The 268,098-nt window shown below is 53.5% G+C and overlaps 28 protein-coding genes across 47 annotated transcripts; 17 read left to right on the top strand and 11 right to left on the bottom strand.

Moving 5' to 3' along the window:
- The first annotated feature begins 45,434 nt into the window (after window positions 1-45,434).
- On the top strand, window positions 45,435-46,568 carry LOC117651827 (fungal protease inhibitor-1-like). The gene is made up of 3 exons (XM_034396231.1): window positions 45,435-45,592; window positions 46,130-46,329; window positions 46,416-46,568. Exons 2-3 carry the CDS (start codon window positions 46,143-46,145, stop codon window positions 46,523-46,525), a joined length of 297 nt encoding a protein of 98 aa, XP_034252122.1. The 5' UTR covers window positions 45,435-45,592; window positions 46,130-46,142; the 3' UTR covers window positions 46,526-46,568.
- A 50-nt stretch (window positions 46,569-46,618) lies between these two features.
- On the bottom strand, window positions 46,619-48,916 carry LOC117651826 (growth hormone-inducible transmembrane protein-like). The gene is made up of 8 exons (XM_034396229.1): window positions 48,756-48,916; window positions 48,258-48,455; window positions 48,074-48,185; window positions 47,849-47,990; window positions 47,554-47,729; window positions 47,350-47,471; window positions 47,099-47,264; window positions 46,619-47,019 (listed from the first exon to the last, which is right to left on the bottom strand). The coding sequence occupies exons 2-8, from the start codon at window positions 48,448-48,450 to the stop codon at window positions 46,941-46,943; spliced, it is 990 nt and encodes a 329-aa protein (XP_034252120.1). The 5' UTR covers window positions 48,451-48,455; window positions 48,756-48,916; the 3' UTR covers window positions 46,619-46,940.
- A 920-nt stretch (window positions 48,917-49,836) lies between these two features.
- LOC117651997 lies at window positions 49,837-54,553 on the top strand. The gene is made up of 4 exons (XM_034396623.1): window positions 49,837-50,165; window positions 53,351-53,482; window positions 53,556-53,826; window positions 54,547-54,553. The coding sequence occupies exons 2-4, from the start codon at window positions 53,359-53,361 to the stop codon at window positions 54,551-54,553; spliced, it is 402 nt and encodes a 133-aa protein (XP_034252514.1). The 5' UTR covers window positions 49,837-50,165; window positions 53,351-53,358.
- Window positions 54,477-57,994, bottom strand: LOC117651671 (N-acetylglucosamine-6-sulfatase-like). 3 transcript variants are annotated; one of them, XM_034395918.1, is made up of 11 exons: window positions 57,849-57,994; window positions 57,080-57,309; window positions 56,571-56,630; window positions 56,256-56,459; window positions 56,033-56,185; window positions 55,791-55,964; window positions 55,513-55,714; window positions 55,205-55,433; window positions 55,033-55,114; window positions 54,829-54,945; window positions 54,477-54,752 (listed from the first exon to the last, which is right to left on the bottom strand). In XM_034395918.1, the coding sequence occupies exons 2-11, from the start codon at window positions 57,200-57,202 to the stop codon at window positions 54,606-54,608; spliced, it is 1,491 nt and encodes a 496-aa protein (XP_034251809.1). In that variant the 5' UTR covers window positions 57,203-57,309; window positions 57,849-57,994; the 3' UTR covers window positions 54,477-54,605. The 3 variants fall into 3 exon arrangements, with proteins under 3 accessions (XP_034251809.1, XP_034251808.1, XP_034251811.1); XM_034395917.1 differs by lacking the exon at window positions 57,849-57,994 and adding an exon at window positions 57,479-57,620; XM_034395920.1 differs by lacking the exons at window positions 56,571-56,630; window positions 57,849-57,994 and adding an exon at window positions 57,479-57,620.
- Window positions 57,842-60,194, top strand: LOC117651673 (cyclin-H). The gene is given in 7 exon segments (XM_034395924.1): window positions 57,842-58,066; window positions 58,325-58,521; window positions 58,634-58,835; window positions 58,922-59,009; window positions 59,012-59,152; window positions 59,271-59,382; window positions 59,464-60,194. Coding segments are annotated over 7 exon segments (999 nt in total). The 5' UTR covers window positions 57,842-57,949; the 3' UTR covers window positions 59,606-60,194.
- Window positions 60,165-62,410, bottom strand: LOC117651675 (mediator of RNA polymerase II transcription subunit 19). Its single transcript, XM_034395926.1, has 4 exons — window positions 62,142-62,410; window positions 61,525-61,681; window positions 61,343-61,442; window positions 60,165-61,215 (listed from the first exon to the last, which is right to left on the bottom strand). The coding sequence occupies exons 1-4, from the start codon at window positions 62,326-62,328 to the stop codon at window positions 60,931-60,933; spliced, it is 729 nt and encodes a 242-aa protein (XP_034251817.1). The 5' UTR covers window positions 62,329-62,410; the 3' UTR covers window positions 60,165-60,930.
- Window positions 62,411-63,006: 596 nt separating this feature from the next.
- On the top strand, window positions 63,007-66,891 carry LOC117651676 (PHD finger protein 23A-like). Its single transcript, XM_034395928.1, has 5 exons — window positions 63,007-63,175; window positions 63,890-63,933; window positions 64,019-64,123; window positions 64,255-64,378; window positions 64,461-66,891. Exons 1-5 carry the CDS (start codon window positions 63,154-63,156, stop codon window positions 64,688-64,690), a joined length of 525 nt encoding a protein of 174 aa, XP_034251819.1. The 5' UTR covers window positions 63,007-63,153; the 3' UTR covers window positions 64,691-66,891.
- Window positions 66,892-69,062: 2,171 nt separating this feature from the next.
- LOC117651672 (MAP kinase-activated protein kinase 2) lies at window positions 69,063-73,693 on the bottom strand. Of its 3 annotated transcripts, none has more exons than XM_034395921.1 (9): window positions 73,534-73,693; window positions 73,049-73,215; window positions 72,702-72,841; window positions 72,554-72,618; window positions 72,374-72,481; window positions 72,183-72,281; window positions 72,032-72,107; window positions 71,734-71,944; window positions 69,063-71,652 (listed from the first exon to the last, which is right to left on the bottom strand). In XM_034395921.1, exons 2-9 carry the CDS (start codon window positions 73,208-73,210, stop codon window positions 71,401-71,403), a joined length of 1,113 nt encoding a protein of 370 aa, XP_034251812.1. In that variant the 5' UTR covers window positions 73,211-73,215; window positions 73,534-73,693; the 3' UTR covers window positions 69,063-71,400. The 3 variants fall into 3 exon arrangements, with proteins under 3 accessions (XP_034251812.1, XP_034251814.1, XP_034251813.1); XM_034395923.1 differs by having other exon boundaries at window positions 73,049-73,344; window positions 73,534-73,688; XM_034395922.1 differs by lacking the exon at window positions 73,534-73,693 and having other exon boundaries at window positions 73,049-73,525.
- A 275-nt stretch (window positions 73,694-73,968) lies between these two features.
- Window positions 73,969-75,892, top strand: LOC117651674 (derlin-2). Its single transcript, XM_034395925.1, has 6 exons — window positions 73,969-74,339; window positions 74,654-74,719; window positions 74,806-74,973; window positions 75,074-75,196; window positions 75,271-75,434; window positions 75,509-75,892. Exons 1-6 carry the CDS (start codon window positions 74,247-74,249, stop codon window positions 75,636-75,638), a joined length of 744 nt encoding a protein of 247 aa, XP_034251816.1. The 5' UTR covers window positions 73,969-74,246; the 3' UTR covers window positions 75,639-75,892.
- Window positions 75,893-76,055: 163 nt separating this feature from the next.
- LOC117651669 lies at window positions 76,056-83,080 on the bottom strand. Of its 2 annotated transcripts, none has more exons than XM_034395913.1 (18): window positions 82,585-83,080; window positions 82,103-82,164; window positions 81,864-82,029; window positions 81,609-81,791; window positions 81,271-81,529; window positions 80,967-81,128; window positions 80,675-80,886; window positions 80,360-80,581; window positions 80,181-80,263; window positions 79,815-79,983; window positions 79,498-79,719; window positions 79,265-79,391; window positions 78,969-79,140; window positions 78,579-78,825; window positions 78,363-78,481; window positions 78,151-78,280; window positions 77,928-78,056; window positions 76,056-77,843 (listed from the first exon to the last, which is right to left on the bottom strand). In XM_034395913.1, exons 1-18 carry the CDS (start codon window positions 82,615-82,617, stop codon window positions 77,772-77,774), a joined length of 2,769 nt encoding a protein of 922 aa, XP_034251804.1. In that variant the 5' UTR covers window positions 82,618-83,080; the 3' UTR covers window positions 76,056-77,771. The 2 variants fall into 2 exon arrangements, with proteins under 2 accessions (XP_034251804.1, XP_034251805.1); XM_034395914.1 differs by lacking the exon at window positions 82,585-83,080 and adding an exon at window positions 82,327-82,538.
- Window positions 83,081-83,345: 265 nt separating this feature from the next.
- On the top strand, window positions 83,346-88,308 carry LOC117651670 (probable protein phosphatase CG10417). Of its 2 annotated transcripts, none has more exons than XM_034395916.1 (12): window positions 83,346-83,603; window positions 84,103-84,364; window positions 84,446-84,559; window positions 84,636-84,784; window positions 84,867-84,921; window positions 84,999-85,246; window positions 85,340-85,492; window positions 85,573-85,730; window positions 85,817-85,949; window positions 86,021-86,255; window positions 86,328-86,548; window positions 86,626-88,308. In XM_034395916.1, the coding sequence occupies exons 1-12, from the start codon at window positions 83,493-83,495 to the stop codon at window positions 87,001-87,003; spliced, it is 2,217 nt and encodes a 738-aa protein (XP_034251807.1). In that variant the 5' UTR covers window positions 83,346-83,492; the 3' UTR covers window positions 87,004-88,308. The 2 variants fall into 2 exon arrangements, with proteins under 2 accessions (XP_034251807.1, XP_034251806.1); XM_034395915.1 differs by having other exon boundaries at window positions 85,814-85,949.
- A 4-nt stretch (window positions 88,309-88,312) lies between these two features.
- Window positions 88,313-90,973, bottom strand: LOC117651996. The gene is made up of 6 exons (XM_034396622.1): window positions 90,930-90,973; window positions 89,457-89,616; window positions 89,234-89,323; window positions 88,982-89,167; window positions 88,746-88,882; window positions 88,313-88,670 (listed from the first exon to the last, which is right to left on the bottom strand). The coding sequence occupies exons 1-6, from the start codon at window positions 90,971-90,973 to the stop codon at window positions 88,478-88,480; spliced, it is 810 nt and encodes a 269-aa protein (XP_034252513.1). The 3' UTR covers window positions 88,313-88,477.
- A 3,026-nt stretch (window positions 90,974-93,999) lies between these two features.
- Window positions 94,000-98,681, bottom strand: LOC117651557. 3 transcript variants are annotated; one of them, XM_034395668.1, is made up of 14 exons: window positions 98,105-98,189; window positions 97,156-97,362; window positions 97,033-97,081; window positions 96,850-96,954; window positions 96,487-96,766; window positions 96,253-96,418; window positions 95,895-96,011; window positions 95,735-95,786; window positions 95,448-95,603; window positions 95,145-95,362; window positions 94,790-95,037; window positions 94,544-94,645; window positions 94,389-94,462; window positions 94,000-94,200 (listed from the first exon to the last, which is right to left on the bottom strand). In XM_034395668.1, exons 2-14 carry the CDS (start codon window positions 97,321-97,323, stop codon window positions 94,157-94,159), a joined length of 1,779 nt encoding a protein of 592 aa, XP_034251559.1. In that variant the 5' UTR covers window positions 97,324-97,362; window positions 98,105-98,189; the 3' UTR covers window positions 94,000-94,156. The 3 variants fall into 3 exon arrangements, with proteins under 3 accessions (XP_034251559.1, XP_034251560.1, XP_034251558.1); XM_034395669.1 differs by having other exon boundaries at window positions 98,110-98,149; XM_034395667.1 differs by lacking the exon at window positions 98,105-98,189 and adding an exon at window positions 98,517-98,681 and having other exon boundaries at window positions 94,001-94,200.
- Window positions 98,682-99,292: 611 nt separating this feature from the next.
- LOC117651556 (DNA polymerase eta) lies at window positions 99,293-102,955 on the bottom strand. Its single transcript, XM_034395666.1, has 8 exons — window positions 102,588-102,955; window positions 102,361-102,495; window positions 102,048-102,259; window positions 101,801-101,955; window positions 101,473-101,696; window positions 101,191-101,380; window positions 100,942-101,117; window positions 99,293-100,823 (listed from the first exon to the last, which is right to left on the bottom strand). Exons 1-8 carry the CDS (start codon window positions 102,731-102,733, stop codon window positions 99,662-99,664), a joined length of 2,400 nt encoding a protein of 799 aa, XP_034251557.1. The 5' UTR covers window positions 102,734-102,955; the 3' UTR covers window positions 99,293-99,661.
- A 444-nt stretch (window positions 102,956-103,399) lies between these two features.
- LOC117651558 (serine--tRNA ligase, cytoplasmic) lies at window positions 103,400-106,992 on the top strand. 2 transcript variants are annotated; one of them, XM_034395671.1, is made up of 10 exons: window positions 103,400-103,665; window positions 104,156-104,226; window positions 104,313-104,594; window positions 104,933-105,169; window positions 105,426-105,566; window positions 105,673-105,828; window positions 105,913-106,128; window positions 106,227-106,514; window positions 106,591-106,720; window positions 106,800-106,992. In XM_034395671.1, the coding sequence occupies exons 1-10, from the start codon at window positions 103,530-103,532 to the stop codon at window positions 106,898-106,900; spliced, it is 1,758 nt and encodes a 585-aa protein (XP_034251562.1). In that variant the 5' UTR covers window positions 103,400-103,529; the 3' UTR covers window positions 106,901-106,992. The 2 variants fall into 2 exon arrangements, with proteins under 2 accessions (XP_034251562.1, XP_034251561.1); XM_034395670.1 differs by lacking the exon at window positions 104,313-104,594 and having other exon boundaries at window positions 103,406-103,665.
- Window positions 106,993-107,398: 406 nt separating this feature from the next.
- LOC117651559 lies at window positions 107,399-108,810 on the top strand. Its single transcript, XM_034395672.1, has one exon. The coding sequence runs from the start codon at window positions 107,447-107,449 to the stop codon at window positions 108,683-108,685; it is 1,239 nt and encodes a 412-aa protein (XP_034251563.1). The 5' UTR covers window positions 107,399-107,446; the 3' UTR covers window positions 108,686-108,810.
- Window positions 108,811-108,816: 6 nt separating this feature from the next.
- Window positions 108,817-110,009, top strand: LOC117651560 (PITH domain-containing protein GA19395). The gene is made up of 5 exons (XM_034395674.1): window positions 108,817-109,136; window positions 109,217-109,260; window positions 109,388-109,465; window positions 109,542-109,646; window positions 109,744-110,009. The coding sequence occupies exons 1-5, from the start codon at window positions 108,957-108,959 to the stop codon at window positions 109,952-109,954; spliced, it is 618 nt and encodes a 205-aa protein (XP_034251565.1). The 5' UTR covers window positions 108,817-108,956; the 3' UTR covers window positions 109,955-110,009.
- A 682-nt stretch (window positions 110,010-110,691) lies between these two features.
- LOC117651563 (probable DNA replication complex GINS protein PSF2) lies at window positions 110,692-111,880 on the top strand. The gene is made up of 4 exons (XM_034395675.1): window positions 110,692-111,027; window positions 111,136-111,244; window positions 111,324-111,485; window positions 111,580-111,880. The coding sequence occupies exons 1-4, from the start codon at window positions 110,783-110,785 to the stop codon at window positions 111,619-111,621; spliced, it is 558 nt and encodes a 185-aa protein (XP_034251566.1). The 5' UTR covers window positions 110,692-110,782; the 3' UTR covers window positions 111,622-111,880.
- A 492-nt stretch (window positions 111,881-112,372) lies between these two features.
- On the top strand, window positions 112,373-116,159 carry LOC117651995. The gene is made up of 11 exons (XM_034396621.1): window positions 112,373-112,491; window positions 112,684-112,776; window positions 112,892-112,973; window positions 113,096-113,267; window positions 113,417-113,648; window positions 113,771-113,907; window positions 114,069-114,151; window positions 114,682-114,858; window positions 115,002-115,205; window positions 115,282-115,553; window positions 115,814-116,159. The coding sequence occupies exons 1-11, from the start codon at window positions 112,373-112,375 to the stop codon at window positions 116,157-116,159; spliced, it is 1,917 nt and encodes a 638-aa protein (XP_034252512.1).
- A 241-nt stretch (window positions 116,160-116,400) lies between these two features.
- Window positions 116,401-123,013, bottom strand: LOC117651516 (protein piccolo-like). 7 transcript variants are annotated; one of them, XM_034395582.1, is made up of 11 exons: window positions 122,860-123,013; window positions 122,662-122,776; window positions 122,446-122,571; window positions 121,373-121,487; window positions 121,095-121,286; window positions 120,903-121,024; window positions 120,682-120,815; window positions 120,419-120,603; window positions 120,211-120,342; window positions 118,538-118,719; window positions 116,401-118,169 (listed from the first exon to the last, which is right to left on the bottom strand). In XM_034395582.1, exons 5-10 carry the CDS (start codon window positions 121,150-121,152, stop codon window positions 118,607-118,609), a joined length of 744 nt encoding a protein of 247 aa, XP_034251473.1. In that variant the 5' UTR covers window positions 121,153-121,286; window positions 121,373-121,487; window positions 122,446-122,571; window positions 122,662-122,776; window positions 122,860-123,013; the 3' UTR covers window positions 116,401-118,169; window positions 118,538-118,606. The 7 variants fall into 7 exon arrangements, with proteins under 7 accessions (XP_034251473.1, XP_034251472.1, XP_034251471.1 ...); XM_034395581.1 differs by having other exon boundaries at window positions 122,674-122,776; XM_034395580.1 differs by having other exon boundaries at window positions 121,373-121,505; window positions 122,662-122,761.
- A 3,115-nt stretch (window positions 123,014-126,128) lies between these two features.
- Window positions 126,129-153,800, bottom strand: LOC117651994. The gene is made up of 21 exons (XM_034396619.1): window positions 152,933-153,800; window positions 144,113-144,236; window positions 142,373-142,463; window positions 142,208-142,300; window positions 142,032-142,133; window positions 141,914-141,959; window positions 136,350-136,511; window positions 136,201-136,276; window positions 136,050-136,113; window positions 135,453-135,971; window positions 134,603-134,764; window positions 133,611-133,899; window positions 133,313-133,486; window positions 132,958-133,244; window positions 132,596-132,868; window positions 132,178-132,437; window positions 131,739-132,084; window positions 131,362-131,510; window positions 130,909-131,056; window positions 130,644-130,834; window positions 126,129-128,863 (listed from the first exon to the last, which is right to left on the bottom strand). Exons 1-21 carry the CDS (start codon window positions 153,798-153,800, stop codon window positions 128,098-128,100), a joined length of 5,190 nt encoding a protein of 1,729 aa, XP_034252510.1. The 3' UTR covers window positions 126,129-128,097.
- A 12,890-nt stretch (window positions 153,801-166,690) lies between these two features.
- Window positions 166,691-170,715, top strand: LOC117651606. 3 transcript variants are annotated; one of them, XM_034395762.1, is made up of 7 exons: window positions 166,691-166,844; window positions 167,538-167,675; window positions 168,184-168,352; window positions 168,633-168,747; window positions 168,900-168,968; window positions 169,374-169,664; window positions 169,887-170,715. In XM_034395762.1, exons 2-7 carry the CDS (start codon window positions 167,540-167,542, stop codon window positions 169,899-169,901), a joined length of 795 nt encoding a protein of 264 aa, XP_034251653.1. In that variant the 5' UTR covers window positions 166,691-166,844; window positions 167,538-167,539; the 3' UTR covers window positions 169,902-170,715. The 3 variants fall into 3 exon arrangements, with proteins under 3 accessions (XP_034251653.1, XP_034251655.1, XP_034251654.1); XM_034395763.1 differs by lacking the exon at window positions 166,691-166,844 and adding an exon at window positions 166,872-166,935; XM_034395764.1 differs by lacking the exon at window positions 168,900-168,968 and having other exon boundaries at window positions 166,692-166,844.
- Window positions 170,716-170,940: 225 nt separating this feature from the next.
- Window positions 170,941-202,073, top strand: LOC117651580 (cAMP-dependent protein kinase catalytic subunit 3-like). Of its 2 annotated transcripts, none has more exons than XM_034395717.1 (9): window positions 170,941-171,353; window positions 172,148-172,296; window positions 198,249-198,417; window positions 198,643-198,752; window positions 198,862-199,015; window positions 200,141-200,232; window positions 200,311-200,492; window positions 200,578-200,655; window positions 200,727-202,073. In XM_034395717.1, the coding sequence occupies exons 2-9, from the start codon at window positions 172,152-172,154 to the stop codon at window positions 200,850-200,852; spliced, it is 1,056 nt and encodes a 351-aa protein (XP_034251608.1). In that variant the 5' UTR covers window positions 170,941-171,353; window positions 172,148-172,151; the 3' UTR covers window positions 200,853-202,073. The 2 variants fall into 2 exon arrangements, with proteins under 2 accessions (XP_034251608.1, XP_034251607.1); XM_034395716.1 differs by having other exon boundaries at window positions 172,151-172,296; window positions 200,727-201,951.
- On the bottom strand, window positions 202,012-206,380 carry LOC117651993 (nose resistant to fluoxetine protein 6-like). Its single transcript, XM_034396618.1, has 13 exons — window positions 206,231-206,380; window positions 205,230-205,334; window positions 204,962-205,154; window positions 204,576-204,835; window positions 204,358-204,453; window positions 204,172-204,178; window positions 203,864-204,051; window positions 203,650-203,789; window positions 203,393-203,573; window positions 202,730-203,252; window positions 202,516-202,658; window positions 202,236-202,348; window positions 202,012-202,147 (listed from the first exon to the last, which is right to left on the bottom strand). Exons 2-13 carry the CDS (start codon window positions 205,290-205,292, stop codon window positions 202,099-202,101), a joined length of 1,956 nt encoding a protein of 651 aa, XP_034252509.1. The 5' UTR covers window positions 205,293-205,334; window positions 206,231-206,380; the 3' UTR covers window positions 202,012-202,098.
- Window positions 206,381-206,395: 15 nt separating this feature from the next.
- Window positions 206,396-211,276, top strand: LOC117651579 (RING finger protein 10). Its single transcript, XM_034395715.1, has 12 exons — window positions 206,396-206,775; window positions 207,438-207,610; window positions 207,690-207,901; window positions 207,985-208,075; window positions 208,155-208,339; window positions 208,427-208,622; window positions 208,705-208,833; window positions 208,915-209,090; window positions 209,166-209,275; window positions 209,361-209,787; window positions 209,869-210,046; window positions 210,128-211,276. The coding sequence occupies exons 1-12, from the start codon at window positions 206,685-206,687 to the stop codon at window positions 210,452-210,454; spliced, it is 2,295 nt and encodes a 764-aa protein (XP_034251606.1). The 5' UTR covers window positions 206,396-206,684; the 3' UTR covers window positions 210,455-211,276.
- A 412-nt stretch (window positions 211,277-211,688) lies between these two features.
- LOC117651581 lies at window positions 211,689-212,629 on the top strand. Its single transcript, XM_034395719.1, has 3 exons — window positions 211,689-211,954; window positions 212,036-212,335; window positions 212,408-212,629. The coding sequence occupies exons 1-3, from the start codon at window positions 211,838-211,840 to the stop codon at window positions 212,567-212,569; spliced, it is 579 nt and encodes a 192-aa protein (XP_034251610.1). The 5' UTR covers window positions 211,689-211,837; the 3' UTR covers window positions 212,570-212,629.
- Window positions 212,630-213,757: 1,128 nt separating this feature from the next.
- On the top strand, window positions 213,758-244,973 carry LOC117651992 (regulator of G-protein signaling 7). Its single transcript, XM_034396617.1, is given in 18 exon segments — window positions 213,758-214,069; window positions 223,353-223,568; window positions 235,768-235,864; window positions 235,946-235,996; window positions 236,198-236,307; window positions 236,527-236,646; window positions 236,774-236,845; window positions 237,135-237,317; window positions 237,750-237,925; window positions 239,080-239,153; window positions 239,579-239,708; window positions 240,455-240,676; window positions 241,015-241,123; window positions 241,469-241,617; window positions 242,002-242,052; window positions 243,046-243,230; window positions 243,233-243,279; window positions 244,893-244,973. Coding segments are annotated over 17 exon segments (1,920 nt in total). The 5' UTR covers window positions 213,758-214,069; window positions 223,353-223,505.
- Window positions 244,456-252,858, top strand: LOC117651555. 2 transcript variants are annotated; one of them, XM_034395663.1, is made up of 7 exons: window positions 244,456-244,597; window positions 244,789-250,283; window positions 250,375-250,560; window positions 250,643-250,928; window positions 251,088-251,259; window positions 251,336-251,754; window positions 251,841-252,858. In XM_034395663.1, exons 2-7 carry the CDS (start codon window positions 249,814-249,816, stop codon window positions 251,901-251,903), a joined length of 1,596 nt encoding a protein of 531 aa, XP_034251554.1. In that variant the 5' UTR covers window positions 244,456-244,597; window positions 244,789-249,813; the 3' UTR covers window positions 251,904-252,858. The 2 variants fall into 2 exon arrangements, with proteins under 2 accessions (XP_034251554.1, XP_034251555.1); XM_034395664.1 differs by having other exon boundaries at window positions 244,514-244,646.
- Window positions 252,859-268,098: the final 15,240 nt, after the last annotated feature.

Raw genomic sequence — 268,098 nt, 5'->3', positions numbered from 1 at the left:
AATTTCCGGGATCCGACAAGTCCGTGTCCTTTCACCGGCAGCCCGTCGTGACGTGTTTTCCTAGGGGCACTACACTGCCTTCGCCATTATCGCGAAGCGCGCCGCGGAAATCCAGGTCACTGTCGCAAACCGCGGCCAGCGAGCCAGCGAAAAGCGGGGGCGCGAAATATTGGAAAAGTGGTGCACGGAGAGCGAGCGAGGGAGAGAGAGAGCATTCCTAAGTGGCGTCCGGCACGCCAAGGCCTGCCGGGTCGCTCTGTCTCCCTCGCACCCGCACGGCGCGCCCCACGAGTGCGACGGAGACGGACGCCAATCGCTGTGAAACACCGGGCCGTCCTTTTTACGGCGTTTGGAGTGTGCACGGCCAGGACGGCCAGGACGCACGGCGCCAAGCGGCGCCAACCACTTCCACTAATGCGGCGGCGCGGGTGGCGAAAGCGGCGTGGCGCCTGCAGCGTTTCCACAAAGACAACGGACCTACAACGTGCCAAAATAACAGCAGCAACAACAACAACAAACAACAACAATATAGTGAGATGGTCATTCGGACCATTGGACCGTCCTGGAGATCACCGTCACCGGTAGACCACCGGTAGACGTATACTACACTGTTTACATTACATCCTTCTCACACACACACTGTTAAAAAAATTCTTAAATTTAATACATAATGACATCTTAATTTTAATAACCTTTTGAAAGGATATGAAAACTCATAAAGGTTTGTGAAGTTTAAGAAAATTTCTTACATTTACCAAAACATTTCTGACAAGTAATGAAAATATTGGTAAGTTTCAGAAACTTTATTAAAATTAAAAAACAGGTTCATTAAATTTGAGACTGTTTACCAAATGCAATAATTTGTTTCTTAAAATTCAAAATTACCATGACTTTTCGTATTTGATTCTCATCCTGCCAGTTAAAATTGTGATCATTGGACGCTTCACTACCAGTGTACGTAAAGAACAAATTTGGATGATCTTGGTCATGTGAAGTCGTGTTTGGAGGCCCTGGGATGAGCGCTTCCACTGCCTAGCGGAGTCTCCGCCGAGAGGCTTGGAGTCATCCACATCCTAGAGCCCGCCTCGCAGAGCTCACTCGTGGCGCAGTTGGTAGCGTCGCGGTGCGGTAATCCGGAATTCCGGGTTCGAGACCGAGTTTGAACCACGCTTCCAAGCGATTTAGGCAGTGAAATCGACTACTACCATACAATGAATAACTCATTACGTACATAAGGCGTTCAATTTTTACCTGCTCTATATTAAATTCTTCTTAAATGCAAAAACAACTTTTAAGAAACAGATTATTACTTTTCAAATTTGATTCTTACTTTTAAGAAGAAAAAGTTTATTACTTTTACTAGCAAAAAGTCTTTGTAAACTGCTTCATAAAAAAGTTTCTTAAAATTAAGATGGATTTTTTTAACAGTGCAGAGAGTCGCCGAAAATCGATCTCTCGAACGCTAATTAACGAATTTCCCGCCCAAAACACACAAGGGTTGCGCTCCTCTCATGCAGGGCGCACCGGTGCGGAACACGCATTAATGCGCTCGTCCCGCAGCAAAAGCGCCTCTTTCCTTATTCGCAGAAGCAAACTTGGCACTGCCTTCTCGATAATAACGAAACGCAGTCGGCCGGCCGCGCGCACAGCCTTCTCCGACTCGATTTATGCGCTCGAGCAAATGCACGCATGTAAATTTGGAGAGGGCTCCGCGCCGCTCGTGAATGGACTCAGTCCTTCATTGAGTTCGCGGCGGTCCGTTCGTACGTTGCACAACGGGCCGAGCCCCTTCATGTCGTGGAGACGACGCGACGCGCGCAGTGGATTTGCCAAGACCGGTGGGGGCGGGCAGAATCCCGGGCGCGTTTTGAGCTCCAGAGTCGCTAAATGGGACTCGAACCGAACGTGTGACCCCCACCAATGGATTGCTCTCCGAACGAGGAATCCATTGGTGGGGTCACACGTTCGGTTCGAGTCCCATTTAGCGACTCTGGAGCTCAAAACGCGTCGGACGCACTGGACTGAGAGTGTGCGGACGAGGTGGGTGACCAGGAAAAGGAATTTCAGGTTCTTGATCGCCGTGTTATGTAAATGCCTCTCGGCTTCCGCTCTGGAAAGAAGCTCTAGACGCCTGAGAAACTTGTAAACCGAGTTTGAACCGGGGTCGCTCGCCAGTTTGCGTGAGGACGTAGTAGGTGCGTCGCTGCGCCGTCCGTGCGTCTGCGCGTGTGCGGCGGTACCCAGTCCAGCCAGAGAGTCGCCGCTCCGTCTCTCTCGCACTCGCGCGGCGTCCCGTGTGGGTGCGAGAGAGGCAGGCTGGCGCGACGGCCAATCGGCTCGAGGCGTGATCAATCAAAGGGCCTGTTGGCGCCGGCCGAGCGGAAAGCCTGGCGGGCCACGGCGGGGCGGCGCAAGGGCCGGCCGGCCTCTCTCCGTCTCTCTCGCACTCACGGCTCTCCGTGAGGGTGCGAGAGAGACGGTCGCAACAAATGCCGCTCACTCGACTTCGACGGCGCGGATTATTCGCGCGGCGACAACCCGGACCAGGGTAATGATGGCCTTGAGATGCAGTGCAGTGCCACAAGGAGCGAAACGAGTGGAAAAACGGGACTCGGGGCAATTCTTTAGCAACACACACACACAGTCGCAAACACACACACACACGCACACACCTACACACACACACACAGAGGCACACGCACACACATGCGACCGGCAGTAACCGCTTCTACTTTAGAGCAGTTGGCCGGAGCCGGTATATGTGTGCTACTTGAAGGACCCCCAACGAACCATAAATTCAAAACTTAAGTTTAGTCAAGTATCGATTTCGTCCTTAGCCAAGTCGGTTCGCAATGTTCTCGCTGGGATACCGTTACGCCCCGTGCAAGCCCATTCCCGTCCACACACACACACACACACACACAGCGCGGCACCACGCATATGCAGGGGCCCGGCGACACTTTATATCTCCGACCAGGACAATAGTTGCATACCTGCGCTTACTCTTGCAGATACGTTGTGAATAGCGCGCCCGATAGGCCCCTAGCCAGGCCCTCCATGCCCCGGCCCGGTAAGGTGCCCCTTTCTCTCTCTCTCTCTCTCTCTCTCTCTCTCTCTCTCTCTCTCTCTCTCTCTCTCTCTCTCTCTCTCTCTCTCTCTCACGACACACACACACACGCGCGCACAGACACTCTGCCCCGTGCATGCGTGATGTCTACCGCGCGTGCGTGCAGGCAATGCAACACACGGCGCCGTATGCAAAGTATTATGAATAATGTCACTCGGTCAGAACACGATAGAGAGGCGGACAGACAGTCAGACAGACAGACAGACAGACAAGTGACGGGCGCGACTGCCGGCGAATTGAACGAGCGTTGTCTAAATCGAAGGAGGGTGATAGGGCAAGCAGGTGGATTTGTTCATTTCGGGCGACTGCATCGTGCGAAAGTGGTCACCTGCACTGGAAACTAATAATTAGCCTTCAGACTTCGGGTCACCTTACATCTCGTGACCTCCGAGGAGGGAAAAAAGGGGGAGGGGAGGGGGTGGGTCACGTTGGGCTGCCTTCACCTGTTTCTTATTACGTGACCTTGGCCAAGGCGGTCTGTCCCCCGCACACTCACACACACATACACGCTCACACACACGCACACTGGCGCCGTTCAAACACACAAAACCACCCTAGCGCGTTATCATAATTCCAGAAGAAAAAAATAGTCCGTGCCAGGTGGTGGTGGAAACCCGGCTGAATTCGCGGGTGGGAATTAAATCCGTTGCCCGCTCGCCCGCGTTGCCTTCGGCGTGTGACAAAAGCGCGTGCTGGCAACGCGTTCCGACCTAATTACCTGAATTAAGGGAGGCCGCATGGAAACGAGTACCAGCCGAGCGGGGTGACGAATGCAGCCGGAGCACGACAGTGTGCAAAGCCACCACTTTTATCGAATCTTGCCAAGCGATTGTCATGACGTTGTTGCACATTTTTGGAAATTTCGTCAGCAGTCGATGTTTTTTTTTTTTTTTGGGGGTTTGGGGGGGGGGGGGGGGGTGAAGACCCGTCGCTCACACGAAACGCCCCTCGAAATTGGTTGTACGTGTTGGGTGCGCGGTCCCCGCTGGGCCCCGCTCGGCCCCGCGCCCTGCCCTACCGTGGCCCTACGCAGGCAGTGGTACCGACGGCACGCAATGCCCTGCGCTACCCTTCCGCTGTCACGGCCCGGGCTGCCCTACGCCCTGCACGCCCCTTTCGTGTCCACGGAGGGCCCGCCGGCCCGGCCGCCAGGCCGACTCCGAGAGTCGTCGCTCTGTCTCTCTCGCACCCAATCGGGACGCCCCATGAGTGAGAGAGATACAGGGTGACGAAAACGACTCTCGGAATCAGTCTGCTGCAGGGCGTGAATAGAGCCCCGTGGGGACGCCTGGGCCCTGCTGGGCCACCAGATCAAACAGTGCCACGCCAGTCCGCGGTAGTGTCCGGCTCGGTCCGGCACGGTCCGGCACGGTGTCCGGCACGGTCCGGCACGGCGACAGGTGAGCCGGACGACGCTCGGCGGTAATCGGCCCTTCCGGCTGGCCGCTCCGACTCCGCGCCGCTCAATCACAAGGGAAGGGCCTGCGACTGATTCCGCACTCTTTTCTCGCGCCGTCTCTCTCGCACCCACATGGACCGCCCGGCGAGTGCGAGAGAGACAGCGCGATACGCGGTTCGGAATCGCTCAGCCGTCTCGCTCAACTCGATCAGCCGGCCAGCCCAGCGGGCTGCTTCCGAAACCGCGTCGCTCTGTCTCTCTCGCGCTCACGCGGCGGCCCGCAGGGTGCGAGAGAGACAGCGCTCTGGGTCCAAGGAGTGCCTGCACTGCCCTCACGCACCGCGTGGCGCGTTGCCACGCCTGGCCCCGCGTTGCGCAACGTGTCGCCGCGTTGTTGTTGTTGTTTCGTTTTGTTGCTCCTTGTTGTTGTTGTTGCCGACGGTCAAGCTATTTGTATGCCGGTCCGGCCGCCGCCACTTTTCCGCACACTACACTGCAAGTCGCTGCAAGACGCGCCACTTTGCTGCCAATTATCGCTGCCTGATGAATAATGCCGACCGGGCCGCACCAAAACAACAACAACAAGAAACACCTCCCTGGGGGATCCGGTGACGCGCCACGGCCTTTTTGCGCGCGGGCCGTGTGAAGCGGTGGAGGTTTTTTTTAGCGGCGGGTCTATTCACTCCGCAGGATTGATTCACTGGATTTGCAAACTCTAGACGCGTTTTGAGCTCCAGAGTCGCTAAAAGGGACTCGAACCGAACGTGTGACCCCACCAATGGATTCCTCGTTCGGAGAGCAATCCATTGGTGGGGTCACACGTTCGGTTCGAGCCCCATTTAGCGACTCTGGAGCTCAAAACGCGTCTCGAGTTTTGGCCGCCTCCACCGGTCTTCTGGCCCCCAGTGCGGCGTGGCGGTGACCCCCACGACGGGGCGTCCTCGCCAGCGCCAGACACCGCCTTTGTGCAAATCCATAATTCGAGTCGAAATTACGCCGCCTTCCTAATGGCTGCAAGCGCCGATACAAGGAGCGGCTCCCTTCAGTGGAGTGACTCGTCTCTCTCTGTCGCTCCAGGCGGGCCGCCCCGTGCGTGCGAGAGAGACAGCGCGACGCGCCTCCAGCGCACCCCCGGCCCGCCGCGCGCCGCGCGCACGAGACTAAAATAATGAGTGACTGCACTAACAGCGACAAGAATGTGCTCCGTGTCGATCGCCCGGCGGACGCGGCGCGGACGCGGCGGACGGCCGTGACGAGGATGAGAAATTAAGCGGCGCGTCTTGAGTGCAGCGCAGCGCAGGGCACACTGTGCAGGGGTGGCGCACGGCGGCGGCGGGGGAGGAGGATGTTCATTTGCGATGACTGGCTGTCCTTCTCCCCGCAGTGGCACGCAGCGGCCACGTGGCCCACCCCGCCTGCTTCGCCTGCCCCTTCCAGCCTCGCAGCCTTTCAGCGACACAATTCGTGATTATAACGACTGCAGCCGCCACTGTTCTCTCGCCACCTTGGAGTTCCTCCCCTCCGTGGATGCCTGGACCACCGCGATCGACGCCTAAAACCAATAGCTCCCTCTCTCCCCCTCGGTCGCCCGGCCTCGTGGCACCGCGCCCTCCACAGATTTTCCTTGTCACATTTCCGATTGACGTTTTGTTTTCATTTTGACGTCGGCTTGAGGCTCGCGGCCCAGCGGCCTCGGCTCCGGAAAGCGTTTCCAGTGAGTAATCCTCTTTTGTTGGCCCGGGCCGTCGCGTGCCCCCGCGTCGCCCTGGGGACTCACTCCGTCGCTCTGTCTCTCTCGCACCTTCACGGGACGCTCCATGAGTGCGAGAGAGACAGAGCGACTCGGTGTGCAGGCCGCCCTGGCCGCCCCCATCCCCGCCGTCATGGTGCGAGGCGGAGACAGATTGGAATGAGAGCAATGATGCCACCACCCCAGTCACCCCGCGAGCCTCGAGCCTCGAGTCGGCCTAGGTCAACTCGGGGCAGGGCAGTGAACCCCTTCGACTTCTCTACTCGGGAAGCTGCGAACTGTCAAGTTACCTGAACTTGTGTGTCTCTGTCTCCACCAAACCTGTACCTGCAACTAGGGCTTCCAAAGGGCGCAACGCGAAATTTCAATTTCAGTGAAACTACCCCAACGGCCTTTCGGCATGACATGCGCAAATCAAGATTCCCCGCAAAACGCCACGACCCTTTGTATGCTTTTTTTTTTGTGGGTCGAATCCACGTGCATTCATTGCTGCACTCTCACACACGCCCGCACGGTCACGCACGATGGAACACCCCCTATCTGTGCCAAACTCTCCCCTGCGGTCTTCATTTCGACAAGTCACAAAGCCGGCACAATCTATCTGTCAATCTCTCTCTCTCGCCGGGATTTTCCTTTTTTGCTTTGCCCTCCCCTCGACGCTGTCCTGGGCAAGCCACCCCCCCTTACAGTGGACGGCCGCCCACTGTGTGTGCAAAACGTACGCAAACGCGTCAATGAGGGGCGCAGAGGGGAGGCGCCGGCTAAATGCGCACCGCGTACACAACGGGGCTGCACTGCAAAAAGGACGCTGTGTGTGTGTGTGTGTGTGTGTGTAGGTGTGTGTGTGGGGGGGGGCGTGGGACGTTTATAAATCAATTTTCGTGTCGAATTTCCCGGACCGCGCGGTCGGCTTGAAAACTCGGGAGAAAGCATTGGGACACAATGCGTCGCGCTATGCCGCCCGCATCGCGAGCCGCGCAACGCTGTGTGCAGTAACTACTACACTGGACTAGTTTCCTTTTTGAAGCAGAACGAGACCGCCGCCGCCGCCGTGTCTCCAACTTACCCCATCCCCTTCACAAAAAGAGAGCCGCGGGCACGCACACAGAGCCGCACCCACGCACTCACAAACACACACGACCCTGCATTGCCTACTCGCGTGCTCACACACTACTATGCTGCGAGCCGAGTGCGCTCACACACACACACACACACACACACACACACACACACACACACACCACACGACTCTGTCTGGCGGTATTGAGTTGGTCAACCACTGGCCGCTCCACAGTCCGCGCGTGTTTGACCACCGCTTCGTCTTGTTATACTCGCATTCCGTCCGCGCCCCGCCCCGCCCCGCCCCGCCAGGCGCCACCGAGGCCCCCCCCCCTCCCTAATTAAGGTCTGCTCTATGGCGGAGAACACCGTGGAACATCTTCATACCGCGGCGTTGGCCAAAAGTTACGACATCTCCTCGAAGCCCTCAACCAGAACGCCAGCAGCATGCTCGTACACGCACGCACGCACACACGCACAAACACACGCGTGCGGACAGGATGGTATAGTGGCACAACTAGTAGTTGTTCTTGTATTCGGGGGTCATAAACACTGCAACACGTTCGAGGGGGAGGGGGGGCAGACTGCTGCTTCCGTTTTGTGTTTGGAGCCGGTGCGAATGATGGAGCCGTAAAGCGAAACAAAGCGAATGAAACTAGGAAGAGAGCTAACTAGACGCTGACTTGCCGGACGGCGCACAGTGCGCCAGAAGACCGGTGGAGGCGGCTGAAGTTCCGGACGCGTTTAGAGCTCCAGCGTCGCTAAGTTGGGCTCGAAACGAACGTGTGACCCCACCAATGGATTGCTCTCCGAACGAGGAATCCATTGGTGGGGTCACACGTTTGGTTCTAGACCTGTTTCGTGACTCTAGAGCTCAAAGCGCGTCTAGAATTTCGGCTTCTGTCCCACTTTGCGGCGTGTGAGGATCCGAGGAGGGAACTAGAAGCGTCGCCACAGTGCAAGCCCTGGAGGGACTTTAGTCACTACCCTCAGTGCAAGTGGCTCTAACTTCTAGAGAGGCCCGAAGACCGCTGTCAAGCCTGCTCCCTCCGCGTGAAGCGTGAAGCGCCTCGCCGACCGTCGAGCCGACCGTCGGCGACGCACAGAGTGATTGCTGTCCTGTCTCGGCCACGCCCCCGCCGTCCCTGCAGACAGATTCCGAGCGTCGTCGCTCTGTCTCTCTCGCACCCATGCGGGACGCCGTATGAGTGCGAGAGAGACAGCGCGACGACGCTCGGAATCTCCTGTCGCGCCGTTGTCGCTGCCGCCCCAATTGAAACATTTTTAGGCGGCGCGGCCGCTCTCCTCTTGATTGCGCTGTAGAAAACTTTTTCAGTCGCCGCTCGATGCGCGCGGCGGGCGGGGCGGAGAGGAAGTGGGCGATTCCATTGTTCCAGTCGCAAGAAGGGAGAGCCGATTCGAAAATCAGCGCGCGGGGAAGAATCGCGGACGGGTAAAACTCGCGTCGGCTAAATACGTTGCCGCCAGAGTCTTTTCGTTTTAGACCCACGGCGCACAGTGGGCCAGAAGACCGGTGGAGGCGGCCAAAATACTACGCGTTTTGCCGGAGTCGCTAAAAAGGACTCGAGCTGAGCATGTGATCCCACCAATGGCTTCCTCGTACGGAGAGCAACCCATTGGTGGGGTCACACGTTCGGTTCGAGTCCCGTTTAGCGACTCTGGAGCCCAAAACGCGTCTAGAATTTTGGTCGCCTCCACCGGTCTTCTGGCCCACTGTGCGTCTGACTGCCTGACCCTGGGTCGGCCTATTAGGGCAGCCCTCGAGACACTAATGCAGCCATAACGGGGAGTTATTCGGGCGGGAAACAGCCTCGCCTCGCCGATCGAGTTAATCAAGGTTTCGTTAAATCGAGTGTCGCGATAATTAGTGTAGTGCCGTCTGCCGGGCCTGCCGGGCCTGCCGCCGAGATTGGAGGCGATGGACGGCGATAGGCGCTAACGGCCCCGGATCCTGGTCTCTGCCCTGCTTGCCTCCGAATCCCCAGCCTCGGCCCTGGCCTCGGCCTCGGCCGGCACCATCATAGCCGGACACAGATGCTATCAGGCGGACATGAATCGCTGTTCATCGCCCAAATCGTTGGACCGGGAAACTTTTCCCGGCGCTCCCTCGTGTCCACGTCGTGCAGGCCGTGCTCCTGACCGCGCCGGACACTAATATGTCCTGAGCGCCGCGGCGCCGCGTCCGAGACTGCCCGGATGACCCTGGGCTCGCCCGGGGCTCGCCCTGGGCGGTGGCGTCACCCCGGGGCACGCCGGGTCGGGCAGGGCTGCAGGCCGGGGTGCGGCGGCGCGGCGGCGCGGGGAGGGAGGACCGTTTATCCGCAGAGCCTGACAAGGATTTATTCCGCCCGCACACCACTGGCAGGGTTGCCAACCCCACCGCCATGGCGGCGGCGCGGCTGGCGGCGTGCCTCGCGTCTCGCGTCGTCTGCGTCGGCCAAGAAGGTTCGGCCGAGTCCCACGACGCCGTCCTCGGAGTCCCTTTCCGGTGTGTCCGCCGCGTCATCGTCAAGTGCGTGACGCGGCAGTGACATTCCCGGACCTTGGCCACACTGTCAAAAGTCACCGCCTCCAGGCAGCAACAGCTCGTGCCTCGCGGCCGGTCTAGCCCTTAATGGTAATGGTAATGGAGGGTAGGCCGCCGGTGGGGCTAGCGACTACTGAAGCCCTGCAGGCTGGGCGCCGCTCTGGCTCTCTCGCATCCCTCCGGGACGCCCCGTGAGTGCGAGAGAGACAGAGCGACTGCCTGCTTGAGGCGGCCAGGCCCAGGCCTAGGGGGCGCGAGCAACTTGGACTTGCACGCGAGGGGCAGCGACCTGCCCGGGGCAACAAGTCAGCGGGGATTATTGGCATTCAGAAGGAACGGCGGGCTGTTCCCTGCAGCGCTCTCTCTCTCTCGCACTCAGGGGGCGTCCCACGGGGGTGCGAGAGAGACAGCGCGGCGTTCGGTGCGCGACCAACCCCCTCGGACTGCTCGGACGGTGGACGTCGGCAAGTGTTGACTCCGCGGCCGAGCGCTGGCGGCGCGGCGCACCTAACGCCACCGGGGGGGGACGCGCCGCGCCGCACTGCATATTGTGTGCGCAGCGCGGCGTAGCGCTGCGGAGGGCGACGACGAATATTAGTTTTGTGAACATCTTTCTGAATGGCAGCGGGTTGTGACAGGTGTGTGCGTGTGTGTGTGTGTGCGTGCACGCGCGACACGCACATCGATGTGGCGGAAAGGCCGGACACGCCGTGCCGCGACGTGCCGCGTGCTTCCGGCCGCCTTTTCCCTTCCCTCTGCAATTCAATCATGGCCAATTGGCTGCCGGGTGCGAACTGTGAGCGGCGAACGGCCGCGGCCCGTGACCGGCATGCTGGCCACGGGCGCCACGCGCATGCCGTGCTGGCACGCGTGTCTCCCGCCAGCCATCAGCGCCGGGCCGGCCAGACTGCGAATAGCGGCAGACTGCGAATAGCGTCGCGACTGCAGCGCCGCCGCGCGGAGCGCCGGGGAACTTCCGACCGCTTCCGCCGAGTTTGGCTGCTTTTGTCAGCTCGGCGCTGCTGGTTAGGTAAGTGGGGGTCGCTCCATGGCAAGAACAGCTCCTGCTTTTCACAGGAGCTCCCTGGAAAACACCTCTGCCGTTTATAGGCTTCCGTTTTCGCCGTGTATGGTTAAGTTCGGTCAGCTCAGGCTAGGTTTCCTGGTGTCTGCATTTTTAGCGGCCAAGCTGAACGCTTTTTCCTCAAGGGCTTTTAAGACTGCACAACTGTAGTGGTTGTTGATTAATTAACTAACTTATGATTCTTATTCATACGTAAAAGCAATAATAAAACCGTCGTTCGGCGAGGGGTCGGCGGGCTGGCCGGCCGCCCTCGCCTTGACGCGTGCGAGTCCGAGGTCCGAAGCGAAACAAAGGAAGAACGAATAACCAGATTCCTGCAAGGCGGTGCGGGGCGATATTGCGCGCAGTGCTTCGCAGAGCTTCACAGTGCAGCCAGCCTCGCGGGCCACTTGCGCCGCTCGCGTCGACCTGATGAACAACCCACAAAAAAGCAATAAAGAGAGGGAACTCAATTTAAATTGAAAGAAGCGCTTCTGCTATATTTCAAGACTGTGTTCGGAGGATACGCAGATTCGAGCGCACACGCAGTGCACGCACAGCCCGGCGCACGCAGAGGCATAGCCCGCGCCCTCGCTGAAATAAGAAAAAAGCGAATGGGGTGGCTGGGCCGGGCTGGGCCGGGCTGGGCTAGTCCAAAGCGGCGAAGCAGGCGGTCCAAACCGAAAATGCATTAGATGCGTGCGGAGGCGTCATTGTGGGCCTGCATCCCCTCTCCGCCTAGTCTCCCCTTCAACTCCTATAAGTGGATTTTCCGGCAGGGACACGGCGGGCACGCGCACGCCGAGCTGCGGCCCGTGAGGCACGCCCACGCACGCACTGCCAAGGCACGCACGCAGGGCCTTCTTTTCATGCCACACTTTCCAATAGCGATTCGTCGCATTGCGGCCACCAGAAAGGGCGCAAATAACACAATTAAGTGTGTGTGTGTGTGTGTGTGCGTGTGCGCGCCGCCCCGAGACTCATCCTTGCGTGTGTCACTCTAATTCACTCGAGACGAAACCGCGAAGCGTAGTCGGTAGTAAAAAATGAGAGCCAAACTAAAAACTGCTAAAGATCTGAAAAAAAGGAAAAAAAAGAATTTTAAAACTTTTGGCTTGCAGTGATTACGATTAAATAAATCGTAGCATCGCTATTCTCTTCTTCCATTGTTTATTTTGGTCGGCTACGACCGAAAAAAAAAGACCAACCTCGATCCAAATAAAAATGGTGCCGCCGAAAAGCGAGGTTCTCTCCACAACATTAGTCTGCATTAGGGCGATTCCCCGAATAAGAGAATAAAAAACAGATGTATGACATGCAAAGCATTCCGGGGCCGTGTCCTGGCGAAAGCCGATCACGGATAAGCTGGCCAGCACGCCTAAAGTAAACTCGGCAACTCCGGCGTTTTGTCATATAAAGGCAAGATTACGTTATTTCGAGCTCAGACTAGCAGCACGCTGGTAAAGGTATAATTTTCGAATTTTCGAGCATAGTCTTGAAAATGTGATTTTAGCGTTTTCATGCATAGGCTGGTAAAAGTTATTTTTCCGTTTTCGAGCATAGGCAGGTAAAGGAATTTTACCATTTGCGAGCATAGCCAGGTAAAGGTAATTTTACCGTTGCCGTGGCAAAGGTAATTTTACCGTTTTCGGGCAGAGGCCGGCCGCACTGTTCAGGCCTTGTGCGTTCCGGTCAAGAACTCGGAGCACGCCAAGAACACGCTCGTGGGAAGGAAGCGGATGCCGAGTACTTATATCCGATTAAACAAATCCCCTGCAATAACATATCGTCGTTGTTAATTACGAGAAGTCGGTAGCCATGTTAATTGCTCTAATTAATTAGCTTGTTTGGCAGTCTCCTCTGTCTGGCGATCGACTGCTGCGATAGGCTGCAGATAAGACACGGGCCCCGGCCCGATTAAGGAAGGTGCTTCTGGTTGGCTGAGCCTGCCCGGCCGGCCCCGGGGAGAGAGGGGCCCGCCGTCCAACCAGCAGCTGCGGTACGCGCCGCTTGTTCACCAGGAGGAATTGGTGGTTCCCCCCCCCCCCGCCAAAGTAATTTTTTGCTAATTTTCTTTTGCTTTTTGCATTGACATTTCCACGCGGGAAAATTAAATAATTGAAGTTCATCGACAAAGCTCGGCAACAAAGTCGTTTCTGGTTAGGAATTATTCGCGCGGGAGGTTTGAGGAGGTCTGACGCGGTGGCGGCCTGGCGGGTGCGCCTCCACTGAAAACTCGTTGCTTTCTCACGACTGGTTCCGAACGGCGCCGCGGCTCTCTCACTCCTGTGCGGCGCCCCGCGCGAGCGAGGGAGAGGGAAAGTCTTCGGAACAGTCCGCTGGCTGTGGCGCTAGCTGCGCTAGCTGCGCTGGTTCCTCGACAACTTTCAGTAAACACCAGGGAGCCAGCAGCAGACTGATTCCGCGTGGAGTTTCGTTGGGCTGTCTCTGTCGCACTGACGCGGAACTAGCCGTGAGAGCGAGAGAGACGGCGCGGCTCGTGATAGGGCTGCTCGTGCTTCCGCGGTACATGGCCGGCATGCCGTGTTCTGCATTGGCAGTGCCACGGTTTGCTTTCGAAACAGACTCGGAGCGAAGAAAAACACTCGCAATGAGATGCGACGACTGGGATTTGTTGATTGTTGTTTCGGCCGCGCCGCGCCCTGCCTCGCCCAGGGCAGCCCTTCGCCCCGCCGCGCGAGCACGGCCCCGCGGATTCGCGGATTCGCGTGTTGCATCGCGGGTAATCTGACGGATCAGGACGCAAGGGAGGCCGCGGCCCCTGGCGGGAAAATGCTCTCCGGTCCAAGAAACACTGGGCAGGGAAGTGCTCTCGGCGTCGTCCAAACGACGCCAGAGGGCGCGACCGATTTTAGACCACTGTGTGAGAGAGACAGAGCGACACTCCAGGCTGGGAGTCAGTCAATCCCCTACGCACACTCTTTGTGCTCCGGGTTCATCAAGTGACGTTGCTGCTTTTTGGCACCACGAGCTGCCGCAAGTTGGTCATTGCGTATGCAATCATCGGAGATCCTCCCAGCCGTGCCGCGTGCCTGGGACGTCTCATGCAAACAAACTCAGTCATTCATCATGAGTGCGAGAGAGAGGCGAGGGAAGACGAATGATACTTTCGGCCCGCCTTCCATTGAGGAACCACCCCGCACTCTTTCGCCGGGATTCCACTAAACGGCTCGAGGATGCGGGTTTCGATAGTGTCCAGACCGACCGTGGAGCTGAGTGCTCATGCCGGTTGGTCAAAAAAACCTCCAACTCACATTTAAAATTTCAATTGCATAGCGGGGACCTTTGATACACACGCAGCCGTAATCCCAAGCAGGGCCTGCCACGGCTCGCCATGTATGAAATTCCACGATCGCCGAGCAGCAGACACCGAAAATGCCAGTCACGTAATTTAATTTCACACCACGGTCGTCACCCAGACGCTGACAGGATTAAAATGGGGTGGCCATGAGAGATAACAAGATCTGCATCGAGCTTCGGATGTGATCTCTCGTGTGGGCGTGTGTGTGTTTGTGTGTGTGTTGACGTTGTGGAGCCGGGTGCACTTGCAAAAAGGCGGTTAAAGGGTTGTCACGCGTGCCGTGCATGCGTACCAACCAAACAGTGCAGGGTTTTTGTCACTCGCGACCGAAGCCAGCCAGCGCCCCATTTGACTCCCGTCTCAAAATGGCCGCCGCCGCCGCCATGACCAACAAGTCCTTCGCGCGGATTCGCGCGCGAACCTGACGCTTCTCATCCCAAATGACGGGTATAACTTAACAAGGCTGTTTTATTCGGCTCGTAAACACGCAAGTCGGAAGTCGGTCGGGTTACCGGACTCTTAAAAGGCGGACTCGGACTTATCTTAAGAGCGGTGCTGAGGCCGCGTCGGTGATTTGTTCGTTCCGTCGGTGCGGCCGATAAAAGCAGAGGCCACCGGGCTAATTGTGCCGAAATACATTTCATGAGTGTGTACTTTTTAGGTTTTTACGATATAAAAAAAAAGTCTGACACCAAAGTTTATAGTTTTATTTTTTTATTTTTTAATAATATGTCAGCTGTTGGGCTGAACTTTTTTGTCGAGCCCTATCCTTTTGACGATACTTGTTGGTTCACTTTTAGAAAAACTAAAAGCAAACACAGCATTCCATAACTGCAATTTTTTTTTAATTTCCCATGAAGTGTCAGCCGTATGCGGTTGTGCGGGATCCTTTCGCCGTGTCCCTTTTTTAATCAATCTGCAGACACACTCGCCGGACCGTCGGGCTTTCTTTTTGCCCCGATAATGAGAGATAAAAACAAAACGACTGTCGAAAAAATGGACTCGCTCTGCGGTCGGGCGGGACACGTCACAAATAAGCAATTACCGCATGGCGCTGGGCCATGAGGCCATGGGGATGGCCGCCATGGGGACGGAACCACGCCGACGCGGGACGGCGGCGCACCCCTTCGCAGAGCTCCGCAGAGCTTTCGCGCAGTCAAATGGGATAAAACCGAATCCGGTGTCTCGTTAAAAATGACAGGCAAGGGGTCGGTCATCCCATTGTCGTCGCGCTTCGGTCACACATTTCGGAATGTGGGCGGGAATGTCGCATGGCGCTGCAACAACAACAACAACAACAACACCCAGCTTTTGTTACTGACACTGCGCAGGGGCGGGGTGGGGGTAACCATCATTTCTCTAGTTTTAATTAAAGCTCGAATTAGCGTGTGTGAGACGGAGCCGCAGGGCCTATGGCGAGGCCTATGGCGAGGCCGCCACCTGCGTGACAGCTGCAGTGCCGAGGAGTCGCAAGGCCGAGCAGGGCCTAATTCGAGGGGTGCGGAGCAGCCGAGCAGTCTCAAGGTCCCCGAGTCCCCGGGTCCCCGTCCCGGCCGTGCCGGGGTAGGGAAGGACATGTGGCGTCCGTCGGAGCAAGTTTGTGTGCGCAGCCGAGCGCGCTCAAGCCGTGGCGCCGCGGCGAGCCACTCGCCTGGGAGGCGACCGTACTGCCTGCCTCCCAGCACCGCCCCGCCAAGCCTCCCGCGCTTCCGGGCCGAGGCCGCGAACGCCGTCACGCGGAAAGCACAGCACAGCCTTCATGGACCAGCCGGGCTGGGCCATCCCGACCAGCCCGAAGGCCCGAAGGCCCGAAGGCCCGAAGGCCCGAAGGCCCGAAGCGAAGCGCCTTGGTGCGGAAGGCGGGGCAGTGCCGGCCGACGCCCAGTAGGCCCTCAAACTGCACAGACACCCCCTCACACACACAGAGAGGCGAAAGGAACCCCCCAGAAGCGTCTGAAATAAGCGTGAAACACCAGAGATGGAAGTTCGACCACCATGCAGCGGGCAAAGTTGTGTGTGTGTGTGTGTGTGTGTGTGTGTGTGTGTGTGTGTCATCCCGGCCTGCTTGTCCGCGCTCATTACCCGCCATAGACAGCCGTGGCTTCAATTACGAGCCCGTTCCGAAAATAAGTCTGGAGATGTGAACCGCGTGGCCGGCTGGCCCGAGGCTGGCCGGGTTGGAGGAAGTCCCGCGTCTGTCTCTCTCGCTCTCCCGCGGAGAGGCTGCAAAGGGTTAGACAGAGTCGCGGGGAGGGTGGCGTAGCGAGGTCGGGCGAAGCGAGGGGCTGGCTCCGGCTTGAGGAAGGCATGCCCTCTTTCGCTCTAACCACTTGCACACTGCGGCACATGTGACGTTCGTCCTGCTCCCCCACGCACCCTGGCTGCACCCTGCGCACCGAGAGTCGTCGCTCTGTCTCTCTCGCACCCACACGGGGCGCCCCGTGAGTGCGAGAGAGACAGAGCGGCGAAACTACGACTCTCGGCATCAGTCTGCTGTCGGCACGTCAACCCATCCCCCTCCCCGACGGCACACATGTGACGACGGAGGCGTGTGTGGTTCATGATTTCGTTAGTGCCAATCTAGCGCCCCGGCGGCGCTCTGCCCCACCTATTACACGGTCGGCACCGAGCGACAATTAACACTTAACCTCGGGTATTCCTAGACCCCCCCCCTTCCCCTTTTTCTCCCCCTCCCCCGTCGGGCGCGGCAGCTGGGGTGCCAAAGCATGGAATATCATACGGAACATCGCGGCGGCACGCCCCAGCGCCCCGGCGCCTCAGTCTTCACACCTCACGGCCTCGCGCGCCTCGCGCGCCCCGCGCACAGCATCAAAGCCGCCCCGGGCACACGCACACACACACACACTGGCAGAGGGGTCGCCCGGGAGGTGGACACGCAAAAGCGCTGCAAAAATTGGAAGAAAAGGGAGGTCAGAAATTTTTTTACTGAGGGCAGAGTTGTGACTTGATGTAGTAAAATCTGGCTCTCTCGATCACTTTTATCTTGGAAAGAAATTTTCTCTCTATTTGTCTGTCGCAGTATGATTAATGCTCTCAAAACTCCGTGCGGAACTCCGGTGGTGGGTCGTACTTACAGTGGTTCGGCGAATTGTTATTTAAACCGGCGCGCCTTTGAAGTTACCCGTTTCGTTCCGCCGACGGCAGGGCGACTCCGAACTGTGGGGAGTTTCGTCGCTCTGTCTCTCTCGCACCCCCGCGCGACGGCCCCTGAGTGCGAGAGAGACAGAGAGCGGCTGCGAGGGGAGCGGGCCACGATGAAGCGATAGATATGATGTGCCGGGCCGCGCCGGGCCACGCCGGGCCAGCGCGTGCACAAGGGGGAAAACGGACAGCACTTGCAAGGGAGATTTTTTAATAAGTCATGGAGGGAAATTATCATCGACGCAGTCTGACCCTCTCTCCCCCTCTCTCTCTCTCTCACTCTCTCTCTCTCTCCCTCTCCCCTTCCTTGCTCCATTCATCCCCGAGGGGCATCGCCAACCACCGCGGCATCATCGCATACCCTGCTGTCCTTCTCCCTGCACGCACACACACACACACACACACACACACACACACACACACACACACACACACAGAGACACACACACACAGACGCGAAACGGCACGCGCTGTTTGTCGCGTCGGATTTCCTGCATGTTTCGTACCGCCACCCGGTTGAAAAAGTACGCTCACGTCTGTGCGTCTGTGTGTGTGTGTGTGTGTACCACACCGATGGGCCATTTGAAAAATAATAGCAGCTGAAGAATTATCGTTTTATTTTTTGATGGAGAGATTCTAATCGGTTCATGGGGTTGGTCTGTTGCACTGCCCTGCAGGGCGACGGGGTTGAGGTGGCCGTGAACCTAACCTAAAAAATAACTTAGTTAATATTTTTCTAAAGAATTTATACTCAATACTGAGTTTTTACGAAATTTTAAAAACAGCTGGGCTCTGGCGATCGAAAATGAAAGAAACGAACCGAACCGAATCAACGAACAACACTGCAATGAGGGCGCCTGCGTCTCTTGGCAGTCGCGGGGCGGGCATGGTGGGCATGGCGGGCATTGCAGGGGCTGCAGTCTCCGACCGCAACACCCACAAGCAGCGCCGCACAGTCAACACTTGTCTGCGGCATAACGAGGACCCACCCCCGCGGAGTCCTTGCACACACACACACACACATCGGGTGCGAAAGAGAGCAAGGACCAAACAACCCATATGGTGGCAATAAGCACCCATACAATCTATGCAAATTGGAGCGGCGCGAACAAACATATGAATAATGACTGAATGCAGCGAGACAACGCGGGGAGGGGAAGGGGGGGGGACACCTCGAAATGCAGCCCGAACGGATTCGCCTCCAAATTATTGCCGCGACAGCTAGATTAATAGAGATTACAATCTGGAAACAATAGTGCGCGGGCCGTAAATACACTTTGGGCGGTGCGAAAGTTTGGACGTTTCGAATTTGGCGCGCGCCAGTGAGGCAGGCTGACTGCCTGCACCCGCCCGGCCAAAGTTCGCAACGGAGGCACATTTATTCGAGACAATTTTGCTTCGACCTCGAGACTTTCTTAATTATGATATGCGAAAATCTATATCTCGAAGGTAAACGTAGGCTGTCCAGAACAAAGTCTATCCTGGCACTGACACGACAGTCCAAGCCGCCATTGCAGCCCTTACCTCGGCCCGGTCCCTCTTGTCTTCTCCGGCTGCTCGTTGTACGCCGACTCCACCGAGGGACGTTTCTGCAATTCAACGAAATTTTTAGCGCAGTGTGTTGAAAAGTCGCGCCGCGTCGCGGTTTGATTTGTGCGCGATCGTGTGTCGCAACGCCAAGTTCTCTCTCTCTCTTTTTCCTTTTTTTTCATCCCTCGCTGCATTTTCACTGCCTCAAGTTTATCTTGCACCTCGGCTGGACGGGCTGGGCCATGGCGCCGACCCCTGGGAGGGGAGGCAGGCGGGGCAGGTCTAGGGCCGACAAGCCTTGAGGGTCTCCCGAGGGCGATTCCGCCGCGCCCCGCTAAACCGATTGTCGCAGTGCCGTCTCTCTCCGTCTCTCTCGCACTCCCTTGTCCCGGGGCCATATTACGATTCGCATCGGTATTATCTGACCGGTGCGCGTGAAATAATGTCCCCGAGGACGGAGAGGCTCGACAACGAGGAGCGGCAACGTCCTTCGGGGTCCTTCGGGGTCTTCGGGGTCTTCGGACGCGGCGAGAAACTTGAAGACGATTATTTGAGCCGGCACGGCATGACGGGGAGGTCCAGGACCTGGAGGGACCTGGAGGGACCTGGCGGGACCTGGAGGGAACTAGAGGTCCTGGGGGCGAGGCGTTGGCGGCGGGGTGTTGAGTACAAGTACAACCCTCCGCGCCGCCGCCCCGTCGCCCCGGCAGCTCCCAATAATAACTTAGTGTAACTGCTGCCGGCTGCGGGGGTGGGTGGTTCGGGTCCGCTCCGACTGCTTCGGCCCGCGAACCGAATGACTTGACGTCCGAATTTCCATCGAAATGGAGTCGGGGATGACATTATTTTTCACTCGCGATCGGTCACGACGTGGGGGAACGAACCAACGGACGGCACATAACACTTTTGACGCCGAGTCGCATGCAGTGCAGTCCAAAGTGCCGAAGGGGCGTTCAGCGAGGTGCCGGTTTGCGAAATGGGGTCCGAAAATAGGGGGAAATGGTTTGCGCACTGCAAAAAAAAATCCATACCCCTGGGTGAGAACTTGACGGGCGGACTTCGCCTGGACTGGCTGTGATTTTTTTCCGCGCTGTTTTTCCCAGTGTGGGGTTGGCACCCCCGGCCGGCCGGGGGCGGCTCGCCCAGACCCGGCCGAAAACTTCGCCAGCGTCAAGCCGTGCAGATTTCCAGGCGCTATCTCAAATGGCCTCCGCCCCTCGCCGCAAGTTGGGCTAAATGTTTTCGATACACCCCGCGCCGCGCCGCGCCGACCAATCCGGTCATGCGAGCCGAAATAAAGGGCAACAGCAACGCTCTGTCATACACGGAGCAAAACATGTCCGGGGCTGTTAGCGCAAACAAGGAGCTTATATTGGGCGGCGATCGGAGCCAGCCAGCCAGCCAGCCAGCCAGCCAGCCACCCCGGACTTCTTCCCGCACCCTCACGGATGCGAACCGCAGCCCGCCCGCCCGGAACGCAGCGCAGCGTCGAGCAATCAGACAGAAAATAACCAAAACTTGGTTGGCGAGGACGGCGAGGACGGCGAGGGCAGACCGCCAAAAGCACGCTAGCCGGGCTGCTGCCGAGGCTGCGGCAGATACAAGGGAGTAAGCCTCTTTGCCGCCGGATTATACACAATATTGTCGTCGCAGCCGTAATTGGGACTGGTGCTGTCTCTGTCGCACGCCCTGGCTGGCGGCCCTGGCGGCCCTGGCGGCCCCGCGCTGGTACACGCGAAATGACTGGAGGCAGTTTCGCGCGCGGGCGTGAAAGATAGCAAACTCGCGCGTAACTAGGCTGCTGGGGGATTACGCCGCGTGCATTTCGGTCAAATGTCGCGCGAATTTCGCGCATTTGTATCGGAAAAACGGGAAGTTTTCGTGAATGGCGTGCGGCGTATAGTGGGCCAGAAGACCGGTGGAGACAGCCGAAATGCTAGTCGCGTTTTGAGGTCCAGAGTCGCTAAACTAGGATTTTGGCCACCTCCGCCGGTCTTCTGGCTAGTCCACTGTGCAGCGTCTGCGTCGCCGTCCTGCCGCCAGCGCAACGCGAACTTCTCATAAAGCGTGCCGTCCCTAACCTAACAAACGAAAGGCAACCGGTAATCCCTGCGCACCGCGTCCCCCGCCGCTTTCGAGGCCAGGCCGAGGCCCAGGCGACGACGCCTGATGGACTGGTCTTCGTGACGAAACGGCGAAACGCAAAGCAGCAAGGCGCTCGGTAGCCGCACTGTAAATACCGAGCGACACGACGCAATAATTAAAACGTATAAGCCCCGCAGATCGACACGATCTGTCCGCCGGCCGTAAAAAATAATGATAATGACAGTTAAAGGATGTGGCGGACGCACACTGCAGCAACATTGCAAGCGAGTTTGAATATATCAGCTGCTCGGATTACAAAAGGCCGTCCTTCGATTGGGCCGCGGCGGCCTCGGCCGGCAGGGGCATAAACAACCGGAAAAACAATAATACACGGCTTCCTCGGAAATGATAAAACGCGCAGATAAATAAATATGTTGTTGAAAGAATGTTGGCCGGCGTCTCCGCGGGGGAGCATTGTGGGATACCGGCGGGGCGTGGCGGGGGCCGCATGGTCCGGTGTGTCCCCAAGTCGCCCAGGCTGCCCAGGCTGCCCAGGCCGGCCAACCGAGGAGACGCACCGCCCTCATTCATCAGCTTGATTCACGGTTCCCGGCTTTTATGAAGGCTCACCAAACACCGCATTTTATTCATTTTCTACACATTTTTGGCGGGAATATTTTTTTGTGGCATGTATGTGTAAAACGGATGAGTTCAAAACGTCAATTTATATTCTTCTTCTTCTTTTTTATGAAAATTTTTATTTAAAGCAGTTGGTTACTCTTGACGTGCACCACTGGCGGCAAGCCTGGCGGACTGAGCCGCGGACCCCTGCCTCTCTCTCTCTCTCCCCTCTCTCTCTCTCTCTCTCTCTTCTCTCTCTCTCTCTCTCTTCTCTCTCTCCTTCTAGCTCTCTTCATCTCTCCTGCCCTGTCTGGATCCTGGTCGCCACGGCCTGCCGCCGCGGCGCACCGAGGCGTGGCGCGGTTCCGAACCTTCGGAACAAAAAGTGAATCGCAACGGAAGGGAAGGGTTGAGGGCTGGCAGGCCCGGTTGGCAGGCCCGGTTGGCAAGCCTGCCGCTCCAAGTACGGCACAACAAGGGTCACCGTCCAGCCTCCACCGCGTGCGTGCGTGTGGCGCACGGTGCGAGCCTGCGACCAGAAATTTGCATTGAGATAGGCCCGCGGTGCGTAGCACTGCGTGGCACTGCGTAAGCGCGTGGCACAGCAGGTCCCGGCCACTCAATTGGAAAGGCCGAATATGCCAGAGAACCCGGGCCTGGCCCTCCAGCCGTAACCACGTCCCGGACGGCCCGCCGGCCAGTCAGCCAGCGAGCTCCGTTACATTTCAACTGCCAACAAATTGCAAAGAGAGGGAGGGAGAGGGTCGTTGTTTTATTTTGTTTTTCTAACAGTGCGGCAAAGTCCGCCTGTCCTTGTCCATCACGCAGACGATACTCAGAAGCACATTGAGCAATCCGACCTCCGCATCATAATAATGTTCACCTGGACCGGGAGGCCGGGAGGGTGCACTGTCGGAGAAGGGGGTGAGGGTAGAGGGTCGACCCGGGGGATGGTTTGGTTGAGTGTGCGCGCTGAATGAGGGCATAATCGGCGGTGGTACACTGTCAGATACAGTTACAGCGACGCGATAAAAAACGCGCCTCGAATGAGACGTCAGGCTTCACTTCTCCCTCTGTCACTGTCTAACCATGCGCGACCTGGACGCGTGCGTTTCTCTCTCTCTCTCTCTCTCTCTCTCTCTCTCTCTCTCTGGGGCGCGTACACCCCGCGTGTGATAAGGTCGCGAGCGAAATCCGACGCGCCAAACCGAATCCGCGGCGTGGCCGGCCGTGGCGGCGTGGCCCCTGCCGGCCTGTTCGCTTAGCTCGGAGCGCGCCAGTGCGCTAGCGGCCGCCCCCGGGGATTTGCGCGTTGGACCGTTGGAGCCGCGGGGTCCGAGCCGCGTGGAGGCCCAGAGCACCCGGCGCACCGCGGCGTGCGTGGCCGAGGCCCTGGCGAGGCCCTGGCGAGGCCACACTGCCAAATCACCGCGAATCAATCGGCGCCGAAACCGCTCCGAGACGCGGCGAAGCAAGATGAACGTGAAGAGGAGCGACATCGGCCTAGTTGGAGCGCTTGCCGTGGTGGCCGAGGTCGTGGCCGCGCTGGCCTATCGCGACCGCCATCGCGGGCACGTGTGCCGGCCGAGGCCGCGGAGGACGCCGAGGAGGACGCCCTGCCGAAAGGTGGCACCCGATCCGCGCAGATAGCGGTGCAGCAGCGCGTGCCGCCTCGCCCCGCCTCGCCCCGCCTCGCCCCGCCTCGCCCCGCCTCGCAGCCGGCTGTTTTCTCCACTGTAATTGATTTAGAGCCGATCCCTGATGCCACCGAAAAATTGGAGGGGGCCGGGCTGGGGTCTGCGGGTACAGTGCGTCGCGGACGGCGCTCTCGAGGGTCTTCCCTCTCTGTCGCACCGCTCTACCTGTCGTGCCTCCAGGTGCACCGCTCCGTCGGCCTCACTGCCGTTTTGGGGGATTCCGCGTGCGGCCGCGACCCGCCACGCCCCGCCACGCCCTCCACTCACACTCGGGGATCCCTTATTTACACCACGGTGAACTTATTAATGGGACACATTAAGTACCTACCCCTCCCTCCTCTACCTCTCTCGCACACAGCCACGCACATGCACTCGATTTCCCCCCCCCCCACCTCCTCGCCCCAGTCCCAGCCGGCGACCTTCGCATATGTATACACTTTCATCCTATACCTTTCCTTTTCCTCTGTCCTCCCTTCCCCCCCCCTCCTCTTTTTCGTGAGGCGCAAAAGCCGGGCGCCCTCCGTTTTATTACCTGAGCCGAATCATAACTTGCGATGACATACGGCATGTTTTGGCGAGCCCGTACAGTCCTCATCAAAACAATAATTAATGTTGACACCCCCGGGGGCCCCCAGGGAGAGCGGGGGGGCTCGGACACTCACGCACACGCAGACACACACACACACACGCACGCACACAGACACGCACACGCACACACACACACACACACACACACACACACACACACACAGAAACACACGAGCGCCGGTCGGGCACACGCCGCACGATACGCCGGGCGGCGGTTGAACCGAAATAAACGACGGATCAGGACTTAATCAGACGTGATTGGTAATCAGATAAACAGGGCAGGCAGGCGCTGATTGGTGACGAGGGGCGGTCCGCTTTAATTCGGCGTGTCTTATTGATAATTCAGCGACGAGGATCGAACTGGGCGGCCGAGGCCAGTGCTGTGGCGCCCCACGCCGCGAGCCTTCGCACTGTTGAACCTGCGTAGGGGGAAAATTACGGTATGTATACCATTGGTTGTGGACTTTGAAGTCACCACACTTTATTAGTTTACAGAAGATCCACACAAATTTGCATGCGTCATTTTTTTTTTCGTTTTGATTTTTGATTGTGGGCCTACTTTTTCAAGTTTGCAAGCACCGCGATGTGGCCGTCGACAGCCCCCAGCCGTTGCCCTGCCTTTCGCCAACGGCCTAGCAGCATTTTCCGCTCGGCTTGGAGACGATGCTTCCGCCTCTCGCTGCATTCAAATGGACCAATGACACACAGCGTGCGTCGCTTTGTCGCGCAATATTTACACAACATTTAACCCCCGCGACGCGCGCCGGTCGGTCGGGGTGACTTTTTGAAAACGTCGTCGGCGAGGTGCAGTCCATTCCGGAAGGGGGACGCGACGCGGTGGCCGACGGAGACCTCCCCCCCCCCCCCCCTTTTTTGCACCCTCGCGGTAAGTGCACCGCGCAGTGTTGCACCAAAGGTATGTGATTAATGGGCTTTGTTCAACGGTTCGTGAAACCATGGTGGGCCAGTTTTGTGTCGGGATGATGGTCCTCCGCACCGCGAGGGGACCGCGCTAAAGTGCACCCTGCGCAAAAACAGCCCAGAACATTACTTTTAAATTTCACAAAAAAATAAACGTTATCTTTCGGCCATGTGTAGCAGCCTGACGCATTCGCAAACAGTTCCGTTCTTTTCTTCACTGAGGTCCAGAAGCGGCCGAAATTCGCAAAACAAAACGACAAAGTTTTACTTTTGGCAGAGTGCTATAAGCATTCAGGTTTCCCCGACCGCGGGTCATTCGGCGCGCGTCCCGGCTGTTTGTCGCAAACAGGACGTGTTTCTGACGGTGTAGCGAGACGCGTCGCGGGGTTAACCTGGCGGTGCCCGTCGGCCCGGCCCGGCCTGCCTTCCCTCGCTGCTTTGATTCACGGCGGGGGTCGCCAACTACCGCCAGACCTTTCCTATTTACTTTTCATATTTCATTAATGTTTTTTTTAGTGCGCCGGCGGTATAATGCACGTCGCGCTCCGATACTGTCACAATGTTTGTCGGCCCGCTCCCTGCCCCGCGCTCGCAGCAAGCTCGCAGCGACCGACGCACGTGGGTTAGTTAGTTAGCGGGCTGCACCGAGCAACAACCGCCGCGACCAGTCGGCCTCCCTGTCACTGTTTTTAGACGTTCTGTTGTTATTTCATCATTTTCGACGCCATCCCCGCTCGCGCGCCTAAAATATTTTTCATAAAAATGTTTGTCACCGCAGTGCAGTGGCGGCGGTTGGCAGGCGGTTCGCTCCGCGTTCGGCCGTTCGGCCCGTGCTGGTCGTCGGACAATGCGCGGCAACGCGCGCCGACCAGCGTACTCATTTGAATAATCAGACTTTTGGGTTCACGGTTCGCGATGTATCCGTCGCAGCGCGAAGAGGCCGCGCACCCGCTCTCTCTCTCTCTCTCTCTCTCTCTCTCTCTCTCTCTCTCTCTCTCTCTCTCTCTCTCTCTCTCTCTCTCTCTCTCTCTCTCTCTCTCTCTCTCTCTCTCTCTCTCTCTCTCTCTCTCTCTCTCGTTGTGTGTGCTCGCTGGGTGCTCGCTATTCAAACAAGGCGATTAGGCATGGCCAGTCTAGCGCAGCGTGTCGTTGTGGCATCGCTGCAACGGAGATGGTTTCACTTACCCCGTCCATCGTTCTCCCACCCCCACCCCCGTCCGTCCGGACTATTCCTGTGTGTTTAAAAAAGTATTAGTAGTTGGCTCTTTTTTTCTCTTTTCCAGAACTCGTATCTGTTTCACACTGGTGTTTTGTCGCCCGTTTTCGCACCGCGTAGCTTGACCCACGTCAGCTTTCCGCAACTTTTTTCGCGTTTTTGTTGTTGTTTGTTGTTGTTTTTTTTTGTGGCTGTGAATGGGGCCGGACTCGTCCGCCGCTACCGCACACCTCTATTTGCATTGGCCCTTTGTGTTGTCCTTGGTGCCTTGGTGTCCTCGCTGCAGCGCTGGACCGTCCAGTTTCACCCTTCGCCGCGCGATGAGGGTGATATGCAGATCTCGCTCTCCGTCTCGCTCGCACACACGTGCTGTTCCCCCTCTCTCTCTCTGTCTCACTCACACACGCGCAAACATACAGGCAGGTGCAGCCCATTACGCCTTGAGCAATGCTAAACCGGCGGGGCCACCCTCGCCGCCTCGGTATCATGTGACTCAAATATGAATTTAATGAAACTGGACCCGCGCTGGCTGCCTGCCTGTGGCACGACTGGTCTGCCAGCCCCGACTGGCTGCTTGCAGCCTGCCAGCCTCGTCTGCTCCGCCGCGTCCACTATCACAGCGGTGTTGCACTACACCGCGTGCCCGCCGCCGCACCGCCACTGCGCCATTCCGGGGATTCCTCCACACTGCCAACGTTTCGGCCGCGAATCGCAGTGCAGGCGACCCTCCGGCCGTTCCGGCGATACCCCGCGCCGCTTTTAACGCAGTCGGCCGTTCTTCGGCGCGGAGTATCGACGGCCGAGTCGTTGTAACGCCGCCGCACTGGAAGCACAGGCAGCCTGCAGGCAGCACACTGGAGGCTCTGGAGCCAACCAGCTGGAATGAGCAGCGGGGGCAAACCGCGACGCGTCTTGTCGGACTCATTCATACAGCACTGAAGGGTTGAGCAGTAGGTGTGCCTGCGTCTGTGTGTGTGCGCGCCTCTGTGTGTGTGTGTGTGTGTGAGTGTGTGTGTGGGTGTGTGTGTGTGTGCTTGTGCGTGTTTGCTCGCATTCTGCACCCCGGTCTGCCGCACGCTTCCCACGAGGGGACACCCACCTCGGCGGCGTTCTCCTCGCCACGCGGGAGGCTGAAACGCTCTGCAGTCGCAACGACGGTTGCTTCCCCGGAACAAAGACAGCAAACGGATAGAGAGAGAGACAGAGGAGACGAGTCGCGCGAAACTGGAAATCACAGCGATGCTTTGCATGATTCGTCGCGCTTGTCGCACTTATTAGCGCCGAGGAGGAACAAGGACGGAGAAAAGAAAACCGCGGTGTCGCCGTTCCCACGCCGCTCTGTGCGTCTTACAGATTACACACTACGGACGGGCTGGCGCCGCGCCCCGCCGCGCCCCGCCCCGCCCCACCCCGCCCCGCCCTGCATTATTGATGCCCTTGATGCCTCGGCCGCAGGACGATTCCGGCGAAACAAAGTCCAAAGCCAGCAACTTCTTCTCCAGCGGCTCCAGCTCGGCCTCCAGCCAGAGGCTCCAGCCAGGCTTGTACATTCGTTCCTAACACTTCACTCACACACACGCGCGCGCGCGCACACACACACACACACACACACACACACACACACACACACACAGAGGCACGCACACGCCGCGGGTAAATTTAAATCGAGAATTACACGGGTCCGTCGTTCTATCACTCGGTTTGAATCTGCCGCCAGGGCCGACGCCTTATACGGGGCGACGCGGTTCCGGTCCATCACGAGTTTAGGCCAGAACGAACAACGAGCGCCGCGAGGTGTGATGACCCAACAACAACAACAACAAGCGAGATTACGAGGACGAAAAACTAAAACAAAAATCCGGCCCGCGGCGCGGCGGGGGAAGCGCCTGCGAAGTGCGAGGTAGGCAAGCCAGCACCACACTCGAGTGTTGCGGGACGGCCCACCCTGCCGTTCGCAGGCGCTGGGAAACCCGGAAAAGGGGGAAAAGAGAGAGAGACGAAGAAGAATGATCCAATTTCTGATATTGTCGCCCACCGCACCATTAGGCTCTCCAGACACCGCATGCACCCCTCTTCGACAAATAAGGCGATAATTTATGCGCGGGCTTTGCGCCGCCCCCGCCTGTCACTGCGTGCGTGCGTGGGAGAGAGAGAGAGAGAGAGAGAGAGAGAGAGAGAGAGAGAGGAGAGAGGGGGGGGAGAGAGAGCGGTTGTGCGGGGGTGAGTGTACCAACCGGGGGCTGGCTGTAGCAAGTCAAGCCCAGCCACTTGGCGCGGGGCGAGGCGGGGCGGGGCGGCAGAGCCGTGGCAGAGCACACACTGAGACTGTCTGTCAGTCAAGATGGCCGCCGGGTCTCCCTTTCCAGTGTGATTCCCGGCAGAAGCCCAAGCCAGCCGAAGCGCTGACGGTGCGGCGTGTATTGCAGTGCGGGCGGGCAGGGGATCTGGGCCAGCCGGGCCAGAAAAATACCGCAGGCAGCCCGGCCCGGGGCCCCGGGGTGGCGTGGGGCCGAGCGTGGGGCGCGGGTTCGATCCCGCAAACAGCCTCCAGCATCTGCATGGCAACATTGGCGACGGGCGACGTCCCCAGCGGTTTGGCGGTCAAATGCAGCCGCCAGTACTGTGTGTTTTGTGGGGTGGGGGGTGGCACCCAAAGCGCAGGGAGGGGGCGTTTTCCCAGCCCTGCCTCTGGCCTGGTGCTCTCGGGGCCGAAGCCAAATCGTTCAGAGGCCTCGAAAGTTCACTGGGGCATCTGATGCATCGGGTAATGTTTTCGACCTGGCACGCGTGAACCACAGTAATCCATCTTGGTAATATCCCGTCCAGGTGGTACTGAATCTCAATATCTGTTTCTGAACCGTGCCATAACACACACATCAGAGCGCCCCCCCCCCCTCTCCAACACACACATGCTCACTTACTTGATGCCCTGCAGCAGGCTGCGTGTGGCAGCGTTACTTAAGCCACGCCCATTTTTCTGTCGTCCGCGCATGTGTGTTAGTGTGAGAAGCGTGTGTGCGCCTGCGAGCCATCTACATTTATCTATCTCTCTCGCTCACACACACACACACACACACACACTCTCACTCGCACCGGCTACGCCCTGCAGACGGAGTGTGAGATTGATTCCTCGTAGGAGAGCGACGATATCATCGCATGCATTTTCATCGATTCCGTTCCGTCCGTCTGCAGTTCAGCACCGCTGTAACACCGATGCCCCCTCCCCCCTCCACTTTCCTCCCCTCTATCCCCCTTCCTCTCACATCTAGACCGCCAGGGCATCAGGGGCGCCGGAAGTGTATTTCCTCAGGGGGGGCAAACAATTTTAAATCCTACGTTCCTAATTACCCCCCTCCCCCACCAAAAAAGGTGCTTAAAAAGACCCTACTCTTTCATGCACCGCCTCGGGAAGGCTTTGACCGCTGATAGTTTAGGAGCAGTGGTCTCGCAAAAATGGTCAAAAAGTGAATGAATTTCAGAAAATCATCGTTTTTGCTGACTTTGAGCGGTCACTGCATCCAATTTAGTTGCGGTCAAAGGCCTCCCTCGACGCCTTACTATTCTAAAGACCCTACTCTTCATGCCCCGCCTCGGGAAGGCTTTGACCGCTGATAGTTTGGGAGCAGTGGTCTCGCAAAAATGGTCAAAAAGTGAATGAATTTCAGAAAATCACCGTTTTTGCTGACTTTGAACTGTCACTGCATCCAATTTTGTTGCGGTCAAAGGCCTCCCTCGACGCCTTACTATTCTAAAGACCCTACTCTTTCATGCCCCGCCTCGGGAAGGCTTTGACCGCTGATAGTTTGGGGGCAGTGGTCTCGCAAAAATGGTCAAAAAGTGAATGAATTTCAGAAAATCACCGTTTTTGCTGACTTTGAACTGTCACTGCATCCAATTTAGTTGCGGTCAAAGGCCTCCCTCGACGCCTTACTATTCTAAAGACCCTACTCTTTCATGCCCCGCCTCGGGAAGGCTTTGACCGCTGATAGTTTGGGAGCAGTGGTCTCGCAAAAATGGTCAAAAAGTGAATGAATTTCAGAAAATCACCGTTTTTGCTGACTTTGAACTGTCACTGCATCCAATTTAGTTGCGGTCAAAGGCCTTCCTCGACGCCTTACTATTCTTAAGACCCTATTCTTTCATGCACCGCCTCGGGAAGGCTTTGACCGCTGATAGTTTAGGAGCAGTGGTCTCGCAAAAATGGTCAAAAAGTGAAAGAATTTCAAAAAATCATCGTTTTTGCTGACTTTGAGCGGTCACTGCATCCAATTTAGTTGCGGTCAAAGGCCTTTGCGCGACCGGTGCCCGCCCGCCTGGCTCGATTTTCGCAGCTTCCCACCAAAGTCCAGGGGGGGCGATGCCCCCCCTGCCAAATTCCAGGGGGGGCAGCCTGCCCACCCTGCACCCCACTTCCGGCGCCCCTGCAGGGCATTGACAGTCAAAGTCAAAACGCATTCCTTGATAAGCAGGGCAGAGTAATCACACTCCGCGAAAACACTGACAGTTCAGTTTGAGAGAGTTGAGCCAATCAGGCACGATCCGACAGAGTCGTCTGCTGTTGCTGTTTTGTTTTGAGTTCTTCGAGTTGTTTTCAATCTTCTCATTTTTCCTTTTTAAAGGGACACGTTTTGAAGCCGCACCATTATCAATGGCGGGAAAGACAACAGCACAGACGGAAGAGTGTGCTTTTAGCCGGCGGTGCCCCTGGCGATGCTCTGGCGACCCTCAGCCCAGCCTAGCCAGGCCCTCGGTGACCCTGTCGTCGCTGTTTCCATCCATCAACACTCGTATCGGGCATCTCACGAACAACGAGGGGGACTCACGGTGGCCCAGACGTGTTCACCGCCATCCTGGAAGAAAAATCGTCTCTTTAAGGACGACGGCAGTCGTCAATGAGCATGGACGTCTGGCTGCGTGTCAGTGGCTATGTGTGTGTGTGTGTGTGTGTGTGTGTGTGTGTGTGTGTGTGTGCGTGCGCGCGCGCGAGTGTGTGTGTCGCGCCCCGTGCCTGCCGGTCGGAACCCATCAGGCCCCGCCGTAGGACCTCCTGTCGGCAGTCAATCAGCAGGCAGCGGTGGCTGTCTCCACTTTCCAGAAAATAAGTGGCGTTCTATTTTACGCAGCTCGTGTCAACATATCATTAGCCACCCGCAGGCAGCCGGGGCGCGGAAGGGCGGGGCGGGGCGGGGCGGGGTGGGGTGGGGCGGGGCCGCCTAATGAAGCCCAAGTACCTCCCGGGCGCGCCCGTCAAGCGGTCCATCCGAGAATCAATTTGGCCCCAGGAATCCCGGGCCCGGGCACCGCGGTGCACCGGTTCGGAAGGGTTGCCTGGGCTGCCTACCCTCCGCCACGTCGAGGGTCGACACGGTGGTAGGCAACCGTTCCGACGCCAGACAGTCCGGTGCGAAAGCAACGAAAGTCCGGCCGGCGACGGAATCGGTCCACCGTGAGGGGAAGGCCGTGTTATGCAGAGCAGGCAGGGACGCACCGTGTCGCCGGATCCACGGGTCGTTTTGTTTTCTCGGAAGCGGAGTAACGACATCGACAAGTAGTGCAGTGCAGGGGTCGCTGGTCGCCGGCGAGCTGGTGACGGTGGACGCACGGACTAAACGCCTCGGCGTACCGAGAAGTCGTGCCGATAGCGCCACTTATTCGCACGTCGCCGGCCTTGCAGTGCACGTCCCCGTCGTCCCCGTCGTCCACGTCGAGGGCCGCGTGCCGGACTCGGAGCGCCCCGGACGGCGTCGTCGGGTAGCGCCAGAGTGCGGCCCAAAGTGGCTCAAAGTGGCGCCGATTAGCCAAACTAACCGCACCTCCCCGCGCCGCCCCCAAATCGTCATTTCCGCGATCATTTCGACCGGGAAGCGCATCGACGCGGCTTCGCGCTCGCGCCGTCTCGTTACCGACATGTCTCGCGGCGACGGCAGACGACCGCGTTAACGAGAGCCACCAAGCCTCCGCCGAGCGGCCTGTCTCTCTCGCACCCTCACGGAGAGCCCCGCGAGTGCGACGGAGACAGAGCGACGAAACGACTCCTCCGAATGGCTGCGCTGCCCGCGAGCGCGTGCGCCCGACGGCGCGAACACACTTTTAATTTCAAAATGAGCCCCGCGCTGCCTGGGCCGGCCTGGGCCTCGCGGCGTGTCGGCTGCCCTGGTATTTTCGCCCCCCCCCCTTCTTTCCCCGGACGCTGTCTCCGCGACACGTCACGCGACGCCAATCAAAGCGGCCACGCCACGGGGCCGTTCACTTAATACGTAACGCCGAGTGGGCTTCGCGGCCACCCGAAGGCTGGGCGACCCGAAGGCATGGCGACCCGAAGGCAGGGCGACCCGAAGGCGACCCCAGGGCGACCCGGGACCCCGGCGAGGCGAGGCGAGTGAGACGTGGACGGGGAGATTATTTCGATCGGCTTTTCCGTTGCTGTAAACAAAAAGTAAAACAGAAACGAAAAACGTGAAAAGTAAATTTTGAGTGCGGGAAGAGGGAGGCAGGTTGCCCACTGAGCCTGCGTGATGGAGAAGTCCGCGGCCAGGCGCGGACAGCCGGACACGGCTATCTCTGGAATAAAGCGTTATCAGGGAGGGACGCATATCGGGATTATTGGTCGACCTGGCGGACTAGGCACCCCGCCCCGCCCAGCGCTAGCTCGCTCCGGCTCGGTACCTCCCAAAAGGAGCTGACGGCCAAATATTAGTTCAGGCCTGTGGGTTTGGTTTTCCGCCTGGGTCAACTTGATAGCGAGCATGGGGTCGCTAGCTCTTCCGCTGGCCCTACGCCCCGCCCCGCGGCCGACGCGGCCTGGCCCGGCGGCTCGCCTGGCGGCCCCTCGGTCTGAAATCACTTCCGCCCGCGCCATGTGACATCGTCGACGTCGTCGACGTCGTTGACTCGCACTTTATTCGGGGCAGGCGGGCAGGCCGGGCAGCAGGCTGCTTCTGGGTGAGGCTTTCGCCGCCCCGTCTCTCTCGCTCGCGCGGGCCGTGCCGCAGGGGTGCGAGAGAGACGGCCGTCCGGAGACAGCCCAGGCCGCTGCACTCACGGGACAGCTGCAGCGTGCCTCCACGCCTTGATGCGTGTGGCGCGGCCTCGGCGGCCTCGGCCGACCCGGCTGACTCCGATCAGTCGGCACGTCTCTCTCGCGCCCGCGTGGAGCGCGCCGCGAGTGCGAGGGAGACGGAGCGACGAAGGCGTCCAGGACGGCCCCGGCGCGCGATGACTGTCAGGGCGACACTTCCATCATCACGACGGCGTTGAGGAGGGGGCCCAGGGCCCAGACGTGTTGACGCGCCCCGCCCCGCCACGCCACGCTCCAGAGACAATGGCAGCGCGGGCCCTATCATTACCACGCCGCGCGCACGCCACCTCCGCCGAGGCCCTGGACGCCCTGACGTCGCCCTGGCCGCCGCCCTGGATGTCCTGCACGCGGTCCTGCAGGCGGTCCTGCAGGCCGCGCCCGGAGCACAGTGGGCAAGAAGGCCGGCGCCGGCGGCCAAACCTCTAGACGCGTTTTGAGCTCCAGAGTCGCCAAACAGGACTCTGACCAACCGTGTGACCCCACCAATGGATTCCTCGTCCGAAGAGCAATCCATTGGTGGGGTCACAGGTTCGGTTCGAGTTCCATTTAGCGACTCTGGAGCTCAAAACGCGTCCGGGATCTCGGCCGCCTCCACCGGTCTTCTGGCCCACTGTGCGGAGGTCGCCCAGATTGCGCCGCTATCGGCAGCCAGAAGGGCGCTGCCGATTCGGGCAAGGCGGCGAGCAAGGCGTAGCCCTGCAGCCTGGCCGAGCTGGCAGCCCGATAGGGATCGGGAGACTTCCCCGCCAGCCCCGGAAGCCAGCCAGCCGGCCACAAAATTCGGTCCGCCCGTCCGCCCGATCGTCCGTCCGCCCCTCCGTCGGCGTGCTGATGATGTGCACGGACAGGCGGTGACAGCGGGCCGGCACGGCCAGGTCGGCAACGGCCAGGTCGGCCAGGTGAAGACGACCATGATAGTGCATAGGGCCTGTTCCGGTTAATCGGCCGCCTCATCTAAATAGTTGCCGTTCGACCGGGGGGGGATGGCGGCAGGGGAAGGGCCGTCATCGCGTTCTGCGACAGGAGTCCGTCAGAGACGCCTCGGCCGGGGGCAGCCGGCGGTGGCCGGGGCCGCGGACACCACCAGGTGGGGCCGCCTGACTGACAGCGAAGGGCAGCGACGCCGCAAATTATTGAACGACTCCGATTGTGCCCGGCAACGTCAAGGCAGGCAAGAGTGGCCGCGACGTCAAAGCGCCGCCAAGCGCCGCAAAATAGAAACCCTGCGCTCCACCTCAAGAGAACCGCGCGCTAGGCCAGACGGCGGCGCGCGGGTTACCGTCTGGGACATTGTATGTAAACACCAAGCGGGGGCGCTTCCCTCCCCCTGCAGTGCCCTGGCAGTGCCCTGGCAGTGCCCTGGCAGGGCCCTGGCCGACGGGGACGGCGTCGGGGGTGAACGCCCCGCCGAAGGCAGTGCTAAGGCACGGCCAAGAGGTCCCCCGGGGCCGCTGGAGTGACCCGGGCGGAATTAAGCGCGCCGCGTCCACGCACTGGTGGCGGCGCGGCATGGCACGGCGAAGGAGCTCGACTAGCGTGGGGTCGCGACCCCGCGGCCGGAGCGCCGGCTCTGAGGACAGGTGGAGCCACCTCACTGCGGTCCTCGCCCCTCTCTCTCGCACTCGCGCGGCGGCGTGGCGTGGCACAGTGGGCCAGAAGACCGGTGGAGGCGGCCAAAACTCCAGCGCGTTGAGATCCAGAGTCGCCACGGGCTCGAACAAACGAGTGCCCTCAGGACCTCTTGACGAGCTACCATTGGTGGGGTCCACGTCGTCGAGCTCGGACTCTGGAGCTCGCCGTCTCTTTCCGCCTCCCGGCTTGGCCACTGGCGTGGCGTGGCGGTGCGAGAGAGACGCGGCGCGGAATCGGAGCGCCGCTTGTCCGCGCTCCTCTTAATGAAGTCGTTACGCGACACTTTTCCGTGGCCGCGATAATTAGTCGGGCCGTGTCCGGCACGTCCAGCAGTCCGGCACGCAGCCCGGCCAGTCATTACAGGGCCAACTTGTTGGCGTGGGGCATGCGGGGCACTGCGAGGCAGTGTAGGCAACTAGAGCTAAATGGGACTCAAACCGAACGTGTGACCCCACCGATGGATTGCTCTCCGAACGAGGAATCCATTAGTGGGGTCACACGTTGGGTTCGAGTCCTAGTGACTCTGGAGCTCAAAACGCGTCTAGGGTTTTGGCCGCCTCCACCGATCTTCTGGCCCACTGTGCAGGGCCTTGGCGGCGTGGCGGGTGGCCTAGCGAGGATGGGCGAACAAAGCGACAGTAAAGTTTAAAAGAAGGCCCGTTCCGTTTCATTCCGTGAGGTATTTCGGGGCCTGGCGGCCTGGCGTTCTGGTGTTGTGGCGCCGCGGAACGTTTAGGATCGTTCTCGGTGCCCTTCGGTGCCGAACATTCCCGGCCCGCCGCGCTCCCCGTTCGAGTGTAAAGACGGCCGGACGTTCATCAAGATATACGCGGCTGCGCTCATTTGTTCCCCAACGGTGGCGGGAAATTTAACAATGCGCCCCCTTGGCCCCTCCCGTGGCCCTCTTTGGAGCCGAGCCAGCGCTGGTGACAGTGTGGCGACGGCGACCCCCTCTCCGCCGAGCCACGAACCAGCAGCAGCAGCGCGTGTTTGGATAAATACCTTCGGGACCTCACAGCGGCACGGCGGCACGGCGGCATCGAACCCGGGGACGTCAAAACGCGACCACCGTCAGAGGATTTTCCAGAAAGCGAGCCGGATTCTTCAGTCTTCGGCGGCCGAGTCACCGAGTAGAACAGATTCCTGCGTAAACCACATTCCGGCCGCCGAGGCCCTGCAGCAGGCAGCATGCCGACGACGCCGTCCTGGGAGGGGCCGGCGCCGGCGCCAGGACCGCGACGACGGGACGACGCCGTCGCCAGGAAGTCGCAAAGGGGTCACCGGGACGTCGCCAGGATGCTGCGCGCCGCCAAGACAACCCCAGGACGCCGCCAGGACGCCGCCGGGGCGTTCCAGATATCGGGCTGAACGGTCATTAGTTCGAGAAAGGCTGTGACGACGTGAGCGAACACAGTGCAGCATCAGATGAGCGTCACCCGGGCGCACATTTTGCTGTCACCGGGACGGCATGGCGCGGCACGGCGCGGCGATCGTGCGATCAACGGGGGCAGCTTCCAGGAGCGAGAGGAGGCGGGGCGAGGGCGAGACAAGGATCCGAGAAGGAGAGGGGGCGGCAGGGTAGCCTGGATTTGAAAAAACAACAACAAATAAATTTATTTGTTTGCCTATCGATATGTGTTCCAGACTCAGCCACTATGATCTCGCGCTGGGCACACAAAGTGTGTGTATGTATTACAAGGAGGGTGTACGTAGTAAAAGAACCGAGTTGAGCAGGTGATTCCCATCTTACATGTTTATGAACTGGCCGTCGAACGTGCGAAAGCGTGCTCACGCAACGCGTTTTTATTTTTGCAAGCTTCTTACAAAGCTGCCGCCTCTGCCCGTCCTCCCGCTCCGCCCCGCGGCCCGCCGTCGGCAGGAGATAGTTCCGCGGAGTGTTTAACATAAACTGCAGTCGGTGCATAACAACAAGACAAGCGGGGCGAGCGGAGAAGAATGTCGAGAATTAAGCTTTTTATTATCGGGCTCCAAATGATACCCCGGTCGCTAATGACCACGGGAGAGAGAGAAAGACAGCCTTGTTCATCTGATAAGGGGCGGGAAGGACATGTGTGTTCGGCCCGGGCGGGCCGGGGGGGGGGGCAGCTCCAGAAGACAGCGGTTGCGCGCACGCAGAAGCCTGCAGCTCGCACTCACACAGTCACACTCGGCACACACACACACCGAAATGCCAACATTTGCGTAATCGGCGCTGATCAAGGTAAACGCTCGCCGGCCCAAGACGGCTGCACCACGGCTGCGCGGTGGCCCGTCGTCCGCGAGTCCTCGCAGTCTCGGGGAGGCTCCACTCGCCACATTTCGAGATACTCGTTCCAGTTTGGGCGATCGCGTCTTCGATACGCGGCTGCGCGGCGCGAGCGTTCGGCCGGACCCACACTGGGAGACGGACCAGGTGCGTGGGAAGGGCGAAGCCGGCTAGGAAACCGCCGGGTTCGAGCAAACGACAAGGAAGAGAGACGGGGTTGTAAAAACCGTCGAGGTTCGGCCGGAATCGCAAAGTCCGCACTAGAGCGACACCCCCGCCTTGCAGGCCTGCGGACGCGGAGTGGCGGGGCGGACTGGCGGCGAGCAGAACACGCCACAGCTGCGATTAAAATGCAGTGGTGTTGCAAAGCAATTGCCTCTCACACTCGGCTGGCCGCGAAAGGGATTCGCTAGATGCCTCGCCGCGTCGCCGAAACGAAAAGCATCAGCAACCAGCGCAGAGTGTGTGTGTGTGTGTGTCAGTGCACCGATATTCAAATTCCCCCGCTCCCTCCATCGCGGTGCAGCCGCCGATACCGAAGGACCCAATTGCGTGATACGCACGCCCGCCAGCGAAACGCTCTGTCTCTCTCGCACTCGGGGGCCGAGGCGGGGCGGCCCCGGGCGGCCCTGGGGGTGCGAGAGAGACGGACGCGTGCATGCGCTGCACTAAGTGCACGCGCGTGATCGTGTCGACGCCCCATTTTTCATCGGTTATCGGCGCGTCCGACGAGCGCGCGCAGGGGACGCATCGGGACGCCTGGGGGACGCGGCGCAACCAAATGTCGTCATCGGCGTCCCCGCTCGTCCGTTTGGCGTCCGTTCGGCGTGCGTCCCTACAGCGTGCGTCCCACTGCGTATGACTCAGTGAGCCGGTTCCGCGTTCCGCCGCGGAGGGCGCCACGAGCGCGGCGCGGCGCGGGAAGTGCGGAATCATGCATATTTGCATGATTTGGTGCAACGGCCGGGCCGTAAAGAGCGAGTGGCTGGTCCCACTGTTTCCGCCGGGCGGCTGCGTGCGAACGGGCACAGCACTCGCAGTGTGCCGGCGGCCGCGTTTCGGACGCCGTCGACGCGGCGGTCGGTCCGCAGAGTCCGGAGCCAGGGACCGTTTCCGGGTACGTACACCGTGCCGCCGAAAGGGTCTTAGCAGAGCGCGGCCTCCGCCGGCTGAAGGCTGAAGCGGCGGCGGCGGCGGTGGGAACCCTGACTGACTCATACTTCGGCCTGCCAGCTTGCCAGCACGCCGCCTGGCGCCACGACGGACTCCCCGGCGCTCGCGCGCGCCGCGCTCTCTCCGTCTCCCTCGCACCCCTCCGGCGCCCCGAGAGGGTGCGAGAGAGACAGCCGCGCCAGGCTGTCGCCGACTCCGTGGCACTCCGTGGCGTCCGGGAGGCAGGCTGGACCAATTCCTGTGCGGTGCGGTCCCGACTCATTCCGACCAGAATAGAGCACTAATCGTGCTGCTGCCGGGGAAACCCAGTGTGCTGGTTCCCTTGCGGGTAATTGGGAACGAACTGTCCTGACGCCCACACGTGTCGGCGTGTGTGTGTGTGTGTGTGTGTGCGTGTGTGCGTGTGTGTGCGCGGTGTGGTCCAGCCCCCACAGCAATTGAAGGCGATGGGGTGCCGATGCGATGAGGGATGGCGGCCACCGGTCCACGCCGACGGCTGGCAGACGGATGCCGCTTCTGTCTCTCTCGCACCTATCCGGGACGCCTCATGAGTGCGAGAGAGACAGAGCGACGACTCTCGGCCTCAGTCTGTGGCCACTGCTCGGACACACTCGGGCCACGCTCCGCAAACATACGGAGGCCTTCCCATCCTGGGTGACCCGCCGCACGCCGCGCGCCGCGGCGGCAGCGCCATATGGGGGTCGCGGATATCGGTCGCGCGCGCGTCAGAATCCGCGTTCGAAATTCGCGCGGGAAGACGCGGGGCTGTCTCCAGATGAGATCGAAAACACGCTTGAAAGGTTAAGAAATTTGCGAAAATTTGTGCTGTGAGAAATGGCGTGCATTGGGCGTAAAAGTGTCCGTTTTCGCTGTGCAACTCGGTGTGCTCGGCGCTCTGCAGTCGGATGGCCAGATCGGCCGGCCAGTCGTCGAGTCGTCACAATCACAAGAGCGTCTCGGTGAAACAATGGGAATAGAATTACAGCGAACAGGATATGCTCGCTCACGGCGTTGGTCCGCGTTGCGCTCGTGTGGCCACGCCGTGCCACGCCGAGGCTACGCAGCCCCGCCGCCGCGTCCCTCCACTCGCCAGTTCCATCTTAACAGTTCGGGGAAGCGGCGTAAAGGCGAGGCAGCAACCTGCTGGCTGCAGCGCCAGCCAGCAGCGCAGCACAAAAGCAAGTGACCAAAATTACATACTTTTGTAAAGTGTCATTTAATTTTTACTCTGAAATAAGCGGGCTTGGCCGCCGTCCCCGGGGGAGGGGGAGGGGGAGGGGGAGGGGGAGAGGGGAGGGGGGGGGGGGCGCTCGTCGAGGGCGGGCGCGCCGGGCTGCGGCCCCGGCCGGAGCGCTCCTGGGCAGCGGTCTGCTCTTTTATTCTTTAATTTGGGTCGAGCGAAGCCTTCTCGGAACACTTGCATCCTGAATGCTTGTTGTAGTTGCGTTTCAAGGCGTATTGAGTGTCATTTTCATCCGCCCTGGGGGGGAGTCGAACCCGCGATCATCATTGTCCCCCGCAACGCAGCGCAGGTGTCGGTGTTTGGACATGGCTCGTAAAATGAATACGAGAAGTGGGAAAGTCGGAGCGAAATTGCTAAATTGCGAAATTGGTGTCCACTTGGGGGTAAATGGCGTAGCACCGGTAGCAGCCAAGTGTCTGCGAGGGACCACAGTTAAAAAAGTGCTGGTGAGTAAAATCTCCAGTATGTAAATCGAGATCAAGCCGGAAGGGCCAGAGGGAAGTCATCCAATGGTGGGGACGTTCGATTCGAGGCCTGTTTAGCGACTCTGGAGCTCAAAACGCGTAGTTTTGTCCGCCTCCTCCGGTCTTCTGGCCCACTGTGCGTCCCCAGCCTCGGACGCTCCGTCTCGATCGAGTCGGGGTGAAAAAGCAGCCCAGGTCACGTAATGTATGGACGGCCCTCAAGGCGTCTAAATACTTTTCCATCCCCGCTGCCGTTGGCGCCGTGGCAAATGGCAGTCCGATGGACTCCCCCCCCTCCCCCCTCCCCTCGCCGACGCACCGCCTGGCGCCGTGATACAATGTGCAATTCGTCGAGGGAACGGCCTCACCGGATCATCATTTGTTGCTTAATAATTCAGGCGGCTTTGATCGGGAAAGGGGCGGAAAAGGGCGCCTGGGAACGAGAAAGGAGGCCTCGGAGGGCGGCGGGCCGGGCGGCGGGCCTGGCCCTACCAGCCCTCGCAGCCCTAGCGGGGAGTAACGGCCACTCATGGGATTGGGATACAGAGTGAACCTGGTCGAGGGAGATGCATTTGGCGCGCTCGGGCAGGCGCGGCAGGCGGGGGAGATTTCTCACGGCGTCCGTACGGACATGCGCGCAACATGGCGAATGTCTGCCGCCAGCGAAGCTTCGGCCTCCCACAGTGGGCCCGAAGACCGGTGCAGGCGGATAAAACTCTAGACGCGTTTTGAGCTCCAGAGTCACTAAATGGGACTCGAACCGAGCATGTGACCCCACCATTGGACTCCTCGTTCGGAGAGCAATCCATTGGTGGGGTCACACGTTCGGTTCGAGGCCTGTTTAGCGACTCTGGAGCTCAAAACGCGTCTTGAGTTTTGTACGCCTCCACCGGTCTTCTGTCCCACTGTGCCTCGCCCAACTTTGCGGCGCTCCGCGGAAAAGACTGTGGGTCGCTCTGTCTCTGTCGCGCTCTCAGGGGTGCGAGAGAGACGGAGCGACGACCCTTTCCAGTGTAGTGTAACGGGGCGAGTCCGGCAGCAGACAGCCGCGCCATTCAGCTGCTCAGACGCACTGCACCGCACCGCCCCGCGCTGCGCGATGACAACTGAACCCACTTTGATAGCAAGCGGGGCTGTAGGCCGTATGACCGCGCGGCGCATCGGTACACTGCAAAGCACGCTCGGTGAGCCAATGTCCGGATTCGTGCAAATGTGTCTTTTTCTCGTTGTGACTCAACTTGAACTTTGCGCTCGGCGCGGCGACGGGGCGGCGGCGGCGCCTCGGTTTCCTTGATCGACTTTCTCCGGCTTTCCTCTCCAGTTTTCCCGGCCAGGAGGACCAATGAGGACGGCCGGCCCCTCGCAGTGGCGCGGCGCGGCGCGGTACGAGGACAGTAAAACCACAGGTGAGCCGGTCCCGCCGCCGACGGCTCGCCGACGGCACAGGGCAGCAGGCCCGGGGCAGGCCGTCACCTGTACCAGTCCACCAGTCCCCGGGAGTTTAGGTGACTCAAAGTTCGTCCATTTTGAGCTTTATTGCGCCCGTTTGATGTCCGAGTATAAACTTTGTATTTCCCTGCCGGCTTCTGCCTCCGCGTACGTACGTGCAGGGGCCGCGCCTAAACGAGCTGACGAAAAAGACGGGGCCCCTTCCGCGCCATTAGCATTGTAAAGCGGACTCGCTGCGAGCGCCAGTTTAATTTAGAGGATATTTTGTCAGCACCTGCAGCATTACTCCACCCAGGCAGCCAGGTCTTAATTTCACTTAAGATCTGAATTATTCAACGCATGTGAAGCGAAAGTTGAATATTCCGGCAGAAATCGGACGGCGGACGGACGTCCCCCGCGGGGCCGCGGGGCAATGGCAACAGAGTTGTTGAACAACGACTTTCGTCGCTCGCCCCGTCTCCGTCGCACTCGCAGGACGGACGCTCTGTTTTGACAGTGTAGCCGAGGACAGCGTAATAAACACGTCGCGCGGCATCGGAAAGGCGAGGCAAGGCGAAGGCAGGGCGAGGGCAGCGAGGCCGCGTCATTTCCACCTGAGCGCGACTCGAATCATTGTCCGGCCCAGCCATTACCATGCTGGAGACGACGGCCACGTGTGTGTGTGTGTGTGTCCGCTGCGCCCCGGCGGTGCACTGCTGTCTGTCGCCGTGTCGCCGCCCGCCCCGCGCCGCTGCACCACGCGATGCTGCTCCGTCGCCCCGTCGCCGCTCTCCAATTTGTTCTTGTTTCCATAATTCCTTTGTTCTAATTCGCCGGCGTCGTGTGTTGGCGCGATTGTCCCCCGCCGCCGCCGCCGCCGTGGCCGTCGTCGTGATGGTGTGTCCGCCCGGACGCCGGCGACAGACAGGGCCGCGCCGGGGCCGTCCGTCCTGAATGGGGGGGAGGACGATGACGAGGGCGATGATGTCCCCGCGATCATTTCCAGGCACGTACGCCCCGCGCCATTGTTCGCGTTCACCGTGGGTAACACTTATCGAGGGCAGGGCGGGGCGGAGTGGCGGGGCAGGGCGGCACCGCGGCGGCACGTCAGGTCAGACTGCCCCAGCGCGCCATAGCGCAGCGCAGCGCCGGGACGGGCAGGGCGCGTTCTAAAGAAACGCGCTTTCATTTTCCCAGCCTCGCATCGCTCCGGCTAAAACCCCGGCACAGTGCGCCAGAAGACCGGTGGAGGCGGTCAAAATCCCGGACGCGTTTTGAGCTCCAGAGTCGCTGGGACTCGAACCGAACGTGTGACCCCACCAATGAATTGCTCTCCGAACGAGGAGTCCATTGGTTGGGTCACACGTTCGGTTCGAGTCCTGTTCAGCGAGCTCTAGAGCTCAAAACGCGTCTAGAGTTTTGGCCGCCGCCACCGGTCTTCTGGCCCACTGTGCCCAAGTTCATCGCCTCACTCGGCGAGTTAGGCGCGGAGGGCTCAAGTCACGCGAAGCGCCGCCAAGTCACGGCCAAGTCGGCTCGACCCGTGTTCCGACGTGCCCCTTGCCGCGCTTGCTGCTCGGCCTGCTTGGTGCCGACGCTAAACCAAAGTAAATTTGCAGCCCCCCTCGAGACGGCGCGCGGGGCCGCGGCGCCCGGGGACGGCGATTCGTCTATTAGACGTGGTTGTCGCGGGGCGTCGCGGGGGCGCTGCGTGCCCCGGCGGGGCGCAGGAGCTCCAATTAGGCCTCCAAGTATAAGACTAATGCCCGAGTTGCGTGTCCAGCGCGCGCTGTTTACAGTAGAGGTTGCGGTAGGGTGGCGGCCGGAGGGTGTGGGGTGGCACACTGTGGCACGCTGTGGCACATGGCCCGCCGGCCGCCACGCTGCCGGGGTGTGAGTAAGTGTGCGTGTCAATACCGGGTGGCATTATGCATCAGCCCGGACGGGGCAGGCACTGCCAGGCAGCCGGCACGCGGATGGAGGTCACGTCACGCCGGACTTTTCCTCAAACTTGGCGTAATAAGGCCCACGGCTACTCGGGCCGCGCCTTGGGCCGCTCGGAGGCAGGGGGTATCGGCGCCGCACGCCGCACGCGAAACGGCCAAAACGTGGACCGCCGGCCGTCACACAGTGGGCCAGAAGACCGGTGGAGGCGGACAAAACTCTAGACGCGTTTTGAGCTCCAGAGTCGCTAAACAGGTCTCGAACCGAGCGCGTGACCCCACCAATGGATTCCTCGTCGGAGAGCAATCCGTTGGTGGGGTCACACGTTCGATTCGAGTCCCACTTAGCGACGTTGGAGCTCAAAACGCGTCTAGATTTTTGGCCGCCTCCACCGGTCCTCTGGCCCACCGTCCGTCAGTCGGCGCGCGCTCGCGGGTTCAACTCCACCTCACGGCAGCGCAACTTTTTCTTCTTGCTTTATTTCCTTAATCTTTCCGTCACTGCTCCGCGCTCCGCGACTCGTAATGACCAGTCAGAAATGCAAGTCGGGCGGTCCGTGGCGGTGCGCCACTGCAGAGCGATTCGGGGGCTCTCCCTCGCACCCCCGCGGCACGCCAGGCACGCCCCACGAGTGCGAGAGAGACAGCGCGACCGGCTTCGGAGTCGGCCGCCACGCGGACGAGGGCGATTTCTTTATCGCGCGGGACTTGACAATCCAGCAAATCCAGCGATGGCGGCAAAGCCGTGTTTTACTCGGAGCACGGAAGGGCGCGGCGTGGCGCGGCGTGGCGCGGCGTGGCGCGGCGCGCTGGGGCAGTACGTACAGTTTTCCCTCCCAACCTTCCAGTTGAGACATTATCTCGGCAGGTGTTTCTCCTGAAATAGCCCGCACGCCATCCGTAGCGCGTTTACTTGCAGGGGCTTCGCCTGCCTCGCCCGCGTGGCGTGCCGAGCCGTCGCGCCGCCCTGTGCCAAACTTGCGCCTTTAACCTCTTTCTTCGGATTTTCATTCTTTTTCTTTCGTTGTTTATAACTGGTTGTAGAGGTACAACTTGACTTTTTCATTTGATTCCAAAGCGGGTTTTTTTTTCTGTTGGAGCGGCAAGGCGAATGTGAATGTGCATGTGAATGCGAGGCCCAAGGTGGCAGCCCTGCAGCCCTGCATTCGGTAACGCGCGAGCGGCCGAGCGCGCGAGTGGACCTCCCGCTACTTCGGGCCCTTCGGCCTCGCTACTTCCACCTCTTTTTTCTGCCGCCCAGCGCGCAGCGACGGCGCGACAGCCGTCTCTTCGTTTTATGCAAACTGTTCTGATTGTGTATTCGCGGCGCATCGCAAAGGAAGCGCTTTGGCGCACGGGTCCCGGCAGTCCCGGCAGTCCCCGCCAGGGTGGGGTGGGGTGGGGGCTGGAGGGGCCATCTCGGGGAGCCTACGGAAGTAGTCTGTATCCGTGCGTCTGCAGACGCGGCCATACGCAGCCAGCCCGCCAGCCAGCCAGCCTGCCCTGTCGCGAAGGGCACTAACGGGTGTCGAGGGACCTGCGCGGGGGTGGCGCTGCCGCGCTGCCCGGGGGTGGCGCGGGGGCGGGGGATACTACTCTGCAAACAGCGGACATGCCGGCCGGCCTGGCTGCCTTCTTGGTGCTATGGAGCGCCGGGCGGGTTGGCAGCACACCACACCACCGGTCAACCGCCCGGGCAGCAGGCAACCCATTCGCCTCCGCCGCCCAGCACGCTGCCCGCTTGCTGCCCGCCAGGCGCTCACCCTGCTCCTTGTCCTCACGGGGCTCTCGCAGCTCCACGGGGGCTCCCTTTGTGCAGCCTGTGGCGCCTGCCAGGTAGGCACCGCGCCGTCACGCCACGCATCCGCGTGCAGACGGTGGCCTACCTTGCCCCTGTGAAGACGACAGGCGCAAGGTGGGCCACCGTCTCCACACCGGTGCGTCGCGGGTCGAGTCGGCGGCCTACCTCGCAGGCGCTACAGGCCCACTTGAACTTTGAACCTGAGAGGCTGGACCACAATTGATGGTGCTCGCAGTGCCTTGTCGACGTTCTATTTTTTGGCGCGGATTCCCAAGAAGCGGGGGAGGGGGAAAGCCCGTGAGCGGCCGGTGGCGGTGGCAGTGTGGCGGTGGTGGTGACGCATGCCACCACCACAGCGCTTGCTTGCTTCTTGTTTCTCTGACCGCGCACGTCCGCTACAAACGCAGTCCGGCAGTGTATCGTCACGACTCGCGGGAGAAGGACTCAGCCAGCCCACAGCGCCGCGGACCCAGCAGGTAAACCACGGGGACGGGGGCTGCATTGGGGCCGTGCCGTTTTCGCAAAAGCCACGATGTCCTTCCTATTGCGTTTTCCTAAGCTTTCAACGCAAAAATTCCTTTAAAGACAAATTTCGAAATTTATTTGGATTTTTTTATTACGTTTGAAAAGCATTTATAATTTATGAACTTTCGTGAAATAAGATCCAACACAATTAAACCACTTTTTTCCCTAATTTTTCTTTCTAAATTTTTTTTTGTCACACTTTTGTGGTCATAGTGAGTTTGTCATAATTAACAGGTGTAGGTGTAAAATTTTGGCTAGTTTAATTGCAGGGCGAGGGTGCTTATCAACAGGAAAGTCTGGCTCATGAAGAGGCAGGATATGCTTGACTTGTTTTAACATGTTTTTCTTTTAAGGTTTTTTTTGGTTCTACACCTCTGCCCTCTGATAAGCTAACCAGCCTTGAAGGACATCAGCCAGTCTGACCACAGGCGCTACTGTCAAAACAAGGAAAGGAAGACCATTTCTAACTGAAGATATTTGCATTCCAGACACTTGTTGAAAATGAAGCACCTGCTGATTTGGCTGGCAGTTGCTTGTGCCTGTGTTGCGGTTCATGCTATTGTCTGCCCGCCAAACATTTGTGACCAAGTGCGATGTGACACCACTATCACTGAAGAAAATTGCTGTGGAGTCTTTAAACCCAATGGAGGATTCTGTGGGTGTTGCCCACTGTGTGTCACAATCATACGTAAGAAACTATTCATTTTCAATTTTAAAGAAGATTTATTTTAAAAAGTAATCGCTATTAACCTAATGCCATGTACATGTTTACAGCTCCCGGTGGAAAATGCATTGTAATCAGGGGAGTGCCATCTAGCTCTGAGTGTGCTGAAGGCACTCGGTGCAACAATGGGACATGCCAAGCACTGGACCAGCCACTGTAACAAAATGTATTTTCTTTTGGAAAGTAAATTTTGAATGAGAGCAGCCTTTCACTCAATCATTCACTTCTGATTTAATAAACACAAACACATCAGTTGGGTAAACAACCATTCTAATTCAGAAAAAACTAACTTGAAACATTGCTTGGCTGCAGCTGTGGATAATACACAGATTACACATGTGGTGTTATAACTTCAACTATTACCTTAAAATGTAAAGCATATCACATAATCAGTCAAAAGAAACATCTTTTCTTCCCCTTACAATTCTCCTGTCATAGACCAGTTTATCAAGCCAAAATAACAAAAACTATTTTATTTCTTTTTAGCCAGCTACTCCAGCATTGACAAAAATTCCTTTTAGAGTGAGATTTGGAAAACACGAAATTGAGAGAGTGATGTCAAACCATGGATAACTCTACTTCCTCTTGTTCATGGCAGTCATCTGTACAAATCTGACAAACAGGTTGATGATTGACATGTAAATTCCGGTGCACCTGAAATTAAATAAAAAAGTAAAGACACAAGCCACTGGCATAGATTTCATGGCACTGACAGGTAAAGAGGTAGACTTACGAGTCGATTGGGTCAAACTGGGAGTAATAAGGAGTGTGCTGGGCCCTCTGCATGAGTCCCTGAGTTTGGTAAAGCAGCAGTGCGGAGAACAGGAGGACTCCACCATACAAAGCAATGGAGTGCAGACTAGCCCCTGCTAGGGAAGTGGGTGGCATGAAGAAGCTTCCTGATGAGACAAAAGTTCGCCATTCATTACATTTGTTTTCAGCATGTGTTTGACATCAATGAAAACCAGCATCTCTGATACTTACCAATGGATGAAGCAAGCACAACTCCAAAACCAATGCCCAAAGGAGCACCCATGTTCATGAATTTGGTGCTGGGGGCGCACATAGCTACAGTAGACAGGCCTCCAACAACACCAGCGGTCATACTAAAAAGAAAATCGAAAAGTAAGTACACTGTAAAGGAATGGCAGTTGCTCTTAAAATTTTGAAAACCACAGCCACACTTACACAGCAGCTCTGAGAAGAACAGGGCCTCCCAACATCATCAAGGGGGCGATAATCCCACCAACCAGACTACTGTGTAACAACCACATGGCATGCTTTGCACCAAAGCCAGGTTCATAAGGAATTGAATGCATGGCTGAACCAACTGCGATGAGGGCAATCATGGGCGCGATGAATCCCTGCAATACAAAAGAATGTTACAGTATATACCTAATATTCTTCAAAAAAGGAGCCAAAACAGCCTAGACTTGATTTGAAAAGGCAGTCACTTCAAAAACCAAACTAAACAAAAACTCACCAAAAATCCTTGAGCATTGAAAAATCTTAGGACAGTTGGTGATCTATAGATGGCAACTGTGGAAGCAGCAGTCACACCAAGTGAGCCAGCTACAAACATGTAAGTGTCTCGAATTCTGTCTTTCACATACTGTGGCCACATGCTGAAAGGAGAAAACATTCTTTAGCTCATTGTGAAACATGAATGCCAATTATGCATTGTAAAACATGTTCTAGGATTACTTACAGAGTTTGTTGAAGGGCACTTGTCTCAGAAGACATGCCAAGACCATAATACGCCAGAGCTCCCAGCCCAACAAAAGCTGCACCTCCAACCATCCCTTGTCCAACAACGAACGCTGCAAAGAAAAATGTGCTCAGCCTGCGCTTATCCACAAAGATTGTTCAGAGCGCAATTTAATGTTACTTACGGGTGTGAGCTGGAACTTTTGGAGCAGCAGGAGCTTCAGCGACTCGGAACCTTGTCCGACCCCTGGCAGTGCGGGCTTCATTTCCGAAGCAGCGGAGAATGGCTTGGCTAGGAGTCTGGGCGTTCGACACCAGGGACTGGCGAGCCAGTGGCGTGAACGGCGATCGCAACAAGCAAGCTCGTGCGGCCAACATGGTGCCTGCAGAGAAGAAACGGAGATTGTTAAGCAGGGACTTTTGGAGATAGTGCAACCGACAAACAACCAAAACAATGTCTGATGCAATCGGTGAAGGGGCCGAATGACATCTGACGTCCGAACCGTCATGATAGATATAAATTAACGTATTATAGTCACACTTTGACATGGAATAATTTCAATTCGGAAGACTTCGTGATCAGTAAATGGCAAAATACGTCTGGACGGTTTAACCTCGTCAAATCAAACAAGCGATTGGGACGCATCGCGTGGATGTCATGGCGAATTAGCTGTTGAACCAACCTAAATGTGCTGCACTGCAAGGAGGAATAAGTTACGTGTGGATTCGGGACAGAGAATTTACTCCGGTCGATCCGAAACGTTTCGGGAAATGGCGCAACGGCGACGAGTTTTCGACTTCGACTGGACTGCGGATAACTGCCAGCTGCCTTCTGCTTCTAGAAAACACAGAGTCACGTGACCCGGTCGCTATGAGAAACGCAGCGGTCAGCGCGGCAGGGGAAGTTCCGCCGCCAACGCTACACACGTGCTGGTTGGGTTGCCTACACTGCCGGCGGTTGTCCGATCCGCCGAGGGGCTGCCCTTCTCATTCATTGACTGCTCTTAAACTTTACGTTAGAGTTGCGACCTGGTTCGAATGAGAATGAGCGCTCGAGCGATTGAATTCGCTGCAGACTATGGATATCGTGCGTGTGACCTTAGTGGATGGGATCCTTGTTGACAGGTGTGCACACCGGGTTCTGAATGAACAGATCATCACAAACCGAAAATGTTTGAGTGCTCTGTTGAAACTCCGGTCGAAAACGACGAATTTCGTTCATTCCTGACCAAACCGTCGTCTTTGCTCTCCACCTCGCCGCAGCACGGTCTAGCGGTATTCTTTGCTCCCCCCCCCCCTTTTCCACCTGGGCCCCGGGGGCCCTGGGGGCCCCAGGAACCCCCCGTCCCTCCCGGACCCATAGAGCAAGAGTAGAGGGGGGCTGAATCCTGCGCCGGAGCCTGGCGAGCGACTCCGAAGGATTGTTCGTCACTCCGTCTCTGTCGCACCACTGCGAGGCGGCCCAAGGGTGCGAGAGAGACAGTGCGTCGAGACGGTGGTTCGGAGAGGCTGCCCAGCCTCTACGCGGGCTGCGTGCGAAGCGGCCCCGGCACCACGTTGCCGAATGGGCGGACGGGAGGGCAGACGGGTCAGGTGGCGCGGCGCTGTGCCTGGCTGGCTGGCCTGGCCGGCGTTGCGGACGCGGCCCTCAGGTGGCGCGGCGTGGCGCGGCGTGGCGCGGCGCGGCCGGCCAGGTGCAAGTACCCCAGCAGACGCTCCGCGCTCCGCTCGACTCGGCTCCGTTCCGTAGTCGCTCCTCTCCTCGCCGAGCCGAGGGAGTCCTGCGGGAGTCCTGCGGGAGTCCTGGGCATCCTCGCCGGCCTTCGCGCCTCGCCGCGCTGCCCCTCGAGTTCGAGTCCTGGCTGGCCCGCCCGCCTGCCCGCCACGCTGTCTCGCGGCCCCGATGAAAACCCCGCGGCCAAAAGCGGCTTTCCCGTCGTCGTGGTGGTGGTGACGCCGTCGTGATGCGACCCGGGCCGACGACGCCGACGTCCGAGGCCGCGCCAGCCGCGCCGCGCCGCGAGTGTGGTCCGTGTGGTCGTCGCTGAGCATGCCTGGATTTTGAACCGCGCCGACCCGGACGAGGAGACAAGGTAAGGACACGTCGGGTCACTGAAAATTTCGTCGAGAGACGGGGCTGACGTTAGGGAACTGCGCGAAACTCTTGGAATCCACCTTGAAATTTTATCGAGGTTGATTTAAAAATTTGACGTGTTCCTCCAGAAGAAAAGGGCCGGCTTGGTCGTTATTTTTGACTCGGTAGATGTCTTTCGTTCTCCATCAGTCCGGCGGTGGAGCAACTTGTTTTACTTTTTGTGTCCGAAGAGCGCTCACGTGCAGGAAGCCACACGGTATGAGGTGCACCGTGAAAAACCGGGCGGCAGATCGGGCGGCCGGGGAAATGCTGATTAGTTTTACGGCGAGAGCGACCGAGTTGGAGCGCTGCTCCGCTGCTGGCGTGCTGGCCGCCGCCTTGTTATTGGAACGACCCGAATTATCATTGGCAAGTGGCCGCGCCCCACCGCCTTGCTTACTATGCATCCAGATCACGGCCTTGCACTGGCAGCCCGGCCAATCTGGCCAATGCGCAAATAAGATATCGGTGAAAGTCAAGCCGGCAGTTCCAGCAATCCCAAAATCTAATCTGGCGGCCGCGACTCCGCGACAGGCGAAAAAAGGGGCGGGGAAAACCGCACAAGCACAAGCCGCCACTTCCTGCCGTTCTCCTGTCTCCTCCTTTTTGCCCCTCATTCTTCCTTTCATCGCGATCCCTTCGGCCGCCCTTTTTTTTGCGGGCGATCATCTCGAACACAGTTAGAAAAATACGGTCCGCCCCGGGACACCGAGGGTCAGCTTGATCGTTTGGGAAATTGGTTTTCCCTCGCAGGGCCGCCAGGGCCGCCAACCACACAAATCATGCTTCATTAGAAACGGCGAGGACTAAGAGGCCATTTTGCTCGGCGGGATGCCGCCGTCTCCTTACCAGTGTGGGAAAACGGCAACGGGCAGCGCGGCAGCGCCGGGCATAAAGGAAGGGAAATCATTAAATACCCACGGTGGAACAACGCGGCCCGGACTCGGCCCGGAGGAAATCCGGAAACGGACGCCCGACGCGGCTACTGCAGCTTCCTGCATAAATTACCCCGAAGACCGTCGCCCTGTCTCTGTCGCACTCGTGGGGCGTCCCTCGGGGGTGCGAGAGAGACAGAGCGAGATGGCGGCGGGACGCACACGCGCCGCAGTCCCCGTCCCGCGTTCAGGTCACCCCGACATGCCCATCGCCCATCGCGCCGCCGCGCCCCGCCACGCCGGCATACCGCCGAGCAGGTTTTCGCGCGGCCATTCCGAGCAGTCGCCGCTCTTCTGTCCCTCTCGCACCCCTACGGGTCGCCCCGCGGGTGCGAGAGAGACAGAGCGATGGAACTGAGAATCACTGAGAATCCGCAGACCTGCAGTGTACGAACACGCCGAGATGAGTCAATGGTGGTGCTTTTGCCGACAGTGTAGCTGCTTTGCGGATTGCTGTGTTGCCCCGCGTGACTGCGTGACGCCGCGTCCGCCTCGCCTCGGAATCGGTCTACCGGGGCCGCGGCCGCTTCGCGCGACTGTTCGGAGACGCCCGTTTCGCAGTGCACGCACGTGACACGCACTGGGTAATGACGATGCACTGCTCCTGCAGCAAAAGTTGGACTTCTCCGATGGGCCTGCGGCGGTCTCGGCGGGAAGAGTTGAACGGGGGGCCCACCGTGTAATTTGTGAATGACACGCGACGAGGGAACGCGAGCCGTGCGGAGCCGTGCGCAACGCAACGCTGCAGCGCGAACCGAGCTCCTTGGCGGGGATGCACGGGACGCACAGTGGGCCAGAAGACCGGTGGAGGCGGACAAAGCCCTTGGCGCGTTTTGAGCTCCAGAGTCGCTAAACAGCACTCGAACCGAACGTGTGACCCCACCAATGGATTCCTCGTTCGGAGAGCAATCCAGTGGTGGGGTCACACGTTCGGTTCGAGGCCCATTTAGCGACTCTGGAGCTCAAAACGCGTCCAGAGTTTTGTCCGCCTCCACGGGGCGCCTGCGTTCGCGAGGGTAGGCCGCAGCGAGGCACCGGCGTTGCGCAGGGCTGCCTACCGCGCAGGCGCTCACTGCTGGCGCACTGCCGCGGGGATCCGCTCTCTGTTCTCGCAGATGACAGCAATCGGGGCCAGGGCGGAGGCGAGGCCAGCACACTGCTGACTCCGAGAGTCCCTTTCTTCGCCTCGTCTCTCTCGCACCTGCACGGCACGCCGCGTGAGTGCGAGAGAGACGGCGCCGACGTCGTGCTTGGTCGTGCCGGTGACAAGGGAGGCGGCGGGGCCGAGGCGGGGCCGAGGCGGGGCGCACAGTGCCGCTGCCGCTTCCCTCCACTGCCGTAACTGCATCTGCCGTTGTTACAACTGTTTCGCGCCAAGCCAAGAAAGCCGCGGCACCGCGGGGAGAAAGGCCGAAGGAGGGCCGCTAGAAGCGCGCTCTGTCTCTCTCGCGCCCGCACGGGCCGCGCCGTGAGTGCGAGAGAGACAGACGAGAGCGCCGAGCGGAATCAGCCTGCCGAGTGCCGCGGCGCTGCGGTTATGAATAGGACGCTTAGCTCCTTGCCTCCTTGGCCGAGCGCAGCCCGCGCAGCCTGGAGCCTTGCCATAGTACCCGTCGCTTTGTCTCTCTTGCACCCCTGCGGAACGCCTATGAGTGCGAGAGAGACAGAGCGGCGAAAGTAGTGCCATTTCAAAAAACTATGTGGTCGACACAGTCTGTCCATCCCATATTTGCCGTGCTTTACGCGTGTCTTTGCTTTGGCGTGCTTGCTTGCCCCCCTGGGTTGGCAGCCTGGCAGCCTGGGCGGCAGGGAATGGAAAGGCGGGAAAGGTGGGGTCGGGGGACAAGCAACGGGGCAAGCGGCAAGCGTTTGCTTGCTGATGCTTCGGCAGTCGTTGTCACGAAGCGTTTCCCCTTTCCCTCTCAAGAGAGAGAGGTGGGGGGGGGGGGCTGATCCCAGCTGTTGTGTCCGCAGGAACCGGAAAGGAACACGTTTGTCGGTCCAGCGACGGCGGGCAGGGCGAGGCAGGGCGAGGCAGGGCGAGGCGGCACGCTGCAGCCCGCGGCCAATGCGTTCCGCCGCACGCAGCCTGGCTAGCGCAGCCATCGCGCAGCACGACAAGCTCGCCGCCATTGTGGTGCAGTGCGTTCCAGCACAAACCTTGCAGTGCATCGGACGGTGCTAACGTTTCCTGTTTTTGTGTCCGCAGAGGCCGTCATGGACCGTCGCCTGAGCGGTGGCGGCGACCGCGGCGACCCGAGGGACGCCAGCAGCTCGAGCAGGACGCCGATGGCCTGGCGCCACCGAGACCAGCTGTACCAGCAGCAGCAGGGCTACCATGGTGAGGCCCGAACCGCCCGAACCCCGACCGGCGGCTGGACTGTCCACGGGACTGACGCCGTCTCTGCTTGCAGGCGAGCAGCTCTACTCCGCCCCCCGTTCGGGGCGCTCCAGCGTCGGGCAGCCCTCGCGGCCGCCCCGCACCGTGTCCCCGCCAGACACGCCGGACACCAGCAACTCGAGCAGCTTGTCCTCCGAGTCGCACGTCCCCGGCCTGCCCGGCATGCAGCACTCGCCCCAGCACGCCTACGCCGCGTACGGCGGGTACGGCGGGGGCGGGTACGGCGGGCCGCCCCCGCCCATGGCCGCGCACGCCATGCCCATGCCCGGCTGGGACGGCGAGCCGTACTACGGGCCGCCGCCGGGGATGCCCCCGGGGATGCTGCCCGGCCTGCCGCCCGGCGTGCTGCTGCTGCCCCCGGCCTACGCCCTGGGCCCCATGCCGCCCCCGCCGCCCCCACCCGGGCCCCCGCCCGCACTGCTGCTGCCGCCCATGATGCGGCCGCGGCCCCTCGTCTTCCCCGCCATCCCCACGACGCCCACGCCCCCCGAGCCGCTGCCCGTGCGCGAGCCCAGGGCGTCGCTGCCGCCCAAGGAGGTCATGGTGCCCCGCAGCAAGGTGCGCTGCTGCCGCGGCGGCTGCATCGTCCTCTGGATCATCCTGGGCCTCATCCTGGTCGGAGCCCTCCTGGCCACGGCACTGCGTTTCGTTTTTCCTTGAAGAAGAAACCATCTTCTTTTCTCTTGTGGTGCAAAAAAGTGGTGCGGTGCAACAGTGACAGGACGCTGGGCTTCTATCGGCCCACAGCCCGAAGGGGCGCCTGCGCCTGTAAGTTGGGCCGGTCGTACAGTACAACCAGAGGCCTCCAGTCTGAGACTGACAATCAATAATGTAGATTGCGTGGAGTTTTAATTTATATCTCTTGTTGTTTTTCTATTTATAAAATGTTGTTCTAAAGCAGAGGGAGTCGTGAAATTTATGAGACAATTATAAATAAATATTTGATAAGAAACTAATTTTATTACACATCCTATGCTAGTTCAATGTTTTCTTGCTCTTAACAGGTCATGACAAAAAAAAAGGCACCTAAGACTAAAGGACTTGGACTTCATTATAAGCTACATTATAATTGAATGCATAAATTTCCAGAGCAACTTTGAAGACTTTTCAACTTTAGCAAATATCTTTGGATGTCGGTTTTCTTCATGAGTTGTGCTATGTTTTTCATTTGATATGGATCAGATACCATATCATATGCCTCCAGGAAATTCTGAAAAGAATGTTTCACATTACAAATGACAAAAAACATTTAAATATTCATGAACTTGTAAAGGGAAAATACTGACCTCTTCATCATTGAATTTACAGAAAAGAGAATTTTCATTTGGACCAATAGACCGAACACAGGCATAGGTGTTATTCCTTGCATCTTGACACTTGCAGGCAGATTCAGGACCACAATTCTGTAGAGAGTAATAAAATGTCATCAAAATTAATTTACTTTGGATTTTCTGTACTAAAGCACACCAATAAAAAATACAACAACTTACAGAAAGACCCAAATCACCATGCCACGGACACTCAGGAGATACTGATTTGCCTCCTTCACCCATATTTTCAATCAGAAAGGCCCTAGTAGAAACATGAAATGCAACAAATGCAAACAAGACATTTACACAACTGCATGTGAAATGGACTTCAATTTTCTCCCTTCCAATTTACCTCTTCTTAAATCTCTTCCTCTTTGATTGCAATGCTGCAAGGAATGATCTGCCATCCATGTGAAGAGGAATGTGGAGGCCTGCCATATCCAACAGGGTGGGGGCTATATCAGCGGTCATCACAGGATGTGGAAGCGCTTGGCGTTTCACGCCAGGCCCCCGGATGAAGAAAGGCACGCGGACATCAGTGTCGTATGGCTGTCGCTTGTCCCAAGGGAGGCCATAGTGACCTGTATTCAAGAATTTATGTATAGCAGTGGCCTCATCAGACCAAACTTCAAGGGTGTTTCAAACAATGGGCAATCTCACCTAAATGATAGCCGTTGTCTGATGTCACAAGAATGTAAGTTTCTTCCAGCAGTCCTATTTGATCTATAGCTCGAATTACACTGGAAATCATATCATCGACAGACATCAAGGTACGCCATCGAAGGCGATAATTTTCATCAATTTTGAGGAGAACATCAGAGGGCAGAGGATTCGGAGGCAAGCGCAACATCCAATGCTTATCCTAAAACAGTGTCACACTTGTATTAAAGTTTATCAAGCAGAACTAAATATTGAATACAATATAAAAGGCTGATTACCTTTTGCACAGATGGATTGAAATTTGGAGTTCTTGGAACAGAAACATTGGAGAAAGCCTTGGCATACTTAGGAGAGGGGGTATATGGTGCGTGAGGTGCAGGAGGAGCTACCATCATGAAGAAGGGAGGGGTGTGAGCAGACTGACTTTTGAGAAACTCCAAGGAAAGTTCATGCTGTAAAAGGACATAGCTTTAAATTTAGGAAAAGAGTATGATGGGTAGTTAATTCATGATTCACTTACAATGTGATCTGTTAAATAAGAAGTTGGAAAGTGTTTGGCAGAGCCATTGACTGACAATGTATAGTTGTAGTATCGTGAATTTCCTTTGAGACCGGCCCACCACTGCCAACCTTTAGGCACGTGTTCTAGACCTCCAGCTTTGTGAGATCCATACTGAAAGAAGAGCCTAAATTTAACACAAACTGCGATAAAAGACCACTGCAAGTACTTATGTGTTTCTTACCTGGTTAAGGTATTTGCCTGCATAAAATGTTCTATACCCTGCACCATAAAAACTCTCAACAAATGCATTAGGTTCATGCTTGTGTTGCCATTCGACTGAGTTGCAATTGCCTTCTATAGAATTATTTAAAACCCTCGTATTGTGCTGATATAGGCCAGTCAGTAAAGTGGAACGGCTAGGGCAACATAATGGAGTGTTCACAAACTGAAAAAGGAACAACACAAAACAAATGAACAGTTCTTTCAAGTCCAAAAACGTTGAAAAGCTATGTAATCTGAAAGTAAAATCAATGCAGTGCAGGATCAGCTTCCTCACCGCATTATTTAATGTAGTGCCTTTATTTGCGACAAGCCGCATTGTCTTTGACATGGGAATCTGCAGAAACATAAGGGATAAGGAATTGATTCCATATGAATGAAAGTATTGACAACTTTTGAGATACCCTTTCTTTATTTCTACTTGATCGTACTAACAAAGGTTCCATAAAACCATAATTTGTTTGGTTTTCCGTAATTTACCCTAAATTGAACATACGAGAAAAAGACTAGCCGACAGTTTTAATGACTTCAACAGAAACAGCAAACGGGAATATTGGACAGCTTCGGATTAATTAATAGACAAGATGAACATTTCATTCATATTGTTTGATTACTATAGCTTCTGTTGAGATATTGCTCAAAGGCATTAAAGAAGCAAAGAAATAAAATTTTCATCTTGATCACAACAAAAAGGATCTCATCCCAACTGAATGGGAAAATTTCTTATCAGGTATAAAGATGGATGAAGATATCACATAACTTAGGTCAAAGTAAAATACCACTTACATAGTTAAAGTTATCTTGATCATCAGTAAGAAACAAGACAACATTTTTGCGTTTTGCATATACAGAACATAAAAGAAACAAAATATAGAAAAAATGCAAGTAACAGCATTGAAGAACCGCCATCTCTTGCTGTCAGGTACTACTGGGGTGGTCCCATAACTTCCAACCCTACGCACTGTCTTGCAATGTGAACACCCAGTGCGAAGAAAGATACACTCTTTACGACAGACCTGAAAAGAAGGGAAAGAGAGAAGATTAAGTGACTGGCGCTGGCTTAACTTGAGTTACAAAACACAGGCATAAATTCAATACATAAAAAACAAAGTGACAAATGTACTGGAAACGAGGCAAATTAAAATCCCTTGGAAAATGTTTAACAATGATGCAAACTTAACCTACCACAGGTATGGATCATAATAAATAGACTTGATTGCACCGGTAATCCCTGCTTTTTGTGTTTTATCTGCCATTGTACACGGAGGTAGCTTCGAAAACTTCGTTGGGAAGAAGAGACGACAAATTATTGTCTGGTCGATCTGAAGTTCACGTGTGGACACAGAAACCGATAATTTTGATCTCAACTCTCACGACACATTCGATTTCTCATACTGGCTGTCCTTTAAGACGAGCGCTTGAGATCGAAAAAGATTGAGAATGCTTCGTTGAAATGCATTATCTTTTCTACTGATCACAAACTCGAGTGCCAATTTTCTAGGTTTCGAGGATTTATTCTCACACTTCATTAAACATGAGAAGATGAGATACTGACCTATATTTAGTGTTGGCCAATGTTAGTCAAGCAGCTGTAAATTTGTCATCCAACGTTCGTAACCACCAGTTCCCGAACCAATCCATTTCAAAAAAGAAAACATGTTTCCATCAAGTACTCAACTAAAGCATTGGACTTTTAGTAGTGAAGCTGAGCTAGCTAAGTATCGAGAGGAGTCTAATGCCAAGTTCATTGCTAGACATGGTGGTAATATCCCGGTAAGATCCAAGTTACTGTGGAACCCTAACCTCGAACTTCTTCATACAGAACATGATAACAGATTACAGATAAAACGATATGTTACTATCTTGTTATGTCCTGTTTTCTTATATCTACAGTTTTGAATTTTTACAACCAGATTTATTTTGCGACCCTATTTCTCAAACTTTGAATGAACCGTTCACAGCTTATCTACTGAGTCAATTTTCTATTCTGTGCTAATTTTGTGGTTTGTACTGTTTTACTTTGTGTTGCAGCCAGAAGAGATCTCTGAGATTTTTCTAACACCATCAGAAGAAAGGATCTTAGTACATTCGCATGAGTCACATCTACGAGAATTTTGTAAACGATTTACACCCACAATGCCTCGTGCAGTAATAGGAACAGCTCTGCATTATTTTAAGAGGTTTTATGTTTACAATTCTGTTATGGACTATCATCCCAAAGAAATACTGTATGTATGATTTCTTCCTTCCTTGTCTCATACTAAATTTAAAACCAGTTCTGCAAGTGCTTTGAGCTTTTAAGAACCACTGATTGGCATCATTCTCTTTTATTTTCTGCAGTGTAACATGTGTCTACCTAGCATCAAAAGTGGAAGAATTTAATGTGTCAATTTCCCAGTTTGTTGCTAATGTCAAAGGAGACAGAGAAAAAGCAACTGACATCATATTGAACAACGAATTATTGTTGATGCAGAGATTGCAGTATCATCTTACTGTGCACAATCCTTATCGTCCTGTTGAAGGCCTTCTTATTGATATTAAAGTATAAAAATACAATTTTTTTTTTGCATCTGTAATACTTATTACTGCCATTTTTGTTCTAAGTTTCTTTACGATGTAACCTTACAGACTCGCTGCCTTTTAAATGATCCAGAGCGTTTGAGACCAGCCATTGATGAGTTTCTGGAACGTAGCTACCAAACTGATGTGTGCCTTTTGTTCCCCCATCTCAAATTGCCTTAGCAGCTGTTCTCCAGTCTGCCAGTTCTAACAGAGAAAATCTTGACTCGTATGTTACTGGAACTCTCTTGGGAACATCTAGTACTGAAAGGCTCCCTGGGTTAATCGATGCAGTACGAAGTAAGTGATGAAAGATTTTAGTTTATTTCAAATACCCATGAGTAATGGGTAAAAGTTTGTGAGACTCGTTCTGTCTCTGAAGTACAGAGTCTACATTTATGAGCTCCTTGTTTTTCAGATATCCGTATGATTGTGAAGGCAGCTGAGGTTGTGAACAGAGATTTAGCAATGACCATCTCCAAAAAGCTGGATAAATGTAGAAACCAAGAAAACAACCCAGATAGTGCCATGTAAGTTTTGCCTGTTTGTGGTCCAGTATGCTTACTTCACTTTAAATGTCCTAATTTTGTTACCCCCCCTTTTTTTTCAAGTTACAAAAAGCGAATGCAAGAATTTCTTGAGGATGAAGATGAAAGGGATGCACGGAGGTATGAAAAGATTGCCAGACAACAAAAGACTAGTGAAGAACAACTTGTTGGTATATCAAGGGTTTTATCCCCAAGTGCCTCATAATAGTTCCTTAATTACTCCTATACCTATTGATCCGAAAGGTAACTCCTTTTTTACAACTGTGCCTTTAGTCCAACAAAGGAACTGTCTGTCCTGTACAAATATTCTCATGTTCACTTGTGTGATAATTTTCCTTTTAAAGTGAAAGGCCAAAGATTCAAATGCGACTTGTAATAAGCACCTATCCCTGTTAACATATTTTTCTATTTGTACTTAATAGGTAATGTTGATATTGATAGACCAAACCAACAGTTTCTGTTTCTGTGATGAAACCTTTTCAGACAGTCATAAAATTTAACTCATGAATCATTCTCCATCTCTGTTTGTTTTCGATTTGTCTGTTGTCACTCTAAGGCTAATCTCTTAGAATGAGTAAAATGTTACGTTCCTTTTTTTTTCTTTTTTTCTTGTTATTGTAGTGGAAAGAGCCATTTTGTACATAACTTTGATCGGAAAACGGTCAATCTGAGTAGTTACTCAAGTCCATTTTACCTGTTTTTCAATTGTTATTTTCTGTTCTTTCTTCTCTTATAAAACTAAGGAGAAATGAGAAAAGATCATAGTGTCTGAAATAAAGCCAATCTATTTACAATCACATTATTCACCTAAAAATTACAGGTACATACTCAATCTAAAGTCTTCTCATACATGGTCAATAGTTGCCAAGTTCCTCATTTCCCTCACCAAGAATTATTAAAAGTGCTCAAAAATTTATGAGTAAGTACTCCACATAGTCTGAGTTGTAAGATAATAAATACCCCTGCAAAATGACAACAATTTTATAACAGACTCAGAGCATGTCTTGATGAAAACTGTTAATGAAGCAATGCAGTGTTCCTTCAGAAACCCCCCAAAAATGTGAGATATATCTGCCAATAAGCATAGAGAAAATGCACTGCCTCCTCTTCCTAAGAACAAGTAGATTAAGATGATTTACAAGGAAAAATCCATTTCATGAGCTTACAATAAATTATAATTGACTTGAACAAAGGACATCTAAAGAAACAAACAAATATAATATAATAAAATCTTTTTTTTTTTTAAATATTCTTGTCAACTGAGGAAAACCCTATGTACTCATGATAGACAATTATGACAGACAGTGTCAGAAATATCTTAGGAGGGTTTCCACATTTTAAAAAGAACACTTGAGACGAGATAAACAACATCACAGCAAATAGAATGGAAACCAAAGAGATAACCTTTCTTCATCCCCACCCCAACATCAACAATAATTTAGAGCTCATTGATCTGATAATCTCTCTCATCAGTGAGGAAAACAATTGAGAAAAATAAGGGGATTAAATACTCTTATGAAAATAGCAGGTTCATTGACTGGAATGATGGCTGGGTGTTAAACCACCACCAGTATGCTCAGGACTATGCTTCTGTTTTTTCCTCTTCTTCTCCTTCTTTCTCTTTTTTCTTTCTTTGTCGTCATCATGCCTTTTCTGTTTCTTGTGCTTCTTTTCATGGGCATCTGTTCCTATATCAGTGGACCCTGCAACCTCTCCCCCTCCTGCCGACTCCCCAGCTTTGTGTTTATGTTTCTTGTGTTTATTCTTGTGTTTCTTTTGAGGAGCTTGATTAACATATCTGTATTGTTCTGGCAGCTGCAAAAAAAACGGAACACAGATCATGAGACTAACAGAAAATTGAGAACTTATGTGCACAACATGATGAACAAAGAAATTTTAAGTAATTGCATTGGAATTAAAGTGTAGGAAAATCAAAACATACCGGGCCAGGGTGAAGACGAAAACCGGCTAATTGAACACTTGTTAATGGTAAAAGCTCCTTCCCACCTATTGGAGGCTTATCAATTACTGATCTTAATGAACTAAAACAAGAACATCAAGGAAATTAAAAAGTATGTAAATTAAAGCAAAAATGGGACACATGTACAAGACGCAAGTCCTCACCTATTGTCCGAATGTCCTGGGCTATCTATAATGCCAGGTAGATTTGGTAAAAATGAAGACAGCTGTTCCTTTACTTTCTTACCACTGAATTTACTGTATGAATGTTCTAAACCATAATATGCCATTAAGTTCGTTGCTCCAGTAAGTTCACTCTCTCCTGGAAAAGTAACAAACAACCAAGATTAATTTACAATCATTTGCTTCTTTCTGAACAGCATAAGAGTCACTACAAAAATCGAAACAGGGTAAAAACAAATTGGTTCCCTTAAATTGAGTATATGTTAGTTCTGAATATTTCTTCCTCAAATAATATCAGGAATCTGATCAAATTAGAAATGAGGTAAACTTCAAGATATGAACATGTATAATCAAGGAGAAAGTTGATCACTCTTCCAACCTATCCCCCTGCACCAGAAATATAAAAATTACCAAGATAAAGCTGTAGTTTTACTTCGGCATAAGGTGTCTCAGAGAAATTAGGTTGACATGCAAAGCGCATAGACCCAAAATGAAACAAAATCCAGGCTGAAGATCAACTTTACTTTGAAAATATAAAATTAAAATTAATTGTATGATAAATAAAATAGTTCTTCACACTACAAATGGTAAATATTTACCTGGAGGTTCCTTCATCAAGTAAAATGGTCCATGATGAACTATAGAAGGGTTTTTCCCGAGGGATATTGTTGTTTTTAAGGTCCCTGTGGAATCTTGCCGAGACACTACTGGAGACCGAGCGCCCCGAGGTGAAGATTTAGGCGAATATTGCTCCATTTTGCGGTACTGATCACCCATCATCATCATAATACCTCATCGTCGTGACACCATCAATGTTTTCGTTTTGCTTAGGGCTTTTTTGACTTCAGCAGGTTATATCGAAACATCGAATGTCTCGAAACTTTCGATACTCGACACTTGTTCGAGGTTTGAGCCTCGGGCGCCAAAGACAAACACATCATTCGGTCATCGCAACTTATAGTCACTCGAAAATTTCATAAAATTAGATTTCAAGGATTTACAGTTTCTTTTGAAGTTGCTCAAACATTAATAATTCTTCAGAAGGAATAGTTCTTTAAGTTCTGATAGCCGCCCTAGTTAATATAAAACTCAAATTCACCCCTTTATGCATTAATGCAACAGACAAAGGTGTTTCGAATATTTAATTCTGACAGAGCTTAAGCACAACGTCGATTCTAGTGTTTCATATGTTTACATAATTTGAAAAACTCACTGTCAGCTAAGGATATGACCGAAGGCTTTTTGTTCACAAAATCAAACTTTCGCGCTTTCGTGCCTGATGTAGAGAATTTGATTTTGAAAAGTAAGATCTTTTTCTCAGTTTCGAGGAGAAAAAGGGAAATTGAATAAAAGTTGAGAGCTAACGAAAGTATTTGCTTACTCTAAACTTTTGTCTTTCACGGAACTCGCAGTTAAAAATATGGACTGGTGAGCTTTGGGTTGGAGACTATGTTGCCATGCGCGTTTGGGTTGCTCGCTCAGACGGAATTACTTGGATAACCCTATTTTGTGAGAAGGATCGTCCTCCGTTGTCTCGTCGCTTGAATGTCAATAGTTATGTTATTAATTATTAGAAGATGACCACTTTTGTTGCCTAAACTCTAGAGAAAAATGGCTGATACTGTGTTTAAAGGTAAATATTTTTGAATGATTTCGTTTTTTGATTGGGAAGTGTGCTTTTCCAGAAAACTGCAAGCAGGGAGCTGCTCTATGGCAGTATAAGAGATGGGTACAGGTTTCGTTTCCCTTTTCCCCATTACGAAAAACTCACACTGGCGTCTGGCTGGTGTCTTTTGAATATCTTGGTCTTGGTTTTACACTTCAACTGTACTTTCTGACTCAATCCAAGCAAATTTCTTGTCATTGCTGGCGAAATCTTGTCTCTCACAGGCATCAACTCTGAGGCTGAGGTTCGACTTATCTCTTCCACTGGCAGAGTGCTGATTTATTGTGTATATTTTCAGTCCCATTTAAGTTGTTAGTAACATCATTTGACTTTCGACCGCCAGATTCCAAGAGACCATTGCTATATCCAATGTATGACTTGGTAATCGGCCTGGTGCTTTGTTTACTGATAGCTTGCCTCTGTCCTCGCGTCTACGTGTTATTCCAGACGTTCTTAGTCTATTTTCATTTTCAGACTCGTTCTGCTACCCAAAACGCGATACACAATTAAAAACTTGTTGGTTTTTGTTTGATGGGCTTTTCCTCAAGTTGACTTGCAACCTTTGTAAGAAGCAGGCAGGCAGCTGTGAGGTATCTATGGCACTACTTGCCCCTCTCTGTCTGCGCCTTGAGTCAGGTTATACGTCATAAATATCCATGTTTGTTTGTTTGTTTTTTCTAGCGCCCAGAGCTTTCAAGAAAAGCCCCAAAAGTGAAGATGAAGATGTAAGTAATTTTGATGTTACTTTCAAGAAATGTAGGGTTAGTCTTTCTTCTGACCAAGCCTCTAAATGTTTTGTTGTCTCCCTAGGTCTATGCTACTAGCCCAAAGAGACCCCGAACCTCAGAAGACTTTTACCTGTTCTGCAAATACATTCTGGAGTATGAAGATTATGAGAACCAGAAATCACAAGATGTAAGTGGACCAAAGACAATAGTCTCATAATGTTTATCTACATTGCTAAGTCTGTTTTTCTTGTTCATTCTATGAAGCTAAGTTTTCTGCAGCCAAAATCTTAATGCAATGTTGTTCACTTTTGACTGTAGGAGTTGCGGGAGAAGGCTGGTAGTCCCATAGGCAGCACAGGCAGTGGTGCTGACAGCATCAAATCTGAGTCAGCATCAAGTATGCAAGATGATCGGAAGAGCTCAGATGATGCAGGCACTTCAGGTATGTGCCTTATCTTCATTTTCTTTAGATCCTGTTAGTTGTCAAGCCTTCACTTATGAACCTTTTGTGCATTCTCATACAGATGATGACTCCTATGATGTAATTACCTGTTATTGCTCCAAGCCCTTTGCTGGAAGAGCAATGATTGAGTGCAACGAGTGTTTGACTTGGATTCACCTATCGTGTGCTAAAATCAAGAAGCGCAACATACCTGAGATTTTTATTTGTGTAAAGTGTACAAACAAACCAAAACAAACTTCTGAGGAGAACACACACCTCAGTTACAGATCAAAGAAGCGGATAACGGTTTGATGGGAACTATTGTGATGTGGCAGATGTGTGATTAACTAGATGTATATCATTTGGTTCATATATATATATATATTTTCAAAAGACTTTTATATGCATATATATATATATGAGTGTGTGTGTATGTGAGTTTATGTACAGTCTTACCTACATGTTTATTGATAACTTACATCTGTGTGTACTTGTGTTTGTTGTGGATTTGCTCTTTAGTTTGACGTCTCTGAAGTTCGCTCTATTTAGGTGGCTTAACACAGCTTTCATTGTGTCTATTATTGCTCACAAAGCAAGTCTTGTTGAAGTACTACTGTTGCTTTATGCTATCTTATTCTTTAAAGAAAATTCTGTGTTATGTGGGAGATGCAATCTAATTAAGATGGCATGTTTTTACAACTTCCTCTTTCTTTAAAGCTGCTCTATCAATTTTATTCTATGATATTCATGTTTTGCAAATTGACGTGGGTTACTCCTGCCACAAATCAGATTTATCTAACAGGTGGAAAGAGCGAATTTGTGTAAAGTTTTTCTTAAATTTTATGATTGTTTTACTTTACTCTAAGGAAAAATGTGTGCATAAGAATATGCTGATGAAGGAAGTGACTGACAAATGTTACCAAACACTAGGTAAGAATGTTAGCTGCTAATTAGCCCTGTATTTCTAATGCAACATGAAACTCTCAAATGGAGATTTGGAGGTTGTGATAAAAGTTTTCTGAGCAAGTGTCTTTCTTTTTTTCAAATGCTGATAAGACGAGAAGTTGAGATAAAACATTCAGTGGCTTTTATTGCTTGATCTGCTAAAATTTTCATTTTATCAAATTTTATTTCCGTTGTTGTAAGTTAACTTCTCATTTTTTTTGTTTTTTCCTCTGTTGACCAATGGCTACATTTCTGCTGTTAAGATTTCATTTTTCAAGGATGTGATACCATAGATAGGGCTCAACGGAACAAGGTATTAGATTCTTAGGTGTGGACTTAGGTCTGTCATATGCCTGTGACTTCCTCATGGCAGAAATGTATTTTACGTTCATGGATTACTATTTTTCTTTGTTTTTATCATTTCAAAGTTTTGTGATTTTGTCCTCTCCATTAAATTTTCATTTAATCTTAGAGTATTAGTTTGAGTTTTATAGTAATCATGTGAGCTTCAGTGCCACCTTAATCGTCTGAGCTTTGAATGATTGAAAGGCATTTGCCAATGTAGAGTTTTCTGTTTACAAGTTTGCTCTAAATTTGTCTAACTATCAGCAATTTTTGAAGGACATGAGAAATCTGTCTGAAATGAGAAGTTATGAGACTCTCAAATTAATTTGTGACTTTGAGTTCAATTATGAAGTATGTATTTTTGATCTGAGGGATCCTGTGCCATAAGTTGACTTGAAACTCAATAGAAATTTCATGTGATAATGTCTTCAGGGCTGTGAGCTGGTCCCTAAGTTACTCAATTTTATTGTTTCCATTAAAAACATTAAAGCCATTATGGAATAAGCTTTCTGCTTGTTTTGTCCAGTTTTTTTTTTTTTTTTAAATTTTGTGGAGATGACCAAATTTGTAGTGGGGTGGGTACGTTCATTGACACAGTACATTAGTACCCTTTGTATGCTCTGTGAATGTACCCAGTTTCTGCTGATGCAAAATTAATGTTTTATTGATTTCTAACTAACTTATGCTGAGTACTAAAGATCATAGTTAAGTGCATCACTTCATTTTATATATTGGTAATACTTGAGTTAGTGTATTTTAACTATCATTACTCTGGCCATTTTAATAAGCGATCTCACTGGTTAATTATTTCTCGCTTCTTTGTGCTGCAATAGATTTTTTTCATCAAACTATTATTACTGCACATGGCATTCTCATCACTTCCTGCACATTTTGATGTGGACTCTCTGCTCCATTGACTCAGATTTTATTTCATTGAATTACTACTGGAGGATTACTTCCACTGTGCTGTCTTCTTCTTGAGTCTATACCTAATGAAATTGTACTAGTCTGTTTAGGAGCGTGAGTTCTTTGCCATAGTGCCTAATATGTTAGCACTCCAGTGAGTAAAGAGTATTTTGTTGTAGCAATGTACAAATTTGTTTATTAAAAGTTCATCATGAATTTGTAATGTTTTAATCTTAGCGTCTTCCATAAGCTTGATTAATTCTTTTGTATAATATGTTTAATATGTCTGTCAAAATAAAATTTACTCTTCAAATTTATATCCTTTTTTTCCATATATTCAATAATAGAAATGATTGTTTTTCTTTATCCTGGCAATACTGGTACAACGCAACTTTACTTGCACCCATTTGTTAGATTTAGCATGTTTATTTTCATATCATCCTGTTAATTAAAGTATTGTTTTGTGGTTTGAGTGTTAATGATACTGATCTTTGATCTCACGTTCAAGCCGTTTGTTTGCTGTTTCTAATATCAGGTCTTGTTTGGGGTCTTTGCATGTGCATTATCACACTTCTCTTTAATAAGAGGATGCATAAATTGCACTTGGTGAACTTTCCTGTGTCTACCTACTCTATAGCAGAAAAGAAACTTCTGGAGCAGTCAGTTTATTTGGCTAACCTAGGTTTTATTTAAAGCTTAGTACTTGTGCTTGTTAGCCTCATGTTTGCATTTTGTTTCTGAACCATCTGAGAAGTGTTGTGTCACAGCATAGACTGACGCAGACAGGCTCAATGACAACCGTCTCCTCAATGATCTTGTCTTGTGGTGTTCTTGCAATCTGCTCCTCCACATTTTATTCTTGATTTTGTGTTGTTCCTTAGTGTGTAAAGCAATTCTGTGTGCCTCAATCATAGAAATTGAAGAAAAATTGAGACAGTCAATTTTTCAGAGGCAAAATGTGCTATCTGTGACACGTCCCATTTTATTGCCTTTGAATATGTGGGTTTAATATGTGGGTGCTCTCTGATGAGTTACATGTATTTTATGACTTTCAAATCAATTCTTAAATTTATAAGGGGGAGGAAAGCTTTAAAGCTGTATTTTGTCAGATTCGTGTACCATCTATTTTACACTAAATTATTAATAGCTATTTTGCTATTTGTATTTTGCAAATTTTCTTGCACAGTTTCAGTATTTTGTGTGCATTTTGTGAAGGGGAGTGAAAGGTTTCATGGTTGCTGGCTGGCTAAGGATTCCAGTGCCAAACAAACCCATCATACCATGCATGTCTTACATCTGAGAAGAATCATTAGTGTAGAAAACACACAATACGTGTGCACAAAGGCTCAAAAGGTAGATTCGAGTTCAGATATTGGTTACCATTTTGTACCAAGTTTATCAATGATACGGTGATATTTTTATTGCAATAGGGGAGGAGTACAATGTCTGGAAGTATTTCAAATCTACAGAACAAATATATGTGTGCCTAGTCATTATTGTTATTATAAACTGTTCAGATTGTAATGCATGCGTGAATGGTGTTGAAACACATAGGTTTAGTTCTTGTTTCATACATAAGATTTATGGAACATGCAGCGGATGGTTAAGAGTGCTTTTAGGGAGGTCACTAATATCTTGGATTTGAAGTGCTGTATCTAACAATTTTAACAGGCCCTACGGGTTTGAAATGACAATTGTCGATTTTTTAGAAAATACAACTTCATTTCTGTCGTTTTTACTGATAAGAGTAATTTAATGCAGTGTGGTGATTCAGTAAAGATGGTCGTCGTGCAAGATTTTCAATTTACACCTAGAAACATAAATACGAGGAGTTCTGTACCTGCCTTTTTCGCTTCTGCAGGGTGTATCAAGTCGTTTGAGTCAACATGTTAAAGTGGATGGTAGGAGATCGTTTTTCTCCAAACAAACTAGTGCATTCAAACATCTACTGTGTTTGGGGTTTTGTTTGCCAACACAGGCAAGCTGTGCAACTTATTGCGTTCTCTCATTTGTGCCATATGGCTTACTAATGGAGTGGTAGCATCTCCTCATTTCATCACTTGGTGAAGAAGAATGGACTAGTCTACCCACCCTGTTGTTGTAGGCCAAATGCCCTGATGTGCACGCCTTTCACATTGGTTGGACAGTTGCAAATAAAATTATCTGAAATTGTGAGAGCAATAGCTATGATATGGTTGAGGAATGTTTTATAATAGAGTATGAGAGTATTAGCCAGTAGGTTTTATTGTTGTCCAGACAAGATGTAGCTGTTGCACTCTGATATACGGTACTTCTTGGGAAATGATGACACATTCTGACAAACTTTTGGCTTGCTATTATTACCTTGTTGTGTACTTTAATTTTTAAGATTTTTCATAATGATTTGTTTTTAACTTTTTGTTGTTATTGAAATGTGGAAAGTGTAGTATATTTTTTGCCAGGTGAAATTTGGGAAGTGTTTTCATTGAATCCTTCATAACCCACATCATGGAAGCTGAAAATTTTTATTAGTAATTTGTTACCACAGTTAAAATAAAAATTGGACCAAATTACAAATTGAGCAAGAAAAATGGAGAAAATTTGCTACACCCAAAGTGACTTATCTGTGTGTAATACAGTCACAATAGAGATGCACCATGACATCAAAAAGACAATGAAAACCAATTTGGACAACATGTCCCATTGATGAATAGACAACATACAGACACATGGTCTCATGAAAATTCAAACAGTCTTTTAAAATGCAAGACAGGAAAAGTGCCAACCGCAGTGGCTACCTACACACAAAATATATCTTACAAAAGAATAAAGAAACAAAGGTGATAACTGAAATACTATGAATTCCATATCTATAAAATTACAATTGCCCAAGGCAAACTTCAGTATTAATGAAAGTATGACATAAGTAAGCTCTTTCAAAATCACATTCGACAATACCCTTTGATCCTAATTATTGTTCATTTTTCTTAACTATAAAATAAAAAAAAACAACATACCTTCCACACTTGCTTGCTTTTCAGATCATCTCTCACAAAGTTCCTAAGACATTCACACAATTTATGCTTTGTCAAGTCCCGAGCAGAATTGTTATGATACAAAGCACACCAGACACAATCTGATGGACTAATTAATCTATTCAAGTTTCAAATATGTAAAATGAACAACATAATACAGACGAACATTTGATTTTTTTTCTAGTTTGGTTTAGCAAGTAACTAGGAAAATCCAGATACATTTTTAGGGAGTCAGAATGTAATAGAGGTTGTCATGAACCTTGTCCTTCACATTACTGACAAATGCAACAAACACACACACTCTCTCTCACACACACACACACACACAAATGCACACTCACACAAAAACTAAAATGTAAAAATGACATTAATCAAGTGTAATAGATTTTACAGACTTGCAAACAAAATTATTGTCTCCTATCACTACACAGGGGGCTAAGGGCCCACAAACACGGCTAGAGAACCAACTGATTGTTGTTTTAGTAGCTCAACTTATGTCCTATTGAAAATCTTACCTAAATAACAATGCACAACTGTAGTATAGTTTGAAAATGATAGTAACAAACATTAAACATTTGAGATATTAACAATATTACTAGAGTTTTATATGCATTTCAATGAAACTTTTTAATGAGAAACTGGTTCTTTCAAAAGGACGAAGTAAAATCACAAGAAGGCATTGAGGTATACCTCTAGTTAATCACATTGTCTCTCAGCTTGTGCATTACTCTCACAAGGAGAAATAGAAAGCTTTGGGGACCTAAACAATCTATTGTGTACAGAATGTTTCAATTACTACCTAAGTCACATTTCATCTCGAATTCAATGGCTGGTAAGAGTTTACAAAGGGGAAAATTGTTACATTGCCAACACTTATGAAGTAGACAAGAAGACATGAAATCAAGATTATCTTTCAAACGGCACAAAATTTTAAGGTTTCAAACTTATAAACATGTTTAGTCTCTATATTAGGTTTAGGAAGCATTAAGACGAGATAACTATTTAATTAAGACTATGTGGAATTGACAACCCGCTTAGTTTCTTAGCCACAGCTACTACTGGACCTTTTTTAAATGACTGTACACATTCATTGACATCTAATTCAAAGACAAACGTCAACAGATAAATGTTACATACAACCTTGGATGCAAGGGCAAATGAGACAAAGTAAAATTTAACATGATAATGATGAAAATTAACTGGAAACACTCCCATATTCTTTTCTGATTGACCTACATAGATCACCTTAAATTTGAGACAAGTCCTAACCAATTTTGTTGTTTTAAAAAGTTAGCAACTTTTCCTAACTTCATCTGAAAATCAGTATGTAAATGTATAAAAATGTGATTTAAGCTATTCACTCCAACAAAAAAAAAGGAAAGAATACTATCGTGGTCAAAGACCCCCACTGCTAAATTAGTTATCTTAAAGAACTTCCTGAACTACTATGGCATACACCTCAACTAACAGCACAAAACACTGTGGTCCAACACAAACAATACAGTTTTAAATCTATTTATGTACTTTAAGTACGCAACCACCAAATAGAGGTGTCAAAATTTTTAAGTATATCTGATAAACTAATTTGATTGATTCATTCTGACATTATTGATAGCATTCATTAAGCCCACTGTGACAGAGTGAGTGAATGATGTCTTGTACTTTTTGTATGAATCCATCCCATGCACAACACCATTTTACAAAGTACTCATTTAAAGGTTAATTCAACATACATAGGTAACTGAGATGTGTACAACAATAAACAGTCTGGAGGGAAAAGGACTCAAGACACTAAATAGAAAAGAAAATTGTTTATGATTGAACCTCTTGCTCAGTAGCATGCCCTTGTGCAGTTGAACCAGATGGCGCATCTCCACGTTTGCGTCGTTTATTCAGAAGCTCATTATTAGAGTTGTTCAAATCTTTAATATGAACTTGATCATAATCCACTCGCATGGTTGCAAGTGAGCGTGTCATTTCTTCCTGCACCTCCGGCCAGATATCGCCTCCTACACGCAACATATGCCCTGTATGAAGTGGAGTTTGGGGAACCTCAGTGTATTGCTGCAAGGAGACGAACAAGATTAATCAAAGTAAAATTTGAAACTGTATTGGCTTGGCTAAAACTTCATGGTACAAACTTACAGATATCCACCGATTCCTCATGACCTGCTCAATAGTAAAACGTTTTGTGGGGTCAATGTTCAGCATTCCACGAATAAGGTCTTTGGCCTCTGGTGAAACATTCTGCCATTCAGGATTGGGAAAATCATACTGCCCTGTCCGAATACGCTTCTTCATTCCCGGCGAAATTGCAAGGCCATGATTGCTGTAGAAGGGGGGGAATCCGCACAATCTGCACAGCCAAATACAAAAATGTAAGATGAATGAATCACCACAGTGAAACAAAGGCTTCAAGACCCAAATGAATTAGGTAACTTACAGAATGTACATAATGACACCAAGTGACCAAATGTCACAACTTTTGTCATATTTTTCAGGTCCTAAAACTTCTGGAGCTGTAATTCAATTCCATTATTAGATTAAAATGCAAATTTCTCATAAATAAGAGAAAAATGTAAATTGAAACTCACCAACATAGTAAGGTGTGTAGCAAGGAGTCTGAAGGGTGTCTTTTGAAAATGTCTCCTTGGCAAAACCAAAGTCAGTCAGTTTTAAAACTCCATCTTCACCTGACACAATAGTCACAGAGAAAAGGTTTCATCATGAAGTCAATAAATCAGTGTGCATAAACTTTTGTGTGTAACTCATAAGTTAAAATCACCTGGTTTGGTATAGAGTAGGTTTTCAGGTTTGAGGTCTCTGTGAGCAATATTGACATCATGCAAATATTTGGCAGCAGAGCAAATTTCCCACATGACCTGTGCGGCTTCTAAATAAACACAATGACATAAAAAAGTAACACTGGCTGTCAACCAAAGTAAAAAGCAACATGACCAATTACCTCTTTCTGTGAATGCTCCATCCTGTCTTTCTTGAATTCGTTGGAAAAGCTCACCTCCCTCCATGCTTCAAAATGATAGAAAACACACCATGTAAAAAAAGGAACGCCTGATTTAAAAAAACTTATTGAGCTTCAACTTATACTTTACCATTCCATCACAACAAGAAGACATTTATTCCCACTGTAAGTGTTCTCATACACATCTATAATATTGACAATATGCCGACAGCCACTAGCCCTCCAATGCAAGTCCACTTCCCGACGAGCTTTCACATTGTCATGTAAAACCTATTGTGAGTGAAAGAAAAATGTAAGAAATGTAGGTTGCCAAACTTGCTTATCAGCCATAGACAGCATCGTTTCAAGGGCATTAAGGAAGGCCTTGAACGTAGATATCCACACAATTTACCCAAAGAAATTAATTGAAATGCAGCTGTAATGTATTCACATTACTAAAATGACAAAAATCACAAAGTTCTCACATGCACGACTCACCTTTAAGGCGTATTTCTCTCTAGTAGTTTTGGAATAGCATTGCACTACTTTGCCATTGATCCCCAGACCAAGAACTGTATTTGATATTTCGTAATCATCAATTATCGGTACAGTCTTGGGTGTTCGAAGAGGCCTGATGCTTGAATCCGTCATCGTTGCCATATAATCTGTTCAGGAATTTCAAATATTCACTCAACAAACTACAGTAACCACCAAGCGAGAGCAGTGAAGAGGGGAGGGGAGAGGTGGGGCGCCTCTCGTCAAAGGCGACAAGGTGAAGTTGTCACAGGTCCACGCTGAAAAATAATTATCAATTCGTCACGACTGACGACGGGACAACTTCACAATGCGTCGACACAACGACAAAGTGAAGTGTAACTTGGGTTTGAGGGCTACCATGACACGGTGACTCATGAACTATTTATAAATCGGCGAGCGGTTCCGGCGACAAGTATCTACATCTAAACCAAGGATTTTAAGCTTACGTTCGACGAATGTGTCGTAAAGATGTTAATAATGAACAACGATGACGATTAATGATCAAAAGCTTATCTCCTTATTTTGATTGACGTGACTCGAAGGACTTCACATGCATGTGCAACGAACGACTCCACCCGAAGCTCCCGAGTCAAAACCGAACCGAACCGAACCGAACCAAAATTAGTCCGAGATGTATGAGAAATTCAAAACAGGCCAAAAGCGAAAGCGAAAGTGCGAATGCAAAAGTTGCGTGACAACTCGCATTTCGCATCCAATCCAAACCACTGACGTCTCTCTCGTCATCACTGTGTGCTGCTTACTAGTTCCTTCACTGTAAAATGTCACATGAGAGGGCCGTAAGGCTTATTTTTATTGTAACTGAAACTGCAATGTAACTTCAACCGAGGCACCCCAGCAGACGACGCGAGACTAGGCCTGTGTTGGTGTAGTAGTAGCAGTAGTAGTTGTGACTGAGGCAGGGGAGGGGAGGTGGTAGTAGTGAACCGAACCGCTGAACAAACCGCTGCTGACAGTTAATGTAGTAATTTTTTACAAAAATTTTGATGGTGTGACGGTTGTACTTTGAAGGCCATGTTATACATTGTTCCCAAGTGATGGGGGCGTGAGTAGACTTGATACTCCAAGTCTAACAGGACGCTAGAAGTTGCAGTTCAGAAATAATGACGTGGTTGTAAACAGCTCTATAGCCTCACTTGCCATGGCTTATCAAACTTTGCGTCAAGAGTACCTTCAAATGCCCGTGGTGACACGGGCATATACCACAGCATGTGTTGTCACAAGTTTAGCTGTTGTAAGTGTCGGTTAATTCACGTTGTATTCCCGCAGTATTTATCTGCTTGTATTTGCAAGTGATTTTTCATCATTTCATACAAAATCCTTTTTTTGCACCAAGTTCAAAAAAGAAAATCTATTCAAACTATTCAAAACCAATGTATCTATAAATAATGTAATTTAGTCTCACGAGTTCTTTTTTAAATGGTCTTGATCCACTTTGGCTTGTTGATTTTGTTAAATTTAAAATCAAACTTGCCTCTTTGCCTGTAAATCCAGTTTACTGAGTCATAAATATGATATATTCTTCTTTATTTGTGGTCTCTGTTTCAGCAACTGGATTTGATATCCCCCTTTCAACTTTATTTCAATCCAATTCTAATAATAAAACAATTCCAGGTTTGTAGACTGAAGAATTTTAGAACTTTTTCTTATAGTATATTGTATGAAACGTGTCATCATGTTCCATTTTTGTCATGTTTCAGATATGGAGACTATTTACAACTTTCCTTTTCTTTGGAACAGTTGGTCTCAATTTCTTTTTCAACGTAATATTCACTTACCGATATTGCAGAATGTTAGAAGAAGGATCATTTAGAGGCCGAACTGCAGACTTTGTTATGATGTTCATATTTGGTGGTGTTTCCATGATAGTATCCTTATCAGACCATAACTTGGTTTTCTTGTCCTACCATTTAAATTTTTTTTTTAAATTGAAGTTTTTGGTTTTGTATTGCCTTGACTGCCCAACAGATTTTTGCTTTTTTTGTAAGTTTGTTGTTCCTTGGGCAAGCATTCACAATCATGCTTGTCTATGTTTGGTCGAGGAGGAACCCATATGTTAGAATGAGTTTTTTTGGTGTTCTCAACTTTAATGTAAGTGAATAATTTGAACAGTGTTTTGAAAATGTTGATTAATTTTTTAAATAATTTTTGTTGAATGTTTTCAGGCTCCTTACCTGCCCTGGGTTCTCTTGGGATTCTCTCTCTTGATGAGTAACGCAGTGTGGGTGGATTTTGTTGGAATAGCTGTTGGGCACATGTATTTCTTCATTGAAGATGTTTTCCCAAATCTGAGTGGTGGTTTCCGACTATTAGTCACTCCCCAAATATTGTAAGGTTTTGGATGAATTTTCTACTTGTTCTTGCATGCATAACAGATTCTGATCAACATGTGTTTCTTGTCAGGAAAAGGCTTTTTGATCCTCCTCCAGAGGAAGTACCTCAGCCTGCAGATCGGCCCGGTGGCTTCAATTGGGGAGAGCCTCTTGCTGCTAATCAGGATGATGCTCAGGAAGGATTCGCTGATGCACAATGATATCCACCAATCTGCACATTCTAGTGCTGTCTATACCAAAAAAATTGGAACTTGTTTTTTTATAAATAATACATTGTAATTTTCTGAAAATGTATTTTTTGTGTGACTTTTTGAAGCGGCTTGTTCAATCCGGAATGAGAAATGGCAAGATTTCAGCCACAAAATGGATTTTGAACCAACAATTGCACTGATTTTATGTTCATTCAACCTTGGGAAATTTAACAATCTATTTCTCGGTGGATGAAAAAGCAACTGGGTCATATCCAAAGAAGTGTGATAGAGGCAAGTGAATTGTGTGTCTGTGTGTGTGTGCATCTCACTGATGCAGTGCTCTAAGAAGACTGGATTTTTCTGGATTTTGGTGTAAGTTCCATTCATTTGTACATGTACTTTCTAGAAGTTCAGAAACAAATTCCATTAGTGCAAGACTCTTGCAAAATTTTTAATACAACATGTGACATACAACATTCTCTGGAGGATATGGAATAACAATAATAATAATGGGTTTGCTCTTAAGACAAAAGACTTCTTTAATTTATGTTTGCTTGCACCAAACTAAACCCAATTCATTCCATCTTAGCCTTGTGGACTCTTGCCGCAATGTAAAAAAACCATCCTTTCATTCCAGAATTAAAGAAAGCAAAAAAAAGAAATGGTGAAACATATTAGGACGATACTGTGACCATGTGTGACAAGTAACAAGTTGCATTGAAAATAAGTCCAAGACAAATGAAGGGTGCTCCCATATTAGTCTTCGACTTCTATACGTCATCAAAAATGAACTCTCATCACTCATACGATTGCTGAAAGAATGTGCTCCACTCCAAAGAAGAATCTAAGATGAGCCTCTCGAGGAATCTATGCAAAACCTTCCCGAGGCTTGCAGTATATCCAATGTAATAATGGCTGAACAAATGAAAAGGATATCCTTAAAATAGAATATGATCCAGCTTGTGTTAGCAAAATGACAGCAAGGCCAGGCTTAGCATTTGGAATTTTAAAACAAGATATCAATTTAAATACACATGGCATATCCTTACCCACATTTTATCTTCCATTCTAGATGTCCACAAAATTATCAGTCTTTGGTTGTACCTGACATGGTAACTGATTATACACACCAGCTGGTACACTTTCATGCATCAAACATTACTAAAACTCATCTAAAAGAATGTGAGTTTTACAAAAATTATGTTGTAGCCTTTTTTTTCCCTTTTTTTCTTTGGAGGGGTTATAGAGGTAGATTGTGCAATATATAGCATTGCTCAAAAGAAAGTCCTGATTATTTGAAACTATGGGCATAATCTGCTCTTCAGGGGATTCAATGACAAAGTTACATACATGAAATATTATCAAATGCTGCAATACTGAAAAGGGAGATCCAGTGGTCAATGAAATGAGAGACCTCATAAAAGCTAGTGCTGGTGCTTCTTAACATATTTTTTAAAACAAGGAATTGATAAAAAAATCTTAATCTTATAAATAAAAACAGAACTAAGTATCACAATTCAAAGAATTTCTCACATCTGCAATTTCAAAAGCTACTAGATGTCTAGAAACGAGACTAACTCACTAGTGCTCCTCCAATTTGAGGACTGTGCACCACTGAATAAGTTCTCTAAATCTAGGAGGTGCAGTTTGAAAAAGAGCTGTACAGAAGACAATCACATTGAATCTCATGTTGAAGAATGACTAGCCAACCTAACAATAAAAGATCACAATTAAAAAGTAAGAGATAAGTGAATTCAAAGAAAACAATGATAGTGTAGGAAACAAAAAATGTGATTCAGCGCTAGGCAAAGCTGCTTTGAGTAATAATAAAAAAATCATGCAAGAAAAAAATCTGTGTAACCTGTTAAATACAGTATTTCATTTTAGAAAAGGAACAGTCAAACTGATCAAAGTCACTTAACAAAGCAAGGAGTCTAGCAGACTCAAAAAGAAAATTCTGATCACAAATAGTATCAAGGTTTTTTTTTCTCCCAAGTTGGTGGAAAAGTGCAGTCACAACAAATGCAAAATTGTAAGTTAAAAGTCTTTGATTAGTGCAGCTAAAGCCAGCCACAACATCTTGCGCCTCAACGCCACTATATGGACATATCATTATCTCATGCCTCAACCGTTTCTTCAACTCTAAGATTGTTCCTTCTGCTCATAGTAAAAATTTGCCGCCCTGTTGACATCATAATCAGCAGCCATGGCAAGCTAGAAGATAGATCATGGATGTAGTTAATATTTATTAAAAGCACATTCATAAACTGAAATTCTGCTCCCTTATATTGAACATACCTGAACCAATTCATGCCGAGAAGCTTCCTCACCAACAATATCAAAGAGATCTTGCACACACCTTTCAAGTTGGCTGGTATCTTGAGTAAGTGGGAGCTCCTCCAATGAATCACTGATGGATCGATTTCCCTGGAATGTCCAAGAGTCAAGGGAAGAAAATTCAGAAACAAAGGATGAGCTTTCGAACTCCAGCAACTAGTAAAAGATATTTATTAAAATGTACCTGACTTCCAGCTGCACGGAGATTAGCCATAAGGTCCTCTAAATCTTCCAAGCTAGAGGAACAAGACAGGTCAGGGTCAGGGCTGGAAAACCTGACACGAGGTTCTGTGGGCTCTGGTGGTTCAGCAATACTGTAATTGTTGGGAAGTAGATAGATAAATTGTGAAATCAATTTGAGAAGGCAGTATTCAAATCAAAAATATAAAAACTTACGATGGTTTCACCCAAATTATTAAGTCATAAATTTCAGACTGTAGGCTCTGTGGCAGTTCTTCAAACAAATCATGATCCATTATTCCTGGGTGGTGAGATGCAAAAGTCAAGCAAGCATCCTGTAAAAATGCAAAAAATATTCTTAATAAAATCAATGCAGTATGTGAAACTAAAACCAGAGACCAAACTCACAGAAAGGCTGAACAGGAGACTTACCTTCAAGGCTCTAGCATTGAACTGATCAGCCAAGCTTAGGAAGTAAAGAACAGAATCACCATCTATATGCCGTTTCAAAAGTTGCTCGCAGACCTGCTTGAGTGTGTCAACCTCATAACGATCACTGAGCATCATAAGTTCTGCTATCTGATCGACACTCAAGTCTTTGATGTCAATACAACCACTATACAGGTATTCCAAGAACACCAAAAACAGGGCTGGGTTCGTGTCATGCACCAGAATTTTTCTGCAAAATGTTAACAAAATTAAACCTTTTTTTTTTAAATTTTGAGAGAAATTTTTTTATTTAAATCAGACATGGCATAACATGGCCTGTACTTCTACTAGAATTGATAATATTTAAATCACCATTCCTGATATAGATCTTACCTATCAATAGTTTCTCTCATGCCTGACAACAGTGCCCTCCTAAACCAATCACAGCGAGCAGCAACAATAACCCGATGAGCCTTCACAGTGTGGATTTCTTCCTTTGGCTCAGCATCATCGGAGGGCGTAGATTCAGTTCCAGGTTGGTTCCCTTCCCCAGCTAAGTCTAAATCTGTCAAAAGAGAAAAGCAAAGAATGAAAACCATATGCTCCTTATCAAAGTGTTCTTACCATTTAGCAAAAGCATTACAAATTTCTTTAGAAAGAGCGCGTACAGGAATAAATTGACGACCAACCTTTGGTGGCTATGACCTCAAATACCATATCATAGCCTTCCTCAGATTTAAGCAAAGGAAGAGCTTGTTTGGATAGGTAACTTCTCCTTGATGAGGGTGATACACAGACTGACTGCAACAAATTCAACTGAAAAGAAAAAAAAAGGAGAAGAAGAAAACGTTTTAAAGAAAGCACAAAAAATAAATAACTGCCAGAGATTCTATTGTGTAGTTACATAATTCTTCTCCATTACCTTTTCATCGGATTTTTCTGAAGTTGTACTGGTAGAAGGGACATAGCTGCTGCAACCTTCAACATTTTCTGAATATGGAGCAGCACATCCCTGCTGAGGATCAATCAATCCTAAACTCAGGAGTGACTTGGTAAACTCTTCTCGTTGAACATGGATTGACACCTGCTCAAATACTTGCTGCAGGAGACTTTTGTGTGATAGCATCAAGTCAACCCAGCCAGACTGTAACCATGGGTAAAAGAAAAAAAATTAGAGGAATAAACCACATTGAATGATCCCATTTTACCGTAGAATAAATAAATGAAAAGATTACTCACGGTTTTTGAGGCTGCAATTTTAAATATGAATTTAAATTCTCTCCATTCTAATTTATCATCAATGTCTTGAAGGCGAAGTAGGAAGACCGGTAGTTCCTCCAATATCTGATCCAAATTGCGTGTGACCGATCGTACTTTATTGGTGTTTGACATTTCATGAAAGTTTTCCCTTGATTGAAAAGCATAAAAGAGTCATACTTGGAACAATATCTGGAAATCATAGGGTATATCCAAACCCCCCCCCCCCCCAAAAAAAAAAAAAAAAAAAAAGAAAGAAAGAAAGAAAGAAAACCTACAAAAACTCAAACAAAAGAAACCACACACCCACACACACAGCTTTATACACAACAACAGCTTTATAAATACCTTCTTTGTAAAAGCCATGCCAAACTAAAAGTCATCCATTGGTGAAATCTTCTGAGCTTACTGATATCTTTCAAGGTCAATATCTAGCCAAAAGAAAAAAAAATGATTTGGATTAGTACACCAGTTGTAATCACTCTCATCTCCATACCCAAATGATAAGTGTCATTATCATTACTCACAGCGTTCAAAGAAGAAGTTAAGATATCTCTGTCTTGTACATTCTCTGCATCTGCTCTTAAATTAGAGATTCCGTCGGTACTAAAAGAACTTTCGCTTCTACTGTTTTGAGGATCTGCTGGAGGATGTAAATGGACATGAGGACTCATGTCATTGATAATCTGCTCCAAAGCTGTCTTGATATCTAGGGCAATGGTAGACACAACGTCTAGAACTAATTCAATCTGGAATCAATAAAAAGTTCAGTAAGGGTATCGTAAAATTTTATCAGACTACTGGCAATTTACTTTATAAAAATGGAAAATAAAGAACAGTACCTCAGGGACAATGTATGTTGCAATGTCAAATCTTTGCATTGAAGTCATCCCGCTGAATGTTGACTTTACTGCTTTCAGAAGTTGATGTAACTGTTTTAAGAACACAGGGAGTCTTGACTTTGCATAGCGAATAATTTCAGTTCTTTCAGCAGAGGAGAGTTCTTTCTTTCGTGTTGTGATAAGGTGACAGAGAACAACAAATTTCCCAAGCCCTGTAATTTCACATAGAGCAAAAATAAGCTGAGAATTGAAAAATAACCTTATGGCCATGACAAACTGAGTTCAGACGCACCAACTGCACATTCTCGAACACACTGTTTCATGACATAGCATAATTTTGCAGGGTTACTTTTCAAAGCTTCAGTTCCTTGACTTACAGCTGATTTAGCACCAGTAAAGTGCTCAATAATTTGATCACCACAGGCATGCATATCTTCAGTAAGAGTTGTGATTTCTGAAAAATTTCAAATGTATAGTGTATATTAAGAAAAAATCTTCAAAAACTATGCGTATGAGTTCAGCTTGGAAAGTTAATTGACTTGACAAGTGAATTTCTTGGATATGCTTAGACTTAAGTCTTTAGAGACAACAGTTACCTTTTTTCAAGGCCACATGTTTCAGGAAGAGCTCACACAAATCAGAAAGTCTGACCAAAGCTCCAGAAGGAAGTTGAGACAAAATTGAAATAATTTGTCGAGCACAAACTTCAGTCAAGTTATTTGGCAAACATTCTGCATACAGATAGTACAGTATAGCACTCAAAATATCTTCTGGAAGACCCGAAAGTGGGGTAACAGTCTGATTCCAATCAACATCTGGCAGACTTAAAGCAAGTATGCAGGAATGAACAAAAAACTGAAACAAAACAAAAACAAAAGGCATTGATTAAGAAAAGTATATTGGCGCATAAGTGATTTCTGAAAAAGGAAGCTACCTGTTTTCCATTAGCTGCTGTAAGAGTGATGTCAGAAAAATATCCGTCTTCTAATGCTGGATGTAGGGTAAATGGTGCATCAAGTAGAGGTTCTAACTCCTCAGTGGGCACTCGCTTACAACGTAAACAACACCAAAGATCATTTCTTAAAGTGATATATCCTGGTGGATCCATATCTTCAACCTGGAGAGAAGCTCACGCTTGAAACTGAATCAGTTCCAAAGGATGAATTTATAAAGAAAAACCAGATATTACCTTGAATTCAATGACATGACCAATGTGTGCACCAAATTGTATGATAGTGGAATTGTGGCTAGGATTGTAGACCTCATATGTATCGCAGTTTAAAATAGGAATCGTTTCAGCTCCCTCTGAGGGTTTCCATAAGACATCTCCAGCATCGTCCAGTTGGAAAGTTGTCCTACAAGGCATGAGACAAGGCAAATAAACATTGAAATATAAATGATGAGTGTGACCCCTGGGGCAAAACCTACCCTTCGATTCCATAATTCTTCCCACAGCTGCAATCTGCACTTAGCTGGCCACACTTAAGAATCTGTTCACAACAGAAAAAAAATCAAATGGATGGTAATGTTGAATTCCCTAGACAAGGAATGAGATTTCTCAGTCTGAAGTGGCCATGTAGGAAAGTCAGCTCTTAGCAGGTCAGGTCATGCACAAATTTTAAGAAATCTTTGAAATGGCATGGCATGCTTACTTGGTCTGATAATGGCCACAAGTCACATTTAAGGAATATTTAGATGAAAGTAGAAGAAACTAGGTGTAAGTAGAAGAAAATATAAAGTTTATTTCTACCAAGAGAGCTGTCAAAACAGATGACAAATCAAACCCGCGATTTAAACTGTGAATTGCGACACCGTTTCTATGAGAGTTCAATGAATGAAAAATCATTCCGAAAATCAATTTGCATTGCTATTTGTCACACTGACTCAAAAATTAAGTCAAATTCACAAACCTGCCAAACACCAACAAGATTCGGGGGAGCCATGTTCTGTAGTCTGCTGCAGTTGTCCTTGTTTTTGTTGGATTGTTGTTGATGTTATGAGGGGTCATGCCACAACCGTGTTCGGTTTTATGGTTTAATCAGACTGCCTCTTTAAGTTTGACTGCTATATTTTTTCTCATCTACACAGAAAACGAACATTGTACGTAGTTGCCTTAGCTACGATTCACTAGTCTGTAAGAACGGAGACAATCCTATGTTGTTGCTCACTGAGACCAAAGTTAGTATGAATGTCAGTGGGGGTCGATGCTCGGCCTACTGCGAGGCTAGTTTTAGCGGGATTCGCTCGCATTTAAATGAATCGTCTCCAAATAAATTATTTATGAAGACTCTTGCAATGCTCCGTGTCCACACAGTGTTTAAATCTGTTGTCAGAACTCCTGCTTCTCTATTTTTCCTCAGTTTCGCCATTCATTTGCACGATGTAGCGAATGGGAATGTGAATGCGAAAGGCGAAATCCAAAACGCATTCTAGCCATTTCTTCTTTACTTCCCTTCAAGGGTCCACGGATTCTACTTTTCTTTTGACAACACGGCTGGAATTTTAACAATGAAATCCATTCATAACAATTTCTTTAACCCGCGGGCCTTAGGAAAAGCCCGCCGAATGAAGACTCTGGTTGCTCGAAGGTCCGATAGAGAGCGCCAGCGTCGCTCCCCACGCGGCAAAACTTTTCTCAAAGTTACTTACCCCGACCTTACATCTTGTGCAGGTCGTTGACTATGGCAGCCTAGACGTGCAGCACGAGTCTGCAGTCTCCCGCCCGCAGTTTGTTGATTTTGGCCGGCGAGTCTTCGAGGGTGCGACTGTTTGATGCCCATTTCCTCGACGTGTCTCTGATACCTGCCTTTCCGTTGCCATGGGTGCCTATTTGTCAGAGCCCCTGACGGAGAAGACGTCCAGCGACGAGTCCAACGAGTACTTGCAGTGCGGCCTGAGTTCCATGCAGGGCTGGCGCATGACGCAGGAGGTGAGTTTGTGCTTCATGTCTTCGCGGACAGCGTCGTAACTCGAGACGCCCCGTCGTCGCCGTGGCCCGGTGCCGCGGGCACGGCCGGGCCGGCGTTTGGGCCCCTGGTGGCACACCGGTGCGACCGAGGTGCCTTTGTGTTGGGTGCCGGTGCGCGGCCGGCTAGAGGGCCGCCGAGCTCGTCCCGAAAGCGATACGCCGCGTTCCCAGTGAATTTGCACAGTGTCGCAGATGATGCGGTCCGTCTCGAGCAGGCACCGCACGGGTTGCTTGTACTCCGTCGGTGGGCACACTTTTGCACCGCCTCGTTCTGCCCGCGCCGCGTGCTTTGTTTGGGGCCTACACTCCAATCAATAGTGTGCATTGGTTAGGGTGCTTTACCCCCTGCGCAAAGTTCATTGTATTCGGTTTGTCAAGTGTTGATCGACAGCCGCTCGCCAAAGTGTCCCAATTATTACTGTTCTGTGGTTTTATTAATGTTTGTCTTTTTCTTCGACAGGACGCCCACAATGCAGTATTAAATTTTGACGATGGAACATCATTGTTTGCGGTCTACGATGGGCACGGAGGGCATGAAGTCGCTGCATATTGTGCAGAAAATTTTCCAAAATTTTTGAAAGAGGTTGAAGAGTATAAAAATGGTGACTTTTTGGAGGCTCTCAAACAAGCCTTTTTAGGGTTCGACAATACACTCACAAAGCCAGAAATCATTTCTGTTCTTAAAATGTTAGCAAATAACAAAGAGGAAGGCCAATCTTCAGGTAAGTCCTGCCGTTTGTATTTTTCTATCTGTTGAATTTTTATTTTTATTGTTTAAAATATTTGCTAATTCAATTTTTTAGATGAAGAAGAGGAAGAAGTAAGCAATCTTGAAGAAGAAGCTTGTATGCCGATAGAGGAACTTCTTGCCAAGTACAAAAGTGAAGGAGGACTTGCTATCAAAAGATTGAAAGACGGTAAGTGAATGTGTTCTCATCATTTTGCATACATGCCCCAACTTACTATCAATTTTGTTTTCAAACTTGTTTTCAGGGACCCAACCTGCATCACCTTACTTGAAAGCTAGGAGAGGAAATAGTTCTGGTGCTGGTTGTTCAAGCTCATCAGATGAAGGTTCCAGCTCTGGTGCTGGTTGTAGTTCATCATCCAATAGTGACCAAGTTTCCAGCTCCTCTGCTAATGTGAGAAACTTGGAATGGTGTTCTTCAATGACTCTGAATTTCTGTAATAATTACCGTATTTTCACAATGAATCATTCTTCAGGTTTCAGCTGGGCCCTCCAATTCTAACGAAGTAAACTCCAGTGATGATGTACCAGGTATTGATGCTTTCCTTTACTTTCCCCCTTCATGCTGTCACTGATTTGTAAGTGTGTTCATTTTTGCTTGCCCCCAGATACCCAAACAGCTAGCCCTGATGTAGGCTCTTCAGGTGATGTCAAAGAGAAAGAAGAGAAAGATGTTGGTTCATCGTCAGGTGATGCGGAAGTGAAAACAGAGGTTAAAGCTGAAGTTAAGAGTGAAAAAGATACGGACTCAAGTGTGTCCAGTGGCAGTGGTGGAAGTGGTGCTCAACAGAATGGTGCTGTTGATAGCACTGATAAAAAGGGTGTAAATGGTGATGTCAACCATGATATCAAACAGGTAAGATTGTAATCTACTTTTGTCTGCTGTGTGTTAAAGCCCTAATTTTGGCTTGTGCCAGTTATGTCTTAAACGGTTGTCTTTCCTTTGTAGGAGGAGTCAGATAGCAGAAATGATGCAGTCTCGTCAAGTTCTCCCTCTAAAGATGGAGCAGTAAATGGTGAAGTTACCCCTAGCCAAGAGAAGAGGGTGAAAGGGAAGGGAAAGGCTAAGGATAAGTCTCCTCGTCCAGATCCTGAAGCTGACGTAATGATAAATTCATTCTCATTAGTGTGTGTGTGAGTGTGTGGTTTTTTAATGACATCAATATTTTATGTGTTGTTCAGGAATCTCCCAAGCAATCCAAGCCAGTACGAACAACCAGAATTAGCACTTTACAAATGTACCGCAGTATCCTTAAAGCACAAAAAGACATGGAAGATGAAGATTCAGAGGACACAGAAGATGAGGATGATACCACTTTTGATGGTGGTGTAGCAGAAAGGTATACATGAGCCCTTCTTACTTAAATAGTGACTCTTACCTGTCCACAGAAAACGGTTCCATGACTCATGTCTTAATTTGCAGCAGTGATGAAGATGTGGACGGGGAGGAGGAAGAGGATGATGACGAGGAAGATGAGGACGATGATGAAGACGACGATGACGATAGTGTGGATGAGGAAGATGAGGATTGTGACTTTGCTATGGGCTTAAAAGAAGAGGTAAGTTTGCTGTTTCTTCATACCAATATTGTTAAGTTTGCAGACAGATATCAGTTTTATTTTTTCTACAGCCCGGTGCCGATAGTGGATGCACTGCTGTTGTTGCCCTCCTTAAAGGCAGAGACTTATATGTTGCAAATGCTGGTGATTCCCGATGTGTTGTGTGTCGCAATGGAACGGCTGTTGAGATGAGTCTGGATCATAAGCCAGAGGATGCCTCAGAGTGGCAACGTATTACTAACGCTGGTGGAAAAGTTACTTGTGATGGAAGAGTAAATGGAGGACTCAACCTTTCTCGTGCTATAGGTTAGTGTCATCCTAATCCAACCACTTACATTGTATGTGATCTTGGCTTGACTCCATACTTTATGCCCTCAGGTGATCATGCTTACAAGCAAAATAAGGAGAAAGAAGCAACTGAGCAGATGATCACAGCTCTACCAGATATCAAAACTCTAAGAATCAATCCTGATGTTGATGAGTTCATGGTGTTGGCTTGTGATGGTATCTGGAACTATTTGTCCAGTCAGGATGTGGTTGACTTCGTACGTAAGAGGATTCAAGAGGGAAAGCTTAAAATGTCTCAAATTTGTGAAGAGGTAAGGCTGTGTCCATTTGTCATGTCCACGTAGCCCATTGTTAAAGAACATTCACCTAAAAGAGTCTCTTTTTGCAGCTTTTCGACCATTGTCTTGCACCAAACACTTTAGGTGATGGAACAGGTTGTGACAATATGACAGCTGTCATAGTGAAGTTCCGGCCTGAATTGTCGAAGCTTCCAGTCACATTAACAACTGATTCTGTGTTTGATGAACCAATCAAAAATGAAAAGATTGATAGCGCTGGAGAAGCTGAAGCCAAGCCTGTTAAAGAAGGCAAAGAAGTTCCCAGTGATGAAGTGAGCACATCCAACTCCCTCAAAAGGTCTGCCCCAGCTAATGATTCTGAAGCATCAAATGGAGCAGAACATCCAGAGAAAAAACTGAAGACAGAGTCAGGAGATGCTGGCCAGAGTTCTTCAATAGACTCTGAGGCTGTTGCAGTTGAAGTGTAATTTAAGTCCATGGTGAAGTGTTTTATGGTTACCCTCCTCGAGGCGTAAATGTAGAAAAGACTGATCCAGTAGGCCACTGCTGGGCCTATCTGATGAATGACTGTTAAACTTTCAGCACTCAACCTTAAGTTTGTTTGAAGGAATCCATTAAGTGGTTTATTTTTCCTTCTGTTGTGTTGGCATATCAACATGAAAAGAGACAAATCTCCCACTGTAAATTTAGATTATGTGTATGTATGTGTGAGGATGTGATATATTGATTGATTCTGAGTGATTCTGAATGAATGTGATGAGCGATAAATGTATTCTTAAGTAAACTTGAATGGAATCAACCATATGCAAGGCTTGTTGAAGTTCCCTGTTAATTTTATCTCTCTAGAATTTTCCAATCATTCTTATACTTCAAAAGGGGCAAAGTATCTTTTAATTTTTCTGATATTGAAATCAGGTTGCTGCTACCTTTAATCTGGCCTCTTTTTTTTTTTGACATCTTTTTTCTGTTTGTTCAATTCGTAAAACAGTTTTCCATTGGCATACCAATATTTGGTAGCCATCTAGATGGTTTGTCGAAGTGCTTTGCCCTGATCCTGGTGACCAAGTACTCTTCTTGCACTGCAGTTAATGTTGCACATCTTTGGATCATACACATGTAACTTTGTTATTGTATGCCATCTGATCATTGTGTGTAATTCTGCCTTGCCTGTTACTTCTTATTTATTTGTTTTATCATTCACCTTCTTGTGAAGTGAATGATTTATTTTTTTGTGCCAAGGAAAAAGTGATAACAATTATGTTTTTTGTTTGTATTTGTGTACACCTCTTTGGCCGTTTGAGTGGGCAGTGTCACTTTGACCATGATCATTGTAATTTGTTCCTACAGTGATAGGGTGCTCTTTAGCAGATAAATTTCTGTCCTTGCTGCATTCTTATAATGCAGTTGTGAATGTTTAGACACTCCATTGGAGGTATTTTGTGTGTACCATAGTGCTAGCTTGTCTTTTTCAGACATTAATTTGCTTTCACCCTCCTTTCCCTTATTGCAGTTAAACTTATTTCCCAGTGCAGCAGGCATTGTCTTTTTAGGTAAAGCTGTTCCTTTTTACTCGGTGAATTTTTATTTTATTAATTGTAGACTCCCTGTATGTTTTTCTTGCTGAATGCTTTGTGTATCTTGCAGTGCTGTGCTGTTGGTGTTTTCCTTCAGTGTAAATGTCCATTCCAAATTTGACAGGTAGTCTTTTTAAAGAAAAAACAACAAAAAAAAAAACAAGTGTCAAATGATGCAGTAAAGGCATTTTCAAACTCTGTAAATCTTTCAATTTTTTATTGCCCTTCCACAAGAGCAGTCACCTGACTAAGCCTTCATTTTCAGTTCCTCTACTCCTTCCATAAGTATTCGTTGTCAGGGCAGAAGTTGCATCTTGCTTGGTCGCCATCGTCGCGTCCTTTTGTCTTTCCCCTTTTCAAGAATCGATTAACATACTTTAATGGCGCTTGAAAAATGAATGGAACCGCCGGCGTACAGAGGGGTGTTGCCGGAGCGCATCGAGCGGAGGTACAGCTCGTCCACGGAGCGCTCGGCCCGACTAGCCTCCAGCAAGCCCTGCTGAAACTGCAGTCCCTTGTCGACTAGTGTCCTCGTCGTGCCCCGCGCGCAGTTAAAGGCCCTAGATGACACAAGTTTCACAATTTTCAAGAGAAATGGTTGATGAATGTATACCACGGTTGATACGATTTCGTACCTCTCGGAGCGGGTGTCCTTCGCCTTGCTCGTGTCCGTCAGGTTGCCAGTGTAGGTTGCGGGGAGAATGTCCGAGGCCGTGTCCCAGCTCGGACCCCGGCCCCAGCCTCGGCTCCAGGACGGCGTCGGCAGAGGGCGCGCCCCGCCCCCTCCGTGGCCGTGGTGGTGCGTGGCCGCCCACGTCTCGCTGCTGGCCGCCGAGGAAGGCGACGGCGAGGAGGACCGCGCCGACCGGGCCGGGGTGGAGTCTCTGGGCGCGGCCTCTGCCGACGCGGCCAGGATGCCGAGGGGCAGGCAGGACGCGTAGCGCACGTAGCCTTCGTGGCCGTGCGGCGTCTGCGCGTACAGCCAGCACGACGACGATGACGGCGAGGCCTCGACTCGGAACACGCCGTTGACCACCATGCCAAGCGGCAGCGACACCTGCGAGGAGAACAAGTCGTAAAACAGGGAAGCTGTGGCCACCTTACGCACGTCGCCGCAGCTCACCTCCTCCTGCCAGCCTCCCTCCTCCGTTCGGTAGAGAGTGCAGGGGCACGCCAGCACCATGGGGATGTTGGCTGGCTTCTCCAGGGACGCCTGCAAACCAAGGGTTGGTGAATGGTGGCACAAAGTTGCTCAGGACACAAGGCGCCCGAAGGATACGTCACCCACCATGGCCGGTGCCGGGTGGGTTGCCTACCCGCCCGGCGGCCAGGTGTCTGACACGTACCTTGGCGAGGAAGCTGTCTACGTCCTCGATGTCGTATCCGAAAGTGCCCCTTCCGCACGACGGGTCCTTGGGGTTGTGCGCCCTGGTCGTCCTGGTGGCTCTGCAAGTCCTGGACGCGGACTTGCTGGAGCACCTCGAGGCCCTCGCCACCCTGGCCGACCTGTCCGTCCGAGGGCGCCCGCTGCGGTCGTGGCCGCGGTCCGCGTGCGCCTGGCGGTCCTGGCGGTCCTGGCGTCGGCAGCGCGGCCGTTCCGCAATCCGCTCTGCGACCCCAGCGCCCGACGGCGCCGCCGACCAGCGCCGCGTGCACCTTGGGCTGCCGGGGGACGGGTGCTGGTGCTGCGTGGGCAAGGTGCGGTCCCGGGAGAAGTCCGCCGTGCTGTCCAGGGCGGGCCGCCGCGACCTGGCGGCCCGGGGGCGGCCGGCGGCGGAGGCGACGGCGACGCCGGGCGAGAAGTAGGAGTATTTGACGGGGGCCGGCTGAGTCCGCGTCCGGGCCGTCAGCCCCGCCAGCCCTGCCGGCTCCGCCGCTCGGCGACTCGCGTCCGTACAGTGGAAGTACCTGTCGGCGGGGAGCAGCGACTCGAGCGTAAAACATGGGACATTGGAAAGGACTTAATACGTCTCGGGGAAGGCGGGGCTGGCCGGGGACGGCCACCGTGCCGCGTTCGCCATGCAGGATTTTCTCTTCGCTTGGATGCACGACTGTTCCAAAATGTTGGACTCGTTCCAGCCGGAGGACGAGTCCAGTTTCTTGTGCTCCGCGGTCCGCGCTCCGCTTGCCCCCGTAAGATCGAATTTCGTATCGCGGACGAACGGCGGACGCAACCGCGCCACACAACGCGCCGCGCTCAGCCTCGCCGCCGGGCGCGACTGCGCCTAGGACGCGAGGCCCACCGGCTCCACCAATCAAAGGCAATCCACGTTTTCCAGCAGACGGCATCTGCCGGGTAGGCAACTCACTGTGCGCCGCCACGCGCACTTACAATACAAATTTCGCGACGATTTATGAAGTGCGCTTATTATCTAGTCGGGCAGGGCTCTTTTTCCGCCTCTTTGGCAGCACAGGCACGAGTAATAATAAACGAGGATGTTCATGCCAAAGAATGTTGAGGATTCATTCGGGGGAGGGGGAGGGGGGAGGATTCGTGCAGGCCGCGGGAGGCTGCGGCCGTTCTGATAAGTGGCCTTTTCCGCGCCAAGTCGCAGCCGCGGCGGCCAGGGCGGCCACGGCGGCTACGGCCGCGCAGCGGATATCAGGACATGGCGATCCTGCTACATCGCGCGGCCTCCAGCCCTGCCCAGCCCCCAGGCCAACTCGCGGCCGTTTAGCGTCAAAATACGCAGGCTAGTTGCGATCGAGGCGAGTAGGCCGGTCCCGATCTGATCCATTTTAAATGGCGCCACCCGCCGAGCCGTGCAACCTGCAACGGCGCGACAGTGTACTAGTGCACAGTGTAGCGGCCCACTTACCTCTGATGCGCCTCGATGACGTCCGGCGGGTTCTGCAGCGGCATGACGACCACGCCGAGCGGGTTGCCGCAAGGGCCGTTGGCAGTGGGGTGGGCGTCGTCGCGGCGCTGCCGGCCCTTGGCGCGGCCCTTGGCCCTGCCGCCGGGCTGCTCGGCCTCGGCGGCCGCGGTGGCGCCGGGGCACAGCAGGCACCGCCACCGGCACAGGGAGTGCCGTGAGGGCCGCGGGGAGCGGCGCGCCAGCAGCGAGGAGCAGCCCGCGCCCATAGCACTGCAACGGGGAGGCAGGGAATGACAACCCGGTGGAACATGGAACCGCCACGCGGAGGTCCGAAAACCCGTCTCACGCTCGAATCAAACGTGTGACCCCACCGATGGATTCCTCGTTCGGAGAGCAATCCATTGGTGGGGTCACACGTTCGGTTCGAGTTCTGTTCAGCGACTCTGGGGCTCAAAACGCGTCTGGAATTTCGGCCGCCCCCACCGGTCTTCTGGCTTGTGCGCCGTCGCGCCCCTAGTTCTCCTTGTTCCCGAGGGACTGCCCGTACTTCCCGGCCTGCAGTGCCGTGCCGTGACCCGGCCGAGGGCCGTGGGGGCGTGCGTGGGGCCGAGGATGCCCCGGGCTGGACGGTCCTGGACGGTCCGGGACGGTCCTGGAGGATGCCGCCCCGTGCGCTTCCTTCGCCCGCCTCGCTTCCCGTGCGTGCACGCGGTGATTTATCCGTCAGCCAATCCCACCCGATCTGATGCCTCGATAGCCCCTGCAGGTGAGGCGCGGCCGGGGCGGGGCGGGGCGGGGCGGAGGTCACGCGCGGGGCGTTCCGATAAAGCCGACGGCCGGGTCCAGCCGGGTCGGTTTGGCCCGATTTCCGGAAGAGAAATGCCGAGGTGGGTGCGCGTCTTCTTTCTTATTTTCTTATTGTGGAGGCGCGGGCTCTTAAAGGCCGGTGAAATAAACGCCCGTAAAATAACCGGGGGGGGGGGAGGGAATCGAAAGCGCACTCGTTCTTTGAGTCGACGAGTCCACCCACTTTGTCTCCCGGTTTGTTTGTGTGACCCTTCTGGCCATCTTCGAACCAAGGCGGCCTTCCCCGTCGAGCCTTGCCGCGAGAGGGACAGAGCGACGAAAACGACTCTCAGAATCAGTCTGCAGCGTCAGTATGCAAATGTCACAGAAGTCAACGGGAACGGCGTAGCGTAGCGTAGCGGGCCACCAAAGGCGTTCGCCTGGATGACGGGACGGCCGGGACCCAGACCGAATGGCCCGAATCGTGGCAGGTCCAGTGGGCCCCGGCGACTGGATCCACTTTTTAGTACGAAACCGGCACGCACCTCGGTTGACACTGGGTTTACTACCTTGCAGATAGTACGATACACTCGGTTACAGCGCTGGGTCACTGGGTTCCCCTCCCCTCCCCTCCCGCACCTGTGCACATTGCAGACGTGCTGTATGGGCTGGGCTATAGCCCATTACGGCTGACCCTTGATCCCCACGGTCCAGCCCATCAGTGTGTGTGTGTGTGAGTGTGCGCGAGAGCGTCCGTGTGTGAAATACTCCGCCGAGGTGTACGCCCCTCTCTGTCTGCGGGCATCGCGGGGAGGGCCTGCCCGGCACGGCTAGCCCGAGCTCCGGGACAGGTGGGTGCCTGGCAGGTACCTCCTCGGGTACCTCTTCGGGTACCTCCCACCCGCGCTAATCATCAGTGTTCTTCCGCACGCGAGACGGGGCGTGGTGGTGGTGGTGGGGGGTACCCTGGAGGGGCCGCGGGGACGCGAGTGGTGCGTCGTGCGTGGGTGTTGCCGCGTGTTGCGCACGCGTGCCGGCGGGTGCCGGACACGCCAGTGTGGTGCACATTCTGCCTTCGGACCGTCGCAGCCCCCTCCCCTTTCCCCGGCACCGTGAGAACACCCCAGCACGTACCTCGTACCGCACATGAGTTCGGTTCGGGTCAATCGGCCGACTCCTGCCTCGCCGCCCCGCCCCGCCCCCCCCCCGCCCCGCCCCGCCCCGCCCCGCCCCGAACCGGCCATGGCGCTGTTTCCCCGAGGCAGGAACGGACGGGACGGCTGTCGTTAATTCCACATAAAACTTCGACGTTTTGGCATTTCTGGCCCCGAATTTATGGCAAGGCCGTTTTGCGCGCAAAACCCCAAAGTGTATTTAGCACTGCCATTCGAAGTTGTTGTTGTTGTTGTTATACTCGTACCGACTTTACAAGTAGAGGCGGCAAGGAAAATAAGTGACGAAGGTTCGTTTCAAACCTTTACCCACCTCAACCGGCCCCTTTTGAATTAGGGAGCACATCGTTTGTACATACTGTACATGAAACAAAGAGTCACCAGGCTAATCGTGATGTGACCTCATCAAGTCGCATCACACACTGTGAGGATCTATTCTCAAAATCGGTCACTCGGCCTAAGCCCGTGTTGGCGAGACCTACCGTGTCAAGTCCGGGCGATGGCGGTGGAAGGAGGACGCCGACGAACGTGGGCGACGGGGAAGTCCTCCGGGGCACCGGGCACGATGCGCGAGGTTCCGCGCGGCTCGGCACTGTAGGGCAGCATGCAGGTAGGCAGGCACCGGCGGTCTGAACCCCGACCCTCGCACTCGGCTTACAGCGCTTGCAGCACGCTCCAGGCAGGCCGAACGGGCGGGACCTGGAGCCGCCTCCAGACTCACAGCCTCCAGTCCGCGGGGAAGCGGCCGTGAGACTGAGGCTGGGCGCACAGAGGCTGGACGGAGAGGCTCGGAGAGGCTGGAGCCGCGAGATAACAGCCGAGGCGAGACCACTACGCGAGCGCCTTAAGCTGGAAACGGAGGGCCGGCGGCAGGGGAAGGGGGAGGAGTGGCCAGCGAGGTGTAGCCCTCATCCTAGGCGCTTTTTCAGCCCGTGGGTACTATGTACTGGATTTTCGGTTGCAGATTCGATTCGGATTCGAAGCGTTCGCACATCACTGACCACCTGTGCTGACAATGGCTACCTTTCTTTTTCAGCCCCAAAACGACCCTTGCCGTTTAAGATAGAGGGAAGGACAAGTTCCGGGGGTTCAACTTTTTAAACACTTATTTATTTACAACTCAATACAAAACGTGTCCAGTCTTACTTATTTGGTTCAAATGTTTACAATACTTAATATCTTCTCGCGGCGCTGGTCCTTGGTTCGTATTCATTTCTGATCCCAGGATCACAACTCCACCATGTGGCATAGATCGATTACGAGGATCGATTAGACGCTATCGACGGAATCCCCTCCCGGCTTCAGTTCGCTGTCTGCAAACGAACAACGCATAATTAATTTAACAATTGCTGCGATCGATTAAATTTTTGGGCCGCGGCGCAACACGCAAGGTTTATTCTGTTCCGATGGGACCCCGTACATTCCCATGGTTACAGTGTAGTCCATCAGTTTGAAAAATTTGTACGCCTGGACGTCAAAAAATGCAGTCAAATTTACTTACACATTCTCGTGTACATTTTGAGTTTCTGCTCCTCGGCTTGGAATTTGGCGTAAGAAGAGGCGTCTTCAGAGACCCTTTAGTAACACACAATTTTTTTTTAAATTCACGCAAACGCTTTGACATAACTTTTGATGGGAGGACGAGAAAAAAATTACCCTGGAATCGCCCGCAGCAGGTCCATGAGGTGGTACGGCATCACGTATACCGCAGTGATCGGGACGCCGATGAGAAAGTCTGGTTGTTGTCGAGCATCCAAGCTGAGACACAACACATATTTTTTTTTTTTGAGAAAATTTCCAACATTTTTACCAGGAAGGTAATCGGATTTTCAATTTCAGGTATCGAATTTAGCTTGTATCGGACAAAGTCGATACCTCGAAGCTGTCGGTTCGGTTCGGTACCTGACGGGGAAGACGCGCTTGGCGGCGCGCTGCGGCACGTGGCTCAGTCCCAGCGCCAGCGTGGTGATGAACTTCTGGAACGGGTCCATGTCGAGGGCGCTGCGAGAGCCGCGACTGGGGCGCAGCGTCTCCGCCAAGAGGGGGGTGAGCACCACCACCAGGACGGCGTCCGCGTCGTTCAGGATATCCGACGCGCGCATCACGGCGCCGTCCTCCAGCAGGCAGGGGTCGTCGTACATGTCGATCACCTGCGACGGGCCGGTGAGGTTGGATTTCGGTCTGTGCTGCTGTAAACGCTTTTGTTTCAAAATAACCCGCAAGAAACGTTATCCAAACATTTCTGGCCGATTCTCACCTCGGTCTTGCCGCCCGCGCTGAGGATGCGGCCCAGGGCGCGCAAGGCCCCCGACAGCACGTGGCCGTCGCAGTCGTCGTCGCCGCTGGGCTTGCAGTACACCAGGATGATGCGGCGACTGGGCTCGGGCGGCGGGGGCGCCGCGGCCGCCGCGGGCCGCACCACGGCGTGGTCCTCGGACCGGAAGTGGAGCGGCAGCTGCGGGTACTGGCGCCAGCCTGCGGAAGCGGAAACAGAAGCCCGTTCCGTAATCCGCATCTTCCGAGCAAAGTTTAATTTTGGAGTGCAATTTTGGAGGCGAACCTATGGAGGTGCTGCCCGAACAGAAGTTGTGCACGACGCAGAGCAGCAGTACGGCGAGGCAGAGGGGGATGGTGACGAGCAGGAGGCTGCGCAGCGGGGTCGCCCACCGCGCCCCGTACGCCACCACGGACACCTCCGCGGGCTCGCTGGACGAGCCTGCGCAAAACGCCTTCCCTTAGAGGGGTGAAAGGGCAATGACCCTCCCTGGGCCGCTAGACAGCCGCCTGAAAGGTACAAGAAAGGCTCCACTTTGCCTTTGTAAGCAGGCAAAAAGTGGTTCTACTCACTCATGCGGACGGCTATGGTTGGAGTAGCCAGGACGCAGCCGCCCAGTTGAAGCTGAAACAACAGGAAGGGAACCTCCATTAATATTCAGACTTCCCTCGTGCAATGGGTCCGCCTCTACGCTAATTTCGACAATGGATTCCGATTCCGTCCGAGCCGCACCCTGGCACAGTGGAACTGCAGCGGGTAGTCCTTGTTGGCGGTGTTCACGAGGTCGGCGTGGTCGATGTCCGGCTGGAACTTCGTCACGTTGCGGATGGTCAGGACGGAGTCGAACGGCTGCGGCAGGACGAGACATCAACGCTATGAAATCGCTCCAATCAATTTCAATTTACAGCCAAGTATCACTCGAGAATCATTTGAATTTGTGCTTTTTCAAGGCAAGGGGCGACGCGCCGAGCGCCTGCAAGGTTGGCGGTAGGCAATCCCGCCACGCACGCAGGCTGGTTGGGAAGACGCCTGCAGGGGCGCGGGGGGAAGGCCCAGTGGAGGCACGCTGTCAAAACGACGAGGTAGGTACCTTCTCCACGCAGTGCACCGATTGGTGGAAGCGGCTCCGCTTGCACTCGGTGGGCACGGCGAAGTCTTTGCAGTCGACGCGGCACTGGTCGCTGTGGAAGGTGACGCACACGGCCGGCATGTTGCTGGGCATGCCACCCTGGGGCGGCACCAGCCGCAGCGTGGCGCTGCAACAAGCACAGGGTTACACTCCGGTACACTGCAGCAAAGGCAGCAGCTCCCACCGGATACGTACTCCTGCCCCGAGATGTCCAGGACGGGCGTGCTGGCCCGCAGCATCTTGCACTCGGGCCCGCTCTGCGCCGCGCCGTCCTTGGAGGCGCGCGACGTGGTGACGGTCGACAGGGACACGTTGTACACCTTGGGCCCCGCCATGAAGGACACCAGGACCTCCACCATGCCGTCCGACGTGGTGTCCAGGGCCGAGCCCAGCTGCCCCAGCCGGCCCAGCGACACCTCCCAGCACTCGTGGTCGGAGCCACAGCCCTCGTCGTGGCTCAGGAAGTACAAGCCGTCTGCGGCATAGGTAGCAGTGGTTGGCGATCAGCGAAATTACAACCAAAATGACCGTCAGTTTGACGTCAAACTGTGTTGTTACCTCCATAGAGGGTGGTAAAGGTGACGTTGGAGTGCGCCGGGCCCTCCGCCAGGTGGCGCTGGGTGCTGGAGATCGGTTTGGTGGAGAGGGGTCCCATGCAGCAAGCTGCAAGGTCAAAATGGGCTGATTAACAAAACGTCTCGGGCTTGCCGGGCCCGGCAAGTCCACAGCGCGGAGTCTTACCATCACTATGCTCGATGTAGCCGCAGGAGCGTACGATGGAATTACCAATCTGTTGGCAAAAAATGAAAACTTCCTCGTTTACACTTTTCAAACGAACCAAACGACATCGAAATCGACTCTCACCATGATTTGACAAGATGGCTTGGTCCGCAGACTGTCCCTGGCGAGCCCCTGCGGGGCGTCTGCTGGGTCGGGAATCGTGGCCGCTGTCCCGAGGCGAGCTGACGAGAGGCTCGCCAAAAGACATGGCCACAGACAGGACCACAGACAGGTCGACGAACCGTACCGCATCCCCGGTGGCGTGGCTCACAGACCGAGGTGCACCATTCCCTGTTCGCAAAAAGCCGGCAAGTGTAGACAACGAGGTGCACAAGTAGGAAAAAGAAGCACCCCGTCGCACCCCGAGATTATTGAAAAGTTACTGGCTCCAAACAACTGCAGCGCAGAAGGCCTACAGGGGCAAGGTAGGCCACCGTCTTCCCTTCGCACACCGGTGCGCTGCGGGACTAGCAGAAGACTACCTATCAGGCGCTAGCCCGCCGAGCAGGGTGAAATACGGGTGCACTTTCACCATTTTTTCCAATCAAAACAGTGGCGACCGGCACAATCCGGAAACGCACGACGCGCAAATCAATAGCCCGCGCAACGCAACGCTCCAACCACGCCACGCTCAATACCCGCCGCGGAGAGCGGGCCGTGGCTCGCCGCTCCGGCGCTGCCCCCTCCCCCTTTTTTCGGTCCCCAAGATGCCGCCAGATAAAATCCCGTGTGGGTCGGGGGCGCTCTTCTGCTTGCCGCGCCGCGCCCCTTGGCTCGTCCTCCACAGGCGACGCAGCTAGCTTGGTGTTTGTGTAGCGAGGACGCTCCTCCGGGCGACTCTCCACAACAGGTTGCCCCTAAATCTACTGTACGGCGTGGCGCCCTAACCTCATTGCGGGGACGGCGCCAGCCCCTCGCCGCCTCGCCCCGCCCCCTTCACGCGCCACGAGAGCCTGCACTCGCGGCCAGCCCTAGGCTGCCCTAGGCTGCATCGCCCTGCCCACCGAGGGGGGTCCTGTTCGGGCGGGCTTACCTTACCGTTCCGCGGGAAAAGACCTTGTCCGGTCGCCTCCCGACGAAGAATCCTATCCTAGGTGCCCGCGAACTCCTCAAAGTTTGACAATTGTGGGGACGGATAAGATAGTAAAAAGAACATATTTCTAAAGGCACCCCTTTTTTTTTTGGTCTTTTTTTTTTTTTTTAGTTCAGTGGGGATTGGATAATGGTCCCTTTTTGCAGCTGTCCCAAATGATCGAACTTGGACAAATTCGCGGGCTTGAAAGCCAGGGCACATTTTTCGGAAACGACAAGATAAGATCTTTCACCCGGCAACGGTACGATAACATCTCATGAGTATGGCTCCGGACCGGAATCTGTCCCGAACGAAGCTATAGAAGTCATTGTACCTTGTCTTTTTTTTTCTAGCCCACCCTAAGCACACTCACCTGCCTCCTGTGAAGCCGACACGTCGCTAAGAAACCGGGAGCAGGCACTGTGGAGTCCACCCCCTGAAACGCAGGCAAATGTAAATGCCGTCTGGAAGCGACTGCGAGCGACGGCGAGCGACTGCGCGCTGCCAAGTCCAGGCCAGGCCAGGGGGTGCTGGGTGCGAGCGCCGAGCAGCGCGGAGCGGGCCAGGGGGAGGGACTCCGGGCGTGATCGACTCGGGCCGTCGTGGAACGTCGGGGAGGGGTGGGGGAGGGGTGCACGCCGACTTCCACCCCCCCTCCCCTCAAAACATACCCAGTGACAAATTTCAACCGCCGCCGAGGTGACCTGGTCTCATCTCCACATTCGACGAAATATCGACTCGGCCGCCACGCGTCCCGCGTAGCGTGCGCAGCAGTTTTCGCTGGGCCCTGCTACCCTAGCCGCGGGAGGGCCAGCCCTGGGCCAGCCGGGCTGGCTTCACTCTGCAACGCAACAGGGTTCTTTGACGCCTCAGGCGCGATTAAACTGTGCACGCCACAGCACACAAGAAATTAGGAACGATCTCAAATGCATTTGAAAGAATTATAATGAACTGGGGAAAGTTGAGAGTGGTTGGCCCTTCGTCACGTTCCCTGGAACAGCAGCTGGACAGCCGAATCGGTGCCCGTCGGTTTAGCACTCCTGTTCGCCAGAACCGCGTTTTTTCGTACCTCCCTTCTGCAAGCCAGCTTTTGCAGCGTGAGTCCCTGGCCCCGATGTCAAACCAACACGTCACACAGGCACGAAAGGACGCGGTTTTCATTGCAAACGCCTTTTCGGCTTCTGCATTTTTATTTAATTCAACGTTTCACATTTTATAAAAATTATAAAATTATCAACATCCATGCTAAAATAACAATTTCTCGTAAAAAAGAACATAAAAGACAACAGACAAAAATGGAAGTAACAAGGCGCCTGAAACAGTGAGGGTAGGCAATGCGCGCCACGCCTGCACATATTGTTGCCTACCCGGCTCAGCGCAGGCGTCAACGGAACGCTTTTTCGAAAAAGTTCCAACACTCTACAGGCAGTTTACATAAAAGGCTACAATAAAAATAGTATAAAAGGCAGTACAAAAAAATTCAAACATCATTTTCTTGTAAATACATAAAATGAACTATTATTTGGGTACAAAAAATGCGGTAATGGAATTGGACTGAACCTTTTTAGCAGGGGACGGGGCTTGCTTGTTCGTGCGCCCCTTTTTCTTCTTTGCCGGCACCAAAGAGGCGTTTGAATTGGCGGCAGGGGGAGGGGGAGGAGCCCTGTTCAGCTCTTTCTCAAGGTCCAAGGCACTGTGGTAATCTACATGCTCTGGGAACTCTTGTAAAGGTATGAGTTTTCCACAGTAACTGCACTTTTCTACAGGCGGATCTGAGCTGGGGTCAGCCTCCGGCGGTAAAGATTCTTCACCTCTGCTACTGGATCCATGAGAAGAGTGAGCATGGGCAGACTCAACTACAGAGACACGAGAGACATTATTTTCGGGAGGTGTGAGAGTCTCGTTGAGTTCTTTTTGAAGATTTAAAGCACTGTGGTAATCAACGTGCTCTGGAAATTCTTGAAGTGGAATGAGTTTGCCACATTCAACACACTTCTCGAGAATGTCATCATCATTTTCATTAGCATTTTGTGAGTCAGAAGAATCTGTATCACAATTACTAGGGGAATGCTGAGGGATGTTGTGAGCTAGTCCTTTGCTAGTGGAAGGTACCGGCTCACTTTCAATAGGAACCTCAGTTGTTTTTCTTTTCTTATATGAGAGAATATAACGGGCAAAAAATGAATGCGTTGCAGCACTTTCCAGGTTTGCTGGACAGGAAACACCTTCTGAACTAATGGATTGTTGTTTTCTTTTTGAAGAATGAGTTACTTTACCATCTAATGAAGAATTCTTATCCACATGTGGGAAAGCTTCTGTTTTCTCACTAACCTGGTCTGTGAATTCATTACTGATGTTCCCTGGACTTTCATCGTCTAGAAACATATCCCTACTTGAATCATTATCAGAGCACACATTATTCTGTTTGAAGTAATTATCAAGGGAAGACCTATGTTTCATATTTGGTTCCTGTTTATGAACATTTTGTTCTTCATTATGAGCAGAAAGAGAAATCTTAGCAGAATTATTTTTATAAAGATGTTCAGTAATTGTATCACTTGAATTAGATGCCTCTTCTTTTGTAACCTGCTTGAAAAAGGACTGGATTGAAGACTTTTGCGAGGAACAATCTGTAGTAAATTTTCCAGCTGACAGACTGATGTTTTTAATAGGTGGGTCCCTGGAATGCCAAAGCAAAGTTTACAAATAAAAAGAAAGCCACACAACAACATACTAGTTTTATGATTTTTTTTTCTCCCTTCTCCCCCCATTATTTAACACATCTCTACTTTACTTACCATGACAAAGTTGGATTTGAGCCAATGTTCGTTTTTGATATCAACTGAAGAGCAAGAGCCACAATGCGGTCAACATTATAGCAAGGCAAAGCTCCTGAACGAGCAGAGGTGGCCAAAGATCCATCACTGGAGTCTTGGCTCACAGAAACAGTCAAATGTTGTGCACGTCTCTTGTTCTAAACAAAAACCCAAGCATAAATTAAAGGAAACAAACACAAATAATGCTTACATTCAGAAATAGCTGCTTACAGTAACTTGATCTTCTGTCAAGCGCACAACCAACTCAGTAGTTAGTTCTCGCATCCAATGCTCAACCTTCTGTCTTGCTGCAAGAGCTGTTCTCCCAGGAAAGTTTTTGCTACATCCTATTGACTTGGCTATGAGACGCTTAGTGACAGGCTCATGGTCTATTCCATGCGCAATATTGTACAGCCAAAGTCTACATGGAAAAGAAATTGTAAAATTGATCTTATCAAATCAATTACAACATAGATGCAGCATGCTTATGACCCAAAAAAGTACAAAGCTTACCCATTTTTCTCATCATAACATCTTTGCAGTTCCTGAAGACTGTATTTGGCTAGGTCCCCCATAGTTTGACAACCTAGTTTCTCAACAACCTCCGTGCCAAACTTACCTCCAAGGTTACGCATTTTACGCAGGGGAAGAGTGGAGAAAAAGAGCTCAACCTTGTCGGGAGGTAAAACAGTCTGACGATTTGGCTTGTGCACTGCACAAACTAATTTGGCTAGGGGCTTAACAAACAGAATGGGACCAAACAAACACAAAATATTATCATTCAAACCTATTTGATGGTTTAAAACTAAACAGAGGGAGTAAAATCTCTCCACCGCTCTACCTTATTATATGAGATACCAGCAGAACAACGGAACGAAGTCTGCTTATAGACAGCAGCTCGCATCTCCTCAGTTATCATTGCACCAACTGCAAGTCTCATACAAGTTGGGTCAGCTAGATTTTCTAGCCAATTTTTAACTCCAGCAACTCTCTGATCTGAAAACAGAGTAGAAATAAACAGCAAGAAACAACAATAACAACTAAGTATAAGATAAAATATATCAAAGCTACTGGATTTAATTCAATACCTTCATCATTTGATTTATCATCAGAGAATCCTATTACAAAGGTAGATGGAAGCTTTTCTATGCACAAAGCATTGTCTTGTTCCAAAACCTGAAGGAGACGATCTTCAACAGCTTCTGTGATGTCCATGTAGGACTCATCAATACTTGCCACTTGAACACAATTTGAAAATCCTTGAAGAACGTCAACAATTTCCCTTCCTGCATCCCGATATCTGAAAAAAACATGAGATTTTGATCAATAAGAATTCATACCTGTGAATGACAATGTCAGATTTGAAAAACTTTGACTGAAGTAAAATGCCTAGATACTGACTTTGTTAAATCCGCTTTGCCACGAACTTCAGCCACTTTACATAAAACTATATCAGGACACAATTTCTTAGCTTCATCGCCACGCATTCCTCTCTTGACACCTTTATCTCGAGCTTCATAGTTCACTGCAATTATCCTGAAATACGGAGATTTATCAATCAGAATAAATGCAGTTGAATAAGAAAAGATATTGCGTCATAGCGTGAAATCTTGTCAAAAAGCTTTTACCCTCCTCCTCGCCAGGCATTGTACTGTACAACAGCAAGAGGTTTCCCTGTGTGTGCTGGGTTCAGTCTTACTTCTACCTGACAATAGAAGCAATCCATGTCTACTAAAACAATCACCCTGTTGTCACTCATGGTGGACAAAGACATAACCCTACACGAAAGACAACATCAAAGATTTTTCGTAGCAGATCAGAGAGAAACGCCGATAAATAGGTTTTCTCTAAGAGAATGGGATGGACTTTACACTGTTTCAAATATACAGTAATGTGACAACTCCGGAGTTAATGATTCACTTCAAATTCTACAGCTAGACACAAATATTATGAAGTACGAAAAACTCAGATTCGCGCCCTATTGGTACCAACGTGTAGACAATAATTCTTGACATGAAAATAAAGTCAACGCCATTGCTCTGCATCGAAACCCTTTCCTGAAAATTAAAATAGAAAATTAAGGGCTTTCAGATACACTCAGATTCCTGATGAAGCATGTACTAGATTTATTTCATTCACCCGGTTAAAGCCACAAGAGCACGTCCGCAGATGGCTACACTGACTTTAGGCTCCGCCTTTAAAGACTTCGGAGAACGTAGTTTATTTTAACACCAAATACCAAAATCCAAAACCCAGAAACGTAGGCGAAAAGTAAAAATGTACAAAATATAAAAAAAAATATTTTCAAAATTTTTTGTCAGAAAATTGTCTTAAAATAATCAACCGGTGATGTGAATTACGCTTCGGGGACTTTTGTTTATTTTGGCATTGTTGGTAGGAAGAATGCCTTTCCGGTCAGTGCGCCGCGTCGTCTGCGGAAAGCCTGCGGTCTGCGTGTCTTCTGCCCCGTCGTCTGTGTGTCCCGTCGCGTGTCGCCGAGAACACCCGTCTCTCAAGTGTCTCATCGTTTTCCCGGTGAATTTGACAGCCGCTGAGTAGAGCCCTTCAAAATGGTGCTGGACATTGAGCTGTTCCGAGAAGAAAAGGGAGGCGATCCGAAGAAAATTCGCCAGCTGCAAGAGAAGCGGTTCAAAAGCGTGAAACTTGTTGACGACGTCGTGGAAAATGACGCTCTGTGGAGGCAATGTAAGAGCCCTGTTATGGTACCTTTCCCTCTCGCCTGTAGTGGGATACTTGATTGAAATGACAGAGACCTACCAAATTATGGTCTGACATTGAAGTTGTCACAGTCAGTTTATTGTCAGTGACAGTTTCTTTTAAGAATCCGCTTTCGTACCCATAACCTACTTGTAGTCCCATTGAATGCAGTGGACATTGAAATTGGCCTCATTTGTATTTTTCGTATTGAAAACAAACCATATTAGTACAGTAGTGTTTGCTCCAGCAATGACAATATTTTTGTTATTGCTTGTTAAACAAAGCGCTCTAGTCTGATTTTAAATGACACACATGTGTTGCACCTTGCATCATGTACAAAGCCGTGAAATCATTCCTTTAATTTTTTTTGTACACCTTATAAGCTTACAGCAAGCCATAAAACCTTGTTAATATATTGAACACACTCAACATTTTACAAATATATTTTACTATCCAGTAACTTTTGTTTTTTTAACAGATCGCCATACTGCTGACAATCTCAACAAGACAAAAAATTTATGCAGTAAGGTCATTGGAGGCAAAATGAAGGTAATCATTGAAGTATAGTGCTGCAATCAAACAGGAGGTCACTGACACCTGCTGTAACTGTCCATATTTCTGTTTTAATCTTCCAGAAAGAGAGCGACGGGAAAAGAGTTAAAAATCAATTAAACTATGATCTTTCTCTAATGAAATTAAATGACAGTATCAGTATTAATCTTAAAGATGTTGACTGCCTTGAAAAGATGAATGACTATCTTATGCATTATAGTTACTTTGGTGGTTACTCAGCCACACAGTTGGATTGTAGGGCCTATGATGCCCTTAAATCTATTCCGTCAAATAGTTTTCCCCATGTCCTTAGGTGGTACAACCACATCAGTACGTTTGGAGATCTGAGAAAGAACTTTCCTCAGGTGAGGCAGTATTGCCACCCTGCACGATAGTAGCTTGCTGTAGTTGATTCTTTGCTGTATATTGGCCCTAGGATCACAGTGTTAAGTTTTTTCTTTGCTTCTTAATTTGAGCAAGATTTAAAATGCATTTGATCATCTAACCAACTGTTTTTCTTAATAAATTTTTTTGATTGTTTTTTGGTTGAACTAAAGTTTACAATTAACTTGTCCCTTGCTCGACTTTCATATTGTTTGCTTGCATATGTGCTATTTGAAATTGACATCCTGAACTTCAGATGTAGCTGTTGTTTCATTGCTTCATAGAAGCCATATTATTAAAGTTGCTTCTTCTGTTTAAGGCCAAAACTGCCGATGCTCCATCTACCATCCCTGCCTCAGGAATTGACGTTTTCACTGTTACCCAAGAACAACTTGAACAGCTCTCTGTTGCTGACATTAAGGATGTTCGTGTCCGTGTTGATGAGGCAATGAAAGAGAATGATGAAAATATGTTAAAAGCTGAGGCCAATCGCAACAAATCTCTGCGAGAAATTGGAAATCAGCTTCATGAATCTGTACCTATCAGCAATGATGAGGTGAGTCTCTTATGAACTTCAGTTCCCATGCATGTGTTGGTTTAGCTGTCAGCAGTTTGCTATCTGTTTGTTACAAAACTAAAGATAAAAAGAATGGAAAGGTCGCAACTTTAAAAATACTTCCTAGCTGAGCCTGTGAGCTTTTATTTTGCCTGTCACTTTTCTTTCCTCTGTGTATTGCTTGAAAAATATTTGTCATTGTTTGTATTGTTGCAAATTGGTATTGTCTATGATCCCTTGAAATTTAATTTTGTAGGATGAAAATGCTGTTGTGAGGACAGCAGGTGATGTAACTATCCGCAAAAAATACTCTCACTATGATTTAGTTTATATGATTGATGGATTAGAGTCCGAAAAAGGAGCTGTTGTGGGTGGAGGACGTGGATACTTCTTGAAGGTACTTGAATCAAAACTTTTTTTTCCTGTTATTGGCAGGAAAATTAGACCATGTACCTTAATCAATATTCAATATTGGAGTGAAAGGTTAAAATGTCATGTTGTAGGGTCCTTGCGTCTTTATGCAATATGCGCTGATCCAGTGTGCTTTGCAACGTTGGCACACTCGAGGCTATCAGCCTTTGTTCCCCCCTTACTTCATGCGCAAAGAAGTGATGCAGGAGGTTGCTCAACTGTCGCAATTCGATGAAGAGCTTTACAAAGTGAGTTTGTTTGTTTACTTATTGTACAGGACACTTACAGTTTTTATTAAAATATTGTAATAATATTTCTTTTTATTCAAATAGGTGGGTGGTAAAAACGCTGGTGAGGAACTTGCTGCAGAGGAGAAATACCTGATTGCCACATCTGAACAACCTATTGCTGCTTACCACAGAGATGAGTGGATCCCAGAGGCTTCCTTGCCCATTAGATATGTTGGAATTTCCACTTGTTTCCGGCAGGAAGCTGGATCACATGGAAGGGATACCAGAGGAATCTTCCGTGTCCACCAATTTGAAAAGGTTAGTGCAAAAGGTACACTTTTTATTAGTTTTATCTGCCTGTCCTGAATTTTCTTAATGTGCCCTTGCTTATGAATGTGAACTTCTTACTTTCTCAGGTGGAACAATTTGTTCTAACTTCTCCTTTTGACAATGCTTCATGGGAGATGATGGATGAAATGATAACCATGTCTCAAGAGTTCTATGATGAGTTGGGTATCGCATACAGAGTTGTCAATATTGTATCAGGAGCCTTGAACAATGCTGCAGCAAAGAAACTGGACCTGGAGGCTTGGTTCCCTGGATCAGGAGCTTTCCGTGAATTGGTTTCATGCAGTAACTGCTTGGATTATCAGTCTCGCCGGCTGCAAATTCGCTATGGTCAGACTAAAAAGATGAATGCCCAGGTAGGAAGAAGTCCATTAGTTTCATATAAAAAAAATACCCAAAGTATGTTTTAGTGACAATTTTTTTTTTTGGCAGACAAACTATGTACACATGCTGAATGCCACAGCTTGTGCTGTTACACGAGTTATTTGTGCTATCATGGAAACATACCAAACTGATTCTGGCATCACTGTTCCGGAGATGTTGAGACCGTTCATGCCTGAGGGTAGGCTATTCATCAGATTTTACTGACCTCAACAATTTGTGACTTTTCTCACTTTATGAATTTTGACTCTTATCCACAGCATACCGGGAGTTCATACCTTTTGTGAAGACAGCTCCCATTGATGAAGAAGAAAGCAAGAAACAGAAAAAGCAGAAGGAAGGTTCTAAGAAAGCTCAGTAAAAGGGAAGGGGCTTCTGTTCTTTAAGCAACTGAATTAATTTTTCAATATTTCTTAAAATATTTTATTTAATAAATATTTATAAATGCTGTGATTTGTGACTGATATTTTCCCTCATTGACCTCAAACAGAGCTGTAACAATCTCTTGGCAGTGCCCATTCTTATCACTCTGATACTGCTATATTGGACTTAATCTTAAATTCTCCCTTATTGGACGAGCCATAAGATCAGAACAAAAGTCAAACATATCCTATAAGTAAAGCTCGACCATGATTCAGTCATCAGGGGGACCCTGTCTCCCCCCAAGTGTCTTGGCAATGCCGACTTTTCTTGAACTTCACCAGGAGAGCTAGAAACAGCCTTCGCCTGAATGACGCGCCGGCAGGATAGGCATCCCAACCAACACCCCCTCTCTTCCTCGGTTATTGGCAGTTTGCAGTACACCGAAACACTATTCACAGTAGAGTAGGCTGTGCCCTGTGTCCACCTTGCCGGGGACTTGGTTGGTGACCACCGTGCCGTCAGGACGTGCTCCGGTGTAAACAACATGACAGGCCGGCGACGTGCTGCGTCCGGCGATCGCCCTGCCGCGAAGAAGTCCAAGTCGCAGGATCCAAATCTAGTTTGGATTATCTGCTATCCACGAACATTAGAAGCTCCTGGTGCAGTCAGTGCAAGCGAAAGGGTCGACTTAGACCGACTGCGGCAAGAAATAGACTCTAGTGTTCGTAAACACGTGTTGTCAATTGACATAGTGACCGCAGACTTACCAGTAGTGAGTGCGTCGTTGGTGTGTGAAGAGTCAAAGTGTTCTCGAGCCATCAACGCCCTTCATCACGCTTTCGCCAAGGCAGCGGAAGCAGTAGGATGTAGTTGGGGTGTGAGCGACTTCATGTCACTAAAGTACCCTCTCCCCCCTTCCCTCGCCCCCCGACAGTGTGCTCCAGTGCTTCAGTGGTACAAAGTCAGTGCCCCCCCACTGGAAGATTGGGTTTTGGAACATGAGCTTCGGAAGCTCATGGGTCCAGTGAGCGGCGTCATGTTCGCCCGAGCCGATTCCTCGCACACCATCCTGGCCCTCATACCGCCGCAAAGTGCGGCTGACCTCTCAACTCAGGGCCTGACCCTAGTGCAGGAGGGCATAAATAGGGTACAATATTGCCTCCCAGCGGTAGTGGAGGCCATAGAGGAGGCCCCTGTCATCGCCCCACCTGCTTGGAGTGGCCCCATCAACATTCCACGTGGTCTAACCGAGTCGGCATCCAAAACAACCCAGACCGACCCGCTGCCCCCCACCCCACCCCCCTCTGTGCATAAACAACAACAGCCCGAACCCCAGCCGCGACCGCGTCGGCCTCGCCGCCGCCGTCGCCCCATAGTGTCAGAAGAGTACCAGCAGTGCTTCAAGTGTCAACAATATGGCCATCGGGCGGACCAGTGTGACCCGGAGGCACAAGTGGTATGTAGGGTGTGCTCGGAGGCTCACCGAGCCAGTGAATGCAACCGCAAGGACTCGCCAAAGTGTGCGAACTGCGGCGCATCCGACCACGGAGCGTCATCTCGCAGGTGCAGTAGAAGACCCCGGCCTCCCCCCGTGGGCCCCCAACAACCCCGGCCAAGCGCTCCGCGAGTGCGAAGACGCGGCCCGGGCAACAACATCCAAGGCAACATCCAACGGCTTCTTAGTCCGTTGGTCCAACTCATTGCTGCCATCGGTGCGTTTTCAAATCCGCACCACCGCAAACCGCCTTACAGGCAAAGAAAACCCCCAGAAGAGTCCTCCTAGGCGACGCGGGCTCTGCCCGCCTCTTGCCTCGGATACCAACTCTAAGAAGAAAAAGAAGAAGCGGAAATCCTGGCTAACATGCCCTAGTGGCGAAGGCCAAACAAATACTTAGATTCCCCCCCCCCCCTCCACCTTGCCGGCTGCTGTGTGTCGTTGTTTACATCCAGAATTTTTTGGTTCGAGAACGGAAACCGTTGAACGGTGATTTTGCAGTTTTAGCTGGATTAAAAATTCTGCATTTTTAGTTGTGTGTGTCTGTGCTTCGGTAGCAATGTCAGGACATAACTGTGAACATGAACACCACGAACATCCAGTAGGTCCAGAGGCTGGAATTGAGTACTCTCTTTACACCAAAATAGATACTGACAATTTAGAGTGCTTAAATGAACATAGTGATGGTGCTGGACGGTCTATTTTCAAGCCATGGGAAGATCGTCTAAGTAGAGACAAGGTTGGAAGGAGTTGCCTCTCAGGTTGCAGTACTACCTATACTTACGTATTTTGCATTGCTTACATTACTTTCTGTTGTAGTTTGTCGACAGTGATGCTGACGAAGAACTTCTGTTTAACATTCCGTGAGTATTAAAAACAGAAATGTATATTTCATACCACCAAAAACCGTTAACTCGTATTGATGCTGACTCATCATATGAATCCATTTTACTGAGTGGCAAAATTACAGCTCTGAAATTTCTCTTACAGATTCACGGGAAATGTGAAACTGAAGGGAATTATTTTGATTGGAGGAGAGGGTGAAATGCACCCTTCAAAAATGAGACTGTAAGTAGAACTTTTTGGTCTCACCTTTAAAATACTTTTGAAAGTCTAATTAATGTCATTAACATGTAAATTGCAGGTACAAAAATCGCCCAAAGATGTCATTTGATGACACATCTGTAGCCCCTGATCAGGAATTTGAATTAGCTCGGGATGAGAATGGATCGCTTGAATATCCCATCAAGTAAGCCACAGGAAATATTAAAAGACAAATGAAATAAAGTTGCCCAGGTTCTAATTTTTCTTATCTTGTTTTTGATTTTTTTTTTTCATGTTCAAAGGATTGTGAAGTTTTCATCTGTACACCACTTAACTATTCATTTACCAACAAATTTTGGCGATGATGTGTCCAGAGTGTACTATATTGGACTTCGAGGCGAATGGACTCCAGCGCACCATCATGGAGTGACGATTTGCACGTATGAAAGTGCTCCTAATGTTTCAGACCACAAGAAAAATGTAATGGATGATGTATCTCATCAAATAATGTAATTGCTTCATCAACGACCAACAAAAAATAAAAAAATAAACTGTACCTCAAATCTAATACCCTTTCCTGCACTTGCCCATGAAAAACCCTCTAGTTTTACCAAAATTACTGGTCGTATTTTGATTGGCTAGATCTGTCCACAGTTCATTTATTTTCAGATGGGATGACCAACAGGCCACCAGTAATGCAGCCTGGGGGTTTTAAATCAGATCAGTGGTAAAGGCTTTTGAAATAGAAACCCACCAATTTTCGCTGAAAAGTAGAGCCGTGTAGTAACTTTGTGGTGTGGAAGATACTGCTGTCGTGCCTGATAAAGGCTGAAAGTGGGGCCACTAAAATGAGATTTTAAAAATTTGAGACTTGGTCGATGCTTGCTTTATTTTTATTATTAATTCAAAGTTTAAAATAAATGTAACAATGCGTATTGTCCAATGTCATCGTGATCCACAGATCTTACTTTTTTTTCTGTGCCTGTTTACAAGTAGCAGTAAAATCTGTTCAAACCATGGTTAACTTTCCGGGCTATTGAACGAGTGATAACACCAACTGGACGTCTCTCACGGCTAATGTTCTCTTCTTGACTCACAAGAACTCAGTTCGGTTTTCATTGAGTTGCATAAGAAGAGCGTCTTAACGAATTTAAATTTGACTGCCAGTCTACTGAATGGTAAAATCCAATTCAAAAGAGAGGCTCAAAGTTCTTGTAAGTTGGTCAACTTGCTGGCGGGAAAACCATCTGTTGTTGTTTTTGTTTTTGTTTGTTTCTTCGTTTGCAGCAGCCGGCTGCTGTCAAAGAGGTGTTTATTTCATTGTGATTTCTCCTCGAATCAATGGATCCGAGTGAAGTGGAGTTCATAGCAGAGAAGGAACGAGTTAGCATCGTTCCCAACTTCAACAACGCCACTGTCCATCTTATCTCTGGAGATGTGGGACCATTTCGGGCGGGTCTACCTGTGAACGTGCCAGTGTGGATGGCACTTAACCTCAGACAGAGACAAAAGTGTCGAATTCTCGCACCGGACTGGCTCGACGTCGATAAATTAGAAGCTTTGAAAGAAGAAGAGAAAGCCAGCAAGTAGGATTTTACGTTTTTGTCTTATCTGTCACTGATCTTGGGTTACTGACATTGCACTTTGTGTTGTGAGCTTCCTTCTGTTGTTTGACTACTGTTTCCTGTTTCCAGGTATTTTACTAAAATGCCAAGTGAGCACTACATGGTTGTGGCCCAACTCATTTTATCAGCAGTCGAGGATGACATTCCCAGAATAGAAGAAATCCGAATGGCTGTCAAGGTTTGTGGAAACCGTATCTTGGTTCCCTATATACTTTCAGATGTTGCGAATATCAATCTTTGAATCGTGTCTTTTGCAGAATCTTTGGGATGTAAGGATATCCAAGCTGAGATCATCTGTTGATACGTTCATTAAGAGTGGTGGGTCACATGCTCGTCTAGATTATCTTACAACTATGGAAATCAACAGTGTCAGACCACTCCTGCCCCATGCTCTTGATTTCATCGATCGTCTGAACAAAGTATGAAAAAAGTTATCAGTACCCATATTTCTAATATTATAATTTTCTAACGCCTCAATTCAATGTTTGTAATTTATTTATTTATTTCCAACAGGCTTCTGAGGGTGCACCTCGTCGTGATTTGAGTCAAGACTGAGAAGCAACATCACAATGGTCATCGGAGTTACATTTTTGAATTCTTCAGTACCATCTCCATATCTCCAAACCTTTTGTTATTTTTCTAGAAAAGAGCATGGAGTGTGCTGTGTATATTGACAAATGTTGATTATTGTAAAGTTTCTCGCAAAAAGTACCTTGAAAGCTGTGATATCAGACAGTTTCTTTAATGTTTTGCTGTCAAAGGTTATTGTGGAACACATGTTTTTTGTAGTTAAAATAAATTCCCAATAATTTCATCTTCCATCATTTAAATAAAAGTGTCTATGAGATACAAAATACTGCATGGCCTAGCCACCGGGATCCGAATTCGTTCAACTGCTTGGACGTATAGGAAAATAAAAGTTATAATTGTAAATCACTGTTTTTCTTTTGTGATCTTTTTTTCCCCAAGCTTATTACAACACCCAGTAAAAAAAAAGCCTTAAGTTTTAAGTGAGTTAACAAACGGGTCACCCATTCCTCCCTCTTAGGACCCGTATCCATCCCCCGTACGTTGCTCTGTACGTGGTTCAGCAAAAACAAGAGAAATAACAAAAATAGGCGTGACACGCGCTGGCAGTACTATGGTGGGTGTGATATAAATGCCGCTGAAACGACAGGTCAATTTAGCGGTTCTGATCGAGGAAGATCACGCGAGGTGTAGTCCCTTGACTTGGTCGGGGGTGAGGCGGGACACCGACCACGCCACAGCGGCCTGGCCGGCCAGCGTGTGCGGTGCCCCAGTGCCCATGCAGGGCGCCAGGGCTGCCGCTCCCTCGGACTCCGACAGCGACGTGACCAACTTGGCCACGCACATCGCCAACACCTACTTCCCCAACGGCCTGGTCCTCCTCGCGGCGACCACCTGGTGAAATAACTAAAATGTTTTGCAAAAAAAAAAAAGAACTGTAGCCGAAATTTTAACTTCGAAACAATGACTTGAATCAAAAAGAAAGAAGAAATCTGTGTTTTGTTCAGAAAAATTTTCTTGATCCTAAAAGAAATTTAATATTGATTTTATTTCGTGGTAAGCATTCATATTTTAACCTTTTTAATTTAGTGATGCTTTGCTGGCTGCGAGCTTCCTTCTGATATCGTTGAACACCCAGCTACGCTGGACCTTCGAGGTTGTCTGCGGGAAGCCGTACCACAGGTCATGTATAGCGAACTAGGAGGGAGAGCTGCTTTTTGCCCTGGCCCGATGTGAAATCGAAGTAAAATGTCGCTGAACGTCGGCACGATGATAAAAAATGAGTTCCTTCCAGTAGGTGGCCTCTTTTATCTCACCAACCATCGGCCTACATTCTCCTGGCGCCAGTTCAAGTCAAGGAGAAGGAGATCGCGGAACAGGTAAAAACCGATAGCCTGGACTTCCCAGCCAGAAGCGGTCGGAACGACTGCGATTGGACGCTGAACAAACGCAAGATGGGTCCTGCACGTTGGGCTCGACAGTGTGAACATTTTGGCACAAGGTGGAGGTGCTGCGTGGGCTGTCCAACTGGAACGCCAGGGCGAAGTTCCTCGTCCTGCTCCTGCGGCACGCCGAGGACGACGACGAGGAGGCCGGCGCGCTCCACGACGTCCACGACGTCCTCCGGGAGCTGTGGCGTCACCTGGTGGTCGAGGCCACCGTCGCCAGAAAAGGTACAGTGTGCAGGCGCCTGTGAGGCAGGCAGCCCATCCGGCGGCAACGTTTTCGAGTGGCGTGCCGCCCCTCACAGGCGCTGGCGCGGGTCGAGGCACGGTGGCGATGGCCTGATCCGAATTTGACGCAACGAGTGGAACGATTCCAGAGCGGGACTCGGTGTCTGTCTGGACCCACAGCCCCATACTGCGGCCGGGGCAGGGGCCGTGGAGGGAGGCTGAGTGGCGGAACGGCCGTCTGCGGTACCTCCAGGGCCATCTCCAAGGACAGCTCGAGCCGCCGCCGCGCTTGTACCAGCCACAGGTGGTCGCGGGGCGCCTGGCCAACTTCACCCTCAGGGCGGTCACCTTCGACTGGCCGCCCTTCACCATCGCGGACAAGTGAGCAAACGCTCTGGAAAATCATAGCTCAAAATGATTGACAAATGATTGACAAAATGATCGATGAGCATGTTACTCTTTCCGGAGAGGGACTGATGGCTTCCGCGTGATGTGACCCACAGGTGCCGGAACAAACTTGCCTCTGGCATCGAAGTGCGCCTGCTGCGGTCTGCCGGGGACGCCCTCGGCTTTCGCCTCCATGAGGTCCTTGCACCCGCCGCGCAGGCCTGGCCTGGCCTCATGAAACGCGTCAACGAAGGTGCGCTGAATAGCACCACAGAAGCGAAACCGTCCTTCGAATTTTGGCAGGGTGTTTAAAAAAAAAATCACACCCGGTGGGGCTGCGTGTACCAGTGTGCCGGGCACCTAGCACTCTGCCTAATGGACTAATGGGCTCGCGTGCCGCGGTTTGCTTGGCAGGCAGCGCTGACGTCGCTTACGCCGGCATCATTCCCTACGCGGAACGGTTCCTGCTCTACGACGCGTCCGGCGCCTACCTGCAGGTGTGTCATTAGGGCATTAACGCGAATGGCGATGTCGTTGGAGCGAAGAGCAACCGGTGGCGCAGAAGACCGGTGGATGTGGCCAAAACTCTAGACGCGTTTTGAGTTTCGGCGTCGCTAAACAGGATTTGAACCGAACTTGTGACCCCACCAATGGATTCCTCGTTCGGAGAACAGTCCATTGGTGGGGTCAAACGTTGGGTTCGAGTCCCATTTAGCGACTCTGGAGCTCAAAACGCGTCTAGATTTTTGTCCGCCCCCACCGGTCTTCTGGCCCACTGTGCGCCACTACTTCAAAAAAGACAATATTACGCCTTTCGGCGTGCGACCGGCCACTGCTTCAAAAAGACAACATTACCTCGGCAGCAACTACCTTCAGGGTCGCGGAGCCCCTGTGATGGAGAGGGTAGGCAGCACCCAATGAACAGATTTGGAGCGGGTGGCCTACCCTGTCCATCACAGGGGCTCCGGGAGCGCGGCGTGGTCACTGGTTTTGGTGGCACTCTGTGACGAAATTCCTCTTTTCCCAGGACCGCACGCGCTGGTTCGCGACCACGCCGCGCGCCCTCACGGTGTGGGAGAGCGTGTACCACGTGTTCCGTCCGCAGGTCTGGCTCCTGCTACTGGTCTCCTACGCCACCACCGTGGTGCTGGAGGTGTCTTTCGCGCGGCTGTCTGGCCTCGGCCCGGACCTCGCTCAGTACGAGGTAAAGCTGTGTCGCAGAAAGAGCGGAAAATGGGGGAAATTGACTTTATATTGATGAAACTGTCCTTATCTTTGGTTAGTAAACCCTGGCTCGGTCAACAATTTCGTCTCATAATTGATTGCTGTCTTCTCCGGTGGACGCAGACGTGGTCCCTCGTGGTGCTGGACTCGTGGCGCGCCCTGGTGGACACGAGCGTTGGCGTGCTGCCCGCCTCCACCAGGGTGCGCCTGCTGTTCACGGCCTGGGTGCTGGGCAGCATGCACCTGAACCAGGCCTTCCGCTCCCTGCTCACCAGCAGCCTCAGCTCGGCGCAGTACGAGCGCGTGCCGCGGACGCTGGACGACCTGGTGCGTGCCACACAAGCTCAATTTCGCGCAAAATCTGTGCATTACGCTGGGATTTACTGAGACGGTGCTATGACAGGTGGCCAGCGGGCTGCCGTACGCCGCCTCCGACATGACCATGACGAGGCTGTACGGCGCCGAGGCCGACCCCTCGCCGAGCGTGCGCGCACTGCTGCTGGGCGGCGAGCGGTGCGCCAACCCGGCCGTGTGCATCACGCAGATGCGCCGCAAGCACCCCGACGGCCACGCCCTCGCCATCAGCCAGAACTACGTGGCCTTCGCCGGCCGGCGCGCCGGGCTGGTGCCCATGGACGACACCGTCATCACCTACTTCAACGTCGTGCTCTTCAGGTGACGGGCAAAATCCCGGACGGGGTTTGAGCTCCAGAGTCGCTAAATGGGACTCGGACCGAATGTGTGACCCCACCAATGGATTGCTCTCCGAACGAGAAATCCATTGGTGGGGTCACACGTTTGGTTCGAGCCCTGTTTAGCGACTCTGGAGCTCAAAACGCGTCTAGAGTTTTTGCCGCCTTCACCGGTCTTCTGGCCCACTTTACAACCGGGCTAGTTCTGACCCACTGACCGCTCTTGCCCCCTCCGTGCTGTAGGCGCGGCCACCCCCTGTTCGACCTGTTCAACCGCAACATGCTGCGCGCCGTGCAGGCGGGGCTGGTCGAGTACTGGGAGGGCGAGGCGCGCCGCATGTACCACGTGGAGCCGGACAAGCAGGCCGACAAGCAGGGCGCCGCGCGGACGGCCGACGGCCAGCGGCGAGGCCAGCGGACCCGCCAGCTCCGCCTGCACAACATCGACTTCGTGTTCGCGGCGCTGTTCGCCGGCTGTGCGTTCGCCACCGCCTGCTTCGGCCTGGAGTGCCTCACGCCGCTGTGCAGGAGGAAGGCAGCCCGGCCCGCGGACCCTGCCCTGGAGCAATACCACGCCTTCCGTGCATGAGCTCTCGGCGAGCGGCAAGCCGGTGGGAAACCGTAACCATCGACGTGACGCCAACGTCGGAATTGTAATGTTCATTCTTCCTCTTTTTTTTTTCTTTACGCCAAATTCGATGTTATTGACCTATTCCGCGTCGATTTGATGTTTCGTCTCAGTCGCGTGAGCCACCATACAAGTCTGTGGCACGGAACCAGAATTGCAACGAGGATCAATAAAATGCAGGGAAAGGAACGACACAGTCAGCTTCAACGGCACAACCTTTATTTTGTAACAGTCGATTTTACAGAATCTCAAACCCAACAAAGTTTATACTTTATAACACCGGTCAAGACCGATACCACGCACACAAAAAGAGAAATTTGGCAACAAAATCAATAATTGTATCACACATATTTTTGTAGGAATCACGGCAGAGGACGAGGTCCAAGTAACAATAGCCTCTAAATTTGTACAAGGCTTTTATACATTTGTAAAGCAGATAAGGGAGAAGTGGGGAATCGGGAATTTGAGCGGGAGCCTGCATCATTCACACGTTTCCTTTTAGTTCCAACTCTAAAGTACGTCAATTTTATTATAAATAGCTCATACAGCGTCATTTTTACTATGTAGACTGGGAAGAAAATGATTTGAATCTCCACAAGCTTACTATAAATATTTGTTTTACTACAAGTTGTGTTATATTCAGTGTTAACTACGTTAGATGCCTTTTAATAAAGAACTGGATATCACTCATTTAAGAAAATAAGCGGCACAATTTATAGTCTGTGCTTTATTGCATGGCAATATATAATGCAAATGCATTTTACAGATTGTTTAAGTCCTTATTGTCAGACAATCAGCGCTCGGGCTCGGCAGGAACCATGAAACCCGACTTTCGCGAACTCTTATGTTGAAAGGGGGTGCAAGCAAAGACAAGAAATAGAATTATAGTTGAAATGTTAATATTGAAAATTTGAAGTAAAGAAGATGGTTTTTAAAAGATGATTGAACGTTTTACTGGAAGCTGAGATTTTATACTTATAAAAGGAAATGAATAAAAATGGATTACCACAGGCCTTTTCCCAGCTCGTATCTCTTAAGACATTATCCAAGTTAAAGGAACAGCAAGCGTACAGCCAGCACCAAAGATCTCAACAACGAGATTGAAGGAACTACACAACCGGGATTTAATAATTTATTATTTTGTTATACACCAGGGAAACTCTACGTTTATGTGCTAAAACACTCTTGATATGTAGATGTGACTGATAAAAGAAACTTTTGGATTAGATTTGACATAAATTTCCCTCTGGTAAGAGCAAAGGGAACAACAGTCTCGTATATGTTTCATATATAGTAACATGATATCTGCTTTCTTAGAAATAAAAAATAAAATTCAATAGATGAAGGTGATTTGTCGAGACAAACGATATTAATTTAGAATAAAGACCTTCCTGACAAGTCCATTTAACCAATCCTGATTGGTTACAATATAACTTCAACGATGCAAGTGATTCATAGGGTTTCGAGGCCCGGAGCTGTTCATGCATCGACGTCACACGAACGAAATCTTCACAAAATTATTGACCCATGTTTACTTGTTGTGTAGCCGACTATCCCAATTAAAGGGATTCGGAGAGAGATAGATGAAACATTTCTTACATAGTAAAATCTTTCACGAACCATAATAAGCGTAATGATGCGTTTTAGTGATATGGAAACGAATGGTACTCTAGAATAAGGAAAAATAAACTCCAATAAAAATACGACAAAATTTAACAGGATATGAACAACATGATATACCAGATAGCTCAAGCCTTAAAGGCGCTAACTGGTGTAGGTATCGCATAGCGCTTTCGTCCAAAACGGACCACAGAACACAGTTTAGCCAAATTTACACAAATATGTACACACGCTCCACAGCTAAAGCAACTACACAGTCTTCGACCTCTTTAACTTTACATATTTAGTCCAAAGGCACGAAGAAGAAAAAGATGAAGAAGAAGATTCACTGCAACATCAGCAACTCGGGGACTGCAACAGGGCAGTGACAGCATTAGGAAATATACATAAAACGTGAGATTGCTGAATCAGGCTTGGAAGCCTGTGAACTGTGCACCAATAGTGTAGACGGGAACAGACAGAAAAGACAGATAGCTTCGAGAAATGTTTGAGTGATAGACAAGCAAAACTTTCAGTACCGTGATTTACTACTTTTGTTTCAGTGCAAACAGAATAACGAAATCACACGCTACTAGATACTCGTTCATGGACTCATTTAAAGCAAAAATAAAAAAAGTTTACTGAATCACGTCTAAGAGTATTTCCTTTATGAAACTGAGTGTCGATCACTTTCGATTTGCCGTTTTTCAACACACATACGCACACAGAGGCACACTTACGGACACAAACAAAGCTGCAACAACCACAGCGCGGAAGGAGAAGAAGAACTGGCGCCACAAGAAGCAGCGCTACAAGACGCAGCAGAAGCCGCCGTGGCAGCCCTGGGAGCCGAGCGGGGCGCCCATGGTGGCTGCCGTGGACAGGATGGGGTTGCGAGAGGCCATCCTCGCCTTCTGGTTCACTACAACACGACATTGCCCGTGTCCATAATTCATAATTCCAGTTTTGAATAACCGTATCATGCGTGAGTGGAGTTTTCAGTGACACAAAACAAAACATTGGCCATCGGTATGCCGAACCTGTTCTCCTAGCAAAAATGTGTTTTAAAAATGGTCAAAAATCATTGCATGAACGCAGAAAAATGCAACATGAACCAGCAAAATGGGGATGTAGGCAACAATCTACTATATATAATTCTGAGCAAAATTGAGAGAAAGGGAAGAATACACAGGCAACACACGCACATCTTTGGGGCATTCATGAACACAAAGTGGCTACGGGTGTCCGTTGGAACGGCAGGCAGTACAATGTGTGAGAGGGTGCTCTGGCTCTCACTTCAGAGCACATTGCAGCCATCACGTCCATGCATGGGGTTCGGAAGGGGCATGACCGGGCATGACAATCGCTTTTCGGGGTGCGAGCAGGGGGCAAGCCGCAACAAGGATGCAAAACACTGTTACCATGACAATCTCTAGAGTCCCATGCTCGCGAGCAGAATGGCCTTGCCGTTCATGCAGACATCGATTCAGTCCAGTGAGAGGCCCTGTTCCACGCAAAGCACCGACAAGTTTGGAAACGGTATCAGAACAGTCCGGCGCGGATGCCAACTGAGTCGACCACGTGCCCAGATTGGGCCTTTTTGAAACAAGCATTTGGACGCTGTTAGGCAAGCTACCCAATCAAACACAGGTAGGATAACAGAAAACGGTGCGGACGTATGCAAGCGCCCAGGCATCTCACTCGGCAAGTCGAAAACCGGAAAACCGGAGGCACGCTGCAGTAGTCTTACGTCATCATCCAGGTGTACTTTACCTGCCGTTCAGTTCCCACTCAGGTGAAACAGGTGGTCAAAGAAAGACATTGCGCGCAAGAGAAGTGGCGAATACGGGCCTAAAAAAGAATAAACCAAGTCGTCACGATCGAAAGGGACACAGATTGCAGTCTTGCAGCCTGCTCGCTCCTGTGCGATTTGGGTTGGAAGGATGAAGGCCAAGGAGTGGCAATTAAGCGCAGAGGGGGGTGAAAATCAAAAGAAAAGATGACGATTGTCCCCTCTGCGAAAATCAAGCGAAACGCACCTACTAAAAAAGGGGAGCAGCTCAGCTGATCCAAATGGCCTGGGTGAGGTGACAAAAATCAAAACGAAAATGGGGAATTCTCCACTCAAAGGAAGGGCCGTTACACACGTCAAATGCACACCCAAAACTCTGAAACATTCAAGCAGCGAGGTACTGTCGGGATGAAGAGCTGGACGCAGAATGTAGTTCCGTAGAACATTGTTTTTCTTTCGGAGCGTTCTAGGAACTTGGTGCACGTGGTCACCTTCTCGTATCTTTGTCAGCAGCAGTAGTTGAATAAGACTATCCCCGTCCAGCGACACGAAGGAACCTTGCAAAGCCCTGAGAGGTTCCCTGAGTTCCAATAAATGCTTTTTCCTCGTATAGTGACTAACCTGTCCCGGAGCCGTAGATAGAAGTAGAAACAGAACCAGTGCGCTTGCTGGTGAGGCGGGAAAGTGCGGCCTGAAGGGATGGACCGTCCATCAGAGTGTACCAGACGGGCTCTTCGTCGAGAACCGACGTATCTGAACAAAAGTAAATTACCCAATAAGTTCGTTCCAAGAAAACTAATTGTGAGGTCATGAAGTGCCATCCACGAACCACTTAGGTCCAGGAGCACGCCGCCCATTGCAGGGTTCGGCTTAGAAACATCGTAGTTCCAGGTGGTAACTTCGAGGTATCGAGTGGGAAGCTCTTCGGGTGGAACACCCTCATAAACCATGGTTTGATTCCACTCAGGTTCCTGAGTCCGGGAACATGCCTTTGTGCGTCTCTGGTTCTCCAGGCTGGAAATCAATCGGTGGGGTCAGTAACTTTTTTAAAGCAAGTAATTTCTGACGAAATTCATGTGTTACTTTACTTACTTTCTTCCAGGTAGCAGGTACACCTTGACGTACGGGTCGGGCGGTGCCAGATTACCCTGGTTGTTTATTGGAGGCAAGTTTCGTGCTTTGTGGACAATAAGGTACAAGATGCTTGCTTGCTTGTCGTAGCAGACCTAACAGTAAAGAATAAACAAAACACTTAATTTCAGAAGTTTCTATTGCGCCTTTATGTCTGTCATGCATTTAACATGCTGTAGTACCTGCAGGCTGAGTTCGCCTAGACTGTTGCCGGCGCTTCCTCTGTGAGCTACGTTAGCCTCTGTGGCAACAGTACCTTCGGAGAGGGCGTCCCCCTCAGAATACTTCCGTCTTCCGTCGTCACCTGCGCATTTTGTCAGTTAGCGTATCCTGTTTTTCTGAGCAAGGCACTCTAAAATGGTCCTTGAGCTCACCGTGGGTGGATGAGCTTCCATGTCGTTCCCGGCTGCTCACACTGGCGTTTCCATTCATGTCCAGCGAGTGGCGACGGCTTCCCCTTCGAATACGCTCCCCTGTCGCGGTCCCTGTCCTGGACTCGGTCCTGCACTCTGTCCTGGTCCACGTCGAGGCGTGGAGCGGAGCCAGACCGCGAGGAACCCTGCCGGCTATAAAGCGAGAAAGAAATTGCTTAGAAAAGAGCAGCTACTGTTGGAAACGGTGTATCCCGCAACTCGCTGTGTTTGGTGCTCACCTTCGAATAACGACTTCAACTTCCTCCACTGTCTGCGTCTGGGCAAGTATTGACTGCACCTCCTCAAACGTTTTGCCCGTCAACGGAATCCCGTTCCACTCTAGAACTTGGTCACCTGGACGCATACGCAAATCTACTCTGAGACATATCGCCACACTCTTTTTCCAGATTATCAATACACAGATTGGCCTATTCCTGGGTTTTATTTTGAACTCATTTCGGAAGTTAAATGTACTTTAATTTTACCTCAAAAGGGCATTTTATCGTTTCTATCTGTGACCACTTAACAGTGAGGCGAGGCAATAAGGGGACACTTTGGAAATGCTTTGAGTTTGGGTGATTAAAATACAATACAGTCTATAATCAAATTGACTGTAGCTTTCGTGAAAATAGGGGTGGCTTTGGTGAATCAGTCTGATGGAAAGTGGACATAATAAAAATGGAGTAAAATTTTCTATGTGGCTTTTATTTTTTATCAAGGTTGTCATAGTGCATAAAGCTATAAAAAGAGCGTGTTACCTTTAAGAGGTGGTTCGCGAAGAGAAGAAGAGAAAATTCGGCAAAGAGGCTACTTACTAGAAGTATGAAAAAAGTGGCGCCAGTGAGATTTTTTCCACACAGGAGGAGAGGAAGGAACACACGGTAGGTGCCTAACTACACACAAATATTTTTTGGCCCATCCAAATTTGATTTAGGATTTGACAAGGTATCATGTTTCTGAAGGCGCTACGACAAAAATTGCAACATTTTTGACCATGACCAAAATTAGTCTCTTGTTGACCTAAAATGCAAACAAGAGTCATGAATATTTAAAATATTCGAAACGGGCCAAAGTTTTCGATTTTTATCGTCACTTTTCCTGTTTCTATCATGCATAGGAGGTAAACTGCCGCATAGACAAGAAAGGGTGAAATGGTGAATTCAGTTGAATATAGTGTATTAGGAAAGAGTTTGAAAGAGGTGCTTTGTGATCAAACTTGCTCCGCAAATAAGAAAAGGAAACTGTGCTCAAACCCACACGCAACTTTGCTAAAGAAGAGGGAGCATGCATTTGGATTAATAACAACAAATACCTTCTCGAATGTCTCCTGCTCGGTCAGCGACCCCGCCAGGGTATATCCTTGCTACAAAAGCGGCAAGGACCCCTCCAGAGCCTGGAATTTCTTTTCCTCCAAAGACTCTCATACCGAGACCATTCCCTGCAAACACGAGGCACGTGAGCATGCGACCGGCAACCCCCGCCGAGCGATAGAGAAGAGGAAAGGCGTAAGTAACGAAGAGTTACGTACAGTCCCTCTCACCTGCCACAGATCTGTCTTTGGGATCACGCGTGAGCAAGAATCTGTTCACGGGGAAGTTGTACTTTGGGGTGGACAGTTGCAAGGATTCCTGAAACGAAATGTGCTACAGCTTTATTTGAGACGTTCGAAGCAAACTAAATGCCATTGCATACGGAACACGGCGTTTCACAGGGCCGAAAACTTTACCTGGGACCTTCGTGACTGCGGGGCTCCTCTGGCGGAAGGGTGGTTCTGTTGCTGACCCTGATGGCCCCTGGGGGGCCTCCCATGCAGCTGAGGCAGCTGTCTGCCCGTGCCTCGCGGCGGCTCTTTGGCCCCGTCCTCGTCTCCGTGGGGCTGGCCGGGCTGGCCGGGCCGACCGCCTGGCTGGCCTCGACGGCCCCGCGGGGACTGCGCCACGTTGGGGCTGGGGCTGCGCCGCTGGTGCCCTCGGGGACTTGTCCGACAGGGTGACTCGTGTGACCTTGGTGACTGCACCCTTTGTTGAGATGTGGGGCTCGAACCTGTAGCACACGATCTCAGTTTAGGTTCACCCTCGAAAACCTGTGTCAGAGTCAGCATGGGGTGGGCATAACAAGATGCATATCGAGTTATGAATTTAAAACACCAATTCCAGACAGAAGTTTTAAAGAAGTATACCAATCAAATTTTACACTAATATACCCATGCTGACTGGTTTTTGATGTGTGAGTAACAAAGCTGGAACATTCAGTTTCTTTTGATCAAGTGTACGTTAATCTCTAGTGCGGCTACTTCAATAGATGTGCATTTGTTCAGTTGTAGTGGTTACGCGACAGCAGCATTGAAGTCTGTTCTGTCATTCACTAATATATTTCTACATTCATAAATTTTGATGAAAGTTCCCGGGAATATGTGATGTACAGACACATCTTGCCGCAGGGACGAAGGAATTCAACACTGACAAATTAACTAGAACAATGTAAAAGTACGTACAAATGCATGAAAAAAATTAGTGTGATGAGTAGCTACGTTTCAAAAGTACAAAAACACGTTAGCAGATACATCTTGCTGATAAAGCTGACAGTATATAGTGAGCATCTGAAGCAGTTTTGTTGGCATTTCTACCAAAGGAAGTCCAGCGGCAGTGCTATTTCCTCCAAAAATAGAGAATGTCCTAAATAAGGGTGCACCCTGTAGCAGTGGCACATTTGTCAAAGAACTGGTTCTAACAATATACAAGCGAAGCACATTTTACCTTAACATATAATGCCAGTGTCAAATGTTATTTGTATACAGAGTATTTTAAAAGTGCACAATACTATGTTCGCTGAAAAAGGCATAGTTTTCGATGAAAAGTGCCAGAAGGGCTTACGGGCTTCTCAGAACGCAACAGCAACATTCGTTTTAAAAGCTCGGTGCCGGACAACCATATGACAAATAAGTGACACCTTCATGCTAAACGAAGCACTTTGCACATATTCTGAATTTTTCATTAGGAACAATACTTGCAAAAATATTTCTAGATGATACTGGAACACTATCATCTACTAACTAGTGCGTGCATCAACATAATAACATATTAATATACGTTTCGGCGAAGTGTAAGATATGGCCCCGCTATAACACAAGTCTCCTTCCACTAAAATGCGGGAATTACAATACAGATGGCCTTTAATGTGTTCAACACACAGCAAGGAATCACCGTGAGTCAAGGGTTTATAAGATGATAATTTTGTATAAATATTTGATTTTTAAGCGTTGAGGCAAAACATAGAGGGGTTTGACAGGAGACCCTAACACTTCACCTCTCTGAAAAAATTAAATATCTTACACCAGCCTACGCTTTGTACTCCTGCCATGCCGGGAACCAACGGAACTTCTACTGGTCTAGACTTTGTATGAATATGCTACGAGAGGTATGAACGTTTCATTATGATACAAGGCAGACATCCAGTTCTGTTTATGGATGACTGAGAGGAATTTAAAGGCTGTCATCAATTTTGAAATTCATTGACTAATGTGACTGCAATGCTACAAATTTATCACTATTTTAAAGGTACAGCAATGCAACGTTAACATTCAAACTGCAGAGAATTCGACAATTCCAAAATATTCAAGCTGCAAGAATGGCTATGTGAGTGTAGAAACAAAAATTTGGGATATCTGGCACTTAAAAGCCATCTGTTATATGCTGCATCCCTCTCTCGCCTGTCCACCACAGTGCGTCTGGCCTACTTCATGCTGCACAGTTCCATTGGCTACGTGAGTTCCGTGCTCGACGTTCTCATTTACGAAAGCGATCGTGAGCTTGTCTGCGCAAGAGCAAAGAGTGAATGCAACATGCAATCAGTGATTACTTGGGCTACTTCTTTAAAATAGTACTTACTCGATCTGGATTAGTTTTTAACGATTTGATCATCTTTTTGGAAGCCGAAGCAGCCCTCCTCAAAGAAATCTAGACCATTCGTCGTCCACCGCTGATTCCCGGCTTGTTTATTATGTTTCGTTTTTTTTTTCAAGTAAGAAATATATTAATTATGGAGTGTGCTATTTCAAATTGCAGCAAGAAAAATGCCGCATACAGTCTGTTTATATGCGAAAATTGTTACAATCATGAAGAGGGTGGAGGAGCATTACATATTTGGATTAATTGTAAGTATATCGACTCGTGGTCTCATAGTCATCACTGATGCTAATCTAATATATACCGAAGAAAGCCTGTACGATGCTGATCTAGCAAACGTTTTACTTTATGCGTTGAGAGAAATTGGAAGACTATGCGTTTAAAGAAACATACCTGAAGGACGTTTCTTCCATAAATGCTGCCTGACATTTGTGTATTTAACTAATCAACTAGTTTGAGCGGTTTTCTGGGACTTTTATGTGTCTGTGCAGTGTTGTTTGCCATCTGATTCACCCGCTCTTGGAAGGGATAGTTAAAATTGGAATTTGTCGTCTGAATTTTAGATACAACTTTTCACATACTTGCATACAAGTAAACAGCTCTCCCTCAGTATCTTTAAGAAAAAAAGACACGAGCACATAAACAAAAAGCATGTCACACAAATGTCCCCAAATTATAACATCAAATGAGGAAATAAATTTAGTACATTTTTCATTGATGAATTGAATAATCTCCAGTCCAAATCATTGAACAAATTTCTGCGGCACTTCAAAAAAAGAAATAGACGTGGCACTTTCAAACAGAGCATACTATTTCATAATTTGAAATCCAAAATTTTGAACATCAAGTGAATAACATGCATATGAAGTAACACTGAAAAGTCGCATTGCCAACTAGACGGGATTACAGTGTAGTGTGTAATGAAATATGCAGGGTCTTATAAAGCTGGATATTGCTCTTGAAATATTCAATCAAAACTTGTCAGCGGCAAACAAAATGAACTTGAGAGTGAATTGTATTGTTACCATTTAAAAAACTGTGTTTTGGATTGATCCATTGTAAAACTGGCCCTTGAAAGAGTATAACCTTGTTCTACAATAAACCCTTTTATTGTGACAAAGTTTCGTAACAGTTACAATAGAGTGTGGTCCAATAAAGACAACAGCGGAAATTCACTGCCTATCAGGCGAATTTGCAGAGCTTTGCCAGCTTATTAACGAAATTTGGTATTTGTCCTTTAAAAATCCTTTGATTTCCTTAAAAACTTTTAATTACAAAACGTGTATTGTATATGCATTTGTACATAATACATTAAAGCCGAAGTCCGTGGCATTAAAACGGAAGCCATAACAGTCAGGTAACGTATCGGCGGTAATCGGAAAGCCGTAAACGGGACACCCAGAGTCCGCATGCTATCACATGAAAATATGCAATAGCAATAAACTTGCGTTGTGCCCCTAGTGCCCCTAATGGCCAGAACACTTTTACAAAATAATTCCAACACCAGCAAAACTTAAGTTTATGGGATTTACGGGCAAAACAGGAGCTCACACATACCGGGAAATATTCTCCGATACAAATTTGACTCGGAAAGTGCTACATGAGAGTTAAACACTGCTTTTGAGGCAAACAAAAGAAACATCAGGGTGATGCTATCACAACAGCCTCACAGGCTCAACAGCAGCGAGAGGCGTGAAATACCTCCCAAAACCTAAACTTGCTCTCGTCAATAATAAAATTATTAAGTACCATAGCGTTTAATTTATTACCGAATGATAAGAATTAAGGCAATGTACAAAGCCTGGCCTGGTTTCGATGCCGCAACCCCGGCCAGCGCTAAGCTTTTTATTATTTGTCTCTTAAGCTGATATGAATCAAGTAGTGCAATTTCTCTCTCTTTCTCTCCACGAAATATTGTGCTTCTACCCCTGAGGTTGGCATCTTGGCAAGCACGTGAACTAAAATCGATCTGTCGGGGAGTAGAGACAGCTGTGATGGTTTGATGATGGCGAACATGATGACGGTGACGGTTACGTGGCAAGTGATGGCAGTTACACTTAACATGACCTACAAAAAAGCTGTCCCTTATTGCGATCTTGGAATGGTACTTCCACACTTGTACAGTCCAAATTATTGTTTTCACTTCCACTTTAAATTAAAAAATAAACAAGGTATATCAGACCCCCCCAAACCCCTCCCACCAAACAAAGAAAAATACCAATCTATAAAATGAAACACTAGGCATTTAGTAAATCACAGCAACCTTATCTATGTTATTTTTCTAATGTTTTGAATATCAGCTGAATCCCACGTACAAAACACACATTTAAACACACAGCAGCCAATAACGTGACAATATTCAGAAAGCGATAGTAAATATACAACACTGAGAAAGAAAGATATGGTGGCGAAGGGTAGAGAGGGTTGCTATCACAGTCGACAGGCCATTCTCGCCATTCATTGTGCTGGTTTGACAAATTGTCTACTTACGTTTTCAATTTTGAGAAACTGGTATTGTAATTTTAATGTGGATTTCTACAATTTGAGAGATGCAATGTACTTATGTATAATCAGTGCAAGGAGGAATTTCGAATGGAATGGAAACTATAGACCGTATCCTGTGATGGCAATCGTCTCTGAATAAAAATAAGGATAGGGCTTGGGATAGACACTCTTGGCTCTCGACCAGGAGCGCGGTGACGGGTGGTGATGCAGGTTGAAAGCAGGACACTGCCAATGCGACGCATGCATGAAGACTCCTGCCAAATCACTTAGATCGAGATTGAAAATTTAGAGAAAGCCCTTTTCCCGTAATATGTGGAGATTCGAGATAGAGAAAAAATAGAGATGAAGAGAAAGATTTCTTTTAGTGATAGACTCATAGAAAAGTTTTTCTGCGGATGAAGCATCACGCGCGTTATAATAATAAACAACAATTTAATGATTTTCATTGGTGAAGTATAACAATTTTTTTCAAGGGTTAAAACTTAACAAATCCTCCTCTCAGCGAATGCAGACGGGTACACGTTCGCATTTCGGGTCGAAAATAACAACGAATTTCATTTGGCGTACAGTCTGGAACCGTACTTGCCTTTCTGTGGCAGGGCCAAGACCGATTCGGTGATGGGCGAGCTGCCCAGGTCCTCGAGGAGCTTCCTGGACCTGGTCGGCATGTCCGGGAGGAGGGGCATGGCGTGCGGCGTGAAGTCCGTCAGCGGCGAGAAGTCGGACAGCCGCTCGTACAGGCCGGACGTGTAGTCGTCGGTGCGGAAGGTGGAGGCGATCCGGTCCATGGACCTGTCCGCCTCCTCGGTGGGGACGGGGTGGCCCAAGGGGTGGCCGTGGACAGGGTGGTGGCGCCGCGGCGACCGGGACCGGTGGTGGGTGTAGTCCATGGGGTCCGTGAGGAGCAGCTCGTCGATGGACTTGAGCACGCTGGAGCTGGCGTAGTCGGACGGACCGACGCCGCCGGCCACGCCGTGCCTCGAGCCCACGGGGGCGTGCCGCCCCAGGACCCCTACGCCCAGGTCGTTGGCAGCGAAGGACGCCGAGGACGCCGCCGTCTGGGGCGTGTCGTAGCCCAGCTCGGCGCTCTCTCGGATTTTGGCCAGGCGGACCAGCTCCTCGTGCAGGCGGTCGTTCACTTCGATCTCCCGGCGGCGGCGCGCGATCTCCGCCTTGATCTTGGCCTTCTTCTCCTCGCGGAACACGGCGTCGTCGTCCTCGTCGCTGCCGTAGGGAGAGGGGTGCCAGGAGCGAGGCTTGCGCGGCTTGCGCGTCAAGGAGCGGCCGGCCAGCACGTCGGAGGAGCGCCGCAGCCCCGACCTGCGACAAGCAAAGCGAACGGGCCTGTCAGCTGCGGCCAACCAGACAGCGCCCCGTGGCTGCAAGACAGAGGGGTCCACAAGAGCCGCGGAGTGAAACGCAAAACGAGGCATTACAAAAAGAAAACGAGGTCTACAAGATACAAGCAGGGGTCCCTGCACCCGTATCTCACAAAGATCCTGACTGCGGTTGCTACAACTGCTTGAAAAATTAAGGCGTGAAACTCGACCGTTTCCGGTGAATTCTGGCCCATCAAAACAAGGGCCACTTCGTATCTCAAAAGAATCTGCCCCAAAAAATTTCCGCTTGATTTAAGTTTCTTCCAAACCGACATGAGCTGTACATTATTTACAAAATGGTCTCGTTCCCCCAAATTTACTGACAGCTCTTTCTCTACCTACAAGCTCAGACAACTATTTACAAGCGTTACCGCACTACACCCAACGGCATGCTGTTTGTCCTCCATGCGCGGCATGCGGCCCTGCCTCGTTACCAATACTAGACGCAATCAAAAGAAGTCACTTGTGTCCACGGAATCGTTAATTCTAAACTGCGTCTGCCCCTCAGCAGAGGCGGTGCTTATTTTTATGGCATGTTAGTGGTAATTTTGTATGTGTCGGGTGTTGGACAGGACTCAAGTTACTCTCATTTGATTGCACAGCAAAGCGAACGCGGTGGTGAACGAAAACTTAGCATTCTACTTCAACGAATATTCGTTTTCCTGTCGTTCACTCCTGGAGTTTAGCGCATTGAAAACCTTCCTCTTTTAGTAATTATGTCAGAAATATTTTTTGGTTCCACTATGCGGAGCGGTTTTGTGTATGTATAACATTTTAACTAACAGACGTAGAAGTTGATGTAAATTTCTATGTTTTCTGGAACTTAAAATTGGGAATCTTAGTACCGGGTACGTTGGACAGCACTGATGACAAAATAAAAAAGGTGGTGGGAAAAAATAAAATCACAGGACGTAAAATAGGGGTTAAAATAGGAGGGTAAGAAGCAAAACAATATTGGACGATACACCTTGATTAGTTCATTTCTTCATCATGCTCTCCTTGGAGCAGGAGTGAGGAATCCAAGGCAAAACTAATTTTGATGTTCTCTTCCATCCCTGGCGGGACGCAAGGCGCTATGCGTATCTGAGTGCTCAACTTTAGAGTATACTCATCCTACAGCAGCATGAACAACGTAGAAGAGAACTGAATTAAAAAAGATGACCGAATTACGTGTCTCAATTTAGGCGAAGGCAAAGGAAGGAGGATGCATACAAATGGCGTCAGGAAGAAAACAAAAGTAGAAAGAGACAGAGTGCGGTCTCAACATACCGGCCAGAGGAGAGAGAGAAGAAGGGGTAGAGAAGGACGACCGGGAGCACGCCCCTCACCAAATACTGCGCGGACACGAAGCAACGCAGTGTCAAACAAAAAGAACCAAAAATTAAAAGGAAAAAAAATCAAGAAAAATAACACAACAATGTCAGCAACTGAAATAATGTCGTGACGGTGTTGAAGGTGTCTGCAATTTTCAACAGTTACTATGAATTTATCGTGTTGAGTATTTTCTTTCTGGCAGAGCTTAATCAGAGGGGGTGGCACAGTTTACGAAATGATGGCTTTTTTTTTGCCACAGAGTCTTGTGTCAGAGCTGACACAAAAAATCAAAACGCTAATTTGAGGTGGGCTGGCTTTCTATCTAGAAACATCTCGCTTAGAATGGGGCGAGAGGGGGTGTGGCAGAGAGACACCGGCGCTGCTCGGCGCGCGGCTTGAAGACTCACCTCGACGATGAGAAATATCGGTCATCGTCGAGGACGGAGTTGATGGCCGTCTCCCGGAGCGCGCCGCCCGCCGCGGCGTACGAGGTGCTGAGGTAGGAGTGGCTTGGGTCCCATTCGGACCGGTGGCCGTCGTCTATCGACTCGTACTCGTAACTCTTGTACGGCGGTTTGTGGAGGAAGCCCAAGTATCCCTGCAACGCCATATGCACTTTCAGCAAGATGTTGTCTTCTTGATACAGCGTTAAAGTTCAGACGTGACGCTCACCCGGTCGTACTCGTTCTCCAGATCTCTGTCCTCGGTGATGGGCGAAAAGGGAGGGTGGATTTTGGGGTCCGATAGCTGCCGTCGGTGTACTCGCAGCTTCCTCGAGCGGGACAGCACCGGCGAGGCCATCTTCCTCTGCATCTCCAGCCTGAGAAAAGACACAAAAGTACAAATAAGTTCAAGGTGCTGATAAGTACTGAGTACGGATCCAGGGGCGGTGGATTAACTGCATCCCCGTTGACTCCTGGATAGCCACGGCCCCTAGATCCGCCACTGAAGTAAAGTGGCATTGCCCGGTCTAGGTAGCCCTGGAGCGCCTGTGGGGTAGGCAATCAGCAAGGCGCGCGTGCATTCATGACTGCTGGGCTGCCTACCCACCATTACCATTAAGGGCTAGACCCAGGCGCTAAACGACCCCTGGGGCAAAGATTGTATCGAGCCCAAAATACGCACCGTTTGAGAGGATCCCTCAACGCTTCCAGTTTTTCCCGTTCCCGCCGAAACCGGAGCTCTCTCTCCTTGTCCAGTGACAGCAGCCGTCTCCTGTCCGCGCGCATCTCTTCCTTGAGCTGCTCTTTGAGCGTTTGCATGTAGCTTGGCATCTGAAAGTTGAAACAAATTATGTCAAGTCCCAGGTGTTCTCTTGGAAAAGTTTCCACGAGGCCTCACACAATTTTGCGCATGTGAAATTTCTCGCAAAAATAAGTACTACGCTACAAACGCATGCGCAAAATCCTGTGAGACTGCGTACATTTATGGCAGAAAGAAATTTGGTATTTTTAATTAATTTTTGGGCAGTGCGGTGCCCAAGGTTCTGAGCGTGCATTTACCGTCTTGCCGTAGGGGTCGCTGTGGCCCAGGTGGGCCGCCGCCGTGGCCGCCGCGCCCGCCGCCCCGGGCCCCAAGAGGTGCCTGAGGTCGGGCGGCAGCACGGACGCGATGTCGCTCATCTGCGTGCTGGCGTACAGCGAGGACGTGGACACGGGCAGCCCCGTGGAGCTGACCACGCTGGAGCCCTGCAGCAGGCCGAGCGCCGACCCGGGCCGCGGCACCTGGTCCACGCCGTGCGCGATCTTGCGCAGGTTGGTCTCGGACGCCGAGGGCCGCGTCAGCATCAGCGAAGAGGACCTCGCCGACGACCCGTCCAGCGACGCCTGGCGCAGCGGGGAGAAGGACCTGGCGGCAGCGGGCGGCAACGTCAGTACCATCGTGAACATCGCGGGGGTCAACGTCGTGGGGGTCAACATCATAGCGGCGATGGTGACTTACCGGAAGCGGTCCGCCGAGTGGCTCTTCCGGTCCCGCTTCTTGTTGCAGGGCAGCGGCGCGGGCTCTTCGGGTGGGATGGCTGGCAGCTTGCGCCGCATGCGCAGACTCTTCTGCGAGTCCGTCTCGGACAGCGTGTCGGACGAGTCACCGCCCTGGTCGCGCGGCCCCCGCGGCGTGCCCACCGGCGTGCCTTGAGGCGTGGCGTACGGCGACAGCGACCCGCTCGTCACGGGCTGGCTGGTGCCCAGGTGCGTGCGGCCCTGGAACAGACAATCCGTCAAGCCTCCGCCACCAAGTGTGTGCGACTGCCTCCAGTCCAAAATCGAATCGTTCCATTCTGATCGATTTCGAATCCGAACACCTTTCGTGGGTTTTCAAATGCGCTTACACTGCTCTGCAAATTGAATACCCAACTCACCGTCTGGCGCATGCCCAGGTCCTGCTGGTTCATCATGCCGCCCTGGTGCTGGTGCGGCAGCGACCGGCGCGTCTTCTTGAGGTGCTGCGCTTGGTGCTGCTGCTGCATCTGCTGCTGGTACATCTGCTGCTGCTGGGGCGTCATGTGCTGCGGGAAGAGCTGCACGGCGGCCTGCTGCTGCTGCAGCTGCACTGCGGTCTGCGCCACTTGCTGCACCACGTGCTGCTGCTGCGCCGCCTGCGCTGCCTGCTGCTGCAGCTGCTGGTGCAGCATCTGCGAAGGCCACGTCAAAGAGAGGGTCAACATACACTCAAACATGGCTCGAAACATGGCACTTTTGTAGTTTCTTCGCACAAGTTTACCTGGGTCTGGTGGGCCTGTTCTTGAAGCAGGTACTGCTGCTGCATCTGCTCCTCCTGCTGCATCTGCAGCTGTTGCTGCAACTGGTGCTGCAGCTGCTGTTGGTGTTGCTGCTGCAGCGCGTTCTGCTTGGCCAGCTGCTGCACCTGGTGCTGGAGCTGTTGCTGGTGGGCGACGGTTTGCTGCGTGAGGAGATTGTTCTGCTGCGCCGCTACGCCGGCAGCCATGCCCTGCGCCGCCATGCCCTGCGCCGCCATGGACCCCACCATGCCGGCCGTCGATGTGAGATCTGGAACAGAGACTCTCGTCAGCCACCCAGAAGGCCACCACTAGTAAAACTAAAGCTTGCAGACTTACTGGTGTTGCCGGCGAGGCCGTGCATGGTGCCGGCCACGCTGGAGCTCGTGGAGGTGTTGGTGGAGCCCGCGCTGCCGTATAGTGGCGGCGGGTGGAGCGCCGCCAGTGGGTCGTGGGGGTCGTATGCCGGCCGCTCCTCGGACGGCGACGGCCTTGGTGACGTGCTGCCCAGCCCTGCAAACAAACCCCGTCAGGACCTCATCGCACACGAATTCGTGCATTTTACAGGTTGCACTGCCTTGCTGAGAAAGCAGCGTTCCGCGCGAGGCCGGCCAACTCCAACGCCTTGCAGCCTTACCCAGTGCGCGGCTGAAGTCCGCCAGCATGCCGCTGATGCTGGTGCTGGACGTGGTGACCGTGGGCGCGCCCGTCACCATCTTGCCCATGGCTCCCATCTGGCCCTGCATCCCCTGCAGACCGCCCATGCCAAGCCCCGAGCCCATGTTGTTGAGTCCAGTCATTCCAGAGAGGGTGGTCATGCCCGGGGCCACAGAGGTGTGCGCCCCCAGGCCCCCCATAGCGCCTGCCAAGCTAGTTTGAGCACCGTACAGGCCTTGTGCCTGCGCCGGGTCCAGCCCGGAGCCTCCCTGCGGACAAACAACAACATTCCAGGTCAGTCACATCCGCCGAGTCACAGCATTTCTACCAACTTTTGGGCTTCAATACAAACTCAAGAGTGTACTAAATACATTCTCCAGGTGGCGCCTGCTTGTCTGATGCCTGCCAGTAAGCACATACCTGGAGCATATTTAGTACAATCTTGAGTTTGTAGAGTATTAATACCAACCACGAAAACAAGTCAGTAACTTTGAATGCTTTTATATGTAAAATCAAATACGATGCCTTAATTTTCATTCACATTCTATCAAATTAAGCTTATTTTTATTTTTTCAATAAAATTTTTTTGTGTGATCGTAAATATTTGCTCGCATGTGCCTGTGTGATGAGGTTAAGGTTTAAGTACTAAATAAGCGGATGCAGAATGGAAACAAAATAAGCAAAGCGTGTTAAGATGCGACAGCAAATTGCGCGTCTTACAAAAATACAAGCGGAACGTTCCGATGCAGAAGGATGCTTTGTTAACTCACACCACTCAATAAATTTAGCCTCTTTTGTACCATAGAAATTCTGGTGGCACTAAACAATAAATGTTCTTTACAATCATGTTTTGTGACTGGGCTCTGCGTGGCGGTTACAATGCATGTTTCACTGGACTGGTCTGTGTGGTGCTTTCGAGAAATCGCCACGCTGAACTGACGTGTCGAAAGGGGAACGGGTTGATTCCTTTACCTGGCCGTGTTCCAGCTGACTGGCCGTTTCGACCGAAGGAGACATGTCCAGGATAGGTGACAACTTGGGTGACCTGCTGGACCGTCGCGGTAGCAGTGCCTTGTCGGCCCTCGTAAGGGGAGGAGAGCCCTGGGGGACCGCGGCTGGGGCCGAAATGGCACCCTGCCGAAGGCTACAACTACTACACCACACACAAAGAGTGCAACAAAACACTTCTGTTTCTCAAGGACGGTGCTCAAAACTGTGTCAATCTACAAATGCTTATTGGACAAATTTACGGGAACTGTTGGTTTTAATCAGCAGGTTATGTGAATTATACTTAGTGTGGTGTTATTTCTCTGTCAGATTAAGTCAAAACCTGTTCAGGTCGACGAAATTGAAAGTTTGTTGCTGATATCGTGTAATTTTATCTTTTTAAGAAATGCATAGACAAGAGGGGAACAGTAATTTTATAAAATGAACTAATGCACCGCACAGGTAAAACAGAGGTGGGAGGTTGTGGTAAACACAGAGCTATGCACTAAAGGAATAGCAACAAAGCAGATATCCGACTATTAAGTTAAAGGAAATATCTATTCTTTACTTAGGATGAGTCTACTGATCCTCTAGCGAGATATGTACAATACCGAATTGTAATTTTAGGTTGAGGTAAGTAGCAAGGATTTTTATTTATAAGGATAAAGAAATCCACTCGCTCTGCTCTCTTACTCGGTGAAAGTTGAAAAAGTGATTTGCTCTACGAGTAAGTGGCAGAAACGATGGAAATATCTTAAGTTCTGTAGGGTTTGTTACGAATGCTATGCACACATTTATAGCAGAAGAGATCTATAAGATATTGACATAATTTTACCTGTAAATCGATCATTCTTCCGGTTTTGTTCTGCATTTGCTGTTGCTGAAGAGCTTGTGCCTGTAACTTGACCTCTTGTTGCTGTTGTTGCAACTGCAGCATCTGCTGTTGAAGTTTGTTGAGCTGCTCTTGCTGTTGTTGTTGAAGCTGCTGCGCTTGCAGAACCTGCTGCTGTTGCAGAGCTTGTTGCTGTTGAATTTGCTGAGTGTGCGGAGTATTACGAATTTGCTGTTCCTGCTGAAGCTGTTGCTGTTGCTGCATGTGCTGTTGCTCTTGTTGCAACTGCTGCTGCTGGTGAACTTCCCGCTGGCGCTGTTGCTGTTGGTGTAGTTGTTGCTGCTGCTGTTGAATTTGTAGTTGCTGCTGCTGGTTCTGAAGCTGTTGCTGTTGAGTTTGTTGACTTTGAGCTTGGGATTGTTGAGTTTGTAAACTTTGATTTTGTTGTAGAAGTTGCTGCTGCTGTTGTTGTTGCTGCTGCTGCTGCTTTGCCAAAAAGTTTAACTCGGACATTTCCCCATACTAAAACAAAGCAAAAATGTCACGTCAGTAAATTACAGACACAAAAAAATGTAAGTATTTTAAAGAACTTGCTCTTACTTGTCCTAGTTGCCTATCTATGTCCATGCCATTTCTGGGAGGGTAATCATTGCCCATGAGGTCCCTGTGGAATCAAAAAGTACGCATGTTGAGTATATGTAAAACTGCTACTTAAAATACGTCTTAGATTGCTTTTTCAATATTTCTGTACCTATGCTGAGCCTCAAACATACTCTCTCTTGAGCCTGGCCGCGCTGACATACCCCTACCGCGTCCTAATTCCGTCCCTGGAAAAGAAAGCGAAAAATTGAAACCATGGGAAGCACAACATTTTTAGTGGTTTTATCGAGACCACCTTACCTCTTCCGAGGGACCCCCCCAGAGCTCCGTCGAGAGATCTCTGCGACCGCAACTGCCCTCTTGGAGACTGCGGGAGGGACTGCGACCCAGTCAATGGCATGCCGCTGGAACTCATGGGCCCCCGCCCAGTCGCTTCGTCCATTGTTGAACTGTATGCTCCACCTGGAGATAACGCATCAACCACGAAGCAGTCAGAAAAACAGTCTATTGTTTGAAGAAAAAAGTTGTTATTAATAATTCACAAGTAATGAGCTTTCCAACACTATTTATTGTCTTTGAATATATTAACGACCACTGTATCAATTTAATATGACAAGCTCGTGACAGTTGGGAATCAACAACGCTGGATACAATCGCAAATATAGGAAAACTTTTCTATTCCCATTTCAAGAACGCAGTGAAGCTGCAAAAAGTCGCACTCTGCCAGTAGGCAACGTTTGATAATTCCCCGAACAGCTTCCTGGGTTCACCCGTACCCGTGCACATGTATCGGTTGCTCGTGAAAGTTGTTACAGTTGAATAATTCATATTTCAGCTAATTACACCTTTGATTTCAGGACACCCACGTTAACTGAACACAGAGCTTGAAAATTCAATGAAAATTTGACTAATAACATACACTGTAAATCGCGTACTTTAACGTAATTGTATTGTTTTATAAAAGAACAAATTGAAAAAAAAATTACAGTTCAATCAATTTTAAAAGAAATTTTATTTCTGAGCATAGTAAAGAATCACCTTGATACTCGGTCATTTATATTTCAAAGACAAATATTGACTTAATTAACTTTTACAGAACATATATAAGATGTGTTTCTAAACAGCGCACAGAGGCAGAGGGGAAATTGAAGTTTCCTTGCAATGTGGAACAGGGTGAGTTCGGTGTCGTAATACCCTTTTTTATGACACTTCAAGCACAAGAATAAAAAATAATAAACCGGTAAGTCACAAGGTTTTTTCTTACGAGAAAAAAATAAAAAGAAGGATTAAAATGCGACAACAAAAGTAAATAAATTTAACATAAGTTAGGAAAAGAATGGTAGAAATATTTCAATCGCCGTTCAGCTTGTTATCATGGAAACCCACCCTCTTATTGTAAACAGTTTCCTAGTCTACTGGCTGTATCGAAAAATTTGTTGATGGGTCCGTGTCCGTTTGTCGTCAATCGGTCTTGTGTATTGCAAGTCACACAAGGAAAAGTTTGACCTGCAAAGGCAGCTGATACTGTTCGTTGATTTTGTTCTTTGCCCATAAATATATGTGTCTTTGGTTTTGAAAATGTTGTATAAAGAGTACCTTACCTTCTTGTCAGCGTCATTTTTTGAACTGTACTAAGTTACACATCCCAAGCTTTCACTTAGGGGTTGAGTTCTTAAATGCTTAGTTGTCTTACCTTCATGAAGCCATATCTGAGTTGACCGAGGTTCTGACATGCAACGAAACGGTTTGTTATTTCACTGACACCGCTACAGGCGGGCATGTTTGAAGCGCCTTTAAGATATGGCAACGGGAAGGGTACAATTATTTACATACAATGAGGTTCTTTAGTTGGAATAATTACATCCAAAAAGCAGTTTGGCAAATGTTGTAAGAATGGACAGCTTCTTTTAAAATATTTCAGCGTCTGATAGCTACTCATATCAATTTTTGACCTTTCCGTTCGAAACCTGTTTCCCACACGTCCTCTTGGGTCTAAATTTTCGAGTGCATTGTAAAGATTAACTTTCAGTTTTTTTTCTATTATTCTATTTTGATATAGTAGAGTAATTACAAATCGAATCGAACAAATGACATTGACATAATGTCAGTCCAGAAGATTCTGTTCTCGGCTATATTACAAAAACACCTGACAGCTAAGGTGGAATCATTTTCACAATCTACAAAGTCATACCAATAGAAACTCTGGACTCGCGCCATATCTTAAACACGCACAAAAACATGCCATAAAAATAATGACAAAAAAGCATTGGATCGAGCATGAACTGTATCAAAGGAAAATTCCAGAGTTTTTCCACCATGTAATGTTGAAAGAATGCGGCATGCAGGTATAGGAATATGGAGTAGTGCGACAGAGGGGAACTGCTCAACATGCACTTCAGAGAAGAAGAGTACGGGTGCGACTGCATGCATACACTCAAACTTATACCAGCGTTTGAAAGCTCTGTAATCAATTATGTGAGCAGTCAAGCACATTTAAGTCGACGGCTTCCTGGTGCGTATCAAATGTAAAGAAAAAGTGACAAAGTACAGATGCATAACCTGTGTCCCTAACCGTATTCATAAAGATTTTTTGCTGCAGCGTACAGTTGCATTTTGGGAACAAGAAAGGCACTGCGGGTCGCAACAAAACTCACAAAGCGACGAAAGCTCGCTCATCTTGCTTCAAAAAACCGCACAAAACAAGAAAACCGGGAAAATGCTCAACCCCAACTTTTGACTTTCTGTGTAAAAAAAACCGAAAACAACAAACGTCACTATATTAACTAACGCAGTACAACTCCACTCTTAAGGTAAAACAAAGAAACAAAAGAAAAGTCTGTCTTCAATTGTCGTGCTCTTGTGCAACGCATCTTCTCGAACACTATTCGCGCCATGGATAACATTCAAATACGTTTAGCCAGCCAAGAACCAGGAATAAGGCTGTTAAAGTGTGGCACAAACATTATATCTATAAAAGTGCAAGAAGTAGTGCTACTATGTGCTAGTAAGTAGCACCGGTTTGGTTGAGAGGTCCATAAAATAAGAAGATTCGAACAGTTTTCTGGGGATTAAAAGGATGTTCACTGAGCAGAAGATTCCTAGAGGAATGTCCAATTAATACAACAATAAATTGATCATACCAAAAAATAAAGGGCAAGAAGTTGTTGTGTCTACTAAAGAAAATTAATCTCTGCAATACACGTTCCCGCAAATTGTCTAGAAAAGAAAGCTACACACATGTAAGAAAATGGGAAAGACAAACGATCTAATTGGGAGGTTGCAGCAAAGAGGAGAGAGCTGTTTCGCGCACACTGCGAGATAGTAATGTGAAGGTAAGGAGGGCGTCTACGGAAGTAAAGTCCTTCTACCAAAAATAAAGGAATAATTTGAATTAACGCATCATTACCAATCTCAAGAAGTGAAGCAGCAAACACACACACACACACACACACCAACTTGCACGTAAAATTTACGGATTCCACCCTGTTGAGCTAAGGGGCTCTCCAGAAATTCACTCTTTATGACTGGATTAACTCAATATTTTGATAGTAAAAATGTGGGGAATATTTAATTGGCAAACCGCGAATGGTTCAAAACGGTTTCCGGGGAGCAGATTTTAACTTAAAAGACGTGCCAAGAGAGGCAAATAGATTGAAGTAAAACGTTCTAATCCGGAAACAAGGAAGGTTCTTATCCTCACAGATAACCCGTACGAGTCTCCCACAAACTATTTGGTTTCGAGGAATCACTTGCAGAACATAAATGCTACCTAAGTACACTCTTTTTACTTACAGAACGCTTCACCACAGACGTCGAATCCATGAACATGACTCAATAGAACTCAAAGGAACGTTTATTTCCGATCCAAAATATATTTCTTTCCCTTCGGGGACAAAACTGGCATGATATATACCTAAGAATTTCTTAGGTGCGACGTGACCGTAAGAAACTCATGTCTGCGTCAAGTTTCACTTTGTTTTCAGTGGTGTTCGTTTGTGCCTTTTCATGACGTGTCACGGTGCACTGAGCGCTCTATTGCCAGTACATTAGCGTGTTCAGACCCCCAAGGAGAAACAGTGGAAATGAAACGACAGTAAAGCCGAGACCAAGTGATGCAGTTAACGGACAATTAAATGATCAATGGTGCAGCAAAGATACAACAAATCAAAGCTACAGGGACAAAAAGTATGTTTGTGATGCGGCGTGATAAGATGAAGGTTTTGTTGCCCTCCTGCCAGCACCTCATGACATGGTCCAACGTTATTTTACGTATTTTTCAACTTTGATGTAATACAAGTGTAATGCGCTTAATTTTCAATTTAAATTCTACGTCTCAAAGCTAAGGCAGACTTTTATAATTGTCACCACTACCTGCATATGTCAGGAATATCGAAAGCCTGGGGAAAGTACTGGGAAAAGAAAAGCTCCAATACAGAATTAAGTGTTGGTACAGTTTGTAATAGTACGTCGTGGCCAGGGCTGGGAATACGTAGCGAATGATTTGGACTGACGGAAAAAGACAACGAAAAAGATAAAAAAAAACACACAATTAAACAAATAAAAGGTAAATCAAAAGGAAAACAAATTAATTCACATTACTGTCCAGCATCTTCCACTTCCCCAGCTGCCGTGCGCGACTTTGAATCGATTTTGACATGAATTGTACAGAGTACTTTGCATTAATTCAATGACGTTGTAAAGTCGAGTACTGATCATGCTAAGGTGGAAAAACTCTGGCTAGAGAAGAGGGCAGGCCTGAAGGCACTGCCCTATATGTACGACTCTACCTACATGTAGCCAGACCAGCCAATTCGAAGATGCATTAAGGCAATTAGGTCGTCTAATTTGACTAATGAATAAAATGTCCCTATCAAGTATCTACTTTAAATCAAATGTAAATGACGAAAACGTTAAGCTTTTATACGGCCGAGGGAAAGGAAAGGGCAAAGTACAGCCCCGTTTACTGGGGACGCTACGGGCGTATAGCCCAAGTCTACCAAGTTGTCCTAGGACTGAAAGCACCAAGCCAACGACACGCGATCTTGGCAATCCTCGAGTTGGCTGGTCTGCCTTTCTAACGGTGCTGTGACGACTGAGGAGGGACGTACCTCCCGCAGAGATGGTGGCTGTCGTCGTGGCCAACGGAGAGAACGAGGAAGCCAAGGAGGTCGTGGCGATGAGAGTGGCCGACGTCGCCGACGACGTCAAAGACTGTGACGTCGAGGACGACGTCGAGACCGAAATGGGAGGTGTTTTGTGACGCCGCCGGAGGCTGGAGACGCCGTCCGGGGCCGTCGGCGAGCTGATCTCCTCGTCCTCCTCCGGGATCGGACCAATTGCCGTCTGGTAAAACTCTGGGAGGGCGGGTGCCGGGATGGACGGTGGCTGGGAGGAAGCTATGGTCGAAGGCCCGACCGCCGGCACGGCGTTGGTCGTTACCGATACACCCGGGGACAGGACTCTCTCGTCGTCAGACACCTCCGGTGACAGGTCCTCTTCCTCCTCCACCTCCGAGCCGGTGGAGCTCGGCGGTGAGATGTCCCTCAGTATTAGCAAGTCCCTCCCTTCCTTCTCCCTCTGCGCGCTCAGCTCCCTGGCCCTCGCCTCCACCTCCCGCGCCCTCTCCAGCTCCCTGTCCCGCGCCTCGCGCTCCCGCTGCTCCCGGTCCTCGGCCAGGATGGCCTGGACCTGGGCGCTCATCGGGGAGCCCGGCGACGAGGTGGACACCGGGGTGAAGGGCAGGGCGGGTAGGGGCGCCGCAGGGGTGCGGCCCGTGGCGGCCGAGGCGGGGGGCGGTGACGGGGAGGTCTCTCTAAACGTGGCCGAGCTTGACCGCTCGGCCAGCTCGCCTTCGTGGTACTCACGCTCGCGCTCCAGGCTGCCCGTCCTTCGCAGTTGCGAGTCCCACGGCTGAAACAAGGTGCGAGTCAGTACCACCACTTCCGAATCTTCTCGGGCAAAAGGTTTCGAGTGGAACTGTACCTGTTGCTGTTGGCCAGTCTGAGGATTTCGTCCAGGCGGTTGCCAAGGCACAGGCTGGACATTCGTTCTTTTCATACACATTTTACACATCCATTCCGTATTCTGTAAACAAAACCACAGATGAACGCGATTCTCGGCATGTCACTTAATAGCAGGAAGGGATGACGAGGACGTACCTTGTTAGAGTCGTGGCTTGGAACTAGAGCGCCACACATGTGGCAGGTGAGGCTTCTACATTCAACACACTCCTGCCCCACGCCGTTGCCCACCTAAAACAAACGGGAATGATTAGAATTTGAGTACACCGCCGAGCACCTCCCTGTTCGCGAATAGACACCTACCTCCCGCATGTGGCATATGGAACACGATTTGAACCCGAATTGGTTAGCTCTATTGTCTGGTGGGTGCAGTGCTCCCCGTGCGTCAAGCTCTCTGCAAGGAAGCAACAAACAGTTTCCGTTAGCCAGGTGATTAAAAATGGGAAGAATGGTGTCCCCTGCCTATCTTTAGCCTGGTTGGCAGAGGACGTGGAGAGAGAGAGAGAGAGAGAGAGAGAGAGAGAGAGAGAGAGAGAGAGAGAGAGAGAGAGAGAGAGAGAGAGAGAGAGAGAAGGGGGTGGGGAGAGAGGGGTGTTGCACTGGAATCGATTCGAGGGCGGGGTGGCGCGTTATGCAAACGGCCTGGATTCCAGCCAAAAGAAGAATAAATAGGGCAGAACCAGCCTCGAGACAAATCAGCGCGACCCGCTGCGGCCTTGCCACCGCCATGTTTTTATCGCGAAATGCGCCGCGCCACGCTGAGGCTGGGACCGGCACTGCAGCAGTTAGAGTGGCGAGTGCACGGCGTGAGGATAGGCCTTGACACGCCTGGCATCGGGGGAAGGGGGTGGCACTTGCCGACGTCAACCCCCCGCGTGCGTACACTGTACGCAAGAGCGGAGGGGAGGGGGTCTCGAAAGAGGAGGATCCGGTTTCAAGCGCCACTCAATTATGTGTCTCGGAGAAGAATTTTCTCGTCGCTTCGTCGCCTATGAATTTTCGACGTTTAGAACCACGCGTGGAAAACGCCACATGTCGGATGGACTCACTTTAACCGCGTCAGCCAACGCGCCGAAAACAAAAAAACAGTGACATTGTTTTTATTGATTATCTCTCAAGTCGTGGCGGAAAGGAAGGAAGGAACGGAAGGATGACACGAAGAGTGTGCCGGTCTCAGAAGTCCGCATTGCATCCGCGTCTCGACCGTCTCGTCGGCTCGAGAAAAGTTGAGCCAAGTCTACTGCATGGCAAGTGCCCTCAGAGTTGCGCTCGCAAAAGTTTCGAGGCGCCTCAGACTCGCTGAAACGAAATCCGTTCTGCTTTTACTCGGCCCGTCATTTTCAACACTCTTACCGGCCAAAACAAACGAAAGGGTTCCGCGCAAATCGTCTTATTGCTCCGCCTGTACGCAGGACGGCTAGGATCAGCAAGTGCACGGCAAAAAAAAATCCCGGGTAGCCTTTACGCAGGACGCGAGTGATTTCCTGGGAATTCCAAAAAATATGATAAAATGACGGGAACCGTGTTTGCCGCGTGCGTGAGGATGCACGGCCATCGTATGAATAATGAAGGATGCGCCATGCACCCCACTGCCCAGCGTGGCCCGGCGCAGCCCGGCGCGGCCCGGCGGGGTCAAGGTTACTACCCACTGTGTCTGTCTGTCTGTCTGTCTGTCTGTCTGTCTGTCTGTCTGTCTGCGTGGTGGGACGGGCTATCGACAACAAGCCGCCGCCGAAAAAAATAAAAATAATGGGATGACGAAAAATGATCCCCTATCCCACCCTCACTGCTCGCGTGTCGGTTTCTGTGGTGAAAAAGTAGGATTGAGGTCAAGGCCTTTTAATCTCTTTCCCGTGTTGCTTTTTTCTACAGCGAGGGTTTTTAAAGTGGCTTTTTTGTTTCGTGGACAGGGAGAGATCACGAAGCCTCAAAACGAGGAGACCGCCGAGGGGGCAAATGCATATGGGGAGATTCCTGCCAGCCAAAAGGGTGATGCGAATTCGAGTTTTCGGGACGAAGCAAGCTTTGTCGGCGTACACTTACTTTCTACTATTTATTGTTGGCCCTGTTTCTCCTTTGTCTAGTTGTTGCGCTTTCGCCATCACATTCTGAATCATCGCCCGTTCTTCTTCGCTAAGATGACTCAGATCCACGTCTGGAACTCCACCTGCGCACAGAACAAAACGACCGGGTTACACAGAGAAGTAAGGAACAAAAAGGAAATCAGGATGCCAACACTGGTGCCGTGAGAGTGTAGCGGGACGGGGTGGCACGCGCCGACTTGGTTGGTGAAGGATGGGTTGGCCATCCTGCTTATAAAGGCCGAGCTAACAAGCACGGTGAAGCACGGGGAGGAAGGGGTGGGGGTAATCCCGCAGCACGTGGTCCATTTTTCTTTATTCTTCTTTGTGTGATCCCCGCGGCCGGTGGGTCGTGGCGCCGTGACTTTGTGGGCGTAACAGTGGCATGGCGGCCGGGCTGCCAGGCTGGGGCTGCCAGGCTGGGGCTGCCAGGCTGGGGCTGCCAGGCTGGGGCTGCCAGGCTGGGCTGACTGGCTGCCAGGCTCTCCGGTGGGCTGCCAGCTGGGCTGCCAGGCTGGGGCTGCCAGCTGGGCTGCCAGGCTGGGGCTGCCAGGCTGGGGCTGCCAGGCTGGGGCTGCCAGGCTGGGCTGCCAGGCTGGGGCTGCCAGGCTGGGTGCCTGGCTGGGGCTGCCAGGCTGGGGCTGCCAGGCTGGGGCTGCAGGCTGGGGCTGCCAGGCTGGGGCTGCCAGGCTGGGGCTGACTGGAGCTGCCGCTGGGGCTGCCAGCTCTGCCAGGCTGGGCTGGGCTGGGGGCCAGGCGGGGCTGCCAGGCTGGGGATGCCGGCTGGGCTGCAGGCTGGGGCTACCAGGTGGGCTGAGGCGGGGCTGCCAGGCTGGGGCTGCCAGGCTGGGGCTGCCAGGCTGGGCTGCCAGGCTGGGGCTGCCAGGCTGGGGCTGCCAGGCTGGGGCTGCCAGGCTGGGGCTGCCAGGCTGGGGCTGCCAGGCTGGGGCTGCCAGGCTGGGGCTGCCAGGCTGGGGCTGCCAGGCTGGGGCTGCCAGGCTGGGGCTGCCAGGCTGGGGCTGCCAGGCTGGGGCTGCCAGGCTGGGGCTGCCAGGCTGGGGCTGCCAGGCTGGGGCTGCCAGGCTGGGGCTGACTGGAGCCCCCTCAGTCCGCACAAAGAGACAATGGAGCGGCTTGGAAAAAGGGGGGGGGGGTTGAAGGGTTGAAGGGATGACGGCATGGAGAGGCATAGCGGGAACAAGGAGGGAGGGGGGGAGCAGCGCAATCAGCTACTTCCACTCCATTTAGCTGGCTTGCAGCCACAGCCTGCGCCCCCACACGATGCGGTCGGTGACGTCACACGGCGTCACCCCGCGTCACGAGGGAGGTTTGTCTGTTGTGCGGTGGCGGGACACGGCGGCACGTGGCGCAACCAGTATCGCCGCAATCACGGCCACTCGCCGGACAGGACATCCGCCATGCAATCGGAACCAGATCGGAGAGAAAATTGTTTGTGGCCCCACACCCAAAAAAATGGTTTCTAAAGAGACTAAAGCTAAAATCGTTTCAAATAATTCATAGTTACTCTCGTGGGAACATTATGATGCGCGAAATCGAACCTCCCTCTAACCGTGCGTACTCTGTGTTTGATGGTTTGCTGGTGGTTGCCCCCCTCCTCTCTCTCTGTCACACACTCCTAAGCAGGGTAGGGCAGGCTCCAGGTGAGTGGTGGACCGAAGCCATCTAACTCCGTGGACTCGACAAGAAGACGAGATAGTGGGAGCAGCCCCGGGCACTGGGGTCGGGCCAGGCAGGGGGTAGAGGGGAGGGGGGCTGCTCTGCCAGTTCATACAGTGTACCTCCCGGAGTTATCAGACTGGTCGGTGGATAAAGGCTGGCTGAGGAAGGTGAGTCTGGAGTGGGTGGAAAAGGGGAAAAGAGGAGGGGTTGGTCGTTGCGGTGGAGCTCCGCCCCGTGGGATAACAGATAAATACCGAGCCCACGTCGGCTGGAGGCACGCTGGAGGCACGCTGGAGGCACGCTGGGAGCAGACCGGAGTCTGGCCGTGCCGGGCGTGGGCGGGCGTTGCTTCCACGCCCACGCCCCCTCTGAATAACACTCTGCGAAGCGCCAGCCGCCAGCCACCGCCAGCCACCGCCAGCCACCGCCAGCCACCGCGCGCGGCGAGGTTCGCAGCCAGGTCGGACGGAGTCGTCGGATGAAAACAGCCCCCAAGTGTTTGTCTGCCTCGTCGGCCTCGTCGGGGTCGGCGTCTGACAGCCGTTCCCAGTCTGGAACGCCTGCCCACGCGTTTCGCCGTCTCCCTGATTGCCCCGTTGTGTTGGTTCGCACCCCCACACTGTACAGTCCGTGAGTCAGAGGCGGCAGACGCCGCGCGTCGTTTTTTCCTTGTTCTCCAATACATTCAAGCGACTGGGTTTGCTGGTGTCGCGGCTGGCGTGACGTCATGTCAGGATTTCGGGATCTCGGGAGGAATCCGAGTTGAGACCTGTGGCGGCTGCCCGAGCGTTACCGTCGTCGGCACAGTGGCCGGCTGGTCCGTCGGGCAGCCTTTGCACTTCGGAGGCCTGGCTGGCCACTCGGCCGCGGAAAAGCAAGCGAAGCAGGGCCACATGTTGGCGCCACGGATCCGCCGGGGCGGCACTGCTTCCAGTCGAGCGGTTCCAAAGAGTCGTCGCTCTGTCGCTGTCACACTCATCAGGGTTAAGGGTGCGAGAGAGGCAGAGCAACAAACCGATCTCCGGCTACAGATTCTGTCCCGCCAAGCGAGTGGCCCGGTGAGCGCTGGAACGGCAGTGTGGGAGTCACACGGCGGGACGGCAGGGGAAAAGGGGGGGGGGGTGGCGGCGTCTGAGTCCGCCAACCTGTCCTGTCCCGCTCATCTCGGTGAATCGATTCCCGGGGTCGGGCAGTGGCGCGGGGGCAGCGCGAGGGACACACACACCACTCTCTCTCTCTCTCTCTCTCTCTCTCTCTCTCTCTCTCTCACACACACACACACACACCAGCGACTCGCTGCAGCGCCCCCTCTCTTCCCCTCCCCGGCAGCGTAGTGCGTGTAGTACGACGGGCGGCCCCACCCCGCCTCGCTGGGGCTACGCCAGGCTACGCCAGGCTACGCTACGGCCTCCCCATCCCCCGCCACCCCGCCAGCCCCGCCTTGACCGTCCCGCCCGCTGCAGACGCGGTGAGGCACGGCCCCGTCCCTCTGTCTCTCTCGCACCTCTCGCACCCCCAGGAGTGCGGGAGAGACAGAGCGACCCCAGTCGGCTGCAGGCTGGCTTTCAATCGAGAGCGAGATAGCGCACGAAGGGATGAGCCCTCCTACTCCCGCAGACCGCGGCGGACCCTCCCACACTGCAAAAATAAATCAATGACACAACATATGCAAAGTGTGCCAAGTTCCGCCCTCCGCGGCGCCTCCGTCCGGTCCGGCGAGAAAGCGAGACACCGTAAGTCGCTTTAATTTTCTGCTGTTGAGCAGGGCGCGGCGTTCGCAGCGTTGTTCGCAGCGTTCGCAGCTTGCGCAGTGCAGAGGCGCTGACTCGGCTGCGCTGCAGACCGATTCCATCCGAGAGTGTCGCTCTGTTGTCTCTCTCGCACTCAGGGCCGCCCCGTATCGGCGCGAGAGAGACGGCGCGACGAAAACGACTCTCAGACCGCTGCTGTCGGATAACAGGTGCGCCCGCTCATCGCGGAACAAACGCTGCAATTACCTCCACCCCTCTGCCCACGATAGCATCCTCCCCGTCCGTCCGCTCGCGATTTATTGTTCCACTCAATTTAGAGAGGCGCGCGGAATTCGGACCGCGTCCTCGGGGTCTCCTGGCCACCCTGTCACGGTATAATGGCCCGGTCTGAGGCGGCGCGGGCGGCGACAGAGGAGGGGGCGGCTCCACGGGCAATCAGGGGGCATAATGCGATTTTATCGCTCGTGCAGCTCCCACGCAGCCCCCACGCCGCCCCCACGCCGCCCCCACGCCGCCCCCACGCCGCCCCCACGCCGCCCCCACGCCGCCCCCACGCCGCCCCCACGCCGCCCCCACGCCGCCCCCACGCCGCCCCCAGACCGCCTCCAGGCCCGCTGGGGTGCTTTTTACCATCCGGAAAGTTTCGTGGAAACCAGTTTCTAAAAATCCGAAGAGAGCGAAAATAAAATGCGCGGTGACACCGGGTGACACTGCGAGTTTCAGCCACAAGACGAAGACCGGTTGATATCACGCACGGGCCTTGATTGGAGGACTCATGTTTATGTGTGGACCTACTGCAATTAATGAGAGAGCAAAAAGTGGTGTTACAATGCGAAATTCTTGATTCGCGCGTTTTACGTCCAAAGCCCTGGCTAAGAGGCTTAAATTTTCCGGATCGACTCACCCCGACGGGAATTGATAGCGGCGCCCTTCGGCCGACCCGATTGGGATTCTAATCCGCGCTGTCGAGATGTTTACACGGGGACTCAGGCACTGGAAGATGGAGCGTAAACAGAGAGGGGGCGGTCCTCCCTGCGCCGCCCTGCGCACAGTGGGCCAGAAGACCGGTGGAGGCGGCCAAAACTCCAGACGCGTTTTGAGCTCCAGAGTCGCTCAACAGGACTTGAACCAAACGTGTGACCCCACCAATGGATTCCTCGTTCGGAGAGCAATTGGTGGGGTCACACGTTCGGTTCGAGTCCCATTTAGCGACTCTGGAGCTCAAAACGCGTCTAGAATTTTGGTCGCCTCCACCGGTCTTCTGGCCCACTGTGCTGCGCCACCCTGCGCCCCTCTCTCCCCGCCGCCGCGAGTTCACGTGAGTTACAGCAAGGCGGTGCGACCCAGACGCGCGAAACGAGAAAGAAATGAATGCAACCGGACTGTGAATAAGCCGCGACGCTAGAGCGGGAAACTGCCGCCTCTGACGTCAGTGCACGACTCTTGGGAAGGATGGGATGGAGAATCATGGTTTCACCCTTTTCGATGCGAGCATTGTGCTGAAGCACAATGTCTTCTAAGAATGCAGTTGAGTTTGCGGTGCACGCATCGTGACAGGGAGCTTTGGTGTTGCCATGTAAAGTAGGGCTTCTGGTCTTGTTTTCTGGTGAACAGTGGAAGCAAGAAGACGAGTAGACGCACGTACAGTGCGTGAAAATGAAGGAACACAAAGGGGTAAACTTCCTCCCCAGGCTGGGTAGGTGTAGCCCCCACGGCCGCCGGACACATCAGGAATGTTATTGCAGGCTTGCAGGCATGCCTGGCCAGGCCTGGCCCTGGCGAGGAAGGGGCGGAGGGGGTGGCATCAAAGTCTCAATAAGGAATTCCAGCGGTGATACTCCCTTTGACAGGGGAAAAATTAAATCGGGGATGTTTCTGCCTCTGTGGCACCAGCAGACACTCCCAGCAACACGAAACCCAAACGAATATGATCCACGAAATTTAAAGAAACGAGACTTAAAAATTCAAACGAAAGGTGGGCGACTGTGACAAGACGGGCTTACGTTCCAACTGACGTAGCCCCAGTTTTCCTTTGGCTGTCTCACGTCGCGCCATTCCGCAGGGGCTCTCGCCAGACTTTGAGGGACGTGCAGGGCGGGGCGGGGCGGGGCGGGGCGGGGGTGGAGGGTCGTGAGGTGGTGAGTGGGCGGTGGTGGGCGGTGGCGGGCGAGGGGCTGGTTCGTGGCGCCGGGTGGGTCGCAGGCAAGGCACGGCATGTGTGGACCGTGTGGACGCCCACAGCGTGTCCACGTCGCCGTGTTCACCACGCTCGCCTGCCTGCCCCGCCACCGGCAGCCCCCACCCCTTAAACGAGCGTCAAGGAGATCAGCAGAATCCAATTTCCGGAGTCTCTGTCATTCCTACCCCTGGCCTGGCCTCGGCCTCGGTCCCTCCTCCTTTATTCCAGCAGGTCCCTGCGCGTTCATTTCGTTACTGCGGTCCAAGCCGTCACGGCCGTCACGGCCGTCACGGGGTCGCGTGACGAGTCGGCCGTGACTGTCACGGTGTCGCAGTGTGCCGCGACGGGGGGCGCGGCCTGTCACACCGCCTGTCACGAATTATCACGAAGTTCCAGCAGTGAATAATTCGGTGGAATCAGCTGTTGGGACAGTCATCGGCCGACCCGAGGGTCACGGATGGCATTCGGCATTCCGGCGAGAGCCGTGATTTTACTGGCTGAGGATCTTTTGGCGAACGGCGGCCCAGAGAAAAGCGTGAGTCGGCCGAAACTTTGGTTATCAGATTATCAGAATGACACTTGCCGAAGAAAGGACAGAGTGGTCAAAAATGATGTCACTTTGACATGAAAATTAATCTAATTTATCCTGATTGGTAATAAAAATAAATTTGTTTGTAATACAAAGAAAATCCAGGATGCAAAGAAATTCTTCCCAGGGTGCGAAGGATTTTAACTTATTTTTACTACAAGTCAACTACAGGGCTAAACGTGCTACTTTTTTTTCGAAAGTTTGAACTTTTCTATTTTGACCAGTGTGCATCCTCCTTCCTCCTGCATGAAAGATAACGATACGAGGGCCTCCGGCAGCCCGGGGGCTATTGCAGCTTGCCCAGAGTGGTGTGTCGTGATCCATTTAGGAAGGTGTCGAAGAGGAGAGATGTGTCGCTGGTCGATTGAGTCCGTCAGTCCGTCCGTCCGTCGTCCCCGCGGCACCACGGGCCAATGAGATTCCCCGCGCGGCCAGCCTGTCTCATGAGAAATTGCTGAGTACTCGGTAAATGCATTTCCCTTGTCTCGGTGACCGCGCCAGTCTGTCCGCAGAGCCCTTCCCCTCCCCATCCCGCCTGACAGTGGCGTGCCAGGCCTGCCCGGTGTGCCACAGACCCGTCAAACGCCCTCCCCCCCCCACTCGTGGTGTCCCATCAGCAAGCATCGGCACCGGCCAGTTTTGCGGAGGTCAATTTGGCACACCGGTCAAGCACCTCGTTCTTGCGCCAGTGCGAAAACAAATTCCCACGCAGTGTAGGAATTCGACAGCAGGAAATTCCCCGACAGTGCTCTGCTTGCCCCGAACGACCACGACGACGAACACTGGGAGATTTCCTTCATTAGACACCTGAAGTCTCCCTGGCCTCGCTCCTGGCTGGAGCCATGCTGGCCTAGAGTGATTTGGAGAGAGAGAGAGAGAGAGAGAGAGAGAGAGAGAGAGAGAGAGAGAGAGAGAGGAGAGAGAGAGAGAGAGAGAGAGAGAGAGAGAGAGAGAGAGAGAGAGAGAGAGAGGGCAGCGCAGGGCCGCAGTCAGGGCCGACACAGGTCATTAGGAGGTCCTAATTGCTGCTTCCACCCACAGCTGCTACCTGCTGCAGGAGGTCACCCTTGTCATTATGGTGATGCAAGTTTCACGCCATCTAGGTCATCGAGTCACGAGGCGCCTCGTGGCATCCGCCGCCAAAAATTGACCCTGCTTCCGAGGGGGAAATACCGCACTGCTTTTCTGTAGCGTCATAGAACCCAACACGTATGGACAATAACGGTTTCGGAATGAAGTTGCATCCGAAAAATGTCCATGCTTTTGGCCAAGGGCCTCGTCTGAATAGTGTAGCGGCAGCCGCGCGCCTGCAGGTAGGCCAGCCCGCCGAACACGCGTGCGCGCGGCTGGTATCCACAGGAACGCAGGCGCTCGGGATGCACAGTGGGCCAGACGACCGGTGGAGGCGGCCAAAACTCTAGACGCGTTTTGAGCTCTAGAGTCGCTAAATGGGACTCGAACCGAGCGTGACCCCACCAATGGATTCCTAGTTCGGAGAGCGATCCATTGGCGGGATCACACGTTCGGTTCGAGTCCCATTTAGCGACTCTGGAGCTCAAAACGCGCCCGGGATGTTGTCGGCCTCGACTGGTCCTCTGGCCCACTGTGTGGGGGCGGTGGGGGTGGCGCGGCGCGGGGGCGGCAGTCTCGTCGCGCTGCTTCGCTGCTTGTTGTTTTCCAAACGGTGGAAATGTTTGCGCTGCGGCGCGGCCGGGGGCGGCCGGGGGCGGCCGGGGGCGGCGCGGTGGAACGCCGAGCAGGTCGGAGGTCACAGCGTCACAGCGCTCGCCTTGCGCAGCCTATTGATCTAAAAGGAGCGACGATTTTTGCTTCCTTGGAGCACACTGTGAAGCGAGCGCCGGGGAAGAATAGTGTTGGAGGTTGGCTGCGGGGGGTAGGGGGAGGGGGGAGGGGGGTCCCCGCGCTACCGGGTACGTTGGGGGGTCGTTTACGTCAGCACTTTCTCTGCTAAGATGGTGGCCGCGGTGGGTGGCGGCCGGGGCGGCCAGGGCGGCGGGGAGAGGGGGGGAGGGGGTGGCGCCCCGAGCGGGGGCGTCGGGGCGGCAAGGCCTTTGTTCAAGGAGCCGCCGACCATCTTGATTTTTGTCATCCTCGCTGCCTCGCTGTCCCCGCCAGGACTGTCGAATGCGCGTCAGCAACGGCAACGGGCTGTCGGCTCTGCTGGGGTTTCGTGATTAAAAACACACGGAATGCCGAGGAGGGGAAATGTGAGATGAATCCGACAGAAAGAGTTTCGCGTACGGAACCCTGGAATGTTGTTCCGGCGCCTGGAATCCCTGGAAGCAGGGTGGCTGGCCCTACTGGAATGCCGGGGTTATTCCACTAGCGCGGAGAAGCCAGCAGTATCCAAGCCAGACACACTGGTAAAAGCGTGATTGTACGCCTCCTTCAAGCAGACACGCTTGAGCGCAGACAAGTTCTCTGATGCATTTGGGTAGTCGGAAGAGGAGCGGGTCAAAGTGCTACGCTTGAAACCAAGCGCTGGACGCTTGAAGCATGGCGCGAGAGTGCGCTTGAGTTCTACCAGTGTGGCAGTAGCGGCCCGCGCAACGAGTTACTCACCTGGAGGTGGTGGGGGTGCGTGTGCGGCGGCCCCTCCGAACGGCGGTCCTCCGAAGCCTCCTGGCCCGCCTAACATGCCGGAGCCGGTGGGTCCTCCTCCAAGTCCGCCAGGACCTCCTAGTCCTCCAGGACCTCCTAGTCCTCCAGGACCTCCTAGTCCTCCAGGACCTCCTAGTCCTCCAGGACCTCCAAGTCCTCCAGGGCCAAGTCCACCGGGACCTCCAGGGCCTCCTAATCCTCCGGGGCCGCCGAGACTGCCAGGTCCTCCGGGTCCTCCAGGCCCTCCAAGGCCTCCAGGCATGCCAGGTCGTTGGAAGCCTTGGCCGGGGCCGCCGGGGCCCATCGGCCCGTGGTGCGGCCCGCCCATCATGCCGGGCCCCGGCCCTCCGTGGGGACCAGGGCCGCCAGGACCGCCAGGACCGCCAGGGGGTCCTGGACCTCCCATCCTCATAGGACCGCCTCCGCCGGGACCCATCTGACCCATGGGCCCCATCTGCCCCATCGGCCCCATGGGCCCGCCAGGCCCACGTGGCCCCATCATCCTGGGTCCGTTCATGCGGCCGCCCATGCCCATGGGGGGACCCATGGGGGGACCCATGCCCCGCATGCCGCCTTGCGGGGTGAGCCCGGGGGGCACTCCCCTAGGCGGCCCGGGTCCTCCCGCCCGGGGGAACGTTCCCATTTGGCCACGCATCAGCATGGGCTGCGGGTGCTGGCCGCCGAGCTGGCCGCCGGGCCCTCCAGGGGGATGGTGGCCCATGGGGCCCCCCTGATGGCCCGGCGGCCCCCCGGGCCCCCCGCCGGGGCCTCCGGGCTGCTCGCCCTCGCCCAGCATCGTGTTGAGCAGGTTCTTGGCGAATCCAAACATGGTGCTCGTCGGTGCCGCAGTCCGGATGAAGATCAGGTCAGGGCAGGCACCCAGGCCTCACGGCCCCCAGGACCACGGCCCTCACGGCCCCCAGGGCGTCGGGCGGCGGCAGGGCGGGCAGGGCGGGGGGCGCGGGCGGTCCGCACCCCCGCTGCCGCCACTCGCTGGGGCACATGCTTAACGCCACACCATTCACACGGCTGGACCACTAGGACGGGCGCGGCACGGCGGGGTACGGCGCGGCGCGGTGCGGCGCAGCGCGGTACAGCAGGGCAGCCTGGCAGGCCTGCGTGGCCGTCGTGGCCCTCCCCGCGTGGCTCGCTTGGCGCGACGGTGGCCGCGGCACTGCCAGACCCTGGCTGGGGCTCCAAGCGGGGCCTCCCCGCCCTCCCACCCGCGACGCCCCGCGACGCCCCGCGACGCCCCTCCACGCCGCGGCCCCACCCTCGACGCTGCGTCGATCGGAGCCACCAGGGGTGGGGCTGCGCCGGGGCGGGGTGGGGCGGGGCGGGGCGGGCGGGCGGGGCAGCAGGGGCCAGGGGGTGGGCCCAGCAAGTGGAGCTGGCCTGGCGTTGCCTTGCCTGGCGTCGGGAGAGCCGCCGAGCGAGCGCCGAAACATCCGAAGGGCCGAAGGGCCGAGGGGCGGGGGAGGCGGCGCGCGGCGGTGGCTGCCTTGCCTGCCGTGGCCCTGCAAGCGACCCGCTGCGCGCTGCGCCTAGCACGACGCCCTCGGCCCGCTCTTCTTCTTGCCCTCCGCCTTGTCCTTGTTGTTTCCCAACTCATCGCCAGTGGCATCCTTTAAGTTTATGGCGGCCGGGGGTTTGGCGGTCAGCGACAAGGGTCGCATGGCCGAGCGCGGCGACGCGGCGCGTTTCGGCCGTGTCCCGAGTCTGGACGCGATCCCAGTGACACCCCCTGGCTGCCCCTGGCTGCCCCTGGCTGGCGGGGGCGTGGCAAAAGAGTGAGCCCGGAACGCGGCCCTCCACTGGAGAGGGGCTCTAATGATGGATCGTGGTTAAAAATACGCGCTCGGAATACGCTACGCCAACCTGGAGCGACCAGCGAGCTGAGTAGCCCGCCAATGCCGCCAGACGCTTTTGTTGTTGTTGTTTTTATTGTTGTTGGAGGAACAAAGCCGTCCTGGCGATACGGCGAGATAGCACTGGAGATTACGCGGGGCCAAATGGGGCAGTGCTACGCGGTGCTACGCGGTGCTGCGCGGTGCTGCGCGTTGCTGCGCGTTACTATCTAGAAGGCAGGGGCCGCGGTCCGTTTGTTCGTTTGATTCCCGTTGGCCGTTCGGTCACTTGAGGGAGACCTGCGCACAGTGGGCCAGAAGACCGGTGGAGGCGGCCAAAACTCGTGACGCGTTTTGAGCTCCAGAGTCGCTGAACAGGACTCGAACCGATCGTGTGACCCCACCAATCGATTCCTCGTTCGGAGAGCAATCATCCATTAACGTGGCGACCCGATTGTGAGAATTTTTTTTGACAAGCGAGGTTATTCTGTGAGGACAGTCCGAATAGCCGCAGGGCAACTCAACAGGCGCTGACCGCGGTCGCTATGAGTCTGGCGAACGGCAGCAGAGCTAGTCGCATTTTCAAGTGCGCCAGACACCCAGGACAACCAGTTTCCTCATCGCGATCACATTCAAATAAAGTGCATGCATACCTCGAGCTATTTCAATAAATTTAAAAATAGAACAAAATGCGACTTGGCGAATGACTTTCGAAAAGAAACGAGTTGAGTACTTTTTCGGAGTTCCGACCACATTTAATGTCTTTAGGTTTTCTTTTCCCACCCACTTCCTGAATGAGAAATAGCGACTTGGCGCGCCGTTGGCTCGGAGAGGAACCATACATTCATCTGCCACTTGCCCCCCTCTCTCCCTCGGGGCTGTCCCGCCCGAGGTCCCGTCTCCAAGTCTCGACGCACAGACTCGTCGGCCCGGTTATCCAGTACACTATTTTATACCCTCTTTCTGGACGCAGGTGTGCATGTCAAGTAACTTACTGAGTGTACCCTCCAGGTCCTAACGACGATCCCCTTCACTGACTCCGTCGGACGACTTTAAGATTGGACCAGCAAACAACTGACATACTTGTGAGGCGAAGCGGAAGTACGATCCTTTTGTTAACGGCGCTGTGCATTCGGTGCAGTGATTTCTTTGCCTCGCTCGTCATCGGCTATGCCAAAAGACGGGCGGGCTTGCACCAGGAGCCTGTCCTAGGGTCCTCCTCGTCGTCTTGTCTCTCTCACACTCACGTGGCGTCTCCTACAGGTGCGAGAGGGACAGAAGAACGAAAGCGACTCTGCAGGGCCACTGTGCACTGGAGAGGCAGAGCTGGAGAGGCACAGCTAGCGCTGCCCGCGGCGCTGGAAGCGCTGGAATGGATGCCAGCGATACCAAAGCGCCCCCCCCCAACTTCTCTGAGTCGGCGCCCGGCAGCGCCAGTAGCGCCCCTCGGATTGTTTGCAATGAATGGAATCAGAAATAGCAGAGAACACCTGACCATTGATATCGGATCGGGTGCCTTCTCCTTCTCCTCTTTCTCCTCCTCCTCCTCCTCCTCCTGTTCCTCCTGCTCCTCCTCCTCCTCCTCCTCCTCCTTCTTCTTCTTCTTCTTCTTCTTCTTCTTCTTCTTCTTCTTCTTCTTCTTCTTCTTCTTCTTCTTCTTCTTCTTCTTCTTCTTCTTCTTCTTCTTCTTCTTCTTCTTCTTCTTCTTCTTCTTCTTCTTCTTCTTCTTCTTCTTCTTCTCCTCTTCCCCTCCTCCTCCTCCTCCTTCTCATTCATGTGATTTTAACGTGTCAATGAAATAGATCTTTGCCGTTCCCCTTCTGAGACCCTCCTATAAAGTGGCCCAGACACCCTCGTGTGGTGTGTCTGCTTAGGAATGCAAGCGGCAGGCCGGGCCGTGGCAGGGCCGTGGCAGGGCCGTGGCAGGGCCGTGGCAGGGCCAGGCACGGCCTCGTTGGGGTCGGCGAGACCGAGGCGAGGCCGAGGTGAGGCGGATGGCACCACCTCGTAACTGGCGGGCCGGGCCCACAGAGGTGCGCGGATCTCGCCGGTCGGATTCTGGTTTCGGAGTTTTGGGGGAGGCGGCCGGGGCAGGGCCGGGGCAACCTCCCGGAGTCTCGTCTCCTCCAGTCGAGTGACGGTGAAGTAGGCGGACCGAGCCCCGTCCTCGTGGGGCGACACCTCCAGGCACCTCCAGACACCTCTAGACACCTCCACGACGACACTCTCGCTTCTGAATCGTCACCTCGAGACAGCACCATCAAAATCCAACTGCCGGTTAAGGACACTTGCAGCATCAAGTCATGGTGTGAACTTCAAGGCAATGTGTTAGGGAACTCTGGGCACAATTGGTTAGGTTAGGTATGTTTTCCAAGTCCACAGGAAATTATCTAATAACACACACTGGTTGTGAGGCCAAAGAGAACGGGGCTCCTTTTCAAGGAAGGGGATTTATGAGAAAGCAAAAAACAAAAAGAATGTTAAAGGTTTTCCCGAGAGTGAAGCAAAAGCTCTAATTTACGGTCGAGAGCCGAGCTTTTTTTCCCCCGCTAAAACCGCGGGGGCGGGGGAGGGGGAGGGGCAAGTGTGGAGAACGGCCTGGACCACAGGCATTGCCGCGCTGGCTGCGCTGCTGGCGTCAGCCCCCCACCACAAGCCGGCTCTCTACGCGGCCTGTGCCCTGGGCCTGGCTGAGCCGTGGCGCGGCGTCGTGCCCCCACCCCCGGGGCCCGGGGGTAGCAGCGAGTACCGTAGTGCGATCGCCCATGTCAGTCTCCGCCGTGCCGGCCTGCCTTGCCGGGCTGCCGAGGCCGGCCTGGCCTAGGTCAGTTTGAACGGCGAACGACATGTGCCTCCGCGGTCGCGCCGCGGCGGTGGCCGCTCAGATCTGCCCCCGCGGTCCCGTGGGGGCTAAAGTCTGCCAAGAAATTGGGCGGGGGCAGCGGCAGGCCGAGAGCGTCGGGGGCGGGTCGGAGGCGGGTCGGAGGCGGGCTGGGGGCGGGCTGGGGGCGGGTCGGGGGCGGGCCGGGGGCGGCGCGGAGAGGTTGGGGCCTATCGACCAGAGCGAGACTCGGAGGGGTGGGGTGGCAGTCGATATACCGGCCACCACGGCCAGTCGGGTCTGGCCCTTCTCACACGTGTGGGGCCCTCTCTGAACCTGACCTCCCCCTGGTCGGGCCCTGGTCGGGGCCTGGTCGGGCCCTGGTCGGGGCCTGGTCGGGGCCTGGTCCTGGTCGGGCCCTGGTCGGGCCCTGGTCGGGGCCTGGTCGGGGCCTGGTCGGGGCCTGGTCGGGGCCTGGTCCTGGTCGGGGCCCCTTTCCGGAGTGGTGGTCCCACTCGCGCACTGGTAGCAAACTCCACGCCCCCTCTGCGCCCCCTCCAGGCCTCCAGGCCATCGCCCGCTGTGTTCCAGGGTCCGCCGGTGCCCCTGGCTGCCGTGCCGCTCCAGGGCCACCAGGGCCACCTCTCGCCAAGGCACATCTCACCCCTCTTCCACACTTTCTGCCCCCACCACCATAAACACTCTCGCGGGGATGCCTCGCGAGTATTCCTGGCTCCTGTAGGACCCTCCAATAAATTCCTGGCCTTTTCGGTACTCCTCCCCCGCTCTCTTGCGGTGCCGCCTTCTCTCTCTCTCTCTCTCTCTCTCTCTCTCTGTTATCGGAAGAGGCACGCCAGGGGAAAGGCGGGGCAAGATTAAAAGAGGAAACGCGGCTTAGTTTTCAAACTGCGGCACGGCAGCGGTTGGCCGTTCCTCGGCCCCACACTCGTTGGCGATGGAGTGTCGCTACAGTGTGGGGGACGGTCACCCTCCCTCTCACCAGTGCAGCCCTCCTCCCCGCGTCCTCCGGGCCAGCCCAGCCCCGCGTCCCTCTCGCTCTGTCTCCCCCTTTCTTCGGTTCAGCATCCCTGCTCCAGACAACCCTCCAGATGACTCCCCCCGCCCCTTCCCGCCGGCTGGCGAAATACTTTGGGACTTTGACATTGTTCTTTGCCAGAGAAACCACGGAACTCGTTCTAAGACGGCACACTGTCAGGAGCCTGCATCCTGAAGCGGCCCTTTGAAGGTGGCCTCTCGGAATGAAGCCGAGGTGCCAGGAAAGAAAGACACCGCGACCAATTAACACGCCAGGCTGCGTCAAGGCGGAGAAGTAGAGGATGGATAAATCGTGCCTCGTTCGCAACTGCGCGACCACGGGACGGAAATTTCATGTATATTTCGGTCGAGGCCCGCCCGGCAAGGCCGGCGAGGCCACCAGGGCCGCTTCCCCGACTCAGGTCCTTCCGGACCCGGTTCCTTGACAGACACATTGAGTGACTTGTACGGCGTCTCGACGGACGGCTGGAACAAGGGCCGTTTCCATGGCACTCCTGCGAACTCCATCCTGGTGAAGGGCCGGCGGGGAGGGGGAGGGGGAGGCGAGTCTGGAGGGGAGGGGGAAGCGTAACCTAGCCTTCCCAGCCTCTTGTCCAGGACCGCTTCTCGATGTTCTATACGAGCACTTGCAAATGCGGGGGTGTGCGGGAGTTCCCTCGTAGGAGTCCGGGAGAAGGGGTTGGGCCCGGAGAGAGTGAGAGACAGAGAGAGAGAGAGAGAGAGAGAGAGAGAGAGAGAGAGCTCTCAAGCTGGAGTGGCGGTGCTATGCCGCCGCCATGGCTGCCGCGTAGTGGGATGCAGAGACAAGACGGGGGAGGGGGGGGGGATATAAGTGGGGGTCGGGGCCGGGAAGAGAGGAAAGAAGGAAGGGGGGCAAGAAAACGACACCGATTTTTGAAAATGCTCAGAATAATGTGACTATCGGGGTAGAAAAGTCTTGCCCCCGGATTCCGCGAGAAGGGGGCTGCGGGTGAGGGGCGAAGGAGGCCGGTGGTGGAGGGGGGGGGGACCTGGAGCGCCGTGCGGAGAAGGAGAGGGTTCCCCCAGGACGGCCGCAGAGAGCGGCACCGGTGGACCGTAGATCCTGCCACGGCCAAGGCGAGCCTCGCCGTGGCCGTGGCGGGGCCATGGCGTGCCTAAAGTACTCCTCCACATTCCATTGCACCGCGAAGAAGCGCTCGCGCTGGAAGCCGCCTCAACGTACCGAAGGAAACATAAGGAAACACAATCAGTTTGGAGGGGGTGGCCGGGTTGGCGGACCGGGACAGACGCAAACACACGGCGCAGCTTTCGGCACCGAGGCTGAGGCATCGCGCTTCGGCTGCCGCGACACTGTCGCGCTTCGGCTGCCGCGACACTGTCGCGCTTCGGCTGCCGCGACACTGTCGCGCTTCGGCTGCCGCGACACTGTCGCGCTTCGGCTGCCGCGACACTGTCGCGCTTCGGCTGCCGCGACACTGTCGCGCTTCGGCTGCCGCGACACTGTCGCGCTTCGGCTGCCGCGACACTGTCGCGCTTCGGCTGCCGCGACACTGTCGCGCTCGGCTGCCGCGACACTGTCGCGCTTCCGCTGCCGCGACACTGTCGCGCTTCGGCTGCCGCGACACTGTCGCGCTTCGGCTGCCGCGACACTGTCGCGCTTCCGCCTGCCGCGACACTGTCGCGCTTCGGCTGCCGCGACACTGTCGCGCTTCGGCTGCCGCGACACTGTCGCGCTTCGCCTGCCGCGACACTGTCGCGCTTCGGCTGCCGCGACACTGTCGCGCTTCGGCTGCCGCGACACTGTCGCGCTTCCCCTGCCGCGACACTGTCGCGCTTCCCCTGCCGCGACACTGTCGCGCTTCGGCTGCCGCGACACTGTCGCGCTTCCCCTGCCGCGACACTGTCGCGCTTCGGCTGCCGCGACACTGTCGCGCTTCGGCTGCCGCGACACTGTCGCGCTTCGGCTGCCGCGACACTGTCGCGCTTCGGCTGCCGCGACACTGTCGCGCTTCGGCTGCCGCGACACTGTCGCGCCTCGGCTGCCGCGACACTGTCGCGCTCGGCTGCCGCGACACTGTCGCGCTTCGGCTGCCGCGACACTGTCGCGCCTCGGCTGCCGCGACACTGTCGCGCCTCGGCTGCCACCGAAACACCCTGGCCCGCCCTGGCGCAACTAAAGCTGCTTTAGTAAAGCACGCCCCGCCGACCCGAGTCCCCCCGCGGCGCAGGTAATTGGTGGGGGCAAAAAGGGCGCGCACCTCTCACGCGCAAAACACGTCGGTCCGAAATAACTTTGGGCTCGGGCCGGCCGGGGCCCACCCCTCAGCTTGCCGTCGAGTGGCCCTCGCTCGCGTTCCATCCCGCCTCGGCGCAGTCGTCGGTCCGCTCCAATCTGGCCGCCAGATAACACGGCTATCGGCCCCGACCCACTGACGACGTGGGGCCGCGGGGGCCGCGAAGAAACCTGAGCAGGACACGTCGCCACACCCAGCTGCTCATTCATTTTATCTCCCTCAAAGTGGTTATACCTTTACAAAAAGAAAAGAGGACGTCATCCGTGCTTGGTTTCTGGGCTCGAGATTTCAAGCTAGCTCAGTGTTTTAAAGTAGTATAGGCGTTAAGAGCATTGTCATGAGAAATTGCTGAAATTTTTCCTATGAATTCTTTGAAGCTTTCTGAGCAAAAGATGTCCTACAAAAAATTTTGGTTCATGGGCTAACTTTTGAGCAAATCATACTTAAAGTTCGCGTTTTTGCATGGCGCCTTACGGGCGATCGTGGCTGCAACCCGCACAACCTGCTTTGAGGGTTGCAGCCACGATCGCCCGTAAGGCGCCATGCAAAAACGCGAACTTTAAGTATGATTTGCTCAAAAATTAGCCCATGAACCAAAATTTTTTGTAGGACATCTTTTGCTCAGAAAGCTTCAAAGAATTCATAGGCCTAAACTACCTTAAATTTCTCGCATTTATGGATAAGCCCCCCCCCCCCCCCCCCCCCCCCCTTCCCCCGGCCCGCACGCCAGGGCCCAAACGCCTCCGGGTTTTCTCGCTCCCTGAAATACCATGGTAAATGGGGGTCCGGGGGAAACCCGCGCCTCGTCGTTTTTTCGAGGTGGCGAACCGAGTGTAGAAGAAATCGTCGAATTAGGTTGCTCTCTTTAACGACCGGAGTTGGCAGGGCGTTCGGGGCCCCCTTCCCCCCCTTACCCCTTACCGCGCCCGCACGACCGGCAACACCTTAACGTGGCCCACCGTTTGCACCCAAGTCCCACTGCGTGGCACAATGTGGCTGCGGGGCCTCCGAACGCGCCTCTTTCGCTCGGGTCCTCCCCCACCTGTGGGTCGGACCGCGGGGCAGAGAGACATTAGCGACGGAAAGGAAATCTCTGTCGGCCCCGCTGGGGGACACGAGGACGCCCGTTCCTTTCAACTATTTCCCATTACGGGTCTCGCACTTGCAAATTACCAGTGGTCCCCAATTTCATTGAAAAATGCATCTTTTTGCTACGCCTTGGCCACTGTATTCTTGGGCGTATTACCGGTGTATGCCCCGGACTTTTGTGTACAGGGTATTACGGAAGTGTTTACCCCCTCGTGTCACCCACTCGAATCCAAGCCGAGGCTGAGCCGAAGCTGAGCCGAAGCCGAGCCGAAGCCCAGCCGAAGCCGAGCCGAAGCCAAGGACTCTGCCGAGAGGCAAATATCGCGGGGCAACACGCGGCGCCGCACCCAGCCACCAGAAAAAGCGCGCGTTCGAAAAGCCACTGCCTCCTCCGCAACTCCTTCCCCGTGTGCAAGAGACACGAGCGGACCACGCCCACGAACGCACCCCCGGGGGGTACACTGGCACACGCGCTTGCCGGGACGCGATTTCGCCACGCCCCTGGCGCCTCTCTGCCAGCCAGGCAGCCTGCGCGCAGTCAGGGTGCACGCCGTGGGCACGCAGTGGAGGCAGGCGAGCAAGGCGCTCACCGTGCTTCCAGCTTTCATGCCCTGATCCAAGGTTTTATGAAACCTCGCATGCGCGCGCGCACGCTCACACACACGCTCACACACACTCACACACACACACACACAGAGCAAGCGCCGATCTCCCGCGCCCTGCCCCGGGCTGGCTCGCAGTGTGGTGGCTGGCTCGCAGTGTGGCTGCCTCGGGGGATGCTGCTCCGCTGCTCCCGCCTCGCTCTGCTTGTAATCTGTTCACCTGTTCGCTGGCCGGCCACGCGACGCCACGCGACGCCACGGCACCGCAGCGAGCAGCGGGTTTGACGGAGCTGCGGCAGCGTGGCGGGGAAAGGAGGGGGGGGGGGACGTTTGCTGAGGGTAGTCGCTGCGGTTGGCAGAGGACGTGGATGGGTGGAGAAAAGGGGAGGGGGGGCAGAGGGCTGTATGGCAGAGGGCATTAATCACGCATAGCTACCCCCCGTGGGAGCCTTAGTGAGGGGGAGGAGTTTCCAATACCAATTCGACTGCGTACTTGATCCTGCAAGCTCGGAGAAAATATAATTCGTCGTGTATTGGCAGGGCGGGGAACCTGATCGTGCGAATACGGAATAAAGGGCGGGGATATGCGAGGGTACGGGACACCCGATGCCCCCTCCAGTCTTTCCAGGCTTCCTCCAGGCTTCCTCCAGGCTTCCTCCAGGCTTCCTCCAGGCTTCCTCCAGGCTGCCTCCAGGCGACTGCAAGACGTGCGCGCAAACTCACGCGCGGCCGGAGGAAAGGGGGGGGGGACTTTTGCCGACAGCCAATAGACTTTGAAGTTCGTGTCAAGTTGAAACTTGCGCTGTTTGCGTCGCCTCGCCCGCAACGGGCCCTCCTGGCAGGCCCGGCAGGCCGAGCTGGCAGCCGATACGTATTGAACTGGGCGTGGCGCGGCGCGGCGGCACAGACCAGCTGGCGGCCTAACGGGGCGGGGCGGGGCCGGGCCGGGCCGCCGAGGGCCTGGCCGGGAGCACGTCCACGAAGGGTTGCCCGTGCAGGCGCCGAATGAGACTGCAACGATCAATCGATAAAAGCTTTAGCCGAGCTTCGAGCTTGGGCCGGCCAGCTTGGGCTGGCTTGGGACAGCTTGACGTTATTTTTCAAGCCCGCATCGCATCGTGCGCGGCAGCGCGGCCCGGCTGGCCTTTTTCCGGGTAAGTGGGTGCAGCACGGGGAGGGTCTACCCCTCCGGAAACCCCTCCCGAAATTACAGTGGCGAGGTCAATCTCACTTATCGCAGGACATCAATTCTTCCACAATCTTCCCCGCATTATTCCTCGCTCCCTGGACAAACTTAAAACTTTGGGGCGCCAAAATGACGAAAGTTTAAAGCAGGCGGCGGCTCCTCCTATTTCATTCCGCTCGGCTCGCGCTCGGCGTGCTCGGCGCGCTCGGCCCGCGCGTGGATTGGTTGGTGTCAGCCCCGTCCTCTGTCAAGCTCCCAAAATAGGCGAGAGTCGCGGTCCGCGTCCGGCCCCCACGGGCCACGCCACGCCACGCCACGCCACGCCACGCCACGCCACGCCACGCCACGCCGCGGCCTCCCCTAGTGCGGCGCCCTGTCCACCCCCTCCGCCAGGCTCCGGCAAGGTGAAGCACGGAAAAACAATTTCACGAAGGAAAAAAAATGTCTGTTATTTCGCAAGTAAAAAAAAAGGTGTTCCCATTTTCATTGCTGAGCGAAGCGAAGCACCCTGTTGGGGAATTTAAACGTTCAAATTGTCCGCCTCCCCCCCGGATACCTTTAGTTTACAATAGGTATCTTATTATTGATCTTAATCTTATACCTATATATGTATACATAGTCCGAGGTCAGTAGTCCGAGGTCAATAGTTCGAGGTCAATAGTCCGAGGTCAATAATTTTCAAAATAAACAATTTCTGATTTACTACTTACGAAAATGCATTTCCATCTCCAGCAAAATCCAGCTCAGCAGCGAGGCCGAAGGCCTTCCCCTGACTAGTAACTTGTTTTTTTTTGGGGGGGGGGGAGCAGGCTACACCTCTTGGTACTCAGCTATCCATGTCCCCGGCTGGAGGCTCCAGCGAAGGGTCTGCTGGAGGGTCCGCTAGCCTCCGGAGGGGCGCGCGGGAGGGAACGGGGTGAGTAGATTCCATTAGATATTACTGAAACGTCTCGCGGACTTTTGGCCGTTCCGGGCGGCGCTGGAGCGGTGCTGGAGTGGCGCTGGGGTGGGGCTGGAGAGAGGCAGGGGGAAAGCAAGAAAGTTTCTGGTGGTGCTCTCGCCGCACCGCCTGCTGGCCCATCCCCGGCCCGCCCATGAGGAGGCCTGCGTTGTACAACAGGATGCTTGTGCGAAAGTCCACGAGGTGGCACAGTCAGAAACCGCGGCCCGCTACGATCGCAGCGGCCTAACCAGCCTTAGTGCCTCGGCAGTGTGCGACCGCGCTACAGGGGCTGCTCCGGCGGGGTTGCCCCGCCCCGCCCCGCCCCGCCCCGCCCCGCCCCAATCCAAGGAACTGGCGCGCAAGACGCTGCTGACTCCCCGATGACATTAGGAATTCTCCGGAGACCTTTCGCCAGCATGCCGCCATTGTTTCGCGACTTGTTCGCCGCCCATGCCGTGCCATGCCGTGCCTTGCCGTCGTGTCGTTCGGCGTGGGCGGCACCAAGAGGCGGCAGCGGACGCACCCCGCAGTCGCTACACAATTAATACTGCCGTTCGGCGGCGCTTGACTGATTCCCCGGGTCGTGTTCCTCGCTCCGTCTCTCTCGCACTTATACGGGGATGCCCCATGGGTGCGAGAGAGACAGAGCGACGGAAACGACTCTCAGTGTGCTGGAGAAGTTGCCGCCGAACTGCAGCCCAGGTGACTCTTTGGTAGTCACAGCAGCGGAATTAGCGATACATTGAGCGATTGCTGCCTCTTCCTTCACGCCGTCGATGGCCTCGGGGGCGGCCTCGGGGGCGGCCTCGGGGGCGGCCGTGACGGCGAGCTAGCGATACGTCCCCCGGCGTGGCGCTGGTCCCGCTGGTCCCGCTGGTCCCGCGGGTCGCCGGCGCGCAGCCCTCGGCCTTGTCCAGCACGCGCAAAAAGAAAATATAACTTGATATCTGGGTCACTGGCCATCACTCACCCGCGCCACGCCGCCCCCTAGGGAAGGGCTTAAGGGCTGCGCCGGAGCCGGAAAAAAAAATGGCGACCCGCCAAAAATAGGGACATTAATTTTGCTGCTCACTTTATTCCAGTTCTAATTTCAACGTAAGACTGTTAGTCCAAGGAAAGCGCACGCAAAGACCCTCGTTAAATGAAAGACGCGGTCGTGATTGGGTGTCGGCAGCGCGGAAGGAGTGCGGCCGGCCGCCGAACCTGACGGCCTGCTTGCTGCCTGCTTTCCGCCTGCCACCCCGACGACGCCGTGCCGCGCCAGGCACCGCGCCGCGCCCTGACGGACACCCCGTGACAGGCTGGCCACACCTGGAACCTGGAACATGGTCGGACCGCGCGATAAAACCGGAGGAGGTGGCACTTCCGTATCTGCAGCCCGCCGCGCCCCGCCCCGCCACCTCCGCGGCCGCCCACCGCCCCCGTGGCGGGGCGGGGCGGGCGGGGCGGGGTGGGGCGCACGGCGGCGTTATCGACCCGGCGCGCCTCCGTCGGCCACCGCCAGGGGCGCCACTCGCCGGCGCTCCGCCGCCGCCCGCCGCGGGGCTGGCGCTCGCAGGGGTGCCAACGGGGGTTGCGCGAGGGGGGTGCGTCCGTCGCCGTCCTGGCCGCCATCCGCGACGTCGACGCCGAGCCTCCGTCCAGCCAGACCACCCCGAGTCCGCGGGCGCCGTGACCGCCACCGCGGAGACCTCCCCGTCGTGGACGCGCGCCCCGCCCCGCGCCGTGGGGTTGGCGGCGCCGCGGGCGCGCGGACGGCGCACAAGCAGGGCGGCAGGGTGGCAGGCCTGTGGCAGGCAGGTGGCCCTACCTCCTCCGAGCCACCGCACGCCCTTCCAGGCGCGTGGCGGCCAGCGTGCGTGCGCGTGCGTCCGTGCGCGTGCGTGGCACTGCGTGCGCCGCGCCACGGCCAGTGCCACAACCTGGTGGCCCCCGAGTGCACCTGCTGCTAGTGGCCACTAGTGGCGCTGCAGCTTGGGGAGCGCGGCCGAGCGGGAGGGCCGCGTCGACGGGGACGTCCGGACCGCCGATCGCGTGCCCACCGATTCGCCAGGTGAGTGGCAAGCTGGGTGGCAAGGTGGGTGGCAAGTGGCGCCCATGCCGAGGCGACGCGGAAGCAGTGTGGGAGCAGTGCACGAGTTGAGGTTAGGGCGGCCCCAGCCAGACGTGTGTTTGTTGTGCCCAGGCGGTTGAGGTTACACTGGTGGAGGAAGAGGACGGAACTTGTCTCGTCAATTGTTTACTCAGACCATTCGTACCTTGCCAACTACAGCTCCGTACCTCTTTCCCGCACCAGTTAACGTCCTTATGGGGACTACGCAGAAGCAGTGCGGAAGTCCTTATTCTTTACGTACCCCTGTTTTCGTACATTTTCCGTACCAAAACTAAGGAACTTTTCGCGGTGATTCAGTGGAGTGAGATGCGGACTGGCAGCTGCGTAATGAGGCTTAACAAAGGGGCTAAATGTGGGGCGTGCACGATACATGTGTAAAACGCTCTGGCGAAACGGCGAAGTGCAAACGATTTTGTGTGCGATACATACGGGCGGGAACGAACAAGGTTACGGATGCGTTTGCCACGCAATTTACCTACGTACAGAAGTTGTTTGCCCCCAGAATGTAAAACGTATCTGTGCAAAGAATGTGGAGAGTTGTTGTCCCTCCTCGCGAAACGGTGGGATGCCACCTGCGGTACATGGCGCACTACAGGTCGAATGAACTGACTTTGTTGTCCCGTTTGATTCCAGATATGCTACTGCACCCGCCCCCCGCCGTCCAGTTCAAGATGCCTGAGGGTTCGACCGCGACGACGACGCCCCCGTGGAGCCCCGAGGCCGGGCGGCACGGCAAGAAGACTTCCGCCTTGCAGTACTTCGGCTCCTTCAGTGAGTCTGGCCATCTCTCAGCGCACGGTGGGCCAGAAGACCGGTGGAGGCGGCCAAAACTCCAGGCGCGTTTTGAGCTCCAGAGTCGCTGAATGGGACTCGAATCGAACGTGTGACCCCACCAATGGGTTGCTCTCCGGACGAGTAATCCATTGGTGGGGTCCCACTTCCGGTTCGAGGCCTGCTTAGCGACTCTGGAGCTCGAAACGCCTCCATCGGTCTTCTGGCCCATGTGCAGTGCACGTACTGACCATCCCGTCCGGGGAACGAATTGACCCGTCGCTACCCCGCGCGCGAGAGACTCTCTGGCAGTGCCAGCCGCGTGGCCCGACTCCTCGCGAGGGGTATCGACGAGGTTGCTTTTGCCTTGAAGATCTTGAGAGAGTGCACTGTTAGTGCTGCGGCGATTTGTCCGTGAAGCACTAGCGGCATCTGTAGTGACTGGAGTGGTGCTGGTTGACTGTTTTGGTAGTGGTTTCTCAAAGTTTGATGCACCTGTTTTCGATAGAGTCGACCAGTCACAGCGAGGACGCCATGACGGCGGCCCTCAACGGGGAGCAGATCCGCGCGCACCACGCCGAGGACTTCCTCATCTCCCTCATCCTCATCGCCATCGTGCTGTTCGCCGCTGCCATGGCCTCCTTCTTCTGGAGGAAGTACAGGTCCATCCACCTCAGGTTGGTACGGCAGTGGCGCGCAGTGGACCCGAAGACCATTGGAGCTGGTCAAGGTCCCGGACGCGTTTTGAGCTCCAGAATCGCTAAATAGGACTCAAAAGGAACGAGGAATCCATTGGTGGGGCCACACGCTCGCGGTTCTAGTCCTGTTTCGTGACTCTGGAGCTCAAAACTCGTCTAGAGTTTTGGCCGCCTGCGCTGATCTTCTGGCCCACTGAGAGGCGGCCGAAAGTTGTGCTAATTGTTGAAGGGTTTGGCTGACTCGCTGCTCTGCTTTTAGGAGTCAGAGCGCGTACGAGTACTCGCAACTAAGCCAGACCGAGAGGGAGATAGCAGACCTGTCGGAGATAGCCGATGACCTCGGAATATCAATTAACACTTCGACTGATGAAGAGGTAAGCGGCGGCAGGCTCGTCTTCGGCATGCTCTTCCCACTCTCTCTTTTTCTTTTGTTTTCTGTGTTTTGTTTTCCTGTCTCCGTCTGGATTGGTCTTCGGCGGGTCCCGTCAGGAAAGATGCCGGCAGAGATGTTGACTTTTGGTTGTAGGTGTACCGACAGGACACGCGCGCCTCGGCGGGGCTAGTCAGGCCCAGTCTTCGCTACACTCTGCTCAGTGTAAAAGGAATGAAGCTTGCGGTTGAGCGCAACCTGGGGCGGGATTCATCGCTACTCAAGCGCAGAGAAAGAAGGGGGGATGTTTCATGTAAATCGCTGGCCGCTAGAGAAGCCAAGGCGGGGTATTCAAACGCTCGTCACCAAGCGCTCTTTGTCACTTGCCGTTCACTCTTTTTCTGATGTTTCTGCACCTCACACCGTCGATATCAAGTTGTAAGCCCCCATAACACGCCTTATAAATTTCCCACAGGGAATCGACGCACTTTTCCTTCTCGAGAAAAGAGAATTATTTTGAGTTGAGCATTGCCCACCTAGTAGCGCCCGAGACTCATCAAACATTTGTATCGAGCTATCCTGAAGCTCATCGTCCATTCATCCTCGTCTTCCCTTGTTTACTTTTTCCAGGACCTGGAGCCCGCTTGCCCCGCCACCATATCAGTTACTGCTAGCTACATCACGAACATTGCTACCAGCAACAATATCAACAACAACAACGACGGCGACGCCGCCAAGTTCAACAACAACCAGCAACAAGATGACGACCTGCTCGACATGCCCGTGACCCCTGACGCGTCGCTGGCGCCCCCGCACCTCCAAGGCCTGCCGGCCCCGCTGCAGCCAGACACGACCCCCATCCACATCCAGGCGGACCCATCCCGGACGACCACGGTGTCCCTCTTCGTCGACTCGGACGAGGTAAAGCACGCGTTTGCAGAGGGAAAAGGCAACAAAAAACTTGGAGTCACCTACACAAAAAGTTTATATACGAACGACTTTGGTTTTAGTTGTGTAAAGAAAACCACTAAAACTGCCTAGCGATTAAAATGGAGTCAATTTCTCTATAATATCAAGGCTACACTCTGGCCAAATTTACTGTAAGACTGTCTGAATGTTGCAACTGCAACTCTCTGATTCCAGGAACTGCTGCAGTGACGTGAAGCACGGCTGGGCACCGCCTTGGTGCACTTTCATGTCTTCAGGCTAGCATCTTCCTCCAGCTCCACCGCGAGAGGCCTCTAGAAGCATAGCCAGATTCAGTGATTTGTGTGTTGTTGTTGTTTTTTTAGCTGATCACCTGCACACGTAATTATAAGCGATATTGTGATGGTAGATTAAGTAGGTAAGATCAGAATTTATTCTGTTACTCTCTTTCGTCCTAATTAAGACATTAACTATTGTAAATATTGGACTGAAAAAAATAATTGGAAGCGATTCGCGAGGAGAGCTTTGTTCAAATGGTTTCTATAGTTTCGTCCCTCATCTTCTAAAGCTAAGATTTCTCTTCCTCGCCTCGACTGTCATTTTGTCCAACTGTTCGGAACGGATTTGCGCACACCAACTGACTTACTATACATTTGGCATGTGATGTGAAATTCAACGAATGTTACACACTATAAGCGTGAACGAACCGGATTCGCACGACCTTAAGATCGAGGAGCAGTGCATTCGCAATTTTACGTTTAGCTGAACACAAGCAAGTGCATCTTTCATAAGTTTCCCCAAAGACATTCAGTGAGTGAGTGCCTACGCCTACAATGCACTGCACACTCCTCCATTCTTCACAAGTCGTAAAGAACGTTGGCGTCACAAAATCCAATAAAAAGCAATCCGAGACAAACAACCCGCTGTAAGTGAGGTCTTTTACACCGGACACGTTCGGTCAGTGAGTGTGCGTATTCCCGTCCTAGGAGTCCGCAACAAGGAAAACGTGTATACCAAAAAAACAATAAAAACAATTTCCAAAGTACTCACGTTGCTTCATTTCCCGAAATTGGCCTGGGCAACGGTTAGGCCTTTCGGTCGGCCCGTTGGTTCATTTGGCCGGGTTCATTGATACTTGGTCACGGTGTGGCGCGGGGCGCGGGGGCCGCGGCGGCAGTGGGGGCCCGCCGGACGCCGCGCCGCTCAGGGCAGGCAGGGCACGGCGGCACGGCACGGCAGGGCCACGGCGCGAGCAGAGCAGGCAGGAGCAGAGCCGCCAGTCCACTGCCGGTAGACGCTGCCTGCAGACGTGCGGTCGGCGACAGGGACGGGCCGCGAAGCCCACACTCGCGCGAGAGCCTTACGGTGGACAGACGCGACGCGGAAAAAGTGCCGACAGTGTGCGGACCGCCGAGGGCGCGACGTCTAAGTACACCGTTCGAGTTTCCAGCTGCTGCTGCGGGTTGCGCCGGTCAGCGGCTCGGTCCAGCCACCTGTTGAGCCTGGCCCTCCACAAGTGTCTGTGTGTGTGATTGTGTGTGTGTGAGTGTTCTGCCGCGGGTGTTGAGGGGAAGTGCCCCAAGTGAAAATGTGTATGGAATACAGTGAAACTGAAGCCAGTGTCCTCCTCTGAAGGATTATTAACCCACATAGTTTGGACAGCGCGCTCCGTGGAACAATAAGGTAAGGTTTCTAAATGCTTTCGTCAAGTGCTAAACGAAGACTCAAAACGCAAAAATCTAACCCGTTTCAATATAGGGTCGCGATAAACAGTTTTTGAGGTTGACCCACTATCGAAAAACTGCAGACAATCCATCAAAATCTGTGCCGCGCAGCGTTTACGGACGCGTTCTTTTCCCAGTGTGTGCACCCTGCTGACGGAGCAAGGGACTTCCCTCTTTAATCCGTCAGCGTGTCGCGGTGCAACAAGGCGCGGGCTCGTGTCCAAAGCGACCATTCCCGCCGTTTCGCAAGGAAATGTGTCGCCGAGGCTAGCCACGCCAGAACTTGTCTGACAATGCGATGCAGCGCGGCGCCACGCGGAGCCTGCTTGCCACTGCCTGCATTGTTGCTATCGCGAAATGGCGGCGCGCGAGGGCCCCGCCTAGAAGTGGGGCATCGAGAGAAAACTGCTCACTCCACTGCTCTATCCGTGCATCAACTCGATTACCGAGGCCGGGTCGCGCCGCACCGGTTACGCCTCGACGGTAGGAAGGGAACGGCGCGCTGGTGGGATTCGAACCGCCGACCTTCGTCTCCCGGACGCGTTTTGAGCTCCAGAGTAGCTAAGCAGGACTCGAACCGAACGTGCGACCCCACCAATGGATTCCTCGTTCGGAGAGCAATTCATTGGTGGGGTCGCACGCACGGTTCGAGTCCTGTTTAGCGACTCTGGAGCTCGAAACGCGTCCGAGACTTTGACCGCCTCCACCGGTCTTCTGGCCCACTGTGCGTCACCGCTACATCGGCTTGGTCGGCAGGATGGCGTCCTCCACGGTGCTGCGCCGCGAGCCGGCCGTGTGCCTCAAGGACGTCAAGGACGCCGCCACGGCCTCGGACAACAGCGACTCGGACGGCGAGAAGGACCTGCTGGGCCTGGAGGACTTCGAAATTATAAAGACGATCGGTGAGTAGCGACGACCGGGCCGCGTTGGTCGAACTCGGGATCATTCAGGGTCACTTGTGAAAGGTCTTCGCATCATGGAGAAAAGTCCTCCTTATATGCACGGTGAAATATTTGTTGTCACTTACAATAGTGCGTGACACGTTGGAGCGCAGCCTTTCGCTGCAAGACTTCAAGAGAGCAGAAAAACGGACGTCTCTGTACGTTAGAAAAACCACATTTTGATGTAAAACGTGTTACGATACTGTCGACTGCAGCTGAGTGAAAATCAATTCCTTAGCTTTTCCTTGAATCTGGAATAATGCACTCCAGTGCACCTGCTGCAGGCGGTGCTTGCGCCAGGTGCGCTATGGTTCACATTCAAGGCGCGCCTGCTCCTCATTGACATTCAGATTCAAAACGCGACGAGGTAATAATTGAAATGTATTCTGCAGTCGCGTCCCGCTACAAATCTCGGCAAACTATTCGCAGTTAGTTAGAGTCCCACGGGGATGCTGGCTGGGCTGCGGTGCCTGGCGGTGGTGCGGCGTTGCAGCGCGAAGCGACCCACTCGGCCATTGTCTTCATTCGCACGCTTGTTGCGTCGAGGCGGCCGTGTGTGTGTGTGTGTGTGCGTGTGTGGGGCAGGCCAAGGGAAAGGAGCGACAGAGAAAGATGCACTGCCAACGGCACGAGGCGCGGTGTTGCAGGTGCTCGCACTCTGTTTCGCCGCAAAATTTTAAAAACAAAAATAAATAAAAACAAAACAAAATGGTGTCCCCGCGTGGTCCCGGGGGATCACAGTCCGCGCGGCGCCAGTTCCGCGTCGTATTTTTTGTCGACGACGATTATCGCCTTCGGCCGTCGCCGGTGACATCCGAATAAATCAGGCGCAGGTATAAATGCCGCCACTCGAGATAAGAAATAAAATTAGAAAGGATTAAGGAAAAACGGGCGGCCGGCGATGCGCAGTGGGACGCGGAGACGAAGACGAACGAGGCGCCCGGTCTGACTGACTCGGCGGGTCCTTCGGGAGGCCTTCGGCAGGGCGTTCGGCATGGAGTACGGCGGGGCTTCTTGGCTCCTCTGGGTCTGGTTCAGGGTCAGCCTTTCAAATCGGTCACAACCAGGGGCCCGTCAAGGAGTCTCGTGGGGCCCGGGGGAAGGGGTGGGAGGGGGAACGTTAGCGTGCCTCGGAACGGGCACAACCTGACCAGGTGAGTGCCTGGCGGCGTGCCGGGCTGGCGCGCGGGCCTGGGGCCGGCAGCCCCCCCCCCTCCAAAGGAATCCTGGGTCCTTCCAGCCCCCCTCCCCCCTAGCCCCCTTTCCTAAGAATTCTGCGGCCCCCTAGGCAGCGCAGCGTGACGTAACGATGTCAGCGACCCGCGCTGCACGGCGCTGCACTCCACCGAGCAGCCCGCGGTACGCCCCGCCCCGCCCCGCCCCGCCCCGCCCCGCCACGGCACGCCTTGGCGCGCTGGGATCGCAGCGCTAGGCTCCTGCCAATGTCCCATAAACTCCTTTGTGGCCGCACTTTGGAAAGGCTGGCCAGCCGGCCGGTCTGCAGACGGACCGCGCGGCGCGGTGCGGACACTGTAAGCCAGTCTTTGGCGAGGTTTGCCGCTTGACGGCGACCGCGCTGTGTATTTGCGCAGGCCGTGTTTTGCGTGGCAGAACTCGGCGTTAACGGGTCGCTCGCGCACCGCGGAGCCGTTCCAAGGAGTCGTTCCATCGCTCTGTCTCTCTCGCACCCTTAAGGAGAGCCCCGCGGGTGCGAGAGAGACGGAGCGACGCGGCAGCGGAATGCCCCGTTCCACACTTTTCTGGCCCGGTCGGCTGGAACTGAGGCAAGAACTTTTAAGTGGCGTGCGGCAGTGACTTTGCGCTGCAGAAACGTGCTCGAGCTACTGTCACCGTATCTGCGATCGACCCCCCCGCCCCGCCCCGCCCCGCCCCGCCCCGCCCCGCCCCCCCGCCCCGCCTGCACGGCTGAGCTATGAAGCAAGTTGTTGGTGCATCGGCCTCTATGAAAAGTTTGCACTTTGCCTGGTAAAACCGAGGCATGACTTGACGTTTCGAGCTCCAGAGTCTCAGAATGGGACTCGAACCGATCGTGTGACCCCACCAATGGACTGCTCTCCGAACGAGGAATCCATTGGTGGGGTCACACGTTCGGTTCGAGTCCCATTTAGCGACTCTGGAGCTCAAAACGCGCCTAGAGTTTTGGCCCACCGTGAGACGCCCGGGGTGTTGCTCGGCTGCAAGTTGAGTTACCAGAGGTGGCGGGCGACGCGCGTGGCTCCGTGCACTCGCCAAATGGCTTCCGCGCGTCGCCGCCCACGCCACTGTCGGCCGAAAAGGCCGAAAAGGAGTGCAAAAGGAAAAAGGAGGCCGCAAGGAGACCCATTACGGGCCATCATCAGTGCATGGCTCCGTGGCTGCGTGGCTCCGAGCTTCAATCGCTGCGTGGCGCGCGTGGCGCGGCGCGGCGCGGTGGCTCCAAGGCTGCCCCGCTAACTGCCTCCCCTTTGCCGCCATCGCCCACACACACACCGCGAACACGGACACAGACACAAACACACACACTAACATGCGCGCGCACACACACACGGGGCGGTGCGGGGAAAATCAGCGGGAGGCCCCGGAAATTATTTCAAGACCACTTTGACGTTTTAGGCCGTCTGTTCCGGTATGCACTACTACACCATGAACATTGTGTCGCGCGGTGCGTTTTGGATTTGGCTCATGCCGCCGAATTCTCGGCAAGGTTTCCTACGGTGTGCCTACAAGGTGAGGGCATCCGCGACGGGCAGCATCGCAGCAAGCGGCAGGGCAGTAGACTGACTCCGAGAGTCGTCGCTCTGTCTCTCTCGCACTCATGGGGCGTCCCGCGTAGGTGCGAGAGGGAGACGGCTCTCGGAATCAGTCTGCAGGGAGGTCCAAACTCGCCGGCGTCAGCGCGTTAGCCAGGTGTGCCTTTGCATACGAACCGCACGCGTGAGCCGCGTGAGTCAGGTGGCCCACCGGACAGCGCCGATTTGTGTGGTCCGGTAGTGCCGCGCACGGCCACGCCCCCTGCCTCCGTCTCTCTCGCACTCACGGGGCGTCCCGGCTGGGTGCGAGAGAGACAGACTGCCGCCGTACTGCCCCCCGCGGGGCCCAATGGCAGCCCAATGGCAGCCCGCGGGCTTCCCGGATCGCTGTCGCTTCGCACAGTGGGCCAGAAGACCGGTGGAGGCGGCCAAAATTCTGGACGCGTTTTGAGCCCCATAGTCGCTAAATGAGACTCGAACCCAACGTGTGACCCCACCAATGGATTGCTCTTCGAACGAAGAATCCATTGGTGGGGGTCACACCTTCGGTTCGAGTCCTGTTTAGCGACTCTGGAGCTCAAAACGCGTCTAGAGTTTTGTCCGCCTCCACCGGTCCTCTGGCCCACTGTGCTGCACCACGCCGTGCTGGCCGAGCCGTGGCACTCCCACGGGAGGCCTCGGCACCCCGGCCACCGCGTGCGGGACTCCGGTGACCGCGGCACTGTGCTTTCGTCGCTCCGTCTCTCTCGGCCTCGCGAAGGAGACTTGGAGCGCGAGGGAGACAGAGCGACGACGAAACCTCCGGTTCGGAAACAGCCGCCGCGCTCGTCGCTACCGAGGTCGTGGTCGGGAGGCTTTACCGACTGCGAGCCGCGCCGCGTGCCCACCAGTGTAGCCACCAGTGTAGGCACCGGTGCGGCCGATGGATGGGATGGGCGCGCCTGTTTCAATCACGCTCGTTTTCCTAGTGTCATACACTGCAAAAAAAAAAAGTTTAGCACGTCCGGCTGGTTTTACAAAAGTTGAGATTCTGCGACCGCCGAGCTGTGGCGCTCGTTGGTTTACATGCGAGGACTCTGCAGTAACTCCCGCCGAGCAACAACAAACCAGACCAGCTTGTTGCTTTCTCCGGAACAGTGTGGCAGCGAAGCAGCGCCGTCTTCCATCATCTCGCCGCGTTGCATCCATTACGACTGGAGCGCGTTCGACGCCGGTTTATTTGCATCCCCGTTCTATCTGTGAGATAATCCAAAACAATGCCGGGCGTGGCAGTGTGGCGGCGGCGGGGCCGGTCCGGCTAGACCCGCCGCGATACGAGCGCCGATCAGGTGATGTCCGTCCTCCCCTTCCTCAACTCAACTCGCGTATGCATGAGCGCGCGCGAGGGAGGGGAAAGGGGGGGGGGGCTGCGCTTCGAGACCTCGCCGAAGACGAACCGCTGACTCCCGATCCGCTTCGATAAGATACAGTCGAGTACTGTCAAAGCTGCTGGTCCATCCGCCTTGTCGCGCGCGCCTCTTACTAGGGCTTAGGGGCTCAGAGCTTCAAAAAATTCATATTCACAACATGAATTTTGGCTGCGAGGAAAGGCTTTTGTGCCTAAATTTGAGCCAAGGATAGGATGTCAATCCTTTTTGCTCGACAAACACAAATCCCTGCTGAAATTTAGGCCATGAAGCTAACCTTACCGAAAATGACGCTCCCAGTCATGACTATAACGTTGTCAGTGTTTTGTTTTATTTTGGTGTTGCCGAGAGGAGCGCCTGTGAAGTGGCGGGTAGGCAACCCGACCGGCCTCTACACTGCAGTGTGCGGTATTGCCTACCCGCACGGCGCTTAGCCTCCCCCCGCAGCAGGCTCTCCACTGCGATTTTCCGGGGCTTTCTCGCTTGTCATTTTTTTTGGCCGTAGTTGGGCCCTACGTCTTCCCCCCACCCCTCCTTTCCGGACGTGACAGCTGGCATTGGCTGACCGCCAAGGTGTCATGGGACGCTTGCATCTTCCCACCATTCCCTGCTCGCCAGCAGCGCACAGTGGGCCAGAAGACCGGCGGAGGCGGACAAAACTCTAGACGCGTTTTGAGCTCCAGAGTCGCTAAATGGGACCCAAACCGAACGTGTGACCCCACCAATGGATTCCTCGTTCGGAGAGCAGTCCATTAGTGGGGTCACACGTTCGGTTCGAGTCCCATTTAGCGACTCTGGAGCTCAAAACGCGTCTAGAGTTTTGTCCGCCTCCGCCGGTCTTCTGGCCCACTGCGCAGCGTGGCCGCGCTCTGAACAGTGGCTCTGTCTGTCTCTCTCACTCTCCCGGGGCGCTCCTGGGGTGCGAGAGAGACGGCGACGAAAGCCCTGGCGGACGCAAGGCGCGTCTGCCGAATCCGATTGCTCGACATCGGCCTCAACAACATCTACGCCACAAGTGTGCAGTGCGCTGTTTTTGCTTCCCATTATCTCTCGCCGTGTCTGCATTATTAGACGTCGAGTGTTTTGTGATGTACGGCCTCTTGGACGCACGCGCTCTCCTAAACACGAGCGCGCGCTCACACACACACACACACACACACACACACACACACACGACAACGCCCGCGCTGATCACACGAAACACACGCGAATTCATATCGAAGCAACGCGCTGCGGGTCGAAAGCGCATCATGCATGACAACAACAGGAGCCTCCATTTCGAAGAGCGACAGACACAAGAGCACGCATTACACTACTTGGGGTTCTCGTAAATCACTGGCCCACACCTCTTCTAGTGATTCCGCCAAGGCGCGGCGTTGGAAACCTCGCCAGACTTGGTCGCGGCTGAAACGTAACGTTTCGGAGCCTTTCCCCTCGACTCGACCCATTTTCACTTCTTTTCCGTGCTCAGATTTTTTTCCTCCTTTTCGGCTTACAAAGAACGCCTCGTTGCAGCCGGGCCCTCAATGCAGCTCCCTGCATTCATCGTTGTCCTAAAGGGGAGGGGCGCCCCTGGCGGTGGAGGGGGTGAGAATCTACGGGGTGGTGGGGCGTCCCGGGCGTCCCGGGCGTTCCGGGCGTTCCGGGCGTTCCGGGCGTTCCGGGCGTTCCGTCCTTCCTTGTGGCGAGGCGCCGCCGTGGCGTCGCGACGCGCCTGGCACGGCTGTCGTCGGCTGCAGCGTACGCCGCGCTGCAGCCCACCCCCACTATGCCCCCACACAGTGGGCCAGAAGACCGGTGGAGGCGGCCAAAACTCTAGACGCGTTTTGAGCTCCAGAGTCGCTAAAAAGGGCTCGAACCGAACGTGTGACCCCACCAATGGATTGCTCTCCGAACGAGGAATCCATTGGTGGGGTCACACGTTCCCTTCGAGTCCTGTATAGCGACTCTGGAGTTCAAAACGCGTCTAGAGTTTTGGCCGCCGCCACCGGTCTTCTGGCCCACTGTGCCCCACCCCCTCCCTTTTCCAGTGCAGAGGCCCCTTCCGCTCTTTTGTGTGGCAGGCCGGGCAGGCGAGACGCCAGGCAGCTCCTCATATCTCGTCGTCGGTTCATTCTTTCCCTCGCCGGTCGCGCTCGGCGGCGCTCAGCAGGGCCAGGGCCGCCAACCTCGCAACACTCCGCCAATAACACCGACCAAACCGACCGCTCTTTCGCGCCCTTTTCGCGAACTGAACAACTTTCAGCCGGTCGTTTCGGATTTTGCTTCTTCTGACTGAAAATAGCCCCCCTTTTGCGGTGGAGGCGCCAGCTTTCTTTCTGGTCCGCTGCAAGGCGCGCGTGCAAAGACGCCCCGCTCCTTTTTTCCCGCTTTTATTTTTAGGCACGAAGTAGCCTTATAGTATACCCAGGATTCAGCCGGCCCGAGATTCAATTTGTGTGGCCCTTTATGCATTTCGGAAATTTTCTATACGATTTTAATGAGATTTTGCAGACTTGTAGAACTTTGAACGCTGATTCTCATGCTGAAATCTGGTTAAAAAGTTAACGGCCAATTTTGAGAAATTTGCTGTCAAAATCGCCGTTTCCATGGCAAAACTCGACTCGTCAAAGGGAGTGGGGGGAGCCGAGCCGGGGCGGACCAATAGCCGAGCTTCATTTTGGGTCTGTACAGCTTACTCCAAAAGCTGAAATGGCGCGTTCGAAATGAAAAATTTCTTTGACTGCAGGTAGACAAGATGCAACAATAGAATTGGTGTCGGTTCGAACGCAGTTTTTCGGGTAGAACTATCCAATAATACTTCTTGATCGGAGTGTGTTTGGGCATGCGCAGTAGGTTTGCAACCTGTTTAACAGTTTAACCAACTGTAGCATTTGAAATCTGTATTAATTTTGCTCTCTTTTTGTTTTTCTTTGTTTCCTGCTTATAAAAATTCATATAAAACAAATTTTCAATTTTTTATGTGATAACTTTCTAAAAAAATATTCACAAAAAATTAGCAAAACAAAAGTTCTTTTTTTTGACATAAAGTTTCTCAAATATTACTTTTTTTTCTGTCAATAAAACAATTTTGTTGTTGTTGTGATTCAGTTAGCACTAGGACCACTTCGCTCCACCTCGCGACTTGCAGTGCTCATGTTCCTCGAACAAGACTCACCGCGTTTCGAAACCTTCCCTCCCGAGTTATGAAGTTTGTCAAACCAACCGTCGTGGTGTTGATTCGCTGTGAGTGAGAACTATTACACAGAATTGAAGAAAACATGACTAGAGAACCATAGCCTTTTGAAACAAGCCAAACAATTCAACGTCAGCAACAATGGAGGGGCAGTTTTAATGCCCGACTGCTGGTGCTTTCAGCTTCCCGATTTTCGCAAGGGCGTAGACGCCGAGAAGATTGTTGCCAACCCTTGAAAATTAATTTACTGCCTTCTTTCTGCTAAGAACATTTTAATAATGATGGACTTTAAAGATGTTCCATTGTCAGAACACTGCGGAACACATTAGCATTGGAATTTTTTGAATTTACCAGCATTTTGATTTCTATTTATTGTCAAGTTTAAATTTCGACGGGTGGCACATCGACCACATTGGTACCACTGCCATTGGTAGTCCCCTGAGCCACAACTTCACAACACCACTTCTTTTCTTTCTCCACACTCTTACACAATCAAATTGACTTCGTGACTCCTAGGATTTCTTGAAATCGTATTTTTTTACTATCTTGTATTTTCAGAGGTTGGCAGCGCGCGGCGCGCAGGGGCGGGGAATCGCCTGGTTGCGCGCGGCCCACGCTTTATAACAGTGCCGTAAAGGGTTGGCAACACTGCGTGTGGCAACGGACTCAAAGGAGACGTGTCAAAGAACCCGCTCTTTTATTTCGCCCACCTTGATTAGTTGGCACACATTAGCTCACAGTGATGACATTGTGAAAAAAGGCGCCCGGTCCCGCACAAAGCGCCTTAACCTTGCGCTCGGAGGTCCTCAACATTTACAGGGAAACACCGGCCAGATAAGATAGGGAGGGGGCTGAGGCCCTACCCCAAGCAGTGTCCGGATCCAAGGCTGTCGCTAAATAGGCCAGATGACCGGTGAAGGCGGTCGAAGTCCCGGACGCGTTTTGAGCTCCAGAGTCGCTAAATGGGACTCGAACCGAACGTGTGACCCCACCAGTGGATTGCTCTCCGGACGAGGAATCCATTGGTGGGGTCACACGCTCGGTTCGAGCCCTGGTTAGCGACTCTGGAGCTCAAAACGCGTCTGGAGTTTCGTCCGCCTCCACCGGTCTTCTGGCCCACTGTGGGGCTTTCTAGATGCCGGGTGGTTGCCACGCGCCGCGATAAGAGCGGGAAAAGTACGGGATGGAAGCAGCGGAAGCGCCCTATTCGCGCGTGCGCCGCGTCGTCACCGCGTTCGCACCTCGGTCGCGCAGGGCCAGGGCCGAGCCGGGGCCGAGGCCGGGCCGCCACGGCAACCCAAGGACGTCCCGCGGGGCCTCCTCATCGGCCTGGCCAGGACGGGCGGGCAACGCCCCGGACTAGCAGGGAGCCGTCCGGAGGCGACGTGGAAGGGAGCGCCGATTTTCAGGGGTGTGCACTCGCGTAATGGTAGGCTCCAAAGGACGGGCAGTGCAAAAAATAAAAATCTCCCTCAAAATGACTCTTTTGTCAGTTACAGACGGTCCCTTGTTAGGCGGCTTTCTCCGCGCGATTAGTCCTGCCACTCTGCGGGGCGCGCATGTGTGTGTGTGTGTGTGTGTGTGTGTGTGTGTGTGGTGTGATGAAAATGCATGGCCTGGCACTAGTTGACAGGAAAACTACTTCTTGGCCCACGGATTTCCCTAGCACCCCTCCCCCCCCCTCTCTTTTTCACACACACACACACACACACACACACACACCGACACGCCCATCACTTTATTTCGGGTGTGGGCGTAGTGTGCATCGGTTCGGCCGGAAATAGAAAAGCCGGGAAATGGTTTGGCCACGCGGGAAAGGAGAAGGGGGGAAGGGAAGGAGGGTTGCGGTCGGTGCGGTGGGCTCAACAAAAACACAGCTGTTGTTGGCCAAATTAATTATCTGCACATCCGTCACTCGGCGGCCAGAAATAGCCGCACGGTGGCCAAGGCTTTCCGTCGGTTTGCAAGTGCTGTGGCGTGTCTTACACTTCTGTACGTTTTTATTTGTTTACTTTTTTTTTCTCACATAAAATAAATTTTAATCGAAGTTAACGCCCGCGCCCACGATGGACAGTGGTCCTCCAGGAAATTCACAATTTACGGATATTTTTGTGGTCTGTTGGTCTCGAATGATGGTTCCTTTGGCAGCCACGGCCTCCGATCACCTTGACCGTGCACCGCGTCGATCTACGCTGCGCCGCGCTGCGGGGTGAGCGCTGTGTATGCAAAGGAGGCTTGGCGCAGTCCTGCACGCCGCGGCGCGGCACGGCACGGCGCGGCACGGCATGGCACGGCACGGCACGTCGTCACGTGGCGAGCCGAAGATGGCGGTCGTGGTGCCGGCGGTGCACGGCGTCGAGTTGATGGAGAGAGCATGCAGGAACGTTCCCCCCCCCTCCCCCTTACTCCTCCACTGGAGCAAAAAAAAAAGGACAGAAAAAGTACGGTACATCTCTGGTCAACGGTCCGTACCTTGCCGAGTACGCAGGTTCCGTACATGTTTTCCGAACCAGTTGAGATGGTCCTTGAGGAGGCTGAAGATGACCAGTGCGAAAGGTTCCTTTTTTTTCACATTTTCCGTAGCTGCGGAATTTTTGCAGTGGCGCCATATCCACGCTCCGGCCGAGCGGCCATCGGCATAGTAATGGACCTCGAGAGGTGATCCATTGGAATTGGAGTAACGGCGGTGCATGTCCCCAGCGGAGTGGCCTTCTGGGTCTGCCTGCACCTTCCACTACTTCAGGGCGGGACGTGGGTTCATGTCATATGAAGTGGACTGCCGCGGGACTGCAACGCAGCATCAAGTTTGGTTGTTTTGTATTCGCGATAAGATTGCACAAATTAAGTGCCCTCAATACTCATTTTCACAGAAACTCAGTCCTTACTAGAGACTTGTACACAGATAAAAAGAGCGTAAACAAAAGTCGCTGAGCACTTGGACTTGGTACTCCTCTACCGTCAAACAGTGTGACGTACCCAGCGAAAGATCAGATCACTGTAAACAAACAGCATCTTAAAATAGAAGTGATGAATGGTGCAATGTAGAATGTTTACAATTCTATATTTACGAAAGTTTAGGATGACCAGCCACTTAGACTTATTATCATAGCTACTCGTGAACAAATACTCGCCAAATCACAGGTATCGATGGGATTGACAGCGATTTGTTCTCCACTTGAAGTGCAACACTGTACGCGCGTGAAAAAGAAGCAGTGAGCGGGTGTAAACAAACAAGAACTGCGACACCGCGATTTCTCATACCGGTGGACAAAGAGCGAGCGGTGGGCGGACTCGCGACGCCTCTGCATGCCCGGCCTCTGACGCGAGGCGTATTGACAGGCTCATTTTTCGCGCTCGTGAAAGTAAAGTACTCGATGAGATGTGAATCCATACCGACCGCCGCGACGCCTGGCTGGGCCGTGCCAACAGCGCGCTGTGCAGTCAAATGGGAGTCTCGACTCGATCGAGATATCGATGTTCGAGATAAGGTCGCTGGGTCATGAGTCCCATTTGACGCCTCTCGGCACTCCGCGTTCTACTCGTCGGCAGGGGAGTAGGGATGAGTTATCTGATGCTCGCAATCAGAGATAAAATCAAAATTAAAACAAGTAGGTCATGATTTCGTGCGTAAAAAAATACCACCATGTGGCACGTTTCGGCACTGCGTGGGCAGTGCTGCTGGCTGACGCCCGTCGAACTGAAGTGTGCCGACACCTTCGGCTTCGGTGAACCGCAAATCGATCTTCGGGCTTGCGTAACCGAGCTAACCGACTCCGGCTCGGAGCTGCGCGGCCTGACGCGCCAAAAGTAAACCTCAAAATGTCTTTGTCAGCCGATTTCATCGAAAGTAGAGCGCCGTAGCTTCCGTGAGAGACTGCAGCGCGGCGCGGTACAGTCCCGAGCAAAAGCTGAAGGGGCAGTCCCGCCTCCGTCCTCGCCGCGCGGCCCAAGATAGATGGGGGTAGTGACGCCATTCTTTTGCGATTGGCGGTACATCTCGAGGCCAAGGCGTCGGCCCGGCCAGTGGGCAATGAATCCACGTGGTGGCTATTTTTACTGGCAAAAAACAAGGGGAAAATAAGAAGGGGGAAAGATGTATTTTGAGGTTAGTGCGCGACAATGGAAGACGCAGGGTGCGGGTCAAGAATAACGACTTTCGAGGATGCGCCAAAGCGCGCGGAGAACCATTCATGCCGTCCCAGCACCTCAGCACAGCTGCACTGATAAGCCCAAGGTTCGATGATTGTTACTTGCACAGTTTTTGAAATTTTTTGTGCTTTTTTGGGCGCAGTTGTTCCCCCTCTGATAAGGCCCATCTTGGACTTTTCCTCACCTGAAAAAAATGAAGTTAGGTGTGACTGCTCGAGATGACAGTTGGAGTTGTCTGTCATTTTGGGGCTCCGTTTCTCTGAACACTGTCCTCATTACGTTGGCGCCGCGATGTGCCTTTTCCGGCTGCTTTATTTGGGTCTCCTCTCTTCAGTTTCTTGCGAGGGAAAGCATAACTTCTATTTTGAGCTGGGATCTCTTCCAGACTTTGCCACATCTCTCGGCAATCTTGGCTGCATCGCGAGTCGGTGTTATCGCACTGTGGCCTCGGCAGCCCGCGGTCCGCACGGCACGCGCGTGTGCACTGTCGGACAGCCACTCTGATAAAAAGTCAAAAATTTTACCAGCTTTTTTTTTTCAAGTTTTATCATTTGGTTGACTTAAGTTTAAGCTTAGGGTTCTTCTTGATTGGTCACGTGATTTCTGGACGGACCCTAAAAAGGCTCGGCTAAGTTTAGGCCTTACCGCACACCGCGGCGCCGCGCTGCCATTGGCTGCCACGCGGAGATACCGCGGGGTATGTGACATTGAGCCGACTGGCAGAGCTGGCAGAACCGGTTGCTCTCTCCGGCGCGTTAAGACAGCGTAGGATAAACATATGCGAGGAGAAAAAAAAACGCGGCCGTTTTTGGTTGTTTCGTTAGACGCGCCAGCGTTTGCGTGCGTACTGTCCCAAATGGTCGGACTCCGAACCGCAGAGAGTCGAATCCGTCGATTCGACAGTGTGGTGGCCTGGCCTGGCCGAACGGCCGACGGTCGCTCTGCCGAGCCATTTCGGGCTGCGGACTATCGGTCGAATCTCCAGGCCCGCCATGGCCCCGCCCACAACGTCGGTTTTTCGGCTGGAATGTGCAACCTGCAGGTTAACTTAACTCAAGGTCGCCGATGTCAGTGCTCAACTTTCTTATCCTTTTTGTTTTGTTGTGCTACATTGCAAATTTTTTCGTCACTTGAAAAATAATGACATTTTTCATCACAAATTGTGTGCAATTTTCGTTGAGGCTAATACACTTATTGCATGTGTGATACAAGTCATCTACAGGTTTGACGACATCCTTGCAAGGAAAAGTAACAACCACAATAATTTCCTCAGAGCACCTTTTCTTTTTGCCCTTATTCTGTATTTCGCCGAAGAAGAAGTGAATGATGCCAGTGAGATGTCCGCAACCGCGCCGTTCGGCACCTGGCGTGTCGTTCTTTTCGCTCCTACACGCCGTTTTTTAAAGCCGGCTCGCCGAATCGCCCAACGCGCAAAGCGACGCGCAAAGCAACCAGTCATTCATTACTCTGTCGCACCGAGGCGCCGCGGTACACGGAGCGCCCCGCCTCACCCCGCCCCGCCCCGCCACACCCCGCCCCGCTGCACCGCCGCCTGGGACGCGTGAAATTGCCGCTTTCTGCTTCGGTGGCTTGAACATGGTGTAGGAACGGGGAGCGAAAAGTGTCCGAAAGTCGACGACAGGACTCGGTTCCCCAACACCTGCTCGGCGCAGGGGGGGCTTTTCTTACTCTCGGAAACGAAAACAGTTTGCAAACCAAAACAACAAGAAACGGCGACCTGGTAGACCGAGCCGTGTGCACACCGAGAGTTTCTAGAGTGACGGTAATTCATTCAAGGCACGCTTTCAAACTAGCAAAACCAGTTAAGTTACAAAATGGCAATTCTTTGCAAATCACTGAAACCGTTCATCCCTGTGGACGACGTGTTTTCATTGCTTGTTGTTTGCTATTCGTCGTAGCAGACCGTCCTTCTTCTTATCACACACCACCAAGTCTCTGGGTCAGCGCACTGAAACAAGTGACTTCTTAATCCGAGAAGCCTTTGATGGGCCATCAACTATTCCCAGGGCGTCTCTCGATGCGAGTCCAACGCTCTCGGGTTATTGGGAACTCAATTTTATTTTTTTCAGTGTGGGAATGAGTTCCGCCACTGAATATTGCGAGTCCGTGTCGCCCTAGAACTAGAACGCGGGGCCTCCCACAACTCGCGGCCACCAAATAAATTTCGGTCAGGGCGGGGCGTCCCTCTCTCGGCCCGCCCCACCCCGCCCCACCCCGCCCCGCCCCTCCCCTCTCCCCCCCCCCCCTGCCCCGCCCCGCCCACCGCGACGCGCCTAGGCGGCGTGCCGCCCCGCGAAAACGAATGCGACGTCGGGCGACAGTCTGACCGCAAAGGAAAACGCATCAGCATCAGCCATCAGTCGTGGAGAGAAACTCGCTCGATGGCCTGGGAGAGAGAGAGAGAGAGAGAGAGAGAGAGAGAGAGAGAGAGAGAGAGAGAGAGAGAGGCGGGAGGTCGCCTCTCCGTTTTTGCGTGGATGAGAGTCTTGCACAACGCGACGCCATGCTGTTCCACGTCGTTCGCGACCAACATTTGATGCGTCGGCCGGGTGTCTGTCGGCGGCCTCGGCCGCGGGGGCGGACCCGCCGCAGAGCGGAGCATGGCGAAGCGGAGAGAGAGTGACGGACACATGCTGACGACGACGGACACATCGGTAGGCCGCGGACCGGACCGCCCAATATCTACCTCCTCCTGAATTCCACTTAAAATCAAAGCAAAAGAGGCGGATCAACGTGAAACAAAGCGGGTAATTTTGGCCCGTGCACTAAGTGTCTTTGCGCCACTATTTTGGCACCTGTCTGCCCCGGCGCCTCGGACACAAAGGAGCGCCTGTGGATGGCAGGGTAGGCCGCCCCGTTAAACTTTCGCGCCAAAAGTTGCCTACCTCGGCGGCGCTGATCCTCCATCGGGCCGGACTTGGCCAGACTTCTTTTTAGCGCAGACGGCGGCGCGACTTTCAAAAATGCAGAAATTGTGAGGACGGGAGGCGGCGGGGCGCTCCTTGTAGTGGACGCCCACGCCGGCCTGGCCGGCATTGCCTGGCGGTGCCTTGGCTTTGCCCGGCATTGCCTACCGAGGCGGCAACGCCGCGCGCCGGTCGCGGTGGGCGGACTGGAGGCTGAGGCGCCGAGGCGGCGGTACCAGAGGGCAACGCCTGGCCGCCGGGCCCTGCCGAGCCAAAGACCGCCGAGGCGCTCCATCTCTCTCACGCCCCAACCTAGGACTCCGCGAGTGCGACAGAGACAGAGCGACGAAACGGTCTTCGCTCGTGCTCGCCGTGGCTGGCGCCGCTGAGACCCGCGGCGCAGCGCTCCCGCCTCAGTGGGGCCCTTCCGGTTGGCAAGCCAGCTCGCCCGGCTAGCCTAGTCGCCTAGTCCACATCGCCACCCGTGTGCTCCATCCTCCGCGACAGCCAGCCTCCGGCCACCGCCCGCGAGCCCACTGCAGACTGATTCCATCGCCCTGTCTCTCTCGCACTCATGCGGCGCACCGTGGCAGTGCGAGAGACAGGGCGACGAAAACGACTCTCGGAATCGGTCTGCCTGCAGGACGCCCCGGACACGCCCCGTCGAGGACTAGATTCTCTTTCACTTCCTTGGTGGACTCTCTCACGACTCGGACGGACGGCCGACATATTACAGACACATTCGCACACACGCACATTCACGCGCACGCACACACATTCTCACACACACGCACACACACACACACACGATTACATTGAAGGGAATAGCCTCAGACAGTGCATCGTCATTTCGACGGGGCTGCCAAATGCAAACCCGGTTGCCACACGTCTTTGTCTACCGCCTCGCGGCAACACCTTTGCAGAAATGTCTGACAGGCGGACAAAAGGACACGGCGTGACGGACGGAGACAGACAGACAGACAGACAGACAGACAGACAGACAGGCAGACGAACGGACGGAGCGACGCCCGCCGCAGCCTGCTAGTCCATTTTGTGTCTCCAGGTCCGAAAGCTGGGCCCACTGACGCTGAAGGGTGGTGGGTCTCGCTAGGCGCGGCACTGGGTTGCTCTAGAGGACCGTCCTGAAATTATGATTGAGAACTGCGGGCGATGCCAGCGCGGCGGCACGGCCACGTTCGCCAACCCGTTACTCATTATTTCGCCATCATCGTCAGCGAGCGTCGGCGAGCAAGCCACGCGCCGCGCCAGGACGCTCACACTGTCAGAACACCAGTGTGCCTCCCGTTACACAGTGGGCCAGAAGACCGGTGGAGGCGGTCAAAGTCCCGGACGCGTTTTGAGCTCCAGGGGTGCTAGGGACTCGAACCGAACGTGTGACCCCACCAATGGATTGCTCTCCGAACGAGGAATCCATTGGTGGGGTCACACGTTCGGTTCGAGTCCCATTTAGCGACTCTGGCGCTCAAAACGCGTCTGGAGTTTTGTCCGCCTCCACCGGTCTTCTGGCCCACTGTGCGTTAGGACCCTCCTCGCTGCCGGCCGGTCCCTTAGTGCGAAACGAAAGCGCGGTCCGCGGCGAGGCGCTCCATCAGCTCGCCATGTCACTGAAAAAGGCCACGCCGGGTCTTCGGCCCCCCGCCGCCAGATGAGGATGTGTATCGCAATCGGGCGATCGCTGGTTCGAATCCTCCGCCGGATCCATTTTTTTTTTTTTGAGGTTATGGTTTTTCTTGCGGTGCTGCTTAAAGGTACATGACTCATGACTCCGGTACTCCCCGCCCAGAAGTGACTGACCCCGCGAGGGGCCCAGCGGGGCAAGCGCGCCCGGAGAGCTGGGGCTCGCTGGAGCTCGCTGGAGCTTGCTGAAGCTTCGTCGTCGCTCTGTCTCTCTCGCACGCCAACGGGACGCACTACGGGTGCGAGAGAGACAGAGCGGCGAAAGCCTGCATGCACGCCGCCTTGTGATCTGACCAGCCCCATGCCATCCAGGACCGTCTCTCTCCTACGCACGACCTTCGGAGTGAATCACACAGTCGACGACGAGAGTGGCGAGAGAGAGGGAGGGAGAGGGAGGGAGAGGGGGAGGGAGGGAGGGAGAGGAGAGGGAGGGAGAGGGGGGGAGGGGAGGGAGAGGGAGGGAGAGGGGGAGGGAGAGGGGGGAGGGAGAGGGGGGAGGGGGAGCGGTCGGTATGTGACTCGGTGGGACGGAGGGTATGCTCTCAGCATATCGATGCAATCGAGCGACGTGAATTTGAAAGCATACAGTAAACCAACAAACACCCGACAAAAAAACAAAGGAGTCGAATAATTTTTCCGCGCAACTCGTGAAAAAATAAGAACACTGAATTCGGGTAAAATTTTGTCGCACCTTTAAATTTAGAAAGGCCTTCTAAACTCGACAAATCTAAATCCGTCCGACATTTCAATTTTTTTTTTTAAACAGTGTAGTGTTTGTTGCACAATGTGTGCATTCTCCACAACGGACCTCCCAAAACTGGAGCCGGCTGGGCCGCCTCGCCGCGGGCAGTTTGCCTTGCAGTGTGCTTGCCTCCTCTTCCTCTCTTTTTTCATCCACGCTCTTCCTTTATCTTGCGTCTCGCTCTCGAAAGTGGGGCGGCGCGGCATTGTGCATGCATCGCCGTGTGTGTGACACACTGTGTGTTTAGGGCGGGATTTGACGGCGGAAAGGGGGAAGCCTGCCCGCGGAGCTAAGCCGGCCTCAGCCCTTGGTGTTAGGACACTGGCTGAAAAAAAAAGACTTTTTGGACCTTGGATTGCGGCTTATGTTCAACTTAGCCCAAGTTCATTTCCAAACAACCTTTTTTTAGCAGATGATACCTTCACACTTGAAACATACTTAAAACTAAATTTGAAATTTGAAAGGGAAAATAAAAAATTTGAACTCTACACCCCCTCCCCAGTCTTAATGGGGAGGCCTCCTGCTTTACTTCGGTGTTCGGGATGGGAACCGGTGCTATCAGGTACCTGGGGTTAATCCCGTCAGCGACCCAAGCGTTCGCCGGGGGACCCAGTAGGACCCCAAAGCTCAGGCAGTAGGGTGAGAGCACCCAGTACGAAGCTCTTTGAGGGGCGGGACGTAGAGTGAGACGACAGAGAGACAGAGAGAGACTCAGACAGAGAAGAGGTTTGGTGGGAGCTTCTTGTTTTCGTAGGGTTGGTTGTGTACCCCATGGTACCCCCACTGTCCGGCGCTCCCGTACCGAACATACAGCGTTTTAGGCCAGCTTCAAAGGACTTATCATCGCCTCCCCGACAAGTCAAGGAGGCACCACCCGCAACCACACACCGGGTGGTCTGGATTGATGGATCAAATACTCCATCGCTCCAGTGCCGAGGCCAACCCGCCGAAGCGGATTGCTTTTTAGACACCCACAGCGGAGTGGCCAGGTGAATGTGACTCTGACCACTACGCTATCACGCTTGTACGTCTGGCAGCGTGTTGGACGACGGGTTTGAGTTGCAATGGGAAGAAGGCGGTCGAAAAATGTAATGAAATGATGGGATTCGATCCCCGGACCCCGCCATCGGGATCACACGACTTGACGCTCTCGGCCACCACGGCCCATGATGAGGGGATCGTCTTGAGGTGGGTTCTTGACGCAACAGGACTCGACCGACCCGGTCAAAATTTCGCAAGAAGTTGGGGGAGTCGAACCGCCGACCCTCGCACTGAGAACCGACGCCTCTACTCCCTGGACCACCACGTCCCATGCTCTGAGTGGGCTCACGTTTACGGGTTTGAACCGCACTGGGTTAGGCAGTAAAATTAAATGGAAATATTTGTTAGGAGTCGAACCTCCGGCATGTGGGTCTGTTGCACACGGCTCCGCTCTCATGGCCTCGAACCACCACCCTTAGGATAGCAAGTCGAAAAAACTTTTGTGACGCTGGTATTCGAACGCCGGCCTGCGGTAACTCGATCCCACGTCTCTAACCTCTCGGCTATCACAGCAATTGTAAGACGCGATGGATCATCTGCTTTCATTAACGTTCGTTGAATGAGATTTTTTTTGTGCTTTCCTCGCGCCACGCTAGTGAAGCGATTCCGTGAGGTGTCTCTCTCGCACTTGCGGGAGGGGGAGAGAGAGAGAGAGAGACAGAGAGGAGAGAGAGAGAGAGAGAGAGAGAGAGAGAGAGAGAGAGACGCCATTCAGCCTGTGACCATTGGGTGCATCCGGCGGTGGCTGTCGGTCGGTCGGCGAACCGTTTGCATTTTCTGGAGCGGCGGAGTTGTTGGGCACGGCGCGGCGCGGTGGCCAGACTGGCACATCCAGCAGACTGATTCCGAGAGTCGGTCTCGTCGCGCCGTCTCTCTCGCACTCATGACGCGTTGCGTATAGGAGCGAGAGAGACAGAGCGACGCGAAAACGACACTCAGTCGGCGCTCCGGGCATGAATCAAAAAAGAGAGCACGACCGGTCAATAAGTAAACGCGACACGCCGCGACCCCGTCGGCCCGGCGTGCCGTCCACCCTCGACACGTCACAATGCTGGTTCGAGGACCGTGGGGTCACGGCGCAGGCCAAAAGTCGAAAAGAAAATTTTGAAAAAGAGAGGGAAAATCTCATTCAACGAACGTTAATGAAAGCAGATGATCCGTCGCGTTTCACAACTGCTGTGATAGCCGAGAGGATAGAGACGTGGGATCGAGATACCGCAGGCGGGCGTTCGAATACCAGCGTCACAAAAGTTTTTTCGACTTGCTATCCTAAGGGTGGTGGTTCGAGGCCATGAGAGCGGAGCCGTGTGCAACAGACCCACATGCCGGAGGTTCGACTCCTAACAAATATTTCCATTTAATTTTACTGCCTAACCCAGTGCGGTTCAAACCCGTAAACGTGAGCCCACTCAGAGCATGGGACGTGGTGGTCCAGGGAGTAGAGGCGTCGGTTCTCAGTGCGAGGGTCGGCCGTTCGACTCCCCCAACTTCTTGCGAAATTTTGACCGGGTCGGTCGAGTCCTGTTGCGTCAAGAACCCACCTCAAGCCGATCCCCTCATCGTGGGCCGTGGTGGCCGAGAGCGTAAAGTCGTGTGATCCCGATGGCGGGGTCCGGGGATCGAATCCCATCATTTCATTACATTTTTCGACCGCCTTCTTCCCATTGCAACTCAAACCCGTCGTCCAACACGCTGCCAGACGTACAAGCGTGATAGCGTAGTGGTCAGAGTCACATTCACCTGGCCACTCCGCTGTGGGTGTCTAAAAAGCAATCCGCTTCGGCGGGTTGGCCTCGGCACTGGAGCGATGGAGTATTTGATCCATCAATCCAGACCACCCGGTGTGTGGTTGCGGGTGGTGCCTCCTTGACTTGTCGGGGAGGCGATGATAAGTCCTTTGAAGCTGGCCTAAAACGCTGTATGTTCGGTACGGGAGCGCCGGACAGTGGGGGTACCATGGGGTACACAACCAACCCTACGAAAACAAGAAGCTCCCACCAAACCTCTTCTCTGTCTGAGTCTCTCTCTGTCTCTCTGTCGTCTCACTCTACGTCCCGCCCCTCAAAGAGCTTCGTACTGGGTGCTCTCACCCTACTGCCTGAGCTTTGGGGTCCTACTGGGTCCCCCGGCGAACGCTTGGGTCGCTGACGGGATTAACCCCAGGTACCTGATAGCACCGGTTCCCATCCCGAACACCGAAGTAAAGCAGGAGGCCTCCCCATTAAGACTGGGGAGGGGGTGTAGAGTTCAAATTTTTTTCTTTTCCCTTTCAAATTTCTCAGTCAATACTCGTCAACGCTCGTAAACCTAGCACGCTCAAGCCACAGTGGCGAGCCCAGGCACAGACAGGAGGGAAGAAAATGGTGTTGGGGGGAACACAATTTGTAGGTGGATTTTTCGCACGAGACGAGAACCTCAGAACTGGTGTTCGCCATCACCTGCAAAAGTTGTACGTACGAGGGATTTAGTGTGCAGATTGTTCGTACTTTTGGAATTTTAAAGGATGCAAGAATGCATTGAAGTCAGATTGGCAGTGGCCCTTCCTCGCGGCGCGCAATCTAGAATCGCACTCGGCGAATAGCGTCGCCGGAACGCCGGAACGCCGGAACGGTGCTGAGAGGCCAACGGCCGCCGACGGCCGCGCACCGCGCTACTCGCCGAGACGGTCGATCGATCGATGAATCGCCGAAGCGATGAATCGATCTCTCGAAGACGCGGCACTGTAATGCCCTCGGTAATTATGAATATGCTTTTGCGAGAGCGAATCGGATCGACGACCCGAGGCCCGGGCAAAGCCAGGGCAAGGCAAGGCGAGCGCGCACCAGACGGTCGCCGCGCCGCCAAACGCGGCCAGTGACAGGGGCACAGGGGCCGCCGCCACCGCCTGCAGACCCACTCCGAGAGTCCCTGTCGTCGCTCTGTCTCTCTCGCACCCGTACGGGACGCCTCATGAGTGCGAGGGAGACGGAGCGACGAAAAAGGGACACTCTCGGGAGCAGTCGCTGCTGGCTCGGCCTGGCCGCGCTGATGGGTTGGACAGTTAGCAGCACACACGGATATGGGCAGCCGGCGTGATTCACACTCACACACTCACTCACGCACACACACACATCCTCACTCTCACCAAAACACACACACACCCGCGTTGAAAATTCGTACCGGGTGGTCGGTGAGCTGTTTTCACAAACGAATTTTCACTGAAAATGATAATAAAAATGGACTTTGAGGGTCCCCCTCCGTCCCCTGGAGGGCCGTCCCGTTGAAAGGAAGAGAGGCCGTGCCGGCACAGTGCTGCCCGTCCTTGCCGTGCTCAGTCACTCGGGGAAAAAAGACCGTGTTGTGGTAATCGACTCTGTTTCGATAGCTGCAACCGAAAACCCGATACCTAGCCACGGCCGGACACTTGTGCGACGGACAACTACGCTGGGGGGTTGGTTGTCACCGTACCAGTGCCCAGTCGTGGCAGCCAGCTTAGGTCTCGGATTTTCGATAGCCAATCGAACAGTGTGGATAAGTCCCTTTTTTTCAGCGGGTGCGAGGGAGGCGGGCCGCGGCCCTGGGAGCACACTGCCCACGCCCCGCAGGCTGCAGGCCCCTCGACGTTCAGGCCAGGCGGTGGGCCGGGCGAGGCTGCGAGGCACAGTGGGCCAGAAGACCGGTGGAGGTGGTCAAAGCTCTAGACGCGTTTTGAGCTCCAGAGTCGCTAAATGGGACTCGAACCGAACGTGTGACCCCACCAATGCATTGCTCTCCGAACGAAGAATCCATTGGTGGGGTCACACGTTCGGTTCGAGCCCCATTTAGCGACTCTGGAGCTCAAAACGCGTCTGGAGTTTTGTCCGCCTCCACCGGCCTTCTGGCCCACTGTGCGAGGCTGCGAAGCTGCGCGCGTCTCCATCAGAGTCTCCATGGGCCGCTCAGGCTGGAGGCCGCACTTTTTAGTTCAGCAGATGATACCTGCACCTCAAACACACGTGTGGAAAAGTACAAGACTGTGGCGTCAGGCGTCAGCTTGCTCGGCCGCCCCGAGCGGTCTAGACGGCCAGGACGGCTGGGACGCGTTTGGCCAATCCGCCTTCTGCAGTGCCGTGCCGTGCCGTGCTATATCTGGCCAAGTGGATTTGATTAAGGCCGTTGCATAGAGACCTCTATTTTCCCTGGGCAGCCCCGGCAGCCCGGCAGCCGGTAGTGGTTATGAAAGCAGAGAAGCAGCGGTGCAGCGCGGGAAGGGGGGGGGGGAGGGGGCACGGGCCATCGCAGCGGCCAGCCGACCGAGGCTTCCTTCTTCGTCTCGCGACTCTGCGCGGTCACCCGTCGCTCTGTCTCTCTCGCACCTATGCGGTGCGCTCCATGAGTGCGAGAGAGACAGAAGTCGGAAAGGAGCGCGGCAGAGCCCCTGCGAACGGCCGGGCGGGCCGCACCGTCGAACACGGGTGCATGGCGCTGCCTACCTCGCAGGCGCTCTCCACCGCCGGACGGTTCCGGGGGCTCGCCGCGTCGCTCTGTCTCTCTCGCACCCCGCCGGGCCGCCCCGTGAGTGCGAGGGAGACAGAGGAACGATCCTTCGTTCCGGCGAGCCGCGGCGCCGCGGCGTGACGCACAGTGGGCCAGAAGACCGGTGGAGGCGGACAGAACTCTAGACGCGTTTTGAGCTCCAGAGTCGCTAAATGAGACTCGAACCGAATGTGTGACCCCACCAATGGATTGCTCTGCGACCGAGGAATCCATTGGTGGGGTCACACGCTAGATTCGAGTCCTCTTTAGCGACTCTGGAGCTCCAAACGCGTCCAGAGTTTTTTCCACCTCCACCGGTCTTCTGGCCCACTGTGCGACGCCGACGTGCTTCCTGCCGCCACTCCTCGGTGCCAAGTGAAGCACCTCGCCGGCGACGCCGCGGTGCCAATACGGTGTTTTCGCCGTTCGCAGTGGCGCGGCATCGCAGCGCCAAACGCGGTTGCGCCAAACCTTGAAACGAGATGCACTCGACCGCCAAGCCCTGCGCGCTGCGCCGCGCTGCGCGCGGAAAACACCGTCCGACTCATCATCCGCGCGGAGTGCGGAGGCGGCGGCCCTTTTTCTCGGTGTTTTGATCGCCGCGCTGCCCGCGCTGCCCACGCCGCAGGTGCCGTCCGTGTCGTCACCGCCACCCCAAACCAAACACGCCGCCAACACATGCTGCCACACCGATTCCCAGAGCCGTCGCTCTGTCTCTCTCGCACCCCTACGGAGCAGCCCGTGAGTGCGAGAGAGACAGAGCGACGAATCAACCCGCGCGTCGAGCATGTGGGCACTAAATCGATGATCTTGGCCGACCGGGGATGACGGCGTGCTCGGGAGTCGCGTCGCGCCGAGTGGAGTAGTGGAGGTGGTGTTGAAATGGTAATGTCGCCGCGATGGCCTACTTCTCGACGTGCCGGTCGGTAGTGCAGTGCGGCCTCGGCCGCGGCGCCGCGGCGATGCGATAGCGAGAGGAAGGCCTTTGATGGCCTGCAGCGGAGCGGCTCCAGATCCGCCGGTCCTCACCGTTTCCGGCGCGTGCCCGTTTTTGTGGAGCACTCCACTGATCATTATTACGCGAGCCAGCCACGATTTTTTTTAAAATTTGGTTCACTTCCTGACGGAAACTGTAGCGCTTGCAGTGCCAAAGTCCCCATCAGTTGGGGTGACGATGGGACAGGGATGAAAAAGTTCTCCAACAGGCGGCTGACCTGCGGTTTCCGCTACCGCGCACGTCGCTGGCCCTTGAACGGACGTGGAGGGGGCGTGAACACAGTGCGTGTCGTTAGCAGTGTGTCGGGGCGGCATTGTCGGGGAGGAGGGGGCAAGCGGCGCAACTGTCTTCTGCCGGTGGCGCGTTGCCTCCTGAAAGTGCAAGCATTTAAAACCGAGACCAGACGGCGGCGCGTCGCGTAGAGAAATTAAGCGAGCAGCGCCCGCACTCACACAGACACGCAGACACACACTTGCACGTGTTGTCAAGGTGACAGAAGGCTGGCGGCGAACGCAGCGCGCATTTGCGACCCCCTTCGTCCGAGCGTAGCGGGGATCGACTATAAATTATTGTGCAGGGGCGGTGTGCGCGGCCTGCTGGGCTCTTTGAAGCAGTTTAAAGGGAACGCTCGCCACGCCGGCGGCCACGGGGACACGCGGCGACAGCTGCGGCGGGCCGGCCACGCGACCCCAACGCGTCACGACGGGCACGACGCACTGCCGCGCCGTCTCTCTCGCACTCACAGGGCGCCCCGCAGGGAGCGAGAGGCACAGAGTCCACCTGCAGGGAGCCCCTTTGGGTTTGGCACGGGCGTGCATCACGTCGTAAAGAGCGTGTTGTCCTGCCGGGCGTCGCGCTGTCTCTCTCGCACCCTTCCGGGCCGGCCCGTGAGTGCGACAGAGACGGAGCGACGAAACCACCCCGCGCCCTCCGGCGTGCGCGGCGTGCGCGCGGCCAAGTAGCACGCAGCTGTTTTCCAGCGTCGTTACTCACAGTGGGTCGGCCAGGCCCAGACCCAGGCCCAGGTGGCCCCTCGCCCGACCTCATCATTTCGGCCCAGTTAATTGTTGTTTGGGTTTTGTTGGCTTTATGCGTGTTTGCGCACGCTTGACCCAAATCGTAAATAATTTCGAGCCATAAACGTGGCTAATTTAGAGACAATTTCGCGCCGTTTGGCCGCTAGGAAAAATGATGACCGGCTTTGATAATTTGCGGCCGCGAGGGCGATGCACTGGGCGACCAGTGACCACCGCCCTGGGGCGTGAGTCGTTTTCGCCGCTCTGTCTCTCTCGCACCGGGGCACCCCGTGCAGGCGCGAGAGAGACAGAGCGGCGAAAAATATTCTCGGAATGACCGTGCCGGGCGGACGCCTTGCGGTGTGTGGCCGTCGCTGAAATAGTAGCCGCCCGCCGCGCTGCGTTGTGGATCCCCCCCCCCCCCGACCTGCCGCACCCCGCCGAGACGGCATGGCGCCGTGGCGTCGCGGCGGTGGCGGAGCTCGCGCGGTGTAACCCGAGCAGGCCGCGAAACCCGGTTCGCGCCCCGCCCGCCGCGCGGGTTCGATACCTCGAAAGCATCGAAACCGCGCGACCGCGCGCGCCGCCGTGGTTTATGAGACAGTTTACAAGCAGTGCGGCCGCGGCGTGACGCGCGAGGCGCAAGAAGACAGCCCCCCCCCCCCCCCCGCCCCTTCGCAGTGTGGTGTCTCGAGAAGCCAGCCCCGTGAAAAAAGGCAGTGTTGCATGTTGCACCGCGCTGCGCAGGGCGCGGGGTGGACATGCCGGGGTTAACGCTCCGCCGACCGGGCCGGCCCAGCCAGGACGACGCCGAGGCGGCCCAGCCGCATCCGCCCTGTCAGCCGTGAAGCAACGCGGCGCCGAAATTATTACGAGAGTGAAAGTGTAACCATGACCCCTCCCTCCTCGCTCCGATTTTAACTGTACCGTCTGCGTCTGGCCTGCACCCCCTCCCCTCCCCCTCGATGTGGCCCGGGCCACATCCGCCCCCTGCTGGTGCTGCCTACACGGTGTGCCAACACCACTCGGCCCTCTAAATTCGGCGGGAAGTGCCGTGTATAAATGACTGGCCGCGCCGCCGTTGATTGAAGAAAAGTAGCGGCGGCCGTGTCACGCCGCGCCGTGCCGAGCGGTGTCCACACTGTAGGGGTGCCGCGGACGCCGCGGACGCCGCGCCTCGCCACCACGGCGGGGTTTTCCCCGGGGTCCTCCCTGCCGCCGCGCCGCCACGCCGCCCGCCACTTCCCGAAATACGCCATCTACCTCCGCGGCGTCCACGGCGTCCACGGCGTCCGCGATACAAGCCAGCCGGGGCGACCTCTGTCCCTGCCGCCCCGGCCGGCCTGGCCTCCTGCCGGCAGAGGGGCCCGAAAGGGGCGATTTGTCTTAAAAGTGTCGCCGGGGCCGCCAAAAAGCAGAGTCCTCTGTCCGCGGGGGAAGACATAACGACTCCGCCGATTGGCGTGAGATTGTCCAGAGGGCCTCTGTCTAACGAAACGCTCTCCTTGTTGTCCACAGGCACGGGGACCTTCGGCAGGGTGTGCCTGTGCAGGGACAAGTCCACGCTCGAGTACGGCGCCATGAAGATCCTGGCCATCGGGGACGTCATCAGACTGAAGCAGGTGGAGCACGTCAAGAACGAGAAGAACATCCTGGCCGAGATCCGGCACCCCTTCATCGTCAACCTGTGAGTGTGGATCATTGTCTTTCCGACGGCGTTTTTGTCAGTGTGCTGACAGGGCGGTACAGCGCAGCGCCACGCCGGCGAGGCAGGCAACCCAACGCACGCCACTGTGCGCCGCGCGGCCGCGGAACGCCTGGTCGAGCGCGTTGGGTTGCCTGCCACCGGGCGCCGAGTCCGCCAGGTTTTTCCTCGGGTGTTTACGGATTTTGATCACTGTTTTTTTCCCAGGCGGTGGCACTGGCACGACCAGTCCTACCTCTATATGCTCTTCGACTACGTGTGCGGCGGCGAGCTCTTCAGTTACCTCCGCAATGCGGGCAGGTTCAGCAACAGCACTGGTAAGTGCACTCGTCTTGCACCCAAAGGCTGCACCGACATATAGATTTTCTCGAACAATACAGAAGAAATTCGACAAAATCGAGTTAAATGTTCTTTTCGGCGTGGCAGGTAACTTCTACACGGCGGAGATCGTCCTGGCGCTGGAGTACCTGCACCAGCAGAACGTCGTGTACCGCGACCTCAAGCCGGAGAACCTCCTGCTGGACAGGGACGGCCACCTCAAGATCACCGACTTCGGCTTCGCCAAGAAGCTGGCCGACAGGTACGAGGCGTCACTCTAGTGCTTGTTCTGCGAACCGAGCGTGTGACCCCACCAATGGACTCCTCGTTCGGAGAGCAGTCCATTGGTGGGGTCACACGTTCGGTTCGAGCCCCGTTAAGCGACTGTGGAGGTCAATACGTGCCGAGAGTTTTGGGGCCCCTGCCCCTGGCAAAATGGGGCCACAACTCGGGGTAACTCGGCCCTTTGGGGGTGACTTTAGCACCCGTTCTACCGGGCGGTAATCCCCCCAACGGGCAATGTCTTTGGGTCCTGATGCCCTTTTTACGGGTGCAATTTTCGCTAGTTTGGGAACAGACTCGCCGCAAATTGGCTAAACAGTAAAATGTCTGTAAAATCGTGTTTTGGGGGATTTAAGTACGGTTGACCGAGCGGTAATCGCCTCTCAAAGGCAATGGCTTTGACCTTCTTTGCAGCCTTTGCGGAGTCGATTATCGCCAGGGGACAGTTTTCCCCGTTGACAAAGGCCAAGTCGAAAACTGTTTGATCACTTGGGCAAAATGTCCAATAAGGGTTCGCTCCGAACAAAAATGTAAGGAAAGGGCTGCCTTCCCTTCAGACGAACCGCCTCGGATCAGAAACAGTGGATGCTTAAAGTCGCCCCAAAACACGATTTTTCAGACATTTGTGACCGTTTTGATCAACTTTGCGGCAAAACTGCTCCCAAACTAAGGCAGATAATCGCACTCCGTAACAAAGGCATGCAAAGGAAGGTCCAAAGACCAATTGCCCGTTGAGGGAGGACGATTTACCGCCTCGGATCAGAAGCAGTGGATGCTTAAAGTCGCCCCAAAACACGATCTTTTACACACATTTGTGACCGTTTTGATCAACTTTGCGGCAAAACTGCTCCCAAACTAAGGCAGATAATCGCACTCCGTAACAAAGGCATGCAAAAGGAAGGTCCAAAGACCAATTGCCCGTTGAGGGAGGGCGATTTACCGCCTCGGATCAGAAGCAGTGGATGCTTAAAGTCGACCCAAAACACGATGAGTTACCCCCGAGTTACCCCCGAGTTGACCTGGCCCTCAGTTTGTCAGGGGTGGCGCCGGTCTTCTGGCCCACTGTGCGCCCAAAACATTCATGCTGCAACATCGGCCCTTCCAGGACGTGGACGCTGTGCGGCACCCCGGAGTACCTGGCGCCGGAGATCATCCAGTCCAAGGGGCACAACAAGGCGGTGGACTGGTGGGCCCTCGGTGAGTCGACAACTCCCTCGAGCAGCCTGCGCGCCTAAAAGAGTGTTGGTTCAAATACTGTCTCTTTCTCTTCCGCAGGAGTGTTAGTGTACGAGATGCTGGCCGGCTACCCGCCCTTCTTCGACGACAACCCGTTCGGCATCTACGAGAAGATCCTCGCGGGCAAGATCGAGTGGCCACGGCAGCTGGACCCCGTGGCCAAGGACCTCGTCAAGAAGCTGCTCGTCCAGGACAGGACCAAGCGGCTGGGCAACATGAAGGTGAGTCCCTGTCTCTCTCCCACCCACGGCACGCCCCGACAGCTGTGTCCCAGATTTATTGACAAATTTTTGTTTTCGCGGACAGAACGGAGCGGAAGACGTGAAGAGGCACAGGTGGTTCAAAGGCATCGACTGGGTGGACGTCTTCCACAGGAAGCTCAAGGTACGCATTCTCTTTTATTCGGTTCGTCTAATCTGTTTTACCTCTCTTTAACATCATTGGTTGTCTTGCAGCCCCCCATCGTGCCGCGGGTGAGCTACGACGGCGACACCCGGAACTTCGACGAGTACCCCGAGGCGGACTGGAAGAGCGCCCCCGTGGTCGGCGACACCGAGCGCAAGCTGTTCGACGACTTCTAGTGCGGCCCGTCGGTCTGGCCGTGGACAGTGTCCTAGCGCAGCCACTGGAAAGCCTGTCCCCGGTTTTCCTCGGTTTTCCCGACCAATAGGAGTGCGACCGCGAAGAGGCGCGTGCTTGCCGTGCCGAGGCTTTGCGCGAGTGATAATTTATGGAAACTGTGCTGTGAAGCGAAAAGCGTGTCCACTGACGTTGTTGTTGTCATGATGGACCCGTGAACTTTGTTACTAGTTTTAAGAAGCGTGTCTCAGTTTCCGGTCCTCAATCTCTGGTCAACAGATTCATCATCTCTTTCATTTTTTCCCCTTTATTTTTTATTAAATTGAAGACGCTGTGAGAGTGAGGACGGCGCTTACCGAGTACTTACAGTGTGAGGGCAGTAGTGCGTAGCTAGGTCGGGTGCCGCAACGGATGGCTTTATTGTGTTTTGTAGAGGCTGGCGGACAGCGACAAAAAAAATCCTCAAGTCTAATAACTAACTAGGCTGGTCCCTCGTGTGAGGCTCTGCAGGGACGGGGCAGTAGTTCAGTCTAAAAACGCCGTCCTGACCGCGAATCGGAATAAATGTGATACGAAACGGAAAAGTGACGCAGCTTACGCAGCTTAGTCAACTCGGATGAGTCGATGATCCCTTGAGTGACGTAGTTCAAAGTTTGAATCTCAGCATGTCAAAGTTGGTTGCATGTATTTGTGAAAGGATTGAAGTGTTAATCGAAGTACAGATTTGTCAGACCAGTAACACACGGGGTAATCAAGGACATACTGTGTGATAATAATCACTAGCAATTAATGTTTGGCCCCCCCACCCTGTGTTAATTTTTGTTTGATTGTGAACTGTATTATTAGTGTAGGGGCAAGTCGTGCATTTGAGACAGCTGAAGATGCGTCCAGTATTAAACGCAAAAAGAATGCAGAGCTTTTGGAAACGTGTGACAAATCATTTTGGTTGCATTTGTGCCCGAGTGTATACTTGTGCTAACAAGCACTTTGCATCCAATAGTGTTTCCAGTAACTGATGCAGTTTCATTGGTTTTCTGCTCTTCCTCTAGGGTGCTGAATCCTTTAATTAGACACAAGAATAAGACTCCACTTATCTGTGATCCCCGCAGTGCACATTACAATGACGAGTCATGCTTGTAAGTGTATATAATAAGGTCAAATGTTCATATAATTTATAAATTAATTAAGTGTACATATATTACAAAATATAATTTTAGAAATTCGAAGTCGAGTTGTGTGTTTGACACCTCAATCCTCCTTCTCACTCTCCGCCTTCTTGGCTTTGGGCGTCGCGTTCCTGAAAGAAACAAATCGAGAGTACAGTCGCGGAAAGCACTGTCACGGGGCAGCCCGCCACTACACTTTCAGCAGCCTTGCGGGCGCACCTGTTGCCGAACAGGAACTTGTTGGTCAGCTCGCGGGCGGGCGCCTCGGCCACGATGGTCAGCCAGAAGCTGATGGCGAAGGACAGCACCAAGTCGCTGAGGCTGTCACGGATCTGCAACGCGAGGGAATGACCCACACTGTAAACAATGACTGCACAATGCTCTGGAACGTGCAATATTTCTACTGCACTTGCCAAACCTTTTGCCTACCCCCCAGGCGTTTTGCGCCACCTTAATGTGGAACTTAAACATGAAATCCCCCCTCGTACAGTGTGCTCACCACGTTGAAGGGCGTGAGGTAGACGGAGTCCTGCTTGGCGGCCATGAACAGGGCCTGCATCGGGTAGGACACGATGTACACGGCGAAGGTGAGGCGGCTGAGCGTCACCAGCGGCTGCCAGCTCAGCAGCGAGTGCACCAGCGCTGCGGGCAGAGCGACGGACGTTTATTTCTCGCCGATTGAGAGGAGAGCGGTGTCCTGGATGGGGACTTGCTTCGCTCGCCGAGGACGGTGACGACGACCACGACGGCCAGCGCCAGGGACCAGGCCAGGGGCGCCCCGGCGGCGTACAGCGCCTTGCTGGCGGCCGAGAAGTCCGCGTCGGGGGCGGCGAAGGGCGCGCTGCCGCACATCACGGCCAGCATGGCGGCCAGCCCCAGCGCCGTGCACACCAGTGTGGCGCCACGGCCCGGCCGGAACCCGCGCGCCTTCAGCTCCAGCAGCCCGCGGCCCGCCAGCAGCCCCACGAAGTACGGCGGCGTCCGCATGTGCGTCGGCATGTAGGCGTCGTGGATGTGCTGCACGCCGTGCATGCCCTGGATCGTCCGCAGCGACCACGTCACCGTGGCGGGCCAGTCCCCCAGCCAGGTGCCCAGGAACAGCGGCAGTGGCGAGAGTGCCGACAGCCCCGCCAGGACGGCCAGCCCGGACAGACCGGCAGGCAGCCAGCGCAGCAGCAGCACGCCCACCACGAACATGTGCATGTCCACGTACAGCGACCAGGAGTGCCCCATGCACTGCAACAGAAGTGGGGGTCACGGCCAACGTCACGGCCACCGTCCACCGGGGGCGGGGGCCCCGAAGACCGGTGGACGTGGCCAAAATCCTGGACGCGTTTTGAGCTCCTGAGTCGCTAAATGGGTCTCGAACCGCGTACCCCGGTGGTGTCCTGCGTGCCGCCGTTGACGTAGTTGCCGACGAGCAGCAGGTTGGCCCACCAGTAGCTCTTGCACGAGTCGGACATGGGCTGGGCCACCTCCGTCCACAGCGGCCCCGTGGTCATCTCGGGCAGGGCGGTCACGAAGAAGAGCAGCACGATGACGTAAATTGACATCACTCTGAGTGGAACCCAAAGCAAACCAGCATTTCATAAAGGGTGGTTAGTTTTTGGGGCGGCGCGGTTCGGCCTCCTACCTGGTAGCCCTGGCGGCGAAGGCCGTGCCGAGGGAGACGCGCCCGGGCGCCACGGCCAGCATGAGGCCCGCCACGAAGAAGAAGGTGTCGACGGCCAGGGAGCCGCGGTACAGCAGCGCCAGGCTGGGGCGCGACCGAGCCTGCGACAACACGGCAACCAAATGAGACTTCGGCCGTGCGCGCCGCGCGCCGGGGCTGCGCTGGGCTTCCTCACCGAGGCCGTGTAGTACTCGTAGTTGGAGATGGCGGCGCGCCCCGAGTGCAGTCCGCGGTGCACCGTCACCAGGTACAGGGCGGTGAGGAAGCGCATGCCCGACACCGGCGCGAGGTCCATGCCGGACACCGGGGGGTCGGCCTTCCCCAGCGCGCGCAGGTGTCTCCGCCAGTCGAACGCGGTCCAGCCTGGGAACCGCAGGCCGTGGGTTCAAATCCCATCCCGAGCGTGTTTACTTTGCTTTTCGTTCCGGACCCATACGCACCGAGGGATGGGGCAACCGCGGTGGCGACAGTCAGCGCTCCGACGAGTCCCCTGCGGAAAATTCGAGTAGCATGAGGAAACTTGCCGATTGCCAGTGCAGGGCGTTGTCGGCCTTACCAGAACACCAAGGCGGCCGCGGACGGCGCCGCCCGCTCGCCCGGCGCGTGGCAGTGCTCGGGCAGGACCTCGACGTGCACGCGCGGCTCGCGGTGCCGCAGGCTGTCCCGCAGCGCGGCCTGCAGCACGGCGGGGCGGCACGCGCGGGGCACGCACAGCGCGGCGCGGAGGTCGCCCAGGGGGAGGCCGCCGTCAGCCATGCCGACGCCCTGCAGCAACACGACCACCGGGCCTCAGGATCGCCGCCAAGAAGGGCGTTGTCATTGCCCCTGTCGCGCCAGCCAATCGCGCTTCTGGAGAAACCCCCGCCGAATCAGGCGGCATTGCTTACGCTCATGATCTCGGCGGCGTCCTGGTGCGGGGACAGGTCCCCGACGAGCTCCCAGGGCGTGCGGCGGGCGGAGGTGCGTCCCGGTGCCGCGGATGTCGCCGGCGCCGGGGCCGTGTGCTTGTTGTAGCTGAGGCTGACGAGGCAGTAGCGCGCGCCGACAGGGGACGTCTCCGCCGCGGACATGCAGCCCTCGAAGTTGCCCAGCTGGTAGCGCGAGCCGTGGAACACGCCCGATGGCACGTGCGCGCTGGCGTCCAGCACTGAATGAATGAATGAATGAATGAATGAATGAATGAATGAATGAATGAATGAATGAATGAATGAATGAATGAATGAATGAATGAATGAATGAATGAATGAATGAATGAATGAATGGCGTAACTTACTCCTGACGGCCCAGAGCGTCCGGTTGCTGGCCGCCGCCTCCACGGTCGTCGTGTCCCTGGCACACTGCCCCTCGTCGCCGGCCGCCTCGCTGTCCAGCAGCTTGCCGGCCAGCGGGCTCACCGTCGGCACCACCTGCAGGTGTGGCAGCTGCAGCGGCCCCGGCAGCGGAGTCCCGCACGCGCAGGAGACGAGCTGCAGGGCAGTCCGACACGTGTAAAGCACTTTCCAAACCTAAAAAAAGGAAAACCTTTGAACTGACGAGCTCACCCACGACAGTGCGATGGTGACAATGATGGTCGTGGACCGACTACGCGTTGACCTGGACACCATGATCGCAAGGAGACAGCCCACTGCCCTGCGTGGCTATCGACACTGTAAAACGTTACTTGATGCCCGTGACGTTGCTGTCACGGTAGCGTGTCCCCGGGAACTGGTGCGCGTGCTTCCGGGCGCCGCCGTGCGACCAAGCTGGGGAATGAGAACTTCGCCCATTTCGACTGCCGTGACTTCGCACTGGGGCGCTAACTCTTTCTCGAAAACTATTTCGCCTCGCGGCGACGCACGTGGCTGCGTTCGGAGCGCTTTTGCGCTGGTTGTCGCGCCCGCGTACGCAAGGCATTCGAGTATTTCTGAACGCAGATCCAGGAAGTTCGTGGGGCCAGAGGCTAGGAGGGCGCGAACCTCGAACGGATTGAGTCCTTGAGTCTTGAGTCGATCATGCCGCACACAGGCACACTACTGGCTCGATCTGCAGGTCGCAGAGCGAGGGGGGAACTACTTTTGATGTTTGGGTGGGTATTCCTGGGGATTCCTGAAAAGACCCTTTCAGGGCCAGGAACTCGTAGGGACGTTCTATTTGGCGAATTCGGTGTTCTGAGACCTTTAAGAACCTGAACAAAAACAAACAAACAAAAGATTTCTTGATTGTATATTTTGCAGGGGGGGGTGAACTTGAATCTCTACACTTTATGGACGTCGAGTGGTGTCCATGTATTCATAGTCGCCACGTGTTGGCGCGGAAAAAGTCTCAAACCTGCCGGCGAATGCGTCTGGTGCCGCAGGACGCTGATACCGCCCTGATTGCCGTTTTTCTGTCTCCGTCGCTCTTCTGAAGTACGAAGCAAGAAAGCGAGGGATAGGGCACGCTATCACTCGTGGTCGCGCCGGGCTGAACCAGCTTGTGGGCTGCTGCCGAGGTTGGCCAGCCCGGCAAATGGCACGCGGGGCTCCTTAAACTTCCTTTGAGGTTATCTGGCTGTACGACTCACCTGCGGTAGTCTGCATGCCGCTCGATAAAAACCAATCCACGTATGTCCAAGGATTCTTCTCGCTAACACCGACGAACAGGACGTAGCCGCGTTTTTTTGACGAGTGCCAGCTCGCCAGATTGCGTTTCCGGTCATGCCTCTCTGACCGACTGTTTCCTGTTTTTCCTCCGTCTGTCTACCCGTCGCCATTTTCGCGACGAGACACTTAAGAGACAGAAGTGTTTGTCGTCAACAAGAAAATCGTCGTTTGACGGCGGGAAGGGGCTCCTCGCTCCTTGAGGCTCATTTTTGGTTAATCCACCAACGCTATTTATCCAAGTGTTAAGTAATACCGCCTGAAGGTATTCCTTTATTTCCCCGTGAAGATTGAAACATGGCTTGCTAAAAATGTCGTCTGTGAAGTCGAGTACCGTTTCTCCATGCGGAGAGGTGTTCTCCCCCGTGTTTGCTGTAGATGTTAGAAGAAATTATAATGGAAAAGAAACCTGTACGTTCAGTTCAGCCCCTTGGCAAGGGGCCGGGAACTGACACAAAAAAAGGCCAAGGTAAACAACTGGTTGGCACCCAACCTTCAATGCGTGCCTCTGCCACCTCGTATTTATTTCCTCAAGTTTTCTAGCAACTTTTTAATCAGTTCTTATGACATCAGTATTCTGCTTTCAATCTCTTTTTAAATTGTGGAGTGGATGGTCAATGTCCTTTTGTGATTGTTGTGCAACATTGGCCGCAAAGGTGACTGTGACCCTTTTAGTGCAATCATTGCGACGTCACGCAACAATTTTCCGCTCTGCTCAATTCTTTCCGTTTCCCGCAGTATCTGAAACTATTTGTGGCGTAACTTTGTGCAAATTTTTTGTAACGTGTCTTCTAATTTTTTGTTCTGACTCAAGTTCTTTGCCACATTTCTGAGACATCTTCTGCTGTTGCTGCCCCTCCCCTCCCCCCACCTTTTCCCCAAACTGTACCGACCCAGGGTCCACCACCCACTGTTGTGTCATCATTGATTTCAATGAGCTGTTGATACAAGTGGAGTTTGTCTCAACAGTTGTGTTTATGTTAATACTGGTGCACCCACAGACCCATCTCAATTAGCTGTTAGTTAGATATTATTGCTCCCATCTTTCCTTTATTACTTGAACAAAGAAAATTGAGATCTTATGCTTGTTTTGTTTTTGTACGTATAGGCTTTAATTCTTTTTATTTGCAGATGGAGCTGGAGGAAAGACTTTCCCCCGCTCTTCCAGAAGAAGGGAGACACCAGGAGCGAGTGCTCCCAAATATGACCCGGTTCGGAAACCAACAACACAGAAAGGAAAAGCTTTTGACAAGAGACCTCGACCTCGTGGCCCTTTTATGGAGGGTCGAAAGGAGGGTCCCCAGGTATGAGAGGCTTTGTCTGCCATTTCGTTCCTTTGCCTTCCGAGGGGAAAATCTTAAACTTGCCTCTCTAACCTTTCAGGTAGCATTGGAGGATGCTGAGTATGGCTCCGTCATATCTCAAGGAAGCAAGAAGCAGAATTTAAACCACCTATTAAACTTTCATTATGCGCCAAGGGAGGGTAGCAGCCACCAACACTGGCGCCATCAAAGCAGTGGTCATGGTTCGGGCTTAGCACGTTTCTTTCGAGGCACTCCTCACAAGTACAACAAGGAGCAGTTCTTGCAGGCCAAGTATGTTACAACTTTCTTCTAGTTCGTTCAAGATAGCTGACATTACTGCTTCATTCAATGCTAACTGTTTCTTATGTCCACAGTTGTCAATTTGCAGTGAAGGCAGATGGAGATTACCGCCAATACCTTTGTAATCCAGATCAGCTTGTTGATTGGGACCTTGTGGAACAAATTGTATGTGATAGTATTCATTTTTTAGTTTCTTTTTGTTTTGCTTTTTTCCCTAATAATTTGAACTTTTGCCTGTTTCTAGCGAGTAATGAGCCCTGAAGAGACCAGTTGTCCTATTTGTCTGTACCCACCAGTTGCAGGTAAAATGACTCGTTGTGGTCACATATTTTGCTGGTCCTGCATTTTGCACTATTTGGCTCTCTCTGACAAAACCTGGCGTAAATGTCCTATCTGTTATGAATCTGTGCATAAACGGGATTTGAAGAGGTAAACATCAACTGCCTTAAGAGTAATGATCTACAACTGTACCTGAATCAGTGATATTCTCATTTGTTCTTTTTTACTTTCCTTCAGTGTTCAGGCTTTGAAACCTACATCCTTTACTGTTGGTGGTGAAATTACACTACGCCTGATGCGTCGAGAAAGAGGGTCTTTAGAAGCTGTCCCTGTTGAACAGTGGGACATGCGCCCGCCTGTTTCTTTGTTGTCTGTGTCTGAAACAGCTGTTGACACTGTCTATGCCAAACTGCTCTTGGCTGATTCATTTGATGTAGGTGTTTCTTTGTGACACTTAATATTTGTGCTGGTTTTCACCATTGTTTGGTGTACTAACTCCTCTATCTTGTTATTAGGTGCTGAAAATAATGGAAGATGAAAAAACTGCTCTCAAGGAGCAGATACGTATTGACAATGACAGCCCAGAAGTGTGCTTTGTAGAACAAGCTATGGAGATGTTGCTTGAGCGAGAAGCTTTGGTCAAGGTGCGTCAAATTCAACAGCTGGAGTGTCCATATCTTTGATAGAAATGATTCCTCAATTTTGCTGTTATTGCTGCCTGTCAGGGTGTGAAAGGAGTGCAGCCTGCTGCCGCCCCTGTAGACACAGAGGAACAAAAGCATGATACTCCAAAGGACCATTTGCCGGATGCAGAAACTGGAGGCGCTGATGACACCACCAATTCTGAGCTACACGATAGTTGCAGTGGTCTAAAGGATGGCTTGGACTCCAAGTCTGTTAGGTTTGTTACCTCTCTTCTAAAGGTCAAATATCCTGAATTAAGAACTTTGGTTAATAGTGATTCTGATATTTGCAGACCTCGTCTGGAAAGCACAGGTAGTGAGGACAATGGAACTACTATAACAGCTGAAGATCTTGAACATAGTAGTCTGCAACAGCCTCAGAAGCACTTCTACTTTTATCAGGGTATGTTTGGAACAAAGATGGAAAATAAAGTCCTTTGCCTATCTTAATTTTAGGTCTTTGTTTTAAAAACATGCTTATGTTTTAGCTGCGGATGGACAGCACATCTATCTACATGCTATCAATGCTCGTATGCTGGAGATGGCCTATGGATCTCTTGACAAGTGCCCCCTTACGATATCTGGGCGTATTGTAGAAAAGGAAATGGGATCAATGACGGAGGATTTGAGGAAGCGTCTTCGTTACATGCAACACCTTCCTGTCACTTGCCAGTTTGAAGTTGTGGAGTTGTCTCTCGACTGCTCTATCATTCCGCCTGATATACTTGAGATCTTCCAAGAGCAGATTGATTCCCGTCGAAGGCGACGACAGAAAAGAGCACGAGAAGAGATGCGACGTGAGAAGAAGATTAATGACGAAGAGAACAAACGCCTGGGTAGATACCCAACACCTCATATTCGGATTGCTTCTCACCACCACTTCCCTATCTGTGGAAATGAATCTTCTCCCCCTGTGTAAGTGACAATCTGTTAAGTTTGATTCACTACTGTCCTTGTCCACCCATTCTTACCTTGTTTAATTGTTTGGCTTTACAGGGCATCTGTTCCAAAATCCCCATCTGTTTCAAGTCTGGCAAGTAATTCTACTCAATCATCTCTGAGCCTTTCTGTTGAGAACTTGACTTTAGATCCTCCACCTGAAGAAAGAGAGCACTTTCCCATGATTGGGCAGGAAGCATCCTCATCTGCTGAAGATGGACCATCATTTGCCCAGGTTTGTCAATGTATTGTTTGTATTCCTTTTTTGCTTTCCATCGTAACCACATAATGCAATTGAATAATGTCCTGTTTTCAGATGCTACGCACTGGGAAGACCTCATTTTCCAGCGGACCAGCATGGGGTCGACGCCAAGCGTCGCAACCTCTGGCGCATTCTTTGCTTAATGTAACCAGCAGCCGACAGCGCACAGCCTCAGACAGTGAGCCAGAACCGGAAGGCTATGTTCCAGCTCCAACATTCAGCCAAAGTTTCAGTGATGCAATAGCTGTAGCTCTTGCTAAGTCTGAGAAGTCCTCTTGTGAGGCTTCTTCTGGGGGAGGCGGAGGAGGAGGTGGAAAAAAGAAGAAAAAGCAGAAACCCAAAGTGCTTTTTTCTACATCTATGGCTTGTTCAGGAAAATAGAACAAGCTGCCTTACTATGGCAGCTTTCACATGTCCATGTCTTTTTTGCTTTGTTATTTCTGGTGGTGAACTTAATTATTTTACTGTCATGCTTTAGGGGCCTTACATTAGCTTATCAATAAATAAAATTTAGTGTCAAAAAATTTTAGAAGAGAAGAAAAAAATGAAAACTGTTGTTGACTTTAACATATTAATCTCTCAAATTTTACTCTGAGATTTTGGTCTTGTGTTAATTTTTCTTTTGTTTTATCCTAATTAGTTATTTGAAGAATGATATAATCAACACAAATTGCTGCTAGGCATTGAAAGTTTTTAAGACATTTCTTTGCAGTGAATTTTGATGTGTTCATTTTGCATCAATGCAATTTGTTGCTGAAACCAATCATATCTGTAGGTGTACTTCAGCTCATAATTAAAGACTTTGTTGTGTAAGTTCACTTGTTGTGTGGTTTACATTTGGGAGATGCTGTAATTATCTGTGCTCATATGTGATAAAAACGGTTGGCTTTATTTAGGGAAGAGCAAATGTTAGTTCATTGAAATTGAGTTGGTGGTTAAATACAATTTAGCTATTGTAATTATTTCTCCTTTCAGAATGCCAATGACTTTTGTCTTTTTGTTACCGCATAATGAAAATTGTTTTTGCCATTGATTGATTTTGTTTGTGTAGATGAATGTGTGACATGGTATGTGATTGTGATGTAATTTGCTGGGATGCCTCGGACCCAGAATTCAATCTCAAAGAAAGAGCTGTTGATAAAAAACATCATAATTAAAAACATCTTAATAAAATGAAGTACCTAATACGTACTGCCAAAGAAATAGTATTTTTATTTCACCATCTCCAACATACATACTGGTATACTGTACACACATTTCTTGTGTCCTCATGAGGAAGCTGCACCTCAAATTGCATCAAAAACTCTGTGTGGAACAGTTTTTGGGTGGGGAAATAGACTCGCAGTACAGTAATCATAAGCCAATCACAACGCTGATGCTGGGTTAATTTTGAGATCTTGAAGGAATTGTGTTGGGGGCTAGGGGTTAATGCTTAATATAGTCAGCAAAGAAAATGGATGAAGGATTATGTTGGCAATTTGTCTGCATGAATTAAATATTAGTGCTGTAGTAATAATGAAAATAATTCAAAATAGTCTTCAAAATACCTCTGGTATTGCATAGGCACCATTCCTTTTTTTCTTTTTTCTTCTTTTTTTAATTACTTATTAATTTTTCATCAGCACAACAGGAAGTGAGAAGAAGAAATCTGGAAGAACTGAATGCACTTGTTTATTTGCAAAGACCACATGGTTCCTCATTCTAGTCCAAGCTTTCAGAAGTGTTCAGAAGTCAACCCAAGTCAACCCAGCTAAAATCGAAATTATGTGCAACTGCAAAAAAACACTCTGCAGTACAAAGCAGTGTAAGTGCAGGAAAACTAGCACCTTCTGCTCTGAGGAATGTGGATGTTCGGAGGACCGTTGCCAAAACCGACCAGAGGTGAGTGAGAAGGCTGTAGTGAAATTAACTGACTGATCCATTCTTATGGGTTTTTATAAAATTTAACTTAACTTTGAACAGGCTGAAGATGCATCGCAAAGTGAAGAGGCTGGTGCTGAAGATGCATCGCAAAGTGAAGAGGCTGGTGCTGAAGATGCATCGCAAAGTGAAGAGGCTGGTGCTGAAGATGCATTGCAAAATGAAGAGGCTGGTGCAGCTGCGAAGGCTCTGGCTTGGGCGGATCTTTGGAAGTCAGTTGACAGTGAGAGAGAACTGCTGGAATCAATATCTCACTTCAGAGTCATGCCCAAAAGACTTGCAGCGATCATGGAAAAGAGGAAAGGAGACTTTGATGAGATGACAGCATTGCTCGCAGAAATGGTGAGTTTATGAAAAGTTTTGCTGCAGTTCGCCCTAGTTTGTAAACACTCACGCATTTTCTCTTTATTATAGAATGGCTTATCAATGGCAAATGCTGAAGAACTCACTGAAGGCGAATGGAAATTATTTGAGCAACAATTGGTCCAGTGCACAAAATGTGAGCGCAAATTTCATCAGGAGAGAATTGAAAAACATGAAGGCATTTGCCAGCGGAGAACGTTTTTAAAACAATAGTAATGTTTCTTGTGTAATGTAACGTTGTAATGTTGTAATGTCGTAACGTTGTAATTTTGTAATGTTGTTATGTTGTAACGCTGTAATGTTGTAATGTTGTAATGTTGTAATCATGTAATAATGTTTCTTGTGGATTTTGTCCGTTTTTTTAAAAGAAAATTGTTTTGGATTTTAAGTATTTTTAAATACATTTGGCAAATAATTTCATGGTTTCACTTTCTTTAGCGTTTTAAATTATCCAAGGCTCGGTAAAAATCAAATGAATTACATGAAATTGCAGAAACACGTCAGTGACAGTTCAGAGTACGTAGTTATTCCCCACAGTCACTACCAACCTTTGCAAAAATTAAATGGGTGCAAGTGCGTACTGCTATTCAAGAAATCATTATAGGTCCATCTTAAAAACAGGTCTGTAGTCTCTACTGGCTGATCACTTTATTTCGCCTAGTTCGGTTTTGTCGCTTTTGAGAGAAGCTGGAATGAAGCCAAGCACTACAGAGTGGTACCAAGCGTAGCAAGGAGTGAGACCCGGCCTGGGGTGGGGCCAGAGGCGGGCACAGGCGAACCCCTCACGAAATCTGCGAAATCTTTGGTCGGCTTGCTCCGTCGAGGTCCAGTTGGACCCTTCCCGAGACTCTGCCTGCGTCCGAAAGCTGCGTCAGTCCTTGTTCAGCCTTGCGCAAGCAGCCTGCCGCGGGCGCCACCGCAAGCTCCAGTGGGAGAGAGAGAGAGAGAGAAACTCGTGGCGCAGACAGAGGGGGAAATCGGTCCGAGCTGAGCAGAGCAGAGCTTGGTGATGGCGTGATTGGCCGCTAGGGGGCTCTGCGTCCTCGGCGGCCAGCCTCAGCCTGCCAGCGAAGGACTCTCGCCCCTCTCTGTCGCTCCGCCAGGGCTCCACGCCTGAGCGGCGCGCAGTGCTGGGCAGTGCGAGCGAGAGGGAGAGAGAGGGGTTGGGGTGGGCGAGGCGCAGTGTAGGAGGGCGCTCCGCTTGGGGCGCCCCGCCCTGCCCGCCCTGCCCGGCCGCGCGGGGTAGCGGGGGCGTGGGGGTGGATCAATATCGAGAGGGATGGGCAGGGTGGGGGCCACCTTGGTGGGGGCCACCTTGGTGGGGACGGAGTCGGGTAGGGCCTGGTGGCCGCACCTCGCCGCCTCGCCTCGCCGCGCCGTGCCTCAGTCGAGCTCAGCGGTCTGGGCGGCAACGCCACGCCACGCCGGGCCACGCCGGGCTTCGCCGGGCTGCTGGCTGGGGCAGCCTTGGCCCAAAACCCAAACGCGACCATGTGCAACTGCAGCCGACGCAGCAGTTGCAGCAGCAGGCGCAGCGCGGCGTTCTGGGGCTGCTAGAAGCAGTGCTGGAAGCAGTGGTGCCTGCTGCTGCTGCCATACCCATGCGTCCGCCGCCTGCGACGCCTGCGACGCCTGCGACGCCCCATGCGCAGCGCCGGGACGGCCGGGACAGGCACCCGCCTCGGATGCAGCAAGACGTGGCTCACTCCCAGGGTAAGTAGCCGCACCGGGCCGCCACTGTGCCCACCGTGCCCCGTTCGCCGCGTCCGACAAATCAACTTCAAAATGGCCGTCCACGCCCCCGCCGCCCCGCCGCCCCGGCGAGTGCATCGGGTGCTCGGCGCGTGCGATGGGCGGGTCTCGGCGGCCCCGGCGTGGTGGTCACCGAGGCCGCGCCGTTGCCGACGCCGCGGCCCGGCGTGTGCACGGCCGGGCCGGCAGTGGCGGCAGCCCGGTGACCACCACACCGGGCAGGGAAGTGTCCGAACAAGGAGCAGGAGGAGCAGAACACGGAGACCGGGAGCGCGGAGGGGCGCGGGGCGGCGCGGGGGGGCGTAGCATGTCGGCCAACTTGTTTGTTGTTTGCGCGCCAGAAGCCTCCTGCACGGCCTCGCCTGTCTCCCCCTTCTCCTTCTCGTCTCTCTCATCGTCTTCCTCGAGGTCTTTCTCTCTCCCCCCCTGGGCTGGAGACGGCCAAACAGAAGACAAGAGTCAAAGGCTAGATTGGCAAGGGTCGGAGTCGGGATGACATGAAGCATTATTACAGCCGTGCTTGTCGTCTTGCGGTATCGTGTGACGCCGTGACAGCCCAAAGGCATGGCGAAGGCAAACCAAAGGCAAGCCAAAGGCCGGCGTCTGCGCGGAAGCACTTAATAAACGACAGAAGGAAAGAATGCACAGCGAACATTCTTGTTTAGGTAGAGCTGGCTCTCATCTGTCGGCGGCTTTTGGTTCCGCAGTGGTTTTCCTGCGTCGTTCATTATGCGAAAGCCAGCCTATTGGAAAGGCCTGTCGAACCTGCCAGCCGGGGCCCTGGGCCCTGGCCGGCCCCGGGCGGCCGCGTGTTACAGTTGACGGCCGCGGTACGAGCCTCGTTGACGGAGAGGGCCTCGGCGACGGGCTCCAGAGATTACGCGGCGCCGGGCGGCCAGCGGCGGCAGTAGCGGCAAGGTCGGGATGTCCCTGGCCGTCAAGGGGTGGGCCCGGCGCGGCCCGCGCGGCCCGGCAACGGCAAGCCAAGGCAGCCTAGCGGGCCTAGCGCCTGTCAGATGCCATCCCGGCGGACGTGCGTGCGTGGCGGGACTGCCTAACCTGCACGGCGACCCGCCAGCCGCCAGCCCGCCAGCGAGCCGCCGCCAGGGACTGCGGCCGCGCCGCGCCCCTCCCTCGTGTACCCCCCTTCCCCCTTCTCTCTCTCTCTCTCTCTCTCTCCCCTCTCTCTCTCTCCCGGAGTCCTGCCTAGAGATGTGCGCTGACCGGTCACGACGCCGCCGCCGTCGAAGGCAGCCGCGCCGCCGCCGCCGGTCCATACGGTCGGCGTAATCGGCGCGAATGAAACTTTTGGTGCTGAAGGTCTTAGATCACAAAATACCTCGAAAACCTGAAGTTTCCTTGAGCTAAACGCGTTTTTCTGGCAAAAATGAGCCACCCTGTATTCGCCTTACCTTCCCCTCCCCTCTCTCCGCTTTGGCGACGTAGTTCATTAAGATGCCGAAAAACTAACACCAAGAAAGTAAATGGTCTTTTACGTATTTAACGTATATATTTGTTAATAACTTCCTCTACTTGAGCACTTCTATCATTTTTAACATGTGATTGACAAAATTTTGAGACCCTATTGTTGGTAAAATCAAAATTTCTTTCACGCCGAATACGCCGATTACGCCGCCGCCGCCGGCCTTAAATTGGCCAAGCGCCGCCGCCGATCAAATAAGGGTCGGCGCACACGTCTAGCCTGCCCCGCCTAATAGTCAATGGAGCGCCATGTTCCCATTCACGGGCGCGGCACGCCCTAGGCACGCCCGCCGTCGCAGTCCGCTGTTCAGGAGGAGTTGTGAGGGCGTGCGTTCGGAGTTCGGAGGGCGCGCAGCCAGGAGCCAGGAGCCGGGCCAGAGGGAGAGGGAGCGTGGCAGCGCGGCGTGACCTTGACAACAACTCTTCTTGTCTTGCGAGCGCCCGAGCGAGCACCGCTTGGTCGGTCGGGCGGGTCGGGCCCCGCCGGGCCGGGCGCTCGTTTGGGAGCGCTTCGAGCGCAAGGTCGCCTTGTCGCCCGAGAGACAAGGTGCCATACTTCTTCAACAGCGAGACGCCGCGCCCAACCCACTGATTCCGAGAGTCCTTTTCGTCGCGCTGTCCCTCTCGCACCCTTACGGGACGCCCCGTCAGCGCGAGAGGGACAGAGCGACGAAAACCCTCGTAAAATGGCCTTAATTAAATTTAATAAATGTTATATTAAAACTTTATTAAGTTTTCATTAATATTTAACAAATACCAGTTTTATAAAATTTAATTAACTTTAATGAAGTTTCTTATTAACTTTTGTTAAGGGCCCGTTAATAAGGCCAGATTGGTGAAGCAGCTACCAATAATGCATCCAGGTAGCACGTCATAGGCTCTTTCCGTTAACAAAAACTAGTTAAATATTGTTAAAATTAACAAGTTTTAATTCAATTTTTCGGTTTTAATTAAAATCTTTTAATAAAATCCCTTGTTAAAGTTAAAGTAATTTAATTAAAGAAGTTTTGATTAAAATCGGGCAACGTTTGAACTGGTTCGATAATTTCGGATGGATGTTCGACAGAGACCCTCAGGCCGGGTCAGATCCCCCTAGACACCTGCCTAGAGGAACCAAGTCAAAAATTAGGAGATCGGACTCCCCTGAGCGCGACTGGTTCAGAAGGATCCGCCTGCGCACCTTATGCTAGCGGCTATGCTAGTGATCTCCGCGAGCTAAGGGATTGAAGTAGACGGCAGCGCCATCTAGCGGCATACAAGTTTTTATTAAATTTAATTAAATCTTGCATTCATAGGACTGACTTAACATAATCGTGTTAATTGCCTTGAAAAGCGCGTGCTTGATGTTGATGCTCAACTAATGGAAGCTAGTCCCTTTCCTCGCTTTTGTCCCGTTGAATTCACGCTGTTCACGAAGACAAGCCTCTAAACTTATTGACATGATTAAATTAGATCGTAACATAATCCGTTAACTTAATCCAGGGCAAGTGTTCACTTTAATCAAAGAAGTCTTTAATTTAGGAACATCCGTAACAAACTCAAATTAAACACCGAACTAAACTTAACAAGACCGTCCAATGTTGTTAAAGTTAATTACAAACGAGTTTAATAAAGAAATATTTTTAACAAACATTAATGTGAGGTTCAAATTAAATTTTGTTAGATCATTTTTTTAATAAATCCAACTAATAAATTTTTGTTAAACACAGCAATTTAACAAAAGAAGTTTAATTAAAGTAGACGATTTAATTAAAAGTTGATTACTCTTAACAAAACTTTAACAAAAATTTTATAAAATTTAATTTAACGTTTTTACGAGGGAACGGCTCTCGGTCGCAGTCTTCAGCGAGGCAGTGCGTCATAACGACGGGCTCGGTCCCATTCCGAACGCTGCTTCGCCGTCTGTCCCTCTCGCACTCCAACGCGACGCCCCACCGGAGCGAGAGGGACCGAGCGACGAAAGCACAGGCCGAAATGAGCCCCCGCCGCGCTAAAGCCCCGCCAGCCCCGCGCACTGCTTCGCCTGCTTCGCGTGCCCGCCGCGCGTCCCTCTTTTCGCTGCCGAGTTTCTCGAGTGATTTTCCGGTGGCGTAAAAGATTTCAGCACCTCCACTCGGCGGCACTCGCGGCGACGGAAGTGGCGCGGCGGGGCGGGGCGGCGGCCTTCCGTGCAGCGCGGCGCGGCGGGGCGGGGCGGGGCGGGGCGGCCCAGGGGTGGCGGTGGCGGCGCAGGCCGTTGTGCAGGCTGTTGATGTCACGCCATGCCGTGCCGAGCCGAGCCGCGCTGGACGGGATGTAAACACAGGGGTCACGGGGGTCCCCGACGACGCTTGGCGCTTGACTCCGTGCCCGGCCCCGGGGCCCTGGCGGGGCCCTCGGTGCCCCGGCACGGCGGCGCGCTGCTCTGTCTAGTCCCAGCACGCCGCTCCACTATGAATTGGCGAACAAGTCCTCTGCAGAGCGCAGAGCTGCCTTGTCGTGCCGCTCGCTGCTGCCGCTGCTCCCCCTTGGCAGATAGCGGCGGTCTCTTCCAGCCGCCCCCGCCCCGCCCCCGCCCCCCGCGTGGCATTTGAGACTGCTCGGCGCGGCCGGGGGCGGCGTGGCGGCATTTGCGGGGGCGGACCATGAGGCTGGGTGCGCGGTGTGGGGTGGGCGGCTGCCGCCTCGTTCCGAGGGCTCATCTCGTCGCTCTGTCTCTCTCGCACACATGCGGAACGCCCCATGAGTGCGAGAGAGACAGAGAGCGCCCTTCGGAGTCCGGCGGCAGGCGAGACATTCGCGGTATGCGTCGCCAGGCCGTCCGTCGGGCAGTCCAGGCAGGCCAGGGCGGAGGGGGCTGGTGGGGTCGGAGGCAGCCCGCCGGCGGAGGGTCGGAGGCTGACGATGGGCCGAGGGGTCTTGCTGCAGGCGCGATCGTCGTGGCGCCGAAGGGTCGGAAGCACGCAGTCTGAGGCTGTGTGAGGTCTGAGGTGCAGGTGCGCAGGAAGGGAAGGAAGGGTCGGAGGTCGCGGCGTGTGAGGTCTGAGGTGCAGGTGCGAAGGTCATAGGGTCATAGGGCCTCGCCTGGGCCGTGGCGCGGTCCTCCCCGCTGCGGCCAACCTACGCACACACCACCTTTTGTTTGTGTTTCTTCTCGAGTTTATATGTAAATGACCCCTCCCCTTCCCCTCCCTGCCCGGGGCCACCAGGGGCCCGGTGCATGCCGCAATGGCTACATAAGGGACCTCGGCCCGGCGACTTTGGCCAGCCTTGCAGTGTGCTCTGCAGCAGCAGTCAATGCAGAGACAGGGTCTTTAGAGACACCCTAGACTCCGACGAAGTCCCGGCCCATAGGCCCCGATACGACCCCGACCCGGCCCCGACCCGGCCCCGACCCGGCCCCGACCCGGCCCCGACCCGGCCGAGACCCGGCCCCGACCCGGCCGAGACCCGGCCCAGACCCGGCAAAGACCCGGCCCAGACCCGGCCGAGGGGCCGGGCCGGCCGACACCCGGTCGCCCTATAGGGACCCGGCAAAGCCTTGGCCAAGCCCCGGCAGAGTCCACCCGAGTCCGGCCAAGCCCGGCCACGGTGTAAGAGTGCGCCACCCGAAGAGTGGTCTCCCTACACCGTAAGTCCGGTGAAACCCGCCACAGTCCGGACTCACGGTGTAGGGAGACCACTCTTCGGGTGGCGCACTCTTACACCGTGGCCGGGCTTGGCCGGACTCGGGTGGACTCTGCCGGGGCTTGGCCAAGGCTTTGCCGGGTCCCTATAGGGCGACCGGGTGTCGGCCGGCCCGGCCCCTCGGCCGGGTCTGGGCCGGGTCTTTGCCGGGTCTGGGCCAGGTCTCGGCCGGGTCGGGGCCGGGTCGGGGCCGGGTCGGGGCCGGGTCGGGGTCGTATCGGGGCCTATGGGCCGGGACTTCGTCGGAGTCTAGGGCAGGCTTTTGGGTCCAGCAGGGTGCTCCCGCCTTCCTTCGGGCGCTCCAGGTTGGTCCCTTGCGAGGACTCCAGGGGCTCCAGGGGCTCCAGGGGCTCCAGTGACTCCAGGGCCACGCCACGCTAATCGACGGGGAAATACGGCACTGCCTTTTTCGTGATTGATGGAGACACGATTCGGCAGTCTTGGCCGCCTCGGCGCTGTCTTTGTGCGCGCTGATTAATTCGGACGAAATGAGAGGGCGGAACGGAGCCAGGTCGCGGCGGCCTTTGAGAGAGGGAGAGAGGGAGAGAGAGAGAGAGAGAGAGAGAGAGAGAGAGAGAGAGAGAGAGAGAGAGAGAGAGAGAGAGAGAGAGAGAGAGGGAGAGAGATCCCTCTCGGGGTCATCGGGCAGGGAAAGGCCCTCGGAAGGCCCTCGGAAAGGTCTGCCGAGTTGTTTGTCTTTCATTTCCGCTGCGGCCCGCCTGCCAGCGCCGCCAGGGCGACTGACTTACACCATATGCAAAAATAACATGGCTCGAAGCCTGCCTTCACTTGTCCTCGCATCCTTTTCTCCCTTCCCGTCTTTTACGTCTTTTCTTTGGCGAAGTCCTCTTATGGCGCGCTGAAACGGGAGAAGCAGAGACACAGGCGGCCAGCCGCAGCCACCCAGCCCGACAGACAGACAGACAGACAAAGGGTCGCCTGAAGGTTTATTGCCATGTCCTGGCTGGCCGCGTGCACTGCGTGGCACTGCGTGGCACTGCGTGGCACTGCGTGGCACTGCGTGGCACTGCGTGGCTCTCCGCGCTGCCAGGCGTTGCCTGCGCGATGTCCACGGCGACAATACCACTCGCAGTGCTCGGCTCGCCCTGGCTGGCGGCCCTCCCTGGTCCTGGTGGCCCTGGCTGGCTCCACCCACACTCCCCCTTTTCGAGTACATGGGCAGACGTAGGCTGGCTGGATCATGAATAATCTCGCTGTCAGAAACAACTTGCGTTCCCCGCTAAATGTATTGTTGCCGCCTCACCGTGTGTGTGTGTGTGTGTGCTGCATGCGAGCGTGTGTGTGCGTGGGTATGACTATGTGTGTGCATCCTCGGGGACTGTCCAGAATACCCGTGGGCTGTTTTTAGACTCTCTCTATCTTTTTTTCCGACCGCATCCCTCTCTCCCTAGCGTGGTCTGGCTAAACTAACATTCCCATTTGAGATGGCGGCAACGTGTGGTCTAAGGACTCCTCCGCGTTCTTCCCCGCCAGGCGTGGATCCAGGGGAGGAAGAGCACCCCTCCCCTCCCCACACCCCCCTCTTTTATGAAGGCGGCAAAGGCCGCCCGGAAGGTAGGCAAAAAGTCGAACTTTGCCCGTGTAAGAGGGCAACTTTTGCTGCATCGCCCCCCCCCCCCGAATCGGTCTCTGGATCCGCCCCTCGCGGTCGTAGGATTGGCTGCTCGAGTGGAGGGCTTCCAGTGGTGTGATTAGAAAAAGTGGCCGGGTAGATGGAAAGAGACGCAGTGCGAGCGCGGCAAAGCAAACGATGAGAAACTGCTGACGCGCTGACGCCTCCAAAGCGACCCTGTTTGCCACACGAGGTGTCCAGAGGGCCGCCGGGCGGCCTGCAGGCCACAGGCCAGCCCAGCCCGCCAGCCTCTCTCTCCACTCCCCCGACTTTCTTGGCCGCCAGCCAACGCCATGTCAGCGCCTGTCTGTCGGTCCGCCGTCCGTCCGTTTGTCCGTCCAGTCCGTCCGTCGTTCGTCGGTCCGTCTGTCCCTTGTCAGCTCGTCTGTCCCTTCTGTCAGCTCGTCTGTCCGTCTGCCTCTACTGTCAGCTCGTCAGTCCGCCAGGGGATCACCGAGAGTTAGTTTGAGGTCGGCGGATCCCCTCTTCTTGCCCCCCGCCAAACACAACACAGAGGAACTGTTCAGAGTCTCACCACCAAAACAGCTTAATCGTCTTCTTCAGAGTGGCAGCTGGGGGAGACAAGTCTTAGGTCGTCATCTTCCTCCGCCCCGCGCGTCCCCCGCAGACTGAGTCCTTTTCGTCGCTCTGTCTCACTCGCACCTACACGGGACACTCCATGAGTGCGAGAGAGACAGAGCGACGAAGATAGTCCGCTGTGTTCGGCGCCACGTGAATGCAGCGCCCGCCAGGACCGAACTGCGGGCGAGGACGGCGAGGACAGGCAGGGGGAGGGGCGGTGTAGCGGATCTGTGTTTGCCTACCTTTCAGGCGCCGGCACTAGAGCCGCCGAGTTGGGCCTCTGGCAGCCTCTGGACCTAACTGCCTCCTTTGCAGTGCTTTGCAGTGCTTTGCAGCAGACTGCAACAATAACACGAGAGCCGGCCTCACAAGCCCGCTGCACTTTGGAGGGGATACTCAGTGAAACTTGGCAAATGAGAAGGGGTTGGGGAGGCAAGGGGGAGGAGGAGGGAGGGAGAGAGAGAGGGAGAGAAGGGGAGGGGGCTAAGTCGTCGCGTAACAAGCTTGCAGCCATTGCCCAGTGTTCGGGAAGTGGCGGCGTGGTGGCGCGTTGCTCGGCGAGGCGAAGTTTCCCTGGCCGTGCCCGAGCGGTCCGCCGAGCAGTGCCTGCCAGTGCCGCAGCTATCCCCCCTTGCCCCCTGCCCCACCCTCTCCCCCGTCTTCTCCTCGTCGGACGGGGAACAGCTGAGCTGCAGCTGCAGCCTCCGTGCCGTGCAGCAGTGCGCTGTCTAACTGGCTCGGCCTGGCTCGGCCCGCAGACCGGTGGTGCCCGATGCAGGGCGGGGCGGGGCGGGGCGGGGCGGGGCGGGGCGGGGCGGTGTGGGTGTGGTGCCGGGCGGGGAATCTAATTTTGTCCGGGTATCCTCCGGCAGCCAGGCGGGCGTCTGGCTCTGTCTCCGTTTCCGCGAAAGAAGGAAGGCGAAAGGGAGAGAAGGAGGGGGAGGGGCTGCGGTGGCGCGCGCCAGAGAGAGAGAGCAAGACAGAGAGAGCGCATAACTCGATTTATTAGTTTCTGCTAACGAGCAGGGTGCAGTCGGAATTCAGGCCGCTCCATTGCCTTCGCCTCCACTGCTCACCTTGCCCCGGCGGAAACGCCCCCGAGCAAGCCCTTTCCGAAAAGTCGCTGTCTCTGTCGCGCGCGAAGTGTGCGAGAGAGACAGACGCTGTATCCCGCCTGGCTCAAGAAAGACCTATCTGCGGATCGCCGGACCGGTCCGCTCCCTGATTGGCCACTCGCCCCCTGATTACTTTTGATTCCGTCTTTTGTCTCTCAACGGGATGAAACGAATCGGGGCGCTCGCTCGGCTGGCTCTGGATTGGCTCGTCGCTCTGTCTCTCTCACGCCCTCACGGAGCACCCCGCGAGTGCGACAGAGACAGAGCAATGAAAGGACCCTGAAAAGCCGTGGGTCCGCTCTACTCAAACACACTGTCGAAAGACGTGAGTCGAAAATGTTTTGTTCGTCCTCGGCGCGTTTAAGCACGTTTCAGAAAATGCGTTAGTGGGTCACAGGCTCCTCCGCGATCGTTAGCTTCATTTCATTATGACTCCCCGCCCCAAAAAGAGCGCGCGGAAAGCCGATGCCCCCTCAGCCCCGCCACGGCCCCGCGGCCCCGCCTTTGACGCGGTTCCCGAACCGCCTCTATCAACAACGGCCCGATAAGATAGGGGGCGTTCCGGTGTTTTCGCACCCCGTGGGAGAGAGCAGCCCCGAAAGGGGGAGGGGGGGGGAAGCGGTCGCATGCATTTCGCTATTTTCGTGGTGGAGAGGATTCACCCGACTGGGAAAGTTTGAGTCGCTGCGCGATGTGTCGAAGAGTGCTGTAGTTTCCTTTGGGCGAGCATGCCTGTCTGATGTGTGATTTGTTTGTTCTGTTGCAGAGCGCATGAGTCGTTGACTGGCGTGATGGGGCGGGCCCAGAGCCCCATGGAGGTCGGCTAGACCTGCCCCCGCCCCCCAGCCCCCCAGGGGGTTCCCCAGGGGGTCAGCCCCCCTCCCCCCGCGCCCCTCCGGCCTCGGAGCCTTCGGACAGCATGGAAGCGTCCGCGGGCGACCAGGGCAGAGGGTGTAGCAGCAGGCCTTTGGCCTTTGATAAGGTGAGTCGCGGGTTCAAACACCCGCTCTCTTTTATTTCAGGCACGTCCGGATGACTATTCGCGGCAAGTTATTTCAGAAGCGGCTCGCTCCAATCAAGCAGCCGGCAACCGAGTCTGGCCTGCGCGGCGCGCGGTGGGGTGGGTCGGGTCGGGGCCTCGCGAACCCGAGCGAACCCGAGCGAACCCGATGCAGTCCCGAACTTGGTCCCGAACGCCGTCACTCTCGCGCTGTCTCACTCCCACCCGCACAGATGTCGGGCGGAAGACGGGGGCGCGAGGTGCCCCACCGCGTAAATCACCCTCAACTAATTCCTACCCTCGGCGGGAAGGTATTGAGGAGGGGGGCTGTTCCGCCCGGCCAGGCCCTGCCAAGCCGGGCCGCGCGGGACTTGGGGCAAAACTCCATTCTCTACGCGTCGCTCCGTATTCAGGGACTTGGGTAACCAACTTTGCCCTATAATTAGAAACAAATAGTCGAGGCAGCCAGTGGCAAGGAGTCGCCTGCACCCCCTTCCCTCTCTCCCTTCCTCCCCCGGCTGGCGCTTCCCGCCGCCACAACGTCCTCGACGTCCTCGACGACCTCGTGGTGCTCGTTGCCCCCCCCCCCCCCGGCGGCGCGAAGTTGAAGTGGGACATGATGGATGTTCGCGCAGCACTCTGATTCCGAGAGTCGCTCTGTCTCTCTCGCACCTCTGCGGGACGCCCCATGAGTGCGAGAGAGACAGAGCGACGTCAGCGACTCTCGGAATCAGTCTGCAGTTCGCGCGCCGAAGCCGGAACAGGAGCATGTTGGAGGGGGCCGCGGCCGGCGCTGGCAAATAGGAAATTGCGTTGAGGCCACCGTTAATTATACGTCTTATAAATTTTTTTCAAAAAATGTTTTAATTTTTACAGTAGTTTTTACTAACTTGAAACGTAATTAAAAATGAAGCAAAACAGTGCGACGGTTACCACGGTCCCCTTCTTGAGAGCGCCCCATCCCCTGGAGGTTCCCCCGCCTCGGAAAAAACACAGCCGGCCGCCTCCCTAGAATCGGCGGAGGGCCCTGTTGGCTCGAACCGCCTCGGATTTGCCAAAATCCCCTCGAAAAACAAAGGGCCTTTCGTTTTTACGGTGTAACAGGGCCGAAGGGCCAAAAGGGCCGGACGACTTGTCCGCCTCGTCCCTTTGCTGGGTGGTCCTCCAGTCTTGGAGCGCCGTGTTGTGGTCTCCCTTCTCATCCCCTTGTCTTTCTCTCTCCCTCCTTAGGGCCCGCCTCACCCGCGCCCTTCGTGGCGGAGGGAGGGAGAGCAGCGCGAAAGAGAGTTTGGAGAGAGAGACAGATCAAGAGAAAGGGGCGGGTGGAGGGGGGATGCATTGAGCTCCGGGAGGGAGAAGAGAAGAGAAGAGTGTGGTCCAATCAATAGTCACCCAAGGAATTTCTCGCTGGGCATGGGTCTGGCCGGCGTGGCGCGGCGCGGCGGGGCTCCCTCGTGACGCACCACGCTGCGTCCACGGAGTGGGCCACAGAGTGGGCCACAGAGTGGGCCACAGAGTGGGCCACAGTGTACGCAACAGAGGCTGGGCAACAGCTTGGGGCACAGAGTACGCCTCGAAGCGGGCCACGACCATAGAACAGGCCACAGAATGTGGTTCACAGACACAGTGTCCTGTTGTTGAGAGTTAAAAAAATTGTAAAACGAAATTCAAAATGTCATGCAAAGAAATAATTTTCGTTTTTAATGTGGAGGCGGGTCTCTTCCCCATTTGGCGACGGTCCCCGACGGTCCCCTTGGGCCCCCTGGCGCCCTGTTGCTGCCGCGCCGCCACCGGCCGCCACTTCATCGGGGCGCCCTCTCCATTGTGTTGCTCCTGCCATCGGCCCGGCCCTGATAATGGGGGGAAACGCCGCGGCCGCGCAAAAATAGGAGCAAGCCGGAGCAAATGTTTGCCGGATCATCACTGTGCGGAGGGAGAACAATTCGATGAATGCGGTGAATAATTGAAATGGATGACTGACCGCGAAGTTACCGGCAAGCGGCTGGTTTGCTGTGGAAACAGAAGCAACCCGATTCCTGCACTGAGATTTACAGGACCAGTGCACAGTGGGCCAGAAGACCGGCGCAGGCGGCTAGAAAACTCTTGACGCGATTTAGGCTCCAGAGACGCTAACTGGGACTCGAACCGCACGTGTGACCCCACCAACGGATTCCTCGTTCGGAGAGCAATCCAATGGTGGGGTCACTCGACCAGTTCGAGTTCCATTCAGCGACTCTGGAGCTCAAAACGCGTCCGGGATTTTGACCGCCTGCGCCGGTCTTCTGGCAAACCCACTGTGCAGCAAGGGGTGGCGCAGGCCAGGCCCAGGCGGACTGGGAAGGACAGACCGTGTCCCCGTTTTACGCGCCAAAGGCAGGCGAGGCGGGTGGTGGTCGTTCCTGTCACCTTCCTGCCCCTCCCCTCCCCTCCCCTCCCCTCCCCTCCGCCACTGCCGCCGCGGCCCCCGCCGCCAGCTGATGGGAGAACCCAACTCCAGACTACCTGTTAGGGTAGTTGGCGTGAGCTCGCGGCTTCCCCCAGGGCCAGCGGGGCCAGCGGGGCCAGCCCGGGCATCACGTGCGTCAAGTTACGACCGAAAAGTCTTTTGTGGCGCTGCCCCTGCAGACTGATTCCGAGAGTCGTTTTCGTCGCTCTGCCTCTCTCGCACCCGCACGGGACGCCCCGCGAGTGCGAGAGAGACGGAGAACCCTGAGCCGCTCCGGGCGGAGGTTCGGCCCGACGACGATAAATACTGGCAGTGGAGGGCGGGCGAGTGAGAGAGTGAGAGGCAATTAACTCTGACCCGCTTTCCAGTTCGCAAAGTCTCGCCAGGAAGGTGGCGTTATTCTGACGAGGCCATCTCGCGAGGCCGGCCGATCATAAAAGGCCAACTTTTACTCCACTATTTCGGCGCGGAAGCGATCGCCGAGAAGAGCGGCGAAAAAGCGGGGCGGCGGGCGGGGTGGGGGTTAATCGGATGAGGGGACGGCAAAATGAATAATCGAGAAGGCGGTGTAGTGCCTCTTGACTCCCCCACCCCCTCGCGGCATCGCGGTGAGGGGATGCTGACGCACTGCTGTGCCGTGCCTCGGCCGTGCTGGCCGTGCCCTGCCATGCCTGCCCCAGCCATGCCGTGCCCGCGACGGCGAGGCCGATGTCAAACAGCTGACGAGTCGGAGGACATGCCGAACCGAGTTTGAGTGGGTCCGGGCCCGCCTGCCTGCCTGCCTGCCTGCCTGCCTGCCTGCCTGGGGCGGCGGCAGACGCGGCAGAGGCAAGGGACTTTGGAGTTGACGGGCTCGCTCGCCGGAAACGTCAACCGCCGAATAAAGGCATCAAAATGTGATGGCGTTCTTCAGATCTCCTTTATGCGGTCGTCACTTGTTCTCCCTTCCATTCGAATCGACGCCTTCGGCTGCGAGAGGACCCTGGCCCACCGGGCGCTGACAGGTTTCGCTCCGCACTCAGCGCCTGTGGAGTCGGGGGTAGGCACTCCCGCAGCACGCGCCTGAACGGCGGGTTTGCCTACCCCGCCTTCTGCGGGCGCTACACTGTGGGCCAGAAGACGCGTTTTGAGCTCCAGAGTCGCTAAATAGGACTAGAATCAAACGTGTGACCCCACCAATGGATTCCTCGTTCGGAAAGCAATCCATTGGTGGGGTCACACGTTCGGTTTGAGCCCCATTTAGCGACGCTGGTTGAAATGTGACCCATGTGGTTTGCAGACTTCAGGAAGGCGACAAACAGTGCGATGCCTGTCGTTTAAATCCAGAGCGATGCGCATTTCAAGCGGCCCTTCCTTTTGCAGTCTGGTATATGCCGGCCCCCTATCTTAATGGTCACCGGAGCCGTTGCGGCTAAATGCAGCGCGCGCGCTGAAATATTTGCGCTTCCCCTGCCGTCGCCTCAACCCTCCCCCTCCCCCAGTTCGGGTAATCCCCACCCCTCGGCCCCAGCCGCCAACACAAAGCCGATATCGAAGTACAAATGACGGAGCACGACCAAAAGCGTAACGGAACGCGATTTTCACTTTTTTCGCGTACTTTGTTTTTGTTTTGCCGTCCCGACGCGACGTACGGCCCGATGCAAATGTATCGCTGGCGGTGCTGCGGTCTGGAAGGGGCTGGGGGGTGGGGGAGGGGGCCCGCACTCAGGGAAAACAAACAACATCGTCGTTTTTCATTTTTCTCTCTTTTACTGTCGCGACAATTTTCACCCCATCCCGCCGCGCCCGGCCGCGCCAGGCCGTGCCTCTTCTCTTTGCTTCCTACACGAGGAGAGGCTCGCCAGCCTGGAGGCCTGGAGGCGCGCCTGGAGGCCTGCAGAGGCCTGCAGGTCCCAGAGGTGCTTGTGGACCTCGGCGCGCCCCAGTGCCCCGGGCTGTCCACGCTGCACCAACGCCAGCGAACCGGCCGGGCCCTGGACACACTCAGCAGCGACAGATGAGGCCGGGGCGGGGCGGGGCGGGGCGGGGCAGCAGTCACAGGGCACACCCCAGACAAAAGGGCCCCGGGACACGACAACGCCAGTCCCCGCCAGCAACACATTGCACTTCACGCCGAGGCGCGAGGAGAATAAACATTTGACAGACGAAAATGAAGCCCAGCCCCCCGGATCCGCGCGGCCGGGCCGGGCGGGCAGCCCGAGCAGCCAGGCAGCCCGCGGCTGTCAACTCTGGGGCCGCGAGGAAGGAGAAATGAGCTGGGGACTTGTGTCGCTGGGGCCGCTGGGAGGGCGGGAAAGAACACGGCGAAACAACAACACAAACAAAAAAGGGCAAACAAACGCGATAACAAAGCACTGTCGCGGCTATTGAATACACCGGACAGACGCCGCTGCTTTGACGGCTCGCGTTGTTCTAAACAGGAACACTTACCTAAGGACCCCCCACTCAGCAGCGTCTCAGCCCGGACAAACTTTTTCCCTTTTCGCGGGAAATCTTGACGCGAGAGCGCATTGTCCGTCCGGTCCGTCGCGCTTATGCAAATGTGTCCCTGTCGAGACGCCCTTCCCCCCTCGGCCTCTTCGGCCGCTTATTCAATTAAAATTTCACACTCACTTTGCCTCCGCCTTAACTTTGGTAAACGGATGCAAAGCCTCTGCTCGGCCGGAAGCTAGGCAGATGCTATATCTCCGAGTAATTTCTGTTTTGCCCAGAGGCCCGTCTGGGCGTATAGTCCAATTCCGAACGGCGTGCTTTATCGCCGTGTCGCTCTCCTCCTATCTCTCTCTGTCTCACACAAACATCCCTGCGAATCTTCCTATAAGTGCGAGGGAGACACGGCGACAGTGTTCGGAATCAACCTGCCGCCCCTCCGCCCCCCCGTCCTTGCCCCGCTCGTGCCGGGACTAAATCTTGGGGGGAGTGCCCAGGGCGTGCCCAGGGCGTGCCCCGGCAGTCACAGCCCAGTCTCTCCTTCCTCACTCAAGCAAAACGTCGTCCTTTTTGTGTTTTTTCGTGCCCTGGTATGTATATGTGTGTGTGTGTCTGTGTGTGTTGGTTTTCCTCCCCGCGTGGCTTGGCCGTATCGGTGCTTTGTTTTGCAGTGTAGCCCACTGTATGTGCAAGCCCGGTCGTCCCATGTGTGTCAAGGAGGGTGGGGCCTAGACGGCCTGGACGGCCTGGACGGCCTGGACGGGCGCGGCGCATTAAAATTTACAGCATGCCGACGTTTACCACCCTCGTCCACAAACGCCGCACGCGCTGCAAGGGCCCCGCCAAGGGTGCCCGCCAAGGGTGCGCGACGGCCCGCCCCGCCGGCCCGCTCCGGGACTCCGGGACTCCGGGACTCCGGGACTCCGGGACTCCGGGACTCCGGGACTCCGGGACTCCGGGACTCCGGGACTCCGGGACTCCGGGATTCCAGGACTCCGGGACTCCAGGACTCCGGGTGGGGCTGAGCCAAGCCCCATCCGGGCCCCGGCCGCCGATCGGGTTCAATATCCAGGCGGGGGCCCCCCGCCCGGAGCATCGGAGGTGGGGGCGGGGCGCGTTATAAGCCAAAGCGTGGCTTGGGGTGGAAGTTCACGGTGTTTATCACCACACTGCCGTAGCAAAGGGTACCAAGGTACACTTGGAATTTTTCAAGTACCCTTTGGTTTTTTACAACCATACTACTTGGCATTTTTCCTCTTGATACTTTCCCAGTGCCACCTCTGCGGGCGTTGACGTGGTATCGTGTCGGCGCTGCACGCGCTGTTACAAAAACGACCACCCCCGTTGCTTAATGCCCTCCACCTTCCAACAACATTTCCTCATTTTCCCGTACGCTTTTAGCTTTTACTACTCCGAGGAACATAATGCGCACGACACACTCACTCACACACACACACATCACACACACACACACGGCGTTCCGGTTGGCTATCGTGTCGACGAAAACGATTTGCACACAGAGGGCAAAGTTTGTCACCGGTGGGAACTTTTTAAAGGTTGTTGGACGGGAGAATCAATTTTGCAGGAAGGGGTTGTTTGGTGGTGTGTCCCTCCCCTGCCCACAAGGGGTCCTCGGATGCACACACTGTCAAAAAATAGGTTTTGAAGTCGATGCTCTAATTACTAAAAAGAGCGGATTCTTTTTTTTAGCAGTGGAGGAGAGTCCGCCCATCCGGCAGTGCCTCTTACAAAGCGGTTAAGGACGGCGCCTCGCTTTTGTGCGCCAGTGAGAGGGAGTGAGAGAGATTTTCGCTCCATCACTGACCTCTGCGGCCCGGGCCGCGGGGGCCGCGCCGCGGCATTGTGCTGACAGAAAGTGGAGGAGAAAAAGAAGAAGTAGAAGGAGTAGAAAAAAAAAGGACTCGGTTGCACGGCCAGAATGTGTCCGCCTGAAATAATAACGGAGGGGTCTTGGTCACGAAAACAGCCTCGGGCGCCGCACAGTGGGCCAGAAGACCGGTGGGGGCGGACAAAAGTCGAGACGCGTTTTGAGCTACAGAGTCGCCAAACAGGACTCGAACCGAACGCGTGACCCCACCAATGGATTCCTCGTCCGGAGAGCAGGGCCGAAGGGCCGAAGGGAGGCAGGGCCGAAGGGCCGGAGGGAGGCAGGGCCGAAGGGCCGGAGGGACGAGGGCCGAAGGGCCGAAGGGAGGCAGGGGCCGAAGGGCCGGAGGGACGAGGGCCGAAGAGCATGGCAACGCCGGAAATGAGCCGCACTGTCTGCGCGGAAGCGTGGCGGAAGTGCAGAGGAAGGCGAAGGGAAATCGACAACGAACAAGAGGTGATTAACAATCCGCAATCCGCGCGTCTCTCTCCGCGTCCCTCCGCGTTGCCCCGCCCCACAGTGGGGCGGCCAAAACTCTCGACGCGTTTTGAGCTCCAGAGTCGCCGAATGGGACTCGAACCGAACGAGTGACCCCACCAATGGATTGCTCTCCGAACGAGGAATCCATTGGTGGGGTCACACGTTCGATTCGAGTACCATTTAGCGACTCTGGAGCTCAAAACGCGCCTAGAGTTTTGGCCGCCTCCACCGGTCTTCTGGCCCACTGTGCGCCCCGCCCCGGCCCGCCCCACTCGCAACAAGGGCCAATTTGTCCGTCTCGCTTCGTTTCGGAACGCGCCGCGTCCGCCCTGGCGCCAGGGTTGCCACATCAGAAGGCAAAAATTCCCAGGATGCGCCAGTGTCGAAAGTTGCCAACACTGGGCAATATCTGGACTTTGCTCTCCAGGGGATGCTCGCCGAAGGGGATGAGGTTGGCAACCCTTTCCGGGCCGGTGCACCGCGGCAACTTTTGTCTCCCTATGTGTGGCAACACTGCTTCCTTGGCGCCTCACAGTGCCGCCACTGGTTGCCGCAGCGGCGCGTTTGCGGAATCTGCATTTATGGCGCGCCGCATAATGGTATGCCTTGTTCTGCACACCTGGACCACCACCACACCACCCCGCCATAGATTTATAAATCTTTCATACCGGAGCACAAAACACGAAACACGTCGGGCCTCTCTCTCTCTCTCTCTCTCTCTCTCTCTCTCTCTCTCTCTCTCTCACACACACACACACACACACAGAGTGTGGAATCAGGGGCGTGGGCGTAGAGAGAGAAGTCGTATAACCAGTGGGGCATTCGGCTAACAAAGGCGTCGGGGGGCTGACTGCTGTAGAAATGCTGAGGACAGACCGAGCCTCTCCCCCAGAAGCAGGCAGGCGCCTCCCCCCCCCCTTTCCGCCTCGCGATGTCGCTGGATGCCGTGTATGATTGCGGAAGTTTAAGCACTCAGCTCTTTCTGAATCCGGCGAGAACGGCGACTAGGCACGGCGCCATGGTTCTGGGTCTGTCTGGGTCGCTGGGTCTGGGTCTGTCTGGGTGGGTCTGGGTCTGGCTGGTCTGGGTCTGTCTGGATCTGGGTCTCGGTCCGAGTCTGCGCCCGGAGATGGACTGGTCTCGAAAGTGGCGGGCCGGTGCGGGGTCCGCATTCCTCGCATGGTCACCGCCTCGCACTCCGACACTCCGACAGCGAGAGAGCGTCTTGGAAAGTAATTTCAAAAGTGTCATGACGGCGGCGGCAGGCGGCGGCAGGCGGCGGCAGGACGACCCCACCCAACAAACCGCGCCAGCGAGAAGTATCGGAAAGGAAAAAGGACACCGGCGGACAGACGAACGGAAAAATAATAAAAGGGTTCGAAGAGACAGCAGTTCCACGAGAAAATTTAGAGAAGTCATTTCCTCCACTATCCGCCGCTGTGCCTAGCCGCATGGCTGGATATAATGGAACCTTTCTTTTTTATTTATCCTCACATGTATTTAAAATCGTGTGTGTGTGTGTGTGTGTGTGTGTGCGTGTGTGAAACATGTGGCCGGGCGAGGTGCGCCGGTTAAATTTGTCCTGCGATAAATAAAACGCTCTGAGTACGGGGGAGACCAACCCCATGCCGGAGCGAGAGGGAGAGAAACACTAGCCAGCTAGCTTTGTTGTGTTGGTGTGCGCTGTGTTGGTATGTGTGTGGTCCCTGCTCCACCAAAGTGGAGCAGCTGTGAGGCAGCGGTGGCAGTGGAGGGGTGTGGAGAATGGGTTGGCAAAAGGGTCGGCGGGGTAACGGTACGCCACTGCTCGCAGCTGTGCCCCTCCTACCCCTTCCCCCTCCGACCCAGCCGGCACGGCACGGCCTCTGGCTCAGACACACACCATCCTCCTTCACGTGCGTCCCGACGGCATGCAGCCGAAACAGGCGGCAGGCCAGACACGCGGACGGACGGACAGACAGACGACGGACGGACGAGAATTGCACCCGAGGGAGCACATCAAAACTTTCATTAGTAGCGGGCGCACCCTTCATACAATCAAACATTATTCATCCGGGGCGCACACTGTCGGAAATATGCAGAGGGGGCGGACGGGACGGGGCGAGGCAAACGCCCGGCGCGGCCACTCGCGGGGATGAGTTGGACGCGATGCGGAAAGGCCTGTGTGCTGGGCGCCGCTCTGCCGCTCTGCCGGGCTGGACAGGACGGAGTGCGAAAGCCCGAGGCAGCGCGAGGCCAGCGCGCCAGCGGGTGAGTGGGACGAATGGCGCTCACTGCCACACCGCGCCGAGCGAGCAACGCGCAGAGCGAGCAACGAAACAACAACGAACAACAGGGAACGCAACGCTACGGCGCGCGCCAACGGAGCGGCGCGGCGTAGCGAAGCGGCGGACCGCCCGGCAGGTAGGCAACGCGCGGCCGCGCCGGGCACGCCCGTCGTGCGGGTGGACTAGCCTCGCTCCGTCGGGCGCTAGCTCACCCTCTCTCTCTCTCTCTCTCTCTCTCTCTCTCTCTCTCTCTCTCTCTCTCTCTCTCTCTCTCTCTCTGTGGCCCGGAATGCGGAGGGCGGCACGCAGGGCGCGCTCGCTCGCTCCGTCTCTGTCTGTCCATCGAAGTGGATTGAGGGTGGAACGGAGACGGACGTTCGCACGCGAGCGGGCGGACGGGCGGACAGACAGGCGGACGGACGGACAGGCAAGCATGCCGGCGGCTATCTCCAGTGCCGCTGGCACTTCAATTTATGCGCCCTCGACACGTTTGCCCGGGAAGACAAACTGTCTGCATTGGTCCGGTCAGATGCACCGGGACCCACCAGCCTGGAGCATGCAGCGGACGGACGGACGCAAAATGACGAAAATTATGGCAGGCACGCTGCTATGCGGGACGCGACCCTATCAAGCCAGCCACTCTGAGCTCCATCCCTCAGGCAGGCAGGCAGGCAGGCAGGCAGGCGGGCAGGCGGAGCAGGCAGGCAGCTCTGTATATGCAGCCAGCCCTGGCACGAGCCATCAATATTCCCACGATCAATCATTTAGAATTTGATTCGGCGCGGCCCGGCCGCGTTGCTTCCGTCTCTGTTTTCCCTGCGAACGCGCAACGCGCGCGGGCACTACGGCGAGAGATGAAAGTAAAATATGAAAAAAAAGAGTTAAATACCAAAAACAAACAACAAAAAACCGCAGCCTTCTCTCTCGACTCACGTAAGCGGAGGCACATACACTGGCAGGGAATTTCCTTTTTTTTTTTCGTTTCGCGGAAAAGCGCGCGACGAGCACTGAACAAAGAGTGGAGGGGCGGGGCCGGGCGGCGCGCACGCAACTTACAGCGTGCCGCACATTTGGCGCCACACGCCCCTTTCGTTAAACCCGCACGCTGGAAAATGCTCGGGCCGAAACATTTTTCCCAGAGTTTAGCGCAGAGTTTTTACTCTTTTTCTTTTATTTCTCGGCGTTGTCGCGGGGCGTTGGTTTGGGCCCGCCCCGCCAGTGTGAGGAGGCGTGGAGGGCGTGGGGTGGTCAGTCAGTCAGTCACACACAGGGCCCTGGGACTGTCGCCAGGTGGCTGTCCCGCCGCCCCGCGGCCTTCTGCTCCGCTCAAAAAGCAACCCCCACGCTCACGCACCTGTAACCCACCTACCCACCCACACACACACAAGGGCTGCACTCCACCGCCACACCACCACACCCACTGAATTCATCCAGCTAAAAACAAATTGACTGCTGTGTGTGCGCGCTCGAGATACCTGCGTGGCGCGGGGAAAATCCCGCTGCCGGTGAGAGATAGCGGCCCGTGGTGTGGAACCAATCGCGAGGCGTCCTGAAGGAGGTCCTGAAGGAGGTGCTGGAGGACGGCGCGCTGCTTGGCTGCGCGATGTTCCCCGGGTCAGGGCGCCACGCCGCCACGCCGCGCCACTACACTTGACGGCGGCTTGGCTTATAGTGCAAGCCCTGCTCCAAGTTCCGGATTAAACAGCGCGGGGCCGCGCCGCCCCGCCTCGTGGCTCCACCCAGGTTGTGTGTGGCACACTGTGGGGCACACTGTGGGGCACACTGTGTGCAGACTGCGTGGACGGGGAGGCGGGGAGCAGTCCCGTGGTTGCTCGATCCTTGTTTACACCGGCCAGTGAGGCAGGACACCTCCCTTCCCCCTCCCCTGCCCGACAGCGACAGGCCCGGCTCGGCTTGGAGACAGGCAGCCCCCTCCCAGGCCGGCTCTGGATCCGCACAGTGGGCCAGAGGACCGGTGGAGGCGGCCAAAACTCTAGACGCGTTTTGAGCTCCAGAGTCGCTAAACAGGCTTCGAACCGAGCGCGTGACCCCACCAATTGATTCCTAGTTCGAAGCGCAATCCATTGGTGGGGTCACACGTTCGTTTCGAGCCCCATTGAGCGACTCTGGAGCTCAAAACGCGTCCGGGATTTTGACCGCCTCCACCGGCCTTCCGGCCCACTGTGATCCGCCACCGCACGACTCTGCGAAAGGGGGAAAGTTTTTCTACGTTCGCCTCCAGACTCGGAGATACGGCGGGAACTTCGGGCCGCGCGGGCACGGCCCGGGCACGGCCTGCACGTGCCTACGGGGACAAAGCAAGGGGAAAGATCGCTACAAGGCCTCAATTCTTTTTGTTGCTTTCCATTTTTTATTTCTTTTCGGGATGGGGCGATTTGGGTTTGCCTCGGGGAGAAATGAGAGAGGGGGCCGCTGGCTTGCGGCAATCATATTCATCATAAATTTGTCATATTTTTTGGGGAGGATTTTAGTGACCGATTTTAGTTATGTTGAGGTTCCTCGATGCCTTGCTCGGCCACGTGTACCTGCACTGTGACCTCGTTTACCCCACAGGAGTATTTATGAGAAAGGGTCAACCGACCCCCCTGGACATTCCCCTTGTGTCGCGCTGCATGGCTAAATCCGCCGTTCTGTTTTTTTTGTCGACAGATGGAGGGGCTGGTTCGGGAGATGCAGGATCCAGAAACAGGGGTGCCAGTACGCTGCCAAAAACTTTTTCTTACTTCAATACCTTCCGCATTTATGGGTGAGTGGTAAATTAATGCTTTTAGAGTGATAAATTTTGTCCTTGTTTTTTGTGGTATTTGTTATGTGTTTCTGATCGCAGGTTACGATCTGATTGAGTGGTTGATGGACCGGTTGAACATCGAAGAGTCAGGTATAGCCAAGGGTATAGCTCGTTCTTTTCCCTTCACTAACTTTACTGTCGTATTATTATCATTTCTTTTCGTAGTTTTGGCGAGGTTTCTTTTCGGCTTCCTTACTCGTAGACTATTCCTGTTCTCACGGTGAAGCTAGCCCGACGTTAGAGCGGAAATGAGGGTTAATCTGGTGTTTCTCTTTTGCCGGGTGTTCGCAGTAGAGGCTTTGCACATCGGAAACTTGCTGTGCCAGTACGGGTATTTCTTTCCCGTGAGCGACACCAAAAACCTGGTCGTGAAGGATGACAGCTCTCTGTACCGGTTCCAAGTGAGTACTGGTCTTTGGTTACACCTAAGACTGAATAATAGGTTCCTGGATCAGTAGAGTTCTAGGCTACATGGTTGGTTAATCCAAGACTACTTGACTATTGGACTCCTGGTCAACCACAGACTCCCTCTCCTTCTTAGCCTCCCAGGCGCGTGCCTGGCTCATGTCCCTGGGACGTCGGTTCGATAAATGCATAATGGCATTGCCACGCTTTTGCAGACGCCGCTGTACTGGCCGTGGCAGTCCAACAAGACCCCGGACAACGTGGAGTACGCCATCTACCTGGTGAAGAGAACGTTACGCAACAAGCAGCGGCACGGCCTGGAGGACTACGAAATGGTACGATCTTTTTTTTGTTTTTGTTTGTTTGTTTTTTGTGGCGGCAACACAGCTTGAGGAACCAAGGTTCACAACACCGCCAACTGTAATTACTAAGTTTCACCCTGGTAACTTCTTTGGCTTGCAGGAGGCACTGGCGAGTCTCAAGAAGAATCTACAAAACAAGTGGGAGTGTATCGTGTTGCAAGCAGACGAACAGGTGAGCACACTGCCAGCTTGGCACAAACCCAGAAAGAAATCGCTCGTCGGATCAGCTCCGCACAACTTGTTGATTCGTTTCTGATGCACTATTCAAATCTCAATCATCCTCTGAAACTACACAGTAAAAGGCCGACGAAGAAAACAAAGGCATTGTAATGAATGTAAAAACTGCATTTTATTGTAAAGCTGAGCAAAATCATTCTGAACTCTACAGCACCCTCATTGTCTTGGTTAACTTTTCCGGGTGCTGGTTGCCACAATATGAACGGATGTCGTTCGCTTTGCAGGTTCGAAAGGCGAAAGGCATGAAGAAGTGTGACAAGATCGTGTTGGACTCGCAAGAGCGCGCCTTTTGGAGAGTGAACAGGCCTCCTCCCGGCTTCCTCAACTCGCTGGAGTACGTGCCCGTGCCCAGTCGCAGCAGGAGCAGCAAACCCAAGAAGCGGAGCCTGGAGGACGTACAGAGAGAGGTAAGGAGGCTCGAACCGAACGTGTGACCCCACCAATGGATTGCCCTCGGAACGAGGAATCCAATGGTGGGGTCACTCACCCGGTTCGAGTCCCATTTAGCGGCTCTGGAGCTCAAAACGCGTCTAGAGTTTTAGCCGCCTTCATCGGTCTTCTGGCCCACTGTGAAGGGGGCATTCCACCCGCTTCTTGGAAAACCGTCGCGTAATGGCAACGAGCGTCGCAACTCCTTGAAAGAGGAGACCTCTGTAGCTCGGTGCCTGGGGCCGGACCCACACCGGGAATAAACATCTTCTTGCGAGTGGACTCGCCTCTCATGCCGGAGAAGGTTTTGGAGTTTTCCAAACATCAGAGGCTATTTTTTTCTCCTAGCAAAATCGTCTGGGAATGTCAAAAACAAATTCCTAACAGTGTAACGGACACGCCTTCTTCAGGTGGATTTCCTCCGACGGTGCATGGACCGGACGCGCATCAAGATGTCCGTGGCGCTGGAGTCGCTGATGACCTACTGCGACCTGTTCTGCGAGTGGGACCCACTGACCACGCCGCCGCAGCCTTCCAACCCCTGGGTCAGCGAGGACCCCACCTTCTGGCTGCTCAACAGTCCCATGTAAGTAGCGCCGCCACCAGCGCGGCAGCGGGGCCGCTCCGAGAGGCGAGTAGAGCGAGGGGGCGGGGCGGCGCGGGGCGGCGCGTGAAAGCCTCGCCACGGTGGAGGGGGAGGTGTGAAAGGGGAGGGGGTGGCGGAGCCGGCGCGCCGACGTCATCTAAAGAAAGGCAAGGCGTGGCACGGCAAGGCACGGCGGCGGCCACCGGGCTGCCCATTTGAAATGCTAATACCGCAGACGCACTCTCCCTGTACCTCTCCTCCTCCTCCCTCTTCTTCTTCTTCTTCTTCTTCTTCTTCTACTACTACCTCTTCCCAGGCGCATTCTTTCCCACAGTCTCCCTCCCCTCCCCCCCTCTTCCTTTTCGGCGGCGCTTTCAAAGAGCGTTATACTCCGCGACAGTGCACAGCCGGCCCTGCAGTGCGTGGCTCTTGGCTTGCTTCGAATGAATACGGAGGCCCCGTTGTTTGGCAGTGACCCCCTCCCCCTCCCTTTTCCGCCGCGCTTTGCCTTGCAGATACACTGTACAGGCCCCGTCTCCACATCAAGGCGGCTATCAGGCTCTGACGGTGTGCCAGCCACACCTGCAACAGCCCGTCCCACCACGGCCCGTCCCCATCCAGGAGCCCAGAAACGACGTAGCGGCTTGCCGCTGGCCCCGGTGGCCTCGTTCTGACGTTTTCTGACCCCCTGACCAGCCGCCCCTGCGAAAGACTTTGGAGCATGTCGCTGTGTCCCTCTCGCACCCTCCCCTTCGGACGGCCTGCTGAAGGCCCTGGGAATAGCCCCCGGAATGCACAGCACTCTCGGTGCTCTGAAACTGGACTCCGAAACTGGACTCTTTCTGGCAAGCCTCCCGTGCGGACCCGCCCCGGACGAACCTCCTCCGGCGGGCCCTCTGCGGCCACCACCTTTGGTTCGGTGCAGCGGGCCAGCCCCCAGCTTCTAGGAGGGGCACAACAGCCCTACACCACAGCTCCTGCTGGCGTGCCTCCACAGCCCACATCGCCCACAGCCCCCGCCCACGCCCCGCGGTACCGCCCCCTAAAAGCAGCCGAGGCGGCGGGTTCTGCCCGCCCTGCCCGCCCCGCCCCCACCCCGCAGGGTTTGTCTCTGTCTCGCTCGCTCTCCAACTTGAGTTTTGTTTGTGTTGCAGCGTGGAAATCCCAACGGAGAAGCGGGTGCGGCGATGGGCCATCAGCATGGAGGAACTGGTCTGCGACCCGACGGGTGAGCAAAGCTCGAGCGACACTACACTGGTGAAACACGCCCTTCAAGGGTGTGATGAGGCAGTGTCTTTGGAAGGGCGTTAAAATTTTGCCTGAGTCGCTCCGTGTACAGTGTCACAGTAAAAGTAACAACAATTTATAAAGGGAGAGCAAACACGCTGCACAGTGGGCCAGAAGACCGGTGGAGGCGGCCAAAATTCTAGACGCGTTTTGAGCTCCAGAGTCGCTAAATGGGACTCGAACCGAACGTGTGACCCCACCAATGGAATCTTCGTTCGGAGAGCAATCCATTGGTGGGGTCGCACGTTCGGTTCGAGTCCCATTTAGCGACTCTGGAGCTCAAACCACGTCCGGGATTTTGACCACCCCCAGCGGCCTTCTGGCCCACTGTGCACTTGACCCTACTGACCCGCTCCTCGCTTCCAGGTCTCCAAGAGTTCACCAACTACCTGCGGAAGGAATACAGCCACGAAAACATCCGGTTCTGGTTGGCCGTCAACGACCTACGGCGCAGTTCGCAGAAGGAGATCCCGCAGAAAGTCAAGGAGATCTTCAAGTGAGTTCCGCCCCGCTCGCTGGCCTTGGCAGCCTGCCGGCCTCCGCCGCCTCGATGATGATTAAGTGCCTCGGGCTTGTTTCACTCACCGGCAGCAGCTCGACGAATTAGCTCTTCATTTTTTGCCCCCTGCTTCATTTTTTTTTTGGTTGGTTGGGACGCTGGCCCCGCAAAGTTGATTTGACAGTTTTAGCCGTGCGACCTCGATGGGGGAGAACTTGGTGCGGTGGCGGCGGTCAGGGCGGGTGGGGTGGGGGTTAGTCAGTGCGCAGCTGTGGAGGCAAAGGGCACTTGCCGAGAGTTTGTTTACTCTGTGGATTGATGTATCGTTAGCTGGCAACCTTTCAGGGTCTCGACCTGACCCCCCCCCCCCCCCCCACTTCCCGCGGCACGTCCACTGGGAATCGCCGCGACCGTTGCCTTAATATTGACGAGAAGGGGACTCGAGGCACGTGACAGCAAAATGAAACGTTCGCTTGATTTGTTGGGAGCGAAGCGGAGCCGTTTCGGGAGTTGAACCAGAGGCGGCTTGGGTTTGGGAGGGGGGAGGTCTGTCCTCCCAGGATGCTTTGGGGAAGATAGCTTAGGCTGCATCCACGAGGAGAACTTCATACTTTCGATTGTTTTCGGGCATGAATGGAAGAAAAGACTTTGTTGGCAATCGAATTCAACGGAGTCGATGACAAAGTATTTTTACCGCGTGCCTCCCCCCCGAATGATTCTAACGTCGCCCGCCCCTCTCGCAGCGAGTTCCTCGCGCCGGGCGCGCCGTGCGAGGTCAACATCGACGGCAAGACGATGGAGCGGACGCAGCAGGAGCTGAGGACGCCGTCGCGGTTCACCTTCGACCCCGCCGCCGACCACGTGTACGCCCTGCTGCTCAAGAAGGACTGCTACCCGCGCTTCCGCCGCTCCGAGATGTACAAGCAGCTGCTGGCGGCCGGGGTGCAGCCCAGCGCCAAGAAACGGTACGTCCACTGCCAGGCCGCACAGTGGGCCTGGTCCGCTGTGGAGCGCGCCGGGGAGCGCCGTGGAGGTAGGCTGCCCGCTGGCCGCGCGAGAGCGGCGGGTGCTCTCCACGGACACGGACACTACACTTTAATTTCCTGACTTCACATGCCGTTTCGGAAAAATGAATGTGAAAGAGTCACACTTCAGCAATCCAACAGCACGTCAGACAGGGCATGCTTAAAATAGCGGTAACTCACAAGTCACGCTATAACTTTTCAACGTGACTTCACAAAGTTTTGGTGGGGACTTTCCCCGTAAAACGTATAATGTGCTGAGTGTTCCTCTCCTGGCGCAGGTTTTTCAACTTCGGCGGTCCGGGAAAGAAAAAGCCAGCGAACCAGCCCCAGGCGTTGCTGCAGCAGCAGCAGTCCACCGCAGCGTCGCTGTCGCAGCAGGTACCGCAGGTTAGACGCTCGCACGGCTTCGCAATCATTCTCTATTCATTCATTTTGTTCGCAATGCACTGGCTGCTTCCACTTTCCTCGAGCACTACGAGTCCATCATTTATTTATTTTTTTTTTCGAACTCCAGGTGGCACAGCGACTACACTGTACCTTCTCTCTCAAAAGAAATGCTCATGCTCAGCATCACTTAGGGTGTCGTCTGACTCATCATTTCTTTCGAGAGCGACAGCATTTGTTAATTTTAAGACTGTCTATCCTGCCTCGCTCGAGCTACCTGGTGTTTCCTCGACCGTTATATTATTTTTTCTCTGACTTTGTTTTTTGAACGTGAATGTGTGTCCGCAGGGTTCTTTGGCGGGCCGTCGGCGAGGGAGCGACCGTTCGCTGAGTGGTTCGGCCCACGAACTGGCCGTGGCCGGAGTCAGAGACAAGGAGCTGGGCAGAACGGTCAGCCACAGCCACTCGCAGTCCAACCTCAGCGACATCCCGTACAGGTCGGTGCCCCCAGCCACCCACATATTAAACCAATCGTTAAATAAATCATGATTTTTGCCGTAACATTTTAAATAAAACTGTCTAACTAAACCGATTGAGTTGACTGCGGTCCGAACTAGTGTACTTTTGTTCACCCGTAGCGGTAGAGGAGGTACAACAGTATGCACCAGTACGGTCTGACACAGACGCACCCAAGTTCAGTGTAAGGAATTGAGTCGAAAAAAATGGCTTTTGTTGGGATTTGAACCTGCGGTTCAACCCCGGAACGAAAGCAGTCGGTTTTCGCCATGCACTGCTTTACACTGACGCTGTAGAGGTTCTCCGTTCATGTCCTAGCCACCCATCTCACGCACCATGCACCTAACACATGCCTGACATTTCAGGGGAGATCTACCAAGCCATTCCCCAGTGTCGCCAGCGATTTGGTCAAGTCTGTAAGTGCATTTTTTTCTTTCGCCTAGGTCTTTCGAGGGTGACCCTTTTCTCTGTCTTATTTGCTGTGTGTGTTGGTATTTGACTCCCCTCCTATCCAGTGTAGATACCGCTCACACACTGAGGGAAACACTAGTCCACTAAATTTTACCCAGAAACCGAATTACTAGTCGAAGGCGTTCCTGTTCGACAGCTAAACGCGACTGAGTTTCCCTCGGTGTGCAGCGTTGTTCAGTTTCCCAGTTTCCCGCGCTTAGACAGATTTCCCAAATCTCTCAATTTCCAAACCAACATTGTTTCGGACAAAATATCACAACCTTTTATTCCAAATCTTTCGCCATTTATAATTTTTATTTTTGTTTTTAAAATATAAAGAAAATCGGTTGTGACGTTTTTTACGAAACCAGCCCAATGATTGTTCCCAGCAGGCCACCTCTACTGCACTGTGTGTCGATAGTGTTGGAACTTTACCTTCTCGATGTGTCACTTAAACTGGTGGTAGTTTGGGCGCACGACATAATTTCACGAATGTATTACAGTTTTCACTTCTCTGCATGGTGTGTGTACCAAAGTGTCGGGCATTCCCGATACAATAATTCAAAAGATTTTTGTCACGGGAATTCCCGAACGCCGATTCTTATTTTTGTAAAACCTTTTGTTGTTGTTTCTTTTGCATCATGTATTCTTTTGGTATCATATCGGTAGCTCAGCTGTATCTCTATATTATATATGCCCTCTTTGGTTTTCTTTATAATTTGTATTAGCGTTGGTAGGCTTCTTCGTTGCTCACCTTGACTGTGCGAAGCGCTACCGAAATGTTACCCTTGTTCGAGTCCTTACTCTACGCTCCAAATTTTAAAAAAAGACGTGGCATGTGGTATAAAATTTCGCAAACAACAACAAAAACACTCAACGACAGAACCGTAGATTCATTTCATGGCCTTCCGAGAAACTAAAGACGTGTTTGCTGACTCCGGCGTGTGGTGTGCTCACAGGGACCCTCCCGGCGGCTCCTCAGACGAGGGCCAGGGCGGCCAGGGCGGCCAGGGCGCGGGCAGGAGCCAGGCCGATGACGTTTGCCCCTGGGACGCGGGCCCCCCCAAGGCCCTGGCCCCGGAGCAGCCCGCCCAGCCCGGCCCCGGCCCCGGCCGCATCTCTAGGAAGAACTCCTCCCAGCTGGACTCGGGGGATCGTCCTCGGACATCTCCATCGCCATCGCGGAGGTGAGGGTGAGCAGCTTACTCTATAGTTCAGCCTCGGACCGAGGACGTCGACTACACTCTTCGAGTGTGCCGGCCAACTCGTCCTTCGCTTCCTTCTTGAACATGCTTCCGGGCGTGCCCTCAACGCGTGCGTGCTGCAGGTGTCGGAGAGGCTGCGCAAGTCGTGCTGCGTGCAGCAGCACAGCGTCACCGGCAGCCCGGGGCCGTCCTCCGACGGCAAGCGCCTGATGGCGGGCCAGCGCGACACGAGGCGCGCGTCGGAGTCCCTGGTGACGCCGTCCGTGCTGGCGGCGGCGGCCGCCTCGGCCACCGCGGCGGCGGCGTCGTCGGCAACGTCGGCGCCCTCGTCGGCGCCGTCCTCAGCACCCTCGTCGGCGACCACCCCGGCACCCCGGCCGTCCGTCTCGTCCACCGAGGACCTGGCCACGCCGCAACGCTCCTTCGACTCTGCGACGGCACCCCTGTCGCGATCCTTAGCGGAGGAGCCCGCAGAGCCCCTCGCCAGCCCCACCCCCGCAACCCCCACCCCTGCCCCCGCCCCCACCCCACCCCCACCGACAGCGAACACGGAGGAGGAGGCCGCCGAGGCCAAGGCCGCGGCCGAGCAGCCGGCCTGCGACGCCGGCCCCGCCAGCCCCGCCAGCCCCGCCAGCGCGGTCGCCAAAGAGTCGCGCGAAACCAAGTTCGAGGACCGCGCGCAGCAGACGGGGCCGGAGCTTTCCCGGCACAAGAAGAGCAAGAAGCAGCCGGCGCTGGCGGGCGCGGCGTGCGCGGCGTGCGCGGCGGACCCCTCCCACTGTGCAGCAGCCGCCAGGACTAGTAAGAAAGGCGTGCGAAAGAAATCTTCGTCGTCGGCCACCCCGCTCATCAGTGTGAGCTCGGTGGTGGACGACACCTTTGACAATAGCGACGAGACTGCTGCCGCCGCGTCCCCGCGGACGGCGGTGGCCCCGACCGCGGCCGAGGCTGAGTCTCCCGGCGGCGTCCAGCGCCAGCCATCCGCCGAGCAGCCCGCCGAGGACGGCGCCCAGGACCGCGCCCAGGACCGCGTCCAGGACCGCGTCCAGGACGGCACGCTCGTGGCGCCCCTGGCGCAGCAGGAGGACGAGAGCACGGCGCCGCCCTCGCCGTCGGCCGGGCCGTCGACGGCGCCCTCCCCAGGCCCGTCCTCCTCGGCATGCCCTAGCGCGGCCTGCAGCAGCTCGCGAGGCGCGCGCCAGGGCGGCCCCCCGCTCGCCACCAGCAAGAGCGAGGACAGGGCCTCGGTGGAGCGGGGGTCTTCCACGGAGGGCAAGGCCAACGAGATATGCCCCTGGGAAGACGAGTGAGTGTCCACTGTAGCTCTCGGCCCGCCACCTATTTTGTAGTGAAAGGTTAGGCTGCGCGTGAATGCGCGAGGTTCGTTGCAATGAACCGACCTCTATTGTTCAAAAGTTCCTATCGAATTGACTTCTTTTAAACTTGGTTTTTGCTGAGGTGCTGATTTAGAGTTAACCCCGATTTTGTGTGTTGCAGGGAAAGCTGTAAGGTGGACGAGCCGTTTACGAAAAAATACTCCCATTTTGGATACTTGTAACACATTTGGCCTTTAAATTTAATGTTTCTTTTGTATGTATAAGTCGGACTATGTACCTTTAAACTGTATCAAAGGATTGGTTGTGAAGACTATTATGAGCACAATGCAAGGAACAATCAAGTAACACAGAACGTCAGAAGGGGTGTGAGCTCGACGGAGTCAGTGTGCAATGTGACTGACAGACTGACCCCTGCGACGGCAACTCCCGCGCGTCTCCGTGATGTGGATCCCCCTCCCTTTTCGTTGTCGGTCCCGCTTTCTCGCGGTCCAGGCTTCCTGCACTGGTAGAACTGTAAAGTCTTCTGCATGCTTGGTTGAAGCGCGCCACTGCGCTTGGGTTCTACCAGTGCCCCAGCGACCACTAGGTGTGCCAAACTCAGTGCGGGAGAGACGCCCTCGCGACCAGCTGCGCGACTTGGGTCCGCTGTGCCGCGCCAGTTCGAGGCAGTCCGAGGCAGCCGTGCCAACGCAGTCGCACCGCTTTCGTAGAGGGCGGCGCGTACAGTCGCGCTAAACGCCCTTTCCCTCTTCGCTTTCGGCAAAGTCGCCAGCCTGGCCGTACGACGCCCATCGGCGGGTAGTCTCGTGACTTTGAAACCTCGCGACCGTGATCGTAGTGCCGAGCCGGGCGAGGGACTCCCGGAGCATGGCGGCCATGTCAACCGGCCAGCCAGCCAGCCTCGAGGAAGACGCGCTCCGGCAGGCTCGCCGTCGAACCTGAGCCCTGAGGCGGTCCCTGCGGCGGGGGCGCCCCCCCGAGGCGGCACACTGCTCCACCGCCACCGAGCCCCGCCCGGCCGGCCTCCACTCAGTCTATAAGGCAGTCCTTCCCCGCGGGAGACACATATATAGTCCACCATTATTCATCCTAGTGTGCGCACGTTTTATCTATCCTACTCTAGCGATGTGTGTGTGCGTGTGTGTGTGTGTCGTAGGTGCACCCTAGCACGGTGGTGTGAGGGATGGCTGGCGCCGCGGTGTGCCGCCCGTCTTGACAGGGAGCGGGGCCCGTCCTGCAAGTCTGCCACACTGGCAGAGCCGCGCGGCAGCTCGATCCTGAAGGGCTGGCCGCCTAGCCACTCGAAACTGCGCCAGGGCCGCCGCCTCCCCGACAGGCACGGCGAGACACACCAGGGCGGCCGCCGCCGCGGCGCGCAGCTTGTTGATCCTATTTAAGATTTGATACCTTTCTCTTATAAAAAAATTCAAAAAAATAATGGACAAGTAGCTTTATATTACTTCTCAAACGGTTGGCAAACACAAAGGAGCGTGTTTTCAATATATAACCATATGAATACTTTGCTTTGTGTCAAAATATAACCATTTAGTATCCTATTACTCTATCATGATTATCATTATATAATGTGTATTAACGTAACAAATATTCTTAATCTCGTAATCTTTAGTGTTTAAGGATAGCTCCCGGAACGTCTGCCTTATTGACTCTTTTAGTTCCTCCGCCTTCTGACTTTAGTTGCAGCAGTCAAGTAGTTTTGATTGTGGTGGGTGATGGCTCGGGGCAGGGGGGTAAGCGCGCCCAACTAAGACGGAGAGACAGGTCTCCGTCAAGGCCTCCCCCTGCCGCCACGCCATCGCTCGACAGACCTGTGTCGACTGCATCTCACCATCGGGCACTGCCAGAGCTGGCACGCCGGGCGCGAGGAGCCCAGCCTGGTGTGAGTGGCCCAAGTTTCGACTTTCCCCGAAGTTGATCGAGTCAAAAACCGAACGTCTCGCCTGCCACCCGCCCCTGGCTGGGACGCACCCAATGTCGAACGAGGCGTCTGTCCCGCATCCTCCACCCCTCTAGTCTCACGCACAGTAGCAAAACCACACCTGAACCCAGTTTGGACTTGCTTTGGAGCAGTCATGGTTTTCGTTCACATCGGAAACCCCCTTTTGTAATTTTCTCCTGATCCACATCGCAAGGGCGCGGGACCCGTCTGTGTTGCAGCCATTTTCCATGCGGGTCATGTCGAGGCCGATTTTAATCAGTGTCCCAGCACTGCCTCATGGCCTCATGGACCGCGCCGTCACGAGTCTGTGTTACTTGGGAGGGGTGTACTTGTGTTTACCCGCACACGGTGCTTTTTCTAAAAAAAAATAAATAATAATGCCGTCTTTTAAGCATAGTGTGATATAGATAATGCACTTGTGTGTAAAAGTGCCGTTTCGCAGTTGTTGTAAAAATATTCACGCGTAATTTCTGGGATTCTCATTTTTTTTAAATAGAATTTGGAACTCCTTTCGGGATCTCTGTAGTACACGCGAATAGGGAAAACCGGTACAGGTCACAGGTGAGGTGTGTTTCTTGTTTGGTATGTGCTTCGTGATTGTTTCAATGAACTGTTGGTGATCCTCGTGGGTTTCGAGGTGATAGGTGATAGCAAGGGATTGCCCATGTTATCACCCTTACTCGAGGCTTTTGCTGACTACAGGCCACGCGATGGCCCAAGCGGGGAATACTCTAAAAAAAGGCTTTTTGTGTTAACTATTGCGCAATGGTTCGGGTGGTTTTTTTCAGTGCGGTACATCTTTGCACGGAAAGGGACGGTGACAATATTTAAAACTAGGAAATTTCTAAATTGTTGCAAGTACTTACCAAAAAATGTGTTTTAGTTATGTTTCCCTCTTGGCACACCGAATCCGCGGGGTCGAGGTGTCATCGTAGAGGGTGTGGTGCTATGGCGAGGCCACGTTGAGAGCCAGTCAAGTGACGGAATGCCGTTTGCGTCCTTTGCAAATGGCTGGAGTCGCCTGGCAAGCTGCCAGCTCGGGTCCTCAGCCACACTTAGGAGCATATCATTATAAATGATTTTTCATTTTGTATTTCTTGGCATGCTAATAGGAATTGATGTGCTGTCCTAGACGTGTTCGCTGTTTTAAGGTGGTAAATTGCTGGGATTTGAGAATTCTGTCAGTAGCAGCTTCGAGAAGTTTTGTTTTGATTAAATCCATAAACGGTACTAGTTTCTAAGGGACTTGATCACTTTTTAAATGCACAACATTTCTAACCTCTATTTGCGTTTTGATAAAGGTTTCTTTCGTGTAGGATGTGCCTTAATGTATTAAGACGCACTGACTATACGCCAATGTCGCAGACGTCAAATTTTGTGCCGCTGAAATTTTAAATAAAACTCCAGGTGCTACAGTAAAATTCACCCTTGAGCAAAATCTATGTATGACTAGCATGAAAATTATAGAAAATTTTAATCTTCCGGATTTTAGCTATTATTTCTGATTAGAAAATTTCGCTCTACTCTAAAGATGGCCACTGATTACTCAGTATTTTAAAATCAAGAGCTTTGGATTTTTTAGGCTTAGACCAAGCCTTTCTGTTTAGGCAGCCACCCGTCTGCAAGATTGTACCATAGCTGATCTAGTTAAAGGTGTACATACCTCTCAGTCGAGGAAAATCGGGCATTGTGGTCAAGTGATGTGAGTATGTCGTTGTGTCGACGGCAGTCGCTTTTGGGTAGGGGCATACTTTTTATATTGTTGTATCATAGTTCTTTGTCGCGGATTATTTTGTAAGATGGCCTATGTACCGTGTTTATATTTCGGTTTGTGACGACTTAAAAGCTAATGAACCAAGATTTAATTGTTGATATTGCCATTTGTAGATTATCGTTCGTACGAGTTTTCGAAGGACTTTACTTTGTGTGAAGACGTAAATGATCGTTAATATAAACAAATAAGTGTGATTCGTATTATAGCGTGGCCGATTGTCATATTCAATCATATTCAAACTTATTTTGCCTGGCAATTATCAAACGTTCCACTCGAAACATTTCTGTGAAACAAAAGCATTTCTGCGGCAAAGCGTCTCCCCTTTCGCGTTGCGATGGGAACGAGACTAGAACACGCCGGCTGTTGGACGATCTGACGAAACCTGAAGCCGTTTGTAACACCAAGTAGGTTGTATTACTCAAAGAGACTGTTGAGATCTGCTATCACTCTCCATGACTGTTTTATAATGGCACGTAATTGCTCTTATTATGATTCAAAATTGTTTTCATTTCCTTCTCCTTTTTACTTTTTTAAATGAACGACATTTTGAAGGTATGGCGCGAAAACCTACAATGACACTCATGTCGAGCAGTTTCAAGGAAATAGAGACTTGAGAGTTACTTCTTTCGGGCGTCGAACCCTTTTCAGAGTAACCCTTGGCAGTCTAGGCAACAGCTCAATGTCCCGCAAAAGTACAATCTACAAATTGAACCATAGATTCATTGAGAGTGGTAGCTGGATGGATCGGGGATAATTTTTGGCACGATTTTTGTGAAGGCGAGCGGCGATCCCTTGTATCGACTTAAAAATGATAGGAGTACTGTAATAGATTTAAGATGGTAGAAGGAGAAAACCGTTCTTTCAGCCGAAGATATTTGTTTAGTGATAGACGTGCTCTCAAAATACCAGTTTTTCTTTTCGGTGTAATTTCAATAGCATCATACGGAATAACGGTATTGTCTGTAGTAAATCATGATGGTATATAGGCAACTTAAGTCTTTTAAATATATTAAATACAGTTTAGCTACGTGACAACTTGTGTCTTTTTTCTCCAGCTCCTTTCCTAACATTTAGAAACGATTTGATTGTACATTACGACCCATGAGATGGAGTCTCGATTCCCGCCACGGTTTAAAACTCGCGCCACCACTGGGGCCCGGCAGCTGACCAATCAGGGCTTGGCAACAACTACCAACCTACGCAGACGGCTTGGACATTGAACAGATTTAAGATATCCTATTAAAACAAAACATGAATCATAAGCGACAATTTAAACGTACATATTTTGTTTTGGGTAACCTCCGACTGAGGTTGGTTTTCAGACTGTAAAGATTAAAGTAGTGAAAATTTTTGCCCATAATGGTGGCAATATGTGCAAGTTTGAATCACCACAACTAACGCAGGCCGGCCTGGCTTTGTTTGTGTTTGTGTTTTGATTGACAGATTGACAGAAAATGACGTCGAAGTCTTGTTGGGTTTTGGATTTCCGAGTGCTGACATTCCTTGTCTGTTGCGTGACATCCCAAGAAAATGGTGTACCTCTCCGGCCAAGGGAATTGGTGTCCCTTTTGGAAGAGGGTAAACAGCAGTATAACCTGGTGCAAATGAAAACATCTATGCCTTCTTTTGGGAGCTGCTGGAAGGATGCTGTTGAGAGTCTGCACCAAGGCTGTCAGCATCTCAATGACAACACCCAAAGTGACATTGCCTTAGGATTCGCCAACTGTTTCCTCCAAGGAGCAGGCCTGGCCAAGCATGAATGCGCTCCTGGGGACTCTGCAGCAAAGCGCAACGACTTGTGTCTGAGCAAAATGTCAGAGAGGGCGTTCATCGCCTACACTGAATTCTTCACTCATACACAGTCCATGTGCTTCTTCATCATGAGCCAAGTGTGGCATGAGGAGACAGAGAAGACCATCGACAGGTTAGTCACCACTTGTTGACAAAGAAAACGAATCTCATCACATGTTTTGCTGGATTTTTCTAACTGCCTTTGGTTTATGTGATGAGTTTAGGCTGTCCACAAGTGCTGCTGATGTTGCCCGACAACTTGAGGCATCTGAACAAGTTCAAGAAGAACTCCTAATGCACCAACGCCAGAGTCTAGCGATTCAAGGAGAGCTTTTAGAAAATGGTGCTAACCTGGGAAGCATGCTACATGAGTCGAGGGATAGCCTGAATCTCATCTTTTCCGAGTTCAGGTAAGTAGATATATAACCAAAACATTTTTAAAATCAAAATTTAAATTCTTGTGTTTACACATAGCTATTCTTGTTTTTGCAGAGAATCCACTGTGGAACAGCAGCGTTTACTTAGTATGGTTTTCCATCATTTGTCAATACTGCAGTCCTGGATTGTCGGGGAAGTTTCCTGGGTGGATGCCATTGCATTTTACATCCCAAGTTTTGCATTTGTGTACTTTTTAACATCAGCACAGAGAACAGCAAGTGCTCGCATACCGGGCCTTTTAATGCTGCTTCTTGCTGGCCTTATCGAACGTTTCATATCCTATGTGCTTCTGGCTGACAGCGCAGAACCAACCTCTTTCCAGCCTGTTGATGTTATTAACGTATGTATCAACAGTTGCTCTGCAAACTAAACGGTGTGCATGCAGGCACGCTCCAGGTAGAGTGTCCCATGCACACTGTTCAGTTTGTGGAGCACATTTTCTTTTTATGTTCATGTAATGAAATATGTGTATAGTTTTATTTTTCCTCCCTTCATTTAGGAAAGACTAAGATGGTGGGTTTGGTTGGTACGGCGTTGTGCTGTTGCATCAAATACCATGCTGCTCTTGGTAACTTTGTATCGTTACCGAAACCGTGAAGAGGTAATGCATCAATTGCTGGAACAAATTAAGAGTCAAAATGAGCAACTGCTGAAATACTTACACAAAGAAGGTATTTATTTTATTATTTATGGATGTGTTAATATTCAATAATCTTTTAATTTGAATGCCATACTGAACTTCTGCAGGAATAAAACTGGATCTAAATGGAACAAGTCCATCAAGAATATTTGATGATACCGACGGAGTGAATGGATTAGGATACATGCCTATCTTGACAAGTTCTTCCTCCTCCTTGTCGGGGCCAGTTTTAACAAGATCTTCCTCATCCCTGTCTGAGCGAGCTGTGACTCCAAGCCTGATGGAATCTCCTGTGGTAAAGCCAATCCCCCAAACACCCCCTACTTCAAATGGGCTTAATTCATCGCTGAGAATGATGGGTAGAGGCATTCCAACGGTCCAGTCAGCATTCAAGCCCATCAGAGAGGACCATCTTCTCGATGTCTCTGATGTCAATACTTCTACTGAGGAGCAAACTTCAATCTCCATCGTGAGTCCCTCGACTGCACGCTCCAAAGCCAGGACAAAAACCCAAGTAAAAAGTGATGTAAGTTCGTTATCTCTTAGTTGTTTTCATGATGCATTCTTAGATTTATATTTTCTGTTTGACATTGTGTTTATCTTTTATTTCAGAGCCCTGCAAGCACAAGATATAATTTGCGAAGAAGTAGACTTTCCTCTGCCTCTCCAGCCTGAAGCAAATCAAAAGTGTACATAAGCATGATTTGTATTTTTATGTACCGCTGTTTTAATGCACCGCACATATTGATTGTAATCTTACATTCTACTTTAAGTTTTTGGCCGTTTAAGCTTTTATGTCTCGATCACAGAGATAATCTACCTTGTAAAGGTTGATGCTTGCTGAATGCAGGTTAGCAAAATCTGTCTCCCACTTCCCACTTACTGTTGCGTGCCAAACGAATGCCAAGTTTGAGAACTTTAGACAATTCTTTCATTCCTTTTCCTTTTAAGTTTTATAATTTCCTAAGTCTTCCCACCTTTTGTAAGCCTTATGCCTGAATACTCCTCTTATGTTTCATAAGACTGATTATTTAAATGGAAGGCACTTATTCTGCTTAGTTTTATCCTGTATTATGGATCTGCTTTACCTTTGCTCCTGATATGTTGTGAAACAACATTGAATAAGAATACTGTTTTATTAGTAAGTGAAACCATGTCTAGTCATGCAGTAATACTTTTACAAATGTACTAACATCTGTATTTGTTTTTATTTAATTTAACCATCTCATGATTGTTGCTGGTGGATGTGTCTAACTACCACTCTAGTGTTAGAATGTACTTATTTTTCTGGTATTTCCATTTACCATTTGTGCAATTTACTCGTTATACTATGTATTTTTGTCTGGTATTTTTATGTAACCAATGTGCAATACACTCGCATACAATGTAATTTTTTTCTGGTATTTTTATGTACCAATAGTGCAATGGACTCTGTAATCTAATGTGATTTTTGCCTGTATTTTTGTGCACTTATTGTGCATTGCTTTTTATACGCCTCATGAGTGTTGTTTAATTTATGTCCACATGAACATGTGAGCACAAACATGGGATCCCAATGCCCTCTTTTCTTAACTTGTGCCTTATGATTAGGTCTTTTTACTAATTTTTCGAATGCATTTAAAAGTGTTGATATTGGAGTTTGTATTATCAGCCTCAAAAGAAGTGTCCCCTCAAAAATCTTTGCAAAAGTAACTTGTGCAGTACCAGCAGTGCCATTTCTTTTGTGGCTGATAGTACAGGAGTTTAACATAGTACAAACATTGTTAAGATATGAAAATAAATTTTTACTTTTAGACGTGAGTGTTAATGAAAATGACCTTTCCAACACCCTATGCACCGAGGTTTCTCACAGTGTTGGCAATGCGGAGAGCTTGATCGAGAGGCCCTGATTGGTGGGGTGGCGACGGTCCTATACTCTTTCCAACATCATCATGCCTCCACCGGCAAGGGGATCGCCCAGTCCCCGTCGTAGCTACCCCGCGCGCGAGGGGCTCCAGCCGCATGGAGAGCGGCCTGGCCTGGCCGCGTGGCACGGCACCGCTAGGCACCGCCCACAGCAGTGTCGCGTCGCACGGCGTGGGGCAGTGCCGTGGCTGTGCGGTCTGGGGTAAGGCCCCATTCGGAGCCCATACGGTCGCCGGTCGCCAGGGACATGTCCTTTATTTATTTTCAATTCCCTCCCAGCCCTGCCGGCCCTGCCCTGCCCAAGCAACACCAGGAGCAACAGTGTTCCGCCGTCCGCCCGCCCAGGGCCGTCCGGGGACCAGCAGGGCAGGCAGGGCAGGGCCCGCCCTTAGCAGGGTCGCCCCACCATTTGGCCGGGCCACAGAGCTGGCTGGTGGCCGCTGGCCCCGAGCCCAGGGCTTCGCGGGCTTCGCAGTGAGTCGGGTTGGGGCGGGGCTGGCGGGGCTGGCGGGGCGGCCCGCTCGCTCCAATGCTTGTTTAGGGGTGAGGAGTGGCCGGGCCCGACTGGAATTGAAGGCGGAAGGCAAGCCGTAGCCAGGCCGAGGCAGCGAAGCAGCGAGGCGGCCACGACTATCTCAGCCTCGCTTGGCTCCCTCTGCCGGGGCCTTGGCCGGGCCCTGGCTCGCCCCAGCGCCCAGCACGTCTCTGCCCATCCATAAAAACGCTCATGTTCCGGCTGGAGTACCCGCAGCCGCAAGCGCGGACATGGTGCTGGTCCTAGCCAGCCCGAGCGAACGCCCGGGGGTCTAGCCCTTAATGGTAATGGGCACGACCGGCTCGCGGACTTGCCTACCCCGCAGGCGGTGAGCATGGGAAACAGTGGCAGCATTTCCACGCGCGGCGAGGGTGATGTGTGCGGCACGGCGGCGCACATACCACAGTTCTCACTTTGCAATGGCGTTAAACCTGGCCGAGCTCCGACCGCAAACCCCAAGTGTGGTCGGCACAGGCGTACCACCCTACTCGCATGCAGGGCGGCCAGGCCAGCCGGCCAGGCGGGCAACCAGGGACAACCAGACCGCGGCACCACGCCGCCCCTAAACCCCAACACGCCCGGGCAGGCCGGGCAGGCCGGCAGGCAGGCAGGCAGGCAGGCAGGCAGGGCTGGCAGCACCCTTCCCTCCCCGTGGAGCCTGTGCCGCCCGGCCCGGCCCGTGCCCGGCCGCCCCCAGTGCCCTCATCCCGAGCTGCGGCCCGCGGGGGTGGCCTAGCTGGCGCTTCGGCTGGCGCCGGGTAGCGGCGCTGCCGGGGACCTCAGTGTGCCGTGGAGGTCCGCGCCGAACAGTCGCCGCGACGCAACCTGCCGCGTTCCCGCCGCCGCCCCGCGCCGCCGCGCCGCCAGGCCGTTCCGACGATCTCGCGCACGTCGCCGTCGGGCTCCGGCAGACCCCCGCTGGCCCGCGCCCCGCCCCGCCGCGCCCGCACCACAGGATTACCGCCAGAGGGCCTCTCCCGCCCTTCGGGGCCTGAGCGGGCACCCTCCGCGCCGCTCCGCGCCTCTCAGCGCCGCGAGTGACCGACCCTCGGGGCAAGGTGAGCAGTTGGACCGCGCTGCGGACTGTCGCTCTGTCTCCCTCGCACTCACGGGGCGTTGCCTTCGAGACAGACAGGGCGACGAAAACGACTGCACGGCGGTTTGGAGGACCGAAGGGCACCAAGAGGGCCGCGTGCCGGCCGTGCCGCGGCGTGCAAGGGAGTTTGAAGGGCTCGGGGGCCGAGAAGGGCCACCTGGCCGCCGAGTCCTCAGGCCGTGAAAGGGCCGCGGCGAAGGGTTGAGGGCTGGAGAGCCAGGGAGGGCCGCCCTGGGCCTGCCGGGGAGCTGAAGGACCCGGTCTGGCCGAGGACCGGGACTCGAGGGAACTCGCTGCTGACGCAAGAACTCGTGTAATTGGTCGGGGCTTTTATTCGGGCCAGCTCGCTGATGTCATGGAACGAATGCACAAGAGTAACACTTTTCAAAAAAATTCAGAGTTTGCACAGTGGCCCAGAAGACCGGTGGAGGCGGCCGAAACTCCAGACGCGTTTTAGCTCCAGAGTCCCTAAATAGGACTCGAATCGAACGTGTGACCCCATCAATGGATTGCTCTCCGAACGAGGAATCCATTGGTGGGATCAGTCGTTCGGTTCGAGTGCCATTTAGCGACTCTGGAGCTCAAAACGCGTCTGGAGTTTTGGCCGCCTCCACCGGTCTGCTGGCCCACTGTGCTGCTGCTCGCCCTGACCGTAATCCGCGCAGCGCAGCCAGTGCCCGCTGCCGCCGCGCTGCGCTGCCCGCCGTTTAATGGGTGACACTGATACTTTATTTGTTTTCTGGGAGATGGATGGGCGTCGCTGGGCACCCAGTGGAGCACCCAGTGGAGCAGCCAGCAGCGCTGGCCGGCCGAGCCACGTCCAGCCGAGCCATTCCCAGGACTCGTTGCGTCGCTCTGTCTCTCTCGCGGCCGCGGCGCGCCCCGTGAGTGCGACGAGGACAGAGCGACGGCGCGACTCCTCGGAATCAGTCCGCTGGGGCCGTTCGCCCCTGGCCTCCATTTTATTTCTGCTCTCTTTGGGCCACTTGTGCCGCTGGCCGGGTGAAGCGCTTCGCAGGGCGTGCCACAGTGGGCCAGAAGACCGGTGGAGGTGGACAAAACTCTTGACCCGTTTTGAGCTCCAGAGTCGCTAAACAGGACTCGAATCGAATGTGTGACCCCACCAATGAATTGCTCTCCGAACGACGAATCCATTGGTGGGGTCACACGTTCGGTTTGAGGCCTGTGTAGCGACTCTGGAGCTCAAATTGCGTCTGGAGTTTTGGCCGCCTCCACCGGTCTTCTGGCCCACTGTGCGTGCTTTGGACGAGGTGTCCCCTGTTTCTACTCCACAAAGGGTGTGTGTCGCGAGGCTGACGGGGAAGGGAACTCCAACCCGCCCGCTGCAGACTGCGCGAGAGACGGTTACGTGAAAACGATGTCCCACGACTTCGAAATGAGGGGACTTCGACTGATGGATTTCCCTTCAAACGTATGGTGGGAATTTATTTTCGCCACTTTATGACAGCTCGAGGTGGACATTGACATTACTAGATTTTTCGCATCAAAGCTCACCCACTGCATGGGCGCGATAACACGTCATCAACAAATCCCGTTGCCCAGTCCGCTGAGGAGGGAAAGGGAAAAGGAGAGAGGGAGGGAGAGGTAGCTTTTCTCCTTCGGAGAGAAGGAGGAGGGAGAGAGACGGGGGAGGTGGCTCATCCCGCGAAACGCCACCGAAAGACAATTAAAAGCCGAGGAGGATTTCGCAGAGAAAGGAAACAAACACGAAGTTTGGCGCGCCCCGCCGCACGTGCGTTATCTTTTGGAACCGGAAAGGGGGAGGGGGGGGGGAGGAAAGCTCAAGGGTGCGGTTGGAAGCAAAAGCACTGCTGTCCCTCCACCCTAAAAAAATAAAATGGCAGGCCTCCGTCAGGGCTCGGTGCTACAGGTGGGTCCCCAGGCAGCCCTTGTTTAAGTGGCGCAGGTCATGCAAACTTGTGGCTGAGTTAAAGTGGAGCCGAAAGGCCCCGCGCCGCCCCGCGCCGCCCCGCGCCGCCCCGGGCGCAGTGGCAAGCCAAGCCGAGAATCCGAGAACGACCCGCGATGTGCTTACACAGGGCCCCGCTTTGAATTATGGACGGCCTTAACGTGCGCTGTGGACTGATTCCGAGAGTCGTCGCTCTGTCTCTCTCGCACTCACGGGGCGCGCCGCACAGGTGCGAGAGAGACAGAGCGACGACTCTCGGAGTCAGTCCGCGGTGCGTGTTGCCGATGAAGGCGTGTCTGGCGTTGCTCGGTCGCCTCGTTTCCTCCCCTCGCCCCAAGCCGCAAACACACCGACCGACTGTCCCGGGTTCAAAAACCGCCGAGTCGCCATGGAAAACTTTTTGTTTGTTTCTCCGTTTTCAGTGTCGGTCGGCGTCGGCGGCGATGCTCGCGGAAACTTTGCCGCGAGCCTCGGAATTTTTTTTTTCAACCTTTCTGTACTTATTGGCTTAGCAATTCAAGTTCCTAATTGCTGGGCGGTATTTTTTTTTTTTTTTTTTTTTTGAGGTTGCGTGCAGTCGCCGCCTCCTCCTCGCGGATCTACATGTCGCAGGGCGTGCGTCTTGCTGCTGCTGCTTGCTGCTCGTTAGGGCGCTGTTAGTGTTGTTGTTGTCGGTGTTGCTGCTGCTGCTGCTTTCGCCACACTGTTAAAAAAAATCCTACGTCGGAAACAAAATTTGCAAAATCTTGGAAAAAAATTCGTAGACCTCCAATGTTTTTATTTTGAACGAGTATCCAGCAGGTATATAGTACGAAAAAAAGTCTGTTGTGAAAAAAGGAGGCATTTAGGAATTTCTCGAAACGGGCCTTCCGAACGCACTTTCTGGGATTTTCCAATTCACTTTCAACAGTGTGCTGATGATGGAATACGGGAGGGCGGGGCCGGGTCCCGCTGCTCAGCCCTGCCGCCGCTGTGACACTAAAATTAGTTGTCAGAATCAAGGGCCGGTATCTTCCTTAGGGGTGACTGCGCCTAATGAAACAGAAGCCCCTTCGCCTCCCCGCCGGCCCGGCTAGCCCCGGCCGGTCCGGGTCCCTCTCGCCGCCCGCCGCCCTCGCACAGTGGGCTAGAAGACCGGTGGAGGCGGCCAAAACTCTGGACGCGTTTTGAGCTCCAGAGTCGCTAAACGGAGCCAATTCCAACCGATGAGGCCAACTCCTCCTTCCGCGGACCGTCCACGCTGGACGGGTCTGAGGGAGGTCCGAGGGGCCTGGCTTTGGGCGCTTCGGGCGATTCGGGCCTGGCGGCGAACACCTCGCCTCACTTCCCGTCATGCCGTGCCTGGCGCCTGGTCTGCGACTGTGCCGCCGGACCCTACCGGACATGTCCTGAGCCGGACTATCCCCCCCCCCCCTCCCACCCGGCCCTTCCTAATTGTATTCACAGCGTGGCGCGGCGTTGCCGCTTCTTGCGACAATATTGCGAGTAGGGACGGGGTAGTGCTGCTTTTTAGGCCGCGTCCTTCCAGATCCGTGTTCCAGTTTCTTGTTCTTTTTTGCTGTTGTTAATTTTTCACAATCACAATCACAATTCGACAATCAATCGCTGTGACTCCGATTACGCCTCCCTGTCATGCGGTTGTCTCACCGGTGTAAAATTCATCAGGATTTCAATCAGGAAATTCCTGATTGGTCAATCAGGATATTTTCTGATTGGAAAATCCTGATGTTTTTTCGCGCACCTCTGATTGATGATTTCTGATTGGTACCAGTTCTGATTGACTATTTGATCCAGGAAGCGGAAGAAGGGGATAACTCAATTTTGGCCATTTTTCAGGAGAAACGAAAAACTGTTAGCAGGGAAAACTAAAACAAAACAAATGGATGTTGCAGATGTTAATAATTTCAAAAAGCATTGGTAAAATTTTGAAAAAAGAATCAAAAGTGTAAGGTCACTCCGTAGAGGATTTCTGCGACTTGTCACTTTCCGTTGAAATGGAAAACAGAGTCAGCTCACCTTATATTTCCTAAACAAAGAGGAATGTGGAGACAAGTCAAGTGGAACAATAGTCTGCATAAAGTGTATGTTACTCTGGTGTATTTTTTGGACTTAGCTCTTTTTTCCAAATTGAAATTTAAAATTAAGGGGGGGTTAAGTTGAGTTGATTCTTTTTACACTAGATTCATAAAAACACAAGTTGAGTTATATCCTTTTGCCAATTTGTCAAACGGACTCATGTAGACTAAGGTTGAGTTATCTCCATTTTCCAATGAAATTTAGACCGAAAAAGGGGTTAAGTTGAGTTATACCCTTTTTCCATGTGGATTTTCTCCTAAACTGCTTGGAATTCAGTCAAATAATTTGGTGTAATGATGTAAACCATTCTAAGGCACAATAATAAAATAAAAACTCAATTTGGGGATAAGTCAAGTTATTCCCTTCTTCCGCTTCCTGGATCATTTCTGATTGTGTTTTTTCTGAGTGGACAGTTCTGATTGGTAAGACAACTTCAAACATCGGTAATATGACCATGCCGAGGCACATTCAAAATTGATGATAACTTCTCTGGGGGGTCAAAACTGAGTCCGATCCAAATCTGAAGTCCGATTTTCGATAGCTCGTGATCAGGCCTCGATATGCTACTAAAGATGATCCGATGTGCATAAGATTAAAATGGCCCTAGTCAAATCGGCTGAACATGTCACATACCAAATTTGAAACCGATATCGCAAATACTTTCCATTTTATAGGCATCTGTACTTTGACACCATCAAAATTTCCTGATGTTCTTTTCTGATTTCTGAGCGGCAATCAGCAATCAGAAAAGCAGTCAGAAATTTTCTGATTGCCAATCAGAAATCAAATATCAGGAAATTTCTGATTGGCACTCAGACATCAGAAATCAGGAATTTTCTGATGTCGGTACTCAATCAGGATTTTTTCTGATTGACAATCAGAAATCAGAAATAATTCCTGATTGACAATCAGAAATCAGAAATAATTCCTGATTGACAATCAGAAATCAGAAATAATTCCTGATTGACAATCAGAAATCAGAAAATCAATCAGGAAAATCCTGATTTCTGATTGGAAATCAGAAATTCAATCAGAAAATCCTGATGGCATTTACACCGGTGCTGTCTGTCTGTCTGTCTGTCCGTCCGTTCGTCTGTCCCGTCTGTCTGTCTGTCTGTCCGTCCGTCCGTATGTCGCGTGTCGCGCGGCCTCCGCGGCCGTATTTCACGGGGCACTGGACAAGGGGCGCGCGGCGCTCGCGCAAAAGGACAGCGCGAGGAAATACGAAATCCTTCCCCGCGATAAATATACTCCCTCTGGAGAATTGCTATCAGCGGCGAAGGGTTCGCGGCGGCAGGGGGGGGGGGTGGAGGGCGTCGTGGGCCGGGCGAAATATGAGGGACACACTGTAGGGCAGGACGAATAAATTCACATCGCGCGCCCCGAATGTCCTGAATGAGGGACTCGAGGGCGGGGAAGGAATAGGCGGGCAAAATGGTTCATTGGGGCTCCTCTAATCGCCATTTCGGTGCCATTCAGCGTTGTTGATCAATGAAAGGACGTCAGAGAGAGAGAGAGAGAGAGAGAGAGAGAGAGAGAGAGAGAGAGAGAGAGAGAGAGAGAGAGAGAGAGAGAGAGCCCGGAGAGAACCAGGAAGAGGCAACAAACAACGGAACAGGAAAAGGAGTGCGAAAATAAAAAGGAAGGACGCACCGGCCGCCCCTTTATGACGGAGTAAAGTTAAAAATAAAATGCTCTGTTTACGCGCGGGAGAAGTAGTCGGGAACTTGAGTCTAGGCTAGGCTGGGCCGGGTCGGGCTGGGCCCTGCCCCTTACGACTGGGCCGGCGGTAACGAAGCGGGGGCGGGGCCACGGCGGGGCCACGGCGGGGCCACGGCGCGGCGAGCGCCTGGGAGGTGCGCACCACGGGGACAGCGCCGCTCGCCGGGAGGTCTGGCCATCAGGGGCCCGGGCCGGGCCGGGCCAGGCAGATAGGGGGGGAGGGGGAGGGGAGTGGGCGCCGATTCTACACTTGCGATGCCATGGCAGCTATCAGATACCCCCATCGCCGGCCTGGCCGGCCTGGCTGGCTTGGCTCCGCTGGCTGGCCTGGCTCGGCCACAGCTGTTCGCCTTGCCCTGCCTTTGGAGCCCCGTGCAAAAAGGAAGCGGAAGGTTTCGCTGCGGCGCTAAAGTTTCGCCCCTTCGCCGTTAGTGCGGCCCACAGTGGGTCGGAAGACTGGTGGAGGCGGCCAAAACTCTAGACGCGTTTTGAGCTCCAGAGTCGCTGAACAGGACTCGAACCGAACGTGTGGCCCCACCAATGGATTCCTCGTTCGGAGAGCAATCCATTGGTGGGGTCACACGTTCGGTTCGAGCCCTGTTTAGCGACTCTGGAGCTCAAAACGCGTCTGGAGTTTCGGCCGCCTCCACCGGTCTTCTGGCCCACTGTGCCAAGGCCTGCACGCCTGGGCACGCCTGGGCTGCTTCCCGGCAGGTGAGAGCGCCACGGCCCGCGTGCGCGGTTTTGCGGTCCGTGCCCCAGTCCTAGTTCCCTCGCTGGCCGGGCTTGGGGCCGCGGGGGCGCGGGGCCGTGGGGCCTCTCGCAGAGGGCGCGGCCAGGCGCACTGCCCCACTGGAGAGCTAGGGGAAGGCCTTTCCCCTTTTGCGAATTCCAGGCGAGTAGGAAGGACGCAACCCCTTCTTTCCCCGGACCAAATTCCATCACATTATCCCTGTACTGGAATCGAATCGCAGCGCGGGCTCCGGACTCGGCCAGCCTCCAGCGGCGGGCCCCAGCCCAGGCCGGCCAGAGCGATGTCCAGGCCATCCATGCCCGCCCCGGCCGGCCCAGGACGAGACCGCCTAGCCTACCATTGTCCGTCCGAACCACGCAGACCTTCTGTCTGTCTGTCTGTCTGTCCGTCCGTCCGTCCGTCTGTCCGCGCCGCCGCTCCTCGGCCAGCATTTTTCCGGCGCGTTGCCGTTTCGCGAGGCGAGTCGTTAGTCCGACTCATTAGGGTGGCTTCCCTCACCTTCCTGGCTGCCAGCTGCCCGCTAGGGGGAAAGGGGGGGGGGGAGCGGGCAACCGGACGGAAACTTTGAGGAGAGCCTTTTGATTTAGAGCGCCGTCCATGGCATTGACAGCGCTGCACGCGGAATTCCTTGCTCAACACTCTCCAAGCGGTATCCAATTAAGCTCTTGCTTTTACTGAAATTGTTGAGCATATTACATCACCTGAAGAGACTTAAATGATGAAAACGGTGGTAAAAGGCAATTCTTCGCATAAAACCAGAATACTTTGTAATTCGCCCAACAAACTAAACAGCTTGCTTACACCTCAAATATGGTCAAAATAAGGCGTTTCTGAGAGGGGAAATGCGAGAGAGAGAGGGGGGGGGGAAGAAGGGCGGGAAGCTTATCGCTGCACGCGGACTCTTTATCCACGGACGGGCACATCACCAAATCCAGCGATAATGGGTACAATGCAATGCAACAGTCGATACACGGCCAAACTTTTTGGTCGAGCGATAGAGCCACAGCCCTGCGTTTCGGCTCACCGAAAAGTGACCGCTCTGCAATTTGCCTGCCGTGTTCTCGGTGCGAAGCAGAAACCAAAAAAATTATCTCCCCAATGTCAAAACCTCCACAAACAACCAATCTGAGCCCTGAAGTTTTATGAGTAAACCATTGTTTTAGAATTTATGATGCCCATACTGTAGTTGTGCGGCATTCGTACAAAACAGCGTATTTACTATGGGATTCCCAATGAAGATACGTTGCTCTGTCAGATGATCACTCAGTTCAGGGAAGACATATGGAAACGTTACCATCAAAAGGTCGACCTGGCATCCATCACAAAGGATAGTATCGACGTGCCATAATTTCGGACTGGAGCCGCCATACGATTCTCTGGCACTAAGGCCCCCCCCCCTCCCTTCCCAATACATGGCCCATTGGAAGCAGTACGATATAATTTACAGGCTATCCTGACCCTGATGATGGCTCGCCATCAGTCAAACGGGAAGCCTAATGTGAGGCCCGGGGCCAATCGGAGGGGAGGAGATTGGGGAGCGGAGGGGAAGGTGGAATTTGAGGGGGAGGGGGGTGCTTAGTACTGGCGGGTAGTTTGAAGCGGCCGGGGGCTGCACACTGGCTCGCAGAGACGGACGCCGTGTGGGTCTGTCAGACAAGGCCCAAGACCCTGACCCTCTCCGCTCCGACCAAATTAGCAGCCCGGGCGGCCCGGGCACAATGACAAGATAACTGGCTGGCTGCCTTTGTCTTGGTGTGCCGACTCGGCTCACCACCAACCACGGCGCCCTCCGCGCCCACCGCGACGCCCCGGGCACCTCACGTGTTGGCCGCCTCGCTGGCTCCGAGACGAATCGCAGCACAGAGCAAAACATCCTCGTTTCTTGCCAGATAACTTCGCCCATTTTTCCTCGGGACTTTTCTATCGTCTTGACATGACTTGTTTTCTCTGCAAACACACTGCAAGAACAAACCATTCGGCGATTTTTTGGTCGGATCAAAAACTTGACATGACTACCCGAGTTTTTCAAGAATTTCCGTCGCTCGCCCCTGGACTGGAGTGGCGACAAGTCTGACCTTTGGATTCTCGGCGAGCTTATGGTAAATAAAATTCCCAGCCCCTTTCGTCCGGCAGTGTGGCTCCCCTACATTCGTCGCCATGGCGACGGGTGGCAACCTTACGCAACCGCGACGGCTTCTTTCTGTCACGCAGCGGCGGCGGCAGTGCGGATGCCTGTGTGGCGCACTGCTAAAATTCATATCGGAAACCACACTCCAAACGTTTTATGAATGAAAAGTGATATTATGGTAGAGATTTTCTCGAAAGTACGAAAGAAATTGGGCAAAATTTCTAAAAGGCACAATATATTTTTAGAGGCAAGTTGTAAGTGAAGGCAACTGCACCACCCGTGAGATTCTTTACCATACTATGGAGAAAATTCCCAAGAAGACTTTTAGAGTGCAATACGAAACGATCGGAAAAAACGACGGCGAATCTGAGGCTGCGGTTGCCAACTTCCCGCCAACTTAAAAAAAAAAAAAAAACTTTTAACGCTGCACAGATCCGGAAAAAGACGACGGAATAGCAGACGAGACGAGGGATTCTGCTTCATATCCTCCGAAGCGCCGCCGCGCTTTGCCCAGCCTTCCGTGCGCTGCGCAGACCGAGCAGGCTGCGGCACTGCGAGGAAACTAAGTGCACCGCGGCGGAAAGGAGCAAAGAGAAAAACCGCGCGGGAATAAGTATGGAAACTGGAAAGTGGAAAAATAAAAAGTGGCGGAAGTTTTGTGTTTTTCGGGCCCAAGCAGTATGATACGGAAGACGTGGTTGAATCGTGTAGTTGGCATCTTATCAGGGCGAGGCGGGCGCGGCTCGGATTGACGGCGCGTGACGGTGGCGGGGCGTCAAGGGAGGGGGAGGGGGAGGGGGAGGGGGAGGCGCCGCGGCGGGCAAAGCCGAAATCGTGCCTTTCGCTGACATGTCTTTTCCCGCTCCGCCAGCGGGATGTAATTAATTCCGGACAGGAAGCTAGAGCGCGCTAGCGTGCGTTGTTGCGCCGCCGGGCCTGGTCGGGCCGTCGCGTGACGTTCCCCGCCCTGCTCAGCACCGCGCAGCGACTCTGGAGCCTGGCTGGAGCCTCCAGGGCCGCTGGGGCTCGAGGATTTACGGGTTTTCCGCGCCCCCCACCGCCACCGCCCCGTCTCTCTCCCTCCCTCCCTGCTCGCTCTTTTCATACTCATGGGGTGTCGCGCGGGGGTGCGAGAGGGACAGAGCGTGGGCTCCCCGGGGGCGGGGCCAGGCCGGGCCACCGTGCGCTGGCGGGCGAGGCGCGCGCCGCCGGGAAATCGCACATCCACGCTATTTCCTATTAATGCTCCCTCCCCCAATCGTATTACAGCCCCGTTGCCACGCGCCCTCCGTAAAAGAAAAGAAAGCTCCGGGATGAAAAATGCCCAGCGCGCGGAAGGACCTCGGTCCGCGATTTTTGGACGTGCTCGAGCAGCGCGGCGGTACGGCCCACCGTTCTCCGTCTGGGATATCAAATTAATTACCCCCACGGGGCAGTGATCACATGCACTGGAGTATGAAATCAATCGGCTTCACCGCGGAAGCACGACAGGAGGGGAGGGGGAAGAACGGACGGATGGAGCGCGGATGGGGTAGTGCCCGCCTGGCCGCGACCATGAATAGATGACCCCAGCCCCCGACCCCCTCCCCCTCCACGGCCCCCCGCTGGTCCCCAGGCCCTTTCCACCACATTAAGTGCCCCGCCAAGTCGAAGGCGAGGCAGCCGCGCGCTGGCTTTCTCTGACCGGACCGGCCGGCCTGCCGGGCAGTGTAGGCCCCGGCCCGCCCCAACGGCCATTCAACATTTGATCTGCCGGCAATATACTTCTCAGTGGAGCGCTGAGCACGGTCCGGCCGGAGCGCGGGGAGGGGAGGGGGAGGCTGTCCTTGTCCTTGAGTGCACGGAAACAAGCTCTCGTTTCTCACTGCCCGCCCGGCCTGCCCCATGCACAGCAGGACGTGCCATCATAAATTGGACGAGCCGCGTGTGTGTGTGCGTGCGTGTGTTTTCGATCGTCGTTTTCCCTCACGTTCCCTCGCTCCTCTGTTGCAGGCGTCGCAGTGACAGGATTGGAACAACGTGCGTCGCGCCTCCGCCGCGCCGCGTACATCCAGATCGGTCGCACACCACGCGGTGAATGGAAACGGGAAAAACAAAAAAAAAAAAATTCCGATCGGATGAGATTTGAACCTCGGACGGCGCCGCCACCGCTGTGACTCGCGCCTGAACATGCCTGTCCCGCGCGGCGAGCGTCCGCGACGTGGCCCGGCGCGTCCAAGCACAAGGAGCAACACCTGCGCGCCTAAATAAAGGTAAGCCGCTCGCTTTCGTCGGGCGAGGCGCGGATTCGCGGAGGGAAGGCAACAGGTGGCGACCCCTGGCGGCCGTCGCCATCGTCGCACAGTGGGCCAGAAGACCGGTGGCGGCGGCCGAAACTCGAGACGCATTTTGAGCTCCAGAGTCGCTAAATCGGACTCGAACCGAACGTGTGACCCCACCAATGGATCGCTCTCCGAACGAGGAATCCATTGGTGGGGTCACACGTTCGGTTCGAGTCCCATATAGCGACTCTGGAGCTCAAAACGCGTCTCGAGTTTTGGCCGCCTGCGCTGGTCTTCTAGCCCACTGCGAGTCAGCCTGGGAGGTAGGCCACGCCGCCAGCGGCCGTGCACCGGCGCTGCCTACCCCGCCGTCCGCAGGCGCTCCCAAGGTTGGCTCACTGTCAGCTGGACCGGAGACAGTCACCACGTCGCCAGGGAGGAGATGAAGTGCCCAAACGTGAAGCATTACGCTTGATGACTTTATGTTTCAGGACACTCGAAGGCACTCATCTGAGTAGGTACACTCTCCTGAGTGTTTTAAAAATGACTACACTGGTAAGAGTGCACTCGTGCCGCACTTTTAAGAGGGTGCTCTTCAGAACGCACCGGAGAGAGTGCACTGCAGGTCTGTTGGTGAAGAGCGAGCCGCCGGTTGCCAGCGAGAGTCGTTTTCTCGCTCTGTCTCTCTCGCACTGGCGGGGCGCCACGCATAGGTGCGAGAGAGACAGAGCGACGAAAGCGACGCTCAGCCCGCAGGCTTGCCAGAGGCCGCGCATTGTCTGCGTTCTTTTCATCTGCGGGGTGGTTGCGAACAGTCGTTTCGTCGCTCCGTCTCTCTCGCGCCCCTGCGGGACGGCCCGTGAGTGCGAGAGAGACAGAGCGGTGGGGGGCTGGACGGAGGCGGCCGTTTGCACCGCCCCGCCCCGCCCCGCCCTGCAGCGGGAGTGCCGCACCTGGGTGCCCCTGGCGGCCCCGGCCCTAGCGGCCCCGGCGCCCCACACGGGGTTGTTTGGTCGCGTTGCGTTGTGTTCGTGGAGCTTCACCGCGCCAAAAAGAAGCGAGCAGAACCCGGGAAACGGAGCAGGGGCACTTGAAATTACGCGCCACCTGGCACTGGCCGCGGTGAAGGACCTGCCCGCCTCGAGCACCGCGGGTGCTCGAGCAACCGAACGTGTGACCCCACCAATGGATTGCTCTCCGAACGAGGAATCCATCGGTGGGGTCACACGTTCGGTTCGAGTCCTGTTTAGCGACTCTGGAGCTCAAAATGCGACTAGAGTTTTGGCCGCCTCCACCGGTCTTCTGGCCCACTGTGCGTGGGACGGAGCAGCCGGCGGACTGGCAGGTGGGCTCCTTGACAGCCGGGTCCCATTGCTCAACAGGAAATGTACTCAAGCAGTGCAGATTAAATCCTTTAAAAAGCCGCTATCGTTCCACAGTGCCATTAGATCAGACCACTGAGAGCGATCCTCTTATCTAATGAGACACGACGTCAAGGACGTGTGACGCTTTAAGTCGCTTCGATTTGGGAAGTCGGCGTCACTACGAAGAACAAGCCTCACTCTGCAACACTGTTACTAAGTGTTTTTTTTTCTCGTGCACGGCTTTTCCACGAATAATAACATTAGCCTGAAATTCGCGAATTCGTGCGAAACAAACGCCCATTTTGGTGCCTGGTCGGTCACGCACAGTGGGCCAGAAGACCGGTGGAGGCGGCCCACTGTGTCACGCACGAATTCGCGTGGATTTTAAAAACGCCTGCTCGACTCCGTGCACCACCATGCACACGAAGTAGTGTAATGTAGTGGGAGCGTAAAAATGTGGCAGTGTAATCCCTGTCTGGCCATGCCGGGCCATGCCGCCAACCCACACAGCGCTTATGAGGAGTTCATTTGCATCTGGCCCCGTTCCTCTGGCTGGCCCGGTCGTAAGCTGGTGTATGTGCCCCTCCAAAGTTGGCAACACTGTTCGCCTGAGTGGCTTTGAGGGTGTGGCTGGCTGGCTGGCGAGGCTAGCCCCGCTGCTGGTGTCATTCCATTGGCGCGTCGCATCCCAAATGAGCTCCAAATTGTCGCCATTGTCGGAACGGGCTGAAGTTCGAAACGAGCCTCGAATTGAAAAAGAAAAGGTCTGCTCACGACGACGACTGTTGTTCCCGAGGCGGAAACGCTCGAAAAAATACACGCGCTCGTCCGATAAAACCCTTCTTCGAAACCAAGTCGCGATTTGGCAGTGCCCAGGAAGGCCCCACTTGATGTTCGTTAGCGGTGCCAAAACAACCGATTTTGCCAGAGTGATTTGGAGGGCCGTTTGGTCGCTCAGTGCGAGTCCCCTTGCGGATGCGAGAGAGACAGTCTGCTGAGCAGTGGCACTCGAGACAGTGTGGCGGTGCCATTTCCTCCCCCACCTCGATAAAGAGCGAGATAGGCGGCTCCGCGCGACCTTGGGACTGCCTCTCGCTCG

This window comes from Thrips palmi, unplaced genomic scaffold, assembly GCF_012932325.1.
Source record: "Thrips palmi isolate BJ-2018 unplaced genomic scaffold, TpBJ-2018v1 HiC_scaffold_6, whole genome shotgun sequence".
Classification (NCBI taxonomy): domain Eukaryota; kingdom Metazoa; phylum Arthropoda; class Insecta; order Thysanoptera; family Thripidae; genus Thrips; species Thrips palmi.
This window is presented reverse-complemented; position numbering and strand designations above follow the sequence as displayed.

Bases quoted from the DNA above. Each gene is read 5' to 3' on its own strand.
- LOC117651827 (XM_034396231.1), top strand. From the start codon at position 46,143: ATGAAGCACCTGCTGATTTGGCTGGCAGTTGCTTGTGCCTGTGTTGCG. The intron at 46,330-46,415 runs GTAAGAAACTAT...ACATGTTTACAG, and splicing joins ACTGTGTGTCACAATCATAC to CTCCCGGTGGAAAATGCATT.
- LOC117651826 (XM_034396229.1), bottom strand. From the start codon at position 48,450: ATGTTGGCCGCACGAGCTTGCTTGTTGCGATCGCCGTTCACGCCACTG. The intron at 47,991-48,073 runs GTAAGTAATCCT...TTCTCCTTTCAG, and splicing joins AGTGCCCTTCAACAAACTCT to CATGTGGCCACAGTATGTGA. The intron at 47,020-47,098 runs GTAAGTCTACCT...ATTTAATTTCAG, and splicing joins CAGTTTGACCCAATCGACTC to GTGCACCGGAATTTACATGT.
- LOC117651997 (XM_034396623.1), top strand. From the start codon at position 53,359: ATGGACCGTCGCCTGAGCGGTGGCGGCGACCGCGGCGACCCGAGGGAC. The intron at 53,483-53,555 runs GTGAGGCCCGAA...CTCTGCTTGCAG, and splicing joins GCAGCAGCAGGGCTACCATG to GCGAGCAGCTCTACTCCGCC.
- LOC117651671 (XM_034395918.1), bottom strand. From the start codon at position 57,202: ATGGCGGTTCTTCAATGCTGTTACTTGCATTTTTTCTATATTTTGTTT. The intron at 56,460-56,570 runs GTGAGGAAGCTG...TTCCTTTTTCAG, and splicing joins GCACTACATTAAATAATGCG to TTTGTGAACACTCCATTATG. The intron at 55,434-55,512 runs GTGAGATTGCCC...TCTTGAATACAG, and splicing joins AGACAACGGCTATCATTTAG to GTCACTATGGCCTCCCTTGG.
- LOC117651675 (XM_034395926.1), bottom strand. From the start codon at position 62,328: ATGATGATGATGGGTGATCAGTACCGCAAAATGGAGCAATATTCGCCT. The intron at 61,443-61,524 runs GTGAGGACTTGC...TTCTTGTTTTAG, and splicing joins CCAGGACATTCGGACAATAG to TTCATTAAGATCAGTAATTG. The intron at 61,216-61,342 runs GTATGTTTTGAT...TTTTTTTTGCAG, and splicing joins TTCGTCTTCACCCTGGCCCG to CTGCCAGAACAATACAGATA.
- LOC117651676 (XM_034395928.1), top strand. From the start codon at position 63,154: ATGGCTGATACTGTGTTTAAAG. The intron at 63,934-64,018 runs GTAAGTAATTTT...TTGTCTCCCTAG, and splicing joins CCAAAAGTGAAGATGAAGAT to GTCTATGCTACTAGCCCAAA. The intron at 64,379-64,460 runs GTATGTGCCTTA...ATTCTCATACAG, and splicing joins AGATGATGCAGGCACTTCAG to ATGATGACTCCTATGATGTA.
- LOC117651672 (XM_034395921.1), bottom strand. From the start codon at position 73,210: ATGGCAACGATGACGGATTCAAGCATCAGGCCTCTTCGAACACCCAAG. The intron at 72,619-72,701 runs GTAAAGTATAAG...ATCATTTTGAAG, and splicing joins CTTCTTGTTGTGATGGAATG to CATGGAGGGAGGTGAGCTTT. The intron at 72,482-72,553 runs GTAATTGGTCAT...GTGTTTATTTAG, and splicing joins TGGAGCATTCACAGAAAGAG to AAGCCGCACAGGTCATGTGG.
- LOC117651674 (XM_034395925.1), top strand. From the start codon at position 74,247: ATGGCTTATCAAACTTTGCGTCAAGAGTACCTTCAAATGCCCGTGGTG. The intron at 74,974-75,073 runs GTATCCTTATCA...ACTGCCCAACAG, and splicing joins TTGGTGGTGTTTCCATGATA to ATTTTTGCTTTTTTTGTAAG. The intron at 75,197-75,270 runs GTAAGTGAATAA...GAATGTTTTCAG, and splicing joins TTGGTGTTCTCAACTTTAAT to GCTCCTTACCTGCCCTGGGT.
- LOC117651669 (XM_034395913.1), bottom strand. From the start codon at position 82,617: ATGGCTCCCCCGAATCTTGTTGGTGTTTGGCAG. The intron at 82,165-82,584 runs GTTTGTGAATTT...TGTTGTGAACAG, and splicing joins ATCTTGTTGGTGTTTGGCAG to ATTCTTAAGTGTGGCCAGCT. The intron at 80,264-80,359 runs GTGAGTAATGAT...TCTTTTGGCTAG, and splicing joins TAACTTCTTCTTTGAACGCT to ATATTGACCTTGAAAGATAT.
- LOC117651670 (XM_034395915.1), top strand. From the start codon at position 83,493: ATGGGTGCCTATTTGTCAGAGCCCCTGACGGAGAAGACGTCCAGCGAC. The intron at 85,247-85,339 runs GTAAGATTGTAA...TTTCCTTTGTAG, and splicing joins TCAACCATGATATCAAACAG to GAGGAGTCAGATAGCAGAAA. The intron at 86,549-86,625 runs GTAAGGCTGTGT...CTCTTTTTGCAG, and splicing joins TGTCTCAAATTTGTGAAGAG to CTTTTCGACCATTGTCTTGC.
- LOC117651996 (XM_034396622.1), bottom strand. From the start codon at position 90,973: ATGCCGCTGCAGAACCCGCCGGACGTCATCGAGGCGCATCAGAG. The intron at 88,883-88,981 runs GCCCGGTCGGCG...GGGGGCGGGGCG, and splicing joins CGCCCAGAGACTCCACCCCG to CGCCCTCTGCCGACGCCGTC. The intron at 88,671-88,745 runs GTACGAAATCGT...TGTGTCATCTAG, and splicing joins AAGGACACCCGCTCCGAGAG to GGCCTTTAACTGCGCGCGGG.
- LOC117651557 (XM_034395667.1), bottom strand. From the start codon at position 97,323: ATGCGGTACGGTTCGTCGACCTGTCTGTGGTCCTGTCTGTGGCCATGT. The intron at 96,955-97,032 runs GTAAGACTCCGC...TTGACCTTGCAG, and splicing joins CTACATCGAGCATAGTGATG to CTTGCTGCATGGGACCCCTC. The intron at 95,038-95,144 runs GTGAGAATCGGC...GGCCCGTCGCAG, and splicing joins GCGCGGGCGGCAAGACCGAG to GTGATCGACATGTACGACGA.
- LOC117651556 (XM_034395666.1), bottom strand. From the start codon at position 102,733: ATGTCTTTGTCCACCATGAGTGACAACAGGGTGATTGTTTTAGTAGAC. The intron at 102,260-102,360 runs GTCAGTATCTAG...TGTTTTTTTCAG, and splicing joins GGCAAAGCGGATTTAACAAA to ATATCGGGATGCAGGAAGGG. The intron at 101,118-101,190 runs GTAAGCAGCTAT...GTTTTTGTTTAG, and splicing joins TGACAGAAGATCAAGTTACT to AACAAGAGACGTGCACAACA.
- LOC117651558 (XM_034395671.1), top strand. From the start codon at position 103,530: ATGGTGCTGGACATTGAGCTGTTCCGAGAAGAAAAGGGAGGCGATCCG. The intron at 103,666-104,155 runs GTAAGAGCCCTG...TTTTTTTAACAG, and splicing joins TGACGCTCTGTGGAGGCAAT to ATCGCCATACTGCTGACAAT. The intron at 105,829-105,912 runs GTGAGTTTGTTT...TTATTCAAATAG, and splicing joins TCGATGAAGAGCTTTACAAA to GTGGGTGGTAAAAACGCTGG.
- LOC117651559 (XM_034395672.1), top strand. From the start codon at position 107,447: ATGACAGGCCGGCGACGTGCTGCGTCCGGCGATCGCCCTGCCGCGAAG.
- LOC117651560 (XM_034395674.1), top strand. From the start codon at position 108,957: ATGTCAGGACATAACTGTGAACATGAACACCACGAACATCCAGTAGGT. The intron at 109,137-109,216 runs GTTGGAAGGAGT...TTTCTGTTGTAG, and splicing joins ATCGTCTAAGTAGAGACAAG to TTTGTCGACAGTGATGCTGA. The intron at 109,647-109,743 runs GTAAGCCACAGG...TCATGTTCAAAG, and splicing joins TCGCTTGAATATCCCATCAA to GATTGTGAAGTTTTCATCTG.
- LOC117651563 (XM_034395675.1), top strand. From the start codon at position 110,783: ATGGATCCGAGTGAAGTGGAGTTCATAGCAGAGAAGGAACGAGTTAGC. The intron at 111,028-111,135 runs GTAGGATTTTAC...TCCTGTTTCCAG, and splicing joins GAAGAAGAGAAAGCCAGCAA to GTATTTTACTAAAATGCCAA. The intron at 111,245-111,323 runs GTTTGTGGAAAC...TGTCTTTTGCAG, and splicing joins AAATCCGAATGGCTGTCAAG to AATCTTTGGGATGTAAGGAT.
- LOC117651995 (XM_034396621.1), top strand. From the start codon at position 112,373: ATGCAGGGCGCCAGGGCTGCCGCTCCCTCGGACTCCGACAGCGACGTG. The intron at 114,859-115,001 runs GTAAAGCTGTGT...CGGTGGACGCAG, and splicing joins CGGACCTCGCTCAGTACGAG to ACGTGGTCCCTCGTGGTGCT. The intron at 115,554-115,813 runs GTGACGGGCAAA...TCCGTGCTGTAG, and splicing joins TTCAACGTCGTGCTCTTCAG to GCGCGGCCACCCCCTGTTCG.
- LOC117651516 (XM_034395582.1), bottom strand. From the start codon at position 121,152: ATGAATGGAAACGCCAGTGTGAGCAGCCGGGAACGACATGGAAGCTCA. The intron at 120,604-120,681 runs GTAAGTAAAGTA...ATTGATTTCCAG, and splicing joins TACCTGCTACCTGGAAGAAA to CCTGGAGAACCAGAGACGCA. The intron at 120,343-120,418 runs GTTCGTGGATGG...ACTTTTGTTCAG, and splicing joins CGTGCTCCTGGACCTAAGTG to ATACGTCGGTTCTCGACGAA.
- LOC117651994 (XM_034396619.1), bottom strand. From the start codon at position 153,800: ATGTTTGGATTCGCCAAGAACCTGCTCAACACGATGCTGGGCGAGGGC. The intron at 135,972-136,049 runs GTAAGAGCAAGT...GCTTTGTTTTAG, and splicing joins TAGATAGGCAACTAGGACAA to TATGGGGAAATGTCCGAGTT. The intron at 132,438-132,595 runs GTGAGTTGGGTA...TGTCTGTTCCAG, and splicing joins ACCTGGGCATGCGCCAGACG to GGCCGCACGCACCTGGGCAC.
- LOC117651606 (XM_034395762.1), top strand. From the start codon at position 167,540: ATGCTACTGCACCCGCCCCCCGCCGTCCAGTTCAAGATGCCTGAGGGT. The intron at 168,353-168,632 runs GTTGGTACGGCA...CTCTGCTTTTAG, and splicing joins TACAGGTCCATCCACCTCAG to GAGTCAGAGCGCGTACGAGT. The intron at 168,969-169,373 runs GTAAAAGGAATG...TACTTTTTCCAG, and splicing joins TTCGCTACACTCTGCTCAGT to GACCTGGAGCCCGCTTGCCC.
- LOC117651580 (XM_034395717.1), top strand. From the start codon at position 172,152: ATGGCGTCCTCCACGGTGCTGCGCCGCGAGCCGGCCGTGTGCCTCAAG. The intron at 198,418-198,642 runs GTGAGTGTGGAT...TTTTTTTCCCAG, and splicing joins CACCCCTTCATCGTCAACCT to GCGGTGGCACTGGCACGACC. The intron at 200,656-200,726 runs GTACGCATTCTC...GTTGTCTTGCAG, and splicing joins TCTTCCACAGGAAGCTCAAG to CCCCCCATCGTGCCGCGGGT.
- LOC117651993 (XM_034396618.1), bottom strand. From the start codon at position 205,292: ATGGTGTCCAGGTCAACGCGTAGTCGGTCCACGACCATCATTGTCACC. The intron at 205,155-205,229 runs GTGAGCTCGTCA...ACTGCCCTGCAG, and splicing joins TCACCATCGCACTGTCGTGG to CTCGTCTCCTGCGCGTGCGG. The intron at 202,148-202,235 runs GTGCGCCCGCAA...TGTTTCTTTCAG, and splicing joins AAGTTCCTGTTCGGCAACAG to GAACGCGACGCCCAAAGCCA.
- LOC117651579 (XM_034395715.1), top strand. From the start codon at position 206,685: ATGTTAGAAGAAATTATAATGGAAAAGAAACCTGTACGTTCAGTTCAG. The intron at 208,623-208,704 runs GTAGGTGTTTCT...TCTTGTTATTAG, and splicing joins TCTTGGCTGATTCATTTGAT to GTGCTGAAAATAATGGAAGA. The intron at 210,047-210,127 runs GTTTGTCAATGT...TCCTGTTTTCAG, and splicing joins ATGGACCATCATTTGCCCAG to ATGCTACGCACTGGGAAGAC.
- LOC117651581 (XM_034395719.1), top strand. From the start codon at position 211,838: ATGTGCAACTGCAAAAAAACACTCTGCAGTACAAAGCAGTGTAAGTGC. The intron at 211,955-212,035 runs GTGAGTGAGAAG...AACTTTGAACAG, and splicing joins GTTGCCAAAACCGACCAGAG to GCTGAAGATGCATCGCAAAG. The intron at 212,336-212,407 runs GTGAGTTTATGA...TCTTTATTATAG, and splicing joins CAGCATTGCTCGCAGAAATG to AATGGCTTATCAATGGCAAA.
- LOC117651555 (XM_034395663.1), top strand. From the start codon at position 249,814: ATGACGTCGAAGTCTTGTTGGGTTTTGGATTTCCGAGTGCTGACATTC. The intron at 250,284-250,374 runs GTTAGTCACCAC...TGATGAGTTTAG, and splicing joins ACAGAGAAGACCATCGACAG to GCTGTCCACAAGTGCTGCTG. The intron at 251,755-251,840 runs GTAAGTTCGTTA...CTTTTATTTCAG, and splicing joins AAACCCAAGTAAAAAGTGAT to AGCCCTGCAAGCACAAGATA.